Raw genomic sequence first — 212,500 nt, forward strand, 5'->3', positions numbered from 1 at the left:
TTAAGTTTCGTTTTTGCGTCGGAAAAGATATTTCACAGCGGTTTGATTGGTACAATGATTCTCTACATTGCTTGTTTTGTCACATAAACTGAAATTAGGCAAACTATTATCATTTTTGCAACCAGGAAATGGTGGAGCGATTTCTACATATTGCACATTTAACATGTGAAGTATAATCACAGATATTTCACCTATATATATAAATGTGAAGAGATGGATTTTGGTCAACATTCTGCAACTTTTCTCATGATTGAAACATTTGATGTCCATACAGTTTTCTGTTTCCAAAACTAGAATCTGTAACAAACAGAGTGGACTGCATTTTGTAGACTTTACCCTTTGCCAAAGTTGCGTTGTTTAGAAGGAGTGCGAGGATGAATTTAGTTATTGCATACATGCACGTCACAGAGTAGGCGTTCCCTAATGGGAAATGCGCAAATAAATGCTAGAACATGCCAATAGGATCTCACTAACTTGTGCTTGGCTCTGCCACCTCCTTGCTTGTTCTGCCCATTATGCTTCATTTGCTCCCATTGGAAATGACAGGCTCTGGTCTATCTTGGGTTAGTTATACAAATCTTTGATATAATGGTACATTTCATTTGAAATTGACAGCAGCTCATGTCAGCTAGCTAGCTGGCTTCTGACATTCATCCTAGCTTTACTATCAACTGGCTGGCTTCATCAGGCAGCTTTAGATGTGAGTAGAAAGCACATATATTTGCTAGTTAAACATCTGGTTGATAACATGTAGCTAGCTGTCAACATGTAAGCGAACGAACGTTAGCTAAATTGAAACTGCTGGGGGGGAAACAGTAGCTAATAATGTTATGTTACTACAAAAGAAAAACAATATATTTTAAAGAATTGTTACTGACTTTTGAACACTTTGTCAAACTACTTCGCTCCACTGCCAGTTTATTGATTAAATAGGCTGTATTGGTATAATTTAGCTGAATAGGTTATACACATATACATGCATGCTTAATTAGCCTAGTTAGCCAAATGACTGCCTGACTAGGCTTATTCGTATTCATGTTTTTGTTGTTATTGCATTTCAGCTGGACAGGGAGTAAGATTATTAGAAAGCAGAATGCTGCCAGACAACCACATAGAGGTATAACAGTCAGTGCTTGTATTTTATGTAACCACTCATTTATACGAACTGCTACAGACACAATAACTGACTTAATTTGTCCTATTCTTCAGGCTTGTCTGTGAAATATATTTTAGTTGGCAACCAGTATTCAGACCCCTTGACTTTTTCCACACTTTGTTACATTACAGGCTTATCCTAAAATGAACTAAATAAATACAAATCCTCATCAATCTACACATAATACCCCATAATGACAAAGTGAAAACAGGTTTCTGCAGCATTGAATGTCCCCAATAACACAGTGGCCTCCATCATTCTTAAATGGAAGAACTTTGGAACCACCAAGACTCTTCCTAGAGCTGAGAAAAACGGGGAGAAGGGCCTTGGTCAGGGAGGTAACCAAGAACCCAATGGTCACTTTGACAAAGCTCTAGAGTTCGTCTGTGGAGATGGGAAAACCTTCCAGAAAGACAACCATCTCTGCAGCACTCCACCAATCAGGCCTTAAGGGTAGAGTAGCCAGACGGAAGCCACTCCTCAGTAAAAGGTACGTAACAGCCCACTTGGAGTTTGTCAAAAGGCACCTAAAGGACTCTCAGACCATGAGAAACAAGATTCTCTGGTCTGATGAAACCAAGATTGAACTCTTTGGCCTGAATGCCAAGTGGCACGTCTGGAGGAAACCTGGAACCATCCCTATGGTGAAGCATGGTGGTGTCAGCATCATGTTGTGGGGATGTTTTTCAGCAGCAGGGACTGGGAGACTAGTCAGGATTGAGGGATAGATGAACGAAGCAAAGTACAGAGAGATGCAGAGCACTCAGGACCTCAGACTGGGGTGAAGGTTCACCTTCCAACAGGACAATTACCCTAAGCACACAGCCAAGACAACACAGGAGTGGCTTCGAGACAAGTCTCTGAATGTCCTTGAGTGGCCCAACCAGAGCCCGGACTTCAACCCGATCTAACATCTCTGGAGACCTAGAAATAGTTGTGCAAGCTGACAGTGCTTGACAGGATCTGCAGAGAGGAATGGGAGAAACTCCCCAAATACAGGTGTGCCAAGCTTGTAGCGTCATACCCAAGAAGATTCGAGGCTGTAATCACTGCCAAATGTGCTTCATCAAAGTACTGCGTAAAGGGTCAGAATACTTATGCAAATGTGCTATTTCCGTTTTATTTTAAATAGATTTAAAAATAAAAAATAAAAATAAACTGTTTTAGCCTTGTCATTATGGGGTATTATGTGTATATTGATGAGGGGAAAAAACAATTTAATCAATTTCAGAATAAGGATGTAACGTAACAAAATGTGGAAAAAGTCAAGGGGTCTGAATAATTTCCGAATGCACTGTACATTAATAAAAATTTATTCACCCTGGACATGACACTTGCATTGATTTTAGACCTTTAGGAGTCATAAGCACCAAGTGCTGTCTTGTTGGAGAAAGTCTGCATGTTGTATGATGTTTAAGTTACCAAAGTAGTTAGTAAAAATGTTTAGAACAGACTATTAAAAATGTACTGTTTTGTAACAACTTGAACATGAGTAGTTTATACCAAACTTTATTGAGTTTGGTGATCATCCCCCAAATTTGGCCATTGAAAGCCTTGATATTTGCTGATAACTGACAACAGAGTGGCAGGTTCTTTTGATGTGCTGCTCTCAACTTCCATGGCCCAGCAGACTCACCTGGGGAGAGGGGGATTGACAGGTTAGTTTGTCTGGGAGACTTTTAGAGGGAGGAGATAGCATGACTTTTGGAGTGAGTACAGTAAATCCAATCCAACCAGTGGCCCTGGATAATATGCTATATGTCATCACACAGACAGACTGCCATTGTGATGGAGATTTGCATAGTGCATAAAGTATATTACGGCCAGCGGCGTTTACTTCTCTGCTCTGGAGAGATCACATGTCGTTGGTCAGAAGGCTCTGGAGGTCCTTGGAATATTTTCTCTGTGCCACCTGTAAAGAGATGGATAGAGGTACTGAATGCAATTGACAGAGAGAGCAAGAGAGTTAACATTTACATTGTTGATTATTACATGAGGACTATAAGGGTACCTTCCAATCAGACAAATGGTAAAAGACACAGCATCCCAATGGCTTTCAAAGGGAGGAGTGTGTTGGGGGAGAGGGTTGTGCTGTCCTGTCTGTCAGAAAAGTTGCAAAGACTATCCTTCAACCAATTAAAAATGTAAAACAGTGTTTTCCCCGAGCAAACAGGTGTGTTGGACATCCGTTTCATGCCTTTGTGATTGAAGGCAACCTTAGTCAGTGGTTCAAGTTGTATCTTCATGTCTGTAACTTCGCTCTCACTCTCCCTAAGCCCTCAACCTTGACCTCCCGTTGGCCCAGGGCCTCCTGCCAAACCATCTAATGAGTCTCTTTGACAGGGAGTTACTCCAGGAGTAGATATGTTAATGGTGCATAGGGCTTATTCACTCCTCATGTAAGTGGATGATTATATATATATAACAGGCACGGATTTAGGTATGGGCGACATAGGTAGCCGCCCAGGGCGGCATCTTGTCGGGGCGGCACAGAGCTCCCACACTAAAAAATTCAGAATGGTGACATTTGCGTGATCGGTTTCTATCGCTCATTTGCACGTCACGTCAATGATATGTCACCGTGTGGGACTGTGGGTCAGTTAACCTTGTCGGAGTGGGCGCCCTGATTCTAGTTTGTGAGCTAGGCAGGCTACTGCCTGGGAAGGTCTCCCACTCAAAGTACGAAATGGGGAGGGGAGTGGGAGTAGGTTGACCTCAGGTCTCCCCACTGGAAGCCCAAGGTAGGGAGAGCGGGGGAATCTATCAAATAGCGCACCTCTAACTTTGTACAGTACTAATGCAATTAGTAAAATCAGTCACACTACGAAATGGTACCAAATAAACCACAATTCATTCATAATACTGTGAATATATAGTTTCACAGACATATTGTTGCGTTTTTGTCTGTTTTGTGCGAAATTGTTAAGAATAATATAAAACCAGTCTGCACACCACCAAGGTGAATTGGTTTAGTATTGACTATTGGTTGACAGTGTTGGGGGATGGGTAATGTATTGATGCTCCAGTGCCAAATCAATACAAATGGATAAGAAAAGGTCTAAGCCATCAGGTGTCCAGTTTAGGAAAAAGAGGAGAGAAGAAGAGGAGAAACACACAAAAGATAAAGGTATGCAGCTATGTCATCTCTTTATGAGTATAATATTATGCATGTAATGAAATAGGCTAGTATAACACTTATGTTTGCTAGTCTATGTTGCTATGTTGCTTGCTATGCTATTACACATAGGGCGACAATATTCTGTTTTCTGTCCAACTAGCTTACATAACATTGGATATCATTTCACACAGTCTCATCATGATAATGTGTGTAGCCTGCAGCAAAATGATTACAACCTAACTAGCACATTCTTGATTTGGTTGACTTTCATTGAGGTGACATCATAAAGGTTTTCTGTGATTGTATTGACTAGGTCCTGAGCTCAGTAAGGGGAATTTCCAATGCTGTAGGCTAACTTAAAAGACGTAAATATTATGCTGATATTTTGTATCTTTTGTGGTATATTGCGTCTTTTGGGGTGTCTTATGCCTAGAATTAGCCAAGGAGGTTGTATGGTTAATTTGGTTCCTATTCTGAAAGTTTGATCAATTGTGCATAATGACATGTATATTTAATTGTGCAACAAATGTATTTAGGGTGTCAGACTCGTATACCGTATTTCAATGCAAATTCAGGGGCAATTCTGAAATATTTTGGAGCACCCTCTGGCACTGGCCAGGATGAGGAGCCATCCACCTCCTCAGCCACACGGGCCTCTTCACAAATGTTGTCTGAGGATGAGGATGAAGAACCATTTGCTTCCACTTCTCCCCAGCAGGATTCTTCAGGTGTGTTTGTTTGTTTGTCCTGTGTGAATTTAAGTATGCTCTCTAATTCTCTCTTTTTTTCTCTCTCTCTTCTCTCCCTCTCTCGGAGGACCTGAGCCCTAGGACCATGCCTCAGGACTACCTGGCCTGATGACTCCTTGCTGTCCCCAGTCCACCTGGCCGTGCTGTTGCTCCAGTTTCAACTGTTCTGCCTGCGGCTATGGAACCCTGACCTGTTCACCGGACGTGCTACCTGTCCCAGACCTGCTGTTTTCAACTCTCTAGAGACAGCAGGAGCGGTAGAGATACTCTCAATGATCGGCTATGAAAAGCCAACTGACATTTACTCCTGAGGTGCTGACCTGTTTCACCTTCTACAACCACTGCGATTATTTTTTTTTTGACAGTGCTGGTCATCTATGAACATTTGAACATCTTGGCCATGTTTTGTTATAATCTCCACCCGGCACAGCCAGAAGAGGATTGGCCACCCCTCATAGCCTGGTTCCTCTCTGGGTTTCTTCCTAGGTTCCCGGCCTTTCTAGGGAGTTTTTCCTAGCTACAGTGCTTCTACACCTGCGTTGCTTGCTGTTTGGGGATTTAGGCTGGGTTTCTGTACAGCACTTTGTGACATCAGCTGATGTAAGAAGGGCTTTATAAATACATTTGATTGATTGTGTGTGCATCCCTGCATAACATAAACAAAATAAATAAATTCCCTTTTGCAAAGTTTTAAGTTTCCATATTATAGGTAACATTGATGATTTTATTATTACTGGGTATGTATGTGGGATGTTCCACCGCTATAAATGCTGTGAATAATGTGTGTAAACTAATGCCCGTGTGCTCTCCATTGGAAATGCCTGTAGCAGCATCCCCACCAAATCCTGCTGCTGAGGATGAACCACTGTCTACAGACCCTGCTGACAGGCCTTCAGTTCTGACTGACAGGATTCGGACACAATTAGTTTGCAGAGGACCAAGTGAGGTACCACCTAACTTTGTTTTCCCAAGGAATGAGATTGATGGAAGAAGTTGCCACCACCAGTATTTCAGGAAGACCTTGGTGAGTGGTGAAAAAATCCCTAGAAGTTGGTTGGTGTATTCTGAAAGAAACAACAGCCTCTTCTGCTTCTGCTGCAAACTATTTTCAAAGCAGACAATTAACTTAGCATACTCAGGACTGACAGACTGGAAACATGCAAGTTCTTTGCTGACTACACACGAAAGCAGTCCAGAACACTAAAACTGCATGAAAACATGGAAAGAACTGTCAATGAGGACAAAAAAGGGGAAACAATTGATAAGCATGAGATGGCACTTATGGAGGCTGGGAGGATAAGATGGAGAGAGGTGTTGACACGTCTGACTGCTATTGTGCAGTCTATGGCAATTAGAAATCTGGCACTGAGGGAACACACAGAAACACTACTCCATCAAATGGAAATTTCCTTGAAGATGTTGAACTGATGCCACAATTTGATCCAGTCATGAAAGAGCACCTTCACCATGTCCAAAAAGGGTCCTCGAGTCACACCACCAGCTACCTTGGCCACCAAATACAGAATGAACTCATTGATTTGTTGAGCAGCAAGGTCATTTCAATAATGGTGAGTGACATCAAGCTGGCAAAATTCTTCTCTATCATTCTAGATTGCACCTCAGATGTCAGCCACACTGAACAGTTGTCAGTTGTGATTAGAATTGTATCACTGAAGGAGGAGCCCCACATAAAATAACATTTTATGGGGTTTTTGGAGGCAGAGGTGTCCACGGGCCAACATTTGGCATCCCTGATTCTCAAAAGATTAGAGGAGCTAAAAATTCATTTCGAGGACTGCTGGGGCCAACATGAAAGGCAAAAACAAAAGGTGTCCAAGCTGGAAATGAATCCAAGTGCTCTATTTGTGCCATGTGTGGCTCACACATCGCAGCTCACACATCGGAGCTGCTCTCCAAGTGGCCACTCCTGGCTAATGTCCCTGTCCCGAAGCAAGAACCAATTAGCCTGGAGCTAGCCCTGCCAGGCCCATCTCCCGGCTAGCCAAAGAGGCCCATCAGCCACTCCCTGGGCTACAGTACCTATTTTGCCAACTGGCCCGGACCCCCGCTGACCCATCATGACTGGACCACCAACGTGATTTGCCCGAGGGGGTTTTCTCAACTGGCTCCACCGTCCCGTCATCCTCTGAATGCCCATCCATTAGCCTGCTAGCCGCGGCCTGCAAGCTGTCCAGAGCACATGGGACTGTTAGCTTAAGGTGCCCATCGGACAAATTCTTTGGCCACCATACCTATTTTGCCAATTGGCCTGGTTTACCACACGGAGCCCTGCTGATCAGTCTGCCGACGTAATAGCACGAGGGGGCCACAACAGACTTTCGTCCCTCCAAGGCCTTTCGTTGTGACATCCCTCCAAGGACTTTCTACTAAATTGCTAGCTGCTCGAAGCCACTCATTGGACTCCTTTGATTCACTCGGCTACGCATGCCTCTCGCTAACGTCAATATGCCTTGTCCATTGCTGTTTTGGTTAGTATTTATTGCCTTATTTCACTGTAGAGCCTCTAGCCCTGCTCAATACGCCTTATTTAACACTTTAGTTCCACCTACCACACATGCGATGACATCACCTGTTTTAAATGATATTTCTAGAAACAATATCTCTTTCATCGTCACTCTATGCACAGGTTTACCCCCACTATATTCACATCCTACCATACCTTTGTCTGTACATTAAGCCTTGAATCTACTCTACCGTGCCCAGAAATCTGCTCCTTTTACTCTGTTCCGAACGTACTAGGCGACCAGTTCTTTTAGCCTTTAGCTGTACCCTTATCCTACTCCTCCTTTGTTCCTCTGGTGATGTGGAGGTTAATCCAGGCCCAGCAGTGCCTAGCTCCACTCCCATTCCCCAGGCGCTATCGTTTGTTGACTTCTGTAACCGTAAAAGCTTTAGTTTCATGCATGTTAACATTAGAAGCCTCCTCCCTAAGTTTGTTTTATTCACTGCCCTAGCACACTCTGCCAACCCGGATGTCCTAGCCGTGTCTGAATCCTGGCTCAGGAATACTACCAAAAGCACTGAAATGTTCATCCCTAACTATAACATTTTCCGACAAGATAGAACTGCCAAAGGGGGCGGTGTTGCAATCTACTGCAGAGATTTCAGCGAGCAGGCCTTTCTAATCGACCTGGCCCGGGTATCCTCAAAGGATATTGACCTCATCCCGTCAGTAGAGGATGCCTGGTCATTCTTTTCACCATCTTAAATAAGCATGCCCCTTTCAAAAAAAATTGAACCAGGAACAGATATAGCCCTTGGTTCTCTCCAGACCTGACTGCCCTTGACCAGCACAAAAACATCCTGTGGCGTTCTGCATTAGCATCGAATAGCCCCCGCAATATGCAACTTTTCAGGGAAGTTAGGAACCAATATACACAGGCAGTTAGGAAAGCTAAGGCTAGCTATTTCAAGCAGAAATTTGCATCCTCTAGCACAAACTCAAAAAAGTTCTGGGACACTGTAACATCCATGGAGAATAAGAGCACCTCCTCACAGCTGCCCACTGCACTAAGGCTAGCAAACACTGTCATCACCGATAAATCCACTATAATTGAGAATTTCATTAAGCATTTTTCTACGGCTGGCCATGCTTTCCACCTGGCTACCCCTACCCCGGTCAACAGCCCTGCACTCCCCACAGCAACTCACCCAAGCCTCCCCTGCTTCTCCTTCACCCAAATCCAGATAGCTGATGTTCTGAAAGAGCTGCAAAATCTGGACCCCTACAAATCAGCCGGGCTAGATAATCTGGACCCTCTTCCTAAATTTACCTGCCGAAATTGTTGCAACCCCTATCACTAGACTGTTCAACCTCTCTTTCGTATCGTCTGAGATTCCAAAAGATTAGAAAGCTGCCGCGGTCATCCCCCTCTTCAAAGGGGGAGACACTCTAGACCCAAACTGCTACAGACCTATATCTATCCTACCCCGCCTTTCTAAGGTCTTTGAAAGCCAAGTTAACAAACAGATTACCGACCATTTCGAATCCCACCGTACCTTCTCCGCTATTCAATGTGGTTTCAGAGCTGATCATGGGTGCACCTCAGCCACGCTCAAGGTCCTAAATGATATCATAACCGCCATTGATAAGAGCCATTACTGTGCAGCCGTATTCATCGACCTGGCCAAGGCATTCGACTCTGTCAATCACCACATTCTTATTGGCAGACTCAACGGCCTTGGTTTCTCAAATGATTGCCTCGCCTGGTTCACCAACTACTTCTCTGATAGAGTTCAGTGTCAAATCGGAGGGCCTGTTGTCCGGACCTCTGGCAGTCTCTATGGGGGTGCCACAGGGTTCAATTCTTGGGCCAACTCTCTTCTCTGTATACATCAATGATGTCGCTCTCGCTGCTGGTGATTCTCTGATTCACCTCTACGCAGAAGACACCATTCTGTATACATCTGGCCCATCTTTGGACACTGTGTTAACTAACCTCCAAACGAGCTTCAATGCCATACAACTCTCCTTCCGTGGACTCCAACTGCTCATAAATGCAAGTAAAACTAAATGCATGCTCTTCAACTGATCACTGCCCGCACCTGCCCGCCCGTCCAGCATCACTACTCTGGACGGCTCCGACTTAGAATATGTGGATAACTACAAATACCTAGGTGTCTGGTTAGACTGTAAACTCTCCTTCCAGACTCACATTAAGCATCTCTAGTCCAAAATTAAATCTAGAATCGGCTTCCTATTTCGCAACAAAGCATCCTTCACTCATGCTGCCAAACATACCCTCGTAAAACTGACCATCCTACCGATCCTCAACTTCGGCGATGTCCTTTATAAAATAGCCTCCAACACTCTACTCAACAAATTGGATGCAGTCTATCACAGTGCCATCCGTTTTGTCACCAAAGCCCCATATACTGCCCACCACTGCGACCTATACGCTCTCGTTGGCTGGCCCTCGCTTCATACTCGTCGCCAAACCCACTGGCTCCAGATCATCTACAAGTCTCTGCTAGGTAAAGCCCCGCCTTATCTCAGCTCACTGGTCACCATAGCAGCACTCACTCGTAGCACGCGCTCCAGCAGGTATATCTCAATGGTCACCCCAAAGCCAACACCTCCTTTGGCCACCTTTCCTTCCAGTCCTCTGCTGCCAATGACTGGAACGAACTGCAAAAATCACTGAAGCTGGAGACTCATATCTCCCTCACTAGCTTTAACTTCTTATGGCTGCAGGGGCAGTATTGAGTAGCTTGGATGAAAGGTGCACAGAGGTGCCCAGAGTAAACGGCCTACTCCTCAGTCATAGTTGCTAATATTTGCATATTATTATTAGTATTGGATAGAAAACACTCTGAAGTTTCTAAAACTGTTTGAATTATGTCTGTGAGTATAACAGAACTCATATGGCAGGCAAAAACCTGAGAAGTTCCACTTCCTGTTTAGATTTTTTCTGAGGGTGGCAGATTTTCAACCAAGCTCTCATTGAAATTACAGCGAGATATTGATGAGTTTTCACTTCCTACGGCTTCCACTAGATGTCAACAGTCAAGAGAACTTTGTCTGATGACTCTAATGTGAAGGGGGGCCAAAGGAGACAGGAATTAGTCACCACTGCCACGAGCTGACCATGCTTTGACCATGCGCGTTCACGTGATAGGCAGCTCCGTTCCATCGCTCAACTGAAGTCAATCTAATTCTCCGGTTGGAACGTTATTCAAGATGTATGTTAACAACATTCTAAAGATTGATTCAGTACATCGTTTGACATGTTTCTACTGACTGTTATGGAACCTTTGGACATTTCGTCACGTTATAGTGGACGGTGACTTTGGAATTGTTTACCAAACGCGCTAACCAAAGTAGCTAATTGGACATAAATAACGGACATTATCGAACAAATCAAGCATTTATTGTGGACCTGGGATTCCTAGGACTGCATTCTGATGAAGTTCATCAAAGGTAAGGAAACATTTATCATGTATTTTCTGGTTTCTGTTCACTCCAACATGGCGGCTAATTTGGCTATTGTTCTGAGCGCCGTCTCAGATTATTGCATGGTCTGCTTTTTCCGTAAAGTTTTTTTGAAATCTGACACAGCGGTTGCATTAAGGAGAGGTATATCTATAATTCCATGTGTATAACTTGTATTATCATCTACATTTATGATGAGTATTTCTGTTGAAACGATGTGGCTATGCAAAATCACTTGATGTTTTTGGAACTAGTGAATGTAACGCGCCAATGTAAACTCAGATTTTTTGATATAAATATGAACTTTATCAAACAGAACATGCATGTATTGTGTAACATGAAGTCCTATGAGTGTCATCTGATGAAGATCATCAAAGGTTAGTGATTCATTTGATCTCTATTTCTGCTTTTTGTGACTGCTATATTCCGCTGGAAAAATGGCTGTGCTTATTGTGGTTTGGTGGTGACCTAACATAATCGTTTGTAGTGCTTTCGCTGAAAAGCATATTTGAAATCAGACACTTTGGTGGGATTAACAAGATTACCTTTAAAATGATATAAGACACATGTATGTTTGAGGAATTTTAATTATGAGATTTCTGTTGTTTGAATTTGGCGCCCTGCACTTTCACTGGCTGTTGTCATATCGATCCCGTTAGCGGGATTGCAGCCATAAGAAGTTTTAAGCACCAGCTGTCTGAGCAGCTCACAGATCACTGCACCTGTACATACCCCATCTGTAAACAGTTCATCCCACTACCTCATCCCCATACTGTTATTTATTTATTTATCTTGCTCATTTGCACCCCAGTATCTCTACTTGCACATTCATCTTCTGCACATCTACCATTCCAGTGTTTAATTGCTATATTGTAATTACTTTGCCACCATGGCCTATTTATTGCCTTAACTCTCTTATCTTACCTCATTTGCACTCACTGTTTTCTTTTTTTTCTACTGTATTATTGACTGTATGTTTTGTTTATTCCATGTGTAACTTTGTGTTGTTGTATGTGTCGAGCTGCTATGCTTTATCTTGGCCAGGTTGCAGTTGCAAATGAGAACTTGTTCTCAACTAGCCTACCTGGTTAAATAAAGGTGAAATTAAAAAATATATTAAAAAACACATTGAACCTGGTTGTGGCTGATGCTGCTAAAAGTTCTGTCAATGCCACAGGCTACTTTGGCATCTTATACAAACTGTACACCTTATTCTCAGCCTCCACACAGCGATGGGCCATCCTGAAAAAACATGTGGACATCACTTTGAAGATGTGGACTGAGACAAGGTGGGAGAGGTAAGTTAAGAGTGTCGAGCCACTGATGTATCAGGCAGCAGCGGTGAGAGAGGCACTGATTGAGGTGAGGGATCAAACCAAAGACCCTGTGATAAATATTGAGGCCCAGTCCTTGTCAGAGGAGGTGGGATCATACCGCTTCAGCATCTGTACAGTGGTGTGGTATGACAGCTTGAGCCAGATCCAACATGTGAGCAAGCTGATGCAGTCTCCCAGTATGCATGTGGATGTTGCAGTCAGTCTCAGAAAGACAGAGAGAGGTCTTAGCAACTACAGGGCAACAGGCTTTATGACTGCACAAACATCAGCCAAGGATATTTGTGAGGGTATGAATGTAGAGGCCGTTCTACAACAAAAAAGGCTGAGGTCCACAAAGCGGCACTTTCATACGAAACATTTGATGAGCCTTTGAGTGATGCCCTGAAGAAGCTGGAGGTGACATTTCTCAATGTCGTTGTTGGAAAATGTGGGAGAAAAGTTTGGAGTGCTTGGCGGAAGGGGGGGGGGGGGGGGGGGGGGGGGGGGGGGTGGGGGGGGGGGGGGGGGTTCGCCCAGGGAGCCATACAAGCTAGATCCGCCACTGTGTATATATATGTATGTGTATGTACGGGATACACATGGTATACACCATCCAATTTAATTCTTACTTGCAGGGTCCTTCGACAATGCAACAACAATAAGAAATAATACAAGATAAGAATACAAACATAAAGTGAATGGCTCAGTAGAATGTGTGTATTCTTAATTTCATACCAGCGGCTGCTGTATTGCTATGCAAAGTGACTTCTAGTTACTCTTTTATAATTGTCATAATCATTATTATTATAATAGCGTCTCTGTAGCTACGGCACCCAGAAAAGCTTCCGGCAGTGTGTCTTCGACCTTGGTCTTAAGAGTGCAAAAAATAATTACACACACACACACACAGAGTCATGACCACTTGTATACTCATCATAAACTCTCAGTCATGCTGAGTGAATCCTTGCCCAAGGTCAGTGGGTTACCGGGCAAGGAGGGTAATTCTGACACCCCTAATCTCTAGTGGGGCATCAACACATATGCACCCCCTAAAACCCCCCTCATTAGTAACACCTCTGGCTCCAGGGGCTATTAATAATCATGGCCCTCCCGCTCAGTCTACTCTTCAGCCCACAGAAGGGTTTTGGGGTCTCGTGCCAAAATACGTCTCACTCATGAATCTGATTTCAGTCATAAACACACACCTGTACAGCCTCACATACATCACACATAACAGTCCATATTTAGAGTGGACTGTTCCCGGTTTACTGATTGAGTGCTTTATCATCAGGGCATGGTAAAGAGAAGCAGCATCCCCTCTGTTTCTCTAACATGCTGGAGGGTTGACTGATGATACACTGTATTTAGCTCTGCATTTGTTGTGTTGGAACCTAAATATGTTGGCACCAGCCCTCAGCTGAAGAGAACACCATCATGTACAGTTGAAGTCGGAAGTTTACATGCACTTTGGTTGGAGTCATTAAACCTTGTTTTTCAACCACTCCACACATTTCTTGTTAACAAACTATAGTTTTGGCAAGTCGGTTAGGACATCTACTTTGTGCATGCCACAAGTAATTTTTCCAACAATTGTTTACAGACAGATTATTTCACTTATAATTCACTGTATCACAATTCCAGTCGGTCAGAAGTTTACATACACTAAGTTGACTGTGCCTTATAACAGCTTGGAAAATTCCAGAAAATTATGTCATTGCTTTAGAAGCTTCTGATAGGCTAATTGATATAATTTTAGTCAATTGGAGGTGTACTTGTGGATGTATTTCAAGGCTTACCTTCAAACTCAGTGTCTCTTTCCTTGACATCATGGGAAAATCTAAAGAAATCTGCCAAGACCTCAGAAAAAAATTGTAGACCTCCACAAGTCTGGTTCATCCTTGGGAGCAATTTCCACATGCATGAAGGTACCCCGTTCAACTGTACAAACAATAGTACGCAAGTATAAACACCATGGGACCACGCAGCCGTCATACCGCTCAGGAAGGAGACGCGTTCTGTCTCCTAGAGATGAACATACTTGGTGCGAAAAGTGCAAATCAATCTCAGAACAACAGCATAGGACCTTGTGAAGATGCTGGAGGAAACAGGTACAAAAGTATATCCATAGTAAAACGAGTCCTATATCGACATAATCTGAAAGGACGCTCAGCAAGGAAGAAGCCACTGCTCCAAAACCGCCATAAAAAAGCCAGACTACGGTTTGCAACTGCACATGGGGACAAAAATCGTACTTTTTGGAGAAATATTCTCTGGTCTGATGAAACAAAAACAGAACTGTTTGGCCATAATGACCATTGTTATGTTTGGAGGAAAAAGGGGGAGGCTTGCAAGCCGAATAACACCATCCCAACCGTGAAGCACAGGGGTGGCAGCATCATGTTGTGGTTGTGCTTTGCTGCAGGAGAGACTGGTGCACTTCACAAAATGGATGATTTTGTTAACAAGAAATTTGTGGAGTGGTTGAAAAATGAGTTTTAATGACTCCAACCTAAGTGTGTGTGTGTGTACACACTCCTCCCCCATAAAACTACCCCCACCATCACGGTTACACACTCCTCCCCCTTAAACCCAACCCACCCTCACGGTTACACACTCCTCCCCCTTAAACCCACCCCCATAAACCCATCCCCACCATCATGGTTACACACTCCTCCCACATAAACCCATCCCACCCTCACAGTTATACACTCCTCCCCCTTAAACCCACCCCACCCTCACAGTTACACACTCCTCCCCCATAACCCACCCCACCCTCACAGTTACACACTCCTCCCCCATAAACTCACTGTTGATGCTGTTTTACTTCCTGTGGGGAAGCAAGTGGGAGAGGCTGAGGATGGAGGTGGTCAAGAGGCCCAGGTCCAAGGGGGGAAAGGCTTGCCTGACCTCTACTTGTTCCTGGGCAGCTGCTACACAGCGTTACAGCTCACTCTTGCCATCTCCCCGGTCAACAACAAGACCCAGGCCCTCGCACGGTTCTGGCTGGGATCTTACCTCAGAACCCTGAGGCTGATCCCTGTCGACCTGCGAGCCCCAGTCTCTTTCTTGCTCCCCACACACTACGCCCAGCTCCAGAAGTTAAGACATTTTAAACTGGAGAAAGAAGCAGTCACGGTTTAAACTAAACCCCGCTCTCTTCTCTCTCTTGTGCAGGAGCGGCAACCAGTGTGTCCAGTGTGCGGGCTTGCTATAGGCGAGCCCATAACGGTTTGGCGTAACGTGACCCATCCTGCTCTTCTGAATCGGGACCTGTCCTGGATGGTCGCCCACGAGATCCTCCCGGTCAGGGCCGTTATTCCCTCCCAGGGCATGGCGAGGATATCCACGTGCCCCTACCAGGCTACGGCCAAGAGGAGTCGGTGAGGCACTTGCTCTGGGAGTGCAGAGCCGCCAGGGACCTGTAGAAGGAAGCAGGCCCCCTGATCTCCTCGTGTCTGCCAGCAGGGGAGGACCTAACGCCCCAGCTCGTGCTGTATGGGGTGGGCCGAAGGCCTATTCCACCGAAGGCCTTCACCAAGCTCTGGCCCACCCTCACGTGTCTGAAGGATGCACTGTGGTCCTCCCGCAACCTGCTGGTAGCGAAACGAGTAGAGACCACCCCCCAGGCAGTGGCCATGGTAGTCACGGAAGCCCTGGGGTGGTACAGAAGAAAGGGGGCCTCGACCCCAGGCGAAGGATCCCCCACAACACCCAAGGTCCCGGCGGCCACGGCCTGACAGCGCTGTGGCGCCTAGGGCGATGCGCCTAGGGGAGGGATCTCCTCTGGGCCCCGACGGACAGGACGGTAATTGATTCGGAGGAGCAGGAGGAGGCGAGTTTGATAAGGACTCACACCGTTCCTGTACAAAGGACCGAAGAAAGCCTTTTAACAGTAACTTTTTAAATTGTTTTTCATGTCTTAAAAATGTTTTACCTTCGTTAAATCATTTGTACACATTTTAAATGACTTTTACAGAATTTGATGTTTTTTTACAAGAAAAAGTACTTTTATTCATGGTTGTTTCTATTGGTTTTAACAACATGTACTTTTAAACAAATTTAAATGTAACATTCAAATGCTGTGTTTTATGCTTTTATGCCGTTTTTATGTGTATAAAATTATGTGCAAAAATATATGATCTGTTTTAAAGGAAATGCAACAATAAAACTTTTCCAAAATAAAAAATAAACTCACTGTTGACATGCTCTCTTTTTTATACTCTCATCTTAACCTCATCTTAACATCTTAAAGATATTGCACACTTCATGCCACACACAGCGAATAGAGACGGGTTAACCCAATGGCATGGTCAGAATGTTGGATAAACAATCCAGCCCAAGGACAGGTGTAATGGGTGGGGCTGGACAATAGAGACAGAGAGACCCTGTGGTGTGGAAGACTGACCTAACACCAGGCACTGGATAAAACCTGATCCCCAGACCCAAGGCTAGAGAGGGGACTCGAGGAAGTGTAGTAGTTAGGGGGTAAATCATAATAGGGGGAGTAGAGTAGTGGGTGTCATTGTGATATGTGGGGCACAGAAATAGACTCCCCAAACCCAGATCTCGTGCAGGATGGGTGTGAAGGATTAGGGACAAGGTTGTTTCCCCCAAGGAGTTCACATGTCCGGTTGTCAGACAGGACATTGATGTGTTGTAAAACATACCGCTCAGTCTAAAGAGCAGCAGGGAGTAGCACATATGTGACAACTATGTGATCTTTGGACTGTCTACAATGACACAAACCTATAGTATGTCACTAGGTCTTGAAATAGAAGCCATAACTTCTGTTGTTTTCTTCTATTTGTGGAGCAAAGAGATCATTGGGACAATGTTTTCTACAACTGCTTCAAAATATGAATTCAAATATTTTCAAAGACTCAACAGATGTTTTAGTTTTTTTGTTGAACAGAACAGTCCAAGTATTAGTGACAGTTAATATACACTAGGGTCTGTCCATGAAAAGAGGGCCATTTGCATACCTTTGATATTTAAAGTAGAAATTGTGCACCAATATTTAATTTCAAAGCCTGTTATATTAAATGATATAGACCACATGGAGAATTCAATATTCAGCATTTTGACATGTCCCTCTGTCAACCCTATGTCACTTCTAGGAATATTTTTACCCACTTAACACCCACATTTCTCTAAGTTTCACCATCATTGTAATATTGTATAATATTTTGCTGCTTTGACGATTTCAGAACATCATTATTTATTTAATGATTAGTGATTAATGTCCCTCATCTTAAGGTCAACCCTGTTACGTGAACTGAACTTCTGTTTTAATATGGTGAAACTATTCCTTTTAAAATATAATTTTCCAAATGATACGTTGACATCTAATAGTCTAATCATATTGTAAAAGCAGGTGAGCTGGTTCTACTGTTTTTGGACATTTTCTGGTGTTTTGTGGTGGAGAACTGAATGGGTCGAGCATAACACATCAACCCTGTTCAACCCATTGATAGACAGGCAAGAATTTTTTTCACAATTTCATTTTTTTTGTGAAGCTTGCATTCAATTGCCATTCCATGTTGCACACGACAAGCTTCCATTACCCCTGTCGCAAGGGGATTTAGGGCTGATTTAAGATCAAATTGTCAACCCCTGTCATGGTCAACCCTTTTATTTGGCACTTAATAGGCGCATACCATAGAATTTTTGAATTCTTGAGATAGAAAAATGTATATTTTATGAAGTTGAACATGTGCTCTTTATGACAGAAATTAGGTGAAATCCCTCTCAAAATATGACACTTCTCAAAATGCACCAAATTGATGTTACGACCCAGTACATGCCTCGCTCTCTGTGTTACGAAATAAACAGAGCATGCATAGCTAAATTCAATCGGTAAATTGAACACTGTGAGTATTTAATTTCACACTTTTGAAGTGTTTATATGAGAACCACCAGAAAGTGTTGGATTTACACTTTTCAAAGTGTTGCCCTTTTAATAAAGATACTTTCCAACACCAGCAGCATTAAAATGTTACACTCAGTGTTAAATGTATACTGTTACGCTGATCACTGATACTTTCACAGCAAATTATCCAGTGTTAAATCAACACTGATCCAGTGTCTATATGGGTCCAAACTTTTCAGTGTTAAATTAACACACTGCTTAGTGTAAAGCCTAATTTGCATATTTCCCAGATTGCCTTGCTTTTCGAGTGAATTGTAGAGTTACCACCCATGACTGATTTGTTAGTGACAGAGGCATGGTTGTTGCATTCATCCATTTTCAGTATCGTGGGCTTATTTAAGTGGGATCCTAAGCAAATAAGTTATCATAAACATTTTATTCATTAACACAATACAACACATTATTCTTAAGGCTTTCTTTTCAGGGCCTAGTTTAACCCTAATACAGAGGACTGGAACTCATGGTTGACAGGCAAAATCAGGCCTGCAAGTCACATTATGCTGGCTTGCAAAGTGATGTGTAATTGCTATTGGAATCCAGCCAAAGTGAAGATATCCAACATTTAGAATTTTTATTCACCCACAACCTGCATTCAGAATGACTGCATGGTTGGGAAGATTAAGATATGAGACTACCTTAAGCATCTAAACTGGAGCAACCATTTCAGTAACAGACGCAATAAATACATATAACAGATTGGATTAGTTTAGAATATTATATGTTTTTTTATATTTGAGTAGCGTAACATTAATTAATCAAGCAATGTACATGCAAAAATATAGATATTGAAACAAACAATTCTAAAATCTAACTTTACTGAAAAATCAACACTAAGTAACACTGGACAGTTTGACACCGTGATTGAAGAACATTTCTTTTTTACAACAACTTAAAAACCAACACCAGCTGGCATTCAGTCCATTCATAGTAACACAAAGTAACACCACATCAAAACCAAAAACTGCTTACACCAGGATATGGACACTGATGAGTTTACTGTGTGACAGGCGTGAACATGTGCTTTCATAAACATACTGTACTGTATGTTCTCAGATGCTACTGAATAGATGCAGCCCATAGAACCAGCAGTGTTGCTATTTATACTGAGCCTGCTCTAACAGTCATGGTGGTGTAAATATAGGCCTATCTACCGCTCAGCTGTTGATAAAAGCATTTCTGCTGTGATCTCACCTAGCCTATTTCAGGAATGGATCTGTGATGTCTCTGGATGAAGGGAATACAAATGAACACAGCAGTTTCTTCTCTTCAGCTTTGATCATCACCCAACTTTCATATATGTTTCAGGCAGAGTGGAGCATCAAAAACATATTACTTCAATGCTATCCTTTGTAAAACATGTGCATGTGGTCTAATAAGTAAAATAGCCCACTGTAATAGAACATTTTAAATAATACAGTAATTTGGGATATTATCAACAGTAAAAATACTCTGAAACATCTTACTTCAGCATACTGTAAATTATGGTGTGTTGTGTGAAAATGTTGTGGGCAGGGAAATAATTGCTGTATTTTGAATGGTATTGTAATTCCATCCCACAGAATACAGTACCATACTGTATCTTTGGAGTGCCAAAAACCTGTTGATGCGTGGTATTGTTATTTCTGGCTCATTGACATATTTTGAGGCATACCTTGTAAGACACTATATTTGTTGCACACGAGTGAGAATGCTGTATCAATTGAACTCTTATGTGGTTATAGTGCCCCATCAACATGTATAGGGGATATATTGGAGTGGCAGCAAATCTTAAACTTTAAATTGTTAAGCATTTTGCCACCTCCTTTTGGTCCCGTTTGCCCTGTAGTCTCAGTCAGTTTGGAAGCCTTTGTTAAGGCCTCTAGAAGTACAAGTGATACAGTGCATTCAGAAAGCATTCAGACCGCTTGACTTTTTCCACATTTTGCTATGTTACAGCCTTATTCACAAATTGATAAAATATTTTTTTCCCTCATCAATCAACACATAATACCCCGTAATGACAAAGCAAAAACAGGTTTTTAGAACATTTAGGAAATGTATAAAAATACAAAACAGAAATACCTTATTTATATAAGAATTCAGACCCTTTGATATGAGACTCGATATTGAGCTCAGTTTGTTCCTGGTTCCATTGATCATCCTTGTGATGTTTCTACAACTTGATTGGAGTCCACCTGTGGTAAATTCAATTGATTGGACATGATTTGGAAAGGCACACACCTGTCCATATAAGGACCTTGAAGGAATTGTCTGTAGAGCTCCGAGACAGGATTGTGTCGAGGCACAGATCTGGTAAAGGGTACCAAAAAATTTCTACAGCATTGAAGTCCAAGAAAACACAGTAGCCTTCATCATTCTTAAATGGAAGAAGTTGGGAACCACCAAGACTCTTCCTAGATCTGGCCAAACTGAGCAATCGGGGGAGAAGGGCCTTGGTCAGGGAAGTGAGCAAGAACCCGATGGTCACTCTGCCAAAGCTCCTCTGTGGAGATGGAAGAATCTTCCAGAAGGACAACCATCTCTGCAGTACTTCACCAATCAGGCCTTTATGGTAGAGTGGCCAGACGGAAGCCTCTCCTTAGTAAAAGGCACATGACAGCCCACTTGGAGTTTTCCAAATGGCACCTAAAGGACTCTCAGACCTGAATACCAAGCGTCAATACTGAGGTCTTTGTTCTGTTCCTCCAGGCTATCTCTATCTCGGTGACACCCACCACATCTGATCTATGGAATGCCACCTGTAGGTTTTTTATCACCAAGCCATCACTTAATCAGTTGCCAGCCCAAGCTCCATAAAAACTCCTCTCAGTTAACTCAGAAAGGAGAGAGAGAGTCCTAAGAACATCACTCTATTAAATAAAACAACCATTTGGTGCATAAATATAACATAATCCTGTAATCCTGCTACCACAAGGAACCTGGCACCTTCCCTACAGTGAAGCATGACAGTGGCAGCATCATGCTGTGGGAATGTTTTTCAGCGGCAGGGACTAGGAGACTAGTCAGGATCGAGGGAAAGATGAACGGAGCAAAGCACAGAGAGATCCTTAATGAAAACCTGCTTCGGAGCGCTCAGGACCGCAGACTGGGGCAACGGTTTACCTTCCAACAGGACAACGACCCTAAGCACACAGTCAAGACAACGTAGGAGTGGCTTGTCCTTGAGTGGCCCAGCCAGAGCCCGGACTTGAACCCGGTCTAACTTCTCTGGAGACCTGAAAATAGCTGTGCAGTAACGCTCCCCATCCAACCTGACAGAGCTTGAGAGGATCTGCAGAAAAGAATAGGAGAAACTCCCCAAATACAGTTGTGCCAAGCTTGTAGCGTCATACCCAAGAAGACTCGAGGCTGTAATCGCTGCCAAAGGTGCTTCAACAAAGTACTGAGTAAACGTTCTGAATACTTATGTAAATCTGGTATTTACGTTTTTTTATTTTTAATACATTAGCAAACATTTATAAAAAACTGTTTTTGCTTTTTCATTATGGGGCACTGTGTGTAGATTGATGAGGGGAAACAAAACTATTTAATACATTTTAGAATAAGACTGTAATTTAACAAAATGTGGAAAAAGTCAAGGGGTCTGAATACTTTCCGAATACACTGTATCCAACACCAAATATTAATTAATATACTCATGTGTAAACACTTTACCTAGTAGCCAACTTGCTTGCACCAATCCCTTTGAATTACAATAAAATACTGTGAAATACAAACCCCTCCCCTCAATTAATTTCATCCATTAATTCTGATTACAGTAGCATTTACGTTTTACAGTATAATGCAGTACATTTTACGGTATTGTACTGTGTCATTACAGAGTATTCACTTTGATACCATGTTTATATTACAATAAGTGTGCTGTAACATGAAATATAGAGTTGTACTTGCCACTGAGCTGCCTGTAAGCTAGCGTCAAATTCACAGTAACCCGTTCACAGTGTACACACGGTTTTGTTTTAAATCTGCAATATCTGCAGGGTTTGACCATAAGTGGGCTTAAGCACTGTGTGTAGAATTAGCATGCCCATAGTCCAGTATCAGAATAACTTTCCTTTAATAATAAACCAGTCAGAGTGAATGACTGACACAGCATTTCCCTTGGCTCACTGAGTCTACCCACTTTATATTATTCAAATGATGCCAGTCTTATCTTGGCCATAGCAGACTGGGAGAATAGACATGCAGGATCTCAGGACTGGAGAAAGCCTTCTCTCACTCTCTCCTTCCCTCCCTTCTTCCCTCTTTCTTTCCCTCAGGCTGCTTTTAAAGGGAAACAATGGGAATAATACAAGTTCAAAAATAGACTGAGAACAGAAAGATTGTATTTGAGCCTTTGAAAATCCGCAGAGATGTACTCTCAGCCTATTCAAATATTTGTGATGACTGATTAACATGACCACTGTTATACAGACAGCTAGGTCACCCTTGATACAAGTCAGTATTCAACGTCCATCCATGTCTGAGGACATCGGGAGATGATGTGGAAACCGGCCACAAGGGGCAACATTGAGCGCTGTTACCTTCAAGTAGGTTTTGGTTGTGGGTGGGCATAAGCACCTGCTTCTGATTCCAAAGGTTACAAGTTTAAATCCAGCGATAGAATGCTGTTTTTGAGATTTTTGTTTTAAACCTTTCCCAAACCTTAACCCTTACCTTTCAGACTTAATGCCTAAACTTAACCTTAAACACTTTGAAATTTGACGTTTGCAACAACTTTGAAATGTGTTGTGTGAGAAACATGGATGAACGTTGTCGTGTCTTTGCTATCATTAAATTGAAGACTTATAGTTTATATCAAAGATTCCTGTAATTAGGGATTACGCGATCAACTGATTAATAACGTAACTAATTAACTATGAATTTTGGGGGCACCAGGGAAAGGAGTCAGATTACAAAGTTATAATTTCCCAATATAACCTTTCAGATATTTTCATATCTGATCAATAGTCTTCTGATTAATGATTTATTTATTTTACCTCACGTTAGTCTCATTCCAAACGTCGTAAATTGTTGGTTATCTGCACGAACCCAGTCTTCACTATGAGTCATCCATACATCAATTGTCTTAAACCATTTATTTATTACTAACTAAGTAATTCACAGAAATGCATAAACAAACTTAAAATGGTTACAGGAAATGATGGGAGAAATATGCCCTAGTGGGCTGAACCGGCATGGCGGCTTGTTAGACAAAGGGAAAATTGGGGGTCGACCAAGAAGTCACTACCGAGTTCATAATTATAACAATTGACATGCTAATCCTTTACACATGAACGCTCACTCATTCGGGAACAATTGCAATCAATATATATATATTTACGCTCAGTGTGTCGTCTTGATCGCTGGAGAAAAGTTAGTTTCTGTTGGAGAGATTCATCTGTCTCTGTCTTGGTTATTGTGGATAGTTCGTATAGTGACATTCGTTATAGAATGGATGTTTCGGCGGTTGTCTTTCTTCGCGTTCAATGATACCGAATTCCTAGCTGCAGACTAGTAGTCAATATCAAAGACTTGTTCTTATTCGTCTAAGAGTTTAACCACGTGGTATGGTTAAAGATTCAGCAATGGTACTTAACCTTCGTTCTCCTCCTATGGAGAAAAAACATGGTCTGCCGATAATTTCTCAGAGTTGGGTTTTTATTCGGATTGCAGAGAGTCAGGATCAGGATGTCAGGATGTCAGGATGTCTGACCCAACTGGCTCAGGGGCGGGTCCTCGGATTTAGTTCAAATCAAAAGGGATTTGTATTTTTCTTCATTAAACAGTCCAAAATCATATTACACAATTATACAAACAGTATCATACTCACTCATTCATTTTATACAACACTCAGTTGTAAACCTCATATCTGAGGTTATTATACAAACAGCGGTATGGTAATGTAACCACACAGTCTCCCATGAGTTTCCCACGTGGTGACAAACGGACATGTTAATAGCTGGAATCTTCACCGATCTTTTATACTTTTTCCGGAACATGAAATCTGTTCGTACCTCAAGCTCTGTGAGGTGGAAGAAATTTCCTTTGTCCTGAAAGTTTACCCTCTCTCTAATACTGTTTGGCCATAAGGAGATTCTCAGGAATTTACGACGTCTCTCTGTGACCACAGCATGGGTTGAAGGAGGAAAGGGGGAGGCAGGGAGTGGCAGGGAGAGGGGAATGGGCTTTATGTACCTAAACAGGCAACGTCATGACAACGTCTAATTCTGACGTAAGACTGAGACCTAGTTGTATACAGTAGCCTACAGGTTTTATATAACGCAGTGCATTAGAATATGAATGATCATGTTTTATGCAGTTTATCCTAAGGAGCAAGGAAATATTGGTCCCTCTCATATGCTAATCCACTGATAGGAACATTGATTGATCTCCTATAAAAACATTCTCAACATGATCACCAAGTTAATATAGCAGTGCCTCAAGTAGAGAAAGAAAGAAAATTAAAATTGTATCTATCATGAGCACAGATGTCTAATCATAAATCAAGGCTATTATTTGTGTTTAATTGCACCCCATCATTTTTGTCCCTTATTATAGCGGCGACCAGTGGCAAACCGTGATTATCGGACCTACTGTAGGCCTTCAACCTATGGTAAACAACCTACGGTAGCCTTATATCATAAAAAGAAACACATAAAAATCCAAACAACCAGCTACACGATTTCTAGTTCACTCAACTTTGGGACAGGAAAGCTCTGCATGCATACGCTGCATTACTGATATAGGCCTATGCCAAAGTTGAATAAACTAGAAATCGTGTTGCAGCTGGTTGCCTTAAATGTTTGTGTGATATTTTTTTTTAAAGTTGATGCAACTTCAATTGTTTTTACAGTGATGCAGTAGCAGGTGTAATAAGCTGAATTTGCTGTACAACCTTAGTGTATATGTTTAATGTATGTCTAATTTGGATTTCCTGTTTTTCTTGGCCATTGCAACACTAAATATGTCAATTAAAACATCGCTTTTGTATTGAATATTACCCTGAAATCCTAATTGCAATGAACACATTTGTATGGATATTATATGAATATGACCTGTTTTACTGTTGATAAAACAGTTACTGGAGACAGGAGATCAAGTTGAGACATAGGACGAGGTGTATAATTGTATAATAAGGCAGTTTATTCAAGGGTAAAGATATCTGGCAAATCGTGCAGCACGGCCCCGTTCTGTCTGACTCGTAAGGAATCGTCGGAAGAAGAGAGCGCTAAACATATTGTACAGATTATATATGCATTGAATGATGTAGGTTGATCTGGTAGTCTGGCCTTCTGATTGGTCGATCTGGGTCGTGGGTAGTCCTGTTCGGGCCTGGTGTCGACGTTCCATTGGCTCTTAACATAGTTCTTTGTCCTGAGTCCCAACCTTGAATATAGTGTGTGTGGGGTTGTTTTAGCAGATGCCTGTTCATGGGGGAGGGGTGTGTGTGTGGGTCTGTGGCTGTTATCTGATGAGAACAACATGTGTGGGGGAAAAGAGGGGGATGGGTGCCTGTTGTGTCAAGTATAGCTTGTGTTGAGAAGTTGTTAAAACAAGTTTCCAGTATCTATTACAATTTCTTACAAATCCCCCTCTTCACGTCTTATAGACGTGAATAAACTAGATAAAATTTGTCAGAAGACAAATTTTTAATTCCCCCTCTTCACGTCTCACAAGAGACGTGACATAAAAGTAAAAAGACAAAGCTATGGATAAAATTTGTCAGAAGACAAATTTTTTAATTCCCCCTCTTCACGTCTCACAAGAGACGTGACATAAAGTAAACAGGCAAAGCTATGGGATAAAATTTGTCAGAAGACAAATTTTTGATTCCCCTTCTTCACGTCTCACAAGAGACGTGACAAATATAAGCTAGAATTCATCAAAAAGAAGATCTGGATCTGGTTCGTCTGCCGCAAGCAAAGGAAAAAATAAGGATGAGTAAGGACCAAAAGGAGACCACTCCAAGAACTACCCCTGGACACATTAGTAACCAAAAAACGAGAATATGTCAAATCCTCAGGTCCATCCCTCTATACAACCTGTACCAGGTGGGCTCGTCGCCACCCGGGAACTTCAAACCTTCACAACAGGGAGGACAAACATCACTTTTTATTCATTCGACAACGTCAACTTCAGCAAACCAAGGGTCCTCCTCTGTCAGGCACACTCTCCTGCGAGAGCTTGATTCCGTATCAGCCTCTCCAACTGGAGCATCAAGCAGCGGCATCATACCAGAGGCCCTTGCCACATCTGTAACAGACTTCTTCAAACAAGGTATGATACAGGCAGCACAGCACATGAGCATACCCTAAAACAACAACTAAGGTCAGAAATCCAGTAATCATCATTGCAGTGTACTTACCAAACCAACCACTCAGCCAGGGGAACAGTCCACTCTCCTCCACACCTGCAAGACCCTTCATCTCCACTGATAACCTTGCCAACCTACTCAGAGCTTTTGAAATGCTCCCATCCGGACTAGTATTGTTAGGGACAAACGTGCATCACTGTTCTCCAAACATTTTACATACACCTCCCTGGTTGGCCAGAATCATGTCCAGTGTTAGTCTATTGTGTCTACTAGTTTGAGAGGTAGCATCCAATTGTTCAGCCATCCATGTATGTGCTGTGTGGGTGTATTTAACAAATCATTATTAATTATAGTAGATATAATTGATCCAGACATTTTGTTTTAGCATCAACAATAGATGGGCCAATGATGGGCATCAGATGCCACAGGCCATCTTTCCTGTTTAATGTCTGGAATTCGTGGGGGACCCCTATTGGGACCCCCAACAGGTTGGTGTGGATGTTATCTGTACCCTCGGACCAAGGAGCGTCACGTTTCTGCCGTCTCCTGGGTTGGTCCCAAACCTCTGTGTCATGTGCAGCTCCCAGAAGTTGGTTAGCTGTAACCTCAATAATAGGCAATGGTGTTTATCAGACTGGCCAAAACACATGTTCCCTGACAATCTCCTTTCAAAATGGGGTCAACCGCCTGGCAGGTCCACACATCCACCATACATCAGCAACACCTCTAGTTAATAGTGACATTAGTGATGCAGGCAGTAGTAGGGAACCCCCCATAGTCTATACCTCTACCTGTACCAGTGATACAGCTGTAATATCCCCCATATGCCTTAACTCCCCACGGTGCCTTCTGGGGAGGGACTTCTGGGAACACAAGACTCAGAGTTTTACACAGGGTTGAATTTGGCTTAAACTTTCCAATATGCACATCCAACCTTCCCCATTACTTATGGCAAATGGGTGAGCAGCCAGAATAGGTCTGGCATGTCCACATACGACACAGTCCTTTCTATTAAGTGTTTTGTAGGCCAACCACATATTCTCCCTTCCCTCATAACCAGTTTCAGTCCCCAATTGATCACTATCTGAGATGTCTTTTACATTTATTACCTGTACCAGTTTGGAGAGCTTAGGTGATGGCGTGGGACTTGGTCTTGAAGTGGTGGAGGAGGCCGGCTGAACCCTGGTCCGTTGAAACTGGTGGTGGTTCTGGCAGTAATGTGATGGTAACATCCCCATCGTATCCTAATCAGACAGCTCAGGACTACAAGCAGTCCTGTAAATCCCCATCCTCTCCCATAGAACACATCATCAGCCAGAGATCAAGCAACACTTTCACTTCTATGAACGTACACAGTGAGGAAAGGTCGGGGGCAGGGAATTCTTCATTAAGGAGTTGATCCCCGAACTCTATTAGTAACGGTTCTTCTCCTTAACTCTGTGATCATTCGACAGTGTCAGTGTGTCTCACCCTCCAAGTGCGATATGCCCCCAGGTCGGGTGAATCACCTTCTCCTTTAATTCACCTGTAATGCATAAAATCTTGGACATACAGGTTTGGTTAACAAACAGTTTCTCATTTGTTCTATCTGATTATATATTTAACTTCTATGCCTATTTTTTAGCTAGAAATGTTTGTTTTAAATTAGTTTATTATCCAATAAGCCCCATCCTATCCTAAACCACAATGTACCCCTCCCCCATTTGATACCTGGCTCTGGCCAGGTATCAACCTTACCTACTCTAAATAATGACTTAGGTAAGTTTATGGTCAAGAGTTATAAACTCTATTCTAATCATTTTAACTCAAAACTAGCATCCCAATGACCACAAATTCATTATTCTCACTACATCCCCCCGTGAGTGATCAAGTCACAGGAAAATGCAATGAAAAACAGGTCAAAAGGTTACACCTACATTCGTGTTCCATACCATATCTAGACATACCAAAAGAACCCTTTATCTTAACAAAGTCCCTTGATAATGGAGCACCACTGGCGTCCATCCATGGAGCCAACACATAAGGTTGGCAACCCTCCCTCAGACCTGGTGGGATAACCAGCCTCAGACCATTTTGTAGTTTAGTCAATGTAAGTTCCTTTCGCCATAATAAGACGTCCCGTCCTTTAGCATAACTCGACCAATCGGGACCCGTCTCAGCGACAAGGTTTTTCCAGGACCATTTATCTAAACCCCCCAATGTCATATACCAATGAAATCCGGTCTGCCATAATGTCTTGTCTTCAGCACTGTCCCTAGAACTTTCCAGCATTCCCCAGGGTACCGTGACAGTGGTGGTGGCGTTTATGGGGACACATAGGGTGGTACTTCTAACTCGGTCTGTAGTACAGGTATGGTTACTAGTTACAGTATGTCGTTTGTATATTTTGTGGTTGTAGATGTGTGAAGTGGTGTTGGATGTGACATTAGTTTGGCTGGTGCGTGGGACAGGTGGATGTGCCAGGTGCTGTATTAGCCATGTGAAAGTTCCTAGGAAACTCCAGTGATTATAATGAAAATAACAAACAAGGGACCAGATATCCCCAATCTCGCCCAGGGCGGGAGATAAACCGTCCCCCGGCGAGATTCCTTAGTTCGTGTGACTGGGAGTCGTTCCCACATTCTCACTACCTGAGGTTTCTGTGATTAGAATCGAATTCAGGTCGTTCAAATCGGCCCTGACCTCAGTCAAAGTTCTAGAAGGAGTTGGTGCTGGAGTGCAATGTGTAAGGTGGTGCCAAGGTGCGCCTGATTTACCTTTGACCTGGACTGAGTGTGAAGTAACCTCCTTCACTTCGTACGGTCCAGTCCACCTGGGTTCTAGCCACTTTCTCTTGTGGACTTTCACCCTCACCCAGTCACCAATTTTTACCTTCAGTGATGCCGGATCTCCCGTCAGCTCCCCCTCTTGGACCTTGTGAATCTGTTTGGAGAGAGCTGCAGAAAGTTCCGTCAATTTTCTCCCATAGTACATTACAATTTGTTGTACATCAAGGGCGGGCATATGACCTCCCTCCCTTGATGGACCAGACCTGTTCGAGCCTGCACATACCGTAGCTATCTTAGCCTTAAGGGTCTGTTTTGAGTGTTCCACGAGGCCCTGAGATTGGGGCTTGTACACTGACCCAAATTTGTGTACAATGCCAAATCTTTCCTCCACCTGTCTCAGGTGTTTGTTACTGAATTGGGATCCGTTGTAGGATCGGATTTGCCTGGGGACTCCATACCTTGGTATGAGTTTGGTTTGCAGCCACTTAATGACCGATTTTGCATCCTCCCTTGCTGTTGGTATTGCCTCAACCCATTTAGAGAACCTGTCTACCATAACTAACAGGTACCTTTTTCCATTTGTCACATTGTCTGGCCCCATATCTGTGTAATCTATGCTGATGTCCTGAAAACAAGCGTTAGGGACTGGGTATGAACCCATGGGCGTTTTGATATGGTTTCCTCTGCTCTCTCCCTATGTTTTGTACTTTCCTTTTTGAATAAGTGGTTCTTATTCCTTTCAACTTCACTTTCTATCCCTTCCTTCACTGCTTCCTCTAATTCTTTCTCCATAGTGAGGAGTTGCCCTTTTGATGGGGCAGCTCCACTAAGGTAACCTGCCTGTGTCCATTTTAGCCTCACTTCCTCCCATACTTTCTTTATTGTTTTATATTGTATTTTTCCCCCTGCTCTGTCCTTTATTCTCTGATCTAAGTATTCATTGAATTTGTGTTTGGGGACGGTGGTCGTGGCCATTTTGTCGTTAAGCTATGTCTGGTCTATACTATTTTGGTGCACTTAGCCCGTCACTTGGTCGAAACCAGCGATGTAATTTCCGTATCTTCAGTAAATTATTTTTCCGTTTTCCAACAATATTTCAGCTATATCCTTTTGGAACAATATATTAGTATATTCAAGCGCTCCCAAAATAATTGAAATAATATCTTTAGGAACTATTTTCCAAAAGATATTATTGTTATTCGTTTATTCGATTAATTAAATATTTTGCCAAAACATTTCAGAAATATCCTTTTGGGACAATATACTAGTATATTCTAGCGCTTCTAAAATAATTGTCAAATTAATTCTAACCCTTAAGGAATTACCAACAGCACAAGAGGGAAAAATCAAGTCAACTTTCAGCGCGGCAGCTGCAAAACGGCCTAAATTAGGACTCGGCGGCCCTCTCAGTCATTATCAACCAGTGAGTCTCGTGAAACGGCCAATCTTACACAACATTCAGGTCAACATTTCCACATTTGTATTTTTATTACATAACAACATTAATATATGATTTCAGTTTGAGTTCTTCACAGTGCATCTAGTTAAGTGCCAAGTCAACCATTGCCCGACTATCTGAACTTGTATTTTTATTTTATTTTATTGATTCTCCACAACTAAAGCTCCCAATCGTTTTAACCATTCAACTGGTGTCCAGTCTGGAGAACCTTTTCTGGACTTGGATTCTCATGGAATTACTCGTCCCGACTATCTGAATCTTTTTATCAAGCCACCAGATCCTTCTCTTGTGGATCAAATAAAAGGGTCCTTCTCTTGTGAACCAAAACCTCTGTAACTAGACTCCTCACTAGGGAGTCACAATTCAACAGTAGAAATAAAAGGGTCCTTCTCTTGTGAACCAAAACCTCTGTAACTAGACTCCTCACTAGGGAGTCACAATTCAACAGTAGAAATAAAAGGGTCCTTCTCTTGTGAACCAAAACCTACCTATTATTACTCAGATATCTTTACACACATTTGCCTTTGGTTATTGACAGTTTTCACATAAAATTTAACAATAATCCAATACTCACACTCAGAAACACTGATCTTAATTTGGGTATTTGACTATAATATAATATGCAGATTTCGATTTAACAGGTTCTGCTTACCTTTTTTTTTTTCGAGCTCTTTGATCAGTATCCTGAGGCGGGCTGAATCACCGAATTTCTCCTGATTACAAGTCACCCCTCCTTCTCGAATCTTTCTCCAACTCGTCTCCTCTCAACTTTCTATGGACCGAATTCCAAGGTTTTAACAAACCATCCTCTGCTACCAAGTTTGTTGATAAAACAGTTACTGGAGACAGGAGATCAAGTTGAGACATAGGACGAGGTGTATAATTGTATAATAAGGCAGTTTATTCAAGGGTAAAGATATCTGGCAAATCGTGCAGCACGGCCCCGTTCTGTCTGACTCGTAAGGAATCGTCGGAAGAAGAGAGCGCTAAACATATTGTACAGATTATATATGCATTGAATGATGTAGGTTGATCTGGTAGTCTGGCCTTCTGATTGGTCGATCTGGGTCGTGGGTAGTCCTGTTCGGGCCTGGTGTCGACGTTCCATTGGCTCTTAACATAGTTCTTTGTCCTGAGTCCCAACCTTGAATATAGTGTGTGTGGGGTTGTTTTAGCAGATGCCTGTTCATGGGGGAGGGGTGTGTGTGTGGGTCTGTGGCTGTTATCTGATGAGAACAACATGTGTGGGGGAAAAGAGGGGGATGGGTGCCTGTTGTGTCAAGTATAGCTTGTGTTGAGAAGTTGTTAAAACAAGTTTCCAGTATCTATTACAATTTCTTACATTACCCAATAAATATGTATTATTTGGGTTGTAGTAGACCTATAACCTTGTGTAAACTGTATGTGTTCTGGCAGAAGTCCATTCTTTTAATTGGCAATACACACCGCTGGGACTCATCTGCCGGACTAGGTTGCGGTGCGTGACACTGCGTGTGTTGCAAGCATTGGATTTTTTCAATATTTGTTGCTTTGCAATGCGGTAGGCTACCAGTAGTAATGGCCGCATTCACTTGATAGTTGGAACTAGGAAACGCAGAAATGTCAAACTTTCTAACTTGTTGTAGTAATACACGTGCCACGTTCAACCAGTTGTCACAGGGGTGTCAAACTAATTCAACAGAGGGCCGCGTTTCTGCAGGTTTTTGTTTTTTCCTTCCAATTAAGACCTACACAACCAGGTGAGGGGAGATCCTTATTAATTAGTGATCTTAATTCGTCAATCACGCAGGGTGGAGCAAAAACCTGCAGACACTCCTCGCTCCTTGGAATGGGTTTGACACATGTGAGTTTGCAAGTAGGAAATGTCTGAGTTTCCTAGTTCCCGAAAGGAAGTGAGCGCTGCATAAACCACAGAATGAGTTGTTAATGTGTAGCGTGATTCCGTTTTTTTTATACAGACTAAGTCAAACGTACCATACAGCAATAACCTGTGTGCACACAGCGTATGAATTGGCAGCATCACACGCGCTGGAAAATCTCCAGCCCACTTTTCAGATCTGCGTGGCTGTGGTAATGCCGCGTTCGAATGCTAGTCTGAACTAGAAAACTAAAATGTTCGACTTGCTAACCTAGGTGAAAGAATCGGATCCCGAGTTTATCCCAAGTTTTCCACTTGGGAGGTATCAGAATCAACCAATAGGAAGCTCTACGCAAATAACTTACGTTCATTTTAACTCTGAGGTTCCAAGTTTCCAATAGTACATGAACGCAACAATGGTGCGCTCAAGACAACTCTGACGCCTTGATCACACCGACAACAATTGTGCATTTTGATTTTGGTACACCAGAAGTACATTAATTTCCAATGGAACGCTGTGCTTGCATAGTAGACACAGTTGTAGTGAGTTCTGTGTGGTGCATACGTTGGATTTATCGATGCGTACATGGCTTGATAGAAATGGTAGCAGAAGGTGAACGCTGAACTTTTCTTGCACACATCCAGATGATGCTGCGTACCATTTTGTGTAATGACACTATCGAGATGATCAGGCATGAACTCCGAACTAGGACATCTCCGACCTCCGACTTCAGTGTATTCAAGAGAACTGGGAACTCGGGAAAAAACGAGCTCCGACTGGGAAAATCTTTGACAGTCATCCAACTCGGAATTTCAAGTCGGAAACTCGGGCATCGTGGTGCTGTCAAGACAACTGGGAACAAAAGGTCAAATCCTGACGTCAGTGATTTTCAGGTCGGAAAGTCAGAAATCTAGAAAGATGCCTGAGTTAGATGACCATCGGAGCTCGTTTTTTTTTTCGAGTTCCCAGTTGTCTTGAACGCGGCATCCTAGTGGTACGACTTTTCCGACCTGAAAATCACTGACGTCACGTTTTTTCCCATTCTGGGCTCGTTTTTTCCGAGGTCCCAGTTGTCATGAACGCACCATCAATTCCGTATTCTTGCCACTAGTTTCATACTAGCCTACGTAGTTGATATCACCTAGAGAACGCAGTGACACGGACAGGCAATTCTTCTCATTCGACCAGCTATAATAAATCCTCATGGAAAAGGTAGAGATGTTACGAGGTAAGAAAAAAATGTAGCCTATGTTGTTCAAACATTTCAGACAGAAAATAGCCTAAAAGGAATCGGCTTATCATCCCCGTTATAGCCTACAGTCAAACTTTGGGGGTGGGATGATGGCTTATGTTTCGTCTGTCGTGTGTGACATAACTGTATGTAGGTTGCTAATGCTAGTGCTTTTTTTTAAACGTTTATAGAACAGGTTTATTTAGCTCGACTACTTCATTCCGCTATCTCCTTGCGAGTCGCAACTTTATTTGAAGTATGTGGTGTGTCGCGAATGTCGTAGTGGCTACAGACAGCAGCCATATGTGTGGGGCTTCAATGTTGTTATGATACATGTGACACTAACCGTGACGTTCTCTACGATGAGATAGCTTAGTGTGTTGCTTACGGATTTTCACAATGAAGCGTGTGGTCCTTTTGTATTTCTTAACTGCGTGTCAAGGATTGTTCTAGTAAACCGAGGGCATTTGTATGACGTTAACACCTTTGTTCCCCTCCATGTACCGACTTTCTCGGTCTTCCTAGACTAATTTACACATGTGTTTTGTCAGTAGGACGTGTTTAAACTGTGCTATCTGGTTGCCAATGCATGGTTTATGATGGGGATAGATGAAGCAGGTGCAGGCTCTAGTGGCAGCGTGACGAGTCATTTTTTAAGTATGATTTTGACAAGCATGTAGGCAAGTCGTGTATTCAGAAATGTGGTAATTTTTGTTTTGGATTTTGCACATTTGATTTAATAAATGGCATCCTATGACGTTGAATGAGCCTGTTACCTCACCTGCGTGTAGCACGCTCATCTACTTTCCTATCTGTTCTACCTTACCTTCTGTCTGACAAGTAATCTGAGATGGTCTTTAGAAGAATGGCTTTCCCAGCCGATGAGTACTGGCTGAGGATGATGAAGACGAAGAAGATACAGGGGTCACCGCAGCAGTGTCAGGGGCTGCAGGGACCTCTGTGATTGCTGACCCCACCTCATCTCTGACCTCCCCAGCTCTGTATTGGCTGACCATGGCCACTCAGAGGACACCCCTGGTCAAAGACTTTAACTACTTCATTACCTGCTACCTGTGCAGAGGTTACCTGATCAAACCCACTACGGTCACTGAGTGCCTGCACACATGTAAGTAACACACACATGCGCACACAATTCCTGTGCTCCAGGTAATGCAACATTGTAGTGTATTCAAGTTTTAACATGGCTTCTAAAGTTTTAATTTCCACTTCCCTTACGAAAAAAGTTTCAACCCCCCAAAAAATGTTAATTAATTATAATCCACATAATTGTCCTGTTGCTACAGGATTATTTTACTGCTGTGAAAAACTGGTTAAATTAAGATATTACGCATTCTTCTCTATACGTCCCCTCACTCCCATCTTCTCCCACACACACTCGAAGCATCTTACACAATATAATAGTAGTGTGATTTTTCTTGTTTTCCAGTTTGTAAGAGCTGTATCATCCAGCACTTTGAAGACAGTAATGACTGTCCCAAATGTGGCATTCAAGTCCATGAAACCAACCCTCTAGAGATGCTAAGGTATGACACATACAAACATAGTCCTCCACTAGCTTTGACCATCTCTGACAGACAACAACACTCTTAGAAAAAAAGCTGCTATCTAGAACAAAAGAAGGTTCTTCGGCTGTCCCCATAGGAAAGCCCTTTGAAGAACCCTTTTTGTTTCCAGGTAGAACTTTTTGGGTCCCATGTAGAACCCTTACCGCAGAGGCTTCTACATAGAAACTAAAAGGGTTCTCCTATGGGGACAGCCGAAGAACCCTTTTGAAACTCTTTTTCTGAGTGAAGCTAACAACAAACACTTGGCCTTCACTTTGCTTTGAATACTGCAAGTGCACTGTCAGCACAAACCACAGCCTCCTCTTTCTCTTTACCCGTGTCACTTCCTCATCTTCACTGGTCCTCTCTCTTCTCAGGTTGGACAATACTCTTGAGGAAATCATTTTCAAGCTTGTACCTGGATTACGAGACAGTGAGTTCTTGTCATCTAGGAAAAAACGGACATATTTCAAAATGATCTCTCAGTCAAAGTCAATACTTTCAATCACTCTTTAGAGGAGACTTGTCATTAGATGTAATGAGACTCATGAAAGTACCTTGTACTTCTTCTGTTTTTTTTATGACTGTGTGTGTTGACCAGAAGAGGAACAGCAGGAGAATGATTTCTGGAGGAAGAATAAATCCAAAGAAAATGGACAAGGTACAGAATAAGTCTCAGTAACGAAGTCACAATCACAAATTGTACTGTGTTTTACTGTAAAATGTAAGTATGTCATTACACATGAATAATGCACTGATATTGGACAACCTCTTTCAGCTAGGCTTGCTAGTATTATCTCCTAAAATCACATGTGCTCTGCTATCCCACAGGAGACGGCCTTGGGTCTAAGAGGCTTGGGCTCAGTGATGATGAGGATGGTGATGAAGATGGTCAGGATTATCACAGGAGCGACCCCCAGATAGCCATCTGCCTGGACTGTCTCCACAACAATGGACATGCTGCAGACGACACAGTGAAGGTGTGTGTGTGTGTGTGTGTGTGTGTGTAGCAGTTTCATGCCCATAGGGAGCACGTGCCCCCTCAGATTTGTCCCGTTTAAAAATAATAATAATACAAAAACATATTTTTTTGTTTTTTTTGTGTGTTTTCTCTGTAATGGTACTAGCCAGCTAGCAATTTTATGAAGTTGTCTTTAGCTAGCCCAGATAGGTTCCCAATCTCCCAACCTCATAACTAGCTACCAAGAAGCCATTTCAGGATATCAATCAAGTTAGAGTAGCTAGCTTGTCTGTCTATCTTAGTTGGCATGCCTGCTGGCAAGGTTGGTAGACTTTAGAAAAGCAAGCAATTGCTAAATGTACTAAATATGACTCACATTTAATTTCAATCTTTTTTTCTTTTTTTTTATCAGAGATGCAGAGAAGCATATTTAGTTTCTTTAAAAAAAGAACCACCAGTCAGGAGAATACAGACAGCTATGCAGAAAAATAAACATTTTTGACAGAATTAAGCATAATGATTATGGCTCTAGATTGCAGGAAAAAGCTGTTTTGGGTGTTTGAAAAATGCTAAATTCTACAACCTCTCCTCACATTTTGTGCCCGCTCAGATTTTTGGGGTGTGTGTGTGTTTGAATGTTTTTCCTCTTCCGATGGGAGTGTTCTGTGTGAGTGTTTCTTTCAACATGCTCAGGGCCAGTTCAGGTATTCTTTGCGTGTACTCTGTGTGCTATATGAATGTACAGTAAACATACTCCTGTTGTTTACCCTAGTGTTTAATGAAGAAGTTCATTCGCTGCTCTAGTCGAGTCACGGTGGGAACCATCAAGAAGTTTCTCAGTCTAAAGTTAAAGCTGTCAAGCTCTTGTGAGGTAAGATTACAATGTACATAACTTGACTTTATATTATACTGCTGATGGGTATAGAAAAGGGAATAATGTCTATAAACGTGCCTTTGTGTTTGTTTACGGGCGAGCGAGCACGTGTGCCTCTGTGTCTCTCTCTGTGTGGGTGTGTGTCTGTCCTCTCTCGCTAGCTGGATGTGCTGTGTAACGGGGAGATTATGGGTAAGGACCACACTCTGGAGTTCATCTACATGACCCGCTGGAGGCTGCACGGTGACAACGTGAGTCTCTTATATCATGTCCTGTTTCTGTCCTTTCCTCCACACTTCCCCTGTCTCATCCGGTTCTTAGATAACCTGTTATTGATCATGTTCTCTCTGGCATGCCCAGAAATCTTCCATACCCGCCCTAATAGCCAATACACCGTAGATCACGGCTTGTCAAACATTCCACGAGGGGTTCCAATCCGGCCCGTTGGTGGTTTGAGTAAATTTTATTTTATTTTGGGGGGAACGAACAAACTCAATACACTTTTTTTTTTAAATGGACCTACATTCATACACTTTCTTGTCTGTCCAGCTCGCTAATAATCACCCAAATGAAAGCTAGACAGTCAGAGAGCATAGAAAATTCCAGAAACGATGGATAGGACTATTTCTGGCACATTTTGATGGTGAGGAAATATACCACAGTTTCTGTGCGGCGCCCTGGACCTTGTTGAAGACCGAATGCGGCCCTTGGGAAAAGTGCGTTTGACACCCCTGCCATAGATAGAGCTCATTACAACATAGGATTGTGTTATCGCTATGTCATTTCCTGCCTGTCCCTGCCCTCCGACCAGCTGTCTTTACTTTAGCAGTTCAGCTTTAGTTGTTCCGTCTTCTTGCCCAACTGTCACTAGTACCATGGTCAGGCATTAGACCTATTAAAGGGGCTGAGTATTAAGCCTTGTCATGTTGCCACATCCTGAACAACTCGCTCATGTTAAGCAGAGAGCCACGTGGATGGAAAGAAGCACCGAAAGTTGAATGATATTGTGCTCATCAGCCTATGAATAATAAAGATTACCTTAAACTACATGTCTCCCCCCCAAAAAGAGGGAGGGGGGGGGCTTTTTACCCATTATACCAGACTCAGGCCCTGACGTTGTGCTCACGTGCCACACCAGACTAAGCCTAGTAGAATTCAACAATAGAGGTGTGTAGCGTTACAAATAAATCTAGACAGTGTTTTATAGATGGATATCCAGCAAACCCCTAGGAATCATCAGTAGCAGTAAGGTTTGGACTGACTGCAGATAATTAATTGAGACATCCTAAAAGCATATCTTAATGTTTTGGAGCTCTGCTACCTGGCCCTGACATTATACATCAGGTTAGGGCTGGGTAGGGCCTGTTTTTTTTCTTCCAATAACTAGGGTACGAGCCAGGCTTGGGTATCATTTTAGAATGATTAAATTGATCACTAACATTTTGAAGCGGAGCCATTTGCTCCCTACTGCTCTGCTGCTCAGTATCTCTACAGTCATAACTTACTGTCATAACATGGTGTTAGAAGTGGTTCAACCTCGTTAAATATTAGACCAGAACATTGTCAAATATTAGACCAGAACATTGTCAAATATTAGACCAGAACATTGTCAAATATTAGACCAGAACATTATCCGAGTCGACAGGAGAGATTACTTCACAGAAAATAATAATAATCAGTGAGTTTTGTCAGAGTTTAGAATGATTCAATAGTAGCTAGTTAACAGCTCTCTCTCCTCTCCTGAACATCCAAGCGTAGCCGTTTCTATGGATACTCACACACGCAGAGAGCACATGGAGCAGATGCAGAGCAGGGACAGACAGAGATGAGCAGCTAACAGAGAATGTTATTTCCGATTTCAGGTTCGGGCCGGGCCTTAAATTAGGGTTGGGCCTGAATGTTGCAGGCATGTCGTTGGGCTTAAATGTCATGCCTGTGCAGGGCTCTAATCTGAATGTCCAATACTGCCCCCTGTCTTCTTTCAGCTGTCAGCCATAGGGATCTGGGATGGTTCACAGGATAGTGTGTTCTCTTCTTAAAACACCATACATGAGAACTTTGGCTTGAAGTCAGTTGAAAGGGGCAATTCTGTCTCTATGTATCCATTCCTGTGAAATATGGGCCATTTGAGATGGAATTGCAAAGCTCATTAGTTAAATACACTCGTCAGAACGTGCCAGCATCTACTAGGCTATTTACTTTGCAAGTTGTCTTTGTATAAACTTCCAGGAAAATGAAAATAAACAGCACTGTCTTTCTACACTCTCCTCAGACATATCCCATGGTCCTGGAGTACAGGCCACGAATAGACTTTGGCTGAACAAAGCCCTTGAGAAGCCTTCATCGACAAATAAAAGCAATGACTGGATGTGCATCAAACTGAGGCCAGGGACTCATCCTTCCCAACATTTTTGAACTTTTGTTTAATTTTGTTGTGTCCTTCATTGTTGAACATTCCGTGCTCTTGGCCAAAGTGATCTTCAAGACAAGTAACTAGCGAGACAAGCTTAGCTGAAACAGATGTATGAATGTATCCAAATGGTATTTATTAGCCAGGTACTCGGGTATCCTGGTAACCCAGCCAATGACAAGGATTGACCTGCATCTACATGATGAATACAAGTTGGTGTGGACAGAAAATTAAATGGAAAGAAGAATAGGTAGGAATCAAGCAACTCCAAGGCCTTCCAACAGATGCCTGACTGTTTCAACAAGAAAAGTAACATTTTTTTTAAATTTAAGCCATTTTCTTCTCTTTATAAAATGCACATAACATATCCACAGATTTGCCCACAATCAATCAATTGACCGAGCACCTTAATGTTGCCAAAAGGTTTCAGAGTCTAAACCGAAGCTCATTCTTCTTCATTCTGTCCCATGCTCAGTTATTATAACCAGTCTGACATGTTGCTGAAATCAACAAGCACTCTCTGGCAGAGGCTCGGGAGCCTGCGTGATGGGAAGAGAAACGTTAAGCCTCTTTTTAACAAACACACACACTCACTCAACCCAAACTGCAGTGTGATTACCCTGGCTCCTGCCAATCTCAGACCTGCACTAATAGCTTTTTTGGCACCGGTCAGAGTGACCAGGTATTACATTTTAGTTTTTCAGATTAATCTTAGTATCTCTCTAGCCGAAAAAGATACCATCTTACATGTTTTGAAGGGAAACCAGTGGTGTGTACATTTCATATTGTTACTAGACCTTTGATCTATAAATGTGTTTTTTGAAGTACATGACATTACAACACGGTAGTACGAGATATGAATTATGCCAATTATGGATCTTTGATCACAGAATAGTATTGGGCACTGTAAGAACTGGTTGGCATAAGGCTTATTGTATTAGCGTTGAGGTGTAGTGTACTGAAGCTGACTCTTTCACAGTGATTCAGTATAGAGAGTATACAGTGTCTGCTTCATTACCTAGTCATCTCAAGTTTAGCCTTTTAAACTGTAATCTATGTTGATGTGGTTTATATGTGAAAACCATTGAGGTGTGTTCCTTGCAGTGAAGCCAACCTGTCCTTGTGCTGACAAGGAAAATGTGTATTTTTTTTACATTTTTTTGAAGACAGAAAAGGAAACATGTACATATTCTTATGGTTAAAGTTTTATGCTGCTTAGAGTAATATATTATATTTTTAAATGTACCCATGCCTGAGAATCATTCTTGAGATATTAGAGCTGTAGAAATATTGTTCATATCTGTACTTGATTTATAATAATTATTCATTAATAAATTAAATGTTTTTATTTTACCAACTGTCTATTGACTTATCTGCCATTGATGAGACTGTTTTTTGGTTTGCTTGGGCTTTGGGCCTCTAAGTCAGGATAAAGGCCTAAAGCTTTAACCAATATTCATGTTTGCATCCTTGTCAAATTAGCAACTTTTTCTTTCTAGCTAGTATTCTGTTTGCTCCTATGAACTTTGTTTTATAGGTTCATTACAAAGTGATTCTGCCTCCTGCCCAAACTGTTTGGACCAGTTGTAACGATGATGATTTCCCTGGTATGTTTATCTGACTGGACAGGCAGGAGGATAGTGTTTCTAGATGCGAAAAGCAGTCAGTATGTGAAATACATCTGCCCAACTTCAACTGGAGAGAAGAACGGGGTAGGAATGCACACACAGATGCTTCTCTCTCTTTATGTTTGTCCCTTCAGCTTTCCCTGTATGCTTATTTGGGAGCTTTTAAGGTCAGATACTGTATACATGTATGTAGGCCAGAGTTCCCTACAGGCCTCACACCGCACGTACTGTACATTCACTCACTCATACCAGCATTTGGGTCTGAAGGATTTAGGGCACATTGACTAAGATGTCTCGAGTCAAAAAAATACAATCTCTTTTGTAACTTTGTTTTTATTTTGGTGTTACAAAACTAAAAAGTGACCTTAATATATTAAACATAATTGAGATCTCATGAGTTCTGTGATTTAACAGACAACCTGATGACATCTGAGCTCATCGTTTGGATGAAAAATAGAGTGATGCCGTGAAGTCCAGTGCTCCGAGGGGTCTATGATATTTTTATACTGTTTGCAGCAGACTGACTGGCTCCCAAAGTTCACATGGGGCTCTGGAGAGTTGGTACATTTTAGGGAAGGAGTTTCGTGGGGCTTATATACTGAGTAAACACTGACAGATGCAACAATATCCCTTCTGTCTCAGGATGTTCCGTCTCTCACAAACACGCATCATGTTCTGTGAAGAACTGCCATGACATGAAACGAGAACTCTCCATCATTACAGTTCTTCATTTTGGTTTGTTTTTTTGTGCAGAGATGTTGATATTGATCATGTAAAGTAAACATGGAGGGAAATTAATGTATTTGAGAACAATACATTCACACTCTTTTTCATCTGTTGCTATATTGTGTAATAACAGGTGAGAGAAGAAACTTGCAGGTATTTTGGTGGGTCAACAGTTCGAGAATGACTAAATATCAGAATGAGTCGTTGAATATGCCTGTCACTAAAAACTGTTGGAGTAGCACAGAGGGGCAAATTAGTACCCGCCACTTTAAGGGGGCTTAGTTATAATTTGACTGGTATGTTGGGCTGGATGTCTAGTTGGGTTGCCTTGTTGTTATCCTGGCTGGTCACACAACTTCTTATTGAGTGGATTGCTCTATGTTGCATCATCCTTCCCGTCTGCTGTTGCTTGATTCTTTTGTCAGACCGATTGTGGGCTGTGTATGTAAAGGTAATATACGGTATTAGCCAAAACAGATTTTGTTGTGTTACTAAGTGGGATTAAAATGTATTTAATTGTGATTTTTTTTTGTCATTGATCAAGTACTCCATAATGTCAAAGTGAAAATTATAATTATACAAATGTTTAAATATTGACAAACAAAAATGCATAACTAAAATATAGTTGTTTTGCAAAAGTATTCACCCCCTGTGTTTAGGCAAGTACATTTTGGCTTAATAAATCACAAGTTACATGGACTTATATGGAAATAATAGGGATTGACATGATTTTGGAATGACTACCCCTTCCTCTGTCCCCCATACATACAACATCTGTAAGGTCTCTGTCAAGTATTGAATTTCAAGCACAGATTCAACTACAAAGACCAGGGAGCTTTTTGAAAGCCTCATAAAGAAGGGCAGTGATTGGTAGATGAGTAACAATAACAAATCAGACATTGAATATCTCTTTAAGCATGGTAATGTTAAACTTTTTGGTCTAAATGCAAATCCAACACATCACTGAGTTAACTGCCTCCTTATTTTCAAGCATGGTGGTGGATGCATCATGTTATGGGTATGCTTGACATTGGCAAAGACTGGGGAGTTTTTCAGGATACAAAGAAATGGAATGGAGCTAAGCACAGGCAAAATCCTAGAGGAGAACCTGCTTCAGTCTGCTTTACACCAGACACCAGAGAGGAATTCACCTTTCAGCAGGACAATAACCTGTAACAAAAGGCCACATTTTGTTGCGTACGAAGAAGACAGTGAATGTTTGAGAGGCCAAGTTAGTTTTGACTTAAATATGCTTGAAAATATATGGCAAGACATGAAAATTGCTGTCTAGCCATGACCCCCAAAACTCTGACAGAGGTAGAAGAACAAAAATAAAAAAGAATGTGCAAATATTGCACAAGCCAGGTGTGCAAAGCTCTTAGAGACTAACCGAAGAACCCTCACAGCTATAATCGCTGCCAAAGGTGTTTCTAACATGTATTGACTCATGGGGGGTGAATACTTACATCTAATCAAGTTATAATTTTTCACAACTTTTTAAGAAATGTAAGGATTTTTCCTCCCCATTTTCATTAGAGTATTTTGTGTCGATCATTGACAAAATAAATTACAACTAAATTCCTTTTATTCCCTCTTTGTAACACAATAAAATGTGAATAAAAAGGTGAATACTTGTGATAGCCACTGTCTGTGGCTGCTTCTGATGGATCATGACTACCAATGACATGTTGTCATGCTATCCTTATGCTAGCCATATATAAACAAAGTTAACATTAGTTAAATGACCTATGATCTCAATTTTCCTGTGATCATAAGGTCATATGTTCGGTTACCGTCCTGACAAGTCATCATCAGCCAAGAGTAATAGTATCTTATTAGGAGACCAAGATGGCAGACAGTCCTCATAGGAACTCTAAATATGGAACTAATAACAGCACTGACTGTCATTCACACTTTGATTGCTGACCTCGCCTGAGGATGACATCACCCTGTGGAGCAAGTACTCCATTTATATGCCTTAGGGGATGTCATCACCCTTCATGGGCTTCAAAAGAATGATAGAGAGCCCCCCTGACATGTTGTACAGTATGATATAGGTCAAAGTTCAAACACACATCGCTCAGGGTACAGGGCGCAAGGCCATCAGTGACAGCTGACGGTCAGTACGGGCCTGGCGAGACAAAGACGCTTCCAAGATGATGTCGCCCGTAAGATGATAGTTTCACCCTATCGCTCACCAGCCCAGAGCCAGTTATGACACGTCTCAGTGCCTATTGTGTGACATCGATGACATATGCCAGCTGATGTAGGCAAACAGCTGAAAGAGTACTCTCCACTTACAAGGATGTACTATCACTACTGGGACCTTCTGGGGCCGTCTCCAATGCCTTCATAAGTCAAGCCACCCGTAGGGAGACAGACACTGTGACAGAAATTACTTTTCTCTGAGGTAGACTAAATGAATCTGTAATGTAGATGTTGCACAAATCTAATCCTAAAGTCCCTTTCTCTCACCTTGACTCCTCCTCAGCTTTAAGCCACCACGAGCAGGTGTGTGTGTGTGTGTGAGTGTGTGTGTTTATATGCAAGAGACAGACAGGTGTGTCTCTGAAATAGAAGGGTGACGTAAGGCTCTGAGAGGCAGAGCCGAGGTACAACATGTCGACATGGTAATGGTAGTGTGTGTGGGTTTGTATTGTATGTTGAGTGTGAGAAAAGATGAATGTGTGTTTATCTATGTCTATGACTCTAGTCACTCAAGTCATAGACTGTTTTCTCTGCTACCGCACGGCAAGCGGTACCAGGGTGCCAAGTCTAGGACCAAAATGCTCCTTAACAGCTTCTACCCCCAAGCCATAAGAGTACTGAACAATTAATCAAATGGCCACTGGACTATTTACATTGATCCCACCCCTCCATTTGTTTTGATAAACTGCTGCTACTCACTGTTTATTATCTATGCATAGTCACTTCAACCCTACCATGTACAAATTACCTCAACTAACCTGTACCCCCGCACACTGACTCGGTACCGGTGCCCCCTGTATATAACCTCGTTATTGTTATTTTATTGTGTTACTTTTTATTATTTTTTACTTTAGTTTATTTGGTAAATATTTTCTTAACTCTTCTTGAACTGCACTGTTGGTTAAGGGCTTGTAAGTTAACATTTCACGGTAAGGTCTACACTTGTTGTATTCGAGCATGTGACGAATAAAGTTTGATTTGACTAGAGTGCGTGTTGTACATACACATACTGTATGTACAGACATGTGAGTCTATGTGGCTGTATGTTCCTGTGAGGAGGGGCTAGTGCATAAGGCCTGATTATGGATATCTTTGGCTCGGACGTCTGACGCCTGACATGAGGTCATTTTCTTGGTTGATGTGGGACTGGGAGGTTGGTTTATTTACGATCTTCCTTAACCCTTTCATTTATTTGCATCTACAACCCTTAGATTTAGCTTCACAGGGAAGTGTTTTACCATTTTCTTTTCAAGTCACCTAGGGCTACAAGTAGAACAAAACAAAATTTGACATAAACAGTTGCATTCATGAGTTTTAATGACAAATGTCAATAAAAAAAAGAAGGCCCAACAAAGCAAAATACGGGGGGAAAATGAATTTATATGAATGTGTAAGTACAGAAATGTTTTCTCTGGGAAATTATTATTATTATCCAACTAGTCAGTGACAACTGTTTGGAGTTTGTGAGCAACTTTTTGTGAATGTATTACAGTATTATAGACACTATGTCCTTGGATTTCCTATGATCTTCTATAAAGAATATAATATTTTCCAAAGACTCTTGTGTGGCTTGTGAATGTCATAGAGCAAAACATGTTAAATGTGTAGAACCATGTAAACACGTGCACAATCTCAGCAAGTATGCATGTGTCTGTCTGGTGCATGTATTTGTATCTTGTGCACATGCTTCAGGTGATAGAAATGTGAATGCACTACCAGGGCATTAAAAAGTTGATGTATTTATACTTTCCTGTGGATATATTGTCTCACATTCCTACCGGCAAAAGGACCAACTGCATGGATAACCAGTAAAGTATGTTAAAACGATCATTTTATTCAACATTCTGGCTTTTAGAGATCGTGAGAGGAAACTTTCCTGATTCAAACGTTCATTTCTACCCGACGTAGAATTCTATGCAATTCACCGTTGGGTTTCCAGGCAAGTGTATTGAAAGCATATAAAGCTAAGCATCTACAGATCCTACAGAAAACTGTCTCAATTCAGAAGGACACAAATACCGGAACAGTAACGCACGATCCAGCCCCATCATTGGCCAACAGCACATAAAAAAACTGTTTTCCCAGATCAGAGGGGAGCCAGCCACCACAAGCAAGGTTAATTTACTCAAATGGCATAATATACTGTCAATAAATATTACACTTCTCCCAATTATATAAGATAGCTACTGCTCTCTGCTGGACGAAAATGGAAAAGAACACTAACGTGTTGTTACACCCATGTAGTCATTAGAACAACTTAAATGTCCTCAGTTATTTACAATGTCCTCAGTTACTTTGCAAAACCTTTACTAAAATACTCTATACAAATCAAACATCAAGCTTTTAATTGACAGAAATGTACATCAACAAGACTGTTCCCGTAAAATGTAAACATCATTCCATACTCACTGCATTAAAAAACAAAACTCAGAGTTCCAAACTGCCTCTGGAGGCAATGTCAGCACAACGTCAGCACAAGAACTGTTCGTCTGGAGTAAAATTAATTGGGTTTCTTTGGCTGAGCAGCCGCACACAAGCCTAAGATCACCATTCACAATGCCAAGCGTCAGCTGGAGTGGTGTAAAGGACTCTGGAGCAGTGGAAACGCGTTCTCTGGCAGTCCGATGGACGAATCTGGATTTAGCGAATGCCAGGAGAACGCTATCTGCCCCAATGCATAGTGCCAGCTTTAAAGTTTGGTGGATGAGGAATAATGGTCTGGCGCAGTTTTTCATGGTTCGGGCTGGGCCCCTTTGTTCCAGTGAAGGGAAATCTTAACTCTACAGCAGTGGTTCTCAAACTTTTTATAGTCCCGTACCCTTTTAAACATTCAACCTCCAGCTGCGTACCCCCTCTAGCACCAGGGTCAGCGCACTCTCAAATGTTGTTTTTTGCCATCATTGTAAGCCTGCCACACACACACTATACATTACATTTATTAAACATAAGAATGAGTTGTGGGAAGTGACAAAGAGCTCTTATAGGACCAGGGCACAAATAATAATATAATAATAATAAATAATTTTGCTCTTTATTTAACCATCTTACATATAAAACCTTATTTGTTAATCGAAAATTGTGAATAACTCACCACAGCTTAATGAGAAGGGTGTGCTTGAAAGGATGCACATACATGTAACTCTGCAATGTTGGGTTGTATTGGAGAGAGTCTCAGTCTTAAATCATTTTCCACACACAGTCTGTGCCTGTATTTAGTTTTCATGCTAGTAAGTGCCGAGAATCCACTATCACATAGGTACCTGGTTGCAAAGGGCATCAGTGTCTTAACAGACGATTTGCCAAGGCAGGACACTCTGAACGCAGCCCTATCCAGAAATCTGGGAGTGGCTTCTGATTCAATGAAATTTTCACAGAACCGCTTGTTGCAATTTCGATGAGGCTCTCTTGTTCAGATATCGGTAAGTGGACTGGAGGCAGGGCATGAAAGTGATAATGAATCAAGTTGTTTGTGTCATCCGTTTCAGGAAAGTACCTGCGTAATTGCGCACCCAACTCACTCAGGTGCTTCGCTATATCACATTTGACATTGTCCGTAATCTTGAGTTCATTTGCACACAAAAAACCATATGGAAAGACCTGTGTGTTGTCCTTGTTAACGCAGACAGAGAAGAGCTCCAACTTCTTAATCATAGCCTCAATTTTGTCACGCACATTGAATATAGTTGCGGAGTGTCCCTGTAATCCTAGATTCAGATCATTCCGGTGAGAAAAAACATCACCCAGATAGGCCAGTTGTGTGAGAAACTTGTCATCGTACAAGCGGTCAGACGTCTCTCAATTCAAAAAGTGTCAATACTTTGCTCCTTGATAACCAGCGCACTTCTAAGTATGTTGTAAAAATGTAACATGGACGCTGCCCATATCATTGCATAGTGCAGAAAATACACGAGAGTTCAGGGGCCTTGTTTTAACAAAGTTAACCATTTTCACATTAGTGTTCAAAACGTCTTTCAAGCTGTCAGGCATTCCCTTGGATGCTGCAGTGTACCCAAGTGGCGTCGGGAGCAACTGCTTGCACTCACGTTACCACTCCACTATATCTCCCTGTCAAGGCTTTTGCGCCATCAGTACAGATACCAACATGAGCAGCAGCTACCGTTTGGCTACATGGACTGTTAGTGGAATTCCCATGAGAGAGTAACGGTTAATGTGATTGGATGTTAATTATTTGACTAGGCTACATGTATTTGACAATGTGTTGTTATTTCGCTGAACACTAAATGATTTAATTACATTTTTGGCAGTGGAACGAGGCTACTCAGGCGAGAAAAACACCTTACCCAAATGTATAGCCCCGTTGGAAAATGTGAAGAATTATTCTATATTTTTTAAGATAAAAGACATGCGTACCCCAGTTTGGGAATACCTGCTCTACAGCATTCTAGATGATTCTGTGCTTCCAATTCTGTGGCAACAGTTTGGGGAAGGCCCTTTCCTGTTTCAGCATGACAATGCCCCCTTGCACAAAGCAAGGTCCATACAGAAATGGTTTGTCGAGATCGGTGTGGAAGATCTTAACTGGCCTGCACAGAGCCCTGACCTCAACCCCATCGAACACCGTTGGGATGAATTGGAACGCCGACTGCAAGCCAGGCCTAATCGCCCAACATCAGTGCCCCACCTCACTAATGCTCTTGTGGCTGAATGGAAAAAAATTCCCGCAGTTCCAAAAAAAAGTTCCAACATCTACTGGAAAACCTTCCCAGAAGAGGGGAGGCTGTTAATGTAGCAAACGGGGGACCAACTCCATATTAATGTCCATGATTTTGGAATGAGATGTTTGAAGAGCAGGTGTCCACATACTTTTGGTCATGTAGTATATTAGTGCTTGGAACATTTTGTAACATGTGGAGTACTCGAACATATCCTTCTTGCCTCAGCCATGAGGGCTGTGAACCTCAAGAACTCTACCTGTTACAATAGGATCACATTACATATTGAGACAAACATACAAATATATTTAGTGGCATTCCCCACATTACTGTAATACCTTCATTGACAAATAAAATCTGCCATGAGGAAAGTGGTCTTCACAGACGATGGGGAGTGTGGAATGTGTAGACTTTTCAGGATGTCACTGAGTTTCATAGATGAGAAAATGTAATACTGAATACAATTATATTTGAAGTTATCATCATTCAAGACACTGCTGGTTAATTTAGAACAATGAGAATGACAGCAAGAGCACAGCTGATATGGGACCATGCTAATATAGGCCATTTGAGTCATGTGAAATTGGGGATTACATAATGAATGACTTCTATCACAAAACTTATGAGGCAGTATTATGTTCAAACAGTTGACTGGTTATGTGTACTATAGTAGTAATAAAGTAAATTTAGCACTGACTGACTCGACGTGAACCTGAACGGGAAAATCATCATGAATCAGACATTCGACCTTATCTAGCAATGTAATCTATTACTAGATACACCAGGAAGATGTATATATTACTGACGCACCCTTCCTGCTCCTACTTCTCAGGAACGACAGTTCTGATAACGGGTACACAAAAATATGCTCTGTATGCGTTCTACCTAATATCAATGGGAACATTTAAAAAACAATGATTTCGTAGTTTTAATGTTTATAAACATCGGAAAGAACCACTTTAACAGTAATAAAGTAGAGAAGTAGTAGGTTCCATAGTCACGTCGTAATCAGTTGTCCAATCAGAAACGAGAGAACGTTTTTAAATTCCGATTTACAGCAAAGTTGGTAAAAATAACCCATCAAATACATGTGTTTGGGGGAATTTAACATTATGTGAAATTTAGAGGTAGTAATGTCGCTTAAATATCTCAATAATCATTGCACGCCACTAACGTCAGCTGAAACGCTTCAGACCATAACACATCACCATAGGAGATGGATCTCTCTCGCCACCAGGTGACAGTAGTTCTACGTACTGGTTTTCTCTGACACAAAATATTGATAAACAAGTTTCATGATTGTCTATTTATTTCACACGTTTGTAATTTAAAGGTAACAACCTCTAGCCCCAGCATTACCTTCCAAGTTGAAATAAGCCTACGTCTAGCCTAGGGTGACCACATGTCCCGGATAGTGCGGGAGAGTACCACATTTTGTCCCTTTATCCCGCAACCAAACAATCAAGCCCGGCATTTCATCAACAAATTGAAGGCCCGCGAATTTAGTAAATAAATGTAAACTTGTCCAGTATTGCAGTCAGACATTCCGACCTGTCTTTTAAAGTCACGTTGGGTTTATGAAAACGTAAGCCAACTGCTGATGTTAAACCCTACAATAATTGTTGAGATCTGATATTCTTCTGCGCAGCGCAAAACGAAATTTAGGCCAATGTCATAGGCCTATCATCAACCAATCACATTTCTCAAATCTTTGAAGGGCTAGATTCCAGATACATTTGGAGAGACAGTAAGTATTTCACCGATGGCTCTCCATGCTCATTAGATTCTCATTCAACATATTTTCTGATACGTCACTCAATCCCGTTTTAAACGTCTCCCTTCCTAACTGTTTAACATTCACTGAGACCAACCAGAAATATTTCCTAACATGCTGACCAGACCGGATACGTCGCGTGCGCGAGCGTCGCAAAATAAATTTAGAAATCCATGTTATTCAATTATTGCACCCACACTGCTCGCGCACGCCAACGAGCGTCTGCGTTACCAAGGGCTAAAATAGAAGTCATTCCTATTTCTGACGCAGATCACGCTGAAAGTCCTGCCTCTCCCATCTCCTCATTGGTTTATAGAAGCAGGTAACCATGCCATCTCTTCATCATGCTGCACGAGGCAAATGGTGGGCACACCAGATACTGACTGGTTGCTAGTTAATAGACTTGTGAATTGCGCTGGAACAGCCATAAATAGGTGAATATGTGTGAATGGTGCATGCACTCTAGGGGTGGGTAGGCTCGTGTGGGTGAATGGTGGTCTGAGCCTATAGCGTCGGTTTACCTACCAAAATCAGGCGTAATGTTTACTTGAATCTTCGGAAAAGCGTATTCTCCATGGGCTATTCCCTGATGCTTTACTCATAACAGGTGGGGATTTTTATATTTCTCTGAATAATTTAATTGATAGCTGGCCTCCGGGACAGTCCACTTCTATGAATACAAGTTTGAGGCAGTTTATGGAAAGGTCTGATATTGATATTCACTTGGTGTAATAAGGCAGGCTCCAGACAATCATGCATAGATTTTTGGCTGGTGTCTAAGTGTTTTGATAAACAGGGTATTTCTGTTAACATCCAAGCCACTCCCCTTACTGATCATAGAGCTATTCATATTGACATGAAACTTTTTACCTCTGATAATGGCCTTGGCAGAGCATCCTACTGGAAGCTTAATAGCTCTATATTAAAACATGAGTTGGTCACGATGGATATAAGCAATTAATTACACACTTCTGGACAAAGCTACAAATGACAATTAATACAGTAATAACTGAGAGCTTTTTAAATATAAGGTTAGAAAATATTTAAGAAATTATGGGAGAATTCTTGCCAAGACGAGGAAAGCTGAAGAAGAAAATGTAATTACTGTAACGGCAGTCTAAGTCGTCCTCCTCATCGGACGAGGAGAGGCGAGAAGGATCGGAGGACCAATGTACAGCGTGGTAAGTTTCCATGATTTAATAACACGAAAACTAGACAAAATACAAAACAACAAACGAACCAACCGTCACAGTCCCGTGTGGCACAAACACTGACACAGGAAACAACCACCCACAAAATCCCAACACAAAACAAGCCACCTATATATGATTCTCAATCAGGGACAACGATTGACAGCTGCCTCTGATTGAGAACCATATTAGGCTGAACACAGAAACAGACAAACAACATAGAATGCCCACCCAGCTCACGTCCTGACCAACACTAAAACAAGCACAACACATAAGAACTCTGGTCAGGACGTGACAGTACCCCCCTCCTGAGGTGCGGACTCCGAACACACTCCTAAAACTCAAGGGGAGGGTCTGGGTGGGCATCTGTCCGCGGTGGCGGCTCCGGCGCACGACGAGGACACCACTCCACCACTGTCTTTGTCCCCCTCCTTAGCGTCCTTTGAGTGGCGACCCTCGCCCCCGACCTTGGCCTAGGAATCCTCCCCAAGGCCCCCACATGATTTAGGAGACAGCTCAGGACAGAGAGGTATCTCAGGACAGAGAGGTACCTCAGGACAGAGAGGTAGCTCAGGACAGAGAGGTAGCTCAGGACAGAGAGGTAGCTCAGGACAGAGGGGTAGCTCAGGACAGAAGGGCAGCTCCGGACTGAAGGGCAGCTCCGGACTAATGGCAGCTCCGGGCTGAGGGGCAGCTCCGGGCTGAGGGGCAGCTCATGACTGGAGGGCAGCTCATGACTGGAAGGCAGCTCATGACTGGAGGGCAGCTCATGACTGGAGGGCAGCTCATGACTGGAGGGCAGCTCATGACTGGAGGGCAGCTCATGACTGGAGGGCAGCTCATGACTGGAGGGCAGCTCATGACTGGTGGGCAGCTCATGACTGGAGGGCAGCTCATGACTGGAGGGCAGCTCATGACTGGAAGGCAGCTCATGACTGGCAGGCGGCTCTGGCGGCTCCTGACTGGCTGGCGGCTCTGGTGGCTCCTGACTGGCTGGCGGCTCTGGCGGCTCCTGACTGGCTGGCGGCTCTGGCGGCTCCTGACTGGCTGGCGGCTCTGGCGGCTCCTGACTGGCTGGCGGCTCTGGCGGCTCCTGACTGACGGACGGCTCTGGCGGCTCCTGACTGACGGACGGCTCTGGCGGCTCCTGACTGACGGACGGCTCTGGCGGCTCCTGACTGACGGACGGCTCTAACGGCTCGGGACAGAGGGCGGCTCTAACGGCTCGGGACAGACGGGTGGCTCAGATGGCGCTGGGCAGACGGATGGCTCAGACGGCGCTGGGCAGACGGATGGCTCAGATGGCGCTGGGCAGACGGATGGCTCAGACGGCGCTGGGCAGGCAGGCAGCTCAGATGGCGCTGGGCAGGCAGGCAGCTCAGACGGCGCTGGGCAGGCAGGCAGCTCAGACGGCGCTGGGCAGGCAGCCGACTCTGACCTGCTGAGGCGCACAGTAGGCCTGGTGCGTGGTGCCGGAACTGGTGGTACCTGACTGGAGACACGCACCTCAAGGCTAGTGCGGGGAGCAGGACCAGGGCACACTGGACTCTCGAGGCGCACTATAGGCCTGGTACGTGGTGCCGGCACTGGTGGTACCGGGCTGAGGGCACGCACCTCAGGGCGAGTGCGGGGAGAAGGAACAGTGCGTACAGGGCTCTGGAGACGCACAGGAGGCTTGGTGCGTGGTGCCGGAACTGGAGGTACTGGGCTGGGGACACGCACCACAGGGAGAGTGCGTGGAGGAGGAACAGGGCTCTGGAGACGCACTGGAAGCCTGGTGCGTGGTGTAGGCACTGGTGGTACTGGGCTGGGGCGGGAAGGTGGCGCCGGATATACCGGACCGTGCAGGCGTACTGGCTCCCTTGAGCACCGAGCCTGCCCAACATTTACATTTACATTTACATTTAAGTCATTTAGCAGACGCTCTTATCCAGAGCGACTTACAAATTGGTGCATTCACCTTATGATACCCAGTGGAACAACCACTTTACAATAGTGCATCTAAATCTTTTAAGGGAGGGGGGGGGGGGTTAGAAGGATTACTTTATCCTATCCTAGGTATTCCTTAAAGAGGTGGGGTTTCAGGTGTCTCCGGAAGGTGGTGATTGACTCCGCTGACCTGGCGTCGTGAGGGAGTTTGTTCCACCATTGGGGTACACCGGCCCCAACCTTACCTGGTTGAATACTCCCCGTAGCCCGACCAGTGCGGGGAGGTGGAATAACCCGCACTGGGCTGTGCTGGCGAAACGGGGACACCATGCGTAAGGCTGGTGCCATGTACACCGGCCCGAGGAGACGCACTGGAGACCAGACGCGTTGAGCCGGCTTCATGGCACCTGGCTCAATGCTCAATCTAGCCCGGCCAGTGCGGGGAGGTGGAATAACCCGCACCGGGCTAAGCACACGTACAGGAGACACCGTGCGCTCTTCCGCATAACACGGTGTCTGCCGCTACTCCCGCTCTCCACGGTAAGCATGGGAAGTGGGCGCAGGTCTCCTACCTGCCTTCGCCACACTACCCTTTAGCCCCCCCCCAAGAAATTTTTGGGATTTCTTCTCGGGCTTCCAGCCACGCTTCCGTGCTGCCTCCTCATACCACCGCTCCTGGGCTTTAGCTGCCTCCATCTCTTCACGAGAGCGGCGATATTCTCCAATGTGAGCCCAGTGTCCTTTTCCCTCCAGAATTTCCTCCCATGTCCAGGAGTCCTGTGTAGTGGGTCGCTGCTGCTGCTGCTGCTGCCCGTAGCCACGCTGCTTGGTCCGAGATTTGTGGGTGGTTCTGTAACGGCAGTCTAAGTCGTCCTCCTCATCGGACGAGGAGAGGCGAGAAGGATCGGAGGACCAATGTACAGCGTGGTAAGTTTCCATGATTTAATAACACGAAAACTAGACAAAATACAAAACAACAAACGAACCACCCGTCACAGTCCCGTGTGGCACAAACACTGACACAGGAAACAACCACCCACAAAATCCCAACACAAAACAAGCCACCTATATATGATTCTCAATCAGGGACAACGATTGACAGCTGCCTCTGATTGAGAACCATATTAGGCTGAACACAGAAACAGACAAACTAGACACACAACATAGAATGCCCACCCAGCTCACGTCCTGACCAACACTAAAACAAGCACAACACATAAGAACTCTGGTCAGGACGTGACAATTACAAAGATCACCTCTCTTGTTCTAAAGCCTGTTGAAAGTCTCTCAGAGGAGGACAAATCTGTTCTGTTTGAGCTACAACACAAGTTGGATGATATGTATGAACTGAAAGCAGAGGGAGCCTTTGTCAGTGTCTAGAAGAGGGTGAACTAAATTCATCTATTTTTTCAAGTTAGAAAAATACCACTTTAAAAAGAATACAATTCAACAATTAAATATGAATGGTCTCATCACAGATGATCTCAAATTAATCTCTATCTTTAGTTGCAACTTCTACAGGAATTGATATAGTTCTAAGTATTGTGAGGTTTCCTCAACTCTTTTCTTTGACTCTCTGGGGGATGTGAAATCAATTGGGGAGGCTGAGAGGGAACAGTGTGATGACCCTATTATAGTTGAAGAGATAATGTATTCTATTGAACACCTTAAAAATAATAAGTCTCCTGGGACTGATGGTATATCTGCTGAGTTTTACAAAACTTTTTCTCAACAGTTGGCCCCATTTCTGTTGTAGGTCTTTTTCTGAAAGCATTGTAAATAATGCTCTCCCTCCCAGTTTGACTCAAGGTCTGATTACATTAATCCCTAAACGCAAGAAATACTTGCTTTTCCTCGATGATTGGCGTCCAATCTGTCTGAGCAATAATGACAACCAAATGTTAACCTCTATATTTGCAAAAAGTATTGGACTCAATTATAGAAGAGACCTAATCTGGCTTCATGAGGAATAGACATATATCGAATTATATTCGACTGGTGTTAGACCTTATTGACTACTCTGATCTAATCTTCGAATATAGTTTTATTGTCTTCTTAGACTTTTATAAAGCCTTCGATACAGTGACATGAGTTTCTATTTCTCTCCCTTGAGAAATGTGGTTTTTGGGAAGTATTTTGTAGTAATATTAAAACTCTTTATATGAATGGGAACAGTTCCATTAAATTAAAGCATGGCACTTCTCCTAGATTTGATTTGAAAAGAGGAATTAGGCAAGGGCGCCCAATTTTGCCTTACCTCTTCCTGCTTGCAACCCAACTTCTTACAAGTTTTGTTAAATCCAACGATATAAAAGGGATCTCTATTGCTGACAGAGATATTATCATAAATCAGCTTGCAGATGACACCACCCACCTTTTGAAATATGCTGACCAGATTCCTAGAGCAGTCGATGTGATGAATATTTTTTCAAAAGCATCTGGTCTTTGCCTAAACCTTTAAGTGTGAATTGTTTGCTGTTAAAGACTGTGTGATACCCTCTGTAGTATCCTTAAAGGCTTCTTAGAGTTACGACTCATGAGACTTAAGTACGGTTTCGTATTTAATTGTAACTTAGAATTACATTCTCTATGGCTTAAACTACCTGAAGCTTTCTTAATCATAGTTATATAGGCAGACATAGGAAATAGCTACGGATAGCGGGAAGCAAACCCCCGTATTGAGTCAATACTGCCATCTATTGGTAAACATAAATATACCAGGTTACTAAACCCTCTATATGCAATATTCCAGTCAAGGAAAAAGTAACATACCATATCTAAGGATCAATAGGAAAGATGCTCATTAAATTTCATAAATATTATTGAAAAAGACAAAAAAAAGTTGAACCATTGGTTGCAGAGGGATTGATCCTTGAAAGGTTGAGTATTGCTTTCTAAAGCTGAAGGCATAATTTTTCCACGCATAAGTATGTAATTTGGAACAATAATGATGTTTTGTAAAAAAACAAGTCTTTATTTTTTAAGAATTGGTATAATAATCATATCCTGCTGGTGAGTGAACTTTTTAATGCAGAAGGATTGTTACTCAATTATGAGGAATTTTTATCTCTTTACAATATCCCTGTTACACCTAGACAGTTGTCCATTGTCTTTGATGCTATTACATCTGGAACTCTCATGTTGTTTGGAGGTATAACCAGACCTCACCTTCTTGACCTACCCTCACTTAATCCAGTTGACTCTCCAATAGGATATATGTGTTTCTCCTTGCTCCCTCAGAACAACAGATCTATATGTCACGTTCCTGACCTTATTTCCCTTGTTTTGTCTTTATTTAGTATGGTTAGGGCGTGAGTTGGGGTGGGCAGTCTATGTTATTTGTTTCTATGTTTAGGTTTGTTCGTTTGGCCTAATATGGTTCTCAATCAGAGGCAGGTGTTTGTCATTGTCTCTGATTGGGAACCATATTAAGGTAGGCTGTTTTCACTGTTTGTTTGTGGGTGATTGTTGCCGTGTCTGTGTTTGTTCGCCACACGGTACTGTTTTCGTTCGTTTGTTCACGTCGTTTATTGTTTTTGTATTTTGTCAAGTGTTTTTCGTCTTCGTTGCTACAATATTAAAATATGTATTCAAACCACGCTGCGCTTTGGTCCGATCCTTGCTCCTCCTCAGACGAGGAGGAAGACGAACGTTACACTATACATGCTTTATTTCAAAGGGATATTTTATTCATTCCTTATGTCACAACTTACTGTAATAAATTTGTCAATAATATCTGTTGGAAAAAAGTCTGGTTATTACCACACAAATACCTTCTAGTTAACAAGATCAAAGAGGTATCTTTCAGAATGATCCATGAGTATTACCCTGCGACTCATTACCTGAAGAAACTCAAAAAAGACATTAACATTAGCTGTACTTTTTGTGTTGACCATCCAGGAACAGTTTTGCATTTATTTTGGCATTGTCTACATGTAAAGAAATTATGGAAAGATATTTATAGTGTTTTTCGTCTTCGTTGCTACAATATTAAAATATGTATTCAAACCACGCTGCGCTTTGGTCCGATCCTTGCTCCTCCTCAGACGAGGAGGAAGACGAACGTTACAGAATCACCCACCACAAAAGGACCAAGCAGCGTGGTAACGGGCAGCAACAGCAGCAGCAGCAGCAGCCAAAATCTCAGGACTCCTGGACATGGGAGGAGATTTTAAACGGAGAAGGACTCTGGGCACAGGCTGGGGAATATCGTCGCCCCAAAGCTGAGCTGGAGGGAGCGAAAGCTGAGCGGCGGCGATATGAGGAGGCAGCACGGCAGCGCGACAGGTACGAGAGGCAGCCCCAGATTTTTTTGGGGGGGGGGGGGGGGGGGGGGGGGGGGCTAAAGAGGAGTGAGGCTAAGCCAGGTAGCAGACCTGAGCTCACTCCTCGTGCTTATTATAAGCAGCGCGTTACTGGTCAGGCACCGTGTTATGCGGTTAAGCGCACGGTGTCGCCAGTACGTGCCCATAGCCCGGTGCGCTATAGGGCAGCCCCCCGAAAGTGTCATGTGAGTGTGGGCATCCAGCCAGGGCGTATTGTGCCTGCTCAGCGCGTCTGGTCTCCGGTACGCCGTTTCGGTGCAGGGTATCCTGCACCGGCTCTGCGTGCTGTGTCTCCGGGGCGCTGGGAGGGTGCAGTACGTCCTATGCCTGCGCTCCGCTCGTACCGGGCAAATGTGGGAGTGGAGCCTAAGGGAGAGGTGCGCGTAGTAGGCACTAGATCTCCAGTGCTCACCCACAGCCCGGTTCAACCTGTGCCTGCACTCTGGAGGGTCCGGGCTAGAGTAGTATTCCAGCCTGGGGAGTGGTGCCAGGGCTGCGCACCAGAGCTCCAGTGCTCCCCCACAGCCCGGTCCTTCAGGTGCCTCCTCCTAACACCAAGCCTCCTGTAGGTTTCCCCAGCCTGGTGGGTCCTGTGGCAGCCCCACGCACCAGGCTGTCTCTCCGTCTCCTCCCTACAGGTGTGGCCGTCTGCCCAGCACCGCCTGCACTGCCCGTCTGCCCAGCGCCGTCTGAGCTGCCTGTCTGCCCAGCGCAGCCTACACTGCCCGTCTGCCCAGCGCCGCCTGCACTGCCCGTCTGCCCAACGCCGTCTGAGCTGTCCGTCTGTCCAGCGCCATCTGAGCTGCCCGTCTGTCCTGAGCCTTCAAAGCCGCCCGTCTGTCCTGAGCCTTCAGAGCCGTCCGTCTGTCCTGAGCCGCTAGAGCCACCCGTCAGTCAGGAGCCGCTAGAGCCGTCCGTCAGTCAGGAGCCGCCAGAGCCGTCCGTCAGTCAGGAGCCGCCAGAGCCGCCCGCCAGTCAGGAGCAGCCAGAGCCGCCCGCCAGTCAGGAGCAGCCAGAGCCGCCCGCCAGTCAGGAGCAGCCAGAGCCGCCCGCCAGTCAGGAGCAGCCAGAGCCGCCCGCCAGTCAGGAGCAGCCAGAGCCGCCCGCCAGTCAGGAGCAGCCAGAACCGCCCGCCAATCAGGATCTGCCAGAGCAGCCCGCCAGTCACGATCTGCCAGAGCCGTCAGTCAGCCAGGATCTGCCAGAGCCGTCAGTCAGCCAGGATCTGCCAGAGCCGTCAGTCAGCCAGGATCTGCCAGAATCGTCAGTCAGCCAGGAGCTGCCAGAGCTACCTGTCACGCCGGCGATGCCGGAATTCCCCCTCAGTCCGGAGCTGCCCCTCAGTCCGGAGCTGCCCCTCAGTCCGGTGCTGCCCCTCAGTCCGGTGCTGCCCCTCCGTCCGGTGCTGCCCCTCCATCCAGAGGCGCCCATCAGTCCAGTGGGGTTCATTTGGAGGGTCACCATTATGAGGAGGCCACGGAAGCGGGGATTAACTATGGTGGGGTGGGGACCACGACCAGCGCCAGAGCCGCCACCGTGGACAGATGCCCACCCAGACCCTCCCCTATAGGTTCAGGTTTTGCGGCCGGAGTCCGCACCTTGAGGGGGGGGGTACTGTCACGTTCCTGACCTTATTTCCCTTGTTTTGTCTTTATTTAGTATGGTCAGGGCATGAGTTGGGGTGGGCAGTCTATGTTATTTGTTTCTATGTTTAGGTTTGTTCGTTTGGCCTAATATGGTTCTCAATCAGAGGCAGGTGTTTGTCATTGTCTCTGATTGGGAACCATATTAAGGTAGGCTGTTTTCACTGTTTGTTTGTGGGTGATTGTTGCCGTGTCTGTGTTTGTTCGCCACACGGTACTGTTTTCGTTCGTTTGTTCACGTCGTTTATTGTTTTTGTATTTTGTCATGTGTTTTTCGTCTTCGTTGCTACAATATTAAAATATGTATTCAAATCACGCTGCGCTTTGGTCCGATCCTTGCTCCTCCTCAGACAAGGAGGAAGACGAACGTTACACTATACATGCTTTATTTCAAAGGGATATTTTATTCATTCCTTATGTCACAACTTACTGTAATAAATTTGTCAATAATATCTGTTGGAAAAAAGTCTGGTTATTACCACACAAATACCTTCTAGTTAACAAGATCAAAGAGGTATCTTTCAGAATGATCCATGAGTATTACCCTGCGACTCATTACCTGAAGAAACTCAAAAAAGACATTAACATTAGCTGTACTTTTTGTGTTGACCATCCAGGAACAGTTTTGCATTTATTTTGGCATTGTCTACATGTAAAGAAATTATGGAAAGATATTTATAGTTTTATAATTGTTAATATGCTTGCTGACTTTTGTTTGTTATGGGAGAATGTGCTGCTGGGGTTCCTTAACTATAATGACGCTAAAGATTTTTTTTTACCTCATAAATCTAATTGTGTTAATGGAAAATGTAATATTCATGAATGTAAATTCACTAATAAAAAAAACACTGTTCCGTGTTTTCTAGAAGGAATTTGAGCAGTACATTAAGACCGTGATACATTCTTCTAATAAGAAAGCTGTTAAAACAATCAATACGGGTGTATCTTTTAAGGTCTTTGTATAATCTATAATTTGTTGTACCCCCTATGATATCATTGTGTGTTTGTATACCTCTTGTATGTATACTGTTTTTTCTGCAATAAAATATATATATATATAAATATATATACGCTACCGTTCAAAAGTTTGGGGTCACTTAGAAATGTTCTTGTTTTTGAAAGACAAAATATTTTTTGTTCATTAAAATAACATCAGATTGATCAGAAATACAGTGTAGACATTGTTAATGTTGTAAATGACAATTGTAGGTGGAAATGGCAGATTTTTAATGGAATATCTACATAGGCGTACAGAGACCCATTATCAGCAACCATCACCCCTGTGTTCCAATGGCACGTTATGTTAGCTAATCCAAGTTTATCATTTTAAAAGGCTAATTGATCATTAGAAAACCCTTTTGCAATTATGTTAGCACAGCTGAAAACTGTTGTTCTGTTTAAAGAAGCAACAAAATTGTCCTTCTTTAGACTAGTTGAGTATCTGTAGCATCAGCATTTGTGGGTTCGATGACAGGCTCAAAAGGGCCAGAAACAAAGAACTTTCTTCTGAAACTCGTCAGTCTATTCTTGTTCTGAGAAATGAAGGCTATTCCATGCGAGAAATTGCCAAGAAACTGAAGATCTCGTACAACGCTGTGTACTACTCCCTTCACAGAACAGCACAAACTGGGTCTAACCAGAATAGAAAGAGGAGTGGGAGGCTCCGGTGCACAACTGAGCAAGACAACAAGTACATTAGAGTGTCTAGTTTGAGAAACAGATGCCTCACAAGTCCCCAACTGGCAGCTTCATTAAATAGTACCCACAAAACACCAGTCTCAACGTCAACAGTAAAGAGGTGACTCCGGGATGCTGACCTTCTAGGCAGAGTTCCTCTGTCCAGTGTCTGTGTTCTTTTGCCCATCTTAATCTTTTCTTTTTATTGGCCAGTCTGAGATATGGCTTTTTCTTTGCAACTCTGCCCAGAAGGCCAGCATCCCAGAGTCGCCTCTTCACTGTTGACATTGTAAGTAACTAAGTGTGTCTTGTCTGTTTAATGAACAAATATTGATTTCATGTGCATGCTGCAACCTACAGACTAGTAACATAATTAAACTCAAAATATGCCATTGATTGATTTAGAAAATACACTTTATTAGTACTTATGTTTCTTAGGACTTGCCTAAAACAAATTCATAATAGGCCACCTAATATCACTGTAATACTAGTCTATCATTCTATTATTCTTAAGGTGGAAAAGGCATCAGAATGTGGTCCTGTGTGTCTCAGTTAGTAAAGCATGGCGCTTGCTATGCCAAGTGTCGGGGGTTGGATTCCTGCTGGGGCCACCCATACGTATAATATACGCAGGCATTACTGTAAGTCACTTTGGACAAAAGTATCTGCTAAATAGTATAAACTCATGCAGTGATTCACTTATACCACCAGATGGGATACAGTAGACATCAGAAAATGTTGCTGCTCTAAGAGAGGGATTGTGATACTGACACTGTAGTCAGTTTGTGATTCTTAATGATGGCAGGTTAAATGTTCACAGTGGGTTCTATATACACACCCAACCGGAAGAGGATCTGTCTGTGTGCAAAGAAGTGATTCATGGTGGAAAACAGTCTAGACAATGTCACTGTGAACAAGCACTCTATGCAACACCGCATCCTGCTAAATTACATTGTTTCAGACACTAATGTTTCTGTCTTTCTTCAGTTCTCTGCAGAATAGTAAGGGAAAAAGTTTGATAATAATAAACATTTGTTAAAATATGCCAGAAAATCATTTAGATAGTAAGATTTGTCTGGATAAAACACATACTTAATCACTTAAATACAAACCTGCATGCGCACACACACACACACACACACACACACACACACACACACACACACACACACACACACACACACACACACACACACACACACACACACACACACACACACACACACACACACACACACAAAGACAATTATAGACGCAGACAGACAAGTGTGTACAGTCTGTCTTTGAGTTAAGTGTTAGGAGGTAAGGAGTTGAGAAGGTTCTCATGAGAAAGCTCAGCCCTTGTGATACCAACCCGGAAGCTGTGGTTTCGCTGCAGTTGGGTGCTCTCTTCTTGTATGCGCTCTGAGTGCCTTGTCAGCCCCCACAGGAAACCTTATAACCCTGGGTTGAACAGGTCGTCAAAGGGTTAGGTAGCCAACTGGCTGGGTCACAAGGTTACTCAAAAGACAGATATTCAAGACAAATAGCTCATAGATGTAGCTGAAACCACTGTTTGTCCCAAAATGCATTATTTTGAGATGTAATATATATAATAATCTATGCCAGTTAGCAGACACTTTTATCTAAACCAATTTACAGTCATGCGTGCATAAATGTTTTACATTTGAGTGGTCCCGGGAATCAGACCCACTATCTGGACGTTGCAAGAGCCATGCTCTACCAACTGTACTGCAGACTACCAGATGTGATGGTCAGATCGATTTGCGAGATTGATCGATCTGGCTGAATTCAGCTGCATGTCTGTTATTGCCTGGAGATTAGATATATAATGAGATTAGACTGATGAGAATGACAGCCTCTCTTTATTTTTTTCCACCTTTAAATCAGCGGCATGTCAAATTCTGCATAATGCTGTGATCTGTTCTCACCAACAGTCTATGTCTGACTCAAATCAGCAAGAACCTTTTCACTTTAATCTGTTTATGACTAGGCTATTGAAGAAGAGTGTTGCTTTTTTGTTGTTGACAAACCTACAGAGGGAGAAGGTTTATTTTATGATTTTCAAACTCATGGTGGAGACTGCATCTTATGAACCAATGATAGCAAAATTACAGAAGAGGAAAGGGAAATTTAGTAAGATATGGGAACACTTTTTTAATTATATAAGGGACGTGCGGGTGAGAAGCTAGGGCATATATTAGAACAAATATATATGTAATAGGCATTTTTTTAGTGTAATTATTTTTTAAATTTTTTATTTTCTGTTTAATATTCCAACCACTGATATATGGTTGAAAGGTGCTGTCTTGTTTGCTGTCTTGTTGAGTGTTATGTTTTTGTTCTTATTAGTGTTATGTAATGTCATGTTGATAAATCAATAAAAAACTTTATTGACAAAAAATATATATATAGAGAGAGCAGCACAGCGATATGATATGTCCTACCCAAGGTGCTGTATATCCCTATCCAAGGGCCTTCTTCTATGTGATCTTCTTTCTTGAAAAATAATGATATTAAAAAGCAACCTCTGCAGCTCCCCCTAAAAAAACGAACATCAACAACCCCAGAACAAACTACAAATCCTTTACTCTAGGAGTAAAGATACATCTTATTTTTGTCCAGGGGTGGAGACTGCAACTGTTTATGGATGGAAACTGCAGACAGTTTAACATGTGTCTGAAAATGTGTGAAATAGAAGATTTTAGGAGCGATATCTGCTCTATCCCACACTCTGCACTCCTAACATCGTAACACAAAAGTTAGAGAGAAAACCCAGGAGAGGCAACCTTTTCATCTATCTATAAACACATCCTGAAAATGATTCCTGCCTGACACATTATTTGAAGGAATTTGTTTATTTTTCATTTGTACTGTAAAGGATATCCTGTCTCCTTGAGTTGTATTTATGTTTCTATATTGACAGAATATAATCACTTGCTGTCTATTTTTTGTTTCTTTCTGAAATTCGAATCGATTGGATGGGTACTTCTGGATGGGTACTTCTCTTCAAGACCATGAGATTTTTTTCTTCTTTGAATAAAACTGCTTTCTCTCGCTCTTATATCCTTTGATATTTTGTTTGCTACTCTCTGACAAACAGAGGCCTGAACACTCTTTGCAGGACCCTTTCCTGGGGGATTTTTCAGACCTTTTCTGTTGTCCACACGGGTCTTATCTTTTATTGTTAGTTGTGTGTAACTAACGAGGAGTTTATATGATGGCATACATAAATGTTGAAACAATGAAAAGAATTTGAAGGATCTGAATGGCTACATATTAATTATTGGCAATAATCCACTGCAGCTATCATGAGAAAGAGGGGTTTTGTTTACAGTGAGATAGAAACTGCCCTGGGATCTGGCTATCAGAATAACATTCTGCCCTGGGATTAGAGTCTAACACAAACAAACTGCCTTTGGATCAGACCGTCAGACCATCAGGCAACTGCCCTGGGATTAGGCAGAGTCCCACAGGAAAGTCAGGGGTCAACACATGATAAGATTGAAAACAGATCCTTTACAATCCTCTTTTTGATTTAGCCAGTGTTCTGAATAAGACTGAACATACAGTACAAGCTGGCTGTTCAGTCACAGTCATAATTCAGCTATTTTGTCCACTTCACTTTCAGTGGTACCGTAAGGCTCAATTGGGAGAGCATGGTGCTTGCAATGTCAGGGTTATGGGTTCAATTCCGCAGGGACCCATATGTCAAATGCTTGTAAACATGACTGTTAATTGCTTTGCATAAAAGTGTCTGCTAAATGGCATGGATTATATTAGTGAACAAATAGTCCAGAACAGGAGAGGAGTGATAGGAAATAGAGAGGAGCGTTGGAATATGAGGAGCAGGTCGATTCTCCTCAGCCTTGTGCCTTCCCTGTGTTCTAGCAGTGCAGAGGGACTTGTGACATCACAGGGGTTAACAACCTTCATGTTTTTGCTCCCACCATGTCATCCATGCCCCTTAACGACATTGTTCAATCCATATTGGATTACTGCCGCTAGGCTTGCATAGAATCAACTGCAGTGATGGAACATTATCCCCCCCCATTAGAGACGGGACTGGCATTGGGTTGGCCACATTAGCTGGGACATTGAACACTCTTTCCCAGGACAGTGTGCCCTCTGATGGGTTGGGAGGAATCATTATGCCTGCCGCTCCACTGCCCTCCCCAACAGGATCAGCGGCTGGGCAGCGACATGGCACCCTGTTGGGCTAGCACCACAGTGGAACTCACACCGTCAAGAGTTAATTGGACAGAGTTCAGGAGTGTCTATACACCATAAATACAAAAGTATGTGGACACCCCTTCAAATTAGTGGAACCGGCTATTTCAGCCACACCCATTGCTGACAGGTGTATAAAATCGAGCACACAGCCATGCAATCTCAATAGACAAACATTGGCAGTAGAATGGCCTTACTAAAGAGCTCATTAACTTTCAACGTGGCACCGTCATAGGATGCCACCTTTCCAACAAGTCAGTTTGTCAAATTTCTGCCCTGCTATAGCTGCTCCGGTCAACTTTAAGTGCCGTTATTGTGAAGTGGAAACGTCTAGGAGCAACAATGGCTCAGCCACAAAGTGATAGGCCACACAAGCTCACAGAATGAGTGCTTTAGTGCGTAGCCCTTAAAAGTCGTCTGTCCTCAGTCGCAACACTCACTACCAAGTTCCAAACTACCACTGGAAGCAACATCGGCACAAGGACAGTTCGTCGGGAGCTTCATGAAATAGGTTTCCATGGCTGAGCAGCAGCACACAAGGCTAAGATCACCATGCACAATGCCAAGCGTCGGCTGGAGTGGTGTAAAGCTAGCCGCCATTGGACTCTGGAGCAGTGGAAACACGTTCTCTGGAGTGATGAATCATGCTTCACCATCTGGCAGTCCGACAGACAAATCTGGGTTTGAAGGATGCCAGGAGAACACATAATGCCAACTGTAAAGTTTGGTGGGGGAGCAATAATGGTTTGGGGCTGTTTTTCATGGTTCGGGCTAGATCCCTTAGTTCCAGTGAAGGGAAATCAATGATACAAGGACATGCTAGACCAGTGGTTCCCAAACTTTTCATTGTCCCGTACCCTTTTAAACATTCAACCTCCAGCTGGTACCCCCTCTAGCACCAGGATCAGCACACTCTCAAATATAGTTTTTTGCCATCATTGTAAGCCTGCCAGACATACGTACACTATACGACACATTTATTAAATATAAGAATGAGTGAGTTTTTGTCACAACCTGGCTCATGGGAAGTGACAAAGAGCTCTTATAGGACCAGGGCACAAATAATAATGTAATAATAATCAATTATTTTGCTCTTTATTTAGCCATCTTACATATAAAACCTTATTTGTTCATCGAAAATTGTGAATAACTCCCCACAGGTTAATGAGAAGGGTGTGCTTGAAAGGATGCACATAACTCTGCAATGTTGGGTTGTATTGTCACTGAAATGGTGTTGTTTGATGATGGAATTGTCTGTATAGTTTTTTTGGCCTTTTCCCCCAGAATTGTCCCAGCCATATCAGCGTCAGCAGGAAGAATTAGGTCCACCACAATAGTATGGGGCTTGCCTGTCCTAGCCACTCGGTAGCTCACCATATAAGACGCCTCTAGCCCCTTCTTATTAATGGCATCTGTTGCTTTTATACATGTCTTACTACTCGAAAGTTGTCTTAATTCTCGCTCTAAAAACTCCTGTGGCTTATTTTTCAAATGGGCATGTTTTGTTTCTAAATGTCTGGGTAAGAGTGAAGGTTTCATCGAGTTGTGAGATAGTACTTTTTGCACATATAACACTGTGGCTGAGGAAAGGCACTACTCCCAGTATAAGTGAACCCCAAATCAATGTAGTTCTCATCATATTTGCACCTCTTCGATGGTCCAACGTCCCTGTCTGTTGTTCGGTGCTTTCCCGGGTAAGGGGGCATCAAATTTAAAACTGTCAGTGTTTTTGCTAGCTGGGCTAACAACAAATGTAGAATTACTAATGCTAGCATTGGATGTGCTCGTGGAAGCAGAACAACTTGTGTCGTCAACAGGTGCAGGTGTAGTACTGCTGGTAGTAACCATTAATCAATTTTCGAGCAAACGGAATGAGCAGCAGCTACGTTTGGCTACATACGGACTGTGAGTGGAATTCCCGCGAGAGAGCAACGGTTAATGTGATTGGATGTTAATTATTTGACTAGGCTACCTGTATTTGACATTGGGTTGTTATTTCGCTGAACACTAGATGGTTTAATTTTTATTTTTGGCAGTGAAACAAGGCTACTCAGGCGAGAAAAAAACTCACCCAAATGTATAGCCCCGTTGGAAAATCTAAATGGACTGTTTGAAAATGTGAAAAAAAATATTTGGGAATACCTATTTCAAATGTGAATCACATTTTTATTTAGCGTACCCCCGACGGTATTGGGCCTACCCCTGGGGGTACCCCAGTTTGGGAATACCTGCTCTACAGCATTCTAGACAATTCTGTGCTTCCAACTCTGTGGCAACAGTTTGGGGAAGGACCTTTCCTGTTTCAGCATGACACTGCCCCCGTGCACAAGCGAGGTCCATACAGAAATGGTTTGTCAAGATCGGTGTGGAAGAACTTGACTGGCCTGCACAGAGCCCTGACCTCAACCCCATTGAACATCTTTGGGATGATTTGGAACGCCGACTGCGAGCCAGGCCTAATCGCCCAACATCAGTGCCCAACCTCACTAAAGCTCTTTTGGCTGAATGGAATTAAGTTCCCGCAGCAATGTTCCAACATCTAGTGGAAAGCCTTCCCAGAAGAGTGGAGGCTGTTATAGCAGGTGCCCACATACTTTTGGTCATGTAGCATATATGGCCATGCTCATGCGTCACTGTTTATTCAAGTTTCATGTTGTGTAGGTAGGCTACAGACTTGGATATGATTGAAAGTACATTGCAGGTTCATAGTTAAAGGGACAATCTGTAGTTCAAACAAAAAAGCGGGAACCTCGCCACTGATTTGATAAACAGCTGTGCGATGGGGCTGGATAAATTTAACAACTCTCAAATTCACAGACAGAGCTATGGATGCAAGGACTTACCATCCATGATATAAAAATTATAGTTTCAACAATGTTGTTTACACTTACATTGTTTACAAACAATGGAGTAAAAACAATTCATATTTTGGGTTCTGATTGGGTATGACAGTCGAACTAAGCTCAACTGAGGCATTTATACATTATATTCTTCAAGAATCAATGGTATACATAATATCAGTACATAATATCAGTCCAAAAATATATGCAGAAATCTGCGATTGCCGATTTTTTTAAGCAGGGGGCTCCAGTATTTGATAAAGACATCTTTATCCAGTCTTTGTGTCTATATCGCCTGCGGTAATGCTTTTATTTTACAGCCCAGTTTAAGGTGGTAATTTCTAAGTAAGTACTTTGTTAATACCAGGCTTTAAAATAAAGGGTTACCTAGCCTGCTTTATTCCTCTATGCCTCAGCCTCTTATGCTTAGTCAGCAGGTTCCTTCTCACACCTAGCATTCCTCTCTCCCGCACACAATGGGTTCTCTGATAGCTCAACTCAACTTGAGACAGGCTCAGGATGGGGTAGCATGCAGCATCATCCAAAACCAGATGCCTTCATTCAGGGATGTTAATAGTTGTGTGAGAAGCAGAGAGAGAGAACAGTGGAATGGTCAGAGCTTATTTTTTATTTTATTTAACCTTTATTTAACTAGGCAAGTCAGTTAAGAACAAATTCTTATTTTACAATGACAGCCTACTCCGGTCAAACCCTCCCCTAACCCAGACAATTTTGCCCGCCCTATGGGACACCCGATCACAGCCTGATTGTGATACAGCACAGGATTGAACCAGGGTCTGTAGTGACACCTCTAGCACTGAGATGCTGTGCCTTAGACCGCTGCGCCACTCGGGAGTTTAGCTCTTCATGCTGTAGAATCCAGATATCAGTTTGTTTAGTCTATTTAATGGGACCACCCACATTAGTGCTTCCTGGGTCGTGTTCAGGAGGCTACGTTGCAGCGAAATGTTTTGCAACGGAAACCAAAAATCTGTGTTCTTATTGGATATATTCAGGTACTACTTAAATTGAGGTAGTATTTTAGCACCACACTAAAATGTGTTCTCGCTTCTTAGCATGACCCAGGAAAGAGTATCTTTCCACGATGTTACAATAGATATCATCATCATGATCATCATTGTTCAGCTGCAGAACGGTCAACCACAAGCTTCAATAGATACAACTGAGACAAAAGTTGCCCTATTCATTTAGCTGACAAGACTATTTTTGGGGATCGTAACTCATAGCTGTCTGTGCAATTGCTGACACAGCCTCTGTTGAATTGTCCTTATGAACTGTCCTTACCCTCGGTGGGAACAGACCACCCTAGCCCAGAAAAAGCATGCGAGTGCCATTTTAAAAAATATATAATCGTACACATTTTGGCAGAGGAAGGCGGGGAGCTCTACTCAGACAATCTCGGTCTTGTGCAGGGACTATTAAAGTAATTATCCATGAGGCAGTGTCTATGATTGGAGCCCTGTTTTCCCCTAAATGGCACACAGACTGATCTAACACAGTGTTTTCAATGTGAGTTAAGATACAGCCGATGGTAATGATAAGGGGCCGGCAATAAATATATATTTTTCTTAAGCAAAGAAATCCAAACTCATTATAATGAATTTCAAATGAACACAGAGGCCTGGTGCAGGCTGGCTACTATTGATTATTACAACTATCCAGAGAAAGCCAGGAGAAAAGTATTTTTACTAACTAATGACTGCACTATGTACACACACTTAATTATAGGTCACCGTGCTCAGATGACTGAATTAGGGACACCATGCTTTTGTTAATGTTTTACAGCCTTTTAGTTGAAAGGTTGTTGGGTACACCTTTTTTAAAGGATACTTAACAAAGGTGTTCAAGCATGTTTTTTTTTACAGATTTTGTACTGGAAGTGTCAGCCTTTGTGGAAGATTGGTTTTGAGAGTAAAAAATAAAGCAACATAGCCTTTGGGAGTCCTTTGAAAGGGTTTCTGCCCACATGAATTGTTTGATACCACTCCTGCCTAAATACTCCTCTGGAAACATGAATCCGGAGGAAGTTGATGAGCTTGAATCGTCAGTTCCTCCCATTTTACCTCCCTCTGTTTTCTTTTTCCTTAAAAGAAAGGACAAGAACTGTTTGAGTCTACTGAAACAAAGGATAAATTGTTGTAGCTGGAGAAGAATGGAAGTCTGGACAAAGTTTTGTTTCCAATCTGTTTCATAAGGGAAGGAAGAGGCACACAAAGAGTTGGGTTGTGTTTAGGTTGAGGTGCTCCATAAGGACCAGTTTGGGCTTGCTGTAAGAGCTTGCAACAGTGGCATCAATGTGTAGGACAGCTACAATAATACCCCAGGGGGAAACTGGGAAGGAAGAATAGGCTTTTCATAGTTAAACTGTTTTGGTTTCTTTTATATATATTTTTTTTATATAATTACCCCTCCAATGTTATCCTTTCCTGCCTGTGTTTGGTTCCAGGATAAATACAAACTATGAAGTGGCTTGTTCTCATCAAACTGTTTTGGCCCATTTCCTAAATTGTATGCCTGGCTATGTCATCCTGAATTACAATGCACAACCCAAAGTTGTCTTTTCCAGACGTTTTATTTCTGGTTCTGAACGAAGCTGAAAATGTGTTTTTTCCGGACGCTGAAAATACTGTACGTAGTTTTTTGTCATTGTTTCTACGGACGAATTTCAATCGCATATTAATGAACTTATATATACATGTCAATGAAGGAAACACTATTCCACTTAATTCTTTTTAAATTCCAATCAAAATAGAAAAATGCTACCAACTGAAGATTGCAGTGTTGAACATTTATTATAGCTCTCATCTGTCACATGCACTTATGTTAGCTTTTACAGAAGCTTCAAACTGTCAGTGATCATGTTCACAGTTTTCTGACAACAGGAAGACCAATAGAACGCTTCAACTACAATAACATTCTAAGTAATGGTTACATAAAACATTTTCTTGCTTTGACTATGATAGGTAGTTGCTTATTTTCCTTAGTAGTAGTAGTTGTTTTGGATATTTGAGTCAGCTAAATGACCAAAATGTAAATGTAAAAAATATCTCTTGCAAAGCATGCTATGTATTATTCTAATGAGCTCCTATCTGTCATATTTTTAATCTGAGCCTAGAGGAAAGTCTTTGTCCTCAGGCCTGGAGGGAAGCCAAAGTAATTCCGCTACCCAAGAGTGGTAAAGCGGCCTTTACTGGTTCTAACAGCAGACCTATAAGCTTGCTGCCAGCTCTTAGCAAACTGTTGGAACAAATTGTGTTTGACCATATACAATACTATTTCTCTGTAAACAAATTAACAACAGACTTTCAGCATGCTTATAGAGAAGGGCACTCAACATGTACGGCACTGACATTGGTTGAAAGAAATAATACGATTGTGGGAGCTGTACTGTTAGATTTCAGTGCAGCCTTTGATATTATTGACCATAACCTGTTGTTGAAAAAAACATATGTATTATGGCTTTTCAACCTCTGCCATATCGTGGATTTAGAGCTATCTATCTAATAGAACTCAAAGGGTTTTCTTTAATGGAAGCTTCTCTAATGTCAAACATGTAAAGCGTGGTGTACTACAGGGCAGCTCTCTAAGCCCTCTACTCTTTTCTATTTTTACCAATGACCTGCCACTGGCATTAAACAAAGCATGTGTGTCCATGTATGCTGATGATTCAACCATATACACATCAGCTAATGAGGTCACTGAAACCCTTAACAAAGAGTTGCAGTCTGATTTGGAATGGGTGGCCAGTAATAAACTGGTCCTGAACATCTCTAAAACTAAGAGCATTGTATTTGGTACAAATCATTCCTTAAAACCTCTACAGGATTTGTGGGTCCCCCTCGGGATGTTTGAGCTAATGTAGGCTAATGCGATTAGCATGAGGGTGTAAGTAACAAGAACATTTCCCAGGACATAGACATGTCTGATATTGGCAGAAAGCTTAAATTCTTGTTCATCTAACTACACTGTCCAATTTACAGTAGCTATTACAGTGAAAGAATACCATGCTATTGTTTGAGGAGAGTGCACAGTTATGAACTTGAAAAGTTATTAATAAACCAATTAGGCACATTTGGGCAGTCTTGATACAATATTTTGAACAGAAATGCAATGGTTCATTGGATCAGTCTAAAACTTTGCACATACACTGCTGTCATCTAGTGGCCAAAATCGAAATTGCACCTGGGCTGGAATAATACATTATGGCCTTTCTCTTGCATTTCAAAGATGATGGTACAATTTTTTTTTTAAACACGTTTTTTTCTTTGTATTATCTTTTACCAGATCTGTGTTATATTCTCCTACATTAATTTCACATTTCCATAAACTTCAAAGTGTTTCCTTTCTATTGGTATCAGGGATATGCATATCCTTGCTTCAGGTCCTGAGCTACAGGCAGTTAGATTTGGGTATGTCATTTTAGGCAAAAATGGGGAAAAAAGGGTCCAATGCTTAAGCGGTTTTAAGTTCTAGACCTCAGTTGAATCTGGTAATGAATGGTGTGGTCACCCCACAACAGGGTGGCGAGGGGTACGAGTAATTGGAGAGGGGTACGAGTAATGGGAGATTGGAAAATCCCCGTACGGCTCACCAGAGTACTCATATCTACTGATGAGCCTGGTCTTTTCAATGGACAGGTGGTAATATAATGTCCTGTTGTCCCGCAATACAGACAGCTCCTGGTGCTCAACCTGAGTAAACGTTCATCCGGAGACAATCTAGCCCTTCCCAGTAGCTTGGGCTCTGGAGGAGGCGAGTCGACTGCCCTCTGTGATTCCCGTGGGTACTCGGGAGACCTCGTATTCTCTCGGGAACTTCCAGGATGTCGGGAACTTCCAGGATTCCTGTGAGACAAGGTGGGAGCAGCGGATGAGTGAGTGTGATCAGGAACAGACCTCCTCTCCCTCCTACGTTCCCGTAGCTGCCCATCGATCCTTAAGGTCAAGTCGATGAGGGAGTTGAGGTCCATGGGAAGCTCCAGGATGCGAGCTCGTCTTTAACCTTCTCCGATAATCCGTGGACAAGTGTGTCGAAAGCAATTCTCGGTTCCAGCCCCTATCAGCAGCCAACGTTCCACACTACAGGCATGTTGATGCAGATGGAGAAGCTTCTGAGCAGCCTCTCTCCCAGACAACGGAGAATCAAATACCTTCCTAACCTCCGCCAGGAACTCCCCCAGATTGAGGCAAACGGTGGATTGTTGCTCCCACACTGCTGTCGCCCCGGCGAGAGCCCTCCAGGACGTCAGTGTCATAAGATACGCTATCTTCGAGTGATCTGAGGGAAACGAAGAGGGCTGCAGCTCGAAGATGAAGGAGCACTGGGAGAGAAACGCTTGGCAGGTTCCTGGATCTCCAGCGTAGCGCTCCAGAGGAGATAAGCAGGGTTCTCGGGAATCCGGGATAAGCTGGGGAGAAGTGCCACTGGTAGCGGGGTTACTGAAAGTCTGGGGGGTTACTGTAGAGGCTTGCTGCCTAGTAGAATATCCGCGGAATTGCTCCAGCAATGCATTGAAAGCGCCATCGTGGCGTTCTGGAGTCCATCCATAAGGTTTTAAAGTAACTCCTCGTGTCTTCCAATGGTGGCTCCTTGGAGTACACAGCATTGCGGAGCTGGTAGAAGTCTGCTGGGTCAGTCATGGCCAGTTCGTACTATCAAGGCTCAGGCTAAGACCCAGATGCAGACACAGGAGACAGATAGTATGAGTCTCAGAGTGTATTATAGTACAAGGGGCAGGCAAAGAGTAGTAATCCAAATCAGAGTCAGGCAGGTACAGGACGGCAGGCAGGATCAGGGTCAGGACAGGCAGAAAGGTCAGAACTTGAAGACTAGGAAAAACAAAAACTATAGCACAGGAAACACGGGACCACGCTGGTAGGACTTGACGGGACAAGGTGAACTGGCAACAGACAAACAGAAAACAGGTATAAATACACAGGGGATAATGGGGAGAGATGGGAGACACCTGGTGGAGGGTGGAGACAACCACAAAGACAGGTGAAACAGATCAGGGCGTGACAGAATATCCCTTTGAACATGGGGCAGTTATTAATTACACTTTGGATGTTGTATCAATACACCCAGTCACAACAAAATGCAGGTGTCCTTCCTAACTCAGTTGCCGGAAAGGAAGGAAACCGCTCAGGGATTTCACCATGATGCCAATGGTGACTTTAAAACAGTTACAGAGTTTAATGGCTGTGATAGGAGAAAACTGAGGAAGGATCAATAACATTGTAGTTGCTCAACAATACAAACTTAAATAACAGTGAAAAAAAGCAAGCCTGTACAGAATAAAAATATTACAAAACATGCATCCTGTTTGCAATAAGGCACTACAGTAAAACTTCCAAAAATGTGGCAAAGAAATTACCTTTATGTCCTGAATACAAAGCGTTATATTAGGGGCAAATCGAACAAAACGCATCACTGAGTAACACTCTTCATATTTTCAAGCATGGTGGTGCCTGCATCATGTTTTGGATATATTTGTCATCTGCAAGGACTAGGGAGTTTTTTTGAATAACATAAAAAAATATATATATGTTTTCACTTTGACATTATGGCCCAGGTGCTTCAACAAAGTAATGAGTAAAGGATTTGAATGCGTATGTAACTGTGACATTTCAGTTTCAAACGTTTTTATAAATTAACAAACATTTATCAAAAACAGTTTTTGCTTTTTCATTACGGAATATTGTGTGAAGATGGGTGAGAAAAAAACTATATTACTCCATTTATACAGATTATTAGAAATTATTAGAAACCCTTTACTCAGCACTTTGTTGAAGAATCTTTGGCAGCGATTACAGCATTGAGTCTTCTTGGGTATGACACTACAAGCTTGGCACACCTGTATTTGGGGAGTTTCTCCCATTCTTCTCTGAAGATCCTCTCATGTTATGTCAGGTTGGATGGGGAGCGTCATTGCACAGCTATTTTCAAGTCACTCCAGAGATGTTCGATTGGGTTCAAGTCCAGGCTCTGTCTAGGCCCCTCAAGGACATTCAGAGACTTGTCCCGAAGCCACTCCTGCGTTGTCTTGGCTGTGTGCTTAGGGTCGTTGTCCTGTTGGAAGGTGAACCTTTGCCCCAGTCTGAGGTCCTGAGCGCTTTGGAGCAGGTTTTCATCAAGGATCTCTCTCTACTTTTTTCCATTAATCTTTCCCTCGATCCTGACTAGTCTCCCAGTCCCTGCCACTGAAAATCATCCCCACGGCATGATGTTGCCACCACCATGCTCCAACATACAGATGGTGCCAGATTTCCTCCAGACATGCCCCTTGGCATTCAGGCCAAATAGTTCAATCTTGTTTTCATCACACCAGAGAATCTTGCTATCATGTGCCTTTTACTGTCATGTGCCATTTATTGAGGAGTGGCTTCCATCTGGCCACTCTACCATAAAGGCCTGATTGGTGGAGTGCTGCAGAGATGGTTGTCCTTCTGGAAGGTTCTCCCATCTCCACAGAGGACCTCTAGAGCTCTGTCAGAGTGACCATCGGGTTCTTCCAAGGCCATTCTCCCCCTATTGCTCAGTTTGGCCGGGCAGCCAGCTCTAGGAAGAGTCTTGGTGGATCCAAACTTCTTCCATTTAAGAATGATGGAGGCCACTGTGTTCTTGAGGACCTTCAATGCTGCAGCCATTTTTTGGTACCCTTCCACAGATCTGTGCCTCGACAGAAGTTGAAGATGACGGTCAATCACCCTCGGTCTGGGGCTCCATGCAAGATCTGACCTCGTGGGGCATCAATGATCATGAGGAAAGTGAGGGATCAGCCCAGAACTACACGGCAGGACCTGGTCAATGACCTGAAGAGAGCTGGGACCACAGTCTCAAAGAAAACCATTAGTAACACACTACGCCGTCATGGATTAAAATCCTGCAGCGCACGCAAGGTCCCCTTGCTCAAGCCAGCGCATGTCCAGGCCCGTCTGAAGTTTGCCAATGCCCATCTGGATGATCCAGAGGAGGAATGGGAGAAGGTCATGTGGTCTGATGAGACAAAAATAGAGCTTTTTGGTCTAAACTCCACTCGCCGTGTTTGGAGGAAGAAGAAGGATGAGTACAACCCCAAGAACACCATCCCAACCGTGAAGCATGGAGGTGGAAACATCATTCTTTGGGGATGCTTTTCTGCAAAGGGGACAGGACGACTGCACCGTATTGAGGGGAGGATGGATGGGGCCATGTATCGCGAGATCTTGGCCAACAACCTCCTTCCCTCAGTAAGAGCATTGAAGATGGGTCGTGGCTGGGTCTTCCAGCATGACAACGACCCGAAACACACACCCAGGGCAACTAAGGAGTGGCTCCGTAAGAAGCATCTCAAGGTCCTGGAGTGGCCTAGCCAGTCTCCAGACCTGAACCCAATAGAAAATCTTTGGAGGGAGCTGAAAGTCCGTATTGCCCAGCGACAGCCCCGAAACCTGAAGGATCTGGAGAAGGTCTGTATGGAGGAGTGGGCCAAAATCCCTGCTGCAGTGTGTGCAAACCTGGTCAAGAACTACAGGAAACGTATGATCTCTGTAATTGCAAACAAAGGTTTCTGTACCAAATATGAAGTTCTGCTTTTCTGATGTATCAAATACTTATGTCATGCAATAAAATGCAAATTAATTACTTAAAAATCATACAATGTGATTTTCTGGATTTTTGTTTTAGATTCCGTCTCTCACAGTTGAAGTGTACCTATGATAAAAAATTACAGACCTCTACATGCTTTGTAAGTAGGAAAACCTGCAAAATCGGCAGTGTATCAAATACTTGTTCTCCCCACTGTATATGTTTAATCCATTTTAGAATAAGGCTGTAACGTAACAAAATGTAGAAAAAGTCAAGGGGTCTGAATACTTTCTGAAGGCACTGTAGATTATGTCAACGGTAGGATCAGGGGCACACATAACAGACGATTGAGATGGTGTCCCTGAAGTGATTCTGATCATACCTTTTTTTTAACACAATGTCTCCGCCATCATTTCCTATGACCGAAAACAGCTTCTGGACATCAGAACAGCGATCACTCTCCTCGATTTGGATGAACATTTCTACTTCAGCAAGTTGGCAGCTCTGGATGTTTTAACTAACTTTGGACCAGGCCCTAATCCCCGGGACTCAAAAGAGGAAGTAGCGGCGAAAGAGAGGCAGGCGAAGCGGCATCCTGACGAGACTACATCGGCGAGCAAATAGACCGCCATTGCCCTCTGTTCTATTGGCGAACGTGCAGTTACTGGAGAACAGACTGGATGAGCTCCGTTCAAGACTATCCTAGCAAGGAGACCTAAAACGATGTTTCTCAGAGTCGTGGCTCAACGAGGACATGGATATATACCTTGCTGGTTTTTCTATGCATCGTCAAGACCGGACAGCAGACTCAGGTAAGACGAAGGGAGGAGGGGTGTGTGTCTTTGTTAACAACGGCTGGTGCGCAATCTCTGATGTTAAGGAAGTCTCAAGTTTTTGCTCGCCTGAATTAAAATATCTCATGATAAGCTGCAGACCATACTATTTACCAAGAATAACACCCCAACACACACATACACACAAATATGTGTTATTCCTCGTGTCACAATTTACATTTTTATTCGATTTTCTTGTCTTTAACTCTGCATTGTCAGAAAATGACCCGTCAGTAAGCATTTCACTGTTAGTCTACACCTGTGTTAACGAAGCAGGTGATTTTTTTGGGGGGGGGGGAGTGCAGTGGCGCAGCGGTCTTAGGCACTGCATCTCAGTGAAAGGGGCGTCACTACAGTCCCTGGTTTGCATCCAGGCTGTATCACATCCGGCCGTGATTGGGAGTCCCATAGGGCGGCACACAATTGGCCCAGAGTCGTCCAGGTTTGGCCGGGGTAGGCCGTCATTGTAAATAGAATTTGTTCTTAACTGACTTGCCTAGTTAAATAAAGGTTACATTTAAAAGAAGCAAACAAAATTACCTAGGTAAATAAAGTGGAGCCATGGGAGGTAGTTCCAGTCTGTGTCTGCCCCTGTCTGTTGAGGACGGAAGAGGAAGTGCGTCATAACCAAAAACGAAAATAATAGGGACAATAACAAAGGTGGGGAGGCGGGGGTGGGGGAGTGTGATGGTGTTGGCAGGCCTTTAGCCAGAGGCACAACTGGAGAAAATCAATAGGGGGGACTCATGGTCTTCTGGACTTAGCACTGAGAGGAAAGAGTTTGGATTGAAAATGTCTGATGTGTCACCTCGCATCGGGTCAGATGGGGACAAAGGTGGTTCTTCTCAGACCTGTCCTAAAAACTGTCCTATTCAAGAGATCCCTAATGCAAAATGCTGTATCTCACATAGCACAGACAGACCTCAAACAGACTGTGGACTGTCCTGATAAACTTCAGTCCGCCTAAACATTCACGAAATATGTCCACTGATCTCTCTCTGACCTTTCTCCTCAGCTCCCTCCACCGAGAGGGGAATTCACAGTCACTTCAGCTGGGATCTAAAATAGACAATAGTGAATGAATTAGTTCCTGGGCATCATAATAATCACTAATCTAATACATTTGCCAGATATCCTGCTTCCATCCCAGTTGAAGGAAGCGGTTTGGTACAGGTTTTGTGGTTATTGGCACCGAAGGCCTCTCTCACACAGTCACAGAAAGAGATAGAGAGAGAGAGAGAAAGGATGAGAGAAAGAGAGAGAGAGAGGGGGGGGGGGGGGGTTGATCGAGAGAGGAGGGAAAGATTGAGAGAGACAGCGAGGGACCCAGAGAGAGAGAGAGAGAGAGTGCAGGGCTGGAATGTTCCTTTAATTAACATGTCTGAAACGGCCCAATGTTCTGGAGCTGCTCTCTCCTCTGGCATGCTTCAGTGCTGGCAGGCCCGAGGAGGCAGGAGTGAGCGCTCCATCAAGAGGAACTGCCAAACCAGACGAGCCGGTCGTCTCCCTCGCCCTAAGGACCCCACACTGATGATCAAATCAAATGTTTGTCACACGAGCTGAATACAACAGGTGTAGACCTTACCATGAAATGCTTACTTACGAGCCCTTAACCAACAATGCAGAGTTTTTAAAAAGTAAGTAATTTGCTAAATAAATTAAAGGGAAAAAAGCAACACAATAAAATAACAACAACAAGGCTGTACATTCCAGGTGGTATTTTGGTATTTTATTAGGATCCCCATTAGCTGTTACAAAAGCAGAAGCTACTCTTCCTGAGGTCCACACAAAACATAAAATATGATATAATATAGAACATTAATAGACAAGAACAGCTCATGGACAGAACTACATAGAGTGCATTTACAGCACACTGTCTATTATTGCTGCTATTGTTTATTATCTATCCTGTTGCCTAGTCACTTAACCCCTACCTACAGTTGAAGTCGGAAGTTTACATACACTTAGGTTGGAATCATTAAAACTTGTTTTTCAACCACTCCACAAATTTCTTGTTAGCAAACTATAGTTTTGGCAAGTCGGTTAGGACATCTACTTTGTGCATGACACAATATATGTTTCCAACAATTGTTTACAGAGAGATTATTTCACATATAATTCACTGTATCACAATTCCAGTGGGTCAGAAGTTTACATACACTAAGTTGACTGTGCCTTTAAACAGCTTGGAAAATTCCAGAAAATGATGTCATGGCTCTAGAAGCTTCTGATAGGCTAATTGACATCATTTGAGTCAATTGGCGGTGTAGCTGCGGATGTATTTCAAGGCCTACCTTCAAACTCACTGCCTCTTTACTTGACATCATGGGAAAATCAAAAGAAATCTGCCAAGACCTCAGAAAAAAAATGATAGGTTCATCCTTGGGAGCAATTTCCAAATGCCTGAAGGTACCACGTTCATCTATACAAACAATAGTACGCAAGTATAAACACCATGGGACCACGCAGCCATCATACCGCTCAGGAAGGAGACGCGTTCTGTCTCCTAGAGATGAACGTACTTTGGTGCGAAAAGTGCAAATCAGTCCCAGAACAACAGCAAAGAACCTTGTGAAGATGCTGGAGGAAACAGGTACAAAAGTATCTATATCCACAGTGAAACGAGTCCTATATCAACATAACCTGAAAGGCCGCTCAGCAAGGAAGAAGCCACTGCTCCAAAACTGCTATAAAAAAGCCAGACTACGGTTTGCAACTGCACATGGGGACAAAGATCATACTTTTTGGAGAAATGTCCTCTGGTCTGATGAAACAAAAATAAAACTGTTTGGCCATAATGACCATCGTTATGTTGGGAGGAAAAAGGGGGACGCTTGCAAGCCGAAGAACACCATCCCAACCGTGAAGCACGGGGGTGGCAGCATCATGTTGTGGTTGTGCTTTGCTGCAGGAGGGACTGGTGCACTTCACAAAACACATGGCATCATGAGGCAGGGAAATTATGTGGATATATTGAAGCAACATCTCAAGACATCAGTCAGGAAGTTAAAGCTTGGTCGCAAATGGGTCTTCAAATGAACAATGACCCCAAGCATACTTCCAAAGTTGTGACAAAATGGCTTAAGGACAACAAAGTCAAGGTATTGGAGTGGCCATCACAAAGCCCTGACCTCAATTCTATAGAAAATTTGTGGGTAGAACTGAAAAAGCGTGTGCAAGCAAGGAGGCCTACGAACCTGACTCTGTTACACCAGCTTGGTCAGGAGGGATGGGCAAAAATTCACCCAACTTATTGTGGGGAGCTTGTGGAAGGCTACCCGAAACGTTTGACCCAAGTAAAACAATTCAAAGGCAATGTTACCAAACACTAATTGAGTGTATGTAAACTTCTGACCCACTGGGAATATGATGAAAGAAATAAAAGCTGAAATAAATCATTCCCTCTACTATTATTCTGACATTTCACATTCTTAAAATAAAGTAGTGATCCTAACTGACCGAAGACAGGGCATTTTTACTAGGATTAAATGTCAGGAATTGTGAAAAACTGAGTTTAATTGTATTTGGCTAAGGTGTATGTAAACTTCCGACTTCAACTGTATATGTACAGTACATAGCTACCTCAATTCAGTGGTGGAAAAAGAGCCCAATTGTCATACTTGAGTAAAAGTAAAGATACCTTAATGTAAAATGACTCAAGTAAAAGTGGAAGTCACCCAGTAAATACTACTTAAGTAAAAGTCGAAAAGTATTTGGTTTTAAATATACCTAAGTATCAAAAGTAAATGTAATTAGTAAATATACTTAAGCATCAAAAGTAAAAGTAAAAGTATAAATTATATTAAGCAAGCCAGGCGGCACAATTGTCATGTTTTTTAGATATATAGATGGATGGATGGATGGATGGATGGATGGATGGATGGATGGATGGATGGATGGATGGATGGATGGATGGATGGATGGATGGATGGATGGATGGATGGATGGATGGATGGATGGATGGTGCACTGGTTGTCTACGTGATAAAGAGTGAAGCAATAGTGTGTTATAACAGAGTACTTATTTTATTTCTGGTCCTAGAACCAAATGGAGTAGCTGGCCAGACCAGCACGCAGACAAGACTTGTTCTGGGTGCCGAGATTAATTCTGTACCAAACACACACAGTGCAGGATGAGACATGATGTGGAAACATTTCTAGATGTTTTCAAATGCTTTTGTCTCAAAAGAAACTTAAGGTGTCAGAAAGTTCATGTGACTGGGAGCAGTGTTGTTAGTATTCCCAAGGAGTGAACTCACGCTAACCCTGCCACAGCAGGCACTTGTCAGAGTTGACTGCAATGTGTGTTTGTCTAGGACAAAAGTAAGAACCACTGTATGAGAGGGGCACTTTTAATATGACTGTATTATATGAGATTTAAAAGATGCAGATAAACCCGACTAAAGAAAACAGAAGACAGCTGGCTTGCAGGAAGCATAACTTACAACAGAACAGGTGATGGATATGAATATAGATATAAAAAGCTAGTCAATAGCCCATGTCAACTGTGATGGAGTGTCTTTGGAATGTTCTTTCGCAGTTTTATAAGACACTACTCAAATATCAATAGATCTACATATCTATGTAGAAGGGAGAGTGTTTTCATCAAGCACTGGATGACAGTCATTATGAAGTTCCTGTCTTTTGTGAATAGGAATTTCATTTTAGAATGTTGGCGGGTCCAATGGAAGATGTTGTGCATTATAATGCATTAGGCATACAGTATCTGATAAGGCATTGTAAATGTACTTATAATGCATTATGAAGGCTGTATAGGAAGTGTTAATATTTTTTATTTTTGCACTGACTCTATGCACACACACACATACCTAATTTGCTCACACGTGACACACCCATTCATACTGACTCTATATACACACACACACACACACACATCATATACACTGCTACTACTCTGTTTATCATATATCCTGATACCTACATGTAGTCATCTTACCCCTATACATATCTACCTCTACCACTCCAGTATCCCTGCACATTGTAAATATGGTACTGGAACTGACAAGTGACATTAAAACAATGAAACATGTATCACATCACAAACGGCAGGTAAGATCAGTACGCTTTAATAAGATGTCAGTGCAGAAATACGTCTTCTTATTGGGTTCAGTTCCCCATACAGTAATAACAAAAATAATAACAATATAATAATGTCAATATGAATTCAATATAAATCATAGGATCATCTAAAACAGTGGTTCCCAACCAGGGGTACTAGGACTCCTGGGGGTACTTGGCCTATCCACAGGGTTACTGGTAAAATGCACATGAGACCATAGGGTTACTGGTAAAATGCACATGAGACCATAGGGTTACTGGTAAAAGGCTCATGAGACCATAGGGTTACTGGTAAAATGCACATGAGACCATAGGGTTACTGGTAAAATGCACATGAGACCATAGGGTTACTGGTAAAATGCACATGAGACCATAGGGTTACTGGTAAAATGCACATGAGACCATAGGGTTACTGGTAAAATGCACATGAGACCATAGGGTTACTGGTAAAATGCACATGAGACCATAGGGTTACTGGTAAAATGCACATGAGACCATAGGGTTACTGGTAAAATGCACATGAGACCATAGGGTTACTGGTAAAATGCACATGAGACCATAGGGTTACTGGTAAAATGCACATGAGACCATAGGGTTACTGGTAAAATGCACAAGAGACCATAGGGTTACTGGTAAAATGCACATGAGACCATAGGGTTACTGGTAAAATGCACATGAGACCATAGGGTTACTGGTAAAATGCACATGAGACCATAGGGTTACTGGTAAAATGCACAAGAGACCATAGGGTTACTGGTAAAATGCACATGAGACCATAGGGTTACTGGTAAAATGCACATGAGGGGGTACTTCAGAGGTACTCCGGGCAGAGCAAAATTCAGTTGGTGGTACGGTAACCAAAAAAGGTTGGGAACCACTGATCTAAAATAACTATAAGACATCCACAAATGTAATGGATAAAAGCAGAACATATCCCAAGGAAAAAACAACCCTCATTATATTTAGTAGCCTAGAATGCTGATATTGTCTTTAAAGAGGATGAGAACTGAGATTGTTCAATTATTCATATTTGTATGGTTACTTTTTGGGCCCTTCAAGTGTCACAGTAGCTACAGCTAGGACTGGTGGATAGCCTTCCTTCTGCAGTTACCATTTTGGGACTTCCCTCTAGCGTACTCATTTCACATACAGGGGCACAATTTAGGCCACACCCCATCTACAGTTCCATCTGACATCCCTGCCTCCTCTCCATCAGGAACAGGAGCACGGCCTGCCTCCTCTCCATCAGGAACAGGAGCACGGCCTGCCTCCTCTCCATCAGGAACAGGAGCGCGGCCTGCCTCCTCTCCATCAGGAACAGGAGCATGGCCTGCCTCCTCTCCATCAGGAACAGGAGCAAGGCCTGCCTCCTCTCCATCAGGAACAGGAGCACGGCCTGCCTCCTCTCCATCAGGAACAGGAGCACGGCCTGCCTCCTCTCCATCAGGAACAGGAGCACGGCCTGCCTCCTCTCCATCAGGAACAGGAGCGCGGCCTGCCTCCTCTCCATCAGGAACAGGAGCGCGGCCTGCCTCCTCTCCATCAGGAACAGGAGCGCGGCCTGCCTCCTCTCCATCAGGAACAGGAGCATGGCCTGCCTCCTCTCCATCAGGAACAGGAGCACGGCCTGCCTCCTCTCCATCAGGAACAGGAGCACGGCCTGCCTCCTCTCCATCAGGAACAGGAGCACGGCCTGCCTCCTCTCCATCAGGAACAGGAGCACGGCCTGCCTCCTCTCCATCAGGAACAGGAGCGCGGCCTGCCTCCTCTCCATCAGGAACAGGAGCACGGCCTGCCTCCTCTCCATCAGGAACAGGAGCGCGGCCTGCCTCCTCTCCATCAGGAACAGGAGCACGGCCTGCCTCCTCTCCATCAGGAACAGGAGCTCGGCCTGCCTCCTCTCCATCAGGAACAGGAGCTCGGCCTGCCTCCTCTCCATCAGGAACATGTCCTGCGAGGCAGAGAACTTAATCTCTATCTTACTTTGGTTTTCTTCTAATGCTTAGAATTCAAGTAATAACGAGACATTTAATCTCATATAAGTTTAATATAACAAATGCAAAGCATGGGAATTTTGCTTGCTTTTACATGTTAAATACTGCATATCTGGGGGTTTTAGACAGCGCATATAGGGACCAAAAGCAGATACTTGTCAGCTAACGGAGTGGTCTGATCTAACTATCTGTAATTTGTCATTGTTCCCACATAATAAATAAACACATACAATTATACATCCTAACATTTTATCCTTGTGTTTAATTTATCTGGGACGTGGGTAATTTGAGGAAATGTCCCACATTCCATTCACTTTGGCTCAACGAAAACAAGGAGCATATTTTCTCATGTCTTTGGAGGAACTCACTGTGTCGATATATTTCCATTAACAGTGGAAGCAATGTTTTGTCTTTGTTAGAATGTGCTAGGGTTGACAAGGTGGCTAAACTTGGCAGGGATGTACCTAAAAATGAACGTGGGAGGGAAAGAGAAAGAGAGAGAGGGATGAGAGAGAGGGGGGGAGAGAGAGAGCGAGACCGAGAGAGAGAGAGATGAGCTGACTACTGAGTGAAGTAGCGTGTGAAGAGATCAGTGCATCAGTGGGCAGGCTGAGCAGGATGTATCTCTCTCTGTCAGTCACAGTTCAGCACCACAGTCCCTCTCTATCTGTCCCTCAGTTCCCCATCTCACTTCTATCTCCGTCTCTGTCTCATAGCTCTATCACCACCTGCATCTGTTTCAACAGGTTTCAACAGGTATCTGCCACCCATTGCTCTAAGTCTATATTTAACTATTGCGCCGTCTAACCCAGAAATAATCTTAGATTCAACAGTTTTAATTTTGAGATTTTTGTATTGACAAAACATGTTCTACCAAGCTGTCAAGGGAAGTGCCTGAGTATTTGATATTGACGATTGGTCTTTAAAGTGTTTAGTGTATCACCCTCACTAATTTAACACCACATTACAGCCTCTGGTTTCTTATTAACAACCTAAACCCGCATTAAATCAACACGGTGCCAGACACATAGGTCGATGTGCTGAATCTGATTCTTTATCTTTCTAGAATTCTTTCCTTTAGAGCGTTTCTCTGTTTGGACTGGACTTCTAATTACATCTACTCAACATACTGGATCTGACACTAGAGCTCTCCAAGCTAAACATCTGGATTTGTATAGGCTAGTGTAGTTTTATTGGACAATCTACTGTACGTCTACGTCTACAATCTGTGCATTTGAAGGGCATAACACTGGGCTGAATCAACATTGAGACAACGTTAAGGCACATCATGTCTGTTATGAATCACCTTTAAAGACAATCTCAGCAAGAAAAATAAACCATAACATCAAAATACAGTGTTACTGAAAGTGGATCCATGAAACATATAAAGTTGCCTCTACAAATGCAAGATGGTTATATCTATAAAGCACCATCACCTGTTTAGATACTGTTGAAAGATATTACTTTTGTGTCAATTTCTTTTGTTTACAATATTCAAAATGCTACATGTCAAAAGTGGAACTTAGAAAATGTTATCATTTTTTTCCTCTCCATTTTCTTTTTTCTTTAAAGCGCAACAACAGATCAGTACTGGCCTGCTAACAATTTCATTATACTTGTGCATACACTCTGAAAAAATTCCACTTAAAAACAAAACAAAACAGACACCAGCACTATGGAGTAACATCTAAAACACAGGAATACAATCTGCATCTACTGGGTAGATAAGACAAAGTACCAAGGCACATAAACACTAAAACACTATCTTGACATTATAGTAGAAACTTTATAGCTTCTGTCTTTAAATACATATATGTGTGTACAAAGCTAAATTCAAACTTTTAAGTGGTCACCACACAAAGACAAATACTTATAAATGAGAAAGAAATAGAAAGAAAGAGAAGGAATACAGAAAAAGAGTCTCAATGTTGATAGCGAGTTGCCATCTCTTAAACTAAGGGCCAGTCGACACCTGCATAGCAGTTGTTTTGGCGGTGTCGGAAGTGGTCAAATCCACAAGCGGCTCCCGGCATTATACCTAAAGGAGGACATTGCCATTGGCTACAAGGAGTCGCATTAAGAGAAATCCCATGCAACCTTGTTTACAAGTTCAAACACTGGAATGTGATATTTAATTTACACCTCGATTAGGCTGATAGAAATCCTAATTATTTAGTTTAATGATTCTCAATTTGAGTGTCATGTAATTTCTATATAGCCTAGACTTACTCATTCTGAACTTGTAATGCGAGTGGGACCGGTGTGGCTTCGTGACAACGACCACACGAGCAACCTCTCTTATTTAACAGCTGTAACGCAGTTAAACCTGCGACACCGCTAAAACACCAGCTATGCGGGTGTCGGCTATCACCGGTTAACGCTTGATCTTAGTGAATCTAGGCCACAGGTGGCTGCTGGCACCTTAATTGGAGTAAATGGGCTCATAGTAATGGCTGGAATGGAATGAATGAAATGGTATTGACACATCAAACACATGGTTTTATTGTGTTTGATACCATCCCATTCACTTCATTCCAGTCATTATTATGAGCCGTCCTCCCGTCAGCAGCCTTCTGTGATCTAGGCCAAAGTCTCTCTGATTCTGATATGACTTCCAATGCCATGAAAAAGGTACCAAAAATAGCACTCTCCTCCCTATGTTGGGGCACGCTCTGATTTGACCAATCAACTTCATGGCCTGACAAGCACTGTAACTATCCAGTGAGCTCACACTGAGGGAACAAGAGAAACATGCAAACAGACACCAGTGACTGAAGGAAACTAGACAGTAAGGAATGGGGAAAGGGTAGTAAAAGAACAACAAAAAAGTTTATAAAAAAAAAACTGGATATTATGCTTACATTCGGTGAAGTTTAATCTGGATTTCAGACTGTTTTGTTTGTTAGTGTGTCTGTGACAGCGTCGTATTGTCAGACAGACAGACAGACACAGACAGACAGACAGACAGACAGACAGACAGACAGACAGACAGACAGACAGACAGACAGACAGACAGACAGACAGACAGACAGACAGACAGACAGACAGACAGACAGACAGACAGACAGACAGACAGACAGACAGACAGACAGACAGACAGACAGACAGACAGACAGATGGTGAAAGAAGAAAAGTATGCTACAGATCACACAATTGGGGGATAGAATAGAGCTTGAGAACACTAAAACAGATCAAATCTTTTAACAGAAATAGACTAATAACTAAAAATTATACACGTATATAATTTATGATGATAAAGACAACAAAAATAGAACAGAAGCCACACGTTTTTCTAATGATACATAGGGGCAGTAGGGTGGATGGATGAGGAGGAGGCAGGGTATGTGTGGCTTTGACGATGAAACAGGTTTGTATGGGGCTTGGTATGGTAGGGTGGGTGGGGCGTGGTGGAGTAGTACTATGTTAGATGTGCCAGGACTTTAGGACAGGGGGAGGGGCTTGGCTGAGGTGTCAGTCAGTGTTGTAGAGAGGTGTTAGTCTAGGGTGTATTGGCTAAGACTATTGGAGGGTAAGGATGGGTAGAGGTGAGGTTGGTGAGGGCTATGTCTAGGTAGGGTAAGATAAAGTACGGGAGGGGGTATATGTCTGGGTCTAGGTGGCCTGGTCCAGGGTAGGGTGGGTGGGGGAGTAGGGAGTATATGTCTGGGTCTAGGTGGCCTGGTCCAGGGTAGGGTGGGTGGGGGAGTAGGGGGTGTAGTGCTGGGTCTAGGTGGCCTGGTCCAGGGTAGGGTGGGTGGGGGAGTAGGGAGTATATGTCTGGGTCTAGGTGGCCTGGTCCAGGGCTGGGTAGGGGGTATATGTCTGCGTCTAGGAGGCCTGGTCCAGGGTAGGGTGGGTGGGGGAGTAGGGGGTGTAGTGCTGGGTCTAGGTGGACTGGTCCAAGGCTCTCAGTAGATCACTGCCCTGCAGCAAGTGTAGATTGCCTTGGAGAGGGACATTGACCTCGCAGTCATAGCGGGTGAGCTCTGGCAGACAATAGGTCTCAAAGGACGGGCCCAACAGCCGACTGGCAACCCCTACACACACAACAAACATGTAGACAGTCCGTTAGTAGGGAGGAAATGGCTTTGGGGCAAAAGCCAATCAACCTTCATCTGAGGAGGACAGTCAATTGACTATGGTGCCAAGTCATGGAAAAGGACTGTGATTACAAAACAAAGGATATCAATTGTCCAAATCGATTTCTAAAAATAGATTTGAACATGTTGTTTCATCATTGCCTAAATCCCCACGTGAACATTAACGTATTTTCTTTGCCTGGTCACAACCTGGCCAACTGGTTGCTACTAGTTTGACCAGTCAATCTTTTAAATGACATACGACACATGGGAGTTGCATTAGAAGGGAAATAAAAATGCCAGGCTTACCCTCTGTTTTGGGAGAGGGCAGCATACGGTATTCTCTGTAGTTGCACCACTGTTCGGGGAAGGCTTTTTTAGGTGCACTGTTTCCACATCCTGGATACTGGGACTTCCTGTGCCGTTGAAGGGGGCTGAGACACTGGTCAACACCCCCATGTATGCACATACCTTTATCTGTAAAAGAAAGAGGAAGAGAGATATTAAGATGAGTTCAATATTGCTATATTTTCCCTATTATGGTTTTTACTATAAGTGATATTTGGCATTTTGGTTTGCACACTGTATGTCCCACATTATCCACCATCCAGTACCTGCCAGTGAGCTGGTGCTGAGAGATCTATCCAGGATGGCACAGCTTTCATTCCTCATCCTCTTCCACATCATCTCTGATGGCGTACTCAGGGTGGCGTCACCCTGATAAACGCAAAAACAGACACACATTACAGTCGAAAACTTAGTCAAAACCAGTCTGTAGATTCCGCATCGAATACAACTCTCATGAAATATTTAACAGTGAGCACACACAAACTGAATACACACATCATAGCCTACGGTTAGAAATCAGTGAGAGGGTATACGTACCACTGCCATTTGCGTGAAGGAGCGCTTGAAGTTGTTGGCTATGGCGATTCTAGCAGGACTCATGTCTCTGTAGGCCTGGACAAAGTTCTCCATTGACCTGCAGAAGAACATCACATTACTTGACCATCTCTGTAGATCAACTCTAGCTCTAACAAGCATCAGTACAGGAACTGAATTCAATCAGTAGGACAGACACACTGAAGGTCCACTATAGTACCTCTGCTTGTGCATCCTGTTGACCGGCATGTTCTGACATGAGTGGCTTCCGCCCATGGCGTCCACTTGTTGTTGGTAGTGTAACGGGGGATCGGGGGGCCACTGCAGGTTCTGACGTCCGCCCATGGAGGACAAAGGGGTGCTGGCTAGGGTGTGGTAGGGGGTGATCTGTGCATTGCCTGTGTAGGGCAGAGTAGGCCTGGAGTCCATGGGGCTCATTTCACTGTGGTTCGGGCCTCTCTTGTCTCCTGGGGCCCACTTGGCGGGCTGGTAGTGGGCAGACTGTGGGGATCCCAGGGGCTGGAAGAGGCTGGCGATGTTGCTGAACCCGTTCTGTGTGGTGCGGTGTCCCATTTGGTCAGCGGCCCCCTCGGGGCCTCCAGGGGCCTCTTCAGTAATGATGGGGTGGAGTTGGAAGTCTTCTCCATCCATGGGGATGTAGGGAGCCAGGGTCTCCAGGTCCAGATCACTCAGGACCGACTGAGAGGGTCACATCAAATCAAATCAAACTTCTGAAGTGCATTAGGACATTGCAAGACAAAAAGTGTCCAAAATACAGTCAGACCAGAAAGCAACCCTACTGCACACTTTGGTTAAAGGGCAATTCCACCACTTTCAACCTCCTTTTCATCATCTCCAACACAATACCAGTGTCTACATATGTTAAAACGGTAAATTTCTATGTTTAGCAGAAGAAATATAAAGTTAAAGTTGAAAACATTTTAAAAAACAGTGATTTCCTAACACTATGAGATTGGCGGTGGCATAGGGAGCAAGAAAATACCCTCCGTCCAGCTAGAAACACGTTGCAGGTTTTGAAAATCACAGTTTTTCTTACTTTTAATCCTACCCTGTGATGACACAGAGAAGCATGATGTTATTTTTTATGCAGTGATGGAGATAATGCATATGGAGTTGAAAAGTGGCAGAATTGCCCTTCAAATAAATGTAAATCTATTATAATGTCTACCCTCCATCTCATGCACACTGGTTGAGTAGTGGGTCTGTGAAGTGCCAGTGAGACTGACCTGGGTGCTGCCGGGGCTCTTGGGCCCCTCTGTGTCCAGAGCAAAGAGCTTCTCAGTCAGCTCTACCTTCAGGTCACTCTCTCTCTCGCTGTAGTAATCCCCTGGGCTGCTGGGCTGTACCCACAGAGAGGAGGGAGAGAGGGAGACCAAGAGAGAGAGACCAAGAGACAGAGAGAGAGAGAGGACGTGACATGACAAAAGCTCCATTGAGCCCTGAGTAACTAGTGACCACTGCTTATTCCAACCATCCACCCCCTCCATTCTCACCACACTCTGCCCCCTGTCCCAAACACCCAGGATCCATGCCCACTCCATCACACATGCACACACACGCACAAACAAGCACACACATGGTGACAAACACACACACACATTGTGACACACACTTAGGCTACACACACACAAACACGAACACACACAAGCGTACCAAAACACAATACATAAACCATGAGTCACATTCATTTGCAGTGGAAGAAAAACTGGTAACGAAGGCTTGTGCTGGCGGATGTGGTATTGTTGAATGAAATAGTAGATGACAGAAGAATGATAGAAGAGTGAAAAAGGACATCATGGACAGTAGCAGCTACATACCGTGGAACAACTGCTCAGGCTAGGGGGGGCCGTGCTGGGGGTGGCACTGCCTGGTGTGGGGTTCTGGGGCACTGAGAAGGTGGCAGCCATGTGGTTGGACATGTCTCCTGCCGGGCAGGGCTTGTGGGCATCACTGACCCAGCCCTGGGTGGCCGGAGGGGGCATGGGAGACATCTTGGGGTAAAGAGGAGGATGAGGCTCCTCAAACGGTGGCCTTCCTGTAGGACACAATCATATAAACAGTAGATGGTTAGTATTCCTGTTTTCATAGAACTTAGGCCATTACTAGAGATGGTGTAATCTTGTCCACCAGCCGGCTGTCTCTCTGTAGAACCGTCTAGTTTCACAGTGCCTCAGAACCTGACTTGACTGGTCTATGGCTGGAGCGGACGAAACAACCTCTGTTTTTAATTGTCTGATCTGTCAGTCCATCACCATCTAGTTTAACTCATAGAACCTCCTTCCTTCATTGTGGACTTCAAAGTGTGATCAGCGTAAGTGATTTAAACAAGAAAGTGAGTTAGGAAAATCTGAAAGTACGCATCTTAGAAATAGTTTTCACATAGATGTACTTTATGCGCCACCAATTGGAGTCTGGGGACGACGTTAGAGACGGCATAACTATAACTACATGTTTAACTTCTACCATATCATGTGACATGGAGCATGGCATTGGGGAGATGTATTGTAGTAATGGGATGATATGGGTATGGTTAAGGGGAAATGGACATTATAACGGAAGATATTGGTATGGTTAGGGAGACATCTAAAGCAGAATGGGAGATATTGGGGAGTGTTCTGACCAAAGTCAAGGGTGATGATGGCGTCTCCAGGTGTGGGGGCCAGCTGAGCAAGGTCTTCTGGCTCCTCTTTGAGTTTGGTGAACAGGGTCTTGATGGGCTCCGCGGCCACCGCAGCACCGCTCTGGGTGAAGAAGCTGTTCATGTGGTGGGGCTTGAACAGAGACTCAGTCTGGTCCATGGAGAAGATCATGGACTTGTTCTCCACGTCACTAAAAAACACACAGAGAGACAGAGGGATACCTCAGGGATGCGTTATGTTACCACCAGATTTTAAGACTAAAATGAAGCTACTGTCATACTGTAATCTCACATTTGAACCAGCAGCCTTCCACAATCACTTCCTCCCCCCAATATTGTACATAATGGGCCAGTTTCCTGGACACAGGTAAGGCCCAGTCCTGGACTCAAAAATACTTTCAATAGAAGATCTCCAGTGAAAAAACATGCTATTTCATCCAGGAGTAGGTTTATGGTCTGGGAACCTCAGATGAATGGGCCATATGTTCTGTTTCTGCTTGTTCTTTGACCCTACCTGAGGACGTAGTTGACACAGACGATGCACTGCGGCTGGGAATTCCGGCTGTTGTAGATGACTGTGCCCTGGGTCTCAACCCACACGTAGCCTCCATGTTTGGCCAGCATACGATACTGTCCACTCACTGCCTGACCTTTACTGCACACTGTACAGCGAGAGAGAGAGAGAGTCAGTATAAAACTAGCTGGATGAAGGTGAAAAGAAGAGCAACTCAGAGAGCAAATAGCAGAGCAAAGAGGAGAGAGATTCAGGCCAGGGCAACACTAAGAAAGAGGGTGAAGAATAGAGAGATTCAGGCCAGGGCAACACTAAGAAAGAGGGTGAAGAAGAGAGAGATTCAGGCCAGGGCAACACTAAGAAAGAGGGTGAAGAAGAGAGAGATTCAGGCCAGGGCAACACTAAGAAAGAGGGTGAAGAAGAGAGAGATTCAGGCCAGGGCAACACTAAGAAAGAGGGTGAAGAAGAGAGAGATTCAGGCCAGGGCAACACTAAGAAAGAGGGTGAAGAAGAGAGAGATTCAGGCCAGGGCAACACTAAGAAAGAGGGTGAAGAAGAGAGAGATTCAGGCCAGGGCGACACTAAGAAAGAGGGTGAAGAAGAGAGAAATGTAGGGGTGAGGAGAGATAGAGAGATAGATAAGTATCAGGAGAGAGAAGGAAGGGATGGCCTAGCTGCTGTCCTCAGTGTGGGTTGGCCCAGGCCCAGGACTGGCGTGGGAAAGCAGCAGGCCTGGGGTCGTAGGGTTCATCCTAGGGCAGGATTAGAGCGAGTAAATACAGACCAGAGCATTTGCTGCTCTATTGGCCAGTCACGTTGCCGCAGAGACCCGGCCCAGCCTGGCCGTCTGTGTCTCTGGGCCGGAAAGGGGGCCACATAGAGAGGCTATTCTCTGGAGGAGGTGGTGCATTCAGTCTGCTAGGGCTAACCACACCACTGATAGATGGATGCGGTTTCATAGACTGTAACAAGGAGCTGGGAGCTCACTTAATGTGTTGAGAGTAGAGCTACCACAACTAGGACGTAAACAAACACACACAAACATAGAGGGGTACACACACATACACACACACACACTCCCACCACCACCACCACCACCACCACCACACAAGCCCACAGAACTGTCCCTGCTCCAGGTAGATTTGCTTTCAGCGAACAACACAATCCAGACCCTGGCTTGTTTTTCTCTCTTTTTCCCCTCTCTCCTGTTACAGAGAGAGGCTTTTAATGATGTGTAAATGTCACTGGGGGAAAGAAGCCATCCCACTGGAGGGCCTCATTACAGGGGCAATGTGGGACACCTGGTCCCCTGTCATCACAGACGCCCTGCGCTCCTCTTATCTCCCCCGTCACAGGTCAGCCCTAATGGGATTGAAGACATCTTAATACCGTCCCAGGTCCACAGAGCCTCACTAATGTAATAAGGCCTGTTTTGAATTATAGTCATAACTCACACATGCATCTGAAATGTAATTTGGCTGAGAGAGAGAGCGGGGCCTAGTGCGGTTTAGATGTGATGTGAGGGTGTTGTGTGTGAGGTGGGCTGGGTGCTGGGTGCTGGGGGCTGATCTCTGTGTTAGAGAAGCTGGTGGACGTCAACATGGATTGGGTTTCATCTCTGGGCTGGTAAAATCAATACATATACATAAACAGAGAAGGAGGGCTAGGGATAGAAATCTACAGGGATTTGAATACGGCCTGTTACAGTATCACAAACATTTAAAAAACGTTTGTGTTACGTATAAGGCAACAATCTAAAAACGATGAAGTGGATTAATGGTTTTAATAAAATGCAGAGAAAGGGAGCTCAGTACCGGTCTCCTATAGACTGAGTGTGGTGCTGCTCTGACACTGTTACTGTAAAGCCTTGTGTCTTGTTCCCTCCTACACCAGTGACACCGGAGAGCTTGGGAACCAGGCCGCAGCGGCTAAGACTGGACCATCCACCCAGTTCTCTAAGAACCAGTTCTGCAGCTCTGCTAGATCCTCATTCTCTCTCTCTCTCTCTCTGTTTTTATTCTCTCCCTCTCTCCTTTTTAGCAGGCTCACTTGTTGTGGCTATTAGAGTCCCTATGTAGGAGTAATTCATTAAGTATGGGCCTAGGGCTAAGAGACTGCTTTTTCACAACAGAACTGGGGGGATAGTGTGTGTGTGTGCGCGCGTGCCTGCGAGCGCAATTGCAGACGTGTACGCATGTGTTAATATGTGTGTGAGTGTGTACATGTGTGTGTAGCTAGCTGAGGTTCATACAGAGCTTTACAAGGGAGAGGAGATTTAAGGTCATCAACACGTGGATGAGACATTTCCCCCCACTTCAAAATCCTTCTATATGTTGTCATCCCTGAGTTAAGGAGTCAGCATGCTCTTTGTCATCCCTGAGTTAAGGAGTCAGCATGCTCTTTGTCATCCCTGAGTTAAGGAGTCAGCATGCTCTTTGTCATCCCTGAGTTAAGGAGTCAGCATGCTCTTTGTCATCCCTGAGTTAAGGAGTCAGCATGCTCTTTGTCATCCCTGAGTTAAGGAGTCAGCATGCTCTTTGTCATCCCTGAGTTAAGGAGTCAGCATGCTCTTTGTCATCCCTGAGTTAAGGAGTCAGCATGCTCTTTGTCATCCCTGAGTTAAGGAGTCAGCATGCTCTTTGTCATCCCTGAGTTAAGGAGTCAGCATGCTCTTTGTCATCCCTGAGTTAAGGAGTCAGCATGCTCTTTGTCATCCCTGAGTTAAGGAGTCAGCATGCTCTTTGTCATCCCTGAGTTAAGGAGTCAGCATGCTCTTTGTCATCCCTGAGTTAAGGAGTCAGCATGCTTCAGTTCGGCTGGCGGCTAGCCGAAGTCGGCTAGGCCAACTGAACGGGTGTGCTCGCATACTCCCTTATTAAAAGACCTTTGCTTGAAAAACAAGAAAAAAGCACAATAGTACTGTTTGTCCATTTTGAGAAGTCAGAGCCAGTATACACTTCTTCAAAATAGTCCGAATTAATCTAAGATAACTGTCATTAATGTTGTATTCTTTTTGCTGAGGAGATCTTAGTGGCGCAATTTACATCTAACAATAAAAAAAATTGCAAGACAACGAGTCGTCACTCATTGAATGGCGACAAAGATTTGATTGAAGAATCCCTACAGTTGACCAATCACGGATGAAGGGGCGTATACTTTGGCTCCAGAACTTCGGCTGGCCTTGAAAAAAATATGTTGTGCCCAACGGCCGAAAAAACCCTTGCCGAAGTCCAAAACGTCACAGAATGTCGTGATAATATATGCACAAACTCTTCCAAAATGTTTCAGCTGGGAAGCATGCGGATGCCTTTTCAGTGTAGTCAGTTTTAGTGTGGACACTCACGGTTCTGGTGGCTCTTGGTGACACTGTCAGAGTCCAAGGCGTGGTAGAACTCATAGACAGAGCGGCCCAGCAGATCTTCAGGACTGTAGCCCATCAGCTCAGTGACTCTGCAACATACAGAAATAAAAACACACTGTTCTGTCTCGCTTTTTCCTCTATTTGTCTCTCTCTCTGTCTCTTGCACACATTCACGCACACACAGTGTTGGAGAAACTACTAAGAAAATATAGTTTACCAAGCTACCAATTACTTCACACCGGAAGAAGTTTAGCTACAGTAAAGCTACCCTTAAGAAAAATATAGTTTAACATAACTGAAGTTACTTTGAAAAGTAGTTAACTACATCACAACTACTTAGTGATAAATTATCATATCTTCTATCTGAAATGTCATAGACAAAAAATTGCAAGAACAGATTACTCTGGAGTCAGATGTTAACAGAATGTGTAATTTAGCCTATTAAACACAAGAAGTATGTTTGAAGTCAAAATTAGGTAGATCTGATGCCAAAAAAGAAAGAAAATGATTGGCTACTTCACCCATATTTTATTTTATTTTTGCAAATAAAGTAGTGTGTATTTACAGTAATTGAATTTAGTTCAACCATTCGTCAAGCTACTGCAAAATTTAGTTAAATTACCCACGCACATATACATCACTGGAGGTTGGTGGCACCTTAAATGGGGAGGACGGACTCGTGGTAAGAGCTGGAGCGGAATAGTGGAATGGTCTTAAATACATAAAACACATGGTTTGATGCCATTCCATACACGTAGCTCCAGCCATTATTATGAGCCGTCCTCCCCCCAGCAGCCTCCACTGATATACATTCATGCTACACACAAATCACGACTGCTGCTACTACACTTGTACTATTGCTAAATAGTGCACTAATTAAACACTTTCTCTCCAATTTCCCCCTTCCCCGACACACGTATAAATATTGAACTTCTCACCCTCAAACACATTGAGAGCATCTTGTGCAATTCATGAACCCCGGATGAAAATATATATTTAGTTAAGTCCCGAAAGAGCATGGCATATTTCAGCTCTTACAGGCCTTTTGTCAGCAGATAAGACCTTGATTTTGTGAAATAGGAGAGACACCTTCTCTCCCTCTCCAGGCAGATCTCTAGTGGAAAAACTCTCTTTCATGCACAACTGAACTCTCACCTCTGACATAAAGTCCATCTACTCTCTCGTGATCTGATTTGTTAAGCGCTAATTGTTTTACCCATAATCCTTTTAGTTTGAGCTGTCTGGACCAAACGTGATGTTCTGTTCGAGCCAAACTGTCTCAATCTCTTTTTCTCACTCTCTATTTTCCATGTTCTACTGTCTAACGCTTTCTCTCCCTCTCTCCTCTACCACAGCAGGAGTAAGAATGGTAAGTGGGGAATGGTCAATGGGCATGGGAATCCTAGATCTTTATGGTCCATTGATCGCTGTGGGGCTGGGGACGTTCCATTCCATTCATATTTTGGGAAATGGAGTAAAAGCATTGGAAACTCTGATATCGGATTCCAAAAGCTCGATTGTGGAGGTTATAGGTCATCGCCTTGGTGGTTACACCAAACTTCAGTATTTCCCTGTACTGTAGGAGAACTGTACCTCCTTGTCTAATCTAGTGGTTTTGAGTCACTGCACTCAGGTCACTAATCTACAAGGTCCTGTAGCTCAGTTGGTAGAACAAGGCGCTTGCAACATCAGGATAGTGGGTTAGATTCCCGGGACCACCCGTATGTAAAATGTATGCACATATGAATGTAAATTGCTTTGGATAAAAGCGTCTGCTAAATGGCATATATTACAATGCTTGTGGGGATTATTTGTGAACAACTACTCTGAGTGTACAAAACATTAGGAACACCTGCTCTTTCCATGACATAGACTGACCAGGTGAATCCAGGTGAAAGCTATGAACCCTTATTGATGTCACTTGTTAAATCCACTTCAAATCAGTGTAGATGAAGGGGAGGAGACAGGTTAAAGAAGGATTTTTAAGCCTTGAGACATTCAGAGGGTGAATACAAAGGGTGAATACAAATACTTAAGTGCCTTTGAACGAGGTATGATAGTAGGTGCCAGGCGCACCAGTTTGAGCATGTCAAGATCTGTAACGCTGCTGGGTTTTTCACGCTCAACAATTTCCTGTGTGTATCAAGAATGGTCCACCACTCAAAGGACATCCAGCCAATTTGAAACAACTATGGGAAGCATTGGACTCAACATGGGCCAGCATCCCTTTGGATTGCTTTTGACACCTTGTAGAGTCCACGCCCCGACGAATCGAGGCTGTTCTGATGGCAAAAGGGGGTGCAACTCAACATTAGTAAGGTGTTCCTAATGTTTTGTACACTCAGTGTGTTAGACAAAGGCCCTCTCTTAGTGGTCCTGGGCTCTTGTCCTGTTGTTATGTAACCCCTGACAGCTGCACCCGGAGGGTTTGTGATGGAGGGAGGTGGGGGGGGATCTTTGAAGGCCTCTCTATTCTAAACCCATTTCACTAATCACTTCCTGTGGATGAGTTGCAACCAGAGGGGCGTCAGTCAGCTAGCTATCCAGCCAACCAACCAGTCAGCCAGACAGCCAGTTCGCCAGCCAGCTAGCCAACCACGAGCACAGATAAGTCCTCCCTCACTGCATCATACCCACACATAGGTTGTGTTGTTTATGCGATTGAGTGATTTGTGTTTTTACCTCTGAGGGATGTGGGTTTAGGTGTTAAGTACAATAGCGAGCTCTGAACTCTCCCAATGATGCCTGCATAATCTTCAGAAAGATGAAGGGGGATTGGTTTGTATTTTTACAGTTCAGCTGGTGGACCTCAATCAGGTACTTATTATAAAATCAGAGAAATGTCTTAAAAAGGTAAAACAACGATGCAGACCCTGGATTAATACGTAGTTTCCATGTAGAAATAGCCACAATAATGATGATTGGAAGCTTATGTGCCAAGTCACCTCAATCATGAAACTTTTCTCTTAGCCTTGCAGGTGCAACGGGTCAAAATATTCTGACCCAAGCAAGAAGGAAAGTTTTGAATGTTGAAGTTTAAATCAACATTACATAAACATTTCTGAGTTCTTTCTCTTATTTTCAGCCTTTCTCCTCTCCTAGGGGGCCGTCCTAAAGCAATCCGTGGCGTGCCAGGTGGGAGCACTGACCAGGACCACTAATGAGCATAATGACGTGTGCCAGGCATCATGGGCCCTCACCTCATTTGCGTAATTGGAGACGATTTGTGCAACGATTAAGTTTAACAAAATGCTACAAAAGTAAAACGGGCCTCTTGTTCGCAGGAAGGTACCCGCTGTTCTCAAAAGGAACCTTTTGTCTTTGCATGACTGCTTGATCAGATTACAGAAAAACCTGGTTTCAAGCAGCGAGGAGGATGGAATGTTTTTCTCTGCCGGTGAGACCAGTTTTGGCTCAAAGACGGCTGCTGTGTCCGTGATGCAGTTGGCCCAGAGGGAACAGCAGACACTCCTAACAGGGACATCAATCATAACGGAAACATGACGGTAAGACCTGGACTTGTCACTAGTGTCACAGTTGTCACGGTGACATGGTGCCATGGTTGTCGGGGTGATAGGCGCATAGGGCTCTCTTTGTGTGAAACGCCCTGAGAACATGTTGTGGGTAACTTCTGGCGCTCATTGAAGATGCCGTGCGAAAGGCGTATTTACATGTCGTTCTTAATGTTTTTTCCTATCTGGTTCTGCCAAATCAAACTCCTTCAGTCAGTATATCATTACCCCCAGCCTGTTTGCATGCTTGTGTGTGTGTTTGTGTATTTTTGCATAATTTGTCGTTCAGTGACAGCACTTGATTTGGAGTTTTACCAGTCACTGCAGCTGCTGCTTCTCTTGCCCAGGATGTGGATGTGTGAGTTGTACTCTATGTATGAGAATGAAATGGGTACATACTTTATGTATGAGTATGTATTTTAGTCTGTGACTATGCATATATAGAGAGTGAGTGTATGCCTGTGTGTGAGTATGTGATATGGTTTGTGTGTGTGTTCCCTGTTGCTATAGTACTGTAAGTGAACTTTGTGTCCCTGCTGGGAGTGTGTGTGAGTGTGTGTATCTGACAGTGTGTGAGTGTGTGTGAGTGTGTTTTTTCTGACAGTGTGTGAGTGTGTGTATCTGACAGTGTGTGAGTGTGTGTGTGTATCTGACCGTGTGCGTTACCTGTCGTCGCAGTAGGTGAACTTCATGTCCATGCTGTGGCGGCTCAGGAAGGTCTTGCTGTCCAGGGGCGTGTCGATGTTGGAGGGGTGGGGGATGGGCTCACACATCATCACCAGGCAGGTGAGAGGAGGCTCCTTGAACCCACACAGCCCATGAGGGGCGCAGCTGTTGTACACCTTCAGGTGGCCAGTGCAGTGCAGAACCTAGGAAAGAGTGGACACACATATATCAATAATATTCTATATAAAAACGATTAGATGCAACGTCTGATGTCACACCTCAGGATATAATCTCATTGATTCAGTACGGTCCTATTCTAAATAAACAACACAAAAAATGATTGAATATAAAAAATAAACAACATGTGTTGTTCATGAGTAGTGATGGCAGTGATCTTGTATCTTCTGTTAGTTCCATGCACTCACCTTCCAGCTGGCTGATTTGAGGTTGACAGTGCGTCCTCGGTTTGTCACTGTGCACTTCATCCTCATGAAGAAGTCTCTCTCAGTGCTCAAGGCTTTCCCCTTCTTCCCAGTGCCTGTGAAGAAACATACACAGATCATTATTGAGGGTTAGCGTTCAAGAATGTGACATTTTCACCTTCATTTTCCAATCACATGCTTGTGAGATTAAAGTTTGTGTGAGGTCAAGGTTTCGGTTTCTTTACACTCCTCTCTATACCACCAATGTGAACACAAGCACACACACAAAGGACTCTGCCCTGTGTTTCTGTAGTAATCCCTTGCATACCTGGATCAGCAACTCAGTCCAAAACGTCTGATCATGAAAGCTGTTAGTGGTGACAGCATCACTACATTGTAGCACATTCACCACAGAGTGGCTGCAGCCAAGCTGTTAAACCACAAAGCCAGAGTTCAGCCCTGGGTGGCGTTCTTCAGACACTGGCCGCTAGCCGTGGTGCAAGGCAGAGACTTGTGGGTACAGCTGATAAGGACTGTTAAAGGGGTGCGCCATGAGGGGGGTGGCGCCAGGGAAAGGCCTGGCATGGATTGTGTGTGGACACAACAGCAGCGCACGCTCGTCCACCAACCTTTCCACCCTCCTCTGGCCCCCCATAGCCCCTCCTCTATCAACAGTCCCAGGAAGGGGCCCTAGGAGTCAGCCTACTAGGCCCCTGGTCTGATCACCATGGTGTGGCCCACCCCGGAGCGAGAGAAATGAATTCAATAACAAACAAAAACAGAACAGCAGAACACGGGGAGATTAGAGGAGAACTGGGGAGAGAGACGCAGGGAAAGAGACAGTGTGTCCAGAATATTATTTCTACCATCATTACAGTATTTTCTCTTGGCATGGCACACAAGACATGGCCGAGATAGTTGTCATTTTAGTGTTATTACGTAATTATAGCAGTTTATTGTCCAACAGCAAGTGTTCATATGGTAGTGGAGTAGTGTTCATATGGTAGTGGAGTAGTGTTCATATGGTAGTGGAGTAGTGTTTATAGGGTAGTGGAGTAGTGTTCATATGGTAGTGGAGTAGTGTTTATAGGGTAGTGGAGTAGTGTTCATATGGTAGTGGAGTAGTGTTTATAGGTTAGTGGAGTAGTGTTTCTAGGGTAGTGGAGTAGTGTTTATAGGTTAGTGGAGTAGTGTTCATATGGTAGTGGAGTAGTGTTCATATGGTAGTGGAGTAGTGTTCATATGGTAGTGGAGTAGTGTTTATAGGTTAGTGGAGTAGTGTTCATATGGTAGTGGAGTAGTGTTTATAGGGTAGTGGAGTAGTGTTTCTAGGGTAGTGGAGTAGTGTTTATAGGTTAGTGGAGTAGTGTTCATATGGTAGTGGAGTAGTGTTCATATGGTAGTGGAGTAGTGTTTATAGGGTAGTGGAGTAGTGTTCATATGGTAGTGGAGTAGTGTTTATAGGGTAGTGGAGTAGTGTGCATATGGTAGTTGAGTAGTGTTTATAGGGTAGTGGAGTAGTGTTTCTAGGGTAGTGGAGTAGTGTTTATAGGTTAGTGGAGTAGTGTTCATATGGTAGTGGAGTAGTGTTCATATGGTAGTGGAGTAGTGTTTATAGGGTAGTGGAGTAGTGTTCATATGGTAGTGGAGTAGTGTTTATAGGGTAGTGGAGTAGTGTTTATAGGTTAGTGGAGTAGTGTTCATATGGTAGTGGAGTAGTGTTCATATGGTAGTGGAGTAGTGTTTATAGGTTAGTGGAGTAGTGTTCATATGGTAGTGGAGTAGTGTTTATAGGGTAGTGGAGTAGTGTTTCTAGGGTAGTGGAGTAGTGTTTATAGGTTAGTGGAGTAGTGTTCATATGGTAGTGGAGTAGTGTTCATATGGTAGTGGAGTAGTGTTTATAGGTTAGTGGAGTAGTGTTCATATGGTAGTGGAGTAGTGTTCATATGGTAGTGGAGTAGTGTTTATAGGGTAGTGGAGTAGTGTTCATATGGTAGTGGAGTAGTGTTTATAGGTTAGTGGAGTAGTGTTCATATGGTAGTGGAGTAGTGTTTATAGGGTAGTGGAGTAGTGTTCATATGGTAGTGGAGTAGTGTTTATAGGTTAGTGGAGTAGTGTTCATATGGTAGTGGAGTAGTGTTCATATGGTAGTGGAGTAGTGTTTATAGGGTAGTGGAGTAGTGTTCATATGGTAGTGGAGTAGTGTTTATAGGTTAGTGGAGTAGTGTTCATATGGTAGTGGAGTAGTGTTCATATGGTAGTGGAGTAGTGTTTATAGGGTAGTGGAGTAGTGTTCATATGGTAGTGGAGTAGTGTTTATAGGTTAGTGGAGTAGTGTTCATATGGTAGTGGAGTAGTGTTTATAGGGTAGTGGAGTAGTGTTCATATGGTAGTGGAGTAGTGTTTATAGGGTAGTGGAGTAGTGTTTATAGGGTAGTGGAGTAGTGTTCATATGGTAGTGGAGTAGTGTTTATAGGGTAGTGGAGTAGTGTTCATATGGTAGTGGAGTAGTGTTTATAGGGTAGTGGAGTAGTGTTCATATGGTAGTGGAGTAGTGTTTATAGGTTAGTGGAGTAGTGTTCATATGGTAGTGGAGTAGTGTTTATAGGTTAGTGGAGTAGTGTTTATAGGTTAGTGGAGTAGTGTTTCTAGGGTAGTGGAGTAGTGTTTATAGGTTAGTGGAGTAGTGTTCATATGGTAGTGGAGTAGTGTTCATATGGTAGTGGAGTAGTGTTCATATGGTAGTGGAGTAGTGTTTATAGGTTAGTGGAGTAGTGTTCATATGGTAGTGGAGTAGTGTTCATATGGTAGTGGAGTAGTGTTCATATGGTAGTGGAGTAGTGTTTATAGGGTAGTGGAGTAGTGTTTATAGGGTAGTGGAGTAGTGTTCATATGGTAGTGGAGTAGTGTTTATAGGGTAGTGGAGTAGTGTTCATATGGTAGTGGAGTAGTGTTCATATGGTAGTGGAGTAGTGTTCATATGGTAGTGGAGTAGTGTTCATATGGTAGTGGAGTAGTGTTCATATGGTAGTGGAGTAGTGTTCATATGGTAGTGGAGTAGTGTTTATAGGGTAGTGGAGTAGTGTTCATATGGTAGTGGAGTAGTGTTTATAGGGTAGTGGAGTAGTGTTTATAGGGTAGTGGAGTAGTGTTCATATGGTAGTGGAGTAGTTTTTATAGGGTAGTGGAGTAGTGTTCATATGGTAGTGGAGTAGTGTTCATATGGTAGTGGAGTAGTGTTCATATGGTAGTGGAGTATTGTTTATAGGGTAGTGGAGTGGTGTTCATATGGTAGTGGAGTATTGTTTATAGGGTAGTGGAGTAGTGTTCATATGGTAGTGGAGTAGTGTTCATATGGTAGTGGAGTAGTGTTCATATGGTAGTGGAGTAGTGTTCATATGGTAGTGGAGTAGTGTTCATATGGTAGTGGAGTAGTGTTCATATGGTAGTGGAGTAGTGTTTATAGGGTAGTGGAGTAGTGTTCATATGGTAGTGGAGTAGTGTTCATATGGTAGTGGAGTAGTGTTCATATGGTAGTGGAGTAGTGTTCATATGGTAGTGGAGTAGTGTTCATATGGTAGTGGAGTAGTGTTCATATGGTAGTGGAGTAGTGTTTATAGGGTAGTGGAGTAGTGTTCATATGGTAGTGGAGTAGTGTTTATAGGGTAGTGGAGTAGTGTTTATAGGGTAGTGGAGTAGTGTTCATATGGTAGTGGAGTAGTTTTTATAGGGTAGTGGAGTAGTGTTCATATGGTAGTGGAGTAGTGTTCATATGGTAGTGGAGTAGTGTTCATATGGTAGTGGAGTAGTGTTCATATGGTAGTGGAGTAGTGTTTTTTTATTTTTTTATTTATTTATTTCACCTTTATTTAACCAGGTAGGCTAGTTGAGAACAAGTTCTCATTTGCAACTGCGACCTGGCCAAGATAAAGCATAGCAGTGTGAACAGACAACAACACAGAGTTACACATGGAGTAAACAATAAACAAGTCAATAACATGGTAGAAAAAAAGAGAATCTATATACAATGTGTGCAAAAGGCATGAGGAGGTAGGCAATAAATCGAATAATTACAATTTAGCAGATTAACACTGGAGTGATAAATCATCAGATGATCATGTGCAAGTAGAGATACTGGTGTGCAAAAGAGCAGAAAAGTAAATAAATAAAAGCAGTATGGGGGGTGAGGTAGGTAAATTGGGTGGGCTATATACCGATGGACTATGTACAGCTGCAGCGATCGGTTAGCCGCTCAGATAGCAGATGTTTAAAGTTGTTGAGGGAGATAAAAGTCTCCAACTTCAGAGATTTTTGCAATTCGTTCCAGTCGCAGGCAGCAGAGAACTGGAAGGAAAGGCGTCCAAATGAGGTTTTGGCTTTAGGGATGATCAGTGAGATACACCTGCTGGAGCGCGTGCTACGGGTGGGTGTAGCCATCGTGACCAGTGAACTGAGATAAGGCGGCACTCTACCTAGCATAGCCTTGTAGATGACCTGGAGCCAGTGGGTCTGACGACGAACATGTAGCGAGGGCCAGCCGACTAGGGCATACAGGTCGCAGTGGTGGGTCGTATAAGGTGCTTTAGTAACAAAACGGATGGCACTGTGATAAACTGCATCCAGTTTGCTGAGTAGAGTATTGGAAGCTATTTTGTAGATGACATCGCCGAAGTCGAGGATCGGTAGGATAGTCAGTTTTACTAGGGTAAGTTTGGCGGCGTGAGTGAAGGAGGCTTTGTTGCGAAATAGAAAGCCGACTCTAGATTTGATTTTGGATTGGAGATGTTTGATATGAGTCTGGAAGGAGAGTTTGCAGTCTAGCCAGACACCTAGGTACTTATAGATGTCCACATATTCTAGGTCGGAACCGTCCAGGGTGGTGATGCTAGTCGGGCGTGCGGGTGCAGGCAGCGAACGGTTGAAAAGCATGCATTTGGTTTTACTAGCGTTTAAGAGCAGTTGGAGGCCACGGAAGGAGTGTTCATATGGTAGTGGAGTAGTGTTCATATGGTAGTGGAGTAGTGTTTATAGGGTAGTGGAGTAGTGTTCATATGGTAGTGGAGTAGTGTTTATAGGGTAGTGGAGTAGTGTTTATAGGGTAGTGGAGTAGTGTTCATATGGTAGTGGAGTAGTGTTTATAGGGTAGTGGAGTAGTGTTCATATGGTAGTGGAGTAGTGTTTATAGGGTAGTGGAGTAGTGTTCATATGGTAGTGGAGTAGTGTTTATAGGTTAGTGGAGTAGTGTTTATAGGGTAGTGGAGTAGTGTTCATATGGTAGTGGAGTAGTGTTTATAGGGTAGTGGAGTGGTGTTCATATGGTAGTGGAGTAGTGTTTATAGGGTAGTGGAGTACTGTTTATAGGTTAGTGGAGTAGTGTTTATAGGGTAGTGGAGTAGTGTTCATATGGTCGTGGAGTAGTGTTTATAGGGTAGTGGAGTGGTGTTCATATGGTAGTGGAGTAGTGTTTATAGGGTAGTGGAGTACTGTTTATAGGTTAGTGGAGTAGTGTTTATAGGGTAGTGGAGTAGTGTTTATAGGGTAGTGGAGTAGTGTTTCTAGGGTAGTGGAGTAGTGTTCATATGGTAGTGGAGTAGTGTTTATAGGGTAGTGGAGTAGTGTTCATATGGTAGTGGAGTAGTGTTCATATGGTAGTGGAGTAGTGTTCATATGGTAGTGGAGTAGTGTTCATATGGTAGTGGAGTAGTGTTCATATGGTAGTGGAGTAGTGTTCATATGGTAGTGGAGTAGTGTTCATATGGTAGTGGAGTAGTGTTTATATTGTAGTGGAGTAGTGTTTATAGGGTAGTGGAGTAGTGTTCATATGGTAGTGGAGTAGTGTTCATATGGTAGTGGAGTAGTGTTCATATGGTAGTGGAGTAGTGTTTATAGGGTAGTGGAGTAGTGTTTATAGGGTAGTGGAGTAGTGTTTATAGGGTAGTGGAGTAGTGTTCATATGGTAGTGGAGTAGTATTCATATGGTAGTGGAGTAGTGTTCATATGGTAGTGGAGTAGTGTTTATATTGTAGTGGAGTAGTGTTTATAGGGTAGTGGAGTAGTGTTCATATGGTAGTGGAGTAGTGTTCATATGGTAGTGGAGTAGTGTTCATATGGTAGTGGAGTAGTGTTTATAGGGTAGTGGAGTAGTGTTTATAGCCTGGAACATGAAGTTATGTTAACTATTCATTGTGTGTGCAATTTTACAACTTCTGATTAACACAATAGGCTAAGGCTGCTATAGAGAACACAGTGTGTGTGTGTGTGTGTGTGTGTGCATGTGAGTATGGCATTCCATCCTGCCTACATCAGAGCCACTGTGCTCCGCTCCTCTCTCCTTCCTTTCCTCTCGTATCAGTCCAAGTCCCTTGTCCCAGCACACATTCACCATGCACACACATACTTCTCTATCTCTCTGTTGGCGAGCTATAGATTCCACTCTACACTATGTGGTCTCTGCATGTTTTGGTATGTGCACGTGTTATTTAAACGACAGTTACGACACACTCTTTCACATGAACAGTGAGAACACGTACCATTTTTCAGACTTAGGTTCTCGCGAATCTCGTCGTGGTCGCAGGGGTGGGTGAAGTCAAAAATGCTTTGTCCAGTCAACTCTACCTGTAGAGACACACATATGGTGTCATGTCAGCAAGGACACAGACAGTGACAGCCATTTGTTACATTGCCAAAGAGACTAGTAACACCTACATTCAGCATTGTCACAGTAAAGAGGTTATGAAGACTCTGGCTCTCTGAGAGCATTGGTTATAAGAGACATTAGCTGAAAGAAATATAGGAGATGAAACTGATAGTGTGAAAAGTGGTAGAGGGCCTTCTGTCCTACATAGCTAGGTAGTGCCAAACAAGCCTCTGACAGGGCTGACATTTCACACGGCTATGAGAGACATCACCAGCTACAGCCCATCTCTGTGTGTCTGCCTTCCTGTCTGTCTGCCTTCCTGTCTGCCTTTCTGCTTGTCTGTCTGTCTATGTTTTTCTGCCTGCCTGCCTGTCTGTCTTTCTGCCTTCCTGTATGTCTTTATGCCTTCCTTCCTGTCTGTCTGTCTGTCTGTCTGTCTGTCTGTCTGTCTGTCTGTCTGTCTGTCTGTCTGTCTGTCTGTCTGTCTGTCTGTCTGTCTGTCTGTCTGTCTGTCTGTCTGTCTGTCTGTCTGTCTGTCTGTCTGTCTCCAGGGAGAGAGTACTGGATGTATTGTACATAACAAACAACCTGATTATGTATGATGTTTCAATAATGTAATGTTTCTGCTCACCTGTGTTAAGCCCATGAACTTGTTGATGTTTTCTGAGAGGAAGATCATGTCGCCGTCTGATGTAACCACGGTGACAAACCCCTCCAGTGACTTCAAATACATACTGTCCGTCTGTCTGTCCTCCTCTGTCTCTGCACCGTTGGAGCAGCCTTTGGGAAAACACACACGTCAGATGTGCAACATTATATAACTGTGTGGGTGTGTTTGTGTGTGTACGTGTGTGTGTTCGGCACAAGTGTGTCCCATTGTGAATGACGACAGCTAGTCTTACTGAGGTCCGACACATAACAAAAAATACATACAGACAAAAGACTTTACACTTTACACTGAACAAAAATATAAAATGCAACATGTAAAGTGTTGGTCCCATGTTTAATGAGCTGAAATAAAATATCCCAGAAATGTTCCATATGCACAAAAACCTTATTTCTCTCAAATGTTGGGCACAAATGTGTTTACATCCCTGTTAGTGAGCATTTCTCCTTTGCCAAGATAATCCATCCACCTGACACGTGTGGCATATCAAGAAGCTGATTAAACAGATTGATCATTACACAGGTGCACCTTGCGCTGGGGACAATAAAATGTGCAGTTGTGTCACACAACAAAATGCCAAAGATGTCTCAAGTTTTGAGGGCGCGTGCTATTGTCATGCTGACTGCAGGAATGTCCACCTGATCTGTTGCCAGATAATTGAATGTTAATTTCTCTACCATAAACCACAACATCGTTTTAGAGAATTTGGCAATACGTCTAATCGGCCTCATAACCGCAGAGCATGTGTATGGCGTCATGAGGGCGAGCGGTTTGCTGATGTCAACGTTGTGAACAGAGTGCCTAATGGTGGGGGTGGGGTTATGGTATGGTCAGGCATAAGCTACAGACAACAAACACAATTGCATTTAAATCGATGGCAATTTAAATGCACAGAAATACCTTGATGATATTCTGAGTTACATTGTGATGCCCATTTCTTTTAAGGTATCTGTGACAAACAGATGCTTATCTGTATTCCCAGTCATGTGAAATCCATAGATTAGGGCCTAATGAATTTATTTCAATTGACTGATTTCCTTATATGAACTGTAACTCAGTAAAATCTTTGAAATTGTTGCATGTTGCGTTTATATTTTTGTTCAGTATATATACATTTAAAAACATTGACATGTAGTATGTGTGTGTGTGTGTGTGTGTGTGTGTGTGTGTGTGTGTGTGTGTGTGTGTGTGTGTGTGTGTGTGTGTGTGTGTGTGTGTGTGTGTGTGTGTGTGTGTGTGTGTGTGTGTGTGTGTGTGTGTGTGTGTGTGTGTGTGTGTGTGTGTGTGTGTGTGTGTGTGTGTGTGTGTGTGTGTGTGTGTGTGTGTGTGGTGTGTGTGTGTGTGTGTGTGGTCCCGTGTGGCTCAGTTGGTAGAGCATGGCGCTTGCAATGCCAGGGTTGTGGGTTCAATTCCCACGGGGGGACCAGGGTTCAATTCCCATGGGGGGACCAGGGTGAATATGTATGAACTTTCCAATTTGTAAGTCGCTCTGGATAAGAGTGTCTGTTAAATGTAAAATGTAATGTGTGTGTGTGTGCATTTATCAGTTACACATACATGTCAGTACATACACACAAAAAGTAGGTCACATGGAGGAGAGGTGTTGTGCCGTGAGGTGTTGGTTTATCTGTTTTTTGAAACCAGGTTTGCTGTTTATTTGCGCTATATGAGATGGAAGGGAATTCCATGCAATCAAGGCTCTGCATAATACTGTATGCTTTCTTGAATTTGTTCTGGACCTGTTTGTGTGTGTGTGTGTGTGTGTGTGTGTGTGTGTGTGTGTGTGTGTGTGTGTGTGTGTGTGTGTGTGTGTGTGTGTGTGTGTGTGTGTGTGTGTGTGTCAAGCTTGTTTTCCTTCTTGAAGCCCTGGCCCATGTCCAAAACAAACCAGAACAACTTCATCCTGCATCTCTGAACACTCCCAAATCCCCTGACCTTCCCTTGGTCGCTTCCCTCACACACACACGCAGACACGCAAACACACACATAGACACACACACACTTGAGAAAGGCTGTTGCTTTAACAGTGTCTGTCTTAAGGCACACACTAATGAGTTAGCCTTAACCTTGAGACAAACATTCTCAGCACACTGAAAGTCACTGTGTAACGTACAATACATACTGCACAGTATTTGTATGTTTTTTTAAAAAGTTGACTGAACACATTCTCAATTACAGCAACGACCTGGGGAATAGTTACAGGGGAGAGGAGGGGGGTTGATTGAGCCAATTGGAATCTCAGTATCCAAGATGTTGTAGCTAAATCTAATGAAAGCTACACAACCCCAAAAACTTCTCTGCAGTCTTCACCACGTTACTTGAAGTCAAGTGAGAAAATGTAGATAAAGTTAATCTGGCATGGGCTCAAAAGGGAGGCAGCAGAGCGACTACAGAGTCCCAGTGAACAAAACGTGGCTCCATGCTGGGGGTCGGAAGCCTGTGATTCCTCCAGTGTGCTTCCCTTAGATAAGAGCTGTTCTCAAGGCCTACGGGGGGCCGAGAAGGCCTGGGCCTGGATTTGGGATTTTGGCCCAGCCCAGAGAATGTAGCCCCAGGGGAGCAACGACTTTCTCATGGGTCTTCGGCTGATGGGAGATTCAACTCTATAGGACCACCTTTTAGCCTGAACACTTGATTTTTGCATCTGTAGTTTTCTTCTCTACAATTTTGAGTAGAATGTTTGGGATTGTAATAACTCCCATTTGAGCTGAGACATGGTTAAATGAGGTAATAGGTACAGTATGTTAACATCAAACTACTACAGGACTACAAAAGCTTCAACAAAAGCATAGATTATAAAACAGGTTACAGGATGCCATGTCTTGCATCATTTCCTGTAGTGTCTGTACTGTATCCTACTGATCTGAACTCAGAGGACTTTCCTGTTGAATGTTACATTTTACCCCATCTCAGCAACACTACAGCTCAGTGCAAATGCAACAATCTCAACATAGTTTAAAACGCGGCCTGATACTGTTCTCAGATGGAAATAAACATAGTTTAAAACGCGGCCTGATGCTGTTCTCAGATGGAAATAAACATAGTTTAAAACGCGGCCTGATACTGTTCTCAGATGGAAATAAAGATAGTTTAAAACGCGGCCTGATACTGTTCTCAGATGGAAATAAAGATAGTTTAAAACGCGGCCTGATACTGTTCTCAGATGGAAATAAACATAGTTTAAAACGCGGCCTGATACTGTTCTCAGATGGAAATAAACATAGTTTAAAATGCGGCCTGATACTGTTCTCAGATGGAAATAAAGATAGTTTAAAACGCGGCCTGATACTGTTCTCAGATGGAAATAAAGATAGTTTAAAACGCGGCCTGATACTGTTCTCAGATGGAAATAAACATAGTTTAAAACGCGGCCTGATGCTGTTCTCAGATGGAAATAAAGATAGTTTAAAACGCGGCCTGATACTGTTCTCAGATGGAAATAAAGATAGTTTAAAACGCGGCCTGATACTGTTCTCAGATGGAAATAAAGATAGTTTAAAACGCGGCCTGATACTGTTCTCAGATGGAAATAAAGATAGTTTAAAACGCGGCCTGATACTGTTCTCAGATGGAAATAAAGATCGTTTAAAACGCGGCCTGATACTGTTCTCAGATGGAAATAAAGATCGTTTAAAATGCGGCCTGATACTGTTCTCAGATGGAAATAAAGATAGTTTAAAACGCGGCCTGATACTGTTCTCAGATGGAAATAAACATAGTTTAAAACGCGGCCTGATACTGTTCTCAGATGGAAATAAACATAGTTTAAAACGCGGCCTGATGCTGTTCTCAGATGGAAATAAACATAGTTTAAAACGCGGCCTGATGCTGTTCTCAGATGGAAATAAACATAGTTTAAAACGCGGCCTGATACTGTTCTCAGATGGAAATAAACATAGTTTAAAATGCGGCCTGATACTGTTCTCAGATGGAAATAAACATAGTTTAAAATGCGGCCTGATAGTGTTCTCAGATGGAAATAAACATAGTTTAAAACGCGGCCTGATGCTGTTCTCAGATGGAAATAAACATATTTCGTATTCTGAGTAAGAATAATAAGGCTGGTAGTTTTAGAGGAAATGTTTAATGCACATCAAAATCAAGCTTGTCAACAACCATAAGATTCATTGAAACTTTATCCCTGTGAATAGCTGTAATTGACTCAATCAGTCAATCATTCATTCAGTGTCATAGTGGCTGAGGGGCCAGTGTATCAGTGTCCCAGAACCACATGGGCTGCTCTTATACACTGAGTATACAAAACATGACATAGACTGACCAGGTGAATCCAGGTGAAAGCTATGATCCCTTAGTGATGTCACTTGTTAAATCCACTTCAATCAGTGTAGATGAAGGGGTGGAGACAGGTTATAGGATTTTAAAAGCCTTGAGACAATTGAGACATGGATTGTGTCCTGTATGTGTGCCATTCAGAGGGTGAATGGGCAAAACAAAATATTTGAGTGCCTTTGAATGGGGTATGATAGTAGGTGCCAGGTGCACCGCTTTATGTCAAGAACTGCAACGCTGCTGGGTTTTTCACGCTCAACAGTTTCCCATGTGTATCAAGAATGGTCCAATACCCAAAGGATATCCAGCCAACTTGACATAAGTCAATATGGGCCAGTATCCCTGTGGAACGCTTTCGACACCTTGTAGAGTCCATGCCCTGACGAATTGAGGCTGTTCTGAGGGCAAAAGGGGGGGTGGGTGGGGTGTGTGTGTGTGTGTGTGTGTGTGTGTGTGTGTGTGTGTGTGTGTGTGTGTGTGTGTGTGTGTGTGTGTGTGTGTGTTGCATAGCGCCAAGGCAGGTCTGTGTTATGGCTGAGTTGAGAGAAGGAGCGCCAGTCTCACGGTGGCAGAGCCGGGCCTTCCTCTGAGTGCCTTCCAATCACATTCTCCATCCCACTCCAATCAGAAGCACAGCCGTGCAGATAAGACAATCGTCTGTACCATCTCCCCTCTACAGAGCAGCGATTCTGTCCCTCGCCATCCCCTATTGTCCCTCACTGCAAAACTCCAGCCTATTCTGAACCTATACATCCCATCTCCTTTGCTCAATATCCCTCACCTTCTCACTGAACCACCTCTAGGCAGAACACTGAAATAAGTTAAATCTAAGCAAGCCTAAATATCTTATGTTGAGTGATAATTCACTTAAAATGCTTTTTTTTTTTTTACCAGGCTAAATTAGCTAACGCGATTGCCAGATAATGTTGCTTATTTTAACCTTTAAAAAAAGTCTTAATTCAAGTTGTTTATCTTATTTCAAGATATTTTACCTTAATTGTCTTGTAAGATATTTAGGCTTACATAGATTTCACTTGTTGCAGTGAAGTTGCATTGCTTGACCAGGGGAGATGGCAAAGAGAGGCAGGAGATGACCAGGGTGCCATGGAAAGGACCAGAAACTATTGTAAATAATATAGATACATTTTGCATCTGGAGTTGCTTCAGTAGTGTTTTCATGCGATTAAGTCTGATGTCTCCTTATTCCAAAACACAGACATTGTGGAATGCCAGAACAATAAAGAGGTTCCTTTGTCTGTCTTCCGGAGATTCTAATTTTATAAAAGCACGGGAAGGAGGACAAGTGTAATGACCTCCCCCACCCTCCCTCCCAATGCACACACATCCGCCCTGGATCCAAGAAACTTCCAGAGACATGCTTGCCAGATTCTTCTTTCCTCCATGTCTGTCCCCTCTCACCAAGGTTTTACATCATCTGTCCCAGTGCTGTTTCCTTTGTTTACTTCACTGTCACAATTATAGTAGAGTAGGAGGCAGATCAGTGATTCATAATCTTCATCCCATATATCAGTGACCTACTGGGACATTGATATCCTTATAGTAACCAAGTGCAGCAATAATTATCTTGCTATGACTAGATAACAACACACACACCAGGGATTATGGATTTGATAGTCTTGACAGACAGGTGACATAAGTATATCTTCATAAAACATATGTATTTAGTAATAAGTATAAGCTTTATCAGGAGAAGAGTAATAAAGGCATGTGTGTGTGTGTGTGTGTGTGTGTGTGTGTGTGTGTGTGTGTGTGTGTGTGTGTGTGTGTGTGTGTGTGTGTGTGTGTGTGTGTGTGTGTGTGTGTGTGTATGTGTGTGTGTGTGTGTGTGTGTGTGTGTGTGTGTGTGTGTGTGTGTGTGTGTGTGTGTGTATGTGTGTCTTTGTACGTGTGTGTGTTTGTGTGTGTATGTGTGCATGATATAGCGCTGACCTGGGCCGACGACCTTGCGGGTGCGCAGGAAGCTGATGGCCAGTCTCATGATGGAGGCTTTGTCCAAGTGGGAGCTGACGCTGTGTGGGAGGGGCAGCTGATGGGCCAGCTCGTAAAACCCCTCTGTCTCCTTACTTCTACGACAGCGCGCCGCGTCACGAGACTTCTCCTTCCGCCGCTCCGAACTGCTCCTTGACAGGAAGAGAAGTCAGGTCAGGTGGGGATGTCAAGGGTCAAATGATCTATAGGCTACTGGTAGAATGTTCCACTCAATTTCCATTTAAATTCTAGTCAATTCAGAAGGTAAACCAAATTCCAATTCCAAATGTTCCTCATTGAAAATCATTGAAGTGGATTTGAATTTGAATTTCAGTGTACTTCCTGAATTGACTGGAATTTAAATGGAATTGACCTCAAACTTGAACCCAACTCTTAAATAATGTATTGTTTCTTTGTGTTCTTTCTCTCAGGACCAGCACCAATCCCCTGCATTGTATACGGTGAGAGGACACAAACTGGCAAACACGTATAGGATATACTCATTGTGCTCAGCAACAAAAGAGACCCAAATCTCAAGAGAGTCCGTGGCTCAACTTCTTTGAAAGATAAATAGAACCACGCAGAGAATAATTAAGCATGCAACTTTTCCATGTCTTAATATAGCCCTCTAGTCATCTGTTGTCAATCCTGTCCCTCAGTTCTGTACACAATCTCTGGTGGTTCTCACCATAGAGGTCTAGATAGATACAGTGGGTATAGAAAGTCACCACCCCTTTTCAAAATGTTCACCTTTTGTTGCCTTACAGCCTAAAATGAAAACACATAAAATTATTTACACACAGTAACCCACAAAATCCAAGTGAGAATACATTTTTTAAAGAACAGTAAATAAAAGTAAAACAGTAAAATAACCTATTTGGATAAGTGAGTTTGGGGACTTGGTAACAATGGTAACAGACTGCAGATGCGATCATTGGTAATATTGATACTTAACTGTTACTCACAATGCTGTGAGACAGAGAGAGAGAGAGACAGAGAGAGAGAGAGAGAGAGAGAGAGACAGAGAGACACAGAGAGAGAGAGAGAGATGGAGAGACAGAGAGACACAGAGAGAGAGAGAGAGAGAGAGAGAGACAGAGACAGAGAGACACAGAGAGACACAGAGAGACACAGAGAGAGAGAGAGAGAGACAGAGAGAGAGAGAGAGAGAGAGAGAGAGAGAGACAGAGACAGAGAGACACAGAGAGACACAGAGAGAGAGAGAGAGAGAGAGAGAGAGAGACAGAGAGAGAGAGAGAGAGATAGAGAGAGACAGAGACAGAGAGAGAGAGAGAGAGAGAGAGAGAGAGACACACAGAGAGAGAGAGAGAGAGAGAGAGAGAGAGAGAGGGAGAGAGAGAGAGAGAGAGAGAGAGAGAGAGAGAGAGAGACAGAGAGACACACAGAGAGAGAGAGAGAGATGGAGAGTAAAAAAGCTTGCTAAAGATGCACCCAATCACTGAACCCACGTCCTCTGTCTCCGAAAGCAGGTCAGTACCCAAGCCTTGTCACCACAAGCTTCTTAGCTTCTCAAACACACACGTACACACACACACACACACTTTTTTACTTATCGCGACAACAGATTATTAAAGCCATTATGATAACCATAACCACACACAAAGGGCTCTGAATAAAAGATCTTCCAACATCCCAACAAGACATAACTCTCTTCACACACACTCAGACAGGTGGGGTTGAAATATTTCTGAGAGGTTTTTGGGAAGCGGAGCAGAGAGCACAGACAGGTTCTTTAGCAGTCAATCATATGATAGGATTAGTGGTGTCTTACACCTAAATAGAGCTTAGAAGGAGTCCCACTCTCAGAGCGGAGGTGGGTAGTGAGAGTGCACAGAAAACTAAGAGTGCGACGGGAGTCCTGTGGTAGACCCACACAAAGGCATACAGATTTGCAAAAACCGAGAGACACAGACAAAACATTTTGTGTGCTATAGGCTTTGCCTACATCCACAAATTCCAACACAAAAACAGCTTAGGGATGGGGCTGGAGAAATGGAACCACTCTCAAATTCATAGACGCGGCTATGGATGTAGCAAACACAAACATACAGAGTTAATATATCCCCATTCCAGTGAGCACAACACAGGCCCAGTGCCAAGAAAATAATTACTGATATAATAGTACTGGAATGTATTTCCTCCATTTTTATAAATTGCTATAAACTCTAACCCCTGACCTCTGATCTCTTCTGAATTCACAATGAATCCAAAACTATGTCAGAACCACATATTACAATAGCAGAGTGTATTAAAGCAAATCAAAAATAATATGGTGTTTCTGTGTCAAACAGTTTTGTTATATATCACTCTTCTGTGATGTATATAAAGTGTAATATTGGAATTTAAACTCAATGTAATACATTTCAACTCTATGTATGTGAGGTGTATACTTTAGTTTCAAAGTAGATTTGTTTAAGACGACCAATATACACTCTGTGTGACCCTGATTTAGCCCACTGCAGTAAAAGGTTCTGTGTGACCCTGATTTAGCCCACTGCAGTAAAAGGTTCTGTGTGACCCTGATTTAGCCCTCTGCAGTAAAAGGTTCTGTGTGACCCTGATTTAGCCCACTGCAGTAAAAGGTTCTGTGTGACCCTGATTTAGCCCACTGCAGTAAAAGGTTCTGTGTGACCCTGATTTAGCCCGCTGCAGTAAAAGGTTAAACAAGAAAAAAGGGTTGAGTCTGACAAAAGGAGAGGAGAGGCTGCCAAAAAAGCTACAATTACACTAAACCACAAAAGGGTGAGGTAAAATGGGGTGGTTATACAAGATAGGGTGAAAGAACGGCAGGTTGAAGAAAGTGTAAAAGACTTGTAAGTGATGGTAATAGTGTGTAATGAGTTTTGTTTCCTTGGTGTGTTGTCTGCCCAGGGATGCGGTTTGCTGGCGGTTTTACTGGGGCATGGCACGTGGCACAAGGAGGGTGAACTCTGTGTGCCCTGAGCCCTGGCACACCACAGCTACTGTAGTCACATGCCACACACAGTAAAAGATGGTGTATGTTCAGGGGTTTGACTTTTTGTGACTCTTAAAAGCCGCAAGATAAGAGTACGAATAAACTGCCAAGACAAGCAATGAATAAAATAGCAAACTAGTTGAAAACTAAACAAAGCAACAGAATCCTTTACTTTGATATCAAGTTTTCTTTGCTTCAAATCAGTTCACTCAGTGTATTATATATTTGGTTTTCACTGAGAGATTTATTTGGGTCTTGGCAAAGGTTCCCAAAATATTATATCTGACGGGACTTGTCAGGAACTCACTCAATAAGTGGCAAGACTGATCTGAGGTGGACTTGGACTGAGAGTGGTGGCACCAATTTGTTGTTGTCCAGACCTTGTTCTGTTTCCTCCCTCAGTTTTGGATAAACACCGGACTGTGGTGTTCTGAGGAGTTGGTGCTTTGGGTCTGCGCCAGGGTAAGAAGCTCAGACGTTCAAGTCGTTCCCCACAATAGGGTCCCATATTTGCCAACATTAACAGAAACTTCCTCCCTCTCTTGTTCTATTTGTACCAGAGAATAAATCGACATTAAGCTGGTTTCCACAGAGACCGCCTTGGACGGAACGGTGTAACAGAGGCCATGTTCTAAAAACGGGAGACATTTTCCTTTCCTGTGTTGTATCCCATCGGCCAAAGGAAGATGGCGGAGCAGACATCCCTCAGGCTCTGGAGGGATTCTGCAATAGCATACTGTTATCTTGCTTCATCTTGCTACACACCATGTCCTACTATCTGTCATTTTAGCCCTCAAACAGACAAGGAATTGATTTATTGCAAAGTCATCCTTGTCTTATCTATGGTTGGGAGCAAGAGTGATCAGTTAGGAATCTTGCCATGGCCATGCACTCTGACCTCTTGTGGACAATAATACACAATCCGGGGCATTTAACTGGAGGCAATGGAGATGTGTAGTTCAGTGGAGGCTGCTGAGGGAAGGACGGTTCATAACAATGGTTGGAATGAAGCTAATGGAATTGCATCAAACACATAGAAACCGTGTGCTTGATACCATTCCACCCGCCTGTCTTCCCCAATTAAGGTGCCACCAGCCTCCTGTGGTGGTGAAGAGCTACTGTGGGTCAATATCTTATCGAGGTGTTTTTACACTGACCCTTGTCACGTTAAACTATCCCAGAGGTCTGACCTCATTAACCCTGGTCATGTGATTTAGCCACTCCTCACTGTCTGGCTAGTATCTGCGTGTGTGTAAGTGTGTGCGCGTGCGCCGCTAGTGGTGCCACTGTTTGATAGTCTGCCCTATTGTACTGCTCAGTCCCAGTGGAAGATCCAGGATATGAAACAATGGAGTCCCAGCACTGTTCGGGCACTGAGCCTCCCAGTGTACTCAGCGACCCCTCTCACAGGAGACAGTAGCCAATACAGATCCATCCGCCGAAGAGTTCAAACAGTCTAAACATCAATCATCAGACGACCCTTTAATCCAACTACATATCCAACAGCCCATGAAGTCTACAGGCTGACCCCAAGTTGGTCAATACGTCAACCCAGTTCACAGTGAGCCCGGCTTCAACCCTGACATCCAGGGGTGAGCCAACTGGCCATTACTTACAATCCCCAAGGGTCTATCAGGTCTTCAACAGGCTTGTGTTTCATTCTAGCTGTCAAGTGGCATAATTAACTACTGTCAAAAGTGAGGCACAGCCGCTCTGAAGGCTTGTTTAATGGTTATTTGGTCAAAAAGAAAAAGGGAGCGTTTTGACAGAGTGATCATCAGGATTCAACGATCTGGCCACATAGCCTAGAGGTCATCTACTACGAAGCTGCCATGCTGCTAGAGGTGGCTGTTGTGGACAAGAGAGAATGAGAAAGAACAGAGGGAACGATAGAGAGAATTTTTGCACAAAGAGAAAAGATGAGAGAGAGAAGAGAGAATGACAGAATTTCAGCATTAACAGAAGAAGAAAACATGTAGATGAAGAGAGAGACTCAACAAGCCTGTTCAGGTTGAAACATGGAAACCGCTTACTGAGGTTTCCTCATTCTTTGTCTCCTGAAATCCATCTGTATATCAAAGTTATCTACAAAACAGATCAGAAGCCCGGGGACTAGGCAGAGATTACAGGGCCTTAAAATGTATTTCTTTTGAGGTACCATGTCAACACAGACCCCTATCACTGAACCACACATCTCTCTCATCTCCTTGAGAAGCATTGGAAAAACATAATGTTTTTCTTTTTACATTCAGGGTCAGAACAGGCTAGCTAACATCTTAGATTTGCCAGCATGTAAACACAATTCAAGTGTAGCACTAAATGGGCATAGCGTAGCTGATATACAGTGCATTCGGAAAGTATTCGGACCCCATAATGACAAAGCGAAAACAGGTTATTATAAATGTTTGCTAATGTATTAAAAATCTAAAACAGAAATACCTTATTTACCTAAGTATTCAGACTCTTTGTTATGAGACTCGAAATTGAGCTCAAGTGCATCCTGTTTTCATTTACCATCCTTGAGATGTTTCTACAACTTGATTGGAGTCCACCTGTGGTAAATTCAATTGATTGGACATGATTTGGAAAAGCACACACCTGTCTATATAAGGTCCCACAGTTGACAGTGCATGTCAGAGCAAAAACCAAGCCATGAGGTCGAAGGAATTGTCCATAGAGCTCCGAGACAGGATTGTGTCGAGGCACAGATCTGGGGAAGCATCATTGAAGGTCCTCAAGAACCATCATTCTTAAATGGAAGAAGTTTGGAACCACCAAGACTCTTCCTAAAGCTGACTGCCGGGCGACACTGAGCAATCGGGGGAGAAGGGCCTGGTCAGGGAGGTGACCAAGAACTCGATGGTCACTCTGACAGAGCTCCAGAGGTCGTCTGTGGAGATGAGAGAACCTCCCAGAAGGACAACCATCTCTGCAGTACTCCACCAATAAGGCCTTTATGGTAGAGCGGCCAGACGGAAGCCACTCTTCAGTAAAAGGCATATGACAGCCTGCTTGAAGTTTGCCAAAAGGCACCTAAAGGACTCTCCGACCATGAGAAACAAGATTTTCTGGTCTGATGAAACCAAGATTGAACTGGTTGGCCTGAATGCCAAGCATCACGTCTGGAGGAAACCAGGTACCATCCTTACGGTGAAGCATGGTGGTGGCAGCATCATGCTGTGTGGATGTTTTTCAGTGGCAGGGACTGGGAGACTAGTAAGGATCAAGGGAAAGAGGAACGGAGCAAAGTACAGAGAGATCTTTGTTGAAAACCTGCTCCAGAGCACTCAGGACCGCAGACTGGGGCAAAGGTTCCCCTTCCAAAAGGACAACGACCCTAAGCACACAGCCAAGACAACGCAGGAGTGGCTTCGGGACAAGTCTCTGAATGACCTTGAGTGGCCCAGCAAGACCCCGGACTTGAACCCGATCGAACATCTCTGGCGAGACCTGAAAATAGCTGTGCAGCGATGCTCCCCATCCAACCTGACATAGCTTGAGAGGATCTGCAGAGAAGAATGGGAGAAACTCCCCAAATACAGGTGTGCCAAACTTGTAGCATCATACCCAAGAAGTCTTGAGGCTGTAATCGCTGCCAAAGGTGCTTCAACAAAGTACTGAGTAAAGCTACACACTAGAACTAGCTAATACCATTCCATTTGTTCTGCTCCAGCCATTACCACGAGCCCGTTCTCCCCAATTAAGGTACCACCAACCTCCTGTGGTCACAATACACACATAACACAGCAGTCAATCAATCTAGTCTTATGACCTTACACTAACTAACATCCAAGTAAAACATTGTGAAACAAATACACTGACAGATCCCACTTTGAATGCACATTTAAATGCAAACTCTCAATCCTTGCACATGACACACACACACACACACCAACAAACAAACAAACAAACAAACGTCAGGCTTTTGACTCAGCAGTCCAGCTGCAGTCAGGTGTTCTCGCTGCGACCAACAACAGCGTCACAAAATACCTTGTGACATCTTGAAAGGGCGGCGAACATCCCTAAAATAATCTGTGCGCCTCTGCTGCCATCCCAGTCCTGTACTGGCTGGAATCCTCCTGGATCAGACCCCTGTCCTTGACCAGGGCCACACGCATGCAGGCGCACACACAAAATATCTCTTTCTAGGACTAAACTAGCACCCCTTGTACCTTGATGTCTACACAAACAATGTCATCATTCAATTCAAATGTGTTGATACACTTGTCCATTTCAGAATGTTCAGTGCACAGACCATATTAAATGTCATGATCATTAAATGGATACAGTTTTCTTTGGGGGAGAAAGTGTTAGAGGGATTTAATCTTATTTTAACTGCTCTCAGTATCACTTGACGTTTCATGAGAAGCCTACCTTATCTTGCTTAACAAGTTTCAAGTTTTAATGTCACATTTAAAAAAAAAATGTAATCAGGCAAGACAGTTAACAACAAATTCTTATTTACAATGATGGCCTTCCACAGCCAAACCCTCCTCTTACCCGGACGACACTGGGCCAATGGCACGCTATCCTATGGTACTCCTGATCGTGATACAGCCCAGGATTGAACACATGTCTGTAGTAACGCCTCTAGCACTGCAATGCAGTGCCTTAGACCACTGCGCCACTCAGTCCCACATGCACAAGTACAGTGAAATGCCTTTCTTGCAAGCTCAAAACCCAACAATGCAATAATCAATAACAATGTATTACTAGGAAAAAAACACACAAGAAATAAGAATAAGAAATATGAAATACACAATAAAGTAAGTAAGCATACTATATACAGGAAATATTTTAAAAGTCGGTTCCAATACTATATTTAAGTGTGCAGGGATACTGGAGTGATAGAGGTAGATATGTTTAGGGGTAAGGTGACTAGGCAACAGAATATAAGATAGAGTAGCAGCAGCTTGTATGTGAGTGGGTGTGTGCATGTGTAGAGTCAGTATTAATGTATGTGCATATTATATGTGAGTGAGCAAATTATGGAGTGAGTGTTTGTGTGTGTGTGTTGGAGTGACAGTGTGTGTGAGTGTGTAGGGCCCTGTGAGTGTGCATAGAGAAAGTGCACAAACTGAACTAAATGTTCAATAGAGATACAAGGTAAACTCAGTCCGTGTAGCTATTTTGTTAGCTATTTATAGATTTATTGCTTGGGGATAGAAGCTGTCAGACTTGATGCACCGGTAAAACTTGCCGTGCGGCAGCAGAGAAAATAGTCTATGGTTTGGGTGGTTATGGTCTTTGACGATTTTCCGGACCTTCTATTTCTTTTTAACAGGCTTACAAAAACACATGACTGTTCAACAAGATTATGAGAAGTCTGTACAGGAAAACACGTATACATATACCGTATCTTAATTTGACCATCCTGTTGTAGGAATTGTCCTGCACAGCAGGAAATGCAAACTTGTAGTTTATTCAAGGTTTAAAAAGGCTTTTAAAGTTTGTAATCTACACTTTAAAATGTCAGACTGGATTTGCCCCCCCCCCCAAAAAAATCTATCAAATCCTACAAAAAATTTTCCTTTAATTATAATACACATAATAACTCACATTTCCTGGTGCTGCAGGATTATTTTCCTGCTGTTGCAAACTGGCTCAAATTAAGATCCTACATCTGTAGAAAAACAGTGGGCTTTTAAGCTCTGCCAGATCATGATGTAACACTACAATGACAGAGTTGCCTTTGATATTGTCTGTTTCATTTACACATATTCACCGCTAGCTTACGCATTTGACCTGATTTAGCACCTGGCTGAGAGATGCAGGGCCGCTACACTTTCTCCATTCCAACACATTCCTGTAATGTGAGTCAGTATGAATAGATATGCAGTTCAGAACTTGTGGATCTCCGTACAGCCCATCTAGTCAGCCATTGTTTCTCTATTCACTGTAGCTGCTAGCGTGTGTCTGTGTCGTAAACCTGCACATTAATTATAGGAAGCTGGTAAAAACAGAACGATGGCATGACCCTTCTATAGACTGTATAGACATGGGACCAAGAACTGTCCCTTTAGCTTTTCAATGTGAGACGAGGACAGGGGGTACTGAGCCAGTAGAGGAGAAAGCATTAGCGTCGTTCCACCTAAAAAAGCACAAGAAAAGGATTGACACACACTCTCAGATTTTCTGAAATCCTTTCTGTAGTTAGAAACAGATAAGATTAGCATTCCTGGAATATTATTTTGTTGAAATATAATTTGAACTCTAAGAAATTGAGCTACTTATTGCACCCAAATTGGCTATTTTAATATATAGGATTCATATAATATCCAATAAATATAGTACCTAACATCCGATTCTGGCCAAACTTTTTTCTAACAATGAGAGACATGAGGAATCCAAAGAGATGGTCAAAAACCACCCACGGACCCCCACCCCCCACCAAATGCCAATCCCACCAGATTTATTCTAAAATTGATCAGGAAAACAATTCATTTAATCAATCTACACACAATACCCAATAATGACAAAGCGAAAACAGGTTTTTAGAAATGTTTGCAAATTTATTACAAAATAACAATAAAATATCTAATTTACATAAGTATTCAGACCCTTTGCTATGAGACTCTAAATTGAGCTCAGGTGCATCCTGTTTATATTGATCATCCTTGAGATGTTTCTACAACTTGATTGGAGTCCACCTGTTGTAAATTCAATGGATTGGACATGATTTGGAAAGGCACACACCTGTCTACAGTTGAAGTCGGAAGTTTACATACACCTTAGCCAAGTACATTTAAACTCAGTTTTTCACAATTCCTGACATGTAATCCTTGTAAAAATTCCCTGTCTTAGGTCAGTTAGGATCACCACTTTATTTTAAGAATGTGAAATGTCAGAATAATAGTAGATAGAATGATTTATTTCAGCTTTTATTTCTTTCATCACATTCCCAGTGGGTCAGAAGTTTACATACACTCAATTAGTATTTGGTAGCATTGCCTTTAAATTGTTTAACTTGGGTCCAACATTTTGGGTAGCCTTCCACAAGATTCCCACAATAAGTTGGGTGAATTTTGGCCCATTGCTCATGACAGAGCTGGTGTAACTGAATCAGGTTTGTAGGCCTCCTTGCTCGCACACGCTTTTTCAGTTCTGCCCACAAATTTTCTATAGGATTGAGGTCAGGGCTTTGTAGTGGCCACTCCAATACCTTGACTTTGTTGTACTTAAACCATTTTGCCACAACTTTGGAAGTATGCTTGGGTTCATTGTCCATTTGGAAGACCCATTAGCGACCAAGCTTTAATTTCCTGACTGATGTCTTGAGATGTTGCTTTAATATATCCACATAATTTTCCTTGCCATCTATTTTATGAAGTGCACCAGTCCCTCCTACAGCAGAGCACCCCTACAACATGATGCTGTCACCCCCGTGCGTCACGGTTGGGATGGTGTTCTTTGGCTTGCAAGCGTCCCCCTTTTTTTCCCAAACACAACGATGGTCATTATGGCCAAACAGTTCCATTCGTGTTTCCTCAGACCAGAGGACATTTCTCCAAAAAGTATGATCTTTGTCCCCATGTGCAGTTGCAAACCGTAGTCTGGCATTTTTAATGTCGGTTTTGGAGCAGTGGCTTCTTCCTTGCTGAGCGGCCTTTCAGGTTATGTCGATAAAGGACTCGTTTCACTGTGGATATAGATACTTTTGTACCTGTTTCCTCCAGCATCTTCATGGCAGGGTAGCCTAGTGGTTAGAGCATTGGACTAGTAACCAAAAGATTGCAAGTTCAAATCCTCAAGCTGACAAGGTACAAATCTGTCATTCTGCCCCTGAACAAGTTCCTGTTCCTAGGCCTTCATTGAAAATAAGAATATGTTCTTAACTGACTTACTAAGTTAAATAAATGTTTTAAAAAAGTCCTTTGCTGTTGTTCTGGGACTGATTTCCCTTCTTCATCTCTAGGAGACAGAACATGTCTCCTTCCTGAGCGGTATGATGGCTGTGTGGTCCCATGGTGTTTATACTTGCGTACTATTGTTTGTACAGATGAATGTGGTACCTTCAGGCGTTTGGAAATTGCTCCCAAGGATGAACCAGACTTGTGGAGGTGTACAATTTTCTTTCTGAGGTCTTGGCTGATTTCTTTTGATTTTCCCATGATGTCAAGCAAAGAGGCACTGAGTTTGAAGGTAGGGCTTGAAATACATCCACATCCACCTCCAATTGAGTCAAATGATGTCAATTAGCCTATCAGATGCTTCTAAAGACTTGACATAATTTTCTGGAATTGTCCAAGCTGTTTAAAGGCACAGTCAACTTAGTGTATGTAAACTTCTGACCCACTGGAGTTGTGATACAGTGAATTATAAGTGAAATAATCTGTCTGTAAACAATTGTTGGAAAAATTACTTGTGTCATGCACAAAGTAGATGTCTTAATCGACTTGCCAAAACTATAGTTTGTTAACAAGAAATTTGTGGAGGGGTTGAAAAATGAGTTTTAATGACTCCAACCGAAGTGTATGTAAACTTCTGACTTCAACTGTATATAAGGTTCCGAAGGTGACAGTGCATGCCAGAACAAAAACCAAGCCAAGAGGTCAAAGGAATTGTCCGTAGAGCTCCAAGACAGGATTGTGTCGAGGCACAGATCTGGAGAAGGGTACCAAGAACACAGTGGCCTCCATCATTCTTAAATGGAAGAAGTTTGGAACCACCAAGACTCTTCCTAGAGCTGGACACCTGGTCAAACTGAGCAATAGGGGAGAAATGCCTTGGTCAGGGAGGTGACAGAGCTTGAGAGGATCTGCAGAGAAGAATGGGAGAAACTCCCCAAATACAGGTGTGCCAAGCTTGTAGCGTCATACCCAAGAAGACGCGAGGCTATGATCACTGCCAAAGGTGCTTCAACAAAGTACTGAGTAACGGGTCTGAATACATATGTAAATTTCATATTTCAGTTGTTGTTTTTTTTAATACATTTGCAAAAAAAAAAAATTTTAACAGTTTTTGCTTTGTCATTATGGGGTGTGTAGATTGATGAGGAGGGGAAATAATTTAATACATTTTTATTTATTTTTATTTATTATTATTATTATTTATTTGTACCCCCTTTTTCTCCCCAATTTCGTGGTATCCAATTGTTAGTAATTACTATCTTGTCTCATCGCTATGACTCCCATACGGGCTCGGGAGAGACGAAGGTCGAAAGCCATGCGTCCTCCGAAACACAACCCAACAAAGCCGCACTGCTTCTTAACACAGCGTGCATCCAACCCGGAAGCCAGTGGCACAGCTAGTGTGGCACCGCTAGCGCTGCGATGCAGTGCCCTAGACCACTGCGCCACCCGGGAGGCCAATTTAATACATTTTAGAATAACATTTTTTTTGAAAAATAAAGGGGTCTGAATACTTTTCGAATGCACTGTAGGTACCATTGACTTGCATTGGATTTGTGCCACAAATTAAACAAAGTTAGCATTTCAAAAAGTGACCAGGTAAACAACACCAAAGTATGGGGTGCTCTCATACCTTATCCATAAACTGCTTACAGGGTAAGGAAACAAATATGTAAATTTGGATTTGGTTGAACTATCCTTTTAACATTGAAGGGAAAAGCACCATCTAGGGGTCAGAATCTTTGGGGCAATTAATTAGCTTTTAACAAAATAATGTTGCAGGAATGCTAATCTTATTTATTTCTAACTACAGAAATGGTTTCAGAACAATCTGAGATGGTGGGTGTTATGGCTTGCTGAAATGACATGGAACGACCCAGCATGCATTCTGATAAATTCAGGGCCCCTTGGCAGAGAATGCATACCTGACATTCTCTACTGTTCTCTACATCACCTGACATTAACGCTGATGGTACTTAAACTCCTAGCTGTGGCAAGTCACAAGGCCCCAGGGGCCCAGGCACATTGTTAAGGAGGATTCAAAAAGGCAGAACAAGTCTGACATTTTGAGATGTAGCTATGATTGAAGAGCTATGAAGAGCAGAGTGTAGAACTTTGTAAGAGTTTAATGTGATACAAGAGTGTGATATAGTATGTAGAATCTTAATTTGAGCCAGTTTGCTACAGCAGAAAAATAATCCTACAGCAAGAGGAAATGTTCATTATTATGTGGAATATAATTAATGGACATTTTTGTATGGGTTGATGCATTTTCGTGAGGCATGTTGAACTCAGTGCACTGTTGCTCCAGAGTCATGAGTTTTCCTAGTACCAGAGTAATCCTCATCCAGTAGGCGTGTTACCTAATGAGGACCAGTCTGGTTCACACATTCTGTTGGTAAACGTCAAGGCAACAAATACACTTGGGAGTATCAATATCCATTTTCCCTCATATTCTTTGGGAATTCTTTCTTTTCCATCAACCTTTTTTGAATTATGGGCAATTCCACTGTAAGGGAATAGCGCTGAGACTGATTTTTCACTTTAAAATGTATGCCAAACAAAAACCATAGCTTTCAAAGTTTAACAAACCAGACAACTCTGTGCACAAGGATTTATTTGACCAATTTACACAGAACATTTTACAAAAACACACTTAAGGATGCAAAGTTTGGTAAAATAATTTTGGTAAACTATCTCTGAGTTTTTAACTGTACTTCACAGAAAATCATAATTATGGATATGAATGTCATTCTCTTTATGGTAATGTATCCGAAATACATAGACAAAGTTAGACATATGCAATATCCACCTTTGCATATTTGAGTATTATTCTACACACTAGCTATTATTTTAACCCCCAAACAAGACCAAATTTGGTTGGTCCGTCTGGACCAAATCTGAACCTATTGTAGACGTCTATGTTTCACAAATTTGGATATCAAAGTACAGCACAGTAGAGCTCAGTCGAGTACAATACAGTACAGCACAGTAGAGCTCAGTACAGTACAGTAGAGTTCAGTACAGTATAGTTCTGTACAGTACTGTAGAGTAGAGTATAGTTCAGTACAGTACAGTACAATGCAGTACATTATAGTGTATTCAACTCAGCTGTGCTCTGTATTGAACTCTACTCTATGTTACTCTAGAGCACAGTACTCTACTGTGCTCTACTGTACTGTGCTGTGCTCTCCAAACTTGTGAAACATAGACGTCTATGATTGGTTCAGATTTGGTCTGGTCTGGATTGGACCAAATCTGAACCAATCATGGACTTCTATGTTTGGGCCAAATCAAGGCTGGTCCAGACGTGACCAAAATTCAACATCTGTGTAAGTTGAAATAAATTAAAATATAAAAACCAAATTTCAACTACTTTTCAACATCCATGGATGTCCTCTGTGGGTCAGTCCTCAATGGGTGAGGATGCTGGTAACAGTTAATGTAAATAGAAGGGGGCTCATGTGTTGGTGTCAGAAAGAGCAGGGAGAGGTGACAATAACTAGAAATAGAGAGAGGTTTCGCACTTGCTTTGACCACCAGATGACAGAAAGAGAAAGATAACAGTTATGATCTGAGTGAAAGGGAGGACTATAGCAGGTGACCCACCTGTGGTTCGTGACTACTATGATTTCCCATTGTAGCCAATTCAATTGCATTCATTAGTTACAGATTTTTGGGAAATTCTGTTACCAATTTGGTAACAGAATTTTGAGTTTTAATCACTTTATAATTTGTAAACCAAATAGATATCAATAACATCACTATAACTAATTGGTAGTTCTAACTTTACTTGTTACTTCTGTGATCTTTCCTTATCTTCCCTCCTCATTAGAGACATAAATTAGAAAAGATCTTAAAGATCTCAAAGGGACAGGATTCTTAAACTTACACAAGGCAAATCATTTAACCAAAACTGTGTTGATATTAGTTGGCAGGGAACTTTACACCTGCATTATTCTGTTAAAACCCCCTTTGCATCTGTTTGACCAGAAATCAAAACCTTTGCCTATTCCAATACTTAGGTTAGAAAATTGTTGAATAATTGATATAGTGTATGCCTTAATTTATCAAAAATATAGACTCTTAGCTTGCACTTCACACCAGATTTGACATGCTCCTATGAACTTCACATGTTGGAAATGTCCATATGCTTTTTAATGTCATGTACACCACAGAGGATGTCCTTCTTGGTACTCCCAAGTTCAACACACACCCAAGTGAGGTGTGTAGGGTCACAGTCAAGGTCGAACACATGTGGGTAGTAAATACACTGCTCAAAAAAATAAAGGGAACACTAAAATAACACATCCTAGATCTGAATGAATGAAATATTCTTATTAAATACTTTTTTCTTTACATAGTTGAATGTGCTGACAACAAAATCACACAAAAATTATCAATGGAAATCAAATTTATCAACCCATGGAGGTCTGGATTTGGAGTCACACTCAAAATTAAAGTGGAAAACCACACTACAGGCTGATCCAACTTTGATGTAATGTCCTTAAAACAAGTCAAAATGAGGCTCAGTAGTGTGTGTGGCCTCCACGTGCCTGTATGACCTCCCTACAATGCCTGGGCATGCTCCTGATGAGGTGGCGGATGGTCTCCTGAGGGATCTCCTCCCAGACCTGGACTAAAGCATCCGCCAACTCCTGGACAGTCTGTGGTGCAATGTGGCGTTGGTGGATGGAGCGAGACATGATGTCCCAGATGTGCTCAATTGGATTCAGGTCTGGGGAACGGGCGGGCCAGTCCATAGCATCAATGCCTTCCTCTTGCAGGAACTGCTGACACACTCCAGCCACATGAGGTCTAGCATTGTCTTGCATTAGGAGGAACCCAGGGCCAACCGCACCAGCATATGGTCTCACAAGGGGTCTGAGGATCTCATCTCGGTACCTAATGGCAGTCAGGCTACCTCTGGCGAGCACATGGAGGGCTGTGCGGCCCCCCAAAGAAATGCCACCCCACACCATGACTGACCCACCGCCAAACCGGTCATGCTGGAGGATGTTGCAGGCAGCAGAACGTTCTCCACGGCGTCTCCAGACTCTGTCACGTCTGTCACGTGCTCAGTGTGAACCTGCTTTCATCTGTGAAGAGCACAGGGCGCCAGTGGCGAATTTGCCAATCTTGGTGTTCTCTGGCAAATGCCAAACGTCCTGCACGGTGTTGGGCTGTAAGCACAACCCCCACCTGTGGACGTCGGGCCCTCATACCACCCTCATGGAGTCTGTTTCTGACCGTTTGAGCAGACACATGCACATTTGTGGCCTGTAGGAGGTAATTTTGCAGGGCTCTGGCAGTGCTCCTCCTGCTTCTCCTTGCACAAAGGCGGAGCTAGCGGTCCTGCTGCTGGGTTGTTGCCCTCCTACGGCCTCCTCCACGTCTCCTGATGTACTGGCCTGTCTCCTGGTAGCGCCTCCATGCTCTGGACACTACGCTGACAGACACAGCAAACCTTCTTGCCACAGCTCGCATTGATGTGCCATCCTAGATGAGCTGCACTACCTGAGCCACTTGTGTGGGTTGTAGACTCCGTCTCATGCTACCACTAGAGTGAAAGCACCGCCAGCATTCAAAAGTGACCAAAACATCAGCCAGGAAGCATAGGAACTGAGAAGTGGTCTGTGGTCACCACCTGCAGAACCACTCCTTTATTGGGGGTGTCTTGCTAATTGCCTATAATTTCCACCTGTTGTCTATTCCATTTGCACAACAGCATGTGAAATTTATTGTCAATCAGTGTTGCTTCCTAAGTGGACAGTTTGATTTCACAGAAGTGTGATTGACTTGGAGTTACATTGTGTTGTTTAAGTGTTCCCTTTATTTTTTTGAGCAGTGTACTTTAGGTTTTTCTTAGAAAGTCCACATAGTCACACAGCAAATTGGTCAGTGTTGATTTTTCAGTCTAACATTTCTAGTGTTGATTCAGGTGTTAAAGTAACTCTATAAATGTTACATTAACACTCACTGGTGTAAAATAACCCCTGTGTTGGTGTTAATAATCGAGTTAAACCGAAACCACGCCCATCATTATCATATTTCCCAGCATGCTCTATTGCAGATGGATTTATTTGAATAGTTTGTTTCAATGTGTATGTTTTTGTATGTACATTGAATAATATGACATCACAAATATAAAATACTTACATTTTTCTAAACTAAACCAAAATGTTACTTGGACTTATTGCACTCGTTACTGAAATGGTTGTTGCAGTTTAGATATGTTAAGTAGTCTCATATCTTAATCTTCCCAACCCAGCAATTATTCTGAATGCAGGTTGCTGGTGAATAAAAATTACAAATGTTGGATATCCCCATTCCGGCTGGATACCAATAGGAATTACACATCCCTTTGCAAGCCGGCATAATGTGACTTGCAGGCCTGATTTTGCCTGTAAACCATGAGTTTCAGGCCACTGTATTATGGTAAAACTAGGCACTCAAAATAACGCCTTCTGAAATGTGTTATATTGTGCTGAAGAATTCTATTTGAATGATAACATATTCACTAGGATCTCACTTGGTGACGGCCAGAGGACAAAAAATGTATGAATGCAACAACCATGTCTCTTTCATTAACAAATACAGTCATGGGTGGTAACTCTATAATTAATTCAAAAGGCAAGGCACTCTTAGAAATATGCAAATAAGGCTCAACACTAAACAGTGAGTTAATTTAACACTGAAAAGTGTGGAGCCGTATAGACACTGGACTTTCTGCAGAATTTGCTCTGCAGAAAAACCTCAGGGGCCTTGCTTAACCTCCTGTTTAAACCAAAACCTATATCAAAAAACGCCCCCATTGCCACTGTGAGTGACAGCCTACGTTAAAATAATGAGGCTGCCACACCTCCACTTTTTCCTGTTTTTGATTAACATGTCAGTCAAAGACATTGCTTCAACATACCTAACCTAGCACTCCAACCTACCTTTTTTCTGTTGTGTCATTCATCCCTCCCCACGTCTCCTCTTCTGTCAGAGGGTTAATGTCATAACAGAGTAATGCTTAGGAAACACAAAACATATACATACATACACTCCCTTCCAGAACTGCCCTGAAGGACCTACAAGGTCTGGGCAGTCGATGAAGTAGGACAGGGGTGGTAGAGAACCAGGTGGCTAGATACAAGCCACTACAGGGACATTACATGGACGTTACAGGGACGCTACAGGGAAGCTAGGGGGATGCTACAGGGACGCCTAAGGGACGCCTAAGGGATGTTACATGGACGCTACGTGGACGCTAGCGGGACGTTACCGGGACGCTACCGGGACGCTACAGGGACGCTACACAAACATTACAGGGAAGTTACAGGGACGCTACACAAATATTACAGGGAAGTTACAGGGAAGCTACAGGGATGCTACAGGGACGTTACAGGGACGCTACAGGGATGCTACAGGGACGCTACAGGGACGCTACACAAATATTACAGGGAAGTTACAGGGAAGCTACAGGGATGCTACAGGGACGTTACAGGGACGTTACAGGGATGCTACAGGGAAGCTACAGGGATGCTACAGGGACGTTACAGGGATGCTACAGAAAAATTACAGGGAAGTTACAGGGAAGCTACAGGGATGCTACAGGGACGTTACAGGGACGTTACAGGGATGCTACAGGGAAGCTACAGGGATGCTACAGGGACGCTACACAAATATTACAGGGAAGTTACAGAGAAGCTACAGGGATGCTACAGGGACGTTACAGGGACGTTACAGGGACGTTACAGGGACGTTACAGGGACGTTACAGGGACGTTACAGGGACGTTACAGGGACGTTACAGGGACGTTACAGGGACGTTACAGGGATGCTACAGGGACATAACAGGGACGTTACAGGGATGCTACAGGGACGCTACAGGGACGTTACAGGGACGTTACAGGGATGCTACAGGGACGCTACAGGGATGCTACAGGGACGTTACAGGGATGCTACAGGGACGCTACAGGGACGCTACACAAATATTACAGGGAAGTTACAGGGACGCTACAGGGACGCTGCAGGGACGCTGCAGGGACGCTGCAGGGACGCTACAGGGACAATCTAGATATGTTCGTCCAAAATCCACAAACAAGATACGTGATTGGACTATGACCTTTCATTAGTGACTAAAACAAAGTTTTGCTCTTCAGGAATCACTCTCTCTCTTCACCAGCCCTCCCTCTCTCCCTCCCCCTCTTACATAAGTAGCAAAGAATTTTCATGTAACATCTATACACTAGCTACATTCCTCTCGCCTGTACAGGCAATGCCGGACTTACCATTAGGTAACTCAGGCAATTGCCTGGGGTCTCACATCATCAGAGGCCTCGTGAAATTGGCATAATGTTGTTTAATAATACATCATTTCTGTTATCTTGCCTTCATCCTTCGCTTGAGGTCCTACTCTGCTCATGAGTAACCTCCGATGTGCGCTATTAGCAGTAGTGACAAACAGGGCAGTTTCTGTTTTCTTCATCTGAATTTGGCTATAGCTTTTGAACAGTTGGGGCTATTAGCTAGGATCATTGCATAACAGAAACTACTAAAAAATATATCTCAACATTTCTTTCCCAACAATTTAAATCAACACCTACATAGAAAAAAAAACATTTCCATGGCCACGGTGAGTGACAGCCTAAATGTGAGTGTAGGCTGTCACCTTTGATGAGGGACCAAAACAAAGTATTGCTCTCTTCAGGAATCATTGTCACTCTCTCTCTCTTCTCCAGCCCTCCCTCTCCGTCTCCCACGCTTACATAAGTAGCAAAGAATTTATCATTAAACATCTATGCACTAGCTACATTCCTCTCGCCTATACAGGTATTGTTTAATATTTGGTATTTTCATGCACTATTTGTTGTGCCTGGAGTACAACAGAAACACCATTAGAGTTAGGAAGAGCTAAGGGGCCAGATTTTTATTTTAAGCACCAAAAGAAGGTTACTCACATGGCTTCCATTTTCGCCATCTGTATTCAATAAAAAATACATGCAATGTAATGTCGATAAAGGTGGTTTCAGGTCACATAATTGGAACAGACCATACGCCTCCCTCCCAAAAACACACACACACACACACACACACACACACACACACACACACACACACACACACACACACACACACACACACACACACACACACACACACACACACACACACACACACACACACACACACACACACACACACACCTTCCAAGCTTGCTTACAGTCTGTCTTCCTGTGGTAGTGGCGTCTTGCTAAACACAAACAGTGAACAATACGGCCCGGGCTAATCTTTGATCCTCTGGAACATAGTGTTCCTGCACACAGTCAAACAAACAGCGCCCGCCAGCTAGCCACCAGCCGCCAGCCCAACCAAGTGCAGCGCAGCCCAACGAGCTGCTCTCAATCAGGGGAAGGGAGATAAGAAGAGATGGCTGATCCATCTGATACACTCACTGAAAGGCATGATGGGATCACGCCCAGTCCGTTCTGACGATGGCTGCCCCCTGCTCCCTCCTTCCCACGCCATAACGGCCACCCACATCTTCATGTTCATAACTTGATGTGTCACACCACACATCTGTCCATCATTCTCCCCTCGTGCCACTTCAACACCTTAATGAGATTGTCAACAAATATTTGACATCTTAACAGGCAAGACCACCTGCATAGCGGCCACAGGCACATTTTTCTGGAGGATAAACATTCTTCTGTGATTTGCTGACTGCGATGGGCTAATATTCAAAAACACAGGTGGCGGACCACAGTTGCCCAGTGCCGCTCTGCCACTGCATACAAACTAGGCAACCGCTGCCTTGGCAGAATAATGATTTAAGTGAGAGTGAGGGAGGGAGGGAGGGGCTAGAGTTGTTTCATCGCCTTTCATCTTTCTCCACTGTTTTATCAGATAACAGCTGAAAATGGTGTGATTTAAGTATAATCTCAAGATTAGGATTTAGTAAAAAGATTAGGATTTAGTAAGAAGGAAATGCACCTCTGATCCATGCTTTTACTGTCAGTGTCTCCCTGCCTACCTCCAATGCAAAATGACTCAATTCAAATGACGTTGGTTGATGAACTACTATACCACACACGTTAGACCTTTTGCAGTTGAGTTGCTGTCCAGCATGTGGACAGTGGATTAACATTTTAAAAACAATGTTTTGGCACATTCTTTTATTTTATGTGTTTGTATTTTTTGTACTTTTAGCTCTTTATCTCACCAATTTCGTGATATCCAGTTGGTAATTAGTCTTGTCCCATCGCTGCAACTCCCCTACGAACTCGGGAGAGGCGAAGGTCGAGCGCCATGCATCCTCCGAAACACGACCCTGCCAAGCCGCACTGCTTGTTTTGGCACATTCTAATAGTAACTTCCAAGCTACAACTACATGGGCAGACACAGGCTTTATAAGGCTTGCAGTCTGGGCCAAGGAGCTGCCTATCCTATATGAGTACCATAAGCTCAATACAATAGTGTGTCATAAGGGCCCAAGACGTGTATAAAAACCTTATGAATCATAGCTTCAAAGACATAGGGGCTTGGTGGATAACGTTCTATACAGACATATTAATATCTCCAGTAAAAAGGGGGTATTGACGGGAATGGGCCTGGGACTGAGGGCTGGACTGGGGCCAGCTGACGTGAGCAAGGGCATTACGGTAAAGCTGGGTAGAGGAAGAGGAAGCTGGGGGCTGGAAGGACCAGGTGACAGTTTACTGAAGAAGGTCTACAACAACAACTTGCAGAGAAGGAGATGAAGTTGAATGGAGAGAGGGGGGGGGGGGGGGGACAGAGATATGGAGAATACCAAGAATTCAGCCCCTCCCCCATGCTGTTTCTCCAGCGGGGTTGGGGCTGGGATTTCAGAAGCCTGCGTTCATGACCCCTCCTGAGAACTTGTCACAATAAACGGCATGTTTCAGTTTAGAGACATCATACAGCTGGGAAATACTGTTTCCCTCTCTATCTCTTTAAAACCCTCACATTACACTCTAAAAGAGCCCTAAAACCTCACACAAGCACAGTGGTCTTACACAAAGGTAGTTTTTGTGCCACTAGCCTGCCATTTAAAGCTCCATCAAACGACTGTGAAAGAGAAACCAAACTGAGACCTTACTCATTATCTGGGAGAATATAAGACCTGCACTTTGCTTGGCCTGAACAGTGTGTGTGTGTGTGTGTGTGTGTGTGTGTGTATGAGTAAAGTTCTGGATTAGAGAGCAAAAATCTTTAGTGCCAAGTCTCCTAGGGGCACTTACCTGACACAACATGTATAACACTGCCTGGCCCTCTCTAGGCTCTCTTCTCTGCTCAACGCAAGTCATGCATCTACTCAATGTCAAATCATATTCAATACTGATGGAAAGAACTAAACCACTACAAGGCCCCATTCGATCGACTACTTTGAAAAGGATCCCCCAAAAATTGAGGTAAGACAGACACAGACCTTCCAGAGGTGTGGGACCAGCAACCACATACTGTCTCTCAGTGTGAATTTGGTTTATCTCTCTTCATACCATGGCCAATCTGTAATCATGGCCTAGAGGAGAAACGTTGAGTGGGGTATGTCAATGTTTGGGTAATGTTAGAATAGCACTGTGGCAAGGCAGTGGGCACAGTCCCAGCTCTGTCTGCACAGGCCAATGGACGGAATGGCTGAGTTGACAGGGGCTTTGGCCAAAGCAGGGCCTTTCTACTCCCTAACAGGCTACTGGCTCCTTTAGAGGATCCATCACAGAACAAGCCACAGACAGAGAGAGAGACAGAGAGACAGAGAGACAGAGAGAACCCCATAATAAAGGTGACATAACCTCACCAAAGCCACAAACCAAGACAGACCAGCACTAAGTGACTGGTGTAGAAAGCCAGAATGCTTTATCAGTTCACAGTGCTAGCTATGAAAATAAACGTTGTGGTAACAGTATGTGAAAAACATGGGAATAGACAGATCCTTTACTTATGAAATGTATGATAAATGAATGGGGGAAAAAAGTGGATACCTACATTTGTCATGCAGCTTGTACATTGTTATTGTATAGCCATATGAGAACAGTAAGTAAATAAACACATCAAATAATCCCATAAGTGTATCCTTTCACAATAACACATGGTCTATAAAACTAAGTATGCAATATCACCGCTGAAATAAACATTGCTGTACAAGCCAGGCCAGAAGCAATGATTCACCCCATTGACAATGCCATAAAGACTAGTTATTTAAACTTGCAATAAATGGCAAGGCCTAACACACACACACACACACACACACACACACACACACACACACACACACACACACACACACACACACACACACACACACACACACACACACACACACACACACACACACACACACACACACACACACACACACACACACACCCTTGGGGCTTTCTCTTTTTAATCTCTAACCTCATTGAACCAGTGATCTGGTAGTCTTCTCTAAGATGGCCGCCGACATGTCTCTTGTGTTGTATAAGTTGTTATGTCTAATGGGAAACCCTTCTCTGCCCAAAGGAAATGTCACTTCATTCTCTACAGCCCCTCCAGTCCATGATTTCCTGATCATAAAGATGTAGTGTCCCTGTTCGATTCTTAATACCTGTCTTGTTTATGTTCTGGATGTTTGGGGTTGATCTGATAGTGTGTGTTTGAGAGAGCTCTTCAGTGCAGTCACGAGGCTGGGGCAGACTGAGAGGCGCTCATCTCGTTACTAGACTCTCTCACACTGCTCTCCTCATGGGGATATGGTGTCTCTATCTAACCCTTTTACTCAAACAACACAGAAAACGCTCCAGAACTAAAGGACGCACAAATCCACTGTCTTCTCCTAGGGAGCCGGAGGAGAGCTAAGGAGCTAAGAATTAGAAGATGTTAAATATATTTTTCATGATTTGGCTCGCACATGGGATAGACCATTAATAAGCTGTGGGCAGTGAAAACTGATACCAGTAAATAAGTTAATAAGTGAAACAAACCCGACTTCACAAGTCACCACCACTGGGGAACAATTATCGGCCAGTATTTTTTTGCTGTAGGGGCCATAGGCTGAAGTACAGTACGCTGTGGGCTCTGCGTACTGTAAACCAGAACTACAGGCTCACCATCAGGCAACACTCAATACATACATACTACACAGTAGTACTGTACATGTATGTGGCAATCTTTGTGGTTCTCAGAATGTTTTTGTCCATTTTCTTAATATAAAATGGTCACACGGTCAATATTTAGTTTTGCTCTGAGGTCTGAGATTAAAGTCAAAGTTACAGGTGTTATATCTTCTGAAAACCTTCCTTATAGATGAAGTAGGCTACAGCCACTGAAATTCACTCTCCCTTTCATCACTCTCTCTCCTTACCTGTTCACCACTCTAGTTACTGTATAGACTATCTTTATTATTACTTTGAGAAGTTCTGTTAAGCAGATAACGTGTGCTATGTCTGTTTAACAGATTCTGTTTTTAAACTCTTCATTAGCCCTACATAGCCAACTAATGATGCGTGGGTTGACTCATAACCCGCATACCCAGCGGATATATCCATGGGCTGTATAAAGAGAAAACAGAGAAAACAATACCTTAAAAAATCCGTAAATGTCAAATTCTTGTGCAATTTATAGCCTATCTATAGGCTACATTGAGGTTTTTCTTTCATGATTGTAGGCTATCTGGCATTAGAGTGTAAGTCTAAGCTTTAGGGCCTAACTGTACGTGAGCCTAATAGCCTACACACCAGTCGTCAAATGCTTTTGGGAACGGGCAGAAAAAGGTCATGTCATTGATCCACGGAGGGAAAAAGGAAAATGAGTTGAATTCAATAAGAGAAAAGCTGCAACATTTGCCCATTATTCTTTTCAAAATTCTTCAAGTTTTGTCAAATTGGTTGTTGATCATTGCTAGACAACCATTTTCAGATCTTGCAATAGATTTTCAAGCGGATTTAATTCAAAACTGCAACTTGGCCACTCAGGAACCTTCACTGTCTTCTTGGTAAGCAACTCCAGTGTAGATTTGGCCTTGGGTTTAAGGTTATTTTCCTGTCTGGTGGAAAGCAGACTGAACCAGGTTTTCCTCTAGGAGTTTGCCTGTGCTTAGCTCTATTACATTTATGTTTTATCCTGAGAAACTTCTCTCCTTAACGATGACAAGCATACCTGTAATATGATGCACAACTACTATACTTGAAAATATGGACAGTGGTACTCAGTAATATGTTGCATTGGATTTGCCCCAAACATAACACTTTGTATTTACGATAAAAAGTGAATTGCTTTGCTACATTTTTTACAGTATTACTTTAGTGTGTTGTTGTAAACAGGATACATGTTTTGGAATATTTGTGTTCTGTACAGGCTTTCTTCTTTTCACTCTGTCAATCAGGTTAGTATTGTGGAGGAACTACAATGTTTCCTCCTATCACAGCCATTAAACTCTGAAACTGTTTTAAAGTCACCATTGGCCTCATGGTGAAATCCCTGAGCAGTTTCCTCCCTCTCCGACGACTGAGTTAGGAAGGACGCCTGTATCTTTGTAGCGACTGGGTGTATTGATTCACCATCCAAAGTGTATTTAATAACTTCACCATACTCAAAGGGATATTCAATGTAATCTAATTTTTACCCATCTATCAATAGGTGCCCTTCTTTGCGAGACATTGGAAAACCTTCCTGGTCTTTGTGGTTGAATCTGTGTTTGAAATTCACTGCTCGCCTGAGGGACCTTACAGATAATTCTATGTTTATTGCACACAGAGTGAGTCCATGAAACTTATATTGTGACTTGTTAAGCTAATCTTTACTCCTGAACTTGTTTAGGCTTGCCATAATACTTATTGACTCAAGACATTTCAGCTTTTCATTTTTAATTTAATTAGTAAAAATGTCTTTAAACAGAATTTCACTTTCACATTATGGGGTATTGTGTGTAGGCCAGTGACAAAATATCAAAATGTAATCAATTTTAAATTCAGGTTGCAGCACAACAAAATGTGGAAAAAGTCAAGGGGTTTGAATACTGTCTGAAGGCAATGTAAATTAGGCAACAACAAAAAATCCTGCACCCCTGTAAAAAGATTCGCCCCACTGTCTCTGACTGTAGCTTACAGCACATTTTCTATATTAGAGGGTTACACTCTTAGAAAAACTGGTTATTTGGGTTTGATATAGAACCCTCTGGTTCTTCAGATGAGATTAAAGAACAATTTACTAATAAAGGTTATATACAGTACCGTTCAAAAGTTTGGGTCACGTAGAAATGTCCTTGTTTTTGAAAAAAAAGCACATTTTTTGTCCATTAAAATAACATAAAATGTAACAGAAATACAGTGTAGACATTGTTAATGTTGTAAATGACCATTGAAGCTAGAAACGGCAGATTTTTTTACGGAATATCTACATAGGCCTACAGAAGCCCATTATCAGCAACCGTCACTCCTGTGTTCCAATGGGACGTTGTGTTAGCTAATCCAAGTTTATCATTTTAAAAGATTTTAATTGATCATTAGAAAACCCTTTTGCAATTATGTTAGTACAGCTGAAAACTGTTGTGCTGATTAAAGAAGCAATAAAACTGGTCTTCTTTAGACTAGTTGAGTATCTGGAGCATCAGAATTTGTGGGTTCGATTACAGGCTCAAAATGGCCAGAAACAAAGAACTTTCTTCTGAAACTCATCAGTCTATTCTTGTTCTGAGAAATGAAGGCTATTCCATTAGAGGAATTGCCAAGACACTGAAGATCTCGTACAATGCTGTGTACTATTCCCTTCACAGAACAGCGCAAACTGTCTCTAACCAGAATAGAAAGAGGAGAGGGAGGCTCTGGTGCACAACTGAGCAAGAGGACAAGTAGATTAGCATGTCTAGTTAGAGAAACAGACGCCTCACAAGTCTTCAACTGGCAGCTTCATTAAATAGTACCCGCAAAACACCAGTCTCAACATGAACAGTGAAGAGGCGACTCCGGGATGCTGGCCTTGAGCTCAGGTTCATCATGTTTCCATTGATCATCCTTGAGATGTTTCTACAATTTGATTGGAGTCCACTTGTAGTAAATTCAGTTGATTGGACATGATTTGGAAATGCACATATCTGTCTATATAAGGTCCCACAGTTGACAGTGCATGTCAGAGCAAAAAACAAGCACAGAGGTCAAATGGATTGTCCGTAGAGCTCCAAGACAAGGATTGTGTCGAGGCACAGATCTGGGGAAGGGTACCAAAACATTTCTGCAGCATTAAAGGTCCCCAAGAACACAGTGGCCTCCATCATTCTTAAATGGAAGAAGTTTGGAACCACCAAGACTCTTCCTAGAGCTGGCCGCCCGGCGACACTGAGCAATCGGGGGAGAAGGGCCTTGGTCAGGGAGGTGGTCAGGGAGGTGACCAAGAACCCGATGGTCACTTTGATAGACCTCCAGAGTTCCTCTGTGGAGATGGGAGAACCTTCCAGAAAGACAAGCATCTCTGCAGCACTCCCCCAATCAGGCCTTTATGGTAGATCGCCCAGACGGAAGCCACTCCTCAGTAAAAAACCCATGACAGCCCGCTTGGAGTTTGCCAAAGGCACCTAAAGACTCGAAGACCATGAGAAACAAGATTCTCTGGTCTGATGAAACCAAGATTGAACTCTCTGACCTGAATGCCAAGTGTCACGTCTGGAGGAAACCTGGCGCTATCCCTACGGTGAAGCATGGTGGTGGCAGCATCATGCTGTGGGGATATTTTCAGTGGCAGTGACTGGGAGACTAGTCAGGATTGAGGCAAAGATGAACGGAGCAAAGTACAGAGAGATCCTTGATGAAAACCTGCTCCAGAGCACTCAGGACCTCAGACTGGGGTGAAGGTTCACCTGCCAACAGGACAACGACCCTAAGCACACAGCCAAGACAACGCAGGAGTGGCTTCGGGACAAATCTCTGAATGTCCTTGATTGGCACAGCCAGAGCCCGGACTTGAACCTGATCGAACATCTCTGGACAGACCTGATAATAGCTCACAGAGCTTGAGAGCATCTGCAGAGAAGAATTCCAGTATGACAGCTTGCAAGTAGCCCAATGTTAGCCTACCAGTAAGTGTAACAGTTTAACTTTAGTCCGTCCCCTCGACCCGGGCGCGAACCAGGAACCCTCTGCACATATCAACAACAGTCACCCACGAAGCATCGTTATCCATCGCTCCACAAAAGCCGCGGCCCTTGCAGAGCAAGGGGAACCACTACTTCAAGGTCTCAGAGCAAGTGACGTCACCGATTGAAAGGCTATTAGCGCGCACCACCGCTAACTAGCTAGCCATTTCACATCCGTTACATAAGCACGTTATTTTTCAATGTATCAAGGTAAGCATCGTTGACTATTTAATTAAAATATATGAAACCCAAGTCATATGATAAACTATAGGCTAGATAAATAAAGTTGAAATGTTATTGGAATTTGAGCACGTTTGTAAGATAATTTAGTTAGCTAGCTAAACAGAAAAAGCTAGGCTACTTTAATTTGCCACTTTACAAGCTAACTCTTCCAAATAAACATTATTTTTATTATGGGAAATGCCAAATAGAGCTACAGACCCAGTCTAACATGGGCAATTAGCGAATTGTTTATTATTTTCAATATTTCAGTGTGGAGTCAATTGAGGGGACTAGTCTGTTTCATGAAGCCATTAGAAGACTGTTGCTGACTAAGAGGAGGTACAGTTGAAGTCTGAAGTTTACATACACGTACGTTGGAGTCATTATCACTTGTTTTTCAACCACTCCACAAATTTCTTGTTAACAAACTACAGTTTTGGAAAGTCAGTTAGGACATCTACTTTGTGCATGAAACAAGCAATTCTTCCAACAATTGTTTACAGGCAGATTATTTCACTTATAATTCACTGTATCACAAATCCAGTGGGTGAGAAGTTTACATACACTAAGTTGACTGTGCCTTTAAACAGCTTGGAAAATTCCAGAAAATTATGTCTTGGCTCTAGAAGCTTCTGATAGGCTAATTGACATAATTTTAGTGTACCTGTGGATGTATTTCAAGGCCTACCTTCAAACTCAGTGCCTCTTTGCTTGACATCATGGGAAAATCGAAAGAAATCAGCCAAGATCTCTGAAAAAATATTGTAGCCCTCCACAAGTCTGGTTCATCCTTGGGAGCAATTTCCAAATGCCTGAAGGTACCACGTTCATCTGTCCAAACAATAGTACGTAAGTATAAACACCATGGGACCACGCAACTGTCATTCCGCTCAGGAAGGAACCACTACTTCAAGGTCTCAGAGCAAGTGACGTCACCGATTGAAAGGCTATTAGCGCGCACCACCGCTAACTAGCTAGCCATTTCACATCCGTTACATAAGCACGTTATTTTTCAATGTATCAAGGTAAGCATCGTTGACTATTTAATTAAAATATATGAAACCCAAGTCATATGATAAACTATAGGCTAGATAAATAAAGTTGAAATGTTATTAGAATTTGAGCACGTTTGTAAGATAATTTAGTTAGCTAGCTAAACAGAAAAAGCTAGGCTACTTTAATTTGCCACTTTACAAGCTAACTCTTCCAAATAAACATTATTTTTATTATGGGAAATGCCAAATAGAGCTACAGACCCAGTCTAACATGGGCAATTAGCGAATTGTTTATTATTTTCAATATTTCAGTGTGGAGTCAATTGAGGGGACTAGTCTGTTTCATGAAGCCATTAGAAGACTGTTGCTGACTAAGAGGAGGTACAGTTGAAGTCTGAAGTTTACATACACGTACGTTGGAGTCATTAACACTTGTTTTTCAACCACTCCACAAAGTTCAGTCTCCTAGAGATGAACGTACTTTGGTGCGAATCAATCCCAGAACAACACCAAAGGACCTTGTGAAGATGCTGGAGGAAACAGGTACAAAAGTATCTATATCCACAGTAAAACGAGTCCTATATCGACATAACCTGAAAGGCCGCTCAGCAAGGAAGAAGCCACTGCTCCAAAACCGACATTAAAAAAGCCAGACTACGGTTTGCAACTGCACATGAGAACAAAGATCGCACTTTTTGGAGCAATGTCCTCTGGTCTGATGAAACAAAAACAGAACTGTTTGGTCATAATGACCATCGTTATGTTTGGAGGAAAAAGGGAGTGGCTTGCAAGCCGAAGAACACTATCCCAACCATGAACCACGGGGGTGGCAGCATCATGTTGTGGGGGTGCTTTGCTGCAGGAGGGACTGGTGCACTTCACAAAATACATGGCATCATGTGACAGGAATAGTATGTGGATATATTGAAGCAACATCTCAAGACATCAGTCAGGAAATTAAAGCTTGGTCGCAAATGAGTCTTCCAAATGGACAATGACCCCAAGCATACTTCCAAAGTTGTGGCAAAATGGCTTAAGGACAACAAAGTCAAGGTATTGGAGTGGCCATCACAAAGCCATGACCTCAATCCTATAGAAAATGTGCAAGCAGAACTGAAAAAGCGTGTGCGAGCAAGGAGGCCTACAAACCTGACTCAGTTACACCAGCTCTGTCAGGAGGAATGGGCTAAAATTCACCCAACTTATTGTGGGAAGCTTGTGGAAGGCTACCCGAAAAGTTTTACCCAAGTTAAACAATTTAAAGGCAATGCTACCAAATACTAATTTAGTGAATGTAAACTTCTGGCCCACTGGGATTGTGATGAAAGAAAAAAACATTCTCTCTACTAATATTCTGACATTTCACATTCTTAAAATAAAGTGGTGATCCTAACTGACCTAAGGAAGGGAATTTGTACTAGGATTAAATGTCAGCAATTGTGAAAAACTGAGTTTAAATGTATTTGGCTAAGGTGTATGTAAACTTCCGACTTCAACTGTATGTATACATTATTTATAATAAATTATGTATAATAAGTCTTGGTGATTCAATAGCCTAGTTAATCATTACATTACTCTTAACACACTATGTTTTGCTCTGTCTGGCAGTAACCCAGAACTATCAGATGCAGAGGATCTCTCTTTCGGCTGCTGCTGACAACTGCATGTAAAATGTTCTTCTACATCATAATAATTAGAAGACTGCATAACATTTTGTCTTCATTTTGTCAGATTAACTCATGCTTATTTCTGAAGATGAACTCATGTTTTGCTCCATTTTTCTTCTCTGGAACCAGTCAAGCAGATAGCCCAGTGGATAAGGAGATGGACCTGTGGCAGGAGTTGAACCTGTGGCTGAAAGGTGGCCAGTTTGAATCCCAGGCTGGGCTCTGGGGTAAAAATGACAGTATTGATCTGACAACTGGAGGGCTGCTGGGTTCACATCATCAAAACATTCCCCTACGGTTGGGCACTTGATCAAGGCCCTTAAGAACCTGTGCTCCTCTCAACTGTATGTTTTGGGGGGTTGAGAACAGAAGACCTATTTTTGTTGCTCACTGTAACTAATGGACAAAGTATATTATATTGTATTAATACCCAGTTCCACAAGAGGCCTAAAGGGGGATTAGCACCCTCAGTTCAATCTTGTGGCACCTCAGTTTTAGTTTTATGTCCCTATGTAAAAATAGCAAAAAAGTTGAGTGACAGGTTGGCGGAAAAAAAAGATCTGTATCGCCGCTGAGCTGTCAGCACAATGGACAGAGCACACCACGGTGTGTGTATGGGGACTATGGAAAGCCACTGGGGTGGTTAGGTATGACTCCTTTGTATTTCCATAAAAAGCGGGGGAAATGTTTGTCATCTCTGTGGATGGCTAAGTGAATAACGTGATCAAGTTTACCAGTTGGGTCCTGGTGAGGACGCCATGTTGGAGGCCGAACTGTCACCTTCCTGCTCTTCTGCTGTTCCTATAGGGGGCGCTCTGCAGGAGTGTCCTGCCCTATGATGGGGTGTGTGAGGTTTTCATCCCAACATTGACTGACACTGAATGGATTATGACCTAGCTCTCTCCTAAGTCTGGAGAGGAGAGCACCCAGGAGAGCACCCGGGCTTGGGAGAAAATTACTACATCTCTAAAATGTTCCTGAGTGTGGCAAGGAAGTTATGTAACTGCTGGGGGGTCTGGAGACAACCCCAGTGTCCGCTGTGCATCCTTTGGGAGAGAATGCTCCTTTACCTGCTTCAACAAAGGCCCATGCAGGGAGGTTTGTGCACCAGTATCACCAAAAGTTTAGTGGACCGTGTTTAGGGCCTAAGCAAAGTGTTCATCTGCCTCAGGGCAACATCTATGATGTTCCTTTATTTGCTCCCCCAATCTACATTCACTAAATGGACATACCATGTTGGTCAATATGTATCATGTACCCAGTGCTTGTTTGGAATGTGCCATTGTGTGGCTGTCACATGTCCATTCGTTTAGGGAGTGTGTGCGTTTAAGGGGGGTGGTTAGAAATACTGAACCAGATGAAGATGTCTTCAGATGAAGGGAACATCTCCTGACAATGTTAATTAAGGTTACTGCTTATGTGTTAGGAACGTGACATGAGTATCATTTAAAATGTGGAGACCAGGTGTGTGGTAAAGATATGCTGTAGACATGTCTCTCTCCACTATTGCGCACCTACTCCTGCCAATTCCTGTGGGATATTTGTATCAGCTTTTCAGTTGTTTGTCAATGTTTATCAATGCACCACGAAATATATATTCATCAGTGAAGTTACTGTTAATCACAGCATATTCCCCTATTTATTTTGAATGTTTGGTTATGAAAATGTTGACAATTCATTAAATACAATATACATTCATACCATTCACATTCTCCAAGTGGAAAGGTTGTTTGGAGAGCTCACAAACTGCGCAACACTTGTGGATAAATAACGTGTGGTTTATTTAATTGCACTTAACAGTTTACTGTCAATTTATTCATTGTCTTTGATTGGAGAACATGTGTCTGGTTTCTCTGTCATGTTTAATGTTGTGTGCACGCGCGCGCTTTAGCTATCTATAGATATACCTGGCCTGCTCGCCAAGAATAGGTGCGGCTAAATGTATTTAATTCCCTTAGGGGATGTTCTAGTTAGTTCACTTTTGGGTAACTCAAGAGGAGTCTGTATCTGAGCCTTGTAGACCCCACATGTGCTTTATTGGTTAAAACAGGTTTTTCCTGAATGCTGGTTAAAACAGGCTTTTTCTTTTGAGTGCTGACATTTTGAAGTCAGAACTTTGTACATACATTTGTAAATATCACCGTCATATTTGAAACACCAGCGCTGTGTAAATAAATCCGACACTCATTTGCACCTTTATCTGCCTGCCTGAATCTTTGTCCGTACGACTGCTAGAAGGCCAGTATTTTACGTTGATACAGCGCAGCAGAGATGGGCTACAGATTTCGTGCCAACCTGTCACTTCAAAAGCACTCCATGATCTTGGAGTCTCTGCATTTTAACTATATGTTTATTGTGGTATAGCGTGATATAAGCAGAATTCAATATCATTCCAATGCAAGAACCCCCCAAAATGTTGCAATCTCGGCGATTTCAAGAGCCCCTTTAGTAACTTTATCTTGGCGCCGGGTCTTATTATTGTGTTGTAAAGAAGTCAGTCAGTGTTAACCTGGCCCATCATTCAACCACAGAGATTCCTCCCTGGCCATCAGTGCATATTTCCAAACTATGTTTGCAAATAATGACAATAAATTCTAAAAACTATGCTGGTATTCTTTTGACCATTATTTAATTGTTTATTAAATTATATTCTCAGCTCAAAATATTACTATTTAATTTTAGTACAATTAATAAATGGCACCATGCAAGGTTCTATATAGAACCATTTTGGTTCAGTGAAGAATAACCTCTACGGTTGCGATCAAAGAACCCTATAAATGGTTCTATATATAGAACATTTTGTGGTTCCATATATGTAGCAAGTGATAGAACCCTTTTTAGTTCTATAAGGAACATTTTATTCTAATAATATACCCTATAAAGCACAGCGAGCTTTTTATTAAAGAGCAACAGGTCCCCCGAGCTGCAAAATTTCGGCGAAATGTCACTCAAAGATTGCGAGGAAAATCGCTTACAAGGCCTACCATTTAACGTGTTGATTGTGGGTTTAACATGATAATTTCTTATAAAATGTATACATCTAAGAACAAATAGGCCAAACAATAAATCTAAAACAAATCTACTTTACCTTTTCTTGTCCTTATCAGCCGTCATGTTTTCTTTTGCAAAGTTCAGTGACAAATGGAATTTCCCCGAAAGTCCGAATCAGTCCACTTACGCAACAATTTTCAAGTAACAGATAACATACAAAATGAAAATTATTGAAAATCAAATCGAGATTATGTAATTTCTCTGCTCTTTACGCACAGTCCATTTCAGATGCAAATTGTCTTTCAGAAGCAGTAGGCAGCTGTACAGTCTCAGAACACTGCCAAGGATTGTACAGCCTATTCACCGATTCACTAAAGGTAGGCCTACAATCCACAACCTTTAGCCTACAAATGCTTTAGAAGTTGGATAAAATAGGGTCCGCTGTCAAAGTTTCCTTCGTTGCGTTGGTTGTGCTGGTCTACTGAACTTCTAGCCCAGTTCGTTGTTCACTCTTCTGCGCTCAGCTGGCCCGTTGACAGCCGCTCACGCGTCAATCTGACCGCAGTGATTGGTGAAAATGCTGTGTAGAACCGCCTTAAATATCCCCACCCACTACCCTGATGGTTTCGTCGTTTTATGCTGTCGTTCAGAGTCTCTGTAGGCCTACACACGGTAGCCGTACTCAGCCTACATACGGTAGACTACACCTTTGAGTTGACTTGCCCTTGTATGTTGTGTAAGTACAGTTGAAGTCGGAGTTTACATACACTTAGGTTGGAGTCATTTTAAAACTAGTTTTTTAACCACTCCACAAATTTCTTGTTAACAAACTATAGTTTTGGCAAGTCGGGTAGGACATCTACTTTGTGCATGACACAAGTAATTTTTCTAACAATTGTTTACAGACAGATTATTTCACTTTATCACTGTATCACAATTCCAGTGGGTCAGAAGTTTACATTCACTAAGTTGACTGTGCCTTTAAACAGCTTGGAAAATTCCAGAAAATTATGTAATGGCTCTAGAAGCTTCCGGTAGGCTAATTGACATCATTTGAGTCAATTGGAGGTGTACCTGTGGATGTACCTTCAAACTCAGTGCCTCTTTGCTTGACATCATGGGAAAATCAAAAGAAATCAGCCAAGACCTCAGAAGAAAATTGTAGACCTCCACAAGTCTGGTTCATCCTTGGGAGCAAATTCCAAATGCCTGAAGGTACCACGTTCATCTGTACAAACAATAGCTGTGAGGGGAACGGCACCTCCGTACCTTCAGGCTCTGATCAGGCCCTACACCCAAACAAGGGCACTGCGTTCATCCACCTCTGGCCTGGATAAGAGCGTCTGCAAAATGACTTAAATGTAAATGTAAATGTAAATAGTACGCAAGTATAAGCACCATGGGACCACGCAGCCGTCATACTGCTCAGGGAGGAGACGCGTTCTGTCTCCTAGAAATTAACGTACTTTGGTGCGAAAAGTGCAAATCAATCCCAGAACAACAGCAAAAGACCTTGTGAAGATGCTGGAGGAAGCAGGTACAAAAATATCTATATCCACAGTAAAATGAGTCCTATATCGACATAACCTGAAAGGCCACTCAGCAAGAAAGAAGCCACGGCTCCAAAACCGTCATAAAAAGGCCAGACTACAGTTTGCAACTGCACATGGGGACAAAGATCGTACCTTTTGGAGAAATATCCTCTGGTCTGATGAAACAAAAATAGAACTGTTTGGCCATAATGACCATTGTTGTGTTTGGATGGAAAAGGGGGAGGCTTGCAAGCAGAAGAACACCATCCCAACCGTGAAGCACGGGGGTGGCAGCATCATGTTGTGGGTGTGCTTTGCTGCAGGAGGGACTGGTGCACTTCACAAAATAGATGGCATCATGAGGCAGGAAAATTATGTGGATATATTAAAGCAACATCTCAAGACATCAGTCAGGAAGTTAAAGCTTGGTCGCAAATGGTTCTTCCAAATGGACAATGAACCCAAGCATACTTCCAAAGTTGTGGCAAAATGGCTTAAGTACAACAAAGTCAAGGTATTGGAGTGGCCATCACAAAGCCCCGACCTCAATTCTATAGAAAATTTGTGGGCAGAACTGAAATAGCGTGTGCGAGCAAGGAGGCCTACAAACCTGACTCTGTTACACCAGCTCTGTCAGGAGGAATGGGCAAAAATTCACCCAACTTATTGTGGGAAGCTTGTGGAAGGTTACCTGAAACGTTTGACCCAAGTTAAACAATTTAAAGGCAATGTTACCAAATACTAATTGAGTGTATGTAAACTTCTGACCCACTGAGAATGTGATGAAAGAAATAAAAGCTGAAATAAATAATTCTCTCTGCTATTATTCTGACATTTCACATTCTTAAAATAAAGTGGTGATCCTTTCTGACTTAAGACAGGGAATTTGTACTAGGATTAAATGTCAGGAATTGTGAAAAACTGAGTTTAAATATATTTGGCTAAGGTGTATGTAAACTTCCGAATTCAACTGTAGGTAGCTTAATTTACGGCCTTGCATTGAGCAGATAAGTATGTCAACCATCCCAACCATTCATCTGTTCATGTGCTTGTATGGTGATGGCAACAGAAAAACACACGCCTGTCATTCATGCCAGCCAATTGGGGCATTCAGAGTTCCCATGAGTCTTTGCTATCTTTAAAGATGGATCTACTAAAAATGCCTTTTTCTGAAGAAATAACAGTTTTAGTCTATCCTCAGATAACTGTTGCTTGTTTAGCCATTCTGAAATGTTGAAGAAGACGTTTCACAATTTTTTTGTTGTTGACATTTCACATGTGATATACAGTCAAGTCCATAATTATTGACACCTTTAATAAAGATAATCAAAAAATACTTTATTAAATAAATAATACAAATCCTGAGCTATATTTTATGCAAAAAAAGGGGGAATTATATTTTATACTAATACAATTGCTCAGAGTAATATTTTTTAAATAAAAACTAATAAATGAAATGTAAAAAAAGACCGGTCAAAATTATTGGCACCCCTCTTCAATACTCCAGCACCCTCCCCTTGTGAGGATAATGACACTGAGCATTTTTCTAAAATGTTTCATGAGATTGGAGAACACATTGGGAGGGAGCTGAGACCACTCCTCCATACAAAATCTTTCCAGATCCTTGATCTCCTTCGTCTGCTCTTATGCACTGCCCTCTTCTATTCAAACCACAGCTTTTCAATGGGGTTTAAGTCCGGAGACTGAGATGGCCATTGCAAGTTGATTTTGTTGTCAATTAACCATTTCTTTGTGGATTTTTATTAGTGCTTGGGGTTATTGTCTTGCTGGAAGATTCACTTGCAGCCAAGTTTCAGCCCCCTGGCAGAGGCAACCAGGTTTTTGGCTAAAATGTCCTGGTACTTGGTAAATTTCATGATGCCATTGACCTTAAAAAGGAGCCCAGGACCAGTGGAAGCAAAATAGCCCCATAACATTGAAGATCCACCACCATATTTTACCGTAAGTATGAGATACTTTTCTGCAAAGATATGCTTCTGTTTTTCAACAACAAACCCACCACTGGTATGCGTGGCCAAAGAGCTTTATTTTCATGTTTTCTGTCCATAGCACTGGTTCCAATCCAAGTGCCAATGACGTTTATCAAACTCCAGACACATCTTGTCACATTTATTTCACATTTTGGAAATTTCACATGATCTTAAGGTCACTTATTAAATGCAATATGTTCTGCATCATCTCCTCTTTGGCCAAATGAATGGATTGGATGGGCTGCAGTGGATCTGACATTCTGACATAAACATTACTAAGAAACTCACATCATTTTCCCTTAAAGTGTTTAATTATTGGTGGATTAACCGCACTGAGCATGTGTGTTTACAATTATTAAAACAAGGCTGGGTTTACACAGGCATTTTAATCCTGATCTTTTGCCCAATTATTGGCAAAAGAGCTGATCTGATTAGTCAAAATAACAATTAGTGAATAAAAGATCAGAATCGCACTGCCCTTGTAAACAGCTTTGTGATAAATATTATTCATCTCAAGGATTAAACAAGTAAACTGAAGGTTCACTGACTGCTTTCAGTAAGTAATCTGTTGAGTTAGACCCAACTGGGTCAAAGTGACCCATAGTAACTAATATACAAGCTGCCATCCTTCTCAAATACTGTATTTGATGAATCATGCAGAAAGGAAGGGAAGTGGTGCTAGCATATAAAACAGTAGATCTTTGTAGATAGAAGGTGCTCTTTGGTGAAGGGGTTAAGTGGTAATCAAAAAAACAAGGAGGACCAAGGGACTCTTCAATGCCTGCATTTTTATGGCATGTTCAATGGAATAAGATTTTAAAACTCTGACGTGTTTCGGCATAGGCCTGTCAGGGGCTCAAACTACTGTGAATTTGTAATTTAAATAAATATTTTCTTGTCCCAATTAGGGGATATGATTATAATAGTATGATTATGGGATAGTATAATTATGATCAGAATATAACTGCTTAAAATGCACTCTTATCCTCTCCATTGTGAGGGGGAGAGGAGGCTGTCAACGTGTTCAATGGGTTCGACACACATCAACTGAACTGTAAATAGCATTGTAGTGACCTACACTACATGACCAAAGGTATGTGGACACCTGCTCGCGGAACATCTCATTCCAAAATCATGAGCATGAATATGGAGTTGGTCCCCCTTTGCTGCTATAACAGCCCCACTCTTCTAGGAAGGCTTTCCACTAGATGTTGGAACATTGCTGCAGGTACTCCATTCGGCCACAAGAGCATTAGTGAGGTCGGCCACTGATGTTGGGCGATTAGGCCTGGCTCGCAGTCGGCATTCCAATTCATCCCAATGGTGTTCAATGGGGTTGAAGTCAGGGCTCTGAGCAGGCCAGTCAAGTTCTTCCACACTGATCTCGACCATTTCTGTATGGACTTCGCTTTGTGCACGGGGGTATTGTCATGCTGAAACAGGAAAGTTGAAAGCACAGAATCCTCTATAATGTGATTGTATGCTGTAGCGTTGATTTCCCTTCACTGGAACTAAGGGGCCTAACCCAAACCATGAAAAACAGCCCCAGGCAATGAATACTCTTCCACCAAACTTTACAGTTGGCACTATGTATTGAGGCAGGTAGTGTTCTCCTGGCATCCGCCAAACCCAGACTCATCCGTCAGACTGCCAGATGGTGAAGCATGATTCATCACTCCAAAGAACACGTTTCCACTGCTGCAGAGTCCAATGGCAGCAAACTTTACATCACTCCAGCCTACGCTTGGCATTGCGCATGGTGAATTTAGGATTGTGTGTGGCTGCTTGGCCATGGAAACCCATTTCACGAAGCTCCCGACGAACAGTTCTTGTGCTGAAGTTGCTTCCAGAGGCAGTTTGCAACTTGGTAGTGAGTGTTGCAACTGAGGACAGACAATTTTTACGTGCTACCAGCTTCAGCACTCAGCGATCCCGATCTATGAGCTTGTGTGGCCTACCACTTTGTGGCTGAGCCGTTGTTGCTCCTAGACGTTTCCACTTCACAATAAGAGCACTTGACAGGGGCAGCTCTAACAGGGCAGAAAGTTGATGAACTGACTTGTTGGAAAGGTGGCATCCTATAACAGTGCCACGTTGAAAGTCACTGAGCTCTTCAGTAGGGCAATTCTACTGCCAATGTTTGTGTATGGAGATTGAATGGCTGTGTGCTCGATTTTATACATGTAGCTGAAATAGCCAAATCCACTAATTTGAAGGGGTGTCCAAATACTTTTGTATATATAGTGTATATCTGTACCCTCATAGGGTGATTATGAATAATGTAGCTATGGTGATTATGGATGAATTATCACCTGTGAGACATCGATCAGAGATAGAGCCCTAATCGAGTAGCTGAACTGTGTTTGACTTTAACAGTTGCTGTACATTGTCATTGATAACAATAACAGCAATGTCAAAGTTATGGCCCAGTAGTCTAACACTGGTGTTTATAGTCCATAATGTGTGATAATAGGTATCTTCTGTTGTTTTTTCCCTCTAGATATTGTCTCAATATTTTATCCGTTTCCATGACACTAGCAGGGAATGCAATGTTTGCTTTGAAAGGGAAGAATACCCAAATGTGGAACATCAGTCAATGATTAATGGCACATCGTGGTACCATTTTAGCGGTGCATATCTCAGAGTACATTCCAACAGTGGTCAGTTATGGACACTGGACAGTACTCTATATGCATTCAACCCTGGCAATATAAACAGTGTTGCATAGAGAGCTTTTTAAAAAAACTTTATTTTAGCAGGGAGTCCCATTGGAACCAAGGTCTCTTTTGCAAGGGAGCCCTGCATACATACAGTAAATATTGATTAACACTGAACAGAAATTACCCCTTAAACAAGCAAACCCACTATTTGTTTTGACATCATCATATTTAATAGGTTCCAAAAACAAACAATACACATTCACATCCTTTAGAATACAGTACATTTGGCACACAGCAAAATGCTTACAATGACATAACACTAATAAATGGCAAAGGAATTCAAAATAAAACATCAGTCAGGTGACAAATTGTACATATAAAGCTTCACAATACAGAAACCGAAAATTCAATCCAGTTTCCCAGACCCAGAAATAAGCCTTGTCCTGGTTTAAAAAGCAATTTCACCAGATATTCTTTATTGAACATGCTTTTTAGTCCAGAAGTAGTCGTAATTTGGGTCCGGAAAACCAATCCTAAATGTATAGAGGTACATACAGTAATATAATGCATATGTCTGTATGTTTTATTCTACTGTATGTAAAAAAAAATACATAACACTCAGCCAGATATATTTTTACACACAATTTAAGAGGTACTTCTCCAGCCATGTACAGTATATTATACTTATTGAGCGTTACTGCTTCAATGACTTTACAACAGACCAAATGGGTTTCCAATGTGCTGTTTTCTTCTTCTTCCTATTACAAACAGTTTAAAAAGTCAAAATAAAAGAAGGAGGATGGAAAATTGGAGTTAGCATTTGGCATGGAGGATTTTGGACCTCTAGGGCCACCGTCCTTATGGGTCGGAGTAGGACAGGGATCCGCCATCTTACAAAACACAAACATAAGAGGCCTAACATCAAGAAGCACAGACAAAACACAGAGACTGTAAACCAAAGAGACAGGTAAATGAAATTAAAGGACATGATACAGACAGAGAGACAAGAGTGTAGATATGAGCTATACGAGGGGAGACAAGTACTGTAATGGTTAAATCCTAAAAAACTGGCATAAGGAAACAGCATTGTGCCAGCCTGAATGGTGAAGTCTGTCAAATGTCCTCTTCACCTTCAGATCCTTTAACACGGTTCTCATGTTGCTATGCACTAACTGGGTAACAGAGGGGGATCATGTGATTCATTGACACAGGTGCCTACGTGTCAAATGCATGGGTGCTTTAGGTGTATGAAAGGCCTACATGCAGTGGTGTGTGTGTTGGGGAGGCGTTAAGCATTTTCAGGATCTAGTATGAGAGGCATGTTTAAAGCCTTTAAAATACTGCTTGACCAGTATTGATTTGACAGTTGATGCCATGATACTGTCCACTATTACTACTGTTACTACCACTGTTGCTACAGTTACTCCTGCTCCCCATACCATAACTGCTACTGCTAGTGGAGCTAGCACTATTATACATGCTACTAATAATACTACATCTACACTACTTAAACTACTACTACTAAAACTACTACTACAATAACAAATGCTACGGCTACTTCTACAGTATTGCTACTTTCACTACCACAGTGCCACCCCTGCCTCTTCAATTGCAAATAGTCCTACTATTATGACTCCAAATTTCAAACGTTACTTTAAAGTTTCTACTCCAAAATGGAATGTACTACTTGTAGTATTGAAACAAAGTAACATGGTTATTTTTGTGGTCTACTGATAGAATTTGACAGTAGATTGGACTTTACCTTGATTTGGTGTAGGCCTACAATAAACCATGTATTGGCCAGATAGTTATTAGGCATAAGTGCATTAAGAAGGTCAATGGTTTCCATAAAATGAATTAATCCAATAGCTCTGCTACCTTTGGTTACATTGATGTTTTAAAGAGATATGCTATAGGAAATGTCGACCTTTTCAAAGAGAGTTAAGGAGAGAGGGCAGGGAAAGGGGTGGTGAGGTGGTTTGATGGAGCATTCTGAAGGAAGCACATAGACATGGCTATCAACTGAGTTGAGGACAGGCAAATGAAAACAGCCATGCATATACTGTAAAAACCAAACAGACCGCAATAGCAAAGAGTCAGCGGAGGTTAGAACAGTGACGACACCCGGCAAGAAAGAAAAGGAAAGCAAAAACAGACAGAAACATACACAGAATATTGCACATGGACACTGTAACTTTTTCATATTCTAATAATACACAATAATATCATATGCATGACCATGCAAAGGATGATACCTCTATTTCTCCAAGAAGTCCACAGGCTTCTATATACGTGGTCTGTACAGAGGGAAAGACACGGCTATCTTGTGATGCCTTCACCGACATGATTGTGAGTCTTGTTGCATAGCAGGGAAATCCAGGATTTCAAACTCTGAACAACAAGACAATCCAGTAAAATCACGACAAATCAGACATAATGAAATAAAACACACAATGAAATAAAACTGACCCAATGAAATGTAAAAGCTTCAAAAGGGCCATTCTCATGAACCCACTGCCTATATCGCACACGCAAAAACAGACTCGCACAAACTAACATACGTGCAGTATACTAACTGACACACACACGTGCACGCAAACAGATGCGATACATTCAGTTGTATCCCCACGATCACTCATGCATACAAGCACATTCTTCCACATTGAAACCCATGGCATTCATTTGGAATATATGAATCTAGACTACCATAACACTGTGGGCATATCTACAATACGTAACTGGTTCGCAGTTACACACAAAAGGCATTTGATGTACTATACATGGACTCATTCTAATTCTGGCGTCGTTTTGATCTTGAGGAAACTTTGAAACAGTATCAATAGTTACAGGCTTCTCTTTTTTATTGATACTGTGAACCAATCGTTTTTTAGCTTTTTTAAATACAATCATTGGTTCTAAGGATTTGGTTTTTCGCATTCAAACACGACAAGAGGAGGAGGAGATTCTAGTACATCGAGAGACTTAAAGGACAGCTTGAGAAATTACAGATTAATATAATAATATCATTGTTTCAGTGTCATATACTCACTGAGGAACTAGGATATTTGACGAAACAGTTGAAAGTATGACCTATCGTACGAAGACCATGTCGAACAAGACCCCTGCCCAAAGCACACATAACCCCTGACCTTTTAATCCTTATATACACATAAAGTTGACACCGTCACACAAACATTCCCTGTTCATTTCATAGTCCACTGGAAAGGGCCTTGTGACATAATCTGGGGCAGGACTGTGAGGAGCTTTCATCACTGTTATCAGCCCGGGCCAAGGGCCAGGCTATATTCAGTCTCAGGAGGCCAATCCATTGGCCACCCACCACAATGAGTTTTTTTTTTTTACCGCTCTGATTGGATCAGGAGTGATCTGGACCAGCCAATAGGAACTTGATAATAAAGCAGATGGGCTTCCTATATGACCTACTCTCGAATTACATTGGTTTTTAACATAGAAAACATGCACTGATGGACAGACAGAAAAATATACTGGTACAGCGCTGTAGATGATCAGGTTTATGTTTTGGAGTTGTTACTATTCAGAGGCCCTAATGGCCGGAGTGTTGTATGAGTGTGTGAATGTAATAATTTACTCTGTGTGTATTGTACAGTATATTTCTGGATGTCTGTATGTGAGAATATATGTATGTATGTGTGTTCGTGAATGCGAGTGTGTATGTCAGTGTTTCTGCATATACATGTATGTGTGTCTATACATGCATGTGTGTGTGTTGGTGTGCGTGCATAAACACAAAGATGAGGCGGACAGCATCTGTGTGTGTGTGTGTGCAGGCCTTAGGACAGAGTCTCCTCCCCTCCGAAGTAGGAGAAACCCTTGAACTCGTCTTGGTTGATCTGCTTAATAATGGCGTCTTCTACAGGGGTGAGGACAGGCTCCTCGCGAGTGAAGTCCTGGTCAAAGTTGTTCACGTCCCTTTTGGTTTTCTGTACAGGAGCAGGAAGGAAGGGAAACAGGAGGGATAGTAAGGAAAAACAGGATGATGACTGCCAAATTAGATCTCTGAAAACATTTCTAAAGACAGTCATAGTGTTATTACTAGTGAATTAGTGTCACACATGGATTGACTGTTGTTTGTGTTTCCTTGATAAAGTCATTATAAAACAAGGCTGATTGACATAATAGACATGGATGGAATAATCACAGAACCTCTCTTTCATGCCCCCAGTTCTCTCATTCCCGTTGTGTGATGTTGAGGTGCTCGTCGCCCCCTCTCTGTGTACATGGGAACAGGACGGACTCTTCCCCTCACACCCCTTCAGGCATTTCCTACCACCTCATACCCAGCCCATTCCGCAGCTCTCTATCTTTAAACTATACACACAAAGAAATACTGATGCTTAGATACAGATGTAGGATCGTAACTTAAGTCAGTTTTCTACAGCAGGAAAATATTCCTGCAGCCACAGGAAATGTGAATTTGTCACCACTTCCGCCGAAGTCCGCTCCTCTCCTTGTTCGGGCGGCGTTCGGCGATCGACGTCACCGGCGATCGACGTCACTCTCCTTGTTCGCCGCTCCATTTCTCATATATCCATTTGTTTTGTCTTGTTTCATACACACCTGGTTTTCATTCCATAATCACACTACATGTATTTAGTCCTCTATTCCCCTCCATGTCTTTGTGTGTAATTGTTTATTGTTAATGGTGTATGTTCACACGCTATACTTTTGTATTCATGTTCCGTGTTTTTTGGGCACTTAGATGTCATGTTGTGCCTATTTTGTGACCGGAATAAAAGTGCGCCTGTTTACTCTACTCTGCTCTCCTGCACCTGACTTCGCCTCCCTTACACAGCCTTTACAGAATTACACACCTACTATGGAGTCAGCAGGAGCAGGTACCCCGGTTAGAGGAGTCGAGGAGCGCGTCCAGGAACATTCGGCTATGTTACAACATCTTGGTGCCATGATGGATTGCGTTGTCCAGACTATGGACCACTGGGAGAGATAGGAAGTCTCTCCAGTGCCTCGACCAGCGCAACCGGGGTTGCCTCTACCCGTCCCATCCGGAGCCAGTCCCAGTGGGATACGTCTCTCCCTTCCCAGGGAGTATGATGGGACGGCCACACAGTGCCAGGGATTCCTATTACAACTGCACCTTTACCTGGCCACTGTGCACCCAGATCCCTCGGGAAGGGAGAGTGTCTGCCTTCGTCTCATGCCTCTCAGGGGGAGCTCTGGAGTGGGCAAACGCCGTGTGGGGAGAAGATGACGCGGCGTTGGACCACTTCGAGGAGATCACCCGTCGTTTCCGGGCCGTCTTCGACCATCTGCCCGAAGGGAGAGCGGCGGGAGAACGGCTCTTCCATTTGAGGCAGGGGACGAGGAGCGCCCAGGAATTCGCCTTGTAATTCCGGACCTTGGCCGCCGGAGCAGGCTGCAACGACAGGGCCCTCATCGACCACTATCTGGGCAGCCTGCGCGAGGACGTCCGATGTGAGCTGGCCTGCAGGGATGCCACCATCTCCTTTGACCAACTGGTGAATTTGTCTATTCGGTTGGATAACCTGCTGGTCACCCGCGGATGTCCAGAGGGGGCTCTGTCGGTGCCATCTTCCAGCACCCCTGCTCCGGTGCCCATGGAGTTGGGAGGGGCTGCGCGTAGGGAGACTGGAGGAGGAACCATCACGTGCACCATCTGTGGCCGCAGAGGGCACACTAACAGTTGGTGCCGTGTCGGTTCCTCTGGGAGTCGAGGTAACAGGCAGGGCACTCTGGCGTCACCCCAGGTGAGTCTGCACCACACTCATCCAGAGTCCTCTGTTGACCACCTGTTTGTTTCCCTGATTTCCCCCTGCATTCCCAGCATAAGGCGCTCGTCTATTCAGGCGCAGCTGGGAATTTTATCGACAGAGCGTTAGCCCTTAGTTTAGGAATCCCCATTATTCCTGTAGTTAGACCTTTCCCGGTTCACGCTCTGGATAGTCGACCATTAGGCTCCGGGCTAATCATGGAAGCCACCATCTCCCTGGCCATGGAGACGCAGGTGGGTCACGAGGAGAAAATCAGTCTCTTCCTCATTGACCGTCCTGCGTTTCCCGTGGTACTATGCCTTCCCTGGTTAGCTCATCATAACCCCACTATTTCCTGGCAACAGAGGGCTCTCACGGGGTAGTCGCGAGAGTGCTCGGGGAGGTGTGTAGGGGTTTCTGTTGGTGCTACCACGGTGGAAAGTCCAGACCAGGTCTCCACCGTGCACATCCCCCCCCAGAATGTAAAAAGAAGGCGACTCAATTACCATCTCATCGACGGGGGGATTGTGCGAGAAATCTCCTGGCAGACGCTGCGCTTCCCAGGAGTCATGTGTATCCCCTGTCGCAAGCGGAGACGGTGGCTATGGAGACATATGTCTCCGAATCCCTGCGTCAGGGGTACATTCGGTCCTCCACTTCACCCGCCTCCTTGAGTTTCTTTTTTGTGAAGAAGAAGGAGGGAGGTCTACGCCCGTGCATTGACTATAGAGGTCTCAATCAAATCACGGTGAGGTATAGTTACCCGCTACCTCTTATCGCCACGGCGATTGAGTCAATGCATGGGGCGCGCTTCTTCACGAAACTGGATCTCAGGAGTGCGTATAACCTGGTGCGTATCCGGGAGGGAGACGAGTGGAAGACAGCGTTTAGTACCACCTCAGGGAATTATGAGTACTTAGTCATGCCTTACGGGTTGATGAATGCTCCATCAGTTTTCCAATCCTTTGTAGACGAGATTTTCAGGGACCTGCACGGGCAGGGTGTACTGGTGTATATCGATGACATTCTGATATACTCCGTTACACGCGCCGAGCATGTGTTCTTGGTACGCAAGGTACATGGACGACTGTTGGAGCATGACCTGTATGTCAGGGCCGAGAAATTCCTGTTCTTTCAGCAGGCCGTCTCCTTCCTAGGGTATCACATTTCCACATCAGGGGTGGAGATGGAGAGTGACCGCATTGCAGCCGTGCGTAATTGGCCGACTCCCACCACGGTAAAGGAGGTGCAGCGATTTTTAGGGTTTGCCAATTACTACCGGAGATTTATCCGGGGTTTTGGCCAGGTGGCTGCTCCCATTACCTCACTGCTGAAGGGGGGGCCGGTAAGGTTGCAGTGGTCGGCTGAGGCGGACCGGGCTTTTGGGCAGCTAAGGGCTCTGTTTACTTCGGCTCCCGTGCTGGCCCATCCGAATACTTCTTTGGCGTTCATAGTGGAGGTGGACGCGTCCGAGGCTGGGATAGGAGCCATGCTCTCACAGCTCTCAGCTCCCAGCGGAGCGTAACTATGATGTGGGGTACCGGGAGCTATTGGCTGTGGTTAAAGCGTTGAAGGCGTGGAGACATTGGCTTGAGGGGGCTAAACACCCTTTTCTCATCTGGACTGACCACCGCAACCTGGAGTACATCCGAGCAGCAAGGAGACTGAATCCTCATCAGGCAAGGTGGGCTATGTTCTTTACCCGTTTTGTGTTTACCCTGTCCGACAGACCAGGTTCCCAGAATACGAAAGCAGACGCACTGTCCCGGCTGTATGACACAGAGGAGCGGCCCATGGATCAGACTCCCATACTCCCGGCCTCTTGCCTGGTAGCGCCGGTCGTGTGGGAGTTGGACGCGGACATTGAGCAGGCGTTGCGTACAGAACTCGCTCCCCTCCAGTGTCCTGTCGGGCGTATGTCGTTCCAGTGTCCTGTCGGGCGCAGCAGACGTTCCGTCTGCTGTCCGTGACCAGTTGATCTATTGGGCCCACACGTCACCCTCCTCTGGTCATCCGGGGATTGGTCGGACGGTGCGCTGTCTGACTGGGAAGTACTGGTGGCCCACCTTAGCTAAGGACGTGAGGGTTTATGTTTCCTCCTGCTCGGTGTGTGCCCAGTGTAAGGCTCCGAAACACCTGCCCAGAGGTAAGCTACACCCCTTACCCTTTCCACAACGACCTTGGTCACACTTGTCTGTGGATTTTTTAACCGATCTACCTCTTTCACAGGGAAACACTACGATCCTGGTCGTTGTGGATCGTTTCTCTAAGTCCTGTCATCTCCTCCCTCTGCCCGGTCTTCCTACGGCCCTACAGAATGCGGAAGCCCTGTTTACGCACGTCTTCCGGCACACCAGGGTGCCTGAGGATATAGTGTCTGATCGGGGTCCCCAGTTCACGTCGAGAGTCTGGAAGGCGTTCATGGAACGTCTGGGGGTCTCGATCAGCCTTGCCTCGGGTTTTCACCCCGAGAGTAACGGGCAGGTAGAGAGAGTCAACCAGGATGTGGGCAGGTTTCTGCGGTCCTGGCCGGGGGAGTGGGCGGCGTTCGTGCCCTGGGCCGAGATGGCACAGAACTTGCTTCGCCACTCCTCCACTAACCTCTCCCCCTTACAGTGCGTATTGGGGTACCAGCCGGTTCTGGCGCCATGGCACCAGGGTCAGACCGAGGCTCCTGCGGTGGACGACTGGTTCAGGCGCGCGGAGGAGACATGGGAGGCCGCCCATGTTCACCTCCAGCAAGCCGCGCTTCGCCAAAAGACCAGCGCGGACCGTCACCGCAGTGAGACGCCGGTGTTCGCACCGGGGGACCGGGTCTGGCTCTCGACCCGAAACCTGCCCCGCCGCCTGCCCTGCCGGAAGCTGTGTCCACAGTTTGTGGAGCCATTCAAAGTCCTGAGGAGGGTGAACGAGGTGTGTTACAGATTACAGCTTCCCTCTGATTACTGTATTAACCCCTCGTTCCATGTGTCTCTCCTCAGGCCGGTGGTGGCTGGTCCACTCCAGGAATCTGAGGTGCGGGAGGTCCCTCCTCCCCCTCTGGACATCGAGGGGGCCCCGGCATACTCCGTTCGCTCCATCCTGGATTTGAGGCGTCGGGCAGGGGGTCTTCAGTACCTCGTGGAGTGGGAGGGGTACGGTCTGGAGGAGAGGTGCTGGGTTCCGGTCGCGGATGTTCTGGACCCCGAACTGCTGCGGGAGTTTCACCGCCGCTGTAGCCGCGCGTCAAGAGGGGGGCACTGTCACGACTTCCGCTGAAGTCGGCTCCTCTCCTTGTTCGGGCGGTGTTCGGCGATTGACGTCACCGGCTTTCTAGCCATCGCCGCTCCATTTCTCATATATCCATTTGTTTTGTCTTGTTTCATACACACCTGGTTTTCATTCCATAATCACACTGCATGTATTTAGTCCTCTATTCCCCTCCATGTCTTTGTGTGTAATTGTTTATTGTTAATGGTGTATGTTCACGCGCTATACTTTTGTATTCATGTTCCGTGTTTTTTGGGCACTTAGATGTCATGTTGTGCCTATTTTTTGACCGGAATAAAAGTGCGCCTGTTTACTCTACTCTGCTCTCCTGCACCTGACTTCGCCTCCCTTACACAGCCTTAACAGAAATATTGTGTGGATTATAATTAATAGACATTTTTGTAGGGATAAAAAACAACAACATCTTAAGCGTAATTCAAGTCTGAAATTTCAAAGTGGAAATGACAAACTTCAGAAGCCTTTTAAACCTCAAATACACTACAAGTAAAAAATGTCCTGCATTGCAGTAAAGTTTTGCTGCAACAAGGTGATCAAATTAAGATCCTATATGGGGTCAATTTCACGCCATATGTATTGAATTCAAAATAAAATAAATTGTGAACATGAAAAATTAAGTTGAGAATGTAAACAATATATTTTTGAGGACAGGTGAAATAATGGATGTTGAAATCAAAAACCAAACAATTGAAAGCAAAATGTATAGAATTGTAAACAAAAATAAGACATCAATAGCAATCATACCATGGGCATGACAAAACATGTATTTTACTGCTCTAATTACGTTGGTAACCAGTTTATAATAGCAATAAGGCACCTCAGGCGGGAGTTTGTGGTATATGGCCAATATACCATGGCTAAGGGCTGTATGCAGGCACTCCGCTTTGCGTCGTGCTTAAGAACAGCCCTTAGCCGTGGTATATTGGCCATATACCACACCCCCTTGTGCGTTATTGCTTAAGTATACACTTGAATAAGCATAATAGAGGATAAACACATACAAGTCTACGACTTATTTCCATGTTGAAGGTTAGAGGTTAATAATGGTGAGGGAGGAACAGTAAGGGCCCTAAAACATACAGTACGGTATGTTCCCTAAGAGTTCAGACACACTCCATGGTGAAGTTAACCCTAGGTGCAGATCTAGAATCAGCTTCCCCTCCTCCAATCCCAACCTTAAAATGCTAAACTGACCCAAGATCAGCGTTTACAGCCAACTTCACCCTACATGGTCTGAGCTATAAGTGCTAACTCACAATGCGAGGTTTGAAGGGTGGCTTGACCCTCTTCTGCTCCAGCAAAACCCAGTCGATCTCCTTGAAGAAGGGATGAACCTTGATGGCTTCCTCCAAGCCCTGGGTGATCACACAGCCCAGACGCTTGTTTGGACTCTTCGTCATGAACTACAGGACAGGGAAACAGGCAGATGGGTAAAGGGGGAAGGGAAATAAAGGTACTTGACTTAATCCTCTTGGCCCCCTTAGCAACATGGGGCAAGGATGTGAATGTTAGGAAGAGAGAAATAGAGGTGAAAGCGCAAGAGTGAGGGGTTCAGACAGTCAAGTGGTGCAGAGTGGTCTTAGTGATCTGCTCTGTGGTCATCGTTAAGAGACCAGTGGTCATTTGAAGAATCTAGTGGTCAGATATGACCATTAGGACCTCTGGGCCGGGTAACGTGACCAAAGTACCAGTGAGACTGATCACAGAGTGACACGTGCCGGTCCAAGGCAAGCACGCCTGCTTTCCCACAAGGCTTTGCAAACAGGCAGGGGACGGCCAAAGTAAACGCATGACTTGTGATGGAAAAAAGATCACACAGGAACTTGGGACACACACACAAACTAACACACTCACAGGAATATCCTGCAACACTAAAACACAAATATAGAATTACACAATGTCCATACACACCAGCAAACAGGACACAAATGAAAAAGCACGTAATTCACATCCACACACAAGCACAGGACACTAACAAATATTACACCCCCCCCCCCCCCCACACACACACACAGAAAGCCGGCCGCGTTCTTGGAAGAGGAGGACCCTCTGAATGCTGGGGCGGTCCACCCCTGCCTCCCCGATTGTGCGATTACACAAGCCCCGAAACCACCAGAGAACACAAACACGCTGTTCTTTTCCCACATGAAGTGCAACGTCTCCCAGGCCTCTCTCCCCAGCCCACACAGCACTGCACAGCCAGTCTGGTTCTCTGAACTGACTCCACACAGCCCTGCTCATCCTTGCTCCTCACTCTGCTAATCACTGAACACCACTTTACTACCTCACCAGAGACAGGCAGAGAGAGAGAAAGAGACAGCAGGAGGAGGAAGAGGAGGAGACGACAATAAGGTAAGGTGTGGGGAGGAAAGGGGGGCTGATAAAGAATAAGTGAAATAAGGAGTGGGAAAGATATGAAGAAAGAGGGGATAAAAAGGAGAGCAAAGAAGGATGGTTAGAGATACAGGCAGACTAGGACAGGGAGGTATACTGTAGGTTACTGACCGCTTTCAGGATGGAGACGGCCTCCTTGCTTAGCCACACTGGGTAGAGGACATCATCGTGGAGAATGGACTCAAACAGGTCATCCTCATTGTCAGCCTCGAAGGGGGGCTGGCCCGCCATCATCTCGTACATAAGCACCCCCAGAGCCCACCAGTCCACAGAGGGGCCATATTCTAGCTCCTGTAGGATCTAAACACACAGGTGGACAGGAAACAATGTAACACCATCTCATAAAAAAGCTCCTTTAGGATCTAAAAAACACAGGGGCACAGGAAACACTAACACCAGCTACACTACAGCAGGATTTATATGGTAGTAAGGGGGGACAGAATACTTGTGACACCAGCTCATTAGGGATGATATAATGAGAGAATGAGTAGAACAAATGAGTACATGAGTTTGATTGATTGAGTGATAAATTGAGTGATTGATTGAGTGATTGAGTAATTTATTGATTGATTAATTTAGTGATTGATTGAGTAATGTATTGATTGATTGAGTAATTTATTGATTGAGTGAGTGATTTAGTGATTGATTGAGTAATGTATTGATTGATTGAGTAATTTAGTGATTGATTTAGTAATTTATTGATTGAGTAAATTAGTGATTGATTGAGAAATTTAGTGATTGATTGAGTAATGTATTGATTGATTGAGTAATTTATTGATTGAGTAATTTAGTGATTGATTGAGTAATGTATTGATTGAGTAATTTAGTGATTGATTTAGTAATTTATTGATTGATTGAGTAAATTAGTGATTGATTGAGTAATTTATTTATTGATTGAGTAATTTATTGAGTGATTGAGTGAGTAATTTATAGAGTGATTGAGTGAGTAATTTATTGAGTGAGCTTTTTTTTAATGAAACGGTGAGAGAGAAGCAGACTAGAGGGTAAAGAGTGGAGTCAATGAAAGAGTACAGCATGTGAGAGAGTAACTTATGGAATTGATGGTTGAGTACTGTCAGACTGTCCCAGATGAATCGGTGGTTGACTACTGTCAGACTGTCCCAGATGAATCGGTGGTTGACTACTGCCAGACTGTCCCAGATGAATCGGTGGTTGACTACTGTCAGACTGTCCCAGATGAATCGGTGGTTGACTACTGTCAGACTGTCCCAGATGAATCGGTGGTTGACTACTGCCAGACTGTCCCAGATGAATCGGTGGTTGACTACTGTCAGACTGTCCCAGATGAATCGGTGGTTGACTACTGTCAGACTGTCCCAGATGAATCGGTGGTTGACTACTGCCAGACGAATCGGTGGTTCAGTACTGTCAGACTGTCCCAGATGAATCGGTGGTTCAGTACTGTCAGACTGTCCCAGATGAATCGGTGGTTGACTACTGTCAGACTGTCCCAGATGAATCGGTGGTTGACTACTGTCAGACTGTCCCAGATGAATCGGTGGTTGACTACTGTCAGACTGTCCCAGATGAATCGGTGGTTGACTACTGTCAGACTGTCCCAGATGAATGGGTGGTTGAGTACTGTCAGACTGTCCCAGATGAATGGGTGGTTGAGTACTGTCAGACTGTCCCAGATGAATGGGTGGTTGAATACTGTCAGACTGTCCCAGATAAGTGAGTGGGTGGTTTACTGTCAGACAATCCTAGATGAATGGGTGGTTTACTGACAGACTGTCCCAGATGAATGGGTGGTTTACTGACAGACTGTCCCAGATGAATGGGTGGTTTACTGACAGACTGTCCCAGATGAATGGGTGGTTTACTGTCAGACTGTCCCAGATGAATGGGTGGTTTACTGTCAGTCTGTAGAGGGTAGAGGGTGGAGGGTAGTGGTTAGAGTGTAAAGAATGAAGGGTAGTTAGTAGAGGGTAGTGGGTAGAGGATGAAGGGTAGTGGATGGAGGGTAGTGGGTAGAGGATGAAGGGTAGTGGGTAGAGGATGAAGGGTAGAGGGTAGAAGATGAAGGGTAGTGGGTAGAGGGTAGTGGGTAGAGGATGAAGGGTAGAGGGTGGAGGGTAGAGGGTGAAGGCTAGTGGGTAGAGTGTAGTGGGTAGAGGGAGGGTTGAGGTTTACCTCAGGAGCGATGTAGTCAGGGGTCCCGCAGAAGGTGGTGGTGGTGACTCCGTTGAGGATCCCCTCCTTACACATGCCAAAGTCAGCCAGCTTACAGTGGCCATGTGCATCCAGCAGGATGTTATCCAATTTCAGATCTCTGGAGAGACAGAGACAAAATGAGGTCTGAGAAGTCAGAGTGAAGCAGTTACAGAGGTCAGAGATAGAAGAGTCTTAATCTGTCATAGAGACAAATGAGACAAAAATAAATAAAAAGTCACTGTGTCATCACATTTATTGGAGATGTATAGATCTGCCACTCTAGCACGAAATAGGGGAGGGGTGGTAGGGTTAGGTGAAAATAATGCATTTTTAAAAACTGCCATCACTGCTGAAAAAAATGATAGGGGAAACACTGCAATGCCAAATATACTATCAGTGTTCTTACTCAGTGAACAGACACAATGCCAAATATACTCTCAGTGTTCTTACTCAGCAAAAATACACAATGCCAAATATACTCTCAGTGTTCTTACTCAGGAAAGACACAATGCTAAATATACTCTCAGTGTTCTTACTCAGTAAACAGACACAATGCCAAATATACTCTCAGTGTTCTTACTCGGCAAAAAGACACAATGCCAAATATACTCTTGGTGTTCTTACTCAGTAAACAGACACAATATCCAAATATACTCTCAGTGTTCCTACTCATTGAACAGACACAATGCTAAATATACTCTCAGTGTTCCTACTCAGTGAACAGACACAATGCCAAATATACTCTGTGTTCCTACTCAGTGAACAGACACAATGCCAAATATACTCTCAGTGTTCTTACTCAGCGAAGACACAATGCCAAATATACTCTCAGTGTTCTTACTCAGCAAAAATACACAATGCCAAATATACTCTCAGTGTTCCTACTCATTGAACAGACACAATGCCAAAGATACTCTTAGTGTTCTTACTCAATATACTCTGTGTTCTTACTCAGCGAAAAGACACAATGCCAAATATACTCTCAGTGTTCTTACTCAGCGAAAAGACACAATGCCAAACATACTCTCAGTGTTCTTACTCAGCAAAAAGACACAATAACACATATACTCTGTGTTCCCACTCAGTGAACAGACACAATGCCAAATATACTCTCAGTGTTCCTAATCAGTGAACAGACACAATGACAAATATACTCTCAGTGTTCCTACTCAGTGAACAGACACAATGCCAAATATACTCTCAGTGAACAGACACAATGCCAAATATACTCTCAGTGTTCTTACTCAGCGAAGACACAATGCCAAATATACTCTCAGTGTTCTCACTCAGCAAAAAGACACAATGCCAAATATACTCTCAGTGTTCCTACTCATTGAACAGACACAATGCCAAAGATACTCTTAGTGTTCTTACTCAGTGAACAGACACAATGCCAAATATACTCTCAGTGTTCTCACTCACCAAAAAGACACAATGCCAAATATACTCTCAGTGTTCCTACTCATTGAACAGACACACTCAGTGAACAGACACAATGCCAAATATACTCTCAGTGTTCTTACTCAGCAAAAAGACACAATGCCAAATATACTCTCAGTGTTCCCACTCAGTGAACAGACACAATGCCAAATATACTCTCAGTGTTCCTACTCATTGAACAGACACAATGCCAAATATACTCTCAGTGTTCCTACTCAGTGAACAGACACAATGCCAAATATACTCTCAGTGTTCTTACTCAGCAAAAAGACACAATGCCAAATATACTCTCAGTGTTCCCACTCAGTGAACAGACACAATGCCAAATATACTCTCAGTGTTCCTACTCATTGAACAGACACAATGCCAAATATACTCTCAGTGTTCCTACTCAGTGAACAGACACAATGCCAAATATACTCTCAGTGTTCTTACTCAGCAAAAAGACACAATGCCAAATATACTCTCAGTGTTCCCACTCAGTGAACAGACACAATGCCAAATATACTCTCAGTGTTCCTACTCATTGAACAGACACAATGCCAAATATACTCTCAGTGTTCCCACTCAGTGAACAGACACAATGCCAAATATACTCTCAGTGTTCCTACTCAGCGAAGACACAATGCCAAATATACTCTCAGTGTTCTTACTCAGCAAAAAGACACAATGCCAAATATACTCTCAGTGTTCCTACTCATTGAACAGACACAATGCCAAAGATACTCTTAGTGTTCTTACTCAGTGAACAGACACAATGCCAAATATACTCTCAGTGTTCCTACTCATTGAACAGACACACTCAGTGAACAGACACAATGCCAAATATACTCTCAGTGTTCTTACTCGGCAAAAAGACACAACGCCAAATATACTCTCAGTGTTCCTACTCATTGAACAGACACAATGCCAAATATACTCTCAGTGTTCCTACTCAGTGAACAGACACAATGCCAAATATACTCTCAGTGTTCTTACTCAGCAAAAAGACACAATGCCAAATATACTCTCAGTGTTCTTACTCAGCAAAAAGACACAATGCCAAATATACTCTCAGTGTTCCTACTCAGTGAACAGACACAATGCCAAATATACTCTCAGTGTTCCTACTCAGCGAAGACACAATGCCAAATATACTCTCAGTGTTCTCACTCAGCAAAAAGACACAATGCCAAATATACTCTCAGTGTTCCTACTCATTGAACAGACACAATGCCAAAGATACTCTTAGTGTTCTTACTCAGTGAACAGACACAATGCCAAATATACTCTCAGTGTTCTTACTCAGCAAAAAGACACAATGCCAAATATACTCTCAGTGTTCTTACTCAGCAAAAAGACACAATGCCAAATATACTCTCAGTGTTCCTACTCAGTGAACAGACACAATGCCAAATATACTCTCAGTGTTCCTACTCAGCGAAGACACAATGCCAAATATACTCTCAGTGTTCTCACTCAGCAAAAAGACACAATGCCAAATATACTCTCAGTGTTCCTACTCATTGAACAGACACAATGCCAAAGATACTCTTAGTGTTCTTACTCAGTGAACAGACACAATGCCAAATATACTCTCAGTGTTCTCACTCAGCAAAAAGACACAATGCCAAATATACTCTCCGTGTTCCCACTCAGTGAACAGACACAATGCCAAATATACTCTCAGTGTTCCTACTCAGTGAACAGACACAATGCCAAATATACTCTCAGTGTTCCTACTCAGTGAACTGACACAATGCCAAAGGACTTTCCAAGTATGGAGGCCAAGAGCACTATGAGGTGCTATCTGCACTATGGAGGCTACTCTTGGCTCACACGTACAGTATGCGCACAAACACACACACACTGTTCCACAGACACAGAGTCGTGTGTCTCGCCATCGCTCCTCTCCTTTATCGAGGGCAGTGAGCGAGAGATGGAGGGTGCTGTTGGAAATGGCAGGAGGGGAGGAACAGGAGAAGATAAGAGGTCTCTGATGAAAGATGCCAGGGAGTGGCATGAAACCAGTCAGGTCAGGGTTTGATGGTTGATTGCTGAAAATATGTCAACATCTTTTAACAGATGCCATTCAGCCCAAGGTGTTTTCACAAAACAGCCTCCCCGACCTGGGAGTGTGTGTGTGAGTGTGAGGCCGTTACACAACTGTTCTGTTTCAGAGAGACCTAAAAGGGACACATCAACAATCTGCATGATTCTCCTTGGGAGTGAAGTGGTAGGTTTAGGTGGGTTCATTCATCCTTATAAAACATTGATTAGTGCAGGTAATATTACTATAGAGCAGTGTTACAATTATTTGTAAGGGGGCCACTTTGGCTTGATACAATCATTCATAGGGTCGTACAGATCTTGAATTTGTTGTACTTTTTCTTCCAATATTAGCAATTATCAATTGAGAGCAAATTCAGAGCAGTAGAGCATATGCAATTGATTTGATGTACAGCACACCACAAATATATACACACAAATCAAATAGGCTACATCACATGTATAAGACCCATATTAAGGGTTACCTCAGTAGTTGGATGAGTGAAAATGTCCCTTCTGCACCTTGACTGAATTCATTCTAAATGTATAGTCTGTTGTTGCTATCCTTGTGAGGCAATTAAGATGAGCATTGGTCAGTCTGTTTCTCTGTTTTTGTTTCACAATGTTCATTGTTGAGTCCCTTCTCCTTCCCTCGCATGTTTGTGGCGCCGTCAGTGCACACAGATGCCAGATTTGACCAGTCAATATTATTATCAGCAAATAATGGAACAAGGGCTTTCAGAATATCCTCTCCTCGTGTTTGTCCTTGAAGGGGCAGTAAACATAAAAGTTCCTCTCTGAACAACTCGTTTTGAGGGAAACGGACCCAAACACATAATCGGGCAATGTCTCTTACATCAGTGCTTTCGTCAAGCGCAATACTAAAACACGACGCCACGGGTATGTCAGTAATCAGTTGCTTACCGATGTCCTCGCCAATGTATTATATGCCTCTTGTTATGGTCGAGTCTGAGAGTTACAGTCCCTTAATTTGCTTTAAAATAGCTTCCTTGTTTGTGAAATTAGCATACACTATTTCGGCTGAGGCCCAAAACTTTTTGGGACAATATCCGCGTCTGTGAAGGCCTTCTTGTTTCTCGCCAGTATCCAAGCAATCTGTTGCCGCTGTCGTTTTCTCTGCAACTGTGCTAGATCTGTCCATAATTTGTTGTTGTCCTTTGAGTTGCGCTATTTTGTTGTTTCTGAAGTTGCTTTGTGGCGGATATGTTTTGTCAAAGTGGGCATGGTGCGACTGGAAATGTTGCTCTAAATTTGCTCGTTTAAAACAATTGACTGCCTTCTGTACTGGCAAATAAGACAAAGTGAGCTAGTCCCATTATGCAGTACAAAAAATACTTGTATGTCAATTTCTCTTGGAACCTTCGGTGTGCTTCTTGAATCGACCGTATCCTTCTCTTAGCCACCGGAGCCACGCTATTTTGGCCTTTTCTGTTAGCTACGTTAGCTAGCTGCATTTCCCCGCTGCCATCTTCCTGATTTTCCTGGTTCTCCGGTGGTTGTTTGTTCATAGCTGTCACGTTGTTCTCCATCTCTTTCCCCTCATTTTCATTGTCAATAGATTTACGTTTCTACGTTTCAAGATTAGCTAGTAGCAAACTGATGTCGGTCGCTGTAGCTGAGCAGTTGCGTACTATTTTGGCAAACGTTCTATTGCGGCCTTTCTGTTCAACAGCTGCGCTATACTGCCATCTATCTGCCGTCCAAGGAACAATATATTTATTCAATGTAGTGATTCAGGCATGCATTAAACACTTTGAATTGAAATTGTATCATTGTTATGTATTATGAATGGAAAATAGGAAAATCACAGCGAGCCGCAAATTAAGGGCTCATGAGGCCCAATGTGCTATGTATGAATATGGCAACTCAACTATGCTGTGACAATCGGGGTTGATGTAATAACATCTGGTAACATCTATTGCAAGAATTCAAAAAGTGTTTGAATACATGCATGCACTCTTACAAGCCCCACGTTTTGTGCTAAGCCCTCATGTTCCAAAGATGTTCCAGACGTTTCCATCAGGACATCTCCCCCCTCTCTCAACCCTCTCTCTCTGCCCGAATCCCTATGTCTTTCCATATCTGTCAGCCCACCCTCTCTTTCCACCCACCAGGTCACGTCGCCTCATCTGTGTAATTACTTTGTTGATATTTTACAAATGTTCCATCCCGAGAATATATCACTTTTCTCCCGGGCAACCAGGTACTTCCTGCCAAAACCGGACGTGTCATTCAAAAGCATTATAAAGCATATAAATAGCCCTATGTCTGGATTTGATTAGAGCTTTGATCAAAAAGTATATCCTGAGCCTGAGCCATACATTAAATACACTTTATGAGCCCTACATTAAAGACATTTAATGAGCCTAAGCCTAAAACAGTCCAAATGATTGTGCCATTATCCAATATATATAAGACATAGGCTACTACACATTACCCACGACAGAAAAACATAAAAGCCCATAGATGTAGATAGCTATTTGCTCTCTTGGGTAAATAAATGAAACTATCTCCAGTAGGCTAATCTTTTTGAGTGTGAACTGTATCACTGCACTGTATTGTACACTGAGTATACAAAACATTAAGGACATCCAGTGGTGGAAAAAGTACACATACTTGAGTAAAAGTAAAGATACCTTAATAGAAAATAACTCAAGTAAAAGTCAATGTAACCCAGTAAAATTTTACATGAGTAAAAGTCTAAAAGTATTTAGTTTAAAATAGACTTAAGTATCAAAAGTAAATGTAATTGCTAAAATATACTTAAGTATCAAAAGTAAAAGTAAAGTTATAAATCATTTCAAATTCCTTATATTTAGCAAACCAGACTACACCATTTCAATTTAAGGATAGCCAGGGGCACACTCCAACATTCAGACATAATTTACAAATGAAGCATGTGTGTAAAGTGAGTCCGCCAGATCAGAGGCAGTAGGGATGACCAGGGATGTTCTGTTGAGAAGTGCGTGAATTGGACCATTTCCATGTCCTACTCTAAGCATTTAAAATGTAACAAGTACTTTTGGGGGTCAAGGAAAATGTATGGAGTAAAAAGTACAATATTTTCTTAAGGAATCTTGTGAAGTAAAAGTAAAAGTAGTCAAAAATATAAATAGTAAAATAAAGTACAGATACCCCCCCAAAATACTTAACTACTTTACACCATATTCCTAATATTGAGTTGCACCTCCACCTTTTGCCCTCAAAAGAGGCTCAATTAATTGGGGAAAGGTGTCGAAAGCGTTCCACAGGGATGCTGGCCAATGTTGAATCCAATGCTTTCCACTACTGTACCCTTGCCCATTCAAAACCTTCTGAATGGCACACACACAATCCATGTATCAATTGTCTCAAGGCTTAAAAAGCCTTCTTTAACCTGTCCCCTCCCCTTCATCTACACTGATTGAAGTGGATTTAACAAGTGAAACCAATAAGGGATCAAAGCTTTCACCTGGATTCACCTGGTCAGTCTATGTCATGGAAAGAGCAGGTGTCATTAATGTTTTGTACACTCAGTATATAATACTGTATTATATGGACTGGAATTACACACATCGTTCAAACCATGACAAAGCAGGGAGAGAACATGCGATTCTGGTGCAGTACATGCAGCCTACAAAGTTACAAGTATAGGCTAGTGAATTAGATTTTAATTTTGAAATATAATAGGGCCTATTTGTATAATTAGTAGGCTGACGCATATACTGTATACCTTTCATAATATTTCCCCTGATGTTATTAGCCTACTGTCAATAGGTGTATTGGAGGCGAAGTCAGGTGCAGGAGAGCAGAGTATAATAAACAGGTGCACTTTTATTATAGTTCCAAACATGAGAGCATTACAGAAAACAAACGCGCTAAAAAAACGGACCATAAAAGTAAAGTGCCTAAATTAACACCACATAACATGAAAAGAATTACACACAAAACATGATGGGAAACAGAGGGTTAAATACAAGTAGCTTGATTGGGAAATGAAAACCAGGTGTGTATGGAAACAAGACAAGACAAATGGATATATGAAAAATGGAGCGGCGATGGCTAGAAAGCCGGTGAAGTCGATCGCAGAACACCGCCCGAACAAGGAGAGGAGCCGACTTCGGCGGAAGTCGTGACACATACTTCCTATTTCTTTCTTTATTGTCGCTTCCTTCATTCCTCGCTTTCAACAGTTAAATTAAATACGTTTCGTTGTCCTTATTTTCATAATTCTAATGACATCCTTGAATAATATTGGACTAGAATTAAATGCAGAAGGCTTTCTCCTCTCTTCATGAAGATTGAATGGTTATGAGTCTGAATAAATAACTGCTATAGCCTACTGCCATTGCGCGTTCGCGCTTCTTTCAAACTACCTGTGAGTTCTACTGGCCGCTATATTTAACATTCAGCAAACAAGAGCTTGCATCGCTCTTCGAATGGTCTATTGGTATAAGAAATGCTAAAAAAAATGGTACTCCAAGAGCAAAGGAGTGGTTTTTAAGGAGAGGCCAGCGGAGCACAGGTGCGTGGGTATTGCGCAAGAGACAGAGGGTATAAATTAGAAGCTTATTATGCATAATCCATCATTAATTATAAAATATAAGGCTAATACTGCAGTGAATGTATTACCTGAAAGAAGTAGGCTAGGACATCTATATACAGTTGAAGTCGGAAGTTTACAAACACTTACGTTGGAGTAATAAAACTCATTGTTCAATCACTCCACAAATTTGTTGTTAACAAACTATAGTTTTGGCAATTCGGTTAGGACATCTACTTGGTACATGACACAAGTAATTCTTCCAACAATTGTTTACAGACAGATTATTTCACTTATAATTCACTGAATCACAACTCCAGTGGGGCAGAAGCTCACATACACTAAGTTGACTGTGCCTTTAAACAACTTTGAAAAATCCAGAATATTATGTCATTGCTTTAGTAGCTTCTGATAGGCTAATTGACATAATTTGAGTCAAGTGGAGGTGTACCTGTGGATGTACTTCAAGGCCTACCTTCAAACTCAGTGCCTCTTTGCTTGACATCATGGGGAAATCAAAAGAAATCAGCCAAGACCTCAGAAAAAAAATTGTAGACCTCCACAAGTCTGGTTCATCCTTGGGAGCAATTTCCAAACGCCTGAAGGTACCTCGTTCATCTGTATAAACAATAGTACGCAAGTATAAACACCATGGGACCACGCAGCCATTATACCGCTCAGGAAGGAGACGCGTTCTGTCTCCTTGAGATGAACGTACTTTGGTGCGAAAAGTGCAAATCAATCCCAGAAAAACAGCCAAGGACCTTGTGAAGATGCTGGAGGAACAGGTACAAAGGTATCTATATCCACATTAAAATGAGTCCTGTATCGACATAACCTGAAAGGTCGCTCAGCAAGGAAGAAGCCACTTCTCCAAAACCTCCATAAAAAAAGCCAGACTACAGTTTGCAACTGCACTTGGGGACAAAGATCGTACTTTTTGGAGAAATGTCCTCTGGTCTGATGAAACAAAAATAGAACTGTTTGGCCATAATGACCATCATTATGTTTGGAGGAAAAAGTTTTTGGAGTTTTGGCTTGCAAGCAGAAGAACACTATCCCAACCGTGAAGCACGGGGGTGGCAGCATCATGTTGTGGGGGTGCTTTGCTGCAGGAGGGACTGGTGCACTTCACAAAATAGATGGCATCATGAGGAAAGGAAAATTATGTGGATATATTAAAGCAACATCTCAAGACATCAGTCAGGAAGTTAAAGTTTGGTTGTAGATCGGTCTTTCAAATGGACAATGACCCCAAGCATACTTCCAAAGTTGTGGCAAAATGGCTTAAGGACAACAAAGTCAAGGTATTGAAGTGGCCATCACAAAGCCCTGACCTCAATTCTATAGAAAACTTGTGGGCAGAACTGAAAAAGCATGTGCGAGCAAGGAGGCCTACAAACCTGACTCAGTTACACCAGCTCTGTCAGGAGGAATGGGCAAAAATTCACCCAACTTATTGTGGGAAGCTTGTGGAAGGTTACCTGAAACATTTGACCCAAGTTAAACAATTTAAAGGCAATGTTACCAAATACTAATTGAGTGTATGTAAACTTCTGACACACTGGGAATGTGATGAAAGAAATAAAAGCTGAAACAAATTATTCTCTCTACTATCATTCTGACATTTCATATTCTTAAAATAAAGTGGTGATCCTAACTGACCTAAGACAGGGCATTTTTACTAGGCTTAAATGTCAGGAATTGTGAAAAACTGAGTTGAAATGTATTTGGCTAAGGTGTATGTAAACTTCCGACTTCAACTGTATGTGCACATGTTTGTTTTGGGCTTCGTCCCCATCATGTTCATGGGTCTAAGGCACTGCATCTCAGCTAGAGGTGTCACTACAGACAACCTGGTTCAAATACAGACTGTATCACAACCGGCCGTGATTGGGATTCCTATAGGGTGGCGACCAGCGTTGTCTGAGTTTGGCTGGTGTTGGCTGTCATTGTAAATCAGAATTTTTTCTTTACTGACTTGCCTAGTTAAATAAAGGTAAAACATTTTTTATTTTATTACGTGTGCTATTTTGGGAAGAGAAATAAAAAAAAAAACTATTTTTGCATTCCTACACCTGTCTCCTATCATTATACAACGTGACATGCCTAATGTCAAGTAGGCATGGGCTGTGTCCGAATACCTGTACTTGTGTTCTAAATAGGAGACATTTTGCGTTTGCGAAACAATTAAGTTTTATAGTATGTGAAGGGAAAAAAAACATCTTTATGCTTTAAATGACAGATGACATACTAATTTTGACTTTTCATCTAGTAGAATTTTCTGCACACTATTGAGGAAGAGAATCGTCTTTTGAGATCCACGTGTGTCTGACAAAGAGTCGCGCTTTACCAAAATGAACCAATGGCAGGAATCAATGCAATTGAGCATTAGATGAGGCATTCTCAGTAGGATGAGCCTATTATGCTGATATGTGTTGCTTACTGCATTCGTTTTTTTTAACAGTACATTCTAAATAGTACAGTATGTAGTTTAGTACACAGTATGAAGTTTAATTAAGTAGTATGGAAGCCAGATTTCGGACACAGCCATGGTCTCAAAAAGACATTTTAGTACAAAGGCACTTGTAGCTTTAAGGTCAAGCTAACCTTGAAAACAATTTTCTTTTCAATTTCCTTTTCCAATTATTTCAGTTCTAAAAATGAATCTACCTGCGGCAAGGAAAATGAATACAACACAATGACCCAGCAAGTCTTAAATGAGCTATTTGATGTAGTCTGCACAATAGATGATGACAATGATCAATGATTTTATTGCACAGCACTGTGTACCAGTGCTCTCTTCGTGTGTAGCAGCAGGTGTTCAAGAGCGCTAATGGAATGATAGTTATTTGAAGAAGTTCATTGAGTATACCCTGTGACGGTTACACTTAGATAACCTGGGTGCCAATGCCAATGTTTTTGCTTTGACTGAATTTGTTGTCGTTGAATAATATAATATATAATATGCCATTTAGCAGACTCTTTTATCCAAAGCGACTAACAGGTGTGCACTCTTAGAAAAAAGGGTTCTTCGGCTGTCCCCATAGGAGAACCCTTTGAATAACTCCTTTTGGTTCCAGATAGAACCCTTTTGGGTACCATGCAAAACTGTTTCCAGAGGGTTCTACATGGAACCCAAAAGAGTTCTAACTGGAACCAAAAAGGGTTCTACCTCAAACTAAAAACGGTTCTCATATGGGGACAGTCGCAGAACCCTTTAAGTGTTGCAGGTAGAAGTCAGTCAGGTACCAATGCTATCATGTTGGTAGTTTGATCAAAGTTCTGGCCCTTGAATCTCTCTTTACTTCCTTGCACAATCAGCCCATTTTGCTCTAGAGAGAAGGCCTTTTGGAGAGAAATCACATTACAGAAATTGCAATGCTGCAAGGCATTTCTCAAATGTTAAATAGCTTGGAAATTATCTTTTGAGTCTTAAGCTGGCTGGTGAGTAGTTAAAATCAATGATTGCTTCAATATATTTCTATGTCGACATTACAACGGATAACATATCATACCATGCACCAACATGGGCCACATCTCTCATGAATAAAAATAAAATAAAATCTGACATTAAAACCCCAACAAGAAACTTGCGTCAGAGTGTGCTTCCAACCAAAAAACTCCAACTGAGATTATTGCTGGCAAAACAGAAAGCAAACAGCTGTACGAGTATATAGTTGAAGTCAGAAGTTTACATACACCTTAGCCAAATACATACATTTATACAACAGTTTTTCACAATTCCTGACATTTAAGCCTAGTAAAAATGCCCTGTCTTAGGTCAGTTAGGATCACCACTTTATTTTAAGAATGTGAAATGTCAGAATATTAGTAGAGAGAATGATTTGTTTCAGCTTTTATTTCTTTCATCACATTCCCAGAGGGTCAGAAGTTTACATACACTCAATTAGTATTTGGTAGCATTGTCTTTAAATTGTTTAACTTGGGTCAAACGTTTCGGGTGGCCTTCCACAAGCTTCCCACAATAAGTTGGGTGAATCTTTGCCCATTCCTCCTGACAGAGCTGGCTTGCTCGCACATGCTTTTTCAGTTCTGCCCACACATTTTTTATAGGATTGAGGTCAGGGCTTTGTGATGGCCACTCATATACATTGACTTTGTTGTCCTTAAGTCATTTTGACACAACTTTGGAAGTATGCTTGGGGTCATTGTCCGTTTGGAAGACCCATTTGCGATGTTGCTTCAATATATCCACATAATTTCCCTTCCTCATGATGCCATCTATTTTGTGAAGTGCACCAGTCCCTCCTGAAGCAAAGCACCCCACAACATGATGCTGCCACCCCCGTGCTTCGCGGTTGGGATGGTGTTCTTCGGCTTGCAAGCCTCCCCCTTTTTCCTCCAAACATAACGATGGTCATTATGGTCAAACAGTTCTATTTTTGTTTCATCAGACCAGAGGACATTTCTCCAAAAAGTACGATCTTTGTCCCCATGTCCAGTTGCAAACCGTAGTCTGGCTTTTTTATGGCGGTTTTGGAGCAGTGGCTTCTTCCTTGCTGAGTGGCCTTTCAGGTTATGTCAATATAGGACTCGTTTTACTGTGGATATAGATACTTTTGTACCTGTTTCCTCCAGCATCTTCACAAGGTCCTTTGCTGTTGTTCTGGGATTGATTTGCACTTTTCGCACCAAAGTACGTTCATCTCTAGGAGACAGAGCGCGTCTCCTTCCTGAGCGGTATGATGGCTGCGTGGTCCCATGGTGTTTATACTTGCATACTATTGTTTGTACAGATGAACGAGGTACCTTCAGGCGTTTGGAAATTGCTCCCAAGGATGAACCAGACTTGTGGAGGTCTACCACTTTTTTCTGAGGTCTTGGCTGATTTCTTTTGATTTTCCCATGATGTCAAGCAAAGAGGCACTGAGATTGAAGGTAGGCCTTGAGATACATCTACAGGTACACCTCTAATTGACTCAAATTATGTCAATTAGCCTATCAGAAGCTTCTAAAGCCATGACATAATTTTCTGGAATTTTCCAAGCTGTTAAAAGGCACAGTCAACTTAGTGTATGTGAGCTTCTGACCCACTGGAATTGTGATACAGTGAATTATAAGTGAAATAATCTGTCTGTAAACAATTGTTGGAAGAATTACTTGTGTCATGTACCAAGTAGATGTCCTAACCGACTTGCCAAAACCTTAGTTTGTTAACAAGAAATTTGTGGAGTGGTTAAAAAACTAGTTTTAATGACTCCAACCTAAGTGTAACTTCTGACTTCAACTGTACATATGGTAAATGAACAGGAACTACTGTCACCATTGTCAGGACCTTTACTCAGGATGTTGGCAGGCATAGAAATGTTATATTACACACGCACGCTGCGCACGCTGCGCACGCACGCACGCACGCACGCACACACACACACACACACACACACACACACACACACACACACCAATCAGGCTCAATTGAGAGCATTTCCTGTGTTTCATGTTAATCTTGTGGAGTGATTTTTCCATTACGTACACAGCAACCCTCTCTGCTCTGACAGTTAACCTCCCTCCCTCCGCTTCAAATGAGCTCCCCATTCAGCCCAAAAGACACAAACACACAGGCATATGCACACACACATATGCATGTACGTACACGTGTGCGTATGCACACGCACAAACACACACACAGGTTAGTGTTTTTTTGTCATGAATCTTGTTACACAGCCACAAAGCCGTTCATCCTAAACCTAACCTTCACCACACTGCTAACCCTAACCTTAAATTATGACCAAAAAGCACATTTTTGTTTTCATAATTTTTTTACAATGTAGCTAATTTTGAATTTGTAGGGGGAAATCTAAGGGGAAATTGCTCAGTTCTGCCTCCAGGACTCCAACAATAAATGTCAACCTACGCGTGCACACACACACACACACACACAAATTATTCACTAGGACCCATGGACCAGCCCATGATCAATAGTGAGTAAGTACATTTCCTAGAAGTTCTAAAAAGAGACATAATGAGAATAGCTTTGAACATGAGACACGACCCCTGCTGTGCAGACACTGGTTCAAATACTTAGAAGAACAAACTGCCCTTAATATTTATTTATATCTGGAAATATTGTTGTCTGTCCACGCTAAAGTACAACTGAACCATATTAACCAAGTCGTTTTAAGTACACAACTACAGCTGAACCATATTAACTAAGTAGTTTTAAGTACACAACTACAGCTGAACCATATTAATTAAGTCGTTTTAAGTACACAACTACAGCTGAACCATATTAACTAAGTCGTTTTAAGTACACAACTACAGCTGAACCATATTAACTAAGTAGTTTTAAGTACACAACTAAAGCCGAACCATAAGTAGTTTTAAGTACACAACTACAGCTGAACCATATTAACTAAGTAGTTTTAAGTACACATGTCACGTTCCTGACCTTGTTTTCCTTTTGTATAGTTGTGTTTAGTGGGTCAGGACGTGAGCTGGGTGGGCAGTCTGTGTTGTTTGTTCTATGTTAAGTGTTAGGTTTAATTGACCTTGTATGGCTCTCAATCAGAGGCAGGTGTTTTACGTTTTCCTCTGATTGAGAACCATATATAGGTAGGTTGTTTCACATTGTTTGTTGTGGGTGGTTGTCTTCCGTGTCCGTATGTCTACCACACGGGACTGTTTCGTTTGTCGTTCATGTATGTAGTCTGTTCCTGTTCGTGCGTTCTTCGTCTATTGTAAGTTCTCAAGTCAGGTCTGTCTACATCGTTTATTTGTTTTGTAGTCTGTTAAGTGTTTGTGTTTCGTCTTACTTTATTAAAACTCATTATGTCAAACTATCACGCTGCGCATTGGTCCTCTGATCCTTCTCGCCTCTCCTCGTCTGAGTAGGAGGACGAAGTAGACGATCGTTACAGAACCACCCACCAAACAAGGATCAAGCAGCGGGGAACAGGGCAGCGACAGCAACAGCAGAAATCCCAGGACTCCTGGACATGGGAGGAGATCTTGAACGGAGAAGGACCCTGTGCACAGGCTGGGGAGGAGCGATATGAGGAGGCAGCAAGGCAGCGCGACAGGTACGAGAGGCAGCCCCATAATTTTTTTGGGGGGTGGCTAGAGAGGAGTGTGGCTAAGCCAGGTAGCAGACCTGAGCGCACTCCTCGTGCTTATTATAAGCAACGCGTCACTGGTCAGGCACCGTGTTATGCGGTTAAGCGCACGATGTCGCCAGTGCGTGCCCATAGCCCGGTGCGCTATAGGGCAGCCCCCCGAAAGTGTCGTGTGAGTGTGGGCATCCAGCCGGGGCGTATTGTGCCTGCTCAGCGCGTCTGGTCTCCGGTACGCAGTTTCGGTCCAGGGTATCCTGCGCCGGCTCTGCGTGCTGTGTCTCCGGGGCGCTGGGAGGGTGCAGTGCGTCCTATGCCTACGCTTCGCTCGTACCGGGCAAATGTGGGAGTGGAGCCTAAGGGAGAGGTGCGCGTAGTAGGCACTAGATCTCCAGTGCTCATCCACAGCCCGGTTCAACCTGTGCCTGCACTCTGGAGGGTACGGGCTGGAGTAGTACTCCAGCCTGGGGGAGTGGTGCCAAGGCTTTGCACCAGAGCTCCAGTGCTCCCTCACAGCCCGGTCCTTCAGGTGCCTTTTAACATCAAGCCTCCTGTAGGTCTCTCCAGCCTGGTGGGTCCTGTGGCAGCCCCACGCACCAGGCTGTCTCTCCGTCTCCTCCCTACAGGTGTGCCAGTCTGCCCAGAGCCGCCTGCACTGCCAGTCTGCCCAGAACTGCCCGTCTGTCCCGAGCTGTCAGAGCTGCCCGTCTGTCCCGAGCCGTCAGAGCTGCCCGTCTGTCCCGAGCCGTCAGAGCTGGCTGTCTGCCCAGCGGCGCCTGAACTGCCCGTCTGCCCAACGCCGTCTGAACTGTCCGTCTGCCAAGCGCCGCATGAACTGCCCGTCTGTACTGAGCCTTCAAAGCCGCCCGTCTGTACTGAGCCTGCAAAGCCGCCCGTCTGCCATGAGCCTTCAGAGCCGCCCGTCTGCCAGGAGCCGCTAGAGCCTTCCGCCAGACAGGAGCCGCTAGAGCCTTCCGCCAGACAGGAGCAGCCAGAGCCTTCCGCCAGACAGGATCAGCCAGAGCCTTCCGCCAGACAGGATCAGCCAGAGCCTTCCGCCAGACAGGATCAGCCAGAGCCTTCCGCCAGCCATGACCAGCCAGAGCCGTCAGCCAGTCATGACCAGCCAGAGCCGTCAGCCAGCCATGACCAGCCAGAGCCGTCAGCCAGCCATGACCAGCCAGAGCCGTCAGCCAGCCATGACCAGCCGGAGCCGTCAGCCAGCCATGACCAGCCGGAGCCGTCAGCCAGCCATGACCAGCCGGAGCCGTCAGCCAGCCATGACCAGCCGGAGCCGTCAGCCAGCCATGACCAGCCAGAGCCGTCAGCCAGCCATGACCAGCCGGAGCTGCCGTCCCTCAGTCCGGAGCTGCCGTCCCTCAGTCCGGAGCTGCCGTCCCTCAGTCCGGAGCTGCCGTCCCTCAGTCCGGTGCTGCCCCTAATCCCGGTGATGCCCCTTAATTTAGGTGGGTTTAGTTGGAGGGTGGTCATTGGGAGGGGGATACGGAAGCGGGGAGTGACTATGGTGGTGTGGGGACAGCGTCCGGAGCCGGAGCCGCCACCGTGGACAGATGCCCACCCAAACCCTCCCCTTGAGGTTGAGTTTTGCGGCCGGAGTCCGCATCTTGGGGGGGGGGGGTAATGTCACGTTCCTGACCTTGTTTTCCTTTTGTATAGTTGTGTTTAGTGGGTCAGGACGTGAGCTGGGTGGGCAGTCTGTGTTGTTTGTTCTATGTTAAGTGTTCAATCAGAGGCAGGTGTTTTACGTTTTCCTCTGATTGAGAACCATATATAGGTAGGTTGTTTCACATTGTTTGTTGTGGGTGGTTGTCTTCCGTGTCCGTATGTCTACCACACGGGACTGTTTCGTTTGTCGTTCATGTATGTAGTCTGTTCCTGTTCGTGCGTTCTTCGTCTATTGTAAGTTCTCAAGTCAGGTCTGTCTACATCGTTTATTTGTTTTGTAGTCTGTTAAGTGTTTGTGTTTCGTCTTACTTTATTAAAACTCATTATGTCAAACTATCACGCTGCGCATTGGTCCTCTGATCCTTCTCGCCTCTCCTCGTCTGAGGAGGAGGACGAAGTAGACGATCGTTACAACACAACTACAGCTGAACCATATTAACTAAGTAGTTTTAAGTACACAACTACAGCTGAACCATATTAACTAAATAGTTTTAAGTACACAACTACAGCTGAACCATATTAACTAAGTAGTTTTAAGTACACAACTACAGCTGAACCATATTAACTAAGTCGTTTTAAGTACACAACTACAGCTGAACCATATTAACCAAGTCGTTTTAAGTACACAACTACAGCTGAACCATATTAACTAAGTAGTTTTAAGTGCACAACTACAGCTGAACCATATTAACTAAGTAGTTTTAAGTACACAACTACAGCTGAACCATATTAACTAAATAGTTTTAAGTACACAACTACAGCTGAACCATATTAACCAAGTCGTTTTAAGTACATGCCCGATTCCAATGAGAGTTATCCGAGACCTGAGCATTAAAATGTCATGTTATTCTTTCTCCAGATTACTACACCTAAATTCCCGAGCTAACACGCAGATCCCAAATGGTGTCCATATAGAGAATATGGGCTATTTTCCTTCAGATAATTATTGAAGTTGGTGCAAAAAGAACCATACTTTTTGTCAGAAAATCACCTATTGACATAGCAATACATGTTGCATGTTCAAGTTCAACATGCATAAAGATGGCAATAGGGTAGGTGAATGAGGGAGAGAAAGAGGGAGAGAAAGTGGGAGAGAAAGGGGGAGAAAGGGGGAGAGAGGGAGAGCAAGGGAGAGAAAGAGGGAGAGAAAGCTGGTATACATGAGGACAATCCGTGGAGGTGTCTGAATAAAGGTCAAAGGGAAGTCATGGAGAACAGGCATTATGTGGGACAGTCTTCAATGGTATGGTATCTGGAGTAGCTATACATGGCTGTTTATTTTGATTGTACTGTATGCATGTCACACGCACACGTAGGTGGTATGTTTGTATGTCTGCATAGTGTGTTTATTGCCAGGTTCATTAGTTTAAGGTTTATGAGTGTGAACTGAGCATGTACAGTACACAATATGTGGTTGTATACATGGCTTGGTGGTACATGTGAGTATGATTGCGTGTGTATTGTGCTGTGCTCTGTTGTGAGTGCCGCCCATAGAGGCTCCAGTCTCACGTAAGCTTGTGCAGAGCGAGGAGGACGGACAGATAGCCTGGTGATAGACTCCTCCCATCTCCCCCCCCTTCTATAGTGGCATACAGCCGACTGCATGCCAGTCCAGACTCGTCCCACATCACTAACAGATCAAACTGCTACTGTCTCAAACAAAACTTAGCCACTGTTTTCTTTTCTCTCTCTCAGAAGTGGGGGGTGAGGGGGAGTCATGTACCTACTTCCCAGAGTATTCCCAAAAGGGTTGTTTGTATTCTTGGTTGGTGTGCTCAACAGGTCACAGAGAGGTAAGGCTGAGTCAACTCAGGTTAAGCATGTGGCGTTACGTTAGAAATGTTGTAGACCTCCCACGCAAAGGTGCGTGCATCACATTCCTCAATCCTGGCTTTCACTGATTTCATTGATTTGCCAAGTCCGAAACAAAGCGAAATCCACTGACAGAATACGACAGAATAGCCTTGAGTGGAAATCATAAAGACTTCTTCATTGTCATCCTACGCTCAATGACTACTCTCTGGAAGACAAAGCTGACGCTTGCAGAGCTCTACAATATCAAATGCTTGAATAACAAATGGATTTTGTTAAAGGTAGACTCAGCGTTATGACGTTGCAACAAGCAGCACCGCAGATATTGCGATGAGCCCAATGCAAGACTTTGCTCTCACACAGTCACACAGGGTATCTGTGCATGTGTGCGGGTTCGCTTCACGCTGCTACAATGTGGTAGCTACGGCACCAAAACAGCAAAGTTTAGCCTTGCGCGTCAATACTTTTAGTTGTTGCGGAAATTTACCCACTACTGCTGTTTATTACTTTGTACATCGCTGAGTGTACCTTTCAAGCTAAAACTTGCTCCCTGACATTATTAATAAACACTGAAATAAATAGTCATTCAGACAATACGTCGAATCAAAAAGGCACCAAGAAGGCTGGCTATACTCTGCGCTGCTAAAATCACGTAGCCAGAACCCTTTGATTAGGAACAGGGACAATGAGTCCAGACTATAGTCTCACCCACTTTCCTGTCTTGAACACAAGCTCACTGCACAGCCCAGAGAGAGAGAGAGTAAGCGACAGAGAGAAGGAGAGAGAGTGAACGACAGAGAGAGAGCCAGAGAGAGAGAGAGAGGGGGAGAGAGACAGTGAGAATAAGGGGGAGAAAGGGAGAGAGATAAAGAGCACCTTCAACCTACAGTACATACTGTAGCCAGACTATTATTCTTTTGATTTTACACAATACACAATTCACACCGGCTGGTCACTTCTTAGCCTGGTAACTACCTACACATATTGACAGAAGGAATTTCATGACTTTTCCATGACTTTTATACAAATTTCCATTACCAACAATTGGCAGCGTCTATGTATGTACACTCAGTGGCCAGTTTGTTAGGTACATCTAGTACCGGGTCGGATTCCCTTTGCCTCCAGAACAGCCTGAATTCTTCAGGGAATGAAAATGTTGCTCAACTGGTATCAAGCAACCTAACGTGTGCCAGGAAAATATTCCCCACACCATTACACCACCACCACCATTGTCACCAGGCAGGATGGGGCCATGGGCTCATGCTGCTTACGCCAAATCCTGACTCTGCCATCAGCATGACGCAACAGGAACCGGGATTTGTCAGACCAGGCAATGTTTTTCCACTCCTCAATTGTCCAGTGTTGGGGACCACCTGCCGAGTGGAGCTGCTTCTTCTTGTTTTTATCTGACAGGAGTGGAACCCGGTGTGGTCGTCTGCTTCAATAATAGCCCATCCGCTACAAGGAAGCACGAGTTGTGTGTTCCGAGATTCCGTTCTACACACCACTTTTGTACTGCGCCGTTATTTGCCTGTTTGTGGCCCGCTTGTTAGCTTGCACGATTCGTGCCATTCTCCTTCGACCTCTCATCAACGTGCTGTTCTCGGCCACAGGACTGCTGCTGACTGGATGTGTTTTGTTTGTCGCACCATTCTCTGTAAACCCTAGACACTGTCGTGCATGAAAAGTGCAGGAGGACATCCATTTCTGAGATACTGGAACCGGCACGCCTGGCACCGACGATCATACCGTGCTCAAAGTCGCTTACGTCACCCGTTTTGCCCATTCTAACATTCAATCGAACAGTAACTGAATGCTTCAATGCATGTCTGCCTGCTTTATATAGCAAGCCACGGCCACGTGACTCACTGCTAGGAGCGAAACATTTTAATTGAACGTGTCAGCCAGATAGCCACTCACAAAGTAAACTACCGATCAATGTCCATGGTGCTGAAATTGCAACATGTCTATGCAGCTGCATGACTATCAAATCGATGATAGGCTTTCTATGGTGCAATGGCTCAGCTTTGCTTTAGCTAATGGATAAATGTTTATTGGTAGGTCTATTTGGTCGTCATTTTCTCAGGTTAAGCCTAACATTTCACAAAGATATACAAGGTGTCGCAATGTTGCCATTTTTAGACTGCTGGCTGGTGGTGATAATGCAATTACTTTTTCAGTAATTCATGTTGGAAATTTAAACACTGCAGATTGTCAAATACATTTTCCATACAACAGAATACTAATCAGGTACCAATAGATTTTTTAGAATATATAGCTGTCCTGTATAGGCTACCTGAACGTGCAAGACTTGAGCCATCCTTGTGCTCTCTCCCAGCCCCAGATAGAAAGTTGTTGTGTGCAAAAACAGTCTATTAATACCAAATAATACAGTCAGTCCACCCTCAAAACACTAGCGTACTAGGGATTGTTTCATTATGCAGTGTACTATCTATAGCTATATACTGTATTTAGCTGCTATTTACACTACCGGTCAAAAGTTTTAGAACACCTACTAATTCAAGGGTTTTTCTTAATTTTTACTATTTTCTACATTGTAGAATAATAGTGAACACATCAAAACTATGAAATAACACATATGGAATTATGAAGTAACCAAAAAAGTGTTAAACAAATCAAAATATATTTGTATTTGAGATTCTTCAAATAGCCACCATTTGCCTTGAAGGACACATCTGCGGTTCGACTCATCCCAAACCATCTCAATTTGGTTGAGGTCGGGGGATTGTGGAGGCCAGTTCATCTGATGCAGCACTCCATCACTCTCCTTCTTGGTAAAAATAGCCCTTACACAGCCTGGAGGTGTGTTGGGTCATTGTCCTGTTGAAAAACAAATAATAGTCCCACTAAGCCCAAACAAGATGGAATGGCGTATCGTTGCAGAATGCTGTGGTAGCCATGCTGGTTAAGTGTGCCTTGAATTCTAAATAAATCATCAGAAAAGCACCCCTACACCATAACACCTCCTCCTCCATGCTTCACGGTGGGAAATACAAATGCGGAGATAATCCGTTCACCTACTCTGCGGTTTGAATCAAAAATCTCCAATTTGGACTCCAGACCAAAGGACAAATTTTCACCGGTCTAATGTCCATTGCTCATGTTTCTTGGGCCAAGCAAGTCTCTTATTCTTATTGGTGTCCTTTAGTAGTGGTTTCTTTGCAGCAATTCGACCATGAAGGCCTGACACACAGTCTCCTTCACAATGTCTGTTATTTGAACTCTGTGAAGCATGTTTTTGGGCTGCAATTTCTGAGGCTGGTAACTCTAATAAACGTATCCTCTGCAGCAGAGGTAACTCTTCCATTCCTGTGGCGGTTGTCATGAGAACCAGTTTCATCATAGCACTTGATGGTTTTTGCGACTGCACTCAAGGTTCTTGAAATGTTCCGTATTGACTGACCTTCATGTCTTAAAGTAATGATGGACTTTCGTTTCTCTTTGCTTATTTGAGCTGTTCTTGCCATAATATGGACTTGGTCTTTTAACAAATAGGGCTATCTTCTGTATACCGCCCTACCTTGTCACAACACTACTGATTGGCTCAAACACATTGAGAAGGAAAGAAATTCCACAAATTAACTTTTAAGAAGGCACACCAGTTAATTAAAATGCATTCCAGGTGACTACCTCATGAAGCTGGTTGAGAGAATGCCAAGAGTGTGCAAAGCTGTCATCAAGGCAAAGGGTGGCTATTTGAAGAATTTCAAATCTAAAATATATTTTGTTTTGTTTAACACTTTTTTGGTTACTACATAATTCCATACATTTATTTCATCCATATGTGTTATACAATGTGGAAAATAGTAAAAATAAAGAAAAAGCCTTGAATGAGTAGGTGTTCTAAAACTTTTGACCGGTAGTGTAGGTCCTATTTATAAACTTTTTAAAATAAAAATTACACATCAAATTGACTTACAACGAGGAAAAATGTAGTCGGCTTGAGGATAAATTCAGCCACTATTTATTGTTGAACTCAGCAGGTTTTGTCTGGCTAATAGCCTACACAAATAGGCTGCAATATTCAAGGTAAATTAAATTAAGCCTAAATCAAATTAAATCCAACTTGAGAGGCTCCCCTGGCCTGTAGTTCCAGGTTGTGGCCCCGACAGTTTTCTATAGTGAGTGTTGCCAACTCAGACAGTCTGTCCTAAGACATTGTGCATTATATGTCCATTGCACTGCACACAATTTAAACTTAGTCTTGAATGATGAATGCCATGATCTACCAGAGATAAGGGGCAGTTAATACTGCAACCACACAACTCAAATGCCGGTTCACCAATATGAACCAAAATCAAAAAACGCTTTATTTGCTCAAGCTCTCCAGAACTGTTGTCCGCTAAATATGATAAACTGTTTGCATCTGCTAATTTATTAGCTGTCCAGTATCCAGACGACCTGTCTTCAGAGCTTCCTATAGGGAATTAAGGAGAATGAGAGGCTCAATTAAAGATGTTACAGAACTGCTGAATTTGAAGCACTCCTCCCTTCTGCCCTGTTTCCCTGATGTTGCTAAGGTAATCAAGCTGTTTTTAGCATCCCTGTAACTGTCGCTTCTGCGGAGAGATGGTTTTCTAAACTAAAACTCATCAAGAACTACCTAAGATGCATTAGGTTCTTGGTCTGATATGCACTTTTGAACATCTGAGTAACCTCCACTCATTGCACTGGCACCGTCGTAGTCTTGACCACGGCATTTGTTCGCCGATATTCCCCTTATACAACCAGTAAAAAAAAAAAAATCAAGACTTGGGGCACTTTTTCAGGCACATTCCTGAAGCCCAAGAAACAAACACTTCGCTTCCTAGTACATATGGAAATTAAAAAGGTTCATGAATTAATTACTTTTTGGAGGGTTACTGTCAAGATTATTTATTACATAAAACATGTTAGACATCGATGACTGGCGCATGGGCCCCCAGAGCTTGTGCCCCCCCCCCACCTCGTGGGGGCTGTGGGGGTGTCCGGTATGCCAGTGCATGGGGTCAACCCTCAATCTGGAGAGCTACTGGGTGTGCAGACTTTTCATCAAGCCCTGCTCAAACACATCAGAGACAGCTCATCAAGCCCTGCTCAAACACATCAGAGACAGATTATCAAGCCCTGCTCAAACACATCAGAGACAGATTATCAAGCCCTGCTCAAACACATCAGAGACAGCTTATCAAGCCCTGCTCAAACACATCAGAGACAGCTTATCAAGCCCTGCTCAAACACATCAGAGACAGCTTATCAAGCCCTGCTCAAACACATCAGAGACAGTTTATCAAGCCCTGCTCAAACACATCAGAGACAGTTTATCAAGCCCTGCTCAAACACATCAGAGACAGCTTATCAAGCCCTGCTCAAACACATCAGAGACAGCTTATCAAGGTCCGGTCAAGCAGCTCATTTCTAAAATGTGGTTTGTTAGAGGGGGACTGGAATAAAAGCCTGCACACCCATTAGCTCTCCTGGAAAATGATTGACCAGCCTTGATGTATAACATTGCAACATTACAACCAAATACGTTTCATGCCTTTTGAAATAATTAGCTCATTCAATACATCAAAGATCAAATGGCTATGGTAGGCAAAAAATTATTTATTCAGCTGAAGCAAGCCCAAAAATGTTCTTCAGGAAATGTACCTTTTCGAGATTAGTCATATTTATCATAGCTACCTTAGACGTGTTTATTTTGCAGGCAGACTAACTATTGAGTTGCAATGTCCCATACATTGTATGCCCAAATCAACTGGAAGTATCTACAAAACACGTTTTGAAGCCAAATAATCCAAAAGAAAGGCTACATCAAATATTTTTTCCTAAAATTACTGTTCGTGATTCACAAATTATTATTTTGATTCACATGATTCGATTCACCGTGATTGACCTGAATCCCAACTAATACAATGGCGAAGTGAATTGTTCATTTTGTCAAAAAGAATCGTCTAAATGAATCATATGAATCGTTCAAGAAAGTTAATCAACTGTGTATGGCCTTATTTGCTAGTGTCAGTGGAAAGCTTTTCGGGAAATGACTAGCGGACTAAACTCGACTTGAGTTGAGTCTGCTAGGACATGACATGACAAAAACATGAATACATGCTAATAATAGCTAAACAGTTATCTAGAGTACAAGGTATGTTTTGAATTGGCTACCTAGTTATTAGTCTGTTCTCTATCATATTTTAAAGGCTTACCTGCCTCTCTCTCCTTGAGCAATGGCCAACACGCCTCTCACTCGCAGGTGATGTGCGCAAACACAGACGCTCTAAAGTGTCATTCCAACCCTGGCTGATATGTTGATTTTTATTTAATTGATCAAATATATATTTTAAACTGTTTCTAAAGAAATGACATTAACAGAAATTATGACTTTAGGATTTTATAACTTTCCAAAACGTTTCTGCCCGTAGGTGACACAATAACACTAATCTACCCATTAACCAAGGCAGCTTTGGGTGTACAGCCAATACTAAATAATACCTGCATTGCACATTCAGCGTAAGGAAACCGATTCATAGCATTGTTTGTCAGTTGGCCTAATGTTATGCAGGTGGCTCACTCTAAGAGGATACTAAATCATGACCCCTGGAGTTACAGACTAAACAGAAGACTGTAGATTTCCCTCTGAGTGCTTATTGTCTAAATCAGAGAGGGCCAGTATACTGACAAATACCTAGTGAGTGGGTGAGTAAGTGAGTGAGTGACTGAGTGAGTTAGTTAGTTAGTGAGTGGGTGAGAGAGTGAGTAAGAGAGTGAGTGAGTTAGTGAGTGAGTGAGTGAGTGAGTGAGTGAGTGAGTGAGTGAGTGAGTGAGTGAGTGAGTGAGTGAGTGAGTGAGTGAGTGAGTGAGTGAGTGAGTAAGAGAGTGAGTGGGGGGGTGACTTTATTTTCCTCTGCATTCCATTGGAGCCTGGCTGTTTCCTTTAGCTCTCGGAATGACTAAGTCCAGGAAGAGAGGCGTTGACGAAGCCTTAATTCAATACAACATTAAGCTTTAAATGGGACTTTTCCTGTTAGGAGGTCATGGTGGTGGAGGTGAAAACAGACTGGGTGGGTTTCAAACTCCCAACTCCCAACCACGGGTGGTTGAGGGGTCCTCATGTCAAGATGGGCACCAAGAACACTGGGCACAGAAACTCCTAGAAAGCCCATGTACTGTAGGTGGTGGCTGTTTAGAGCTGGGTCTATTCAAAGCGTTGGAGACTGATAGCTGCCAGAAGGGAACTACTGTCCACAGGGGCAACATAGTTGATAGCTGCCAGAAGGGAACTACTGTCCATAGGGGCAACATAGTTGATAGCTGCCAGAAGAGAACTACTGTCCATAGGGGCAACATAGTTGATAGCTGCCAGAAGGGAACTACTGTCCATAGGGGCAACATAGTTGATAGCTGCCAGAAGAGAACTACTGTCCATAGGGGCAACATAGTTGATAGCTGCCAGAAGGGAACTACTGTCCATAGGGGCAACATAGTTGATAGCTGCCAGAAGGGAACTACTGTCCACAGGGGCAACATAGTTGATAGCTGCCACAAGAGAACTACTGTCCACAGGGGCAACATAGTTGATAGCTGCCAGAAGGGAACTACTGTCCATAGGGGCAACATAGTTGATAGCTGCCAGAAGGGAACTACTGTCCACAGGGGCAACATAGTTGATAGCTGCCAGAAGGGAACTTCTGTCCACAGGGGCAACATAGTTGATAGCTGCCAGAAGGGAACTACTGTCCACAGTGGCAACATAGTTGATAGCTGCCAGAAGGGAACTACTGTCCACAGGGGCAACATAGTTGATAGCTGCCAGAAGGGAACTACTGTCCACAGGGGCAACATAGTTGATAGCTGCCAGAAGGGAACTACTGTCCATAGGGGCAACATAGTTGTGCAGCCCAGAGGGAGTCTGGGTTTGTGTGTGGTAAACGACAGTGAGATGAGAGGATAAACAGAGCGCCAGAAACAGGATAAATCAGCACGGGCAGTAAACAACCTGGTATAAACACCGGCTCCATGGCCCCGAACAACACAACACAACATAAACCCGTTAGAACTTTGACCCAGTTCAGTTGAAAGTTCAGTCTGCTTTGGACTCCCTAAGACCTGTATCAAGCATCTCAGAGAAGTGTTGGTTTATGATCAGTTTTACATCTAAGATCCCAATGAATAAGATTGCAAGGACGAGGGATCTGATGTTAGATCAGTATTCCTACTCTGGGATGATTGATACATAAGGCCCCTGATCCCAAGTCAGATTCTCCTCACTCAAAGTTAGCGTGAGACCGAAATCTGGACTGTACATTATTATTATTATTTGGGGGGGAAAGTGGGAATACATTTGGATTGAATCTACTGTCTTGTTACAATGATGTTATGATTTGCCATGGAGATGCATTCTGATAGTCTGTCTGTGTTGTTATTGGTTGACAATGATGCTGTGACTGTCACTGGTAGAAAATAGTTACTTCTGGGAAGGATGTTGTTTGACGGAGGAGAGAGTGAGGTAGTTTTGGCCCAGTCTAACCACAGATGTTCTCCCCCCCCCCCCCCCCCCCCCCCCCCACAGTCCTTGGGTTAGGGACATACTGGGCTACTGTACCTGGATATCAGCCCATAACAGAATAGTCATCATTGAACAATTACTGTAATAGTGAGGCAATTGAGTTCAAGTTGAGTTCAACTGGGTTGAATATAATTTGATATAATAGAATTCGGATAGCATTGGAATTGGAATGTTGAAATAACAGGATAGCGTTATGGTATACTGTAGGTCTATCATTATAAGCCTGGCCCCAGATCAGTCTGTCATGTTTGGTAAAACAATTACGATAAAGGGAGCAAAAAAATCACAAACTGATCTGTAACCAGACGAGGGTAGCAAAATGTGTATTTTTATTTTATTTAACCTTTGTTTAATTAGGCAAGTCAGTTAAGAAAAAAATCTTATTTACAATGACAGCCTGCCGGGGAACAGTGGGTTAACTGCAAAATTCCAGTAACTTTCTGAAAATCCCCAGGGATTTTCCAGAATCTCCAGGATTCCAGGATGTTAACAGAATGTTGCAACCCTTAACCAGGCTAGTATGACATGGTGAAGTTTAGCGCCTTAGAGTCGGGTTAAGTCTTTCTGTATACAATGTTATTAGGTGCTACCACTAACAGGCTAGTGTGTGTGTGTGTGTGTGTGTGTGTGTGTGTGTGTGTGTGTGTGTGTGTGTGTGTGTGTGTGTGTGTGTGTGTGTGTGTGTGTGTGTGTGTGTGTGTGTGTGTGTATATGTGTGTGTGAGCACGCGTGCGTACGTGCCTGTGTGTATTTGTGTGTGTGTTACCTGTAGATTACTCCATGTTGGTGAAGGAACATGAGGGCAGACGTGACCTCGGCGGCGTAGAAGCGAGAGCGCGCCTCGTCAAACTTCCTGGAACGCTGGATCTGGAACATAAGGTCTCCTCCGTTCACGTACTCCATCACAAAGAACAGACGGTCCTGGAGATGGAGGGAGAGGAGGAGGAGGAGAGACAGAGAGAAAGACAGTAAGACAAGAAGAAGTGTTACATCTTTTTCACCCATGATTAAAACAACCACTATAAAGACCAGAGATTAGTTCTGTGTGTCTCAAAGAATAAAGAGTTAATGATCAGATCGCATTGTGGAAGTAGACTGTTACAATTATCATGTAGCTAGTCAATTCAGCTCAATAAAGATTGACCTGTAGTTCGACAGTGTGACCCTCTGAGTAGAACCAGTATTACCGATCAATTAGAGCATATTAAACCAGCCTTAACCCTGCATTAACCCCTCCACACTTCCACCTTCACAAATAACTGTGGTCCTTATGGTCAGCAATCAATACCTGCCCCTAAGGCTAAGCCCCCCAGCCATCCCCACCCCACCCACAGCCATCCCCACCCCACCCATAGCCCCTATTCTCCAGGCACAGAGAGCTGTCTCTCTGGGAACAACAGTCCCCTTCCTGAATTCCAGCTCCCCATATAGGAAATCAGATTGAGGCGGGCGGGTGGTGGGTATATAAAAAGCCCTCTATATAAGAAAGGAGTGGCCCCGTCCGAACCATTGTTTAACGCCACAGGGGTCACAAAGCTATAAGAACCAATGACACATCTTCCATCATTCCTATTACAATGGTGCTTAACCCAGCAATCGAGAAAAATACCTTCATTAGATACTCGTCTTCCACAACTGGGAATTTACAGATGGTCCTTGGTTGTATTAAGGCAGTGACAGTGAAATGCTTACTTACAGGCTCTATCCAATAGCGCAAAAAAGGTATTAGGTGAACAATAGGTAAGTAAAGAAATAAAAACAACAGTAAAAAGACAGTGAAAAACAGTAGCGAGGCTATAAAAGTAGCGAGCTACATACAGACACCGGTTAGTCAGGCTGATTGAGGTAGTATGTACATGTAGATATGGTTAAAGTGACTATGCATATATGATGAACAGAGAGTAGCAGTAGCATAAAAGAGGGGTTGGCGGGTGGTGGGTGGCGGGACACAATGCAGATAGCCCGGTTAGCCAACGTGCGGGAGCACTGGTTGGTCGGGCCAATTGAGGTAGTATGTACATATGTACATGGATGTATAGTTAAAGTGACTATGCATATATGATAAACAGAGAGTAGCAGCAGTGTAAAAGAGGGGTTGGGAGGGTGTATATATATATATATTAAATCTACAGTATTACCGACACCCCACCTACAGTACTGTATTAGCGACACCCCACCTACAGTACTGTATTACTGACACCCCACCTAAAGTACTGTATTACTGACACCCCACCTACAGTACTGTATTACTGACACCCCATCTACAGTACTGTATTCCCGACACACCACCTACAGTACTGTATTACTGACACCCCACCTACAGTACTGTATTAGCGACACCCCACCTACAGTACTGTATTACTGACACCCCACCTACAGTACTGTATTAGCGACACCCCACCTACAGTACTGTATTACTGACACCCCATCTACAGTACTGTATTCCCGACCCCCCACCTACAGTACTGTATTATTGACACCCCATCTACAGTACTGTATTCCCGACACACCACCTACAGTACTGTATTACTGACACCCCACCTACAGTACTGTATTACTGACACCCCACCTACAGTACTGTATTAATGACACCCCACCTACAGTACTGTATTACTGACACCCCACCTACAGTACTGTATTACTGACACCCCACCTACAGTAATGTATTAATGACACCCCACCTACAGTACTGTATTACTGACACCCCACCTACAGTACTGTATTACTGACACCCCACCTACAGTACTGTATTAGCGACACCCCACCTACAGTACTGTATTACTGACACCCCATCTACAGTACTGTATTCCCGACCCCCCACCTACAGTACTGTATTACCGACACCCCACCTACAGTACTGTATTCCCGGCACCCCACCTACAGTACTGTATTACCGGCACCCCACCTACAGTACTGTATTCCCGACACATCACCTACAGTACTGTATTACTGACACCCCACCTACAGTACTGTATTACTGACACCCCACCTACAGTACTGTATTACTGACACCCCACCTACAGTACTGTATTACTGACACCCCATCTACAGTACTGTATTACTGACACCCCATCTACAGTACTGTATTACTGACACCCCATCTACAGTACTGTATTACTGACACCCCACCTACAGTACTGTATTACCGGCACCCCACCTACAGTACTGTATTACCGACACCCCACCTACAGTACTGTATTACCGGCACCCCACCTACAGTACTGTATTACCGGCACCCCACCTACAGTACTGTATTAGCGACACCCCACCTACAGTACTGTATTAGCGACACCCCACCTACAGTACTGTATTACTGACACCCCACCTACAGTACTGTATTACTGACACCCCACCTACAGTACTGTATTACTGACACCCCACCTACAGTACTGTATTAGCGACACCCCACCTACAGTACTGTATTACTGACACCCCACCTACAGTACTGTATTACTGACACCCCACCTACAGTACTGTATTCCCGACACATCACCTACAGTACTGTATTACCGACACATCACCTACAGTACTGTATTACCGACACCCCACCTACAGTACTGTATTACTGACACCCCACCTACAGTACTGTATTACTGACACCCCACCTACAGTACTGTATTCCCGACACATCACCTACAGTACTGTATTAGCGACACATCACCTACAGTACTGTATTACTGACACCCCACCTACAGTACTGTATTACTGACACCCCACCTACAGTACTGTATTACTGACACCCCACCTACAGTACTGTATTAGCGACACCCCACCTACAGTACTGTATTACTGACACCCCACCTACAGTACTGTATTACCGACACCCCACCTACAGCACTGTATTACTGACACCCCACCTACAGTACTGTATTACTGACACCCCATCTACAGTACTGTATTACTGACACCCCACCTACAGTACTGTATTACTGACACCCCATCTACAGTACTGTATTACTGACACCCCACCTACAGCACTGTATTACTGACACCCCACCTACAGTACTGTATTACTGACACCCCACCTACAGTACTGTATTACTGACACCCCACCTACAGTACTGTATTACTGACACCCCACCTACAGTACTGTATTACTGACACCCCACCTACAGTACTGTATTACTGACACCCCACCTACAGTACTGTATTACTGACACCCCATCTACAGTACTGTATTACTGACACCCCATCTACAGTACTGTATTACTGACACCCCACCTACAGTACTGTATTACTGACACCCCACCTACAGTACTGTATTACTGACACCCCACCTTCAGTACTGTATTACTGAAACCCCACCTACAGTACTGTATTACTGACACCCCACCTTCAGTACTGTATTACTGACACCCCACCTACAGTACTGTATTACTGACACCCCACCTACAGTACTGTATTACTGACACCCCACCTACAGTACTGTATTCCCGACACCCCACCTACAGTACTGTATTACTGACACCCTATCTACAGCACTGTATTACCGGCACCCCACCTACAGTACTGTATTACTGACACCCCACCTACAGTACTGTATTCCCGACACCCCACCTACAGTACAGTATTACTGACACCCTATCTACAGTACTGTATTACCGACACCCCACCTACAGTACTGTATTACCGACACCCCATCTACAGTACTGTATTACTGACACCCCATCTACAGTACTGTATTACTGACACCCCACCTACAGTACTGTATTACTGACACCCCACCTACAGTACTGTATTACTGACACCCCACCTACAGTACTGTATTAATGACACCCCACCTACAGTACTGTATTAATGACACCCCACCTACAGCACTGTATTACTGACACCCCACCTACAGTACTGTATTACTGACACCCCACCTACAGCACTGTATTACTGACACCCCATCTACAGTACTGTATTAGCGACACCCCACCTACAGTACTGTATTACTGACACCCCACCCACAGTACTGTATTAATGACACCCCACCTACAGTACTGTATTACTGACACCCCACCTACAGTACTGTATTCCCGGCACCCCACCTACAGTACTGTATTCCCGGCACCCCACCTACAGTACTGTATTACTGACACCCCATCTACAGTACTGTATTACTGACACCCCACCTACAGTACTGTATTCTCGACACCCCACCTACAGTACTGTATTACTGACACCCCACCTACAGTACTGTATTAGCGACACCCCACCTACAGTACTGTATTACTGACACCCCACCTACAGTACTGTATTACTGACACCCCACCTACAGTACTGTATTAGCGACACCCCACCTACAGTACTGTATTAGCGACACCCCATCTACAGTACTGTATTAATGACACCCCACCTACAGTACTGTATTACTGACACCCCACCTACAGTACTGTATTACTGACACCCCATCTACAGTACTGTATTACTGACACCCTATCTACAGTACTGTATTACTGACACCCCACCTACAGTACTGTATTCCCGGCACCCCACCTACAGTACTGTATTACTGACACCCCACCTACAGTACTGTATTAGCGACACCCCACCTACAGTACTGTATTACTGACACCCCACCTACAGTACTGTATTGCTGACACCCCACCTACAGTACTGTATTAATGACACCCCACCTACAGTACTGTATTACTGACACCCCATCTACAGTACTGTATTACTGACACCCCACCTACAGTACTGTATTACTGACACCCCACCTACAGTACTGTATTAGCGACACCCCACCTACAGTACTGTATTACTGACACCCCATCTACAGTACTGTATTACTGACACCCCATCTACAGTACTGTATTACTGACACCCCATCTACAGTACTGTATTACTGACACCCCATCTACAGTACTGTATTACTGACACCCCATCTACAGTACTGTATTACTGACACCCCATCTACAGTACTGTATTACTGACACCCCACCTACAGTACTGTATTACTGACACCCCACCTACAGTACTGTATTACTGACACCCCATCTACAGTACTGTATTACTGACACCCCACCTACAGTACTGTATTACTGACACCCCACCTACAGTACTGTATTAGCGACACCCCACCTACAGTACTGTATTAGCGACACCCCACCTACAGTACTGTATTACTGACACCCCACCTACACTACTGTATTAGCGACACCCCACCTACAGTACTGTATTAGCGACACCCCACCTACAGTACTGTATTACTGACACCCCACCTACAGTACTGTATTAGCGACACCCCACCTACAGTACTGTATTAGCGACACCCCACCTACAGTACTGTATTACTGACACCCCACCTACAGTACTGTATTAGCGACACCCCACCTACAGTACTGTATTACTGACACCCCATCTACAGTACTGTATTACTGACACCCCACCTACAGTACTGTATTACTGACACCCCACCTACAGTACTGTATTACTGACACCCCACCTACAGTACTGTATTACTGACACCCCACCTACAGTACTGTATTAGCGACACCCCACCTACGGTACTGTATTACTGACACCCCACCTACAGTACTGTATTACTGACACCCCACCTACAGTACTGTATTCCCGACACCCCACCTACAGTACTGTATTACTGACACCCTATCTACAGTACTGTATTACCGACACCCCACCTACAGTACTGTATTACTGACACCCCACCTACAGTACTGTATTACTGACACCCCACCTACAGTACTGTATTACTGACACCCCACCTACAGTACTGTATTAATGACACCCCACCTACAGCACTGTATTACTGACACTCCACCTACAGTACTGTATTACTGACACCCCACCTACAGTACTGTATTATTGACACCCCACCTACAGTACTGTATTACTGCACTCTGTGTAGGAGCAGGTCTAGTACTTGCAGATTGAGGAGTCTCAGTCTGGTTATTTACTGAAGGTCATTAAAGGTACTATAACATGTAGTCAATTCCCCAGGATTCATGGATTCTAGTATGGGATATGATGAGCTGGATCTCAAACGTCAGCCTTTTATACATCAGCAGTTGTCACACAGTGTTTGAGAGACACTCGCCCAAAACCCTAAAGAGCAAGCAATGCAAATCTGTGATGAATCACAGAGATCAATGTGGTTTAGGGATTTAAGTGACATGAGGAGACTAGAATGCTTAGTGTTACAATATTAGTGTAATGCTTGGCCTCTGCTTCATTGACTACAGCCTTGAACTGTACAACCTAACACAGGAGAAAATAGGCCTCACACTGCTAGGGGAATGGTAGACTACCTTCTCACACTGCTAGGGGAATGGTAGACTACCTTCTCACACTGCTAGGGGAATGGTAGACTACCTTCTCACACTGCTAGGGGAATGGTAGGCTACCTTCTCACACTGCTAGGGGAATGGTAGACTACCTTCTCACACTGCTAGGGGAATGGTAGGCTACCTTCTCACACTGCTAGGGGAATGGTAGATTGCCCTCTCACACTGCTAGGGGAATGGTAGGCTACCCTCTCACACTGCTAGGGGAATGGTAGACTACCCTCTCACACTGCTAGGGGAATGGTAGACTACCCTCTCACACTGCTAGGGGAATGGTAGACTACCCTCTCACACTGCTAGGGGAATGGTAGGCTACCCTCTCACACTGCTAGGGGAATGGTAGGCTACCCTCTCACACTGCTAGGGGAATGGTAGGCTACCCTCTCACACTGCTAGGGGAATGGTAGACTGCCCTCACTTGGTTGTTAATGCTACATTCAGTAGGAGATGAGGAGAAGGCTAAATGTGGTAAAGCATTGTTACAGTGTAAACTGCTTATGGGTGCTGCACTATAGCTGTCCTCTGCTACATCGTCTCCAACCTAATGTGTGTATGTGTGTGTACATCGGAGTGTTGGATAGAGCAGAAGACACATTTCTGTGACCTAATCTCCTTCTAGTAAATGCTGTGCTGCAAACTTATGTTCTGTCCAGTAAATGAGTGTTCTGTTTTTTTTCCAGGACATTGAGCAATTTAGCAATTTAGTTGACTCGTGGTGCTTTCAGTATTTTATCAAAGCTATAAAACTCTCTGAACAGTTATTGGAACAATTTTTCTCAGCTGAAGCCTTACATTTCCAGCAGTCCACCTCAGCGTTTTTTTCTCATTCTGAAAGCTAATTTAAACAGGATGCTGAAATAGTTTGTTTAAATGTGTCCGAGTCAGAGCAAGTCCCACCCAATCAAATGTGAATAAACATTTCCTTCTTCTAATTAAAAAAGGTACAGATACTGGCTTCCCAGCGCCGACACAGAGAAAAGCCCCGATGGCCAGATAACCGCCAAGACCCAAAACAATCTCTGTGTGGGTGTGTGGGTGTGTGTGTGTGTGGGGGGGGGGGGGTGTATTGAACAACCCAATCATGATTTCCTTCAGCTCTTTTCAAAGGATATGTCCCATAACATTTACAAAGGGAAGGTACATGCTGAGGTTGGTCTGGTCATTAATGTTTTCGTTTCATTCCATGTTCTGACAAGCAGTTTCTCAAGACATGAACATTAATATAACCCATCAGTATAGTACAGCAAAAAAAGAAAGTCAGATTGAACTTTCATTTCTTTGAGAATTGGTGTTAAATTTTTTTTCACCACAGTTTAAGTAATTACAGTAGGAGATTACCACACAGTTCTTTCCCGTTAAAAACTAGGCAGCTTTGTGATGCTGATAGCAGCAGGAAATCATTATAATTTCGGTACAGAGCGTATTGTGTGTGGCCCTGGACACAGCTCAAGAATGTTTATCCTTAAGCCCAGAACAGCAGGCTGACCCTGCTCAGTGAGACACACTCACTGGCCAGAGGAATACACACACACACACACACACACACACACACACACACACACACACACACACACACACACACACACACACACACACACACACCTTCATTAATTGTAATACATGACTCATGAGAGACACAAACTGATGTAATTAAAGTCTGTAACATAGTCACCCATACACATCCACATGAGGACAGACACGCACATACTGTACACACACAGGACAATCACTCAACCTCTCACCCGCTCCTACTCATTCTCATTCAGAGATTAAGTGCACGCACGCACGCACACACACACACACACACACACACACACACACACACACACACACACACACACACACACACACACACACACACACACACACACACACACACACACACACACACACACACACACAGTACTCCCATTACCCCCAGTCTCCCTCCACAGGCGCTGTGTCCCATTACATGATGAAAAATGTGTTTCACATGAAATGAATCAAGGTAAACTATTCAATTACAGAACAATACTTTTTTCCAGAGCTGTCAAATCTGACCCACTGCTCTGATGGAAGCTGAGGTTTTCTCTCTGTGATACTGAATAGAATGCTGGTGAACTCCATCAGACTGCAATCTTTCTCTGACTTTTGGACACACACACATTTGTACAGACATATTCTCACACAAACATGCACTGTAAAAAATGCTGGGTTAAAAACTATTTGATTTGGATTGTTTTGGTAACCCAGCGCTGGGTAAATATTGGACAGAACACATGCTGGGTTGTTTTGACCCAGCCAGTTGGGTTGCGTGCATAACCCACCAAGTTGGGTTGTTGGGATTAGCCAAACATGGGTTAATTTAACCGCCAGTTGGGTATTTTTTACTCTCATGCTGGAGTGACCTAGCAGCTGTTTTTTTAAATGTAATCGTTAGGTTATTTTCATGAGGTGTGGCTTATTAGATGCGTGGCTTTCAGCTAGATCTTATTGGCCACCCATGAGAACACGGGTGGTCTTAAGTTTACATCCTGCAAATTCAAATTTTCCTTATTATTTTTTACACATTCTTCTATAAAATTATGATTATTTATTACATATTTTAATAAGGTACACCACCTTATTGCCTAGTAAGGTACATTATAAACTGGGTGGTTCCAGCCCAGAATGCTGATTGGCTAACAGCCATGGTATATGAGAACATATACCATGGGTTTGACAAAACATCTGTTTTTACTGCTCTAATTACTTCAGTAACCAGCTTCTAATAGCAATAAGGCATCTCGGGGGTTTGTGGTATATGGCCAATATACCACGGCTAATGGCTATATCCAGGCACTCCGCGATGCATCATGCATAAGAACAGCCCTTAGCCGTGGTATATTGTCCATATACCACAACATCTCAGGCCTTATTGCTTAAATATACCACCTTATTGTATCCAAACAATGGGATTTACATAGGCTTTTAGGGAATTCATACACTTCTGTAAGCATCATTGAAGCTACAAAAAAATGTCAATGTCCGACCTTAACATGTGATAACTATACAACAGATGAACAGAAATTACATTTACTCTCGTGGGTGGCTAAAAAGAACTAGCCACACCCCTACTAACCTAAGCCTTCAGTCTTTTGATCTGACCCACTGGGTCATATCTCAATAACCCAGCACCAATAACCCTTTAAAGAAAACAACCCAACTAAGTTACCCAACGCCTGCAACCCAGCAGTTGGGTCAACCAAACAACCCAGCATTTTTATAGAGTGTGCAGTTCATGCACACACACATGCACTCATGTACAGTAGTACACACACACAGACACACATGCATGCACACCCTTTACCAAGAAGCCAAGAAGCTGTCAATCCCCAGCAGGAGAGAGTGTTCTTTTCTAAGGTCGTCATTAGCTGAGGCATTTTTCCCGTTCTGGGGAGGGAGAATAAAAAACAAACAACCTCGTGACGGATCTCTTTACATAAGAAAAATCCCCTCTCTCTCTCCATCTCCCCCCTCCCTTCTAATCAGAAAGCTCTAATCGGAGCGTTACATAGTGACTGAGGCTGAAGGGTGAAGCGCAGAGCTCTCAGGTCCGAACGCACTTTAAGACACTCACAATCAGCCTGTTCTGCTCTGTGTGTTTGGACATATACAAGCTCCACTTCATTTGTCATGTTATTGAACTACATGTTGTGTGGAACTGGAAAATTGTCATGTTTTATTGTCACATTGACTGGATAGGTGCAGTGAAAGGTGTTGTTTTACAGGGTCAGACATAGTATTACGCCACCCCTGGAGCATATTAGGGTTAAGTGCCTTGCTCAAGGACACAATGACAGATGCTTCACCTTGATGGCTCAGGTATTCAGCCCAACACTCTAATTGCTAGGCTACCTGCCGCAGGACCAGACATGGTCAGACTGGGCACAGCTCTGCCACTACCTGGTTGGTGGGGTGGGTAGTGGCAGGGGTGAGACAGGGCATGGTGTCTCCGCTGTAGAGGGTGGACTGTTTCCATGAGAACTGGGAGTTGGATGATTTCAATTAGATGGAGTCGTTAGGTAGTCTGTAACTTGTATTCCCTTAACTCTGAGCCGGGACCAGTATTTAGCTGTTTCTCACATCAGGATTGAAGTTAGTGCTTCAGTCATGAGTTGATCCTGACACACCACTAGTAACCCCCAGAGAAATAGTCTGTTTCATGTCTGTATTATATGTCCATTATACTATTAGTTCTAAGATATAAAAGCCCCTCTCTTTGTGTGAAACCCCTTGGCAAAAAATGTTTTTGTTGACAAGGCACTCAAAGTAAAACACATACATGCTGAACACCCCCACAAAGGCCATAAATAGCAGCCATTTTCCATTTGCTGAAGCAATCAGAAAGTCGTTAATCCTGTCTAAACCCAGCTTGGGCCAAAGACCCCTCCAGGATACACACTGGGACACGGGTATCTCCCACAACAGTTGTATCCGCAACACAAACTACACACACAGATAGCATGTGTGTGTGTGTGTGTGTGTGTGTGTGTGTGTGTGTGTGTGTGTGTGTGTGTGTGTGTGTGTGTGTGTGTGTGTGTGTGTGTGTGTGTGTGTGTGTGTGTGTGTGTGTGTGTGTGTGTGACTCAAAGATCAACAATCTTGTGGTACACAATATTGAGTTGGTCAGACAAACCACTGAAATGCACACTTCAAGGTTCAAATAATCAAACGCTTTTATGTCCATAAGGGCATTTGTCTTCAGAATACATTGTCAAAGTCCCTCTATGACAGGGGGGAATGATTTATGTGACCAATACGATAGCTAGAAAATTAAAGGGGGGAGACAGAGAGCATAGCTAGATAACAAGAAGAGAGAGGTGGAGAGATAGAAAGATGATGTACTGTTTAGACACACACACACACACACACACACACACACACACACACACACACACACACACACACGTTCCCACGTTCCCCGTTGCTGGGGTCAGCCAGGAAGGGCGGAGTCAGGGGGAGGATCCTGAGCAAGAAGAGCCACAGAACCTTAAAATGGGACACTTGGAAGATGTGAGCATAACCACTGTGTAATAACGATGTCCCTATATCACCATTCTAAACCATGGGTGGGCAACATTTTTGGCTCGAGGGCCACATCAGGATTTCAAAGTTCAACAGTGGGCCGCACAGATTTTTTGGGGATTTGTTTGTCAAAATCAATTTGCGGGCCAGAAAAATGACAATTATTTCAAAATATATAGGCCCATTATCATCTAGTTTTAGACATCCAAGAGTGACCTGGAGTGTTTTTCTTACCCAAAAGAATAATCCCCCCCACCTCAACCTCACGTGGGCCAAATTGAAAGGGCTCTGTAGCCGCTTACGGCCCCCAGGTTGTAGTTCGCCCACCTCTGTTCTAACACTATCATTAATAGGTTCCACTTAGAGTGACCATTTGAATACCCAAGGTAGAACACACATTCAATTCAGTTAATGGAAGACTCTCCAGCCATGGAACAATCTCAATCACAACAAATTAAGACAAAGGACCTCTGCCAATGTGTCACTCAGCAAGAATGCTCTGCAGCTTATCTTTCATCATTCCATGAAAGTACATGAACCTCAAAAGTAAATCAATTACCTGTGAGCAAATTATTTTTCAGGACCAAAAGGCAAATAAAAGGCCCATTAGAAAGCATAGACATGCATACTGTGCATATTGTGCCAAATTATTCATTATGGATGAATCTGAATGAGTTTAAAAACACACCGTATTTCAACCACGGACGTCATTCATTAATCACTCTATACAGTGATTAATTTGGGGGGTAGAGACATACTCTAAACTTGGCCAGACTGGTGTGTGTGTGTGTGTGTGTGTGTGTGTGTGTGTGTGTGTGTGTGTGTGTGTGTGTGTGTGTGTGTGTGTGTGTGTGTGTGTGTGTGTGCGTGCGTGCGCGTGTGCATGCATGTGCATGTAGCTCGTCCAGCATGCGGGTGTGTTTTGGTTATGGTACGGCTCCTATTTGGCTGTGTGCACAGCTGTCAGGGAGAGGAGAACTACAATAAACCGCCACAATTAATGGAGTAAAAACAGAGAACCAACCTATTGGTGGCTGCCAAGTCACCTCCAACCCAGAGTCAGACTCCAGGGCCCAGCCAACGGCCTAAAGAAGGCCCATTCACTCACTGATGCCATTAGGAGAGAATGAGGGGAATCGAGAGAGAACAGAAAGTACCGTGCAAAGGTGGGAAGAGCTCCAAGGACTAGGTGGCAGGGCTGCTTTGTCTTTACATGGGCTCAAATAATGCCCTGAACAGTTCACTGTCTCTCCCTTTTAGATCGTTGCCCCTCTCTCTCTCTCTCCCCCTCGCTCTTTCTTTCTTTCTTTCTCTCTCTCTCCCTCTCTCTTTCACTCCCTCGTTCTCTCACAGTCTTACTCTCGCTCGTTTTCTTCCCACAGAAGAAAGGCTCTTTTGGATACCTGGCTAAGCTCTGCGCCCCCCCCCCCCCCCCCCCCAGGCATGATAATCCCTTTCCTAGAACTATCTCTTACTCTCTCCATCTCTCACTCCCTCTCTCTTTCTCTCTTCCCCTGTCCCTTGTCTCTGTCCGGCAGCATAAGCAGCTATACACGGCCTAAGCAGGTTCTGCATGAAACTCTTGTATAACATTACTTACATTTCAGAATGGTAATTAGGCCGATAAGGGCTGTGATCCTGACGGTGATTAAGACTGGAGGCTGGAGCTCAGTCCACGGGTCGCTAAGAGTTTACGTTGTAGCCCTTTACACTCATACCCATATGCAGGTTGAAAATGACATATTTGGGCACTGATATGCACCTAAATTGTGACGCAGTGGCTGTACAGTACCATGCTATACATGACGTCAGAGCTCTGGCTCTGCGCTTCACAGCTCTGTATGGGTTTTGACTAACAGCCGTTCTGAACTTGAGCACTGCATTCAACAAGAAGTTGCCCCCATCCCTCCTGCTAATTGAGCAACTTTTTTGTTGTCTGAGTGAGGGAAATGCTGTACATTAAGAGGACTCTATGTATTTAGAAAGATGAGGCGTTGAGGATTATAATAAATACCGCTTTGATGTCATACAAGCCAAACATGCGTGAGTCCAAATGTGCACTTCACATTTCCATATCATAAAACTCAGGTCATATACAATGTCAATGTTTATGATCACTATGTTTGATGTACAGTTACAAGATGACCTGGCGTTACACAATGACATTTTATTTATTTTTATTTATTGAACCTTTATTTAACTAGGCAAGTCTGTTAAGAACAAATCTTTTTTTACAATGACGGCCTACCTGGAAACAGTGGGTTTGTTCAGGGGCAGAACGACAGGTTTTTACCTTGTCAGCTCGGGGATTCGGTTACGCTCTAACCACTAGACTACCTGCCGCCCCAACTGAGTAGAATGGAACTATATTTGTCAGTTGGGAAGAAAATCCGATGCATGACTCCTTTCTATGCACACCAAAATTATGATATTTTTCTCTGAATTTCCCTGTGAAAGCCTTACACTGTAAGATCCGAATCGTATTTGATAACTTAGCTAGTCATGTTGGCAATAGAACAAGCTTTCTAATGATGCCGACCTGACCCAGATTGCGATTTATAATGGGCTGTATTTGGATTGCGTAAACAACAACAGTAATTGTGTGATGGCGGGGATGCAGGGTTGTGTTCCAAACAAAAAACTACAAGTGTGCTTGTTCTACAGATGTAAGATATTAATTTGATCACTCTTTTGTTGCTGAGAATATTTCTGCACAGCAGGAAATGCAAACTTGTGTATTCAAGGTTTAAAAAGGCTTCTAAAGTTTATGATTTCCACTTTAAAATGTCAAACTTGATTTGCCATAAAGGAAAATGTATCAACCCTTACCAAAAATATATATAATAATATATTATTATATTATTACCAAAAATATATATAATAATATATTATAATCCACATAATAATTCACATTTCCTGTTGCTGCAGGATTATTTTCCTGCTGTAGCAAAATGGCTCAAATTAAGATCCTACATCTGCAGTTCCTCAACGGCACAGCTAGGAGAGCAAAAAAAAAAAAACGTATTGTTGAAGCCTCTTCTTTGAGTCATAAAAGTGCATTAAAATTACTTAGGAACTGTGCGCACTTTGGAGAGGTGTGTGAACACTTGGAGACACCAGTTAAGGCTTCCACATGCTTCAGTTCGGCTAGGCAAACCGAATGAGTGTGCTCGCATACTCCCTTAAAAGACCTTTGATAAACAAGAAAAAGCAGAAATAGTATTGTATGTCTATCTACAGACTCCGTAGCCAGTACACACTTCCTCAAAATAGTCAGAATTAATCTAAGATAATTCAAGAAATCTGCCATTAATTTAAGTAAACTGTTTGGTGCAGTATTTCTCAGGTGCATGAAGACGAGTTGTCTGTCGGTGAATGTCAACAAACATGTTAAACGTGTGTAGCGGAGGCGAAGTCAGGTGCAGGAGAGCAGAGTGTAGCAAACAGGCGCACTTTAATTCCGTTCCAAATTGGCAGCACAATAAAAACATACAAGTGCCAAAACCACAGAAATAACAAAAGTAATGTGCCTGACAAACCACATAACAATAAACAATTACACACAAAGACATGATGGGAAACAGAAGGCTAAATACATGTAGATAAATTAGGGAATGAAAACCAGGTGTGTATGGGACAAGACAAAACAAATGGACATGTGAAAAATGGAGCGGCAGTAGCTAGAAAGCCGGTGACGTGGATCGCCGAACGCCGCCCGAACAAGGAGAGGAGCCGACTTCGGCGGAAGTCGTGACAACTTAATTGAAGAATACATACTCTTGACCAATAACCATCGAAAGGGCATAGACTTCGGCACCGAACTTTGGCTTGCCTCGAGAGAAAAAATGTGTTTGCACAAACACCGAAAAAACCCTTGCCGAAGACCAGAACGAAAACTGTTCCCAACTGTTTCGGATGGGAAGCATGCGGACAACCTAAGTCCTCTCACTCAAACCCTTGTAATTGTTTTGTCTTATGTTGCACCTACCCCACATTTTCCGGGAATGTGCTTATCATGTTACTGAACATACTCAGAGTATTTCAGATCTCGTTATCAACAAATGTGGCGAAAAGTACAGTAAATGTAAAATGCACATAAAATCAACAGTGTAGTGTTCAGATTCAGTCTTGTGTCAGGTCAACTGTTGTGTCCTCAACTTTGGTAGTAATCTCCAAACTGTTCCCTTTAAATGGGTACCATGCTCAGGGCCGGCTCCAGGCATGAACAACATAAGCGGTCAATTAGGGCCTCAGGCCCCTTTAAAACTGGAACAATTTCTCACCACCCCATGGCAAAATGGGAATAATTGCAGGAAATTAGCTGTAAAACTGAGAGAAAAAAACACTATCTGCCCCATGGCAAAATGAGTAGAATTCCATCAAATGTTATAACATTTCAAAAATGTCTCTCCACCCCATGGCAAAATGTGTAGAACTGCAGAAAACTTTCTTTAAAACTGGAACATTTTCTCTCCACCCCATGGCAAAATGTGTAGAACTGCAGAAAACTTTCTTTAAAACTGGAACATTTTCTCTCCACCCCATGGCAAAATGTGTAGAACTGCAGGAAATGAGGAAGCAGTTGGCAGCGGGAGGAGGTAAGGAACTGGTCTGTCTTCCCAATATAAAGGAAAAAAATTGCATTAATAGGAAAGTATACCAGTTTCATTTGAGGACCAGGATGTTGACAGCTGTGCCATACAGATTGCAAAATATCTGGGAAGAGAATTTTGATGTACCGATTCCATGGCACA

At 43.3% G+C, this 212,500-nt stretch overlaps 3 protein-coding genes across 6 annotated transcripts; 1 reads left to right on the plus strand and 2 right to left on the minus strand.

The window, feature by feature from the left end:
• Positions 1 to 33,699: 33,699 nt before the first annotated feature.
• Positions 33,700 to 41,006, plus strand: LOC120040451 (polycomb group RING finger protein 5-A-like). 2 transcript variants are annotated; one of them, XM_038985599.1, is made up of 9 exons: positions 33,700 to 33,831; positions 34,832 to 34,960; positions 35,282 to 35,378; positions 35,777 to 35,832; positions 36,001 to 36,060; positions 36,231 to 36,379; positions 37,133 to 37,231; positions 37,396 to 37,485; positions 39,507 to 41,006. In XM_038985599.1, exons 1-9 carry the CDS (start codon positions 33,807 to 33,809, stop codon positions 39,552 to 39,554), a joined length of 753 nt encoding a protein of 250 aa, XP_038841527.1. In that variant the 5' UTR covers positions 33,700 to 33,806; the 3' UTR covers positions 39,555 to 41,006. The 2 variants fall into 2 exon arrangements, with proteins under 2 accessions (XP_038841527.1, XP_038841528.1); XM_038985600.1 differs by having other exon boundaries at positions 33,710 to 33,831; positions 34,676 to 34,960.
• Positions 41,007 to 86,269: 45,263 nt separating this feature from the next.
• LOC120040452 (endothelial PAS domain-containing protein 1-like) lies at positions 86,270 to 149,301 on the minus strand. 3 transcript variants are annotated; one of them, XM_038985601.1, is made up of 16 exons: positions 148,568 to 149,301; positions 114,618 to 114,808; positions 108,342 to 108,490; positions 107,604 to 107,688; positions 101,077 to 101,189; positions 100,652 to 100,854; positions 96,456 to 96,562; positions 93,113 to 93,260; positions 92,581 to 92,789; positions 91,778 to 91,995; positions 91,187 to 91,300; positions 90,160 to 90,638; positions 89,943 to 90,039; positions 89,672 to 89,774; positions 89,367 to 89,534; positions 86,270 to 89,015 (listed from the first exon to the last, which is right to left on the minus strand). In XM_038985601.1, the coding sequence occupies exons 1-16, from the start codon at positions 148,591 to 148,593 to the stop codon at positions 88,864 to 88,866; spliced, it is 2,562 nt and encodes an 853-aa protein (XP_038841529.1). In that variant the 5' UTR covers positions 148,594 to 149,301; the 3' UTR covers positions 86,270 to 88,863. The 3 variants fall into 3 exon arrangements, with proteins under 3 accessions (XP_038841529.1, XP_038841531.1, XP_038841530.1); XM_038985602.1 differs by having other exon boundaries at positions 88,864 to 89,015; positions 114,618 to 114,802; XM_038985603.1 differs by lacking the exons at positions 107,604 to 107,688; positions 108,342 to 108,490; positions 114,618 to 114,808; positions 148,568 to 149,301 and adding an exon at positions 101,402 to 101,530.
• Positions 149,302 to 154,846: 5,545 nt separating this feature from the next.
• Positions 154,847 to 196,701, minus strand: LOC120040450 (protein kinase C epsilon type-like). Its single transcript, XM_038985597.1, has 5 exons — positions 196,175 to 196,701; positions 168,240 to 168,378; positions 166,197 to 166,385; positions 164,948 to 165,094; positions 154,847 to 158,615 (listed from the first exon to the last, which is right to left on the minus strand). The coding sequence occupies exons 1-5, from the start codon at positions 196,411 to 196,413 to the stop codon at positions 158,466 to 158,468; spliced, it is 864 nt and encodes a 287-aa protein (XP_038841525.1). The 5' UTR covers positions 196,414 to 196,701; the 3' UTR covers positions 154,847 to 158,465.
• Between the last annotated feature and the right edge of the window lie 15,799 nt (positions 196,702 to 212,500).

Source organism: Salvelinus namaycush, unplaced genomic scaffold (genome assembly GCF_016432855.1).
Source record: "Salvelinus namaycush isolate Seneca unplaced genomic scaffold, SaNama_1.0 Scaffold353, whole genome shotgun sequence".
NCBI classification, from domain to species: Eukaryota; Metazoa; Chordata; class Actinopteri; order Salmoniformes; family Salmonidae; genus Salvelinus; species Salvelinus namaycush.

Coding starts and splice junctions, on each gene's coding strand:
- LOC120040452 (XM_038985601.1), bottom strand. CDS start 148,593: ATGACGGCTGATAAGGACAAGAAAAG. Junction 101,190..107,603: donor GAACCTAAGTCTGAAAAATG/GTACGTGTTCTC, acceptor GTTTCTTCACAG/GCACTGGGAAGAAGGGGAAA. Junction 91,996..92,580: donor CATCATCACCCTTGACTTTG/GTCAGAACACTC, acceptor TGTGTCCTACAG/GAAGGCCACCGTTTGAGGAG.
- LOC120040450 (XM_038985597.1), bottom strand. CDS start 196,413: ATGGGTGAAAAAGATGTAACACTTCTTCTTGTCTTACTGTCTTTCTCT. Junction 165,095..166,196: donor CCGTCTCCATCCTGAAAGCG/GTCAGTAACCTA, acceptor CCTGTCCTGTAG/TTCATGACGAAGAGTCCAAA. Junction 158,616..164,947: donor CACCCTTCAAACCTCGCATT/GTGAGTTAGCAC, acceptor GCTCCTGTACAG/AAAACCAAAAGGGACGTGAA.
- LOC120040451 (XM_038985599.1), top strand. CDS start 33,807: ATGGAAAAGGTAGAGATGTTACGAG. Junction 33,832..34,831: donor AAAGGTAGAGATGTTACGAG/GTAAGAAAAAAA, acceptor TGACCTCCCCAG/CTCTGTATTGGCTGACCATG. Junction 37,232..37,395: donor AGCTGTCAAGCTCTTGTGAG/GTAAGATTACAA, acceptor CTCTCTCGCTAG/CTGGATGTGCTGTGTAACGG.